This window comes from Bubalus kerabau, chromosome 8 (assembly GCF_029407905.1).
Source record: "Bubalus kerabau isolate K-KA32 ecotype Philippines breed swamp buffalo chromosome 8, PCC_UOA_SB_1v2, whole genome shotgun sequence".
Taxonomy (NCBI): Eukaryota; Metazoa; Chordata; class Mammalia; order Artiodactyla; family Bovidae; genus Bubalus; species Bubalus kerabau.
Window position 1 is genome coordinate 70289100 of NC_073631.1, and position 252646 is coordinate 70541745.

The 252646-nt window shown below is 41.8% G+C and overlaps 2 protein-coding genes and 2 long non-coding RNA genes across 4 annotated transcripts; 2 read left to right on the forward strand and 2 right to left on the reverse strand.

The window, feature by feature from the left end:
- Nucleotides 1-410: 410 nt before the first annotated feature.
- Nucleotides 411-5585, reverse strand: LOC129659278 (uncharacterized). The gene is made up of 3 exons (XR_008717926.1): nucleotides 5186-5585; nucleotides 1910-2067; nucleotides 411-727 (listed from the first exon to the last, which is right to left on the reverse strand). It is a non-coding gene; the product is annotated as an uncharacterized LOC129659278 (long non-coding RNA).
- CPVL (carboxypeptidase vitellogenic like) lies at nucleotides 5039-133166 on the forward strand. Its single transcript, XM_055590504.1, has 13 exons — nucleotides 5039-5377; nucleotides 27647-27735; nucleotides 34945-35063; nucleotides 54281-54395; nucleotides 55380-55438; nucleotides 57273-57352; nucleotides 62697-62763; nucleotides 77339-77461; nucleotides 78027-78158; nucleotides 84273-84371; nucleotides 86458-86631; nucleotides 108406-108588; nucleotides 132932-133166. The coding sequence occupies exons 1-13, from the start codon at nucleotides 5142-5144 to the stop codon at nucleotides 133034-133036; spliced, it is 1581 nt and encodes a 526-aa protein (XP_055446479.1). The 5' UTR covers nucleotides 5039-5141; the 3' UTR covers nucleotides 133037-133166.
- Nucleotides 132944-138863, reverse strand: LOC129659279 (uncharacterized). The gene is made up of 3 exons (XR_008717927.1): nucleotides 138710-138863; nucleotides 135701-135774; nucleotides 132944-133079 (listed from the first exon to the last, which is right to left on the reverse strand). It is a non-coding gene; the product is annotated as an uncharacterized LOC129659279 (long non-coding RNA).
- Nucleotides 138864-179853: 40990 nt separating this feature from the next.
- TRIL (TLR4 interactor with leucine rich repeats) lies at nucleotides 179854-185001 on the forward strand. Its single transcript, XM_055590505.1, has one exon. It carries the CDS (start codon nucleotides 180094-180096, stop codon nucleotides 182524-182526), a length of 2433 nt encoding a protein of 810 aa, XP_055446480.1. The 5' UTR covers nucleotides 179854-180093; the 3' UTR covers nucleotides 182527-185001.
- Nucleotides 185002-252646: the final 67645 nt, after the last annotated feature.

The window sequence follows — 252646 nt, forward strand, 5'->3', positions numbered from 1 at the left end:
TTCCCTCTGGATTGTGCTAAAAGATACTGAATTGTGTCTTCTCCCCCAGTGTCTTCCACTGTATCTGGATGCATAGAAAAGCATTTCCCTCATGGTGGTACAGTAGCTAAAACTCCATGCTCCCAATGCACAGGGCCCAGGTTCAATCCCTGATCAGGGAACTATATCCCACATGCTGAAACTAAGAGTTTGCATGATGCAGCTAAGACCAAACATCCCAAGTGCTGCAACCAAGACCTGGCAGAGCCAAATAAATATGTATTACAAAAAAGAAGAAAAGTCAATCAGAGAAGAAGCCTTAACCAATCTTTCTACAAAGCCACTCTTTTGCCCATCTTTGAGAACTCTTGATACAAGGAATGGGTTAAAAATATTATTTCTAGCAGTTTGATCCTCCTCTGCATGTCATATATTTTGATTTTTTCAGCTGTTAAGTTGATTACATGTATGGTCATTTGGAAAGAAATGTAAAGAAATACTCTTTAAAGTACTAGAAATATTTGACCAGCTATGCCAAAATAAGCCAGTCAGTGAATAGTATAGAAAAGGAATACATTTGTCCTTAAAGAAAGAAACACACCAATTCTCTCCCATTTAATTGCTGATTATACCTGTGCAGTCTGGATGCAAGCACAGCCTACAGATGATCTCCTCCATTGAAATGTGGTTTCCAAACAGAATTTGCTCATGGGTTCTCTAAATGGGTCATTTCGGAAGCCGCAGATCTCTGCAGAATGGATGTTAATAAAGACAGGGAAATTATTATTTCATGAAAATGTATAGATTCATCCTTTTTGCCCATGCCATGGTGAGCCATCCCCAAATCCTCTCAAAGTACCTAAGTATCTTTCCAAGTTGTACCCTCCTTTCCACAGGGACTGTAGTGTGTTGACTAATGCCCCCCACCTTAAAATTCATATCCACCCAGAATCTCAGAATGTAACCTTATTTGGAAATAGGGTCTCTGTAGATGGAACGGGCTTCCCTCGTGGCTGAGTAAAAAATCCACCTGCCAATGCAGGAGACTCAGGTTCAATCCCTGGGCTGGGAAAATCCCCTGGAGGAGGAAACGGCAACCCATTGCAGTATTCTTGCCCGGAAAACCCCATGGGCAGAGGAGCCTGGTGGGCTACAGTCCATGGGGTCACAAAAGAGTTGGACACGCCTTAGCAATTAAGCACAGTAGACGGAACAAGTTAAGACAATGTCATATTGGATTACAGTGGGTCCTAAATCCCATGACTTGTGTCTGCATAGAAAGAAGAGAAGACATGAGACACACAGAGAAAAAGCCACGCAAATGTGGAGCAGAGACTGGAGTGATGCAGTTCCAGGGAAGAAATTCGAGGGACTTCTGGGAGCTGGAGAAGGCAAGGAAGGATCCTCCCCCAGATCTTCAGGAGAAAGCTGACCTCCCAACGTCTTGATTTTAGACCTCTCCAGAAATGTGAGAGAATAAATTTCTGTTGTTTTAAAGCACCCAGTTTGTGGTCATTTATTACAGAAGTTCCCCTCATCTTTTGCAGGGGATTATTTTTAGTGAATTAATAGCAAGGAAAAATTGGAAGCAAACCAAATGACCAAATGTTGGAAAATGGTTGATTAAATCATAGTATGCTCATATAATTGAACATTATGTAGCCATTAATATATTTTTGAATTAATAGTGTGTGAAAATAATTGGGTTATAATATGCTAACTGCTACAGAAGAACACGTATCTCCGTATGATTTCAATTTTGTTTTAAACATATGTTTGTACAGATAAAAATTAGACAAAAATATATCATTTGGTTATCTCTAGGGAGTCACAATGGGATTTTTATCTGATCTTTTAATATAGCCTCATAGTTGTATAAGGATCATGTATTACAATTATGATTAAAAAAAAAATAAGTGATACAGCTTACTTGAAAAATTCAGAAGACTTCCAATTCAGTGGCTTTCAATCTATTTTGACCACATCTTCTAGTAAAAAATATAATTTGCATTATGACTACAATAGGCTGAATAATGCCACTCCTTCCAAAGATGTTTGAATCCTAACTTCCAGAACCTGTGAATGTCACTGTTGGAAAAAGAAAAAAATAAATTCATTCTAGGTTCTTCTGATTGGTAAGAATTAACCTGACATAAGACAGATTAATAGGAGAAAGTCAAATTTAATTATGTACAGACAGAGGTCCCGTAAGAAAAATGAGGTGAATAGACGAGTTAGGTAATTTAAGAGTTACATGCCGTCAGAGAGAAGGAGAAGGGAGTAGGAATTTGGGATCTCAAAACAAGGAAAGGAAATTCACAAGGAGAAGAAAACAAATGTTTTGTAAACAAATGTTTGCTATGCAAATGTTTGGTCTTAAGGCCCTACTCAGTTTCTATACCACCCCTAACCTGTATTCTTTGTAGATATCTCTGGTGATGGTGCTCTTTCTGGACCAGGTCCCTGATCTAAATTCTTTTAGGCAGGTTAAGGAAGAGTTTTTTTTTTTAAAAGACCTCCCGAGTCTTCTGCTTCTTAAAGACAATCAACCTAAAATAATCCTCTTGCCAAAGAAACACAGTTTAGGGTGGCAAATCTGGCTTCCTTACAGTTTTGCCTTTGAAACTTCCTCAAGAAGTTTCACAGTCCAAAAGTTCACTTGGTAGACTGTTCTATCTCGCTGAACCAGTTTCTTAGTTCTGACAATAGGTCACTTCAGTTAAACCCACTTCAGGAGATGCTGATTTAGGTGGGCTCCCCAGACTTACAATGCAAGCAATCAGGTATTTAACAAGAGGCACCTCTATGTAAACAGCTCTTCCTGAATCACCAAATGGAGGTGCAGATCATCAAGGAGTTTGAATCTGGTCTTTCAGGTCACGACAAAGTCATATTTGTCAAGGTAGGAAGGTTGAATCTATTTTATTTAATAGTTTGTTAAAGGTGGTCTGATCTTGGTCTTAAACAAATAACTTTTTTCCCACCAATGAAATTTTTCTCCAGAAAAAGATAAGTGTGTAGAATTTAGTTCCTTACATAGTGTTAGTTCAATTCAGTCGTTCAGTTGTGTCTGACTCTTTGAGACCCAATGGACTGCAGCATGCCAGGCCTCCCTGTCCATCACCAACTCCTGGAGTTTACACAAACTCATGTCCATTGAGTCAGTGATGCCATCCAACCATCTCATCCTCTGTCATCCCCTTCTCCTCCCACCCTCAATCTTTCCCAGCATCAGGGTCTTTTCCAATGAGTCAGTTCTTCACATCAGGTGGCCAAAGTATTGGAGTTTCAGCTTCAACATCAGTCCTTTCAATGAACACTCAGGACTGATCTCCTTTAGGATGGACTGGTTGGATTTCCTTGCAGTCCAAGGGACTCTCAAGAGTCTTCTCCAACACCACAGTTCGAAAGCATAAGATGGCACATAGTGATGGCCTCAGTACATACTCTGGTACATTACATTTAGTGCCCACCACAACCCAATAAAATACGTACTTATGAGAAAACCGAGACTCAGTGACATTAAGAAATTTGTTCCAGATCCGAAAGTTAATGCTACAGTTACCCTTAGCTGCATAACAAATTCCCCCAAACTGAAGTGACTTAAAATAACAGTGAATTTTTTCCCAATTGGTGGGCTGGCTGGGCTGTTTCACTGCTGATGCATGCAGCTGCATTCTTGCTGAGGGTGGGCTGAGCTGGAAGGTCCCAGTGGCTTCTCTCACCAAGCTCCCAGTTGGTGCTTTTGTCCCTGAAATGCCTCCGTTCTCCTGCACCTGACCTCTCACTCTACAGGGGCCATACCAGCTTCTGGTCACGGTGGTCCCAAGGAGGCTGTCTCAGAGTAGAAACTGCAAGGCCTTTTGATCCTAGGAAGGAACCAGCACTTGCCCACATTCTAATGGTCAAAACAGGTGCCAAAACCAGTTCTGATTCAAGGGGAGGGAAGAGATATTTCACCTCTTGATGGGAGGAATGGCTAAGTCACCTTGCAAAGGAGCATGGTGACCTTGTTTTGGCCATCTTTAAAAACAATGGATCAGAGTTCGTAGCTCTAGAGCAGAGCGAGGATTCAAAGTCAGGTGGCTTGGCTAAGATGCTTTCATAATTGCCATTTCTGAACCATGGGACATGTGGGGGACATGGGAATGATGACACTTCTGTATTTTTTCTTATCTCCGTGCTCCTGCAATCTCCTTATCTTTTTAGTCTTAAGAAAATAAAATTCAACTGAGTAGATTTAAAGATCTAATTGGCTTTACTAAAGGATTCATGAACTGGGCAGCATCCCATCTAACAAAAAGAAAGGAGTCTCAAAAAGCTGCAGAAAAGCAAAGGTTCTTAAAGGCACAGAAAGGGAGGGACAGGAAGTCATAAATGAAAAAATGAATTATTTCAGGCAAGGTTGCCTACTTTGGGGGGACAAAAGAGTCTACCAGGTGAATTATTTCACTGGGGCTGACCAGGGAATTCCAGACTGATTAGTTGAGAGTATGTTAAAAGGGAGGGAAGGTTGGACTTGCAACTAGGTTAGGTATTAAGTCTTGGTTTGGTGACACGAGCTTAGCACAAGTGACAACATGGTGGGTCTGTTGTTTCTTTTTCTTAAACAAGCCTCTGTCTTTCCCCCAGCGTCCGGCTCAATGGCCTGAACCTAATGGTTGTTAAAACTACCTACTCAGGTAGGCCCCTTAAAAGGGATGGCCCTGAATGGGCTACTTAACCTCTCCAAGTCTCTGTTTCTTGAGTGCAAAGTGGGGACAGTTATAACACAGGGTACATCCAGTTGCTCTAATACTCCGATGCAGTACTGCAGAGAATGCACTTGACACAGAGCTGGTTCTCAGTGCGCTCCCAACATTAGTGCTACTACCGTGTGGAATAACTATCTAGGAATGTATGTTGGGCATTTCAACAGGGGGAGTAAAATACCACTCTGCTTCCAGATGCAAACAACAAAATGCAAGCACCAGCTTGGGGAAATTATTTCAAAATACTGTGGAAATTCTAAGATAGCAGCTTCGAAAAGGTGGGAGAGAAAATCAAAACGCACAAAGGACAAAAAAATCAAATGGAGCTGCACCGCACGGTCAATCTTCCTCGGTTCATTGTTAATATCTCACGCTGAGATTGTTGGCTTCTTTCAGGATGGAAAAACGCTGATGGGGCGCGGCCAGGTCGCGAGGAGAAATGGGTGGGGACGTACCTCTGGCTCCTTAGGTCTAGGTCACGTGGGTCTCCTCCTCCTGAGAGGGGTACTCAAAAACTCGCGGTCTACAGGACACTCGGGACTGCTAGGGGCGAGGGAGAAGGCCGCCTTACTTCTTCCAGACTCGGGAACCCTGAGAGATCGGTTCTCCGTGCACTCCGAAGCCGGGAGGAGCACGGTCTGCCCTGAGTAAGTGCGCGGCTCTGCGGGGGTCGCTAGCCCCGGGACTCACAGGCTCCGGGAGGGCGGTCTCATCAGCCTTTGGCACCGAAAACGAAGAAAGCTCGGTGGGGTAAGATGGGGTCGGGAGATCTTGGCTGGCTCGTAGTTTCCAAGTTGGATAATTCTGCTTTGCGTGCGCTCAGCGGGGAACACGCTCCCCGAAGGCTCCTGATATTAATGCAATTTGAAGACACCGCCCCTGGGCTTCTTCCAAGCCATGCGCGCTTCAGGGAAGCTCCAAGCTGTGGGGTCCTCAGTCATTCTCAGTAAGAGGGGTGGGAGGGACACGCCCTCCTCCTTCAGCAAGTCTCTTTGGGATGTTATGATTTCATGGATCTTATGGAAGAAAGTGGAAAATGCCTTCGATTAGTGCGTGTCCCACAAAAGGAGACTTGGCTTGAGCGAAGGAAGGAAGGCACACGAAAAGGCTATTTTTCCTGGAATATAGAACTAGGAGGAAACCAAGGCCATGGGGCAGGTGGAAAGAGCTCCCTGCCAAGTGCATATGGTCCTTGCAGGGGAATTCATAGGAGCCAGGGGGACATGTAAGATGTGTGTGAAATGGAAGCATCCAGTACCTTTTAGATCTCCTTGATGTCCTGGGGGAAAAAAAAAAAGTACTTTGGCATATGTATGGATTTGAATCCTAGCATTGCCTTTGGCTAAGTGGTGACCTTGAGCAAATTATTTATGCTTACTGAGCTTCTGTCTCTCCATTTGAAAGATACTTGTCCTTTCCCCTTAAATGTGCAATGAAAACTTTTTCTTTTTTGTTGTTGTGGGATGAGTAAGAACAGAGATTTAAGGAGAAAAAAATCCAATGGGACTTTGATTAACTTGAAAAAATACTTTTAAGAAAGTTGTTCAAAATAGGGATTGGAACACTTTTGGGAAAGGAACCGCACTGGCTTTGTTAGCATATGAGTAAGTCTGAAAAGTTGTCAAAACCCTTTAGCTGATTAGGCTTTCTATATTTGTACTCCAGGCTAATCTAAGTCCAGTGGAAACCCTTTATAATGTAATGCAAGTGTTCTTAGCAAGAAGCAGTCTTATTCTTCTTTTACAGGAGTTGGTTCTTTGGGATGGGCATAAGTGGCTCCACAATATATGTGAATCCCATTTATAAACTAATTTACAGTGGAGTTCTACTAGGCTTAATTTATAGCCTGAGAAATAAGGGAGCTTTGACTGACAGGCAGTTCAAATGACTTAGAAGAGTGTTAAGGGAAATCCCCTGGGTTTATCAGTTCACTCCCCTTGGGGGGGTGGGGAACAAGATGCAAACACCATGACAGTATTTGGTTAATGACTTTTTGTTTTGGAAAATGTTTGATTTGTTGGAGGGGAAAATTGTGTTGAATATTACCCTGTTGTGCGTGGAATTAAGACAGCAAGAGAGGAAGAACTTAGTTACTGCCCCAGATAACATCAGACACCCCTATATCTTTCTCCTAATATCCAAGTTGAATAGGTACTGACCCATTCTTAATAGGAAGTATAGTTCATTTTAAAGAGCAAACATGTTTATTTAACATTCCTAGGGGTTTAATGATGTGGGATTTTCAGGGACTGAACTAAGAACATTTTAAAAGAACTGAAGTAGAGAAGTGTGTGAAAGTGTTGTGTCTGACTCTTTGCGACCCTATGGACTGTGGTCCCCCAGGCTCCTCTGTCCATAGAATTCTCCAAGCAAGAATACAGTTATGCATAATTAGAAAGATGCCTCTAGAAGAACAAATTGTTAATATCTATATTGATTTGGGAGAGGGGTAAGCTGTAAGAGGGCTAAGAACTATACTTTATTGGTCAAAATCAGTAATAAGGTTTGAATTTTCATGCTATGCAGTTGCAAGTTCAAAGATATAAGCAATAGACTGAGTTCACAGGAAAGTGATCAGATGCTTTCTACATAAAACCTATGCTGCTGGGTATAACTGAACCAAAACCAGAGTATTGAGATTCCTCTCTCTTGGAAATATTGCAGGTACTGCCTTGAATGAAACCACATGCTCTACTTTTACTGCTTTAATCTAGAATCTGAGAGCAAGATGGGGGTGGGAGGAATAACTCACTATGTCCTTAGATGCATTAACCTGAAAAAGCAAATTCTTAGCATCACATCTTTCTGGTATCCTTAGGTCTTATCTTCTGACTTTTTCTCTGTGTTCTGATTCTAGTTAGTAGCAGTCTTTAAATTGCTAGTCTTGTTTACTGGCCAAAATAATTATTTAGGCATCCCAGGGCTAGCTCTTCCTCCTTTCCCTCTTGGAACTCCATATTTTGTTACTCATCTGTCAGAAAGACCCTTTGGCATATCTTCTTGTACCTGTATGGTTATCTGGAGAGGAGAACCCAGCTCCCAAGAGATTCATTCCTTCATCTTACATGGGCTAATATTTTTCCCAATCTCTGATTATGAAAGTTTTCAAACATTCAGAAAGGTTGAGAGAATTTTACAGTGTATTGTATACTCCCACCTAGATTCTATTGTCTTTCAACTGATATTGATTTAATGTCTCCTATTTGCCTAGAGCTATGCTTACCTGTAAAGACATAGAAGGCAAAGTAAAGCTGGGAACAAATAAGGGCTTGATTTGGCAGGAACATACAGTTTATGAAGGGGTCATATCACTTTGGCCTGCAAAGTTATGCCAGAATCACATTGTGGGAGACATTGAATTTCATGGCAGGAAGTTTATACTTTATTCTGGTTGCATTTAGGGACCAATGAAGGCATTTGAAGAAAGAAATGTCTTGCGCTTTAGAAAGCTCCCTTAAGCATCAGTGTTAGGCTGAATTGGTGTGGAGAGGACCTGAAGTCTTACAGACAAGTTAGGAGGCTTGACATAAGTCCTCAGGGCAAGTGAAAGTTGACTTTACACCAAATGTGAAAAAGAGGAAGAAAGACAGGACTTTGCCTGTGACTTGACATTTGGACTTGGTTTTAGAGCCTTGGATGTCATTGCTGCTGCTGCTAAGTCACTTCAGTCGTGTCCGACTCTGTGCGACCCCATAGACAGCAGCCCACCAGGCTCCACCGTCCCTGGGATTCTCCAGGCAAGAACACTGGAGTGGGTTGCCATTTCCTTCCCCAATGCATAAAAGTAAAAAGTGAAAGTGAAGTCACTCAGTCGTGTCCGACCTTCAGCGACCCCATGGACTGCAACCTTCCAGGCTCCTCCATCCATGGGATTTTCTAGGCAAGAGTACTGGAATGGGGGGTGTCATTAAGAATCGGGAAGTCAGAGGAGGGGGGAGTTCAAGAGGGATGTTAATGTTTTGTCATAAGACTCCATGGGTTTGAGGGACCAATTGAGTACCCATGTGGAGGATCCCCTGCTGAGAGTGGGGAGCCCAGTAGCAAGGTTAGGACAAAACAAAATTCTGGACTAGCAGTTAGTGATCCAGGGGATGGTTGAATGAGAGTGTACAGATGGAGGAAAAAAGGACAAGACCTTGAAGAAAATCTGACTATATATGAATTCTTAGAACAGAAAAACATAGAGATGTTCAATGATCAGTTTGTATTCAATATTTTAATGATGATTTTATCTACAGTGTTGTTGTAGCCGCTGTTCTCCTTGACAGCTTACAACAGTCAATCTAAAGAACATACCTATATAAGTAGAGTGATGTCTTTCCTATTCCCACTGCAGGAGGCACGGTGTGGAGAAAGGCTGTGAAAAGAGGGTGGAGAATGAAGTGACAGAAGATAGGGAAGAGAGAAAGTGAAATACTTTTTTATCTAAGACTTTTAGAGTATACAGTGCTTTATCCATGTAAGCCATTTCTGAATACCAGGCATCTAGGTAATCTAATGAATTTGTCTGTCTTTTCACAAAGCAGCTCCTACTTAATCTGGGAACCATATCAGCCTGTCATGATGGTGGTCATACTTTCCAGACGAAACCTCAGGTGGGACACGTATTCTGAATGCCTGGTCACCAAGCCTTTATCCAAATGTTTAGCAACCAAAACTTCCCTCTCCCTTTTTATATTAGTACTTTTGTATGTGCTCTATGTGATGAATAAATAAATGCTCAGCTCTGTAAACCCATCTTATTATAATTTACCACTGACTAAGCAAGGGAACAAGAAGGCAATGGCATCCCACTCCAGAACTCTTGCCTGGAAAATCCCATGGATGGAGGAGCCTGGTAGGCTGCAGTCCATGGGGTCGCTAAGAGTCGGGCACGACTGAGCGACTTCACTTTCACTTTTCACTTTCCTGCATTGGAGAAGGAAATGGCAACCCACTCCAGTGTTCTTGCCTGGAGAATCCCAGGGACTGCGGAGCCTGGTGGGTTGCCGTCTATGGGGTCGCACAGAGCCGGACACGACTGAAGCGACTTAGCAGCAGCAAGCAAGGGAAATTAGGTTTAATTAGCATCTATTCCGTGGTTAGGGACTGTCTTCCGTCTCTGCAGTATTGCGTATGGATTTATGTATGGACGTGTCATTGTCATCATAACAGCGAGTGGTAGGGTAGGTCCACTCAGTACGCAGGTGTTTTGTCTAATGGTACAGAGTTTTGCAGAGCCACATTTGAAGTTGTGTCTAAATTCTTTGTGTTCCACCCATTGAACTGTATCACCTTCCCAAATGCTGACTGACTGTGTGCCAGGCATTATATCACGTGTTTGAACATGTGAGTTCCTTCCTATCACCCCTCTGGTTTAGTAGATAATTCAGAGGAAAGCTCAAATCAAAATTGGTTATTTTTAGTGGGGTATCTGCCCTCTGGCACTGTCTTATTTTCACTTAACTTTTTTTTTTAAATGTATTTCATTGAAATATAGTTGATTTACATTGTTGTGCAGATTTCTGCTGTACAGCAGAGTGATCCAGTTATATATATATACACACTTTTTTCCATTATGGTTTATCTTAGGATATTGAATATAGTTCCCTGTGCTCTACAGTAGGACCTTGTTTATGCATCCTGTATGTAATAGTTTCCCACACTCTGAATCCATCCCAGCCCCACCCCACTTCTCTATTGGCGACTACCAGTCTGTTCTCGCTGTCTGTGTCACCCAACTTCTTTAACTCTGCAGGAAGAGTCAAACCTTCTCAGAAATCACACCTGCTAAGATTGAGTTTAACAATCACTTTACTAATTCTTCTGAAGATCACACCTTCAGTCCTCTATGCTATGCTGAGTTGCTTTGGTCCTGTCTGGCTCTTTGCAACCCTATGGACTGTAGGCTCCCAGGCTCCTCTGCCCATGGGATTCTCCAGGCAAGAATACTGGAGTGGTTTGCCATACCCTACTCCAGAGTATCTTCCCAACCCGGGGCTCAAACCCATGTCTCGTATGTCTCCTGCATTGGCAGGCAGATTCTTTACTACTAGCACCACCTGGGAAGTGCTAAGAGAGAAAAACTCTTTTTTATTTGTTTACTTGCTTGTTTCACTCCATCAGTGTTCTGGTTTTCCCATTGTCCCACTTGCTTACATACCTAAAGTCATGTTCCCCTTTTTCCTTACTTTCCTTCCATCCCAAGGCTTTGGAGAGAGAGTGGGATAGGATACAGGGCTTACAGCAGAATTTATATTGACTCTGCAATTTATTGTAATTGACTCTGATGTGTCCATCTGTTCTCTTTATCCTTTGTTCTTGAAACTGGAAGTAGCCAGTGGCACAGTGAGCAATAGGATTGGCATTGGGAGTGAGGTAATCAGCCAGTGAGGAGTTGAGTAAGCCTTGTGTTTATTAGTAGTGGCGTGCTGCTGCTGCTGCTAAGTCGAGTCAGTTGTGTCCGACTCTGTGCAACCCCATAGACAGCAGCCCACCAGGCTTCCCCGTCCCTGGGATTCTCCAGGCAAGAACACTGGAGTGGGTTGCCATTTCCTTCTCCAATGCATGAAAGTGAAAAGTGAAAGTGAAGTCGCTCAGTCGTGTCCGACTCTAGCGACCCCATGGACTACAGCCCACCAGGCTCCTCCGTCCATGGGATTTTCCAGGCAAAAGTACTGGAGTGGGGTGCCATTGCCTTCTCCGAGTAGTGGCGTAGAGGATGATGTTTCTTGTCCCTTATTGCAGAATTCGACCAGTCTTCCTGCAGATACTGGGTTTTGTGCATGCCTGCCTTCATTTCCTGAAGGTAAGTTCTATGCCTTTTTAATCTTTGACACCCCCACAAGTTTTAGCAAAGTATTTTATGCTTTAGTTTATGCCCAGAAAAATCCCTAATGCATTGAGTTCTGTTAAACAGGAGAAAACTCTTTGTATGGAGAAAGAGTGTGAAGAGGCCTCCCCGTTTGCAGGATCCAGGAATGTGATCGTTGCAGGGAAAGCCCTAACTGGGGTAAAGCGGGTAAGCTCCCAAGGTGGGCCACAAACACTGTAGAAAGTTAACCTTTGTATAATGAGATGTAAAATTAGAGATGAAGAGTCTGTGTAAATTGATTATTCACCTTTACTGTTCTAATGATGGTCAACACTATATCTAAAGTGTCTGTGGTTTGTCTGTGTGATGTTTAACTTTCACTTTAAACTACACAGAATAAATTAAAATGAAAAAAAAAATGAACCCATCTGGAGCCTTGTAGAGTTTATATTTGACACACGGGGAAGGCAGTAATAGTTAGTTCTGAAAATGAAATATTTTCTGCCTAAGTTTCTTGATGAAGAATGTTATTGTTGTTGTTTAGTCCTAAGTCATGTCCTATTCTTTTGGCGACCCCATGTGCTGTAGCCCTCCAGGCTCCTCTGTCCTTGGGATTTCCCAGGCAAGAATACTGGAGTAGGTTGCCATTTCCTTCAAAGAATGTTATTAGCAATCAAGAAATCAACTGGAAATAATCTGTTTTGGTTTTTTTTTCTCCTCCTCTGAGTACTGGAATGTTTGTAGAATTAACTTGGCTTGGAGGAGAGTGAACCCCTTGTACTATTGCCCAGGCACTTTCAGAACTGCGAGACGAGAGCACTTGCTATGAAACCAAGATTCTTTCTGCAGTTCACTGTAACCCAACACCTAAATGTTAGTATCTAGAAAGTCTGAGACTTCTGTTTCTAAACTTACTGGAAGCCACTAATTTGGAATTTGGTGATAGGTTTTTAAAACATTCTATGCTCGGTAAATGTAAACGTCTTGTAGCATAGACCAGAAAATAGCCTTTCACCGTTTTCCAGCCTTGCAGACACTCAAATGTTAAGTTCACCCAACACAGACATGAAAGTTCTTCCATTGAGGTAGCCTGCAGGAATCATCACTGTGACTCAGAACCTGCAGCAGTTTTATCCCTATCCTTGGCTACTTTTTAGAATCCTAGAAATTCTAAGACAGGAGGGCATGTTGGGAATTATATAGTACATCTAATTCCCATAATTTGCAAATGAAGGAAGTGAAGTCTCGAGAGAGAAGTGAATTGATTTGCCCAAGGATGTACCTGTTGACAGAGTGGTTTTGGTATCAGGGTAATGCTAGCCTCATAGAATGAGTTTGGAAATATTCTCTCCTCTTCACCTGATGCAAAGCGCTGACTCATTTGAAAAGACCCTGATGCTGGGAAAGATTGAGGGCAGGAGGAGAAGGGGACGACAGAGGATGAGATGGTTGGATGGAATCACTGACTCGATGGACATGGGTTTGGGTGGACTCTGGGAGTTGGTGATGGACAGGGAGGCCTGGCGTGCTGTGGTTCATGGGGTCACAAAGTATCAGACACGACTGAGCGACTGAACTGAACTGAACTTTAACTTTTTGGAATAGTTTGAGAAGGATAGGTATAAAGTCTTCTATAAATGTTTGTTATAATTCTCCTGTGAAGTCATCTGTCCTGGACCTTTGTTTATGGGGGGGGCTTTTGATTACTGGTCAATGTCATTACTAGTAATTGGTCTGTCCAGATTTTCTCTTTCTTCCTGACTCAGTCTTGGAAGATTGTATGTTTCTAGGAATCAATCCATTTCTTCTAGATTGACCAATATGTTGGTATATAATTATCTATAGTGTTCTCTTATGATTATTTGTATTTCTGTGATATTGACAGCAATGTCTTCCTCTCTCATTTTAAATGTTATTTATTTGGACCCCCCCCCCCTTTTTTTTTTGATGAGTCAGGCTAAAAGTGTCAATTTTATTTATCTTTTCAAAAATCCAGCTCCTAGTTTCAGTGATCTTTTCTAAGTCTCTATTTCATTTATTTCTGCCCTAATATTTGTTCTTCCTTTTTCTGATTTTGATGTTTGTCAGCATAATTCACCTACATAAGTTAAAAAATCCAAGTCTTATTAAAATTTTCATTAAAAAAATTTTAGTTCTCTGACCACTCCCCAACCTTCCCTTATCTCTGAGGTCTCCTTCTATACTCTTTTACCTGTTTCTTCTAGTCTTTAGGGACTTCCCTGGTGGCTCAGAGGTTAAAGCGTCTGCCTGGAATTCAGGAGACCCGGGTTCAATCCCCAGGTTGGGAAGATCCCCTGGAGAAGGAAATGGCAACCAACTCCAGTACTCTCGCCTGGAGAATCCCATGGAGGAGCCTGGTAGGCTATAGTGCATGGGGTTGAAAAGAGTTGGACACGACTGAGTGACTTCACTTCACTTTCTAGTCTTTAACTTCACATTTCTAAGTAATGTGCTTAGTCTGTTTCTTGATATATTGGTTTTAGACTTACACTTTTTATCAGTCTGAGGTATTTTCTATTAACTCCTACTAAGCCAAGTCAGAATTTAGCATTCTAACATACATTATACCCCAGCTTTCCTACCCTCTGCCCTGTTCAAAGTGTTACAGAATTTTTTGTCGTTGCCATAATCCATATCTTCTGTTTACTATACTGATTGTATAAGTATTGCTCACTACTGAGCTAAGTAGTGTATACTGATTACAATGCCTTTCTCATATGATTTGATATTCTTCATTGAGTTAATAATTGCCTCTTTTCAGATTGTTTAGCTTTCTATGCCACTATCAGAACTTCTTTTTGCTGAGAGAACATAATCATATCCTTAGATATCATTTTTGACAAAGCTCATGAAGTAATCAGTCATATATATACATTTATATACGTGTGTGTGTGTGTGAGAAAGTGTTAGTCATGCAGTCCTGTCCAACTCTTTGCTACTCCATGGTCTGGAGCCCACCAGATTCTCTCTCCATGGGATTCTCCAGGCAAGAATACTAGAGTAGGTTGCCATTTCCTTCTCCAGGGGATCTTCCCGACCCAGGGATGGAACCATATCAATGTCTATTGATTTTTATTTTTTTCTTAAGGATCTTCCCTGGGTTCTTCTGTGTCACTGCTTCAGTGCATTGGTTTTCTTCAGGCATAGCTGTCTTCTTGGGACCTCTCCTTTGTTAGTCCCCCTGTTGGTGGGATCCCATGTTTTCCCCCTTTGGGTTTCACTTTCTTGTGTTGGTAGAACACATATGTTGGTAGCTTTCTGAGAAGTGATATATGAGTCAATTTTTTGAGACTTTATGTGTACTTGAATATTTCTTTAATTTATAATCATTTTTGTTTGATAGCTTGGCTGAGTATACAATTCTAGTTTGAAAATAATTTTCCTCTAAGCATTTTAAAGGCATTTTTCTACAATGTCTTTTAGATGCCATTGCTGCCGTTTAGTCCAGTGCCATTTTTGTTCTTGATTCTTTTTATACACTATCTCTGTTTTTTCCTCTCTCTTTTTTCTCTCAAGTTTGCTGTAGTCTCTTTATTTTTGGAATTTGTTCTATGTCTTTTTGTTCCTTGATCCAAGAACCTGATGATTCCTTTAAATCTGGAAATCATGTCTATACCTCTGCTAAATGTTTTTGTATTATTTCTTTAATAATTTCATACCCTGAATTTTATCTGCCTTATTTTTCTAGAGCTTCCATTAGTCAGAGATTGGTCTTCCAGAACCAATTTCTTAATTTTCTTACTGTTTTTTCCTCCTGTTTTTTAAAGTCCTGTTTTCTCTTTTAGATGTATTTTCCGCAAGATTTCTTTGACTTTACTGTTCCACTCTTTTATCAAAATTTTAAAATTACTATGGCCTAGTTTTAATTTTTAGGACCACATTCTTGCTGTTTGTTCCTTCTTCATATAACATTCTATTGTTTAATGAATGCAATGTCTTTTCTTATCTCCTGAAAGATGTTTTTGGTTTTTGAAGAGCTATTCAGTTCTATGCATTACAGTTTTTTCCTGAGTTTTTTTCCTTCAGTTAGTTTCTTTCTTTCTTTCTTTTTCAAATTAGAGGCTTTCTTCCAATGTCCAGAGGCTCTTTGCAGTCTGGTTTATATTAAGTATGAGAAATTGAGTTCGTGGTTGGAAGCCCCATTGTGTTGAAGGGATTTTTCAGAAATTCCCTGAAATTGATTGGTGGGTCCAAGAATTTTCACTAGAGGACCTCACATGTCCATATGTATAGGTCCTTTTTCTAAGATGCTTCACTTATTCCAGAGAAGAATCCGTCAGTCTCCTGCACAGGGTGAGAGATGGAGACATGGAGAGCTTCAGAGACAGTTTTCTCAAAGCTGAGTGTTAAGGGACATGTTTGGGGTATGTCAGTAGGTAGACTTTCTCTTAGTTTTCAAGTGAGTGCCTCATTCCCAACTTTTTCTGTTTCATATTCCCAATACAAGAATTTCTCTAGTTTAATTTCCTAAAGAATAATTTTTCTATAGACTCAGTCTCTTCTTTCCCCTGATGGAGTGGGGAAGGGCATCTGAAGCTCTACCTGCTGTTATAGAGTTTCATCAATTCCTCTGTTTTCAGCCCCATGCCTCACTTTTATCCTCTTTGTATCTAGTACGATTTTTGAACCTTTCTGTGTTTGTAATGTGAATTAATTAGCTTGTTTCTCATTTGTATTCTGGTTTCATTATCTGCAAATGATTTGTTCACTTTTTAAAATTTTTATTCTATCTTGGAGCATAGTTGATTAACAATATTGAATCAGTTTCAGGAGTACAGCAGAGTGATTCGGTTATACATAAACGTGTCTATTCTCATTCGAATTCTTTTCCCATTTAGGATATTACAGGGAGCAGAGTTCCCTGTGCTATACAGTAGGTTCTTGTTGTTTATCTGTTTTAAGTTTAGCAATGTGTATGTGTGAGGGCTTCCCCAGTGGGTCAGTAGTAAAGAATCTGCGTGCATTGGAGAAGATACAGGAGACATGGGTTTGATCCCTGGGTCGGGAAGATCCCTTGGAGGAGGAAATGGCAACCCACTCCAGTATTCATGCCTGGAAAATGCCCTGGACAGAGGAGCCTGGTGGGCTACAGTCCATGGGGTCACAAAGAATTGGACATACTAAGCACACATGCATGCACACACACATGTTAGTACATGTGAGTCCCACACTCCATCTAACAACAAAATTTGATGTGCTGTATTTCCTTTTGTTTTTTCTATTTGGGCGGGCATGGGATTTATACCTTTAAAAGTATCTTTTTCACTTTAACAGGGTTTCATGAAGGAACAGAAACAAATGTGTTCAGTTCACTGTTTTAGCAGACAAATTAGGCTCCATTTTGACAAGCTGAGTTTAATATGCCCATGGGACATCAGGTGAAAGTGTTCAGCAGGCAGTTGAATAGATGAGCCCACAGCTTTTAAGAGGAACTATTATTTTGAGTGGTGTCAATAGAAAGTGCTACTCAAAGTGATGAGACCACCATGGAGAGAGTGTGTGGAGTGAGATAAGCTGTGGACCAAGAATAGATTCCTGACAAACCCAGTATTTAAAGGAAGACAGAAGAAGAGGGAACCATGAAGGAGAACATTCTAGAATTTACCAAAGGGGTAATGTCAATGTGTCAAAGAAGTCAATTGAGATAATGGCCAAAACTTTTTTTTTTTTTGCGAAGTGGGGAGCATGGAAATCACTAATGACTTTGGCAGGATGATGTGGACAAGTCCGAATGCAGCAAATAAGAGAATGAAAATTGTTTTGTTTTGTTTTCAGTAGTTGCTAAAGAAGCAGTAATAGAGGGTGTTTCCATGGCTCAAGAACCAGATGAACAAGTCTATGGGCTTTTTCTGTTGTCTCCACTTGGGATGCTATCACACTTGATATTTAATGAGATGATTCAGAACTGCATCCTTTTGTTATTGCTGAATAGTCTGGTTGTGACTTTGTTGCCCTTTTATTATCTGTGTGAAGATATTTTGGATGGTTTGATTTTAGAAATAATTTTTCACCATCCATTTTCATAACTTTCCAAGGCTGGTGTGGGTAAGCCAAACTGTAGGGTACTTCAAATTCTGGATATGTGAGTGAAGCTGATACTAGTAACCACTTCTTTTTTCAATCACATATATGATGAAATGTTTGCAGAATAATAGAGACAGGGGGGTGTAGTGGGAAAAAATTCTAGCCCATTACCCTTAGCATAAAGCCCAAATTCCATTCTGTTGGAGTTTCTGAAGGAGCCTCCCCAAATAGCAAACTTTTTGCTGTTGCCTGAGGTCTGGGGTAATTGAGAAGATAAAACAGCAAGGCAGGTGGAGAGTAAAATATTACCTTTCTTCCTAAAAGTGACTGGGTTGGGTTGGTGCTGTTACTTTTAGGCAAGTGGACTAAAGCCCAGACTAGAGAAGACTTGCACAGACATGCACAGCCCACGTGTGGAGACAGAAAGCACTATTTCCTGGGGAAACACTGGGAGAGCTGAGCCCAACATGCCCAATTTATCCACATTTATCTATCCGATAAATCTTTCTACCTCTCATCCTACCCTCCTCAGAATGAACAAGAGGGTGGCAAGAGGCCAGCCTTACCAATGATGGAAACATCAGAGCTGGGAAGAAGTGAGCCCCCCAAATACATGTTGGCCTTCAACACCCTGCATGATCTGATACCTGATCCCATTTGTACCACCCTCCCCATCACTCTCACACTGCCGCCATCCTGCCTTCTATCCTGATTTCTCTAGTTAAGGGGTCGTTGCAATCACTATTCTCCAGCCTTGGATAAGGAAATGGCAACCCACTTCAGTATTCTTGCCTAGAGAATCCCGTGGACAGAGGAGCCTGGTGGGCTTCTGTCCATAGGGTCGCACAGAGTTAGACATGACTGAAGTGACTTAGCATGAGTGCATGCATTGGAGAAGGAAATGGCAACCCACTCCAGTACTCTTGCCTGGAGAATCCCAGGGACGGGGGAGCCTGGTGGGCTGCTGTCTATAGGGTCGCACAGAGTTGGACACGACTAAAGCGACTTAGCAGCAGCAGCATTCTCCAGCCTGAAACTCTCTTCTCTCTAGATAGTCACTTGAAACTCTCCAGTACCTTCAGATCTTCTCATGTGTCACCTCCTCAGAGGGACCTCCCCTGATCACCAGACCTAAAAATACCACTCCCCCACCATCCCTCTCTAACCCTTTACTCTGCTTTGATATTCTTAATAGCTTTCCTCTTTCTTGTCTCCTTTATGTGGGAATCTTCATGAAGGCAGACACTTTGTCTCTTTTGTTTTCTGTGCCTGCATTGGAGTCCTGTGCATGCTGCTGCTAAGTCGCTTCAGTCGTGTCCGACTCTGAGCGACCCCATGGACTGCAGCCTACCAGGCTCCTCCGTCCATGGGATTCCCCAGTCAAGAGTACTGGAGTAGGGTGCCATTGCTTATATATATTTGTTTATCAAATGAATGACCAGTCCAGTGAACTTGGGGTCTGTCCCAGCTCTGCTACTGACTAGAGTGTCACTCCTTGGGAATTTGCTCCATCCACCTGAGTCTCTGTTGAAGAGCTGCATTAACTCCTTTAAAGAGTGATGGTGAGGATCCAATAAGATAATGTGTGCAGAAGAGATGAGGGAAGCACTGAAATGATCTAAGTGCTTGCATGGGGATTGCTCCCAATGACAACATTGTCTCTTTTGGAATCAAGGAGGAGTTAGTTTCTTGTCACCTTAGTGACAACTGATGGCTTAAGGTAATGACATTTCCCAGGACCAGCCTCACACAAAATACTCTTATCCATTATACCCAGTTTTATCCTTGTATTTGCCACATGGTGTATCCTGATTTTTTAATGAAAAATTTACTCATAATAGATAGCAAAAAGGAGGTTCATTCTAAAAAAATAGGAGTACATTTACTTCAGCAAAAAGAATTTCTCAGTGGAAAACATTTCTTTTGCCATGAGTCTTAAAGGATTAAGGGCTTCAGCCATCCCCCTAAAATTATTTTCCAAGTGGAAGGAAGCTAGAAATTAATTTTGAAGCAATTTCTGAGCATGAGTTTCACTTTTTTGCAAATAAACATGCCCTTAAATCACTCACAATTTCAGCACCTATAAATCTTGCCAGTGGCATGCCAAGATAATCCAGTTAACTCAGAATTCTGCTTTTTTGTCAAAAGTTGCATGGAGGCAGATTTCGTTGTATTATGTCATTTACATAATGATATATATGAAATCAACACTGAATATTCATTGGAAGGAGTGATGCTGAAGCTGAAGCTCCAATACTTTGGCCATCTGATGTGAAGAGATGACTCATTGGAAAAGATTCTGATGCTGGGAAAGATTGAGGGCAGGAGGAGAAGGGAGTGATAGAGGATGAGATGGTTGAATGGCATCACCAAATCAATGGACATGAATTTCAGCAAACTCTGGGAGATAGTAAAGGACAGGGAAGCCTGGCATGCTGCAGTCCATGGGATTGCAAAGAGTTGGACACGACATAGCGACTGAACAACAACAATATGAAGAGTATATGGACTTTGGACTCATCTAGGTCTGGCTTCAAATTTGAGCTTTTACTGTTTAATGGTTGAGTTGAGGGCTTGAAAAACTAGTCAACCTAAGATTAAGTTTCCTCATCTGAGTATGTCTTATATAAACCTTGAGACTTAAGGCCTTTCTAAGAAGAGTGACACAGATATAAATGAAATGAATAAAACACATGCTGTCCATGAGCAAGTGAGAGGCCCTGAAATGTTCATTATATAACCAGGAAGCCCATTTTAATTTGTTTGGCCCAGATTGTCCTAAAGTTTTATCCTTGTAAAACCCAATAATATCTTGCTGAATCAGTATTCTATAGAGGATTCTGTAGGAAATCCTGGCTTGCCAGAATGCCAAACATATCTTAAATGTAAAATCCATTTATCTTTCCTTTCCCATTTTATTGTTGACTTCTCAGAATTTTCACCCAGATGCTTAATACTAACTTAAAGTAGAACTGTTTAAGTTCTACTATTTGTTCCTTCATCCCACCTTGGCTTCTTCCACAGTCGTCCCTATCCATGTATTAGTTTTATAGCAGTGCTATAGCAAAGTACCACAAATTGGGTGGCTTAACTCATCACAGATTTGTTTTAGACTTCTGCAGCCTAAAGTCCAAAATCATTGTGTTGGTGGGGCCTGTTACCTCTGAAACCTTTGGGAAGAATGTTCCCTTGTCCTCATTTACCTTCTGGCAAAAATTTTATTTTCTTACGTTTATTTTCTTACGATATTTCCAAACTCACCTGAATAGGGACATAAGATCCTGGTGCACATCACTCATTTTGGAGATGCTGTTAATAGTATTATGGGCTTCCCTTGTGGCTCAAATGGTAAAGAATCTGCCTGCAATGCAGGAGACCCAGGTTTGATCCCTGGGTCAGGAAGATCCTCTGGAGGAGGCAATGGCAACCCACTCCAGTATTCTTGCCTGGAGATTCCATGGACAGAGGAGCCTGACGGGCTATAATCCATGGGGTCACAGAGTCAGACACAACTAAGAAATTAACACAACTTTAGTAATATTGGAATTATTGAATGGTCTTTGAAAATTTATTGGTACTGGCCTCAATTCTTTGCTGTACTACTTACTACCTGTGTGAATCTGGGCAAGTAACTTAAATTCTCTGAGGATCGATTTCTCATCTGTAAAATGGGATAATAGTACTTATCTGATAAAGATTAGAAATAAAAACATAAAGTAGTTATCACAGTTCTGATACATGGAGTACATTTAATTACTGGGGACTTTTACTGATATCATTATCATGAAGATGCCTTGGATCATGGCAGGGCCTTCCTGTTTCAAAACTATTATTAACGTTTTGGGACATTGGCTACTTTCGCTTCCTACCTCCATTCACATTTTCCTTCTGGTTAGCATGAGATTTCAAAGTAAAGCTCCCTACTACAGTGTCAGATAGTTTTATTTCCTCCTCTTCCTGATTCTTTTCATTCACTACCTGCCACATAACTTGAGTTTGTCTCCCTTTCCTGCGAGCCCAAGGATATGGTGGCAGAGATAGCGATGACTAATTCAATTAGCAAGATTAGACACCACTGTCTGATGCCAGAGGGGGAGCCTGTGGAAAGGAGATAGGCATGTAAGTCTCAGGGCCCCTTCAGCAAAAGCTTGCCCATCACCTTGTATGTCAGGTACTATGTCCTCTCTGGGGAAACAGTGCTTCAAATATCAATTTTAGAAATTAAAATGATGCTTCAAGGAAAGCGAATACTGTATCCTTTGAAATAAAGGTTTTCTTTTGCCATTTGTTTTAATGGAAATCCTTAGCAAAAAATAGCTAGATTTGGGATTTGGGTTGGTATTTAATTCAGGGTCACATAATAGCCCTTCAAGATTCAAATGCTTTGGATATGCCTGAATAATCTTGAGAGGTGACTGAATCCTTTTTAATAGGGGGACCACTTTTATGTACCTTTCTTTAATTGCAAATTTCATGGAAACATCTGTTACTAGTTGTCCTGTTTTTTGTTTGTTTGTCTGGGGTAATGTTTTTCTTGTTTTGGGGGTACTCAAGGCAGTTAAATATGTGCTGCTGCTGCTGCTAAGTTGCTTTAGTCGTGTCCGACTCTGTGAGAACCCATAGATGGAAGCCCACCAGGCTCCCCCGTCCCTGGGATTCTCCAGGCAAGAACACTGGAGTGGGTTGCCATTTCCGTCTTCAATGCATGAAAGTGAAGAGCGAAAGTGAAGTCGCTCAGTCGTATCTGACTCTTAGCGACCCCATGGACTGCAACCTACCAGGCTCCTCCACCCATGGGATTTTCCAGGCAAGAGTACTGAAGTGGGGTGCCATTGCCTTCTCCAATTAAATATGTGAGAGGACTCCAAATAAATATTTTAATTGCAGCTATGACATTTATTACATGAACGACTTTTATCCTTTGGAATAACCCATAATGTAAAATGCAAAAATGGGAAGGAGAGAAGAAGACATAGGGCTACTTAACATGTTTGTTCTTTGTCCTCATTCTGGAGTTTTTGTTTCTAATTCTTCTTTTCACTGGTAGAACACACATTTTCTGGTAGCTTTCTCGGATTTCTTTTCTCAAAGCCTTGCCTATCTGAGCGTATTAACTGGTTGCTTCTACACACAGATGACAGCTTGGCAGGATTTTCCCGTTTTGTCTCTTCTGATCATTTCCATTGGAACTGGGATGTGAGTTGATGGAAAGTAGTTTCCAGCTCAGTTTTCAAGTAAGAAACATGAGACTCACATGAGCAGGTAATAAATGTTGAATATCAGAGTTCTCTGGGATAGGGTGGCCAGGGAAGCCTTGATTTGTGCTGTTTGCTGGTTTTTATGGTATAAATACTCCCTTCATGGCTGATTTCAAGCTACGAGATGTTACTCAACACCAAGGTGGAAAGAAATGCACAGTAGCAAACCATTATATAATCTTTCAACTAGATAAATATGAAAAATATAGCTCCAGAGCATAGATGATAGAAAACATAGTAAACATGGTAAAATAGTTAAGTAGTGATGAGTTTTGAGTATTTATCACTTATGTTTTAGTATAACATTTAATGGTAAAGCTTTTATACTCTAATTTTGAACAATAGCTGCATTGAACAGCTGACTCTCACAGTTCCTGGAGATCTAACCATTGGTTTTAACATATTAACTGGGACCCAGAAAAGTCATTGTCCTACCCAAGGTTCAGTGAATGAGTCATGTTAGAACCTGGATTGGTACAAGTCATTTCTAAAACCCAAATTTCTCTGGAAAGACTTACTTGTTCATGTATCTGTTTATTCATTTCTTTATTTATTTATTTGTACTACATGCTTTAAAGATTTAATGAAAGGAATTTAGACTGTAGCAGACCATTACTATCTATTGAGACAATAAGAGTCAAAATATTTGAATATATATAATTACAACCACAGATGGGCTAGTGGAAAGCTGATTAGATTTAGGGCCATAAATGAATCCTGGCTTTGAGTCTTGGTTTTGCTGCTCAACAGCTTACAACATATTTTATTCTCTAGTTCCAGTTGTCTAGACTGTGAGATGAAGGGATTGGACCTATGAACATATACTACTCCTGTATGTCTAACATATTATTATTCATTATTTAGACCCATCAGTTCAACAGCTATTTGCTTAGAACCAATTATATTCACATTTGTTATGGACTCTACTCCAGGCAGAACTGGATATAAGTGCAATCAGAGTAATTATTATTAGAACAGCATCTCATGTTAATGCAGAGCCTTTTAATTCAACAAAGAGAAACTTTGAGTCTCTGAGGTTCTATGACAGTATGAGATCAGGACACATCTTCACAGAATGTTAGCGAGAGCAGAACCTATTCTAAAAGAACAAACAGAACTCTTACTCCTAGGAAACGCAAGAGGTCATAACCAGGTAGTAATAAGGAATAAGGAGCAAGCCATGCCTACCAGTTGCTTCACTGATAAAAGAGCAAAATCAAAAATGACTTTCTTCTAATTATAAGATTAATTATTGTAGAAAATTTAGAAATTGTTAATGAATATTAAATAAGGACAATATACTATACACCCAATTTAATATCTTGCTTTTTTTACCTAATATTTTAGTATATTTTATAAAACATTCTCAGTAGAGTCATTTTAATTGCTGTATATGATTCCATTTTTTGATATACAGTAACTTAAATTATTTACATTATTGACAGTTTATTATTCTAAATAATACTGTGATAAATACCTTTGTTGATATAAAAAAATTGTATCTTATACATATGATTTCCAGTTGTAATATTTAAGGTTTTTAGTAAGAAGGTTTTGGGCTTCACAGGTGGCGCTAGTGGTAAAGAACTTGCCTGCCAGTGCAGGAAACATAAGAGATGTGGGTTCGGTCCCTGGGTCGGGAAGATCTTCTGGAGGAGGGCATGGCAACCCATGTCAGTATTCTTGCCTAGAGAATCCCCGTGGACAGAGGAGCCTGGCAGGCTATAGTTCATAGGGTCACATAGAGTCGACCACGACTGAAGTGACTTAGCACATACACGCAGTAAGACCGTTGTAGTGAATCACAGATTTTGACCTTTAGCATATTTGATTCTGCCAATATTGTTTTGTACTTGCATATATTTTATTCTGTTTCCGAACATTTATTAAGAGGAGCGGTTTGCCTGTATCCTTCAGTAAGATGTATTTTAACTGGAAATAGCACCAATGTTTTCATATCACTTCAAGTAGATACATAATACAGTGTAGGGTTAATAATTTTTTCACTCTGCAGGCAATAACTTCCAATTCAGAGTTTATTAGTTTAGAAAGGACTCAATAAAAGTTCAATAAATGAAAAGATTTTGGCTAATTTAGGATAGGCAAAATACATTAGTGAAAGATGTGAAGAAAAAAAATACTCCATTCATGATATGGCTTTCATTTTCATCAGGAGAGATGACAGCTAAGCACAGTCCAGGAACTCTGACCATTAAATGAAACAGTGAAATGAAGTATGTTGTTTTTTTAATTCACCTACATGGGAAACCATGACTCTAATAGTTATTTGATTAAATGTTAATGAGGGCTCCTGAGTTGACCCAACTCTTTCTTTTGTGTGTTAGATTTATGTCAGTTAAAACAAGACCAATTTCACCTTTCTTTCTTTAACATCTTTGAGTCAACATTTGCTGACAAAAGAAGTTGTAACTACCCTGGTTATTTAAATATTAATGATTTCCATTAAAGGGAGCTGGATGTTTACAGCAGAATGATTGAGAAATTAGATGGTATGATTAGTTCCTTGTTTCTGCCTGCAGGAAAAAGCCTCTTAATGAAAGAGCTCCTTCCAATATGTTTTTAATGCCACAGATTTTTTTTTCCCCATGAACCAGTTAGAGAGTAAGATTGTTGACTTCAAGCATTCCTTGAAAGTAGCTTTTATTAAAACATTAGCATAACAAGTTCTTATAATTCAAAAAAAATCTTTTATCAGTGCCATAGTGGTCATAATACTTGGGCTTCTTGGGAACCTAATTTCAGTTTCTAAAGTCATTTTGTTCTTTATTATAGTAAATAGACAAAACCACTCTTAAGTACATGGTCTATTTGGTTGGGCTTGTTTACATTAAGTCTGAGGAATTCTATTAAGTTAACCATGAAAGACTTGACAAAGGTTATGTATTCAATCAAATTATAATTATAAACTTTTATCTTATTGGAGAAATGTGGCTGAAAACCTTTCTAAACTTGCTAGAACCAATATTTTCCTATTATGCTAAATTGGATTGTGATTAGCATGTGGTTAATAGATTACAACACCTTGTATGTTTTTAAGGTATTTCAATGACTTGGTATATTAAGGCACTGAACCATCAGGGCAAGCATTGTATTTGCCTATATTGTATATTTCTCTTGCATCCAGAATTTGAGTGAGCAGAGTATTTGACTAGCAGTAGTACAGAGTCATTTAATGCACTGGTGCAAGAATCATATTACTAAATAGAGTCAGGATTAACAGAAGCAATTGAGGCGCCTGCCTTGGATGTAAAATCTAAGATTGCCAAAAAACTCAGTAATCAAGATAAGTAATATTTAATGCAATACTTGAAAAAATCAAAATTAACTTAAAGAAATTCTTGATGGACAAAATTTCAAAATTAAAAAAAAGTATAAGGTCCCACTTTACATCTACATCAGACTCACCTTACCCTCAGCCCAGCCCTGACTGCGTACTAGTTCTGATTTCTCTGCTTTGATGTCTGTAGATAAGGTACTCCTTTGAGTCAAATTTTCCGTGTCTAAGATTGATGATGATAACCCTTGTTTTCCTGGTTGAGTTATCAGGAAGTTCAGATCAGCTAAAAATACATTGGAAAAACCCATTGTAAATACAGTTTACATGTTTACAAGTTTAGGGAATTCACCACACATTTTTATGTTATTATTATCAAGCAAACATCAGGTTAGAAGATCCTTGAAAAACTTTGTATTAATAAAGTGTGAGGTCTAACTTTTGAGTTCACTGGTCATCTTGCTATAGGGGTAAGGGCCTGTAAATGGTTGTAGGATCTTCTGTCTCTTTTTTCTTTCTTTTTTGTTTTTGAATGCAAAGTTTAGTAATTTGTAAGAGATAAAAAGCTGGCCAGAAATCTATTCTGATTATTTTAAATTTCCCTGCAAAACACCCATGGACAAGTCAGGTCTTACCTTTTCTCAAGCTTTGCACTTCCACCCCATTTCTCCTGCCTAACTGAGTTCCACCCACCTTTTACTCACCTTCTACCTTGGTAAGGCCTTCCTTCCTAGGTTCTCCTGTCCTGAAATATGTTCTGAGTCCTCTACCTGGAGTGGATGACTGTCCCTCCCACTCACTTTGTGATTTGTTTAAACTCCCTTTTGTCTTCATGCTTCCTGTAACCCTTCATAGAATTTATTTTCCAGACCACAGTTTTAGAAATAGAAGTTGTTGCTCTAGTTATATTGCCAATCACTTAAATAGCATTCCATTAGACTGTTAATTTCAGGATGAGCAAGGGCTGGGTTGACCTGATTTAGGCTTTATCTAAGGTACTTAGCCAGAGAAGGCAATGGCACCACACTCCAGTACTCTTGCCTGGAAAATCCCATGGACGGAGGAGCCTGGTAGGCTGCAGTCCGTGGGGTTATGAAGAGTCGGACACAACTGAGCGACTTCATTTTCACTTTTCACTTTCATGCATTGGAGAAGGAAATGGCAACCCACTCCAGTGTTCTTGCCTGGAGAATCCCAGGGACGGGGGAGCCTGGTGGGCTGCCGTCTATGGGGTCGCACAGGGTCGGACACGACTGAATCAACTTAGCAGCAGCAGCAGCAAGGTACTTAGCAAAGAGCTTTACATGTATTTTTTGAGTGACTAAATGAGTGTTTTGCACTCATTTAGGGGTGCAAAACATAAAGGGGTTTGGTCAATATTTACTCTTTGGATTCATTTGTGGAAAGTTATTGTTTTCATTCTAGGCCCAGAGGGAACGGTTGGTGCCATGTGGAAGGCACTTTTTTTGCTGGTCTTCTTGGTGCTCAGCCCTGGTGCTGATGGGCTGTTTCGATCCTTGTACAGAAAAGGCCATGTTTCCAGTCCACGTAAAGGAGACCCAGGACAGCGGTTATTTCTGACTCCTTATATTGAAACTGGGAAACTTGAAAAAGGTAAGCTTAAATCTGAAACCACTGAAACTGTATACTTTCAACAGTTGTTGCTTTAGCAGATGTCTCATAGGATCCAAAAGACAATATGATATTTTACTCAATTGTTTTATTTCATATATTAACAATTTGATATCATATAGTATCAGAGTTTTGAGCTAAAAATAAAGTTCATCAGGGTCAGATTAACTAGTAGTTGAGTCTCCACATATCTATTTATAAAACTAGTATATTACCTGTCACTTTCATATTACATGAAAGTGAAAGTGAAGTCGCTTAGTCATGTCTGACTCTTTGCGACCCCGTGGACTGTAGCCCACCAGGCTCCTCCGTCCATGGGATTCTCCAGGCAAGAATACTGGAGTGGGTTGCCATTTCCTTCTCCAGGGGATCTTCCCAACCCAGGGATCGAACCCAGGTCTCCTGCATTGCGGGCAGACGCTTTAACCTCTGAGCCACCAGGGAAGCCTGGTCATTTAATAGGGCTAATAATAACCTTAGAACTTACTCTGTGTCAGTTATTGCTTCCAAGCACTGGATATAAAAGCATTTAAGCATCTCAACAACCTATTTAAGCTTCTTTACACAGAAGATAACTAAAGCAGAAAGAAATAAAGTTACTTGCCAGTCATGCAGACACCAGCTGGTAGATGCAAGTGTTACATCCAGACAGCTTCATTCCAGAGTCTAAGCTCACAGACATTGTGCTTGGCCCCTTTGCCTGAGAAGTTATCTGAGTCTTAGGACTCATTTTCCTCATTAATTAGATGGAGATAAAACAATTCACCCAAGTCACAGAGATGTTAAAAATATCACATTAAAAAATGTATGTGAAAACTCATTGTAACCTGTATGTTGCTCTCTATATACCTGTATTCGCTGGTGGCTTTTATTTAGAGATTGTCCTAATACTAGTACAAAAAGTGTCATTTGGTGTCATCAGAGTCTAAAATTTATGACCTGCCTGTACTCTTAATGCTTCTTCATGCTTAGGGAAATCACTGTATAAGATAAATGATGTAATCTTTCTGGACCTCACAATGCTCCTAAACTATAAAATAGTATATAGACAGCTATCCTGAAGAGCTGTGTGTGAAAGGAAGCAGAGAAATGGGGTGGTGGCTGAGGAGAGTTATGGAGTCAGGAAGGGTCATTAAGAAGGTAGGAGATAATAACAAAAGTGATCCAGTAGAGAGGGGAAAGGTGATGGGATGGGACATCTCTTGGTGGAGCATATCTTGGAGATGAGCATCCATAGATGGAGGTCTTGGTGTTTGCTTTGGATTTTATCCCTAGTCACATGTAGGAAGGTAGACTTAATGCTTGTGAAGCTGATATGCTGGTAGATTTCGTGGACATGTGGAACTGAAACTAGAAATTTTAGGGAAATGATCATTTTAAAGATAAAAAATAAATGCATATACTATGTATTGCTACTGCTAAGTCACTTCAGTCGTGTCCGACTCTGTGTGACCCCATAGACGGAAGCCCACCAGGCTCCCCTGTCCTTGGGATTCTCCAGGCAAGAACACTGGAGTGGGTTGCCATTTACTTCTCCAATGCATGAAAGTGAAAAGTGAATGGAAAGTCACTCAGTCGTGTCTGACTCTTAGCGACCCCATGGACTGCAGCCTACCAGGCTCCTCCGTCCATGGGATTTTCCAGGCAAGAGTACTGGAGTGGGGTATGGAAGTTTAAAATAAAGCAACTTTTCTTCATTTAAAGAGATTTCATAGTCAATAGACTGTCATTTTTTTTTAAATTTAAAGCCAAAACATTTTCCCTTCTTATGGGTGCATTTGAGTTCTGTTCATGTATCTTTGCCTGAAATATGCATTGATTCTGTGTTTCATCATGTTTTTTTGTAAGAAAAAATGAAAAACTTTGATAATATAGTCAATGATAATATAATGAGGCAATGCAGTCTTTTTTCAAAAGACTCAATTTTGCTTGATGTAGAAAAGTCATGAAAATATGGCAGCCCAGTGGTATAGGCTGATGTCACTTGACATAAATGAAGAGGCAAATTATCATTAATATAAATCTACCCAATTGAGTCATATGCATTGCTTTTAGCTTCTTTAATAAGTGGGTACTGCTGACTGAGATTATGTTCATTCACATAGCAGAGTTAAATACTCATCACCAAAGCCTATCAATCCATAGATGAGGAGCTTGAGACTCAAATATTTTACATGACTTCCCAAGAGGACACAGGTAATAGTAGCAGAGATGGGATCAAGATCCAAATTTTCTGCCTTCTGCTCTGTAATTTGCCTACTGTAATTTATTTTCCTTTGTTTAAAAAACTTGTCCTCTTCTGGAGTAACCAGATGCACACACATGAAAGAAGGAATCAGGCAATGCACGCTGAAGTGCTAAAGGATTACATTTGAGGTAGATATGCTGTAAATTTTTAGAAGGAAGCTATCCCTGTTGGTTGGCATAATCCAGGTATAAAATAGTAGTAGTAGTAACAGTGGTAGTAAGAAATAAATAGCTAACATTTAGTAGTAATTATATCCCCTGTTCCTGTCACAGTGCCTGTATGTAATAGGCACTCAATAAATACTTTTAGAATTTGAATTTGAGACCTAACTATGTTCCAGAAATTATGCTTTACACACATTATCTCTTTTAATCCTTAGAGCAACCCTAGTGAAGAATGAATAGTTATTTTTCCCATTTTATAGATGAGAAAACTGAGGCCTAGAGAAATTAAGTATCTTGCCTAGGGCTATGTAAAGCTAGTAAGTGGCAGATCTGACGTTAAAACCTATCTCTGCTGACTCATGATTCCTGGGTCAGGAAGTTCCCCTGGAATAGGAAATGGCAATCTACTTCAGTATTCTTGCCTGGAAAATTCTGTGGGCAGAGGAGCCTGGCAGGCTATAGCCCATGGAGTCACAAAAAGTCAGACACAACTGAGCATGTGCACACGTGTGCACGCACACCTGTGCGTACACATACACACACACACTGCTGACCCACAACACAAGGCAGGAACCACTGTGCTATGTGGCCAGACTTGAAAATATAGGGTAAGATTTGGACAAGTAAGAAAGAGCCTGCACATCCTGAGAGAGGGAGACAGCTTAAACAGCATTAAGGGAAAGTGTCTTTGAATTGTACATCAGGTAGAGCCAAGTACAGAGAATATAGAGAAATCTGCCCGAGATCCACATCCCACCCATTCCTGGATTTCTTGCCTATGAGCATTTCCCTCTTATGGATGTTAACGGTAGTAAAGAAAGATTTCAAGGGAAATAGTTTTATCTTCTATCCTTTTGTGCCAATCCTGTTAGATCACCATCTGATAAATGACAACATTTAAAATATTAAATCCGGTGTAATACCACTTTCTAAAGTTCTGTTACACAGTCAAAAATCTTTGAATGGAATTTTAAATGGCTGATCCAAAATCTGGTACATCTGGGTATTCAGATGTAGCCCTGACAACATAATTAAATATAATTTTATTTATTCGCTTTACTGAAAGTTCAGGAAGCTCTGGACAGATGGTCAGCTCACTCCCCTGAATCCCTTTTGTGCATCAAGTCTGTTGAAATCTTAGGGACGTGAGTCTTAATATCGCAACAAAACATTTCTGAGATAAACAGTAGTTCACAAAAAGACACAGAAAATTTTAATTTCTTTTAAATTCCAAGTTAACTAACTTAGTTTTACGTAGTTAGTTGTAATTGTGTGTTTGCTTTCTCTGCAACTAGAATAAACTGTCACTCTCTGAAACAAAATGAATAAAATTAATATGGGGGGCAATTTTAGTGTATTTCCAAAGGCTGCCTTTTCATAAACTTTAAAGAATATTTTGCTATTGGGCCTTAATTTATTAAAAATTATGGCCTGGTAGTATCCTGTCCATCCAGATGATGTTGCAAGTCTTTGCAAATATGGAGTGCCTGATTAGCTGGTTCAAGCCCTTCTTTGGTCGTGGTCCAATCTTTTTGGATTAGAAGTGTTACTATCACAAGCACCAGTCACCACAGTAAGATGTAGGAAGTGAAGCTGCTTCAAAGAAAACCTTTTTCCTTTTTTCAACTGTTTCAAACATTTGTATTATGAGTCATGGTTCCAGGAAGAAAGAAACTCCTACATCTTGGGAGTTTATTTTCCACATTCTATTAACAGATTCTGAAAGGATGAATGGGACATTTGAAAATGCAAAAAAAAAAAAAAAATCAATTTATTTGAAAGAACTTTTAATCATTTTACTGTGGCAGTGTTCTTGCCTGGAGAATCCCAGGGATGGGGGAGCCTGGTGGGCTGCCGTCTATGGGGTCGCACAGAGTCGGACACGACTGAAGCGACTTAGCAGCAGCAGTGGTATAGTTAGAGGAAATTTAAAATTCAAAACAAGGCGAAACACTTCTTTGTGGGCCAGAGAAAAGTCTTTCTGAATTTCCTAAGATCTTAATAAGGCCCGCCTGCCTTTGGAGGTTTTTGTAGAAATGAGTGTGTCCGAGTGCATTGCCAGTGTGTCATGTTTCAGTTCGTTAATTCACATTTATTCATTAACAAATATGTATTGGATGTCTTAAGTGTTTCAACCAGCATGCTGTGTCCCTGGGGGTACAAAGGTAAGCAAGGCAAATTCCCTGCTTTCCAATAGCCCCTGATCTAGAAAGGAAGGTAGAAAATATACCCCCGTCAGTTCAAGGCAACAGAGATAGAACTTTAAGATGCTCAGAAAGGGTCAGAAAGAGAGGACTGAGTAAGCATGTGAGTCATCTTCAGAGCAGGCCAGCGGACCTCGTGTAGGGCTGGTCTCAAGAGAGATAAATTGATTCAATCACCCATCTCCCGAAGTCCATTCCCTCCTGCTCCTTTCTATTATGTTTTCTCTTCTTCTCATTCTGCTCTGACCTTTCTCATTTTTCTCTGTCTTTCTTGAATGCCCATTTACTCCTCTGGGATTCACTTCTCACTCATTCCCAACCCCTCAGTCTTCAGTTCTCTACTCTCCTTTTTTTGGAAGGGTCTCTGTTGGATTTTGAGAAGGTTAATAGTTTTGTGAAAAATATTTCAAAAGGGTTTTAGGTACAAACTTCCAACTTCAAAAGATAGGATGTGGGCTGTGGATGTACGTCATAGTAAGAAGAGTTAATAAACTGTCTTGCATATTTGAAAGTTGCTAAGAGAGTAAATCTTAAAAGTCTCATCACAAGAATAAAAATTGTAGCTGTAGGGGGTGATGGATGTTAACTAGACTTACTGTGGTGATCTTTACAGAACATGTAGTGTATGAATATTCAATCATGTTGTACATCTGAAACCAGTATCATGTTGTATGTCAATTATATCTCCAAAAAAATGGCCAAAAGAATTGTTTTAAAGAGTTGATTTTTCTTTGGGCTACATGAGAGTGGAAGCAAAGACAGGAAGAGGGAATGGTGGGGGAATGGGAATGGGCAGGTACACATTATTTTCCCCTAACATCTCCCTTTTCTGTAATATCTTTCTTTTGTCTTTGCCTTTTTTTTTTGATTGGGAGGGATATATCTCATGGGGAAGAAAATGGGGAAGAGGTAGAGAAAGTGAAAGTGAGGTCGCTCAGTCATGTCCGACTCTGTGCGACTCCATAAACATCAGCCCACCAGGCTCCTCCGTCCATGGGATTTTCCTGGCAAGAGTACTGGAGTGGGGTGCCATTGCCTTCTCCATCTATAATCACTACCTAACGCTAAACCCAGTGGCAACTAAGCATATGCCCCACGCCCAACATGTCTGCAAACTTCTATGAATCAAGAGGTTGAATTAATCTTTCCCGGGGCAACTGCACTGAGTCCAAAAAAGGCAAAGTCTTCTAGACTATTCTTGGGGTGGCCCACGGGCTTATGAGAATCACCCCTTTCTTTGCCCGAGCCCTAATTTTATGTGCATCTCTGTGCTCAGGGGTCACATGCATGCTTTCATTTGATCCTCATATGAAGTCCAGGGTGGGCAGATCAATATCCACATTTACACCATGGCTTAACACACGCTAACAGTGATGTCACTGAATACCAAGTTGGGAAGAGACACTGTCAATCGGCATTCCAGGGCCCATGGGCTCCAGCAACCCACTGGAGGCACCTCTAGTTGGTAGCACGTGTATAGGATCGAGCTTCCTTATCTACTCTCTACTAACCAGTCTCCAACTTAGTAAGTCCCAGACTTAAGTAGCTATTCTTGAATGATCCATTTTTAGCAGGGACACTTGCTTTGTTCCCCCTAAAGGTCTCCTCTTCACCCAGACTTTGCCACCACCCGCTGCTTCCTACCTGTTTACTGTCCCTTCTCCACTCCTTTCTTACTCACTGCTTCCCCCTCCACTCCCTGCTGCCTACACCTTCTGATTGACTCTCTAGCTGAGATGCCTTGTAGCAGGGTAGGGGCAGGAGCTATCTCTGCAGCCTGAGTGCTGGGTTTAGCCCTCTTTTACTAGCTGTGTGACCTTGGGCAAGTTACTTAACCCCTCCATGCTTTTAGCTTTCTCATCTGTAAAGTGGAGGTAATAATTATACCACATAATATAAAACCCTTGTTATATCGGCCTTCGCAGTATTAGTGCTATCAGTTTTGTTTACTCCTGGGCAGCCTCAGCTATGTGAGTGTTACCTCTTTCTCCCTCCCTGTCCTTTCGCTGCCATAAGAAAACCGGGACCTGTGCCTTTCACATCTCTCCCCTGCCCTGTTTGGCTCCCTCTGGGTAGCCTTACGATCACCCCCAGTCCCACTGCCTGCCTCTCCCCACCCTCCCTAGCCGTGCCTAGTTATCCCCACTCCCCACACGCCTCACTTCATTTCCCTTAGTGGAAGTGTCAGGCCCTTTGCTCTCACCATCAGAAGAGTATGGAGAACTCAGGCCTGTCCTAGGCTCAGAGATCATTCACTATGTTATTTCTCTTGCACCCCTCACCCCCACCGTTTGGAATTAGGTGACTTTATCCTGCCCTGGCTTCCAGGTGGCCCAATGTGACACCTTGATTTAACTTTAGAGTGGAGTTGAGGATAGCTGACTTTCTTCTTGGCTAAAAGGTGAATGTTGAATATGTGGACCTGGCCAGGGCAGTAAGCACCTTTATGGCAATCCCTGTAGCCCTTCTGATCACTGATTCCAGACCTGGCCCCTGGGAGAAGTCTGGCCAAGATGGAGATGGCCAGTGCTACGTTTACTTTTTGTCTAATCCTTATACATTTTTCCCCCACTAGGGAGACAGTTGAGTTTGGTACCTCCTTTCCCAGGATGGAATTTGACGAGCTATTCCGGCTACATCACCGTGAATAAGACTTACAACAGCAACATTTTCTTCTGGTTCTTTCCGGCAAAGGTAGGCCTGCAGCAGTGCCCGCACAGGACCCTGGTGCTCAAGAGCTGACTGTGTGCTCCGGGTGGAAACGTCGGTCTACAATCAACCCAAGGGTGTTTTTGTTTTATTTTTAATCTTTTAGATTTTTTTTTCCTAAAAATAAGTGCCAGTGATTCCATGTAGTCTTCCTGTTTATGTGCAGGAAACAAATGTTACTGGGGGAGGTCCAACTTTTAAATTCCTTGCAACCTTATTCACAGTATCGGTGCTGCTATCCTCTTCCTGCCACGATCTTCTTCCTATCTTTTTGTTGCTTTATTCTAAAAATATTTGGGGGCAGGGATGGGTGGTGGGGAGCAAGGAAGGACAGGGAGTGGGGAGATTCCTGAAGTTCACAGGTAATGCATGTCTAAGCCTGTCTGCATTTAGTCAGGCCTTTACTGCTCTGTCTATGGATTTTACTGTACTGATTATTGTTCTTATACTCCTTTGTGAATCCAGTACCCACTTACTGTGTAGAACTTTGTGGGGACACAAAGGAGAGAGAACTGAACTCACTCTGTGGGACATTAGGGGAGGGCTGGGAAGGACTGGTGACCCAGGATGGCTTCCAAGGAGGGGTATCTTCACCTCACATTCATACAGACATATATCCTTGTACTTTACCAGCTGTATTTAGCTCAACTCAAGGTCACACAGTGCTTCAGCATGGACAAATCCCTTTAGGCTTATGGATACTATTGGGGGTTATTGTAAGAGGTACTGAGATGAATACATAAATCTTATCCCACCACAGGGTAATTTTCTATTTTTATTTTCCAAATTGGGTTTGCTTCAGAAGCCAGAGAAAACAAAGAAAAAGTTATCGCTGTGGAGGGTAGTGTTTATTTTTGCATAAAATTTGCAAATTATATGCATGTAACAGCACTGTATATGTAATGACTGCGTAAATTGCTTAAACACAGTTTCTTCTCTTGGTACTGTGGGGTTGTGTTTTCTTGACTTTTCATTTCTGCTTTCTCAGCCATGGCCTCTGATTGTTCATCAGGTGGGTGTGTGGGGGGTGTGGAGAAGGCATGTAAGAAATGGTGAGGAATTCCAGGTTCTTCGTGGCTGGGGCTCATAGTAGTTTTCAGGCTGTCACCACTCTGGGAGGCCTCTCCTGGACCCCTTATTTCTTCCTCATTGTACTCTTGGGTGAGGCAAGTAAGGTTCCTAAAGCACAAAATTTAAGGACTCACTTTCATGGGTTAGCCCCTAAGAATTGATGCTTTTGAACTGTGGTGTTGGAAAAGACTCTTGAGAGTCTCTTGGACTGCAAGGAGATCAAATCAGTCAATCATAAAGGAAATCAGTCCTGAATATTCACTGGAAGGACTGATGCTGAAGCTGAAGCTCAAATACTTTGGCCACCTGATGTGAAGAACTGACTCACTGGAAAAGACCCTGATGCTGGGAAAGATTGAAGGCAGGAGGAGAAGGGGATGGCAGAGGATGAGATGGTTGGATGGCATCACTGACTTGATGGACATGAGTTTGAGCAAGTTCCAGGAGCTGGTGATGGAAAGGGAAGCCTGGCGTGCTGCAGTCCATGGGGTCACAAAGATTTGGACATGACTGAGAGACTGAATTAAACTGAACTCATGGGTGTACACGTGCAAGGCTGGCACTTGACTGTCCTCTAGACTCCTGCTGGAACCCCTCTTGGGGGAACCCAACTGAAAACCAGAGGGCAAGGGAGTCTGGCCCATTGAGGTCTGCCTACCATGTCATGGAGCCAAGTGGAGCCTGGATTTTCAGAAGTGGTCAAGAAAATATCCAAATATCCAGCACAATGATACTGAGGAGTTGGTATAAATTAAGCTTAGAAAGATGACCTGTTTTTGACAGGTGGGAAATTTCCTTGTGTTCTTAGAAGTCTCTTAAACTTTATGCCTTTCAGAAACCATACTGTATGGTTTGTGATATCATATCTATCTGTATAATATGCAAATGCAGGCATTATCATGAATAGCAGTTGTATGAGTTTTCAATTGCCATTGTACAAATTTAGTCACTAAAACAACACAGATTTATTATTTCACAGATCTAGAGATCAGAAGTCCAATACAGGTCTCACTGGCCTAAAGTCAAGTTGTTGGCAGGGCTGCGGTCCTTCTGGAGGCTACAGGGGAGAATCGGTTTCCTTGTCTTTTGCAGTTTCTAGAGCTGCTGGCATTCTTTGAATCGATGGCTCCTTTTCCTGTCTTTACAGCCCGTATCAGTGAGCTGAATACTTTGAACATTGCATCTCTTTGGCCAACTCCTTATTCATCACCTTCCCTACTCTTGTATTTTGCCTCTCTCTTCATATAAGGACCCTGGGATAACTTTGGACCCACCTGGATAATCCGGGATATATCTCCCTATTTTAATGTCAGTTGAATGACAACCTTAATTCCATCTACAACCTTATTCTTCTTAAGAATTAACATATTCACATGTTCTAGGGATTTGGATGTGTACATCTTTGAAGGCCATTATTCTGTGCAAAATGGATACTTGAAAAATTTACCTGGATTAGTGATTCACAATATGTTCTTTTATTTTATTGTACTTAAGAATGATCTTCAAATTCCCCAGAGATTCTGACTCATAAACTAGGAGAGGCTAGCAAGTTGTAGGATTAGCAGGTGGACCATGCTTCAGAAATCATTGTTTCAGCCTACAGGCTACTATCCTGGATTCAGTGTTCCTGACCCCAAAGTGACCCACACTTCTTTTGCCAGAAAGAAACAGCCAGAGCAGGCAAACCTCGATGGACGTGGTTCTATTATCCCATGCACTTACCTAGGATGAAGGCTAGAATGGGGGACTGAGGAGGTGAGTGCAGCTTTTGGGGTCAGCTCTCCTAATCCTGCCACTGCCGGGTCTCCAAATCCAATACACTCTGTCTCTCCACCCTCACCCTAGTCCTGCCAAACCCGATTCTTACTCTCTCTTCTGCTTTGGTGACTGGTTATGATACCAGTGAGCTCCTCATTGATTTCTGCATGACATAATTTTTTTTTGGTAATGATCCAGATTTGTGAAAACAGGGACATGATCAAACAAAAACAAAACGAAGACTCAGTCTTTTCCTCTTTAGGTTGCCTCTAAGCAGGTGGACAGCTTTATCAAGGAGACTGGTGATGCTCTGGGACTGTAAAGCTGGTCAGGGAAAAGGGCTTAGGGTTTATACTCACTCCTAGTTGCCGGACTGAAACCTCTTGCAGTAAAATAACTGGACTGTTGGGGCCCCCCTTTAGTTAAAGAAGACCTGCCTATGCACCCCCAGATTATGTTCTCTGGGGGCCCAGAATTGTAGCCCTAAACAGATTCTAAGATGATCCCAGAAGACTTGAAACCGAGGCCACTGCAGCATGAAAGATGCTTAAGAACATGGTGTTCTATTGGAAGTGATAGACTGTGCTTCAGGAGAGAGGCACAGAGATGAAAAGACAGTTCTGTTGACAGGTTATCACCACATGGCAGCTGGGATAGACAGTTCCAAGACCTCCTTCAGGGGAGCCCACACACACAGCCAGGTCTCCAAGGCCCCAAAGCAACCTTTCCTGTCGAAGCAGTCAGGCTATACATTATGGACCAGGCCATTTTGGGTGAAGGAGATAAAGCATGCGACAAGGAGAAGCAGTGGTCACTGAGATGGGAGAGAGTTCCTTTCATTTGGCAGAAATAATAGTTTGTTGCCTGTCACAGGGGAACAGCTGATGTGATCATGAGGAGAGAAATGACCCCTTACGAAAATTGAAGGTAGAGAAAATAAGAGACCCAGGAAGGATGGCACACTTGTAATAGCCCCTGGGTAATTTTTTGGACTGCTGTTTCTCAAATTAATTGTGTTTCCTGTTATTTCTGTGAGTCTCCCCTCTGATTATATACAAATCAATGAATAATGGGTTCCAGAACTTGAAATTGGTGTGCAGTTGGGGGACACAATCAAAATGAGAAATGAACAGTCATTTTTCATAGAATAAAAAGTACAATGAAACCAGTAAAGATGTAACAATTAATAGCTGCTCTTAATTGAACGTTGACTATGTGCTAATAAGTATTGTGCGTTTTTCTTTAATCCTTACGAAAACCACATGAGGAAGGAATTACTATCTTCATTTTACAGTTGGAAGAGAATTGCAGAGATTAGATAATTAGCTCCAAGTTTCCCAACTAGAATTGGGCAGAATTAGATTTTAAAAGAAAATCTCTGTTGGAGAAATATTTGCTGTTGATCATCCCAGGTTGATTGTGAGAAAACAAATCATGGAGGGCAATAAATTACAATTGTTAAAAGTATGGCTCTTGAGTCAGGTTTGGATAAAACCTTGGCTCCACTCCTTATGCCAAATGTGACCTTAGGCACGTTCTTAACTTCTCTGAGCATTGGTTTCCTTATTTTAAAATGAGGCTCAAAATACCTGCTGAACAATGGTTTTGAGAAAATGAGATAATATGATAAAGTCTCAGAATGGTGTTTGATATCTAATAAGTAGAGCTGCTATTATTATTTCATTATCAGTATCATCACTGTCATTACTAGTTTTTCCTAGTATTAACACAAATACTCTACAGAACAAAACCAGACATAATTTGGGAGGTTAAAGAAGGCAGGAGATAAGGAGCAATTCCAAATTGGAAGAAGTCGGATGCCAGCCAAGAATGTGGATTAATTGTTACTGGGAAAGGAAACTGCAAAGTGAAATTGGCATTTTTCATGTTTAAGAAGGTAAAAAATCATATATTATTTTTTGAAATTAGCATCCTTTTCATTAGAAAAAGTATTCAGCATTTAAGTTTTTCTTATAGATATAGGAGTAATTTGTGGGATGCATTTATCTAAAACCTGTAGATTATTCACCTGCCATAGAGTCAACATCTGAGATGTTTAGAGTTGGGTCTAAGCCCCTTTGGGCTGCCCCAGTGGCTCAGCAATGAAGAATCCACCTGCACTGTAGGAAAGGCAGGACACACGGGTTCAATCCCTGGGTTGGGAAGGTCCCCTGGAGTAGGAAATGGAAACCCACTCCAGTATTCTTGTCTGGAGAATCCCGTGGACAGAGGCCTATAGTCCATGGGATTGCAAAGAGTCAGACATGAATTAGTGACTGAGCGCACATACATGCTAAGCACCCTTTACTTGGGTCCCTACCTCGTTCCTCAGGCCAAGAAGAATAACTGGGGTTCCTGGAATCTGACTATCTGGTGATGGAGAAAGGTCAGTATCATATTGAGGAGTCAGCAAGGCTGGGATAGGGTGAGGCATGGGAGGTGCCTGGAGGCAACATTTGAGATGCTCCCTCCCTCTCAGGGTCCCGCAGGTGCTGACCCTGCTTACCCGGATGCCAGGAAAAGCACAAGTGGGGGGGATTAGGTGAACACGGTCCACGCATCCACATTGCAGTTCAGAGGCAATGAGCCACTCTGATGCTTGTGGCCAAAGCAAAAGACATTCTCTCTGGCAGCAGGAGAGCAGGTCCCCAAAGGTCCCTGGAAGCCAGCAGACAGCCGACCCTGGGAGTGCAGACACAGGGCCTTCGCATACACTCAGTTCACTTCCTCCTCTGGATGTTTAGACTGCTTCAGTAACAGAGTGGCACAGAGCAGTAGCTGCCAAACTTGGGACTGCGCATCAGACATAACTTGGGAGCTTTACAAATATGACAGATCCTCCAGCTCAGTATGTGACGCCTCCCAGCAGAGATCTGATTTGTTTGGTCTGGAGAGGGCCCAGGGATCAGTGTTTCTAACAAGTTCCACAGTGATTCCAGTGCAGCCAGTCAGTTCACTTGAATTTGGAAAGAGAGAACTAAAGGTCAGGGTACTTTCTCTAGTGTAATCTCCAGACATATTTTCTCATACTCCCTGTGCTCAAATGATATCTGACCAACTTAACAAGTATTGAATTTTCAGCGAACATGATTTTTAGCTTTGTCAGTAGAGGGTGCTGGAGGGACATTGCAGGAGGAAGTTGACTTCTCTTCTTGGTCCCTTGTTCTGCGTTTTGCTTTCTCTTGGCCCTGCTGCCCAGTCTGTCAGCAGTGTATGTGGAGGGACAATCAGTGGTGCTCTGCCTTAGCTGGGCACCCAGACCACGAAGACCCTCAGCAAGTTTATAGACTGGACTCCATCCCAGTGACCACCTGTCTGTGGCCCTCACAGACAGGTCTCACCAGTGAGCAGGCTTCCTACAGCCTAGGCTTTTTACTTTCTCTGGCATCCTCTCATCAGCCTGGACCACCTGCCTCCCAGAGGGTCACTTCCAGCAGCCTTCCTGGCAGGGACACCATGCACTTCTGGTTGTCCGTGCCCTTCAAGCAAACAGCCTCCCAACATCCTGACTTCCTCTGCATTCCTGGCCCCTGCCAGCCACAGCCTGCTGTTCTGCAGGCCTTTCCGACTTGCCCAGGAGTTGTTGGCCTGCTTTGCCTGGGCACCTCAGTGAATTTCTCAGCCCCTTAAAGGGCTGGAACCATAGCTTCTCCAACAAGATCTGGACCGTGGCCTTGGAAGGGCCACACCTCACCTTATGAGTTCGTCCCTCAGCCCAGATACCCTTTAGAGTTCTCTTTACATATTTATGGTTCTCTTTACATATTTATCCTTCCATTATAATGAATATCCGTTTACATTAAAATATGGACACAGGAAGCCTACTCAACACGCTGGCATTTGGCCAACACCAAGGAAGTGGCTCAGTGGGGAAGAGGACCCTCTGGTATTATATCCCCACACTTGTCCTGCACTGGATGAACATGGCTAATGGAGGCCGGAGCAAACACTAGGACTTGTAACGGTATTGAAGGTCAGTGTTTTCAAGTTAAAAAAAAAATATTTGAAAAACAGAAAAATTTAAGAGTTAAAATTTACTACGTGGTTATGGAAAAGTTGTCAGGATCCACAGCAGCTGGTCTTTCTGTCTCAATCTTATTCGGCTAAGACCAGTGAATTACTCATTTATGCTTCATTGCAGATCAGCTTGCTTTGCTTCTACAGGCATTTAATAGAAGATGGCTACCCTACAGTTTCCTAGTTTATCTGTCCTTGGACCATGCAGTAAACAGAGATTAACTAGCACTTCTCCTGGGGGCAGAGTGTGATTGGCCCAGTTTGGGTCAGGTTTTCTTTCTTGGTCCTATGAGCTAAGACTGAAGGTGCTGGGTCATGTGGTAATTAACATGGCTAATGGGCTGCTTCCATTGGTGAATGGACTTAGAGAAGGGGATGTGATTTGGACAAATCTCTTAAAATATGTCTACCACTGATGGCTACAAATACACCGATAATACAGTAAAGATGTGGAGGTCACAGACATTTGTCTTCTTTAAACATTCACTGTTTATCTTCTCTTGGCTATGTACTGGTAGCATCAGGGATCTGGGAAAATAGAAGGTAGGTGAGTGAGACAAATCAAAAAGAAAGTAGCTAAAAATGATAAATTATGGAACATCCCATCCATAGGTATGCTTAGGCTCTGCAGAAACCTTGATATGCCTCATTGCCTTTGAGAAATGAAATTTTAATTGGAAAAACAAGTAAACTTTTTCAGCTGTTTTTTTCTGTGCATCAAGAAAGGAAAGTCAGTCCTTTTCTCCAACACCCTTCCCCCATTCTTCTAACGTCCAGCGTTTTGGAAGAAGGCATGAACAGAGAAGCCAGAACTTTCTCATGAAGAAATAACAGCCAGGTAGAAAGGTTAGGAAGGAGAAAAGTAAAAAAGATTGTAGTGGGTGTGAGTTGGCTCAAATGAATGAGACAATTCAAAGCTTGATGCGAGTCAGTGGGAACTTGGAAGTGATATGAGGAGGCTTCAGAATGGAAAAAAGTTATAAAAAGTTAATTGTCCATATGATGGTACAGTGGCAACTATCATAGTATAGGAAGTTTTTAGAGAGTGTTCAAAATGAACCACTGTGAGTAAAATTCCCCTGAAAAGCACTGAATGTCTTAAGTAAGTTGTTTTATGTGTTGGGAATATGTGTGTATAATTAAAATGTTATTAAGTATCTAGTTAACAGTTCTAGTCACAAAACCAATTGCTTTAAATAAAAAACCTCTGCCTTCATTAGTATCATTAGTGTTGCAGCTGAAATATCAGCTGAACTGGGACCTGTGTGGCAAAATGGGAGTCCATTCAAACCTACTTGGGGGAATTTTGAAGACAGTTACATGGGGTACTAATGATTTCAATTACAACAGAACACATTACTTAAACCAAGCAAATGATCAGCCTCTGCATGTAGAAGTGTGAAGGGAGCCTTAATTAATTTACTAATTGTACTTCCTATTTTAAGCGGTACCATTGGTTTGGGTCTATAGTGGTTAGGTTGCTGTTTTCTCTTACAGAGTGTGGTGTTCCTTTGTGGGGCTGGAGAGAGGGAGTGCCTAGAGTATGTCCCCAGGCCTCGGCATTGGCAGATTGCTCCAATACTTATTGGGTACCTAAGATTCCCTAGGGTTACTCCAATGAGTCCTCTGTCTACAATATAGTACTGAAATCTGCAAGTGTTTACTGCATCCCCGGCCCCAATGTATGAACGTACTGCTTCAATAATTTGTAAGTTTAGAAGGTTATCTACCACATGATGTAGAGGAGGGCCCGGGAGGATGGAGTGAAAGATGGGTATGGTTTGTTGGGGAACAGGGTTAAAAGGAAGACTCGAAGTATAAGAGGATGCTACTCATGTGGGAAGCAGTAGGGCAGGAGGGTTTCATTTCATTAGTGTTTCCATATAGAGTCCTCTATGCTCACTTTGAGAGTTGGACTGTGAAGAAAGCTGAGCGCTGAAGAATTTATGCTTTTGAACTGTGGTGTTGGAGAAGACTCTTGAGAGTCCCTTGGACTGCAAGGAGATCCAATCACTCCATCCTAAAGGAGATCAGTCCTGGGTGTTCATTGGAAGGACTGATGTTGAAGCTGAAACTCCAATACTTTGGCCCCCTGATGTGAAGAGCTGACTCACTTGAAAAGACCCTGATGCTGGGAAAGATTGAGGGCAGGAGGAGAAGGGGACGACAGAGGATGAGATGGTTGGATGGCATCACCGACTCGTTGGACATGGGTTTGGGTGGACTCCGGAAGTTGGTGATGGACAGAGGGGCCTGGCATGCTGCGATTCATGGGGTTGCAAAGAGTTGGACACAACTGAGCGACTGAACTGAACTGAACTGATGCTCACTTAGAAGCAAGGAGGAAGAAGCAGGGTATTTTTGAAGAATCTCTTTAGGTACAGAATGTTAAATAAATGAGTTTTAATACTTCAAATGACAATCTGTTAAGACCTAGGGTATTTTTTCACCATCATAGTGAATGAATAATTGAATGCGCTAATGTGAGAGATTGTGAAATTTTCTTCAGTAGAGATCTAAAAATTAATTGCTGAACTACCTCCTGGGCTCTTCCTTTAGCAACAAACCCTGAGGAAAGAGTGTCCAAGTTCATGAATTGGCCACCAGGGGTCACCAGAAGAATTGAAAGGGCTTCTGAGGCAAAGCCATAATTTCCTGTTCACGAAGAAGAGGGCAATTTGTGATTCTATTGTTAAAGAGACTTCTCACGTAAATATTTAGGATTCTTTTGTCCCTTCTTTTTTATTTAAAATTTCCTTGTCCCTTATTTTTGATCGTCAGTTCTTGCTACACTACTCTGATCTATATGTCATTGGTAGATATTTTTCTTTTTAATTAAATATATAAATGCTTTTTTGTAAGGTATTATTCACATTTCAAATGTTAGCCCATCACCAGAGGCTGCCTTTAAGTATTCAGTCTAACATCTTCCTGTTGTCCTTTTATATTACCCATTTCTTTAATTACTTATTTATTACCTGTCTTCCCACTTTACCAGAAAAGTAGCCAGAGCTAACACTTAAGTAGATACTCTAGGTACTGTTCAAGTGCTGGGCATATATTAACTCCGAATCTGCACAACAGTCCTGTACAATAGACCTTATTATTATGTTCAAGCTTATTATTATGTTCAAGCTTATATTATTATTATGTTCTGCTTATGTTCAAGCAGAAGACACTGAGACACAGAGAAGTTAAGTAACTTGCCCAAGGTCACACAGCTATATAATAGCATAATTAGAACTCAGACCCTGGCAGTCTGGTGCCACAGTCCATGTTCTTCATTAACTATCCTTCCTGTCCATGAGTGGGAGCTGGCCTGCATCCCCAGCCCTAGAATAATACCTGTTGATGTTCTATGTTAAATGAATTAATACTTCATGGCAAATTCAGGGTGTCAGACTATTCAGCCAGATGATGATATGTACTGATATATGAAGAGATTTCCACAACATGCTGTTAAGTGAATGCAGCAAATATAGAATATTATATATTGCTGTTTTTGTTCAGTTGCTAAGTCATGTAAGACTAGTTTTGGGGGGAAAAAAGGTACTTATGTACATAACATGTAACATCTATGAGATACGTGCATATGTATGTGTGAGGAGGTGGGGAATGGTATAGAGAAAAATCTGAAAGACTAAATACTCCAATGATCATCTGTAGGGAATAGGATTGGTGGGGCAAGGGGGATTTTTTATACCCTCTTTGAAAAAAAGTAAGAATAAGTATTTTCTTTATGATATGAAAAACTTTAAGTAAAATTTTTTAAATTTTTGACAAAAATAAACACACTCTCTAGTTTCATACATTCTTTATAGTTTCAGAATAATAAGTACTTTAAAAGTCCTTCATTTCCTAAATCTATAAATGGAGTAAAACAGTTGCTTCTTTCTTCATTCGAGTCTGAGTTTTGCAGTTTTATTCAGGGTGTCTTCATTTACTTTTCAGTTCAGTTCAGTTCAGTTCAGTCGCTCAGTCATGTCCGACTCTTTGTGACCCCATGAACTGCAGCACGCCAGGCCTCCCTGTCTATCACCAACTCCCGGAGTTCACTCAAGAGGAGAGTGAAAAAGTTGGCTTAAAGCTCAACATTCAGAAAACTAAGATCATTTACTTTTATTCTTTCCTAAATGGGGGTAGGGGGTGGGAGAAGGGCTTCGTTCCCACAATTGAGAGCTAAATATATCACCTAAGGAGTTAGACTGCCAGGGTCTGAATTCTAATTATGCTATTTTATAGCTGTGTGGCCTTGGGCAAATTACTTAACTTCTCTGTGTCTCAGTGTCTTCTTGAACATAATAATAATAATAATGTCTATGGCATAACTTTATGTCATTATTACTGACATAATTACTGTGTATGTCATGATGTGATGTCATGCATGTGTGTGTGCGTGTTCAGTCACTTCAGTCGTGTCTGACTGTTTGCAACCTCATGGACTGTAGCCCACCAGGCTCCTCTGTCCATAGGATTCTCCAGGCAAGAATACTGGAGTGAGTTGCCATGCCCTCCTGCAAGGGATCTTCCTGACCCAGGGATTGAACCCACCTCTCTGACATCTCCTGCATTGCAGTTGGATTTTTTACCACTGAGCCACCTGGGGAGCCTTGTGATGTCATATCATAGTAAAAAAGTCTGAAAGCTGTGGGATAACTGACTCTTGGACTTTTTGCATTGAACACATGAACCTTTCTTTTCTAGCATCTGATTTTTGCCTTTCATTCCAGATAAGGGCAATATTTACTTCACAGTTTGGTTGGCACATCAGAGTAAGACAATGTTTGCGTAGAATTTTCTTTTTTAAAAAAATGAGCTTCTTCAAAGATTGTTGAGCTCATTCACCTCCTTCAGGAAAGTAAATTTGAGGAGCAGGGTCAGCTGAGGTTGGAGGTGTGTATGCAGATCTCTTATTATTTAAGCATTCCAAGAATGCAGTGTCCTGTGCTTCAAAGTTGCATAATAAAGATGTTTGGCACCGAGGTACCAGACTTGACTTTGTAGTGTGGCCTCTCAGGGTCAGCCTATTTTTCTGAGAGCCTGGAGGTCCCATCACTATGCCAGGTCACAGGAAGAGACATGAAAAGCAGGGGAGGGTGGAGTGGAGAGTAGAGGGCCCAGGGCATCCGAGAGGGCAAAACTCTCCATCACCCTCACAGCTTCTCAGCCCTGCCTGCACATTTAACCACCTGGGAGCTTTTAAAACAAACAGATGCCTGTCTCACTCCGGACCAGTTGAATTGGAATCTTTGGGATTTGAGCCTAAGCAGTAGTTTTTTTTAAAAAAAAACAGCTTTCCATGTTTTTTGGTTTTTTTTTAAATGAGTGGTCAAGATTGAGAACCACTGGCTCGTGTGTAGCTCTTCAGGGCTTCTAGAAACGCATGCATATTAGGAAGGAAGTGAGGGACTGGAGGCCTACAGGAATGGGTGGACTCACAGTATTTTACACACTGGAGGCTGGAACCACTTCCATGTAGATTCCATCCTCTCTCCACTCCTTGTACTCTCCTACTGCTGAGTGAATACAAGCTGAAGGTGGTCCTGGGGAGTGGTATTAAGTAGCAAGTTAGAGGATCAGAAGTCGTGTTTTGTGACCCCCATGGACTGTAGCCCACCAGGCTCCTCTGTCCATGGTATTCTCCAGGTAAGAATACTGGAATGGGTTGCCATTCCCTTCTCCAGGGGATATTCCTGACCCAGGGATGGAGCCAGGGCCTCCTGCACTGCAGGCAGATTCTTTACCATCTGAGCTACTAGCTAATCCCATAGAGGACTGGAGGGGAAATTAAAAAAAAAAAATCGCTTATTCAAACAAAACACACAGTTGGGGCCAGGCAGGCTAGGGCAGAGCTAGTTACATTTATTCAGCACAGCAGAGTTGACAATATCATTTCGTGATACATCTTCTCATCAGGGTCCTCAGGCAAGCCTGTGAGGTGGGCATTATCACCTTCTGATGGATGAGGAAGCAGAGGGCTGGAAGAATTTGAGGGCAGGATTACACAGCTATTACGTGGCCAAGTAGAACCAGCACCTGTTTGGCTACCCATTCCTGGGCCACACTGCTCTCCCGCAGTGGTTTTACAAGGCCGGCTTTGATTTTAATTTGTTTTTGCTTTAGCTTATAAGTTTCTGCTGCTCTTGAATTCTCTATGGACATTTTCAACACTTTAGTCAAGAGAACTAACTAGTGAAAAACTTACCAGGTAAGATGGCCAAAGGAGCAAACAACAGCAAGCAATCCACTTTTCTTATTCTCCCATTAATAAATGGTTTACATGAAAACTGTCTTATAAATTCCTGGTATTTCTTTCTTACAGCAGTAGCTAACATTGAAGAACATGTACTATATGCCACTTACTAGGCATTGTGAAAATTAATGGATTTAGTCCTCCCAGCCACCACGTGGCATACGTACCATGATTGATCCCCATTTCATAGGTGGGGAAACTGAGGCCCAAGGAGCTTAGCCAACATACCTAAAGTCACCCAGCTAGTGGATAGTAAAGCCCAGATTGTAATCCAGTTTGAGAGAAGAGCTCACAGACTTTATCTGTTACACTCTGCTGACTCTTAGAACTACAGCCCTGCTGACCCGAGTGCCCAGTTTGCCTCTGGGCTCCTACCTTTTCTACCTGTTTCCTTACTAATCATTCGTGCTTAATGTCCTTTTATCATGCATTAGGTTTTGCTGCAAGGGCTTGGTAAATGTTATCTCATTTAATGCCTTAACGCTGGAGACTCGGTCCCAGGTGGCCCCTCCGAGGGAGGCTCCTCTCCAGCCCATGGCTGTTCTGACCATTCCTGCTCCCTTGGCCTCTTCCCAAAGCTCCCAAAGACTCTGTAGATTTTGAAATTTCTCTGTCCCCGCTCTCCTCATGGTTAGAACCCTGCAAGCTCAGCTCTTCTTCCAGGTTCTTGGCTGTGGGTCACAGATCACCCTCCCCTTGAGTTTCTCTTGCCTTCTGCCTACCGCCTTCTCACATCATCCAGGTAGATGCGCCAGTCCACTCCTAATGCAAAAGTGACATGTCTCCGTGTGACTGGGCTAAGGAAGGAGTTGCAGGATTTCATTCTGGGCTGAAGCAGTAGGATCCTTTCTGGCCAAACATGACTGATCACACATCAAATGAGCCATGACATCACGTGAGGGCTCACAGTCACATCCTGCCTTGGCCTTGTGGAGACCAAGTGGGCCTTCTTTCAGACTGCTCCCGAGGATTCATGTAGGGCCAGGCCATCTATACTCACTGCTCTCCCACTTGGTTCTTCTTTGGCTTGAAGACTTCTCTATCATTTTCTTCCATCTACAGCATCATTTCCTGGCTCTCCTTGTGGCTGAATCCTTCTTGGCTCCCAAGTCTCAGCTGTGCTCTTAGGATCTCACTGAGAACTTCCCTGATTGTGTGTCCAAAGGAAGTACCTCTTTGTCAGCCCTCACTCACTGTCTTGATATCACCCTTATTTCCTCTTCTTGATGGCTTAGATAGTAAAGAATCTGCCTGCAATGCAGGAGAACCGGGTTCGATCTGTGGGTCAGGAAGATCCCCTGGCGAAGGGAATGGCAGCCTGCTCCAGTATTCTCGTTTGGAGAATTCCATGGACAGAGGAGCCTGGGAGGCTATAATCCATGCAGTCACAAAGAGTGAGACACAACTGAGTGACTAATACTAACACTATTTCATCTCCACACTCTTTAATCATTATGTTTATTCACTTACTTACTGTCTGTATTTTTCATGAAATGTAAGCTTCAGGAGGGCAAGGAGTTGTCTTTTTCACTCACTGCTCTGCCAGGATCTTCTCTTAGCATAGTGCCAACCCCTACAAGGTGCTGAGTGAAAGAAGTAAAGACACCTCTGTCACTGAGGGTGGTGGTGTTGACCACTGCCAGTAACTCATTGCCAGCATCCCACCCTGCCAGTGGCCTTTCCTTATTTACATTGGCCATATCTCTTAAATAAATCTGCACCTTCTCTGGGGTTTTGTTGCTATCATTTGCATGGACTATATGACTCAGGTCCTGCCTGCTGCTTCTCAGTTCATCGAATGAATGAAGTTAGTGAACACCTTCTCTGTAAATAAAATTAGAAAGTCAGTTCGGACTCTCGGTGAAGGGAGCTGATTGTCACTGAGGAGGGTGGATTCTTTGTTATGACTCTTTGGGAATATTTGGTCAAATGGAAGAGTCCCCAGAAGGCTTAAAGAGCTTAAATGTATGTACACTGTGCTGTGCTAAGTCGACTCTTTGCGACCCCATAAACTGTAGCTTGTCAGGCTCCTATGTCCATGGGGATTCCTTAGACAAGAATACTGGAGTGGGTTGCCATTTCCTTTTCCAGGGGATCTGCCCAACCCACGGATTGAACCCAGGCCTCCCACGTTGCAGGCGGATTCTTTACTGCTTGAGACACCAGGGAAGCCCTAAATATATATACAAAACTATGCCCTAGGCCATATGGCCCAGGGCTTCCCAGGTGGCTCAGTGGTAAAGAATCTGCCTGCCAAGCCAGGAAATGCAAGAGATGCAGACTTGATGCCTGGGTCAGGAAGATTCCCTGGAGAAGAAAATGGCAACCCACTCCATTATTCTTGCCTGGAGAATCCCCATCGACAGAAGAACCTGGCAGCCTACAGTCCAGAGGGTCGGAAAGAGTTAGACACGACTTAGTGACTAAACCACCACCACCACCACTGGGCAGTATGCTGGGTATCAATTCAGTTCAGTTCAGTTCAGTCGCTCAGTTGTGTCTGACTCTGTGCGACCCAATGAACCACAGCACACCAGGCCTCCCTGTCCATCACCAACTCCTGGAGTTTACCCAAAGTCATGTCCATTGAGGTGGTGATGCCATCCAACCATCTCATCCTCTGTCGTCCCCTTCTCCTCCTGCCTTCAATCTTTCCCAGCATCAGGGTCTTTTCAAATGAGTCAGCTCTTCGCATCAGGGGGCCAAAGTATTGAAGTTTCAGCTTTAACATCAGTCCTTCCAAAGAACACCCAGGACTGATCTCCTTTAGGATGGACTGGTTGTATCTCCTTGCAGTCCAAGGGACTCTCAAGAGTGCTCTCCAACACCACAGTTAAAAAGCATGAATTCTTCAGCACTCAGCTTTCTTTGTAATTCAACTCTAACATCCATACACGACTACTGGAAAAACCATAGCCTTGACTAGACGGACCTTTGTTGACAAAGTAATGTCTCTGTTTATTCACATGCTGTCTAGGTTGGTCATAACTTTCCTTCCAAGGAGTAAGCGTCTTTTAATTTCATGGCTGCAGTCACCATCTGCAGTGATTTTGGAGCCCCCCAAAGTAAAGTCACTGTTTCCCCATGTAATTGCCATGAATTGATGGGGCGGGATGCCATAATCTTAGTTTTCTGAATGTTGAGCTTTAAGCCAACCTTTTCACTCTCCTCTTTCACTTTCATCAAGAGGCCCTTTAGTTCTTTTTCACTTTCTGCCACAAGGGTGGTGTCCTCTGCATATCTGAGGTTATTGATATTTCTCCTGCAATCTTAATTCCAGCTTGTGCTTCTTCCAGCCCAACGTTTCTCATGATGTACTCTGCATAGAAGTTAAATAAGCAGGGTGACAGTATACAGCCTTGCTGTACTCCTTTTCTATTTGGAACCAGTCTGTTGTTCCATGTCCAGTTCTAACTGTTGCTTCCTGACCTGCATACAGGTTTCTCAAGAGGCAGGTCAGGTGCTCTGGTATTTCCATCTCTTTCAGAATTTTCCATAGTTTGTTGTGATCCACACAGTCAAAGGCTTTAGCATAGTCAATAAAGCAGAAATAGATGTTTTTCTGGAACTCTCTTCCTTTTTTGGTGATCTAGCGGATGTTGGCAATTTGATCTCTGGTTCTTCTGCCTTTTCTAAAGCTAGCTTGTACATCTGGAAGTTCACAGTTCATGTATTGTTGAAGCCTGGCTTGGAAAATTTTGAACATTACTTTACTAGCTTGTGAGATGAGTGCAATTGTGTGGTAGTTTGAGCATTCTTTGGCATTGCCTTTCTTTGGGATTGGAATGAAAACTGACCTTTTCCAGTCCTGTGGGCACTACCGAGTTTTCCAAATTTGCTGATGTATTGAGTGCAGCACTTTCACAGCATCATCTTTCAGAATTTGAAATAGCTCAACTGGAATTCCATCACCTACACTAGCTTTGTTTGTAGTGATGTTTCCTAAGGGCCACTTGACTTCACATTCCAGGATGTCTGGCTCTAGGTGAGTGATCACACCATCGTGATTATCTGGGTCATGAAGATCTTTTTTGTACAGTTCTTCTGTGTATTCTTGCCATCTCTTCTTAATATCTTTTGCTCTTTTAGGTCCATACCATTTATATTCTTTATTGAGTCCATCTTTGCATGAAATGTTCCCTTGGTATCTCTAATTTTCTTGAAGAGATCTCTAGTCTTTCCCATTCTATTGTTTCTCTCTGTTTCTTTGCATTGATCGCCTAGGAAGGCCTTCTTATCTCTCCTTGCTATTCTTTGGAATTCTGCATTCAAATGGGTATATCTTTCCTTCTCTCCTTTGCTTTTCACTTCTCTTCTTTTCACAGCTATTTGTAAGGCCTCCTCAGACAGCCATTTTGCTTTTTTGCATTTCTTTTTCTTGGGGATGGTCTTGATCCCTGTCTCCTGTACAATGTCACAAACCTCCGTCCATAGTTCATCAGACACTCTATCAGATCTAGTCCCTTAAATCTATTTCTCACTTCCACTGTATAATCATAAGGGATTTGATTTAGGTAATACCTGAATGGTCTAGTGGTTTTCCCTACTTTCTTCTATTTAAGTCTGAATTTGGCAATAAGGAGTTCATGGTCTGAGCCACAGTCAGCTCCTGGTCTTGTTTTTGCTGACTGTATAGAACTTCTCCATTTTGGCTGCAAAGAATATAATCAATCTGATTTTGGTGTTGACCATCTGGTGATGTCCATGTGTAGAGGCTTCTCTTGTGTTGTTGGAAGAGAGTGTCTGCTATGACCAGTGGGTTCTCTTGGCAAAACTCTATTAGCCTTTGCCCTGCTTCATTCTGTACTCCAAGGCCAGATTTGCCTGTTATTCCAGGTGTTTCTTGACTTCCTACTTTTGCATTCCAGTCCCCTATAATGAAAAGGACATCTTTTTTGGGTGTTAGTTCTAAAAGGTCTTGTAGGTCTTCACAGAACCATTTAGTTTCAGCTTCTTCAGTGTTACTGGTCGGGGCATAGACTTGGATTACCATGATATTGAATGGTTTGCCTTGGAAACGAACAGAGATCATTCTGTTGTTTTTGAGATTGCATCCAAGTACTGCATTTCTGACTCTTTTGTTGACTATGATGACTACTCCATTTCTTTTAAGGGATTCTTGCCCACAGTAGTAGATATAATGGTCATATGAGTTAAATTCACCCATTCCAGTTCATTTTAGTTCTCTGATTCCTAAAAGAGTAACAGTCGATGTTCACTCTTGCCATCTCCTGTTTGACCACTTCCAATTTGCCTTGATTCATGGACCTAACATTCCAGGACCCTATGCAATATTGCTCTTTACAGCATTGGACCTTGCTTCTATCACCAGTCACATCCACAACTGGGTGTTGTTTTTGCTTTGGCTCCATCCCTTCATTCTTTCTGGAGTTATTTCTCCACTGATCTCCAGTAGCATATTGGGCACCTATCGACCCGAGGAGTTCCCCTTTCAGTATCCTATCATTTTGCCTTTTCATACTGTTCATGGGGTTCCAAGAATACTGAAGTGGTTTGCCATTCCCTTCTCCAGTGGACCACATTCTGTCATACCTCTCCACCATGACCCACCCGTCTTGGGTGGCCCCACACAGCATGGCTTAGTTTCATTGAGTTAGACAAGGCTGTGGTCCATGTGATCAGATTGGCTAGTTGTCTGTGATTGTGGTTTCAGTCTGTCTGCCCTCTGATGCCCTCTCTCAGCGCCTACCATCTTACTTGGTTTTCTCTTATCTTGGACGTGGGGTATCTCTTCACGGCTGCTCCAGCAAAGCGCAGCTGCTGCTCCTGACCTTGGATGTGGGGTAGCTCTTCATGGCTGCCACTCCTGAGGATATACAAAGGCAAATCTTTGATCATTCCTGGGTATTCTGGCTATTGGAGAGAAAAGACTTAACTGCACAAGATAGATACCAGCATATGAAATAAATACTAATTCTAAACAAGAAATGCCAGTGCTTTACTTCTGTAGAGAGTGGTCATGGGGAAGGTTTGATGAGACTTAGTCAAGGCTGTGAAAGATAGAGGATTTAGGTGAGTTTGCTTGGGTATTTTCTGAAGCCTTAGCACTCTGTGTATTCACTGGGTTCTTTGTCCTTTCTAGATAGAGCCACAGAATGCGCCAGTCGTCCTTTGGCTGCAAGGTGGGCCAGGAGGCTCATCCATGTTTGGTCTCTTTGTGGAACATGGACCTTACATTGTCAGCAAAAACATGACTTGTAAGTATTGATTGGACTCTGGTTTCCCATGGAGAGTTCTTCATTTGAACCTTATATCTGCTTTAGAAATAACTTAGTGTGAACAGTGAACCTCTAGAAATAGCTTTATAGTTTCAGATTATGAAAACGTAATTTTCTGGCAGTGTCTGTCCAGGAAGGAGGAGCCAACAGGGTGAGTGTCCTGACTGGGCTGCTTTCTGCCTTGAAGTTTGGGTGAAATGTTCCACACTTTGTTCTGCTAGTCTACTGCTGACTCAAGCAATCCAGACTTATGAAAACAGTTGGCATTTATTACTGTCTGGGCGAGACCTTTTGCATGGGACCAGTGGGTGGAATTATATCCCTAATTATTCATACAAACTGAATGGCGTACAGTTCAGCCACACAAATGATCACATATCTTGGAAGCAAGGTGCTGAGGGCCACAGGAAGGAATGGAGAAGGAGCTACATCCAGCTCTAACCCAGGTTTATCTCCACCTCAGTTTTAGGGGAGGGGAGATTGTTTACTTTCCCCAGGTCAGAATTTGGAGTGTGAACCAGTTTGTGACTCGGTATACTTCTGTACACAATTCTGTCAAAGTTGTGGGTCTCTTCAGTATTGGATGGGAGGGAAGATTCTGGAGAATCAGAGGTTAAAGAGGATTCACTCAATTGGACAGATAGGTTTATTGCATCTGTGGGTGATGGGTGTTTCTGCATGAGGCAGTTGCATGGGGTTTTGTTTCCAAGGTTCATCTTAGATGTAGAAACTCTCTGGTTCTGGGAAAAGTAAAGGAGAGGAGGGGAGGAGGAAAAACAGCTGGTGTCTGTACCTGCTGCAGGACAGTGATGCAGGGTGAGAGTGACGCAGGGTCAGAGGGACACCAAGAGTTCCCCAAACTGGAGGGGACAGGTGGGAGTGTTGGGCTCCAAACCAGAGCTAGATGTTAGGTGGAATGTTTTATTAAGGGCTCAGTCTCAAGCCTCTTCTCTGCTTTACTAGTGTTTGCCAGAGACTTTCCCTGGACCATTACATTTTCCATGCTCTACGTTGATAATCCCGTGAGTACCTGGGGTCTTGTGAAATGGCAGTGTTGGCCTCTCTAGTCTTTTTTTCTTTCATTAAGTACATTTATTAAATAGAAAAACACCAGATTTTTTTCTTTTTAAAGTAAAATTATTTTCTTTTTAAAATAATTTTTAAAAATTTTATTGGGCTGCTGCAGGTCTTAGTTATGGTCTAAATGGGATCTTAGTTGCCACGTGCAGGATCTAGTTCCCTGACCAGGGTTCCCACCTGGTTTCCCTGCATTGGGAGCACTAAGTCTTAACCCTTGGAGCACCAAGGAAGCCCCTATAATTGTCTATTTAAAAAACACATTTGATTCAATTTGTCCCATCCTCTCCTTCAGCATTGAAACACATACACATTGCCATATATAAAATAGATAGCTAACTAATGGAAGTTGCTGCATAACACAAGGAGCTCAGCCTGGTGCTCTGTGACCACCTAGAGGGGTGAGACGGGATACAGGATGAGGGGGAGGTCCGGGGGGGGGGAACATATGTATACCTATGGCTGATTCATATTGTTGTATGGCAGAAGCCAACACAATAAAGCAATTATCTTCCAATTAAACATTTTTTTAAAAAATTGAGATTTAATTTTTCTAATATGTACCATTATATCCAAGATTGGGAATTTTCCTTGCTGCTCTCTCTCCTTCCCTCATTTCTGGTCTTATGAAATGTCCTCTTCACTGAGTTATACCATCCAGGAAGGGATGACTTTCTCTCTACTGATGATATGGATTTCTCTATAACTTGGGTTTTTTTTGTAGCGGGGGAACACCTAATCTTTCAAATACAGCTCTGATATAAAAGGGGCTCAAAACTAGCCCCTTTCACTTATCACAGTGAGCTGAATGCCTCATCTCAGGGAGAGCAAAAGGTAGAATTCTCCTTGGGACGTTTTTATGAAATCAAATCAAATAAACTACAATATAGGAGAGTAACTTTAGGGTCAACTCCTGCAGATTGGGAATATCTGTCCTCTAATCTAACTTCTTTCACTTCCCAGATGGTTCAAAGAGAAAACAGAAAAATAGGAAGGAAAAAATCCAACATTCTTGCCCCCCCACACCCCAGTCATGTTTTGTCAGCCATCTTCTTCCCTAGTCTAGAATTCCATGTTTACATTAAAGCCTAATTAAATGTCCTGTTCCCTTGGCTGTTTGGAAAAAAATCAAAAATCAAAAATATTTACAACTGATGTATATGGTGGGGGTGCATTCCTTGTACATATTGTTGACCCTAAATAAGTAGTAGCTTTTTCTATTGATTTACTCAGTTGTCTATGAACTTCCAGGAATAAGGAACTATTATTTTAAAGCTAATCTTTATTTTAAAACTCCTTATCTGCTGAAGGTGAAAGGGCTTAGTGGCCATATTTATCACAAGTAAAGAAATGAGGGAAAAAACTGCACACACACACAGCTAGCTTTTATCTTCGGCCAATAGAGAGTTCCCTCTTAGCAGGACAGAGCAGTGCACCTTCCAGGTTTCAGAGAGGAGGCAACTTTGAGTCTTTTGCTACTGTAGCAGAGGCCAGGAAAGGTGAGTTTCTCATCCTTAAATAATCATCTGGCAGAGTCCCCACTGCAGGATCAGAGAAGAGCTTTGCACTGCCAGTTTATTTGGGCTCAGCAGAGGGAAGGGGGACATGGTGACATGCAGCATCCTTCTGTGAGCATGGATGAGTGCACATGGGTGATGCCGAAAAGCTGAGGCCAAAGGCATGACCTTGGGAATAATGTTGATTTCCTTCCCGTGCGGTGTCTCTCAGCAAGATGTGCGTTTCTCTCTGTTTATACCTGCTTATTTATTTCACCTCCAGGTGGGCACAGGTTTCAGTTTTACTGACCATGTCCATGGATATGCGATAGATGAGGATGACGTGGCTCGAAACTTATACAGGTAAAAAGCCCTGGCTTTCTTTTGGCCATCTTCAAACCAAATGATTTTCTATTTCAATATGAAAATTCCTCCAGTAGTAGAAGTATTATTGATTGGTCATCATAGTCTAGTTCCTGAAGATCTTTTAAGAATACTTCCACATGAGGAGTGCGTGCACACACACACACACACGGCCTGTTTTCCATTTTGTTATGTTATAATTGATAACTGTGAAGTGGCCAGCAGAGAAAGTAGCAAGAAGAACTGACATCTTAAGGTGTAATTTTGTAAAAATATCCTTTGAAAAAAATAGAAACAGCAGAATTATTCAACCAAATATACTTTCCCAACCTTTCAACTAGCTGCCTGAGAGGTTTCTGCTTGTTTCCAACATTATTTGTATATGGAACTTTGGATTTGCCAAGGAACAACATCTCAGATGTTTGTTTTTTTCTTTCCCAGGAGTCCTCCTTTTGTGGCCATCACAAAATGCAGTTTTTCACTCCTGTGTTTCTCCTTCATGCCTTTTCCAAGCTGAAAGCTCAGCTTGCTAGCTAGTCTCTTACTTTTCCTTTCAGATTACAAAGTTATTCTTTTACACAAAAAATTAAGGAAAACGTGAAGTTGTAAACCTGATCAAACAGTATACATATAATATCTTCCTTTCTCTTTTCTTACATTCATTATAGCTATTTTTAGTACATTTTCTTAAAGTGACCTTTCTTATTTGGTCATTTTTCCCCCCAGTCTGTAAATTATTACTAGAGCCCAGGTCCTGGATTCATTCCGATCATTAGGGCCCCCCCCCCACCCCCTGCCCTACACATTGTAATAATTTGCTGAAAGAATCCTAGTGGCCAAAAAGAGTTAACCAGCTCCTCTATGCTGCCCCCCTACTTTCACCAAACACCCCGCCTGCTAATTGGTGAGCAAACCCAACCAATCCCCAAAGTGAAAGTGAATCTAATAGGAGTCAGTGTTTTTTTTTGATCTCTGACAAAAGCCTTCCATTTTATTCTTTCTCCCCTAGGCCATGGCTGGGAGGGGTGGGGGCAGGGGAGAGGAAAGAACTTTGGCCCTCTCTCCCAGAGATGTTTCTTCTCTGCTGCTCCAGAAAATGACATGGCTGGTGTCTGTCTTGCACACTTTTGTTCGCCACATGTCCCGTTATTTTAACACAGTCATTCAGTCTCCAGGTGAACTGACTAGGACCCACACTTCTGCTTCCAGATCCTGTGGGTCCTTAGCCAGATCTTGGCAGGGGTCCCTCCACTGCCACCAGCTCAAACACCTCCTTTTCCCCGCCACAAACATAATCCTGACGGCAGTCCTTACAAGTTAACTCAAGGGCCATGTCTTCCTCATTTAGTACTGAACTGTGAGCTCTCATTTTTCAGGTCGGAAACATACATCCCCCATACCCTCCTCCTCCAACCCTCTTTTGGCTTAACTCCAAACAACCTCAGTTGTTTAATTAGCAAACACCCTAAGGGGGGAGGGTCTGTATGAAAGAAATACATCAGACCCTCTTAAGCCAGAGCCTTGCACCCCTGCCCTTCCTCTTCTGGCTCTCCAGCCCCTCCCCCAAAGATGGTCACAGCTTCCAGTTGACCCTCCTAGTGGATATTTACTGCTGACATGTGGTTCGTCTCCTCTTGCAAGACATGTAAAGAGAACCTATTTCAAAGCATCCATTGTTTATAGCTGTTTTAGTTCTTTTTGCTTCAGGCTCTTAGAACTGGAAAATAGCTAATCAAGGGTCGCGCAGAAAACTGATTTCAGCTGTTTCCTTTATGGTTTATACTCTTTGTTTCCCTTTGTGACTGCACTCTTCTCCCCAGCTGTCCAGATGGGTGTTTGGAGTAAGAAGGTCGCTTTGAAACCTATCAACAGGCTACTACAGGTTTAAAGAGTAGAACTTTCTTTTTCTCCCTTTGAAAACCATCTTTCTTTTTTTCTGAAAATCCCACTCCATTTCACTATTAATAGCGCACAGCTGAGAGTAGATTCCTAAAAAGACATTTGACATTTACATTTAGGCTGCTTTTCTTTGTGTTTGGAAATGAAACTTTTTCTGCAAACAAGATGCTTAGACTTTTTTTTTTTTTTTTGCTGTGGTAGTCGCTCAGTCCTGTCTGACTCTCTGCGACCCAACGGACTGTAGCCACCGGGCTCCTCTGTCCATGGAATTCTCCATACAAGAATACTGGAGTGAGTAGCCATTCCCTTCTCCAGGGGAATCTTACCAACCCAGGGATTTAACTCGTGTCTCCTGCATTGCAAGAAGATTCTTTACCATCCGAGCCACCAGGGAAGCCCATTGCTAAATAAAACTTCATAACAATGTGACTATGAAACAGTTTTATATATTAAATTGAGAACAGTATTGAATGAAGGGTGCAGGTGAGATCATGGCCCAGCCACACTAGATGTGGAATGAATGAATGCTGAGGATAGCTCCCCATCTGATGCAAGAGAACAAAACCACTGGGATCCTTGTCTCTATGCTTCTTTCAGCCAGACTATCGGTGACTAAAGGTATACCTTGTCTGGCTTTTGTTGGTATGGAGCTTTTACTGAGATTATTTTCACCTCAGTTCTCCTGAATGTCTTGTATTTCTATGACCCTGACTCCACTAGAGCAGACCAGAGTCTAGATCTGTCCTTGGATCTGTAATGTGTTATCATTTACATCCACCTCCTCTGCCCTGAGCCCATCTTCTCTTTAATAAAACTATCTGAGGGGTGGTTTCTCCTGATCATTCACCCTTGCCTTCTGTGTTTCATCCCGTTGTCTCTTAATGTACCTTTCTGCCACTGAGTAGCCTTTGACTAAAATTCTATTTATTTGACAAGGCCTTGACACGATGCCAGCAAGGTTCCAAATGGAAAGACATGGAAGAGAGATATGTTTTGTGTGTCATATAGCTCTTGTGCCTGAATAAATGCATGGAGTGCACACGCGTGCACACACTCGTATGCTGTGTATTGGGATGATCAAAAATTCGTTCGGGTTTTTCCATAACATCTTACAGACAAACCCAAATGAACTTTTTTGCCAACCTGATACTATATGCTTTACCAGTTGTACTTATAAAGTTTGCAGTTTAATGTGAGGATGATTCTAGATTTTATTTTTGAACAACCCTTTACCATGTAATGGTCTAATCCTTGATGAAAACTCAGTTCAATGAACAAATGGCATATGTACCTCCAACTTACCAAATTTACCTTTTTCATTTTTCATTCCCATTTAAGAAAGACCTATTAAGGCATTGCTATGATTAGCCAAGTTTTTGTTCAGATCCTATTGTGAAATTAAAATTCCGTGATAACTTCCTCAATTGGGACCTTGCCTTGGAAACTTCAACTAGAGAATCCTGTTTTTGCCAGCTAGAAGTAACCTGGGAGATTATCTCCTTCAACTAAGATTGCCAGATAAAATACAGAATGCCAGTTAAATTTGAATTTCAGGTAAACAGTGAATAATTTTTTAATCTAAGTATGTCCTATGCAATATTTGAGACAGACTTATACTAAAATATTATTTGTTGTTTATCTGAAATTCAAATTTAGTTAGACATCTGGTATTTTATTTGCTAAATCTGGCAACCTCAACAACTCTCCAACAAATTCTTTAAGGAAATAAGTTTTAAGCTAAAGCACAAGGCTTAATTGAGATTTACTATATTAAATTGTCTATTGCCATTCCAACTAGCAGGAAGAGAGAAAGAGAAGTAATTTTTAGCCTGAAGGTTAAAGAGGCAAGGGTGGAGAATAAACTCCTATTTTTATCTCAGCTCTAAAGGCAGCATATTGCCAGCACAAACATGGAGGCTATGTAATGCGCTTTCCAGATTTAGTTGCTACAAAGATTTCAGTTACTATAAATAATAAATAAATACACTGAAACTCTACAGTAGCGTTTCATGTTGGCTTTTTTTTTTAAGATTATTTTTATGTGGACCATTTTTAAAGTCTTTATGAATTTGTTACAATATTGCTTCTGTTTTATGTTTTGGTTTTTTGGCTGTAAGGCATGTGGGATCATAGGTCCCTGACCAGGGATCGAACCCTCACCCCTTGCATTGGAAAGCGAAGTCCTAACCTCTGGACAACTAGAGAGGTTCCAGTGCTGGGTTCTTAATGGAGCCTTTGAAAATTAAGTTATTGCCGGGATTGTGGTGATTGTAATGACCCAATTTTGCCTCTGTGTAACCCTTGAACTCTCTGCTCCTGGTTTTGCAGGGCCTCCTTGTCTTTTATCTCCACTGGCTAGTTCACAGCTTTTAGTCCCTCAGCAGGAAACGAACAAAAACCCTGCCCAGCTTCTCAGGCATTGCAATCTAGGTCAAGACATTCATAAGGCTTCGGAGTTTCACAAGTTTTTGTCTCCTTTATGAAAGATTCTGTTCAAGTAGAGAATCGTTCAATAATCCACCCTTTTCTTGCTTGTTATGAAATAATTTCTTGAGTCTGTTTAAATCTATTTCAGCATACCAAAGTGACTGTTGGCAATCTTTAGTAAATGTGGATATTTTGAGCCCAGAGGCCACTTTGCATTTACTTCCATATCTGTGGGCATTTGGTGATTTTCCTTTAGGCTATAGTCATTTTAGGGGGCTTCCCAGGTGGCTTAGCAGTAAAGAATCCACCTGCGATTGTAGGAGATACAAGAGACATGGGTTCAATCCCTGGGTCAGGAAGATCCCCTGGAGTAGGAAATGGAAACCAACTCCAGTATTCTTGCCTGGAAAACTTCCTGGACAGAGGAGGCTGACAGGCTACAGTCCATGGGGCTGCAAAGAGTCAAACACACTTGAGTGACTGAACAGATACACGCCTAGTCAGTTTACAGTTTTTCTGTTCTTTGGTTATTTAAACACTGAAATTCTAGGGGCCCCATTAGAATATAGAAATGTTCAGTGTTCCCCACAGAGAGAGGCTGGTAAGCAACTGAGGTTCCCATTACCTCACCACAAACTGAGGTTAGTGGGACTATAATGTTTGTAGAACTAACTCCACAAATTGCTAAATGATAGGTGAAAGCCTGTGGCACTTTGCTCAAGGGTCCCCTCAACAGGCAAGTGATTCAAGTTGGTAACCCAGGGATTTAGAAACCTTTCCAGAGTGTTGATGTTCACTTGTAGGAACTTCTGAGTATCACAGAGCAAGCCTACAAGTATTTTTCTAACCATCCACAGAGTATGGAGTGTCATACACTCATGAGACTTTGAAAAAAATACCTCCAGAAGCTTATAGCATAATGGTATCTTAATTCAAAGTGAAACCTCTTGTCTAAGGGTGAAATTGGGTAGTATAGTATGATTCCATGTAATTTTTATTGTTGCTTTTCTTTTTGCAGTGCATTAATTCAGTTTTTCGAGTTGTTCTCTGACTATAGAGACAATGACTTTTATGTCACTGGGGAGGTAAGTTGAAATCATGTTTTCTCGTGTGCTTCCAACATCATCAGGACTGGAATATATCATGGCACCTGTGGTTTATCCATTCAGTGTGCGCACACACACATTAGTTCAATCCATATAAAAAATTCTCAAGTCATTCCCTACTATGTCTGAGGCTTTGGACAAGTATTAAAAATTCAGTGATGAATAAGATATTAATTCTGCCATAAATCTGAGAGTCTAATAATAAATACAACACAGAATGAAAAGTAGAATTAGAAAAGTAGCTGCAAAGACAAGTAGCTTAAGGTGAGCAAATAGCTACCTCTCAAGATGTGATCCACAGGAAAAGTCAGACAGAGGAGGCAAGAATTAAACTGGATTTTGAAGGATGAATATGGGTGTATTAATCAAGGCTTTTCTGCTTACAAGTGACAAAAACCCTATTCAAAGTGGCTTATGTAAAACAGGGGATTGACTTGTTGGCATCAGGCATGGCTGGATCTGGGTGCTCAAACTTTATCATCAGGATTTTGTATCACATTCTCCTGATCTAGTTGTTTGGCTTTGCACGTGACTGGTTTCATTCTCAGGTAAAGTTCTTTTCACCTGTGCCCTTGCCTCTCCAATTCACTCCAGAGCTCTAGAGACAGCCTACAGGTTAAACTTCTCCCTCATCAGAATTCCGCCACATTTCTCAATCCCATTGTCCATTTGGAGCCCATGCCCATCCTAGGGGCTGGGGGATGGAGTATACAGATTGGCCAGAATGGTGCCTAAGGCCCACTGCAATGCTCTAGGAAGCAGCGAATGATCTTGAAGCCTTTACACCTGAGCCACAAGCTTGAGAATGGGGGATGAGTGGTCTCCAGAGGAAGATCTGAGTGATGATACCAGAGGGAGGGCTGGAAGGATGCAAGCACAGACCACAGGTGTCCATTGTAAGGGTGTCAAAGTGGAAAAGGGTCTCAGCTTTCCCAAGGGAATGGCAAGTTAATGGAACTAGGATCTTCCCTCTCTTCACCTTCTTTCTCCTTTTTCTAAACTGTCTAGAAAGGATATCCTGACTAATTAACTTCTTACACTTAAGTCTTTTTAAAAGACCGTTACCTAGTTAGGATTTTTTAGGACCTCTACCAGTAATTCCCTGCTGTTCCTTCCCTTTTAACCCATTTCAGAGGCAGCATGGGGAAGGGGGAAGGAAGCGACACCCCTGTCATTTTGGTAGCAACCTTGGAAAACACCCAGTCAGCAGAATGATCTGCTTAGAGTGTAATTCCTTGTCTTGTGAATAATGTGACAATGTTGTTAACCGTGATGTTGAACTTTTCAGCAAAGCTGCCAAATTTTCAATGAAAAACTTGACTTGTCTACTTCATGTCAGTCTGGTGATTTCATGCATGTAATTTCTGAATGTGTGCAGGAAAGGACAGTTTTCTTTTTACATTCTCTGCTGCCAGAATGAATACCTTTAAAGAAACCTGTGCCTTCAAAGTGATGAAGGAAGATGGGAATGAGGGGGCAGGGGCTAGGGTGGAGATGCACTTGCCAGGCAGTAGCATCTCTGTAAGAACCATGCAGGAGATGTTAAATCAGGGGGCACACCTTTTTCTAGAATGAAGAGCACTCAGTAGTGCCTGATGGTTTATTATTTGCAGAATGTGGTGTTTCTCTTTAGTTTGTTCCATCTGGTCTTCTGTTAAGACTAGGAGGAAGAATGGAGAAGTGGAAGGAATTCTGCGTTAATAATTAGGAGACCTGAGGTTCATTGCTGGCTTTGTCTCTCTCTGTATGATTCCAGACAATTTCTTGAACTTCTCTGGGCCTCTGCATTTCATCTTAGAATCAGAGGGTTGGTTTTTAAATTAGATCACTTCCAGGGATATTTTACTGGAGATGTTCAACAGTAGTTACCTAGACATACCCTTAAAGCATCTGTATATAAATGCAGTTTTAACATAACATCAACCCCACCCTCCCTGTGTCCACCACCAAAAAAAAATGTTGTAATAGATTCTCAAGAAAGGGAAATCTTTTCTCTTGTGAACTCTTAATTTCTTCATACTTTTGGGAGGGGTTGAAAATAATGCTGCTAGATTTGTAGAACTGTTCTTGGAAAAAACAATGCATAATCTCAGAAATGGTTTTCTGCTTCTCGTTGCAAATGTGAAAGTGTTAGTTGCTCAGGCATGTCTGACTCTTTGCGACTCTTTGGACTGTAGTCCACCAGGCTCCTCTGTCCATGAAATTCTCCAGGCAAGAATACTGGAGTAGATATCCATTCTCTTCTCCAGGGGATCTTCCCAACCCAGGGATCAAACCTGGGTCTCCCACAGGCGGATTCTTTACCATCTGAGCCACCAGGGAAGCCTATTGCAAATGTACTGGACCTAAATATCTTCCACTTTTGTGTGCTGTGAATGAGAGTAGCTTGTTGCTCTAAGCGACTTGAGCAGCTGTTCAGCACCCTGAATTTGTTGTAAAGGAGTCTGGAAGTAATAACAGTACCTTCTGTATAGGATTGTTTTGAGCATTTAATTAGATAATCCTCCTCAAATATTTAACAGAGTGACTGGCTGTAGAGAGTACCCAACACATGATGACTATTACTGCCATTCATGTTGAAAAGTTGGATCAATATATTATTGCTCCAAAGCATATGGCCTAATGCATGTAAGCAGGGGCTGAGATGTTTAAAGAGCTCTGCTCACTTGCTTTTGGGGTGTGGTGTTGTCTCCCCTCTTATTTTGAAATCATCTGTAAAAGAAGTTGTTCAGTTCATCAGAAGATGATGGTGGAGCTTAGCAGCTTTGGTTAGTAGCAAAATGGGTATGGACCAACTGAGGGCCCTCGCCCCTGCCGTGTGGACCATGGCGAGGCCACAACAAAGCGTGGTGTGGACCCACATTTGAAGCAGTAGAGAAGGAAGAATTGCTTTGTCTCCTTCCCTTCTCTCCACTTCTGCCTGGAACACCAACTGGAATTAATTTTCTCTAAAGAGAGACAAATGTGTCTGTAAATCACTCTCCTCGAGGCATGAAAAAAATGTACTTCAAAAAGAGAGACAAGCTGCATTTAATTCACATAATTAACTTTCTTCATAAGTGTTATCCTTTCTGAGCCAGTAACTATTAGTGAGATTGCTCTTTTTCATGAGGTTCAGACACTCTTTAGAATCCACTCAAATGTATATGGGCCCAGCTAGAAATTAAAGCAAAACAGCCCTGGTGCATGAAGGCAGGGAGGTGGCAGGAGGGAGGGGTCCATCCACTGTCCTCTTCGCCTGTGATTTTCAGTCCACTCATGGAAAAGATCCAGTGCTTAGGGGCGGTTGTGCCAATGGGTGGGATTGCTTGTGAATGGCATCTGAAAAACCTGAGCATCTCTTTTTGATCAGCAGGAGGTGGGCTGCTTTCCTTAGAAGCAGTTTGCAACCAGGGTTTATTTGAGGCAAAACTTTGAAGCTATTTAAAAATTAGCGAACTTAATAGGATACTTTATCTTCATCCACATGAGCAAAATTCTGCCGGGTTCAGAGTCTGATTTCTTCATTGAAATCATCATGGTCCAGTGGGTTCAGAGGGCAGGATCCCAGGAATCAAGAGCCAGGTTTGCTTTATTTGTTTCATACAATACTAGGCACAGTGTTTAATGGATGTTATAGAGAGGCTTCGAGAAAGGCATTTGCCAGATAAAATAAAAATATCTATGAGACTTCTCTCTGGCTTTTTTTGGTCTCCCTTTCATGGTTCTTCTCTCCCTCTACAGTGCCGTAACTCCCCCTCTCAGCCTTCCTTTCCTTGGCTGTATGGTGTTTGGTCCTACTTCTCCCATGCTTCCTCCATCCCCATCTTGATTATTCTGTTTCTCTCCCCAATTCTGACCTGTTACCAGCTCACTGTCCATTAGAGAAAATTAGATTAAGCGTACTCCCAGCATGCTGCTGCTGATTAGTCGCTTCAGTTGTGTCCGACTCTGTGTAATACTATTGACTGCAATTCACCAGGCACCTCTGTCCATGGGATTCTCTAGGCAAGAGTACTGAAGGGGATTGCCATGCCCTTCTCCAGGGGATCTTCCTGACCCAGGGATCGAACTCGCGTCTCCTGCATTGTTGGCAGATTCTTTATCACAGAGCCACCAGGGAAGCCTCTTCCCAATATACTTGTCTTTGAATAGAGGACAGAGCCTAAGCCATAGAAGGATACTTGTAATAGGGGAATTTCAAGCACTGACACACTTGTAAAGGGGCAGGCTGGGAGAACTATCCAAGCAATAGGTTTATACTTGTTTATGAAAGCCACACCTTTGTCTTAGCCCAGCCTTGTGATCCTTGAATTTGGTAGTTAGAAGGGGACCTTCTGGAGAAGGAAATTACAACCCAGTCCAGTATTCTTGTGGGAAATTCCAAGAACAGAGGAGCCTGGCAGGCACACTGGTTGGACACAACTGAGCAACTAAACTACAACAAAGGGGATCTTCTGAAGTGTTTAGTCCCTTTGTTTTATTTGTAGATCTTACTTGAGGATATTTATTGAGAGTGGATCATATGACAGGCATGATGCTGAGCACAGTTTCATGCATTTCCTTATTTAATCCTCACAACTGCCTTATGAAGCTAGCGCTGTTATCGTCATACCCATTTTACAGCTGAGATAAATGAGGCTTGGAGAGGTTACAAGCTCATCCAGCCCAGAATTAGAACCTAAGCAGCCAGACTCCAGAACCCAAGGACTGTGGTCAAGGGACAAGCTAAGGATTGTAACCCCCTTCATGGAGATGCTTTCTAAGCCTGGCTGCACTCTCCTCTCAAACTGCACTGTCTCCGGAACCCACCTATTCCCACAGAATAGATCTGTCTGTACAAGGGAGTCAAACATCCTTTCCATATTTTGTGCAGTCTCTAAGGGTTACTGCTGCTGCTAAGTTGCTTCAGTTGTGTCTGACTCTGTGCGACCCCATAGACAGCAGCCCACCAGGCTCCTCTGTCCCTGGGATTCTCCAGGCAAGAGCACTGGAGTGGGTTGCCATTGCCTTCTCCACTAAGGGTTACTAACCTAACCTTATACAAACAGTAAAGAAGTTCCCAGCTTCTTGGATATTTCTGTCTTTCTGGCCAAGACTTCATTTTAATCATAAAGGCTTGGCTTTGATCATAAAGTTTTATGGGGTAAATGGAGGTTTCAAATGATCTAAAGGCTTGAAGTCCTTGGAATGTAATTATTTCTCAAAGAGTGGAGCTTGCTGAATTTTATTAGATAACATTTGAGCTGCTTTAACTCTTGAGCTCATGACAGATGTCTATTTTGTTATGTTCTTCTGACTTGCCAATATTTTCTTTTAGAATTGAAAACGGATTTTGACTATTTAATGTGTTTAATATTAGAAAAGTCAAGATTTAAGCTGCAACCTGAAGAACTGAATGGGGGCATATGGAAATGTTTGCAAATTGGGCCTCAGGCTTTTGGATAGCATATCTAAGTCAAATCAGCACATATTTACTGATTCTTTAGTTACATGGAAAAGAAGACGAGTAAATCAGAAGTAATTATAAACTTTGTCTGAAGTGAGCTACCGTGCTGGACCAAGCAGCATGGCGACACAAATAATACCTGATTGGAGGAGATGTGTAGGCTGAGGACCGGAAATACTAAATTAAATCTGTTATGCACAGCTTCAGCCTACTGAGTTCTATCTACAGTGAGCAAATGAAGTATTCAGTTTGTTGACTGTGGTCCAGTATGTTCATGCTCTTTATTTAAAAGTTGAATTAACTACAGTCTCTAAACAAAAGTGTTTACTCCTCTGATCGAATCACCTGGCTTCAAGCTGGGTATGAATTTCTCTAAAATCGGCACCAAGGCCAGAGTTACGGGGAGGTAAGGTGCATCTTTTTCACTTATTGTAGTCACTGATGGAATTATTTTTTAAAGAAGCATCATCTCAAAACAAAATAGAAATATATCATTTGGAAGGCAGTAGATACTTTTTCATAAATTTATGTGACTAAAAGTTGGAAACAGATCAAAATGTTTTTCTTATATGTCTATTCCTGTAGATTCTGCATTTCTTTTTAAGCCCATAGTCAAGAGAAATAGCTATTTAGATAAAATCATATTAGAAGCCCCCCCCCACTTTTTTTTAATCACAGCAATGTGGTCTTAAAATTAGATGATGCACGGTCTAGCAATGTCTAGGAAGTTGTAGAGATTACCACAATCTGTTGTGTAGCAACTGAAGTTCTAGTTTTCCCCATTCATTAATTTTCTGAACTAGGTTTGTTAAGGCTACCCCTTTTCTCTCTTCAGTAGAAATAATGGTGCTGAGTGAAGTAAGATTCTATCCCAAGGCTAGATGAAGTCAAGGTTGTCCTAGCATAATCCGGTCCTATTGACTGCTGTGTCCTGTGTGACTCCATGCAGCTTAGGCTTTTCACCAATTTTTGTGGTAAAATTCTCTTCAAGGCATGTCCCCCTCTTAAAGGCATGTTCACTTTGATCACCCTCACACATGGGAGTAACTCCACCACAATCTGTGCTTGGGGACAGCTAGACGACATGAAACTGGTGTGACTCTGTCCACAAGGAGAGCTCACCTGTTTTTTTCCCGAGCGTGGAAGGGTTCTCACCAGCCCTGAAGTGAATTCTTGAGGTACGTTCAGCCACCTGGAGTGGCTGGGGACTTGGTGACAGAGCAGGGAAAAGGGCGGTGATGACCTGACGTTCCTCATTGTGTCATTGCTGAAGCTGACAACGGCCTTTTTCCACTTCCAAGCAGAGGTAAGGGGCTAGGGCCAGTAAATAGTGACACTTGGCAACCAGATTTAAAAGCCATTGCTCATTATCACGGATAAAGTTTCTGTAAGTTTTACCATAAAAGGTACACTTAGAAGCAAGTCACAGAATGACTATAACGGCGTCTACTTTAGTAAGAAATGTAGACGACGGAGAGTAGCTTACACAATGGTAACTGCTAACATATGTGAAGTTTCTGTCAGAGGACATTGTTTCCATTAAAGTGTTATTCTCTGACATGGTTTTTTTTTTCTTCTGGAGGAGCTGATTGAAACTTGATTTTTAGATATAATTTTTTTTTCCTTCCTTAAAAGTAACCGGGTGGCAGGCCTGCAGTAAGTCTGCTGTGAATGTTGTTGAAACATGTAAGAAGGGAGAGATTCCGACGGAATACACAATTACAAGTTTCTTTAAGTCCAATTGCATTGTGCTTTTACACATCTGGATAATTAACCAAGCATTACATTCTCTCTAGACTATTTTTACGAGTACAGTATGCTCCTAACATGATTTCCATTAGGCTGTTCCAAACATCATTTAAGAACTCAGAAAGATTGCAGACCAAGATTCAAAACCACTGTTCAACTGTAATGTTGAGACCTTTTTCTCTCGTGGGAGAAATAAAAGATTGAGAGCTGAATTCTGAGATCCTTCTGATGTCAGAGGAAAAGTCTAGGTTTGTTGCTCCTTTAAGCTCCAACAAATACAAGCACAAACAAACATACACTAATTATCTCTGGCCCTTCTTGCCAGGGGTGAGCTCAAAATGTGGTCACTGTGGAGCAGAGGAACCATATCAGGATAGTGCTGGAAATCGCAACTTCTTTAAATATTGGAAAGGAGTAATTACTAGGGGCAGACTAAAATCCTGACATGTTGATTGCTAATCGAGTTTGAATTATTATGATGGTTAAATATATTTATCTGACTAAGTTCCTCATTTGAAGGTCACTGCTGAATTCTAAAATAGTATGTGTTCAGATAGTTTCTGGCCACACTTTTCCTCTTTCCTTTTATAATTGCTTTGATGCTGTTCCGAGCTTTAATGAGGCCAGGGTCTGATCCGAAAGTAGAAGGTTAGTGTTAACTCATAGACTTCAGGAACTTCCTTGGCCAGCTGCTGCCCACATTGGTAAACCCCAGCCAGAGATCAGAGAAACCACAGGGCTGATAATTGTGGTTGTTGTTGCTTTATTTGTTGTTATGGGTAGAACTCAGAACAAAAGAGGCAAGAGTTCATAAAATTACAGTATCATAACTATAAGTCCTAAGGGGCTAAATAGTCCATTTCTGATCCATAAGACAACCACACCTAATTTATCCCCGCAGAGTCTGGGCTTCTATTCTATTTAAAATCATATCTGGAAAAGGGAAAACTGGGTAAAATCAAATCGGTTCAGTTCAGTTGCCTCAGTCGTATCCGATTCTTTGCGACCCCATGAACTGCAGCATGGCAGGCCTCCCTGTCCATCACCAACTCCTGGAGTCCACCCAAACACATGTCCATTGAGTCGGTGATGCCATCCAACCATCGGATGCTCTGTCGTCCCCTTCTCCTCCTGACCTCAATCTTTCCCAGCATCAGGGTCTTTTCACTTGATTTATTGTCTGGTTATCTTTTAAAGTGCTCTCAGTGGTCAGAGAATTGTTAAATCGAGAAATAAATGGTTCAGAAAGAATAAACAAATCTAATCTTGAAAAATAAAGAAAGAAATGTGTCTCAGCAAGGAGAATGAAAATAATTGAGATTTCATTATAATGTTTCACTGTCCATTTTCCATAAAATAATCCTATAATTGTCTACTGTTTTGACAGTCTGAGTCACTCAACCAGTGGAATGATTAATGAAAACAACAGGGAAGGATTTGTCACCCTGACACAGGGCAAGGAAGTGTGTGAGTCATTAAAAAGCAAAAACCGAGGCAAACATCATCACTGCCAGGTTAGCAGATATGGACTGAACATTGAGGAATCTGTTTTGGACGTGGTTATATTACTACCCATGCCTGCCTGCTAAGTTGCTTCAGTCGTGTCCAACTCTGCAACCCTATGGACTGTAGCCAGCTAGGCTCCTCGCTCCACGGGATTCTCGAGGCAAGAGTACTGGAGTGGGTTGCCATGCCCTTCTCCAGGCAATCCTCCCAACCCAGAGATCGAACCTGCATCTCTTTTGTCTCCTGCATTGGCAGGTGGGTTCTTTACTACTAGCACCACCTGGGAAGCCACTTATATGAACTACCTATATACATATATATATATATGTACACACACGTATAGTGACTGCAGAGTGCATGTGTGCTCAGTCGTGTCTGATTCTTTTTTTTTAATTTTAATTGGAGGCTAATTACTTTACAATGTTGTGGTGGTTTTTGCCACACATCAACGTGAATCAGCCACGGGGGCACATGTGTCCCTCCATCCTGAACCCCCCTCCCACCTCCCTCCCCACCCCATCCCTCTGGGTTGTCCCAGAGCACTGGCTTTGAGCACCCTGCTTCATGCATCAAACTTGCACTGGTCATCTATTTTACATATGGTAATATACATGTTTCTATGTTATGTTCTCAAATCATCCCACCTCCGCCTTCTCCCACATAGTCCAAAAGTCTGTTCTTTATGTCTGTGTCTCTTTTGCTGTCTCGCATATAGGGTTGTTGTTACTATCTTTCTAAATTCCATATATACATGCTTTAATATACTATATTGGTGTTTCTCTTTCTGACATACTTCACTCTGTATACTAGATTCCAGTTCCATCCACCTCATTAGAACTGACTCAAATGCATTTGTTTTTATAGCTGAGTAATATTCCACTGTGTATATGTACCACAACTTCCTTATCCATTTGTCTGCTGATGGACATCTAGGTTGCTTCCATGTCCTAGCTATTGTAAACCATGCTGCGATGAACACTGGGGTACATGTGTCTCTTTCAGTCCTGGTTTCCTCGGTGTGTATGCCCAGCAGTGGGATTGCTGGGTCATATGGCAGTTCTAGATCCAGTTTTTTAAGGAATCACCACACTCTTCTCCAGAGTGGCTGTACTAGTTTGCATTCCCACCAACAGTGTAAGAGGGTTCCCTTTTCTCCACACCCTCTCCAGCATTTATTGTTTGTAGACTTTTTGATGACAGTCATTCTGACCAGTGTGAGATGGCACCTCATTTTGGTTTTGATTTGCATTTCTCTGATAATGAGTGAGTTTGAGCATCTTTTCATGCATTTATTAGCCATCTGTATGTCTTCTTTGGAGAAATGTCTGTTTAATTCTTTGGCCCACTTTTTGATTGGGTCATTCATTTTTTTGGTTTTGAACTCCATGGGCTGCTTGTATATTTTGGAGATTAATTCCTTGTCAGTTTCATTTGCTATTATTTTCTCCCTTTCTGAAGGCTGCCTTTTCACCTTACTTATAGTTTCCTTCATTGTGAAAAAGCTTTTAAGTTTAATTAGGTCCCATTTGTTTATTTTTGTTTTTATTTCCATTACTCTGGGAGGGGGTCATAGAGGATCTTGCTGTGATTTATGTCAGAGTGTGTTCTTCCTTTGTTTTCCTCTAAGAGTTTTATAGTTTCTGGTCTTACATTTACATCTTTAATCCATTTTGATTTTCTTTTTGTGTATGGTGTTAGAAAGTATTCTAGTTTCATTCTTTTACAGGTGGTTGACCAGTTTTCCAAGCACCACTTGTTAAAGGGATTGTCTTTTCTCCATTGTATATTTTTGCTTCCTTTGTCAAAGATAAGGTGTCCATAGGTGTGTGGATTTATCTCTGGGCTTTCTATTTGGTTCCATTGATCTATATTTCTGTCTTTGTGCCAGTACCATACTGTCTTGATGACTGTAGATATATGTTTGATTCTTTGCAACCCCTTGGACTATAGCCTGCCAGGCACTTTTGTCTATGGAATTTTCCAGGCAAGAATACCAGAGCAGTTGCCATTTCCTACTCCAGGGGATCTTTTCGACCCAGGAATTGAACCTGCATCTCTTGAGTCTCCTGCGTTGGCAGACGGATATATATATATTTTACCACTGAGCCACCCAGGAAGCCCAATAAAACAAAATAAAACTACCCATTTCACTTTCTTATTTTCTGTAAGTGATCCACTTGGCAAGTGTGCAGTGGCTAAATCCAAGAGTGGGTCCCAGTTTTGGGGACCAGAGACTCGCCATCATTTCAGGACCGTTGATTGAAATGTGATTTGATGTGAGACATGGGAAGAGTGGAGGCAGCGAAGCCCGGATAGAATTCCAAGTGGGCATATGACTGAAAGGGCACAGACCTTTGTTTTCATGATTTTAAAATATAGGAAGATAATGTTAACTTTACATTGGCTCAAATTAGAGTAAGGGAAATAACATGTTCATAGTAGATGCTCGGAAACTGAGAGGGTGTTCCTTCTTAATCTCCTGCCTGAATATATCTCAGAGATGCATGATGATCGCAAGGGGGAAGGGGCCATAAAAATGTGACTGTTTTAGTCTAGATTTGTCATCACTGCCTATAAAATACACACTCTTCTATCTCTGAAAAAGGCAAGCGAGGGGTTTTATTGCCAGGTCTTATAACAAGACAACTTGAGTGATAACATCACTGGAATGTATACTTTTTTAGCATTTGTACTAATTTGCAATAGAGAAAAAAAATGTTTAGAAATGTCAGACGAGTCATTCATTTATCAGATGTCTTTTTACGTACCTAGTATGTGCTGGGCAATGTACACATGGTAGAAATAATAAGCCATGAAAATGGTAAACTTAGCCTTAATCACATATGAGTCAAGTTTTCCATAATATATTTTTTAAAGAAATTGTGTTTTGTGATTTATTTATTTTTGTGTCTACTCAAAGGTATCTATCTTGATACCTTTGACAGAAACGTTGCCGGATAAACCACCACTGAATGAAGAGTACATAATAGATCTTTACCAGTGAAATGATTATTCAAAAATGTTTGCTTTTGGGGGTCAATTTATAGAACTATTACTTGATACACTTACTGTCCCTAAAAAGAGAATATAGCAAAATTATACGAGCCAAATTTCAGACATGTAAACACATCTTGATAGCACCACATAGGGAAGTTAAAGTGTACTCGTGAGTATGTGCTGTGCAAGTCGCTTTAGTCATGTCCGACTCTGAGACTCTTTGGACTGTAGCCCCCCAGGCTCTTCTGTCCTTGGGGTTCTTCAGGCAAGAATATTGGAATGGGTTGCCATGTCCTCCTCCAGGGGATCTTCCTATCCCAGGAATTGAACCCGCATCTCTTACATCTCCTGCAGTGGCAGGTGGGTTCTTTACCACTAGTGCTACCTGGGAAGCCCACTCATGAGTACACTTTGACTCAACACTTTGCCTAAATAATTATTATTACAAGAGGAGTTCATTAGTGAGGTGATTTTATATAAACTATGGAAATTACATTCTTCTTTCATAATTTGGAGGTGGTTTAGGATTCAGAATAGGTCAGACCACATTTGGGGCTTCCCTGATAGGCCAGTGGTACAGAATCTGCCTGCAATACAGGAGACCGGGGTTCGATCCTTGGGTTGGGAAGATCCCCTGGAGAAGGGAAAGGCTACCCACTCCAGTACTCTCGCCTAAAGAATTTCATGGACTGTATAGTTCATGGAATCTCAAAGAGTCAGACACGACTGAGCAACTTTCACTTTCATTTTTAAAATTGGGCTTCCCTGGTGGCTCAGCGGAAAAGAATTTGTATGCAATGGCAGGAGACACAGGAGACATGGGTTCGATCCAGGGGACGGGAAGATCCACTGGAGAAAGGATAGGCTGCCTACTCCAGTATTCTTGGGCTTTCCTTGTGGCTCAGCTGGTAAAGAATCGCCTGCAATGCGGGAGACCTGGGATCGATCCTGGGTTGGGAAGATCCCCTGGAGAAGGGAAAAGCTACCCACTCCAGTATTCTGGTCTGGAAAATTCCATGGACTACAGGGTCGCAAAGAGTCAGACATGACTGAGCGACTTTCACTCACTCCTACACTCAGACAAGGTTTAATTCTGGCTCTACCACTTAACTTCTTTGAGCCCCAATGTCCTTACGTCGACATGGGAATAATAACTCCAGCATATGATTGTGGCATGGAATAAAAATGAAAACTTTCCAGAATTCTCAGACTGTGAACTTTGGAGCCCTGGAAAGCCTTGGAAATACTGTGAAAGTTCTACAGGTCCATATGTACCCACCTAATGCCTCTAGTCTATCCAAAACATATGTGCATTGCTGATTCTCAAAGGCATGTAAGTTAATTCAGAATTCATTCATTCAGCAGCTGTTTATTGAGCACGCACAAAAACACAGCACCAGGCACAGGGAAAGCATTCATAAACAAAATAGACATATCTGTGTTCATGGGTCTTCTGTTCTAGTGTGGGTAGAGGATAACAATGCACAAGATAATAAAAGTCTGTTGGAGAATGATAAAGATTAAGATGAAAAAGGAGAGAAAGGGAGTATAAAATATCAAAAAGTAGTGTTAGGGAGGGCAACTCTGAGAAAGGCTCACTTAAGGAAGTGAGGGAGTTAACCAGATGGATATCCGGGAAAGAGCATTCCAGGGACAGGAACAGCTAATGCAAGGGAAGGAATAGTGCATATCACAGTTAAGATTTGGTCTGAGAGGGGCTGGAGATGATGAGGAAGAGGACAGTAGAGGATAATATGAGGGAAGTGACCAAATCATGTCAGCCCTTATGCCTCAGAAAAAGGACTTGGCTTTTGCTTTGAGGGAGATGGGAAGTCATTAGCGGGTTTGAGCAGAGGAGTTGCTTGATCTTATTTGACAGACCACTGTCTTGAAATTAAACTGGAAGAGCAAAAACAGAGGCCCATTGAGGAGGCTACTGCAAGAATCTAGGTGAGAGATGATGGTGACCTGGGGCAAGGTAATAAAGTACGGATGTGGAAAGACACTGGATTCTGCATTTGTCTTGATAGAATAGGTAGAGTTGATGAGATTCACTGATGGACTTTTGTGAGGTTTGAGTGAAAGAGGACAAGGCCAAGTGTGTTGGCCTGAGCAGTTAGAAGAACAAAGTTAACATTAATGGAAAGAGAGGCTGCAGGGAGGGTTGGAGGGTTGGAGCTTCATTTTGAACATAGGAAGTTTAATACTAGACACACAAGTGGAGATGTCAGGAAGGCAGCTTTTTCATGGAAAGAATACAGAACTATTTTTAAATATCACAACCAATAATAGCTCTTTTCAGCATAATCTAAAAGAAGAATTATTATCATGTTTATGTCCACAAAATATTTCAAAATTTAAAAAGAGCCTTTTACTGTAAAAGGCTGAAAACAGAGGTAAGTTCAAGTGGCCAATAAATATAATTTTTCCTTTTCCTCTTCCTTTAATACATGTTGATTTCAAATTTTGGCATCATTATACAGATTTTGAAATCTTAACTTTGGCTTTTAGGTTTTTTTTTTTAAAATAAAGCTTGCAATGGAACTTTCTGGTAAGAGAAACCCTAAGGATGGCAGAATTGTGTTCACTGGTGTCCATGTTACTTTCTTTTGGAAAGAAATTAGGACGTTCACTTAGTACTTTGTGCTTCGGACCTGTAACTTGCACGTCACTTGGTACTGTTGGGGATGACAAAAGAAGGAAGGGACTGAGCTCAGCGCTGCTGTGAAATTTGCAGTGTGAGGTTAAGAATAAAATGCATGGTGCAAGTCTTGTGGAAATCCTGCTTGTTTGATTGTGATTTTAATTCACCTAACTGTGCCATTTTAGCAGCACCGATATATGATGGTTTGTTCTAATGTCTGCCCTTCTCAGTCTTACGCTGGGAAGTATGTGCCAGCCACCGCCCACTACATCCACATACTCAACCCTGTGACGACGATGAAGATCAACCTGAAGGGAATTGCTCTCGGAGACGCATATTTTGATCCCAAGTCGGTAGGTGGCTCTTCTTTCCTTTCCATTTTGTTCCTTAAGGAGATGCAATCCCCTTTAATCAGACAGAGGCTCCTCTTAACCCTAGAGACCTAACTTCATAAAGGGAAATACTGTTCCTTGAATGACTAATGATTTAAATCTTCTAATTTTTACCAAATGTTCTATGGTGTCAACTTACTGTGTCAGCCTAGGTTGGCTGAGTGCAAGCGTCAGTGTGTGTGTGCCTGTGCTTGGTGTGTTTGTGTGTATTTTGTGTATGTATGTGTTATATGGGTGTGTGTGTGTGTGTTGTGTGGTTATGTGGTATATGTGTGTATGTGTGTTTGTGTGGTATATTTGCATATGTTGTGTGGTAGGTGATGCCTGTGACGTATGTTTGTGTGTTTGTATGTTTTATGTCTGTGTGGGTGTGGTGTATTGTGTATGCATTGTGTGTGTTGTGTGTGTGTGTGTTGTCCCGCTCCACTAATTAACAAGTTACAGAGGGTTATTTCTCAAGCAGATGGGCTCCCCTCACATCCCTTTCTTTCCCTGTCGTGTCTGTGTTTGCCTCTTTTCTCCTCAGATCATAGAGGGCTACCCATCATTCCTGTTCCAAATTGGCTTGTTGGATGAGCAGGAGAAAAAGTACTTCCAGAAGCAATGCAATGACTGCGTGAAATTCATCCACCAGGAGAAGTGGCTTCAAGCCTTTGAAGTGAGTTCTGGGTCCCGCGCTGCCCTGGAGCAATAAGCACCATCTGAGAAGGTCCTGGAAGCACTGGGGTGCCTGGCCTGGTGTTTTATTGTTAGAGAAGCTGTATCCGGGGTGCTGTCACAGGTCAGGAGGCGAGACGAGTGGGCTCATAAGGAAGAAAAGGACCATCTGGGTTTCTTTGAATTTACTTTGGCAATATTTTAAACCTGAGCTCACCTCGGGGTGTTTATATAACTGTGTCTTTCATTAACTATTTTGATTTCTGTACATGCTGTGTCGCCCTCGAGGCACCCTACTATAGGGAAATCAGAAGAAAGGCAACCTGGAAAGTGGATGCATATGCGTCCACATGTGCTCTAAGCCCTTCAGAGGGGAATATCCGCACACGGGGCTCCAGCTGGGGAGGTGGCCGCAGTTTAACAAATGTCACATGTGCCTGTGTGTCTGGAACAAAGAGTATAAACGGTGGTGTGGTCGTTTGCAACTTTTGCAAAGAGCTGTTGGCTTTTGTGAATATCATCACATCACTCCTAAAATTGAATTTGAGGATCCAATAATATGATTATGTTCTTGAACCATTTTTTTTTTTTTGGTTGTTTAAAACCTAAGACTCTACTAAATATTAGGATACGGGGGGGACTTTGTTTGCTGGCCTGTGCGAACAAAGATCATGTGTAAGCAGTCTTCCTTGGGGGTTATGCCACCTTTGCCATAAAGCCATGATGTTTGACCCAGTAAATGTGGTGTGACTGAATTTTGAGGCCTTTAATCTTGTTATTGAAAGCACAGCCTGTCACCGTTAACCTAACAGCATTGTTATTATTAAAGCTGAGGCCTGATATTAATAGACTTAAGGCACTGCAGGTCAGCTGGTTCAGATCAAAACAGGAGACATACAAATTTATGGAGAAGAGTGGGGTAACAAAATGATGCTCCGTTTTACAAATAGGGTGCCAGGGCACTACCTGAAAATCCCCAGGGAGTGATGCTGTGAATTCTGACAGCAGCAAGCTGTGTGAGTGCTGGAGCTCAGGAAGTCCTGGGTCACTCTGCAGGACGCTGGTGGGCTCCCCTTTCTGCTCCAGGACCCTTGATATGGCTGCAGTGTGCATACAGGATTTCTTATGCAATTGTGAATGTGACGGAAGAAAGATCTTATTGGAGACATGCTGGGTCATTCTTCAACTCACAATCACAGTATTTTCAAGACTGGTTTTAGGCTATTTACTGTGGTAGGCAGGAAGGGTAAAAAGGACTAAACTTTCAGAATTTAGAATTAATATGAAATATAACATTGGATGAGGCCCATCTGCACATGAGACATGCGATGTGTTTTTGAAGAAGCATACAGGGATTAAGCAATATCAAGAACAAGAACATTTGATAGCTTCAAAGGAATAAAGAGGGACTTCTCTGGCAGTCCTGGGGCTTCCCTAAGAGCTTAGTTGGTAAAGAATCTGCCTGTAATGCAGGAGACCCTGGTTGGATTCCTGGGTCAGGAAGATCCACTGAAGAAGGGATAGGCTACCCACTCCAATATTCTTGGGCTTCCCTTGTGGCTCAGCTAGTAAAGAATCTGCCTGCAATGGGAGGACCTGGGTTTGATGCCTGGGTTGGGAAGATTCCCTGGAGAAGGGAAAGGCTACCCACTCCAGTATTCTGGCCTGGAGATTTCCATGGATCGTATGGTCCATAGGGTTGCAAAGAGTCAGACATGACTGAGTGACTTTCACTTTCCCTGGCAGCCCAGTGGTTAAGACTTTGCTTTCCAATGCAGGGGGTGGGTGTGAGATCCATGGTGGGGGAGCTAAGATCCCACATGCCTCACGGCCAAAATACCAAAACATGAAACAGAAGCAGTATTGTAACAGATTCAATAAAGACTTGGAAAATGGTCCACATTTTTTTTTTTAAAAAAAGGTATGGGGGATAAATAAAGCAGATAGATGTCTGTGGTGCATGCTCCAGCAGCAGCCTAAGCACCCACGGAATTAGTGAAACTGTTGAGAAGTTTAGGTGTTTTGTATATTCCGAGACAATGAGAAAATGGCATATGAGGTCTCTCCCAAACCAGATTCACCAGAAAAAAGAGAACCACATCCCCACCCCAAAATCCTGAAGGTATGCAATGTCTCTGTGGATCACTGGTCCAAAATCTTGAGTGATAAATGAAAACGCTTTTGCTTTTTCAAGGGAAATAAAATGATACTTAGGTAAGTCAGCAGGTAGTGGGAAAATGTGTTTCAACTTATGCAATCAGTTCAGTTCAGTTCAGTCACTCAGTCGTGTCAGACTCTTTGCGACCCTGTGGACTGCAGAATGCCAGGCTTCCGTGTTGATCATCAACTCCCAGAGCTTACTCAAACTCATGTCCATCGAGTCGGTAATGCCATCTAACCATCTCATCTTCTGTCATCCCCTTCTCCTCCCGCCTTCAATCTTTCCCAGCATCAGGGTCTTTTCTAATGAGTCAACTCTTCGCATGAGGTGGCCAAAGTATTGGAATTTCAGCTTCAGCGTCAGTCCTTCCAGTGAATATTCAGGACTGATTTCCTTTAGGATGGACTGGTTGGATCTCCTTGCAATCCAAGGGACTCTCAAGAGTCTTCTCCAACACCACAGTTCAAAAGCATCAATTCTTCAGTGCTCAGGTTTCCTTATAGTCCAACTCTCACATCCATACATGACTACTGAAAAAACCATAGCTTTGACTAGACAGACCTTTTTTGGCAAAGCAATGTCTCTGCTTTTTAATATGCTGTCTAGGTTGGTCATAACTTTTCTTCTAAGGAGCAAGCGTCTTTTAATTTCATGGCTGCAGTCACCATCTGCAGTGATTTTGGAGCCCCCCCAAATAAAGTCTCTCACTGTTTCCACTGTTTCCCCATCTATTTCCCATGAAGTGATGGGACTGGATGCCATGATCTTAGTTTTTTGAATGTTGAGTTTTAAGCCAACTTTTTCACTCTCCTCTTTCATCTAAAGGCTCTTTAGTTCTTCTTTGCTTTCTGCCATAAGTGTGGTGTCATCTGCGTATCTGAGGTTATTGATATTTCTCCCAGCGATCTTGATTCCAGCTTGTGCTTTTTCCAGCCCAGCATTTCTCATGATGTACTCTGCATATAAGTTAAATAAGCAGGGTGACAATATACAGCCTTGATGTACTCTTTTCCCTATTTGGATCCAGTCTGTTGTTCCATGTCCAATTCTAACTGTTGCTTCTTGACCTGCATACAGATTTCTCAGGAGACAGGTCAGGTGGTCTGGTATTCCCATTTCTTGAAAAATTTTCCACAGTTTCTTGTGATCCACACAGTCAAAGGCTTTGGCATAGTCAATAAAGCAGTAGTAGATGTTTTTCTGGAACTCTCTTGCTTTTGCAATGATACAACAGATGTTGGCAATTTGATCTCTGGTTCTTCTGCCTTTTCTAAATCCAGCTTGAACATCTGGAAGTTCATGGTTCATGTACTGTTGAAGCCTGGCTTGAAGAATTTTGAGCATTACTTTGCTAGTGTGTGAGATGAGTGCAATTCTGTGGTAGTTTGAGCATTCTTTGGCATTGCCTTTCTTTGGGATTGGAATGAAAACTGACCTTTTCCAGTCCTGTGGCCACTACTGAGTTTTCCAAATTTGCTGGCATATTGAGTGCAGCACTTTCACAGCATCATGTTTTAGAATTTGAAATAGCTCAACTGGAATTCCATCACCTCCACTAGCTTTGTTCGTAGTGATGCTTCCTAAGGCCCCCTTGACTTTGGACTCCAGGATGTCTGGCTCTAGGTGAGTGTTCATGCCATCATGATTATCTGGGTCATGAAGATCTTTTTTGTACAGTTCTTCTGTGTATTCTTGGCACCTCTTCTTAATATCTTTCGCTCTGTTAGGTCCATACCATTTCTGTCCTTTATTGACCCCATCTTTGCATGAAATGTTCCCTTGGTATCTCTAATTTTCTTGAAGAAATCTCTAGTCTTTCCCAATCTGTTGTTTTCCTCTATTTCTTTGCATTGATCACTGAGGAAGGCTTTCTTATCTTTCCTTGCTATTCTTTGGAATTCTGCTTTCAAATGGGTATATCTTTCCTTTTCTCCTTGGCCTTTTGCTTCTCTTCTTTTCACAGCTATTTGTAAGGCCTCCTCAGACAACCATTCTGTCTTTTTTTATTTCTTTTTCTTGGGGATGGTCTTGATCCCTATCTCCTGTACAATGTCACGAACCTCCATCCATAGTTCTTCAGGCACTCTGTCTATCAGATCTAATCCCTTGAATCTATTTCTCACTTCCACTGTATAGTCATAAGGGATTTGATTTAGGTCATACCTGAATGGTCTAGTGGTTTTCCCTACTTTCTTCAATTTAAGTCTGAATTTGGCAATAAGGAGTTCATGATCTGAGCCACAGTCAGCTCCTGGTCTTATTTTTGCTGATTGTATAGAGCTTCTCCATCTTTCCTTCTCCATCATTACTTTGCCAACAAAGGTCTGTTTAGTCAAAGCTATGGTTTTTCCAGAAGTCATGTATGGATGTGAGAGTTGGACTATAAACAAAGCTGAGCACCGAAGAATTGATACTTTTGAACTGTGGTGTTGGAGAAGACTCTTGAGAGTCCCTCAGACTGCAAGGAGATCCAACCAGTCCATTCTAAAGGAGATCAGTCCTGAATGTTCATTGGAAGGACTGATGCTGAAGCTGAAACTCCAATACTTTGGCCACCTGATACGAAGAACTGACTCTTTGGAAAAGACCCTGATGCTGGGAAAGATTGAAGGTGGGAGGCGAAGCAGACGACAGAGGATGGATGGCATCAATGGATGTGAGTAGGGAGGCCTGGCATGCTGCAGTCCATGGGGTCATAAAGAGTCAGACTGAGCGACTGAGCTACTGAACTCACTCACTCCCTCCCTCAGTCTTAGTCTTCTCTGAATAGTTATCTTGTTCTCTTTACCTTAGCTGCTTATTCCCTTTTCCACCTGCAAAAAAATGCCAGCAATCACTTCATAATCTCAGATGCAACAGATTCAAACTCTTCCGCCACCTGCCACCTCTGGTCCTCCCAGCTCACTTCTCCAAACATACCACTGTGAACTGTCACCCTACAACTGCATTGTCTTTTTTTTTTTTTTTTTTAAATTTTTAAACTGTACATAATTGTATTAGTTTTGCCAAATATTGCATTGTCTTTTGATCCACGGATGCTACTGCTCCTTCACGGCCCCCCACTCCTGCAGGTCTTAACCCAATGTAAACCCAAGCTCAGTCCCACATATTCTCAACCTGTGCCCCCTTTACATGTCCTCCAACTCCTTTGGCCAAACCGCAGTCCTGGCTAAATGCCCCTCTCCACCGCTTCATGCCTGCCATTGTGCAGCTCCACATGACCTGAGAAAAACACACCATGTGCCAATTGCTCTCACTCCCGGTTGATGACTGGGTTTTCAATGCCAGCAGTCCAAAGCTTATTTCCACCAGTTTCAAGCACCTGGAGGTATGTCTTCTGCCCCCTCGTACCTGGATGAGTGGTCAGTGGTCATATTACGATAACCCTTCCCCACAAGTCTCACTCTTGCAGTTGGGGCCTTTGGGCCTGCTGCTTTCTCTCCTTGGAGTGTTCTTTTCCTAGATATCACCACTTTTGAACTGTGGTGTTGGAGAAGACTCTTGAGAGTCCCTTGGACTGCCTTGCTTCTTCCCTCCAACAGGTCTTTACTTCAATGCCATCTCTTGAGTGAGACCTGTTCCTCCTCTCTGCAGTGTCCCCTCCACCCAGCACCAGGCACACACACATGCCCTCACACACCCATGACACTTCCTCTTCCCTTTCTCCTTGTTAGTTTTCTCCTTTGCCCTCACTACTCTCTAGTACGCTGCATGTTTTACCTATTAATGCTTGTTTAATGTTCTTTCTGGAATATAAGCATTTTTTATCTGTCTTGTTTGCCACTGTTTCCCCAATGCCTTGGACAGTGTCTATAGCACAGAGAATATGTGCGGTGAATGACTGTTGAATGAAGCAATGTGAGAATGACACAGTTATTGAATAAATGAAAAACAAATGCTTGTACTTATTTACCTACCCTGATGTTTTCCTCAATCTCCTCTCTCCCAACCTAGTTACTGGACCGACTACTAGACGGCGGCTTAATAAGCGAACCTTCTTACTTCCAGAATGTTACAGGATGTTCTAATTACTACAACCTTTTACTGTGCACGGTAATGACAACATTTAAAAAACCATAATAGTGTTTGCTTAAAACTTTTGGCAAAACCAAACTTCCTTAGAATTGGGAAACATTATTGCTGACTTTACACTAGAAAAACATGTCCAAACTATATTGCATTATTTGGTCCACTAATCTATAAGATTTTTTACCTTGCCAATGTTGTATACTGTATAATCTGACCATTGAGAATGTGTGATATTCCAGATAACTCAAAAAGAAAAATCTCTGATTAACACAATTTCCCCCCCAGTAGAGCTTGTTATACAGAAGTTCTTTTGTGAAGGAGAAGGGCCAGGATTGCAACTCTGGGTATCAGGCCCCAGAGCTCCAGGCTTGTAGTGAGTTTCTTGAAAATGCCCACATTATTTGTTCTGTACTTAAGACAGCTTGGATAACCCAAACTGCCAAAGCCTTTATGAAAATATTTGCTTTGTCTTACTTTTAACTTAAGATTTTTAATGCATTTAGTATGGCCCTCACTTTAAGCCCTTTGGAATATTCTCAAAGTATTCAAGTAGTTTCTTTCATAGAAGTATGCCAAAGTTGATGTCTATTGCGTAGCTTTAATCGAATAAGACAAAGGGAGCCAGAGTGGAGATTTGAAATTGTATAATCCAAGTCTAGGGTATATGACTATGCATTCTGTTTTTAAAATTGCCTTATTTATGAACCATTTCATATATAATATATAAAGCTAATTTCAATGGAATTTGCCAATGCTGGGGTTTTGGACTTAGATTTGACCAAGAGAAAAACATTTGCTAGGCAAGAAAGAAGCAAAATTTGTAACTCTATTTTTTTCTTCAAAAGTAATGTATTCACAGTTAGCAAAAAATATTGATGATTCACAAAATTGTTGATTTCAAACTTCAACAGTTTTTTAATTATTTCATAACTTTTTGAAAAATCAGCATTTAGTCCTTTTTTTCCTTTTAGCTTAATGAATCTTACAGAGACTTTAATGCAATGGTTTTAAAAAATAAGGCTCATGGACAAGTTTTCTTTTGATTTATGTCCTTCATAAAGTATCATCTATTTTTACACTTGATATGTTTTTCCTCTTAAATTATGGAATCCCAGGGACAGAGGAGCCTGATGGGCTGCCGTCTATGGGGTTGCACAGAGTCAGACATGACTAACATGACTTAGCAGCAGCAGCAGAGTATTTATTTTGTGTGTGTGTTTTTAATAAACAGCAGAACACGAAAAAGAAATCCTCATCTTTTAATCTACCACATCACCTCCCTGGCTCCTTGTGGTCCATTTCACCTTCTTTCCCAAGAGCCTCCAACAAGGAGCAAATTGTCTTTGATAATCTCACCTCTTCATCTTCCCTGTCTATCTTTGTCGTGAAGGGGGTTTTTAATTGGAGTCACAGATGGCCAATTAGTTACAAAAAGGAAAATCCAGCATTTGCAAGTTGGATATTGGCTCTGAGAGTATCAGATCATCCAGACTTTTTGGATAAAATTTGAAGTGAAGTGAAGTCGCTCAGTCATGTCCAACTCTTTGTGACCCCCTGGACTGTAGCCCACCAGGCTCCTCTGTCCATGGGCTTCTCCAGGCAATAATACTGGAGAGGGTTGCCATTTCCTTCTCCAGGGGATTTTCCCAACCCAGGGATCGAACCCAGGTCTCCTGCATTGCAGGCAGACACTTTAACCTCTGAGCTAAATCTCCTCAAAACCCCCAAGTCAAAATGTTTGGGATGAAGACCTGTTAATAGTCATGTCACATCTTGTTCATTGTGATATGGAAAAGAAAGTGTTAGTCACTCAGTTGCTCCACTGTGTTTGACTTTTTGTGACCCCATAGATTATAGCCCATCAAGTTCCTCTTTCCATGGAATTGTCCAGGCAAGAATACTGGAGTGTGTAGCCATTCCCTTCTCCAGGGGATCTTCCTGACCCAGTGATCAAACCCGGGTCTCCTGCATTACAGGTGGATTCTTTACCACCTGAGCCACCAGGGAACCTTCACTTTGGTATATGTTAGGAAAAATCTGAAGTGCTCCCCAGCATGGTGTTCCCACCCAGTTGTATGTCCTAATGTCTTTTTGATGCCCCTTCTGCCAGGAGCCTGAGGATCAAGGTTACTACGGGAAATTTTTGTCCCTCCCCCATGTGAGACAAGCCATCCACGTGGGAAACCAGACTTTTAGTGATGGAGCCAAAGTTGAAAAGTACTTGCGAGAAGATACAGTCAAGTCAGTGAAACCATGGTTAACTGAAATCATGAATAATTACAAGGTAAGAGGGCTACTTTAGTTGCTAACCATTTTAGGAACTTTTCAGATTACCCAGAGTAGAAGCGATCTTCTTTTACTCGTAATTCAACTCCTACCATTTTTTACTCTTCTGATATCTTACAAATGTAAATAACAACCACTGCATTGTTTGATTTCTTTGAATTAAAAGTTCTTTTTTTTTTCCTTTTAATTAAATCACTTTCCCTTACTAGTTCCTAAAAATGAAATTCTCTTTGGCACATGCCACCTCTCATCATTTCTTGAGAAAAGAGGGATAACAGAGCCAGGAAGATGACTCGCCTAGTGTAAGCCAATTTTCCCCTATTATTGGCTTTATATTATTAATCCCAATGAAGTTAGGGATAAATGAAATCAACTGGTTATTCCAAAAATGCTTTTTGCTTGATAATTGCATTTATTCAGATCACTCAGCCACAGTTTCTTCAGTGTCTACTTCAAGCCAAATGTTGTACTAGGCTGTCAGGTTGAAGTGATGAATGAGACAGTTCAGTTCAGTTCAGTCGCTCAGTCGTGTCCAACTCTTTGCGACCCCATGATTCGCAGCACGCCAAGCCCCCCTGTCCATCACCAACTCCCGGAGTTCACTCAGACTCACGTTCAGACAAGGTCCCTGTTTTGAGGCATGTAGAGTCGAGCACTGTAGTATCTGACTGAGATGTTCTGCCTGACTTGATGCTGAAGGTACCAGAGGTTCAAGCAAAGGAGCTATGACCCCTAGAACTCTCACCGTGAGGGAAGGACTCCACGAGCAGGTGACAGAGAGAAAGTTACCTTGTGCATTTCTTTGCCCTTTCCTTCTCTTCTCACCTCCTCCTCTGATCTTCTAGGACTGTTAGCATTGGTCCTAGGCATGGTTTGGGAACAGCCCGGCAGGGTAAGTATGCTAATGACGGAGAAGATCACCACCAGAGGTGATCTACTTTTTCTCTGTTTCCTGGCAGTGGCAAGAGTAAGGATTGGGATGAAAAAAAAAAACCATGGCAGCCAGTATACCAACACGTGATTTAGACAAATGGTAATCTGTACTCAAGTACTTTATTTCTATCTATCTAAAAAATTGTCCTGATACACTGCTTTTATTTGAACCAGACTCTTTCCTGCCATTTTATGACATAAGGAATACACATTTCAGCAATGTCTATGTAGGGACTGTTCAGTGTACAACCCTTAGTACTGTCCAGGGAATCCTTGGCCTAATGCAACCTTACTAGATTGTAATTCAGAATATGCCCAACCTAAAAGACCTATTTTCTGGTCCTGCCTGTAGTACAAAGAGTTTCAATCCAGTCCCTGGACATACAACTTTTATTCCGAATAATCTAAGGTCAATGGTATGCAGACTCTACAGACCCATTATAAATCTGGAGAACTTGACAAAATACTTTCTAGGCAAGAAAGAGTCTAACTAGATGAGACAGAGAGAAAGTTACCTTGTGCATTTCTTTGCCTTTTCCTTCTCTTTCAACCACTCTTATCTTTGATTCTGCTGGGGAAATGTAGTGAGTGGTCCTTAGTGCTTACCTGCTTGGAGCCTTCTCTGAGCAACTTCCCAGTGCTCTGCTGGTTGTCCTCTTCTCTGAACTCTCTGACCATGTGGCCTCTGCCTTTGGGAGCATGCTTAGCACACGTACTACCATTATGGGCTGTCAGTTGTAGGACCAGCCTCAAGCAGACATCAATAATGCATAAATGAATAAATGGATAATTGAAAAATCAGTTCTTTAAACTAGTGCTATGTCAAAAATATATCTATTAAACTTGTTCATAATTCAGCATATATTTATTACCCACAAATTTATTAAACCAAAAAGAAACCCACATCAGTTTCTGTATAGATTACTTAGCATTTGTGTCTTCAAGGTGAAAACAATTGGCTATAATATTAAGGAATGCACAATGATTTTCTTGAGTAGAGAGTGGAAAAAGAAGTTCCCATGTATATTTTTTGTGCCCTTGGAAGATAGATTTTCTCACTCTGTAAATTTAACTAGATATGATTCCTTTCTCAACCAAGTGAGGATAGCATGGGGCATATAGTTCACTTGATGATGTAAAACTCTTTTGATACTGGCTTATCACCATATAGTGTCCACTTGATTGATGAAGAAGAATATGCTGATTAAAGATGAGCCTGCGTTTTGATATTTAAACATATCTGTCTCTGTTTCCTATGGATCCTAAGCCTGCCAATATGAATCCCAATGAAATCAGAATATTTTCTAAACTTTCAAACTCTCAGTTGCAGAAAAAGAGAATAGATTTGTGATGCAGATAAACTATATTTCCAGAAAGAAAGAGAACAAAGTATGCAGTCAGTCTGAGTGCAGACCAGAAAGCGGCTGCTGCTGGAACAGACTGCATATTCATGGCTAGAGCTGGCATAGGCCACAGGGTAGTGATTATCTTTGGCTTGTCTGTTCATGGTGGTGAACCTCAGTGTGTATGCAGTGGAATCAGAACAACCTAGGCTGGCTTAAAACATTAGTACCCTCGAGGATATATTTATGTAAGACTCAGTACTAATTTGTCATAGAAAATAGTGCACTTGTTTCCATTCATAAGAACATGGAAGTCTTTTTCTAGTACTTGATTCATTTTAGCCAATGTGGAGTATTCTCTGAGGGGCTGAGGAAGACCTTCATTGGTTTCTGGAAACTTATAGAACTCTTCGCAGCACATCAGTTTCTGTGTAGACTATGCGAAGACATAACCCTTTTCTTGTGATGACCTACTTAGGATGTGTACTTAAAGTCATTCTCTTTTCAGTAATTTTAGATATTTGTATGGTAAATTTGAAATATCATATTAGCAGTTCCTAAGACAACTAAAAGGAGAAATAATCTGTTGGACTATTGGAGTTACTGATGATTAAATCAGATCATGGTTAAACATAAATCTTACTAGGAGTAACACAATGTAATCCACTAGTGAATAAAAAATATCAGGCTGAGTTGATCTCATAAATGCAAGAACATTTTTGCATTAGAAGTTCCATCATGTAATATATCACCTAAAACATTGAAAAAATAAAAAAACATTCATCTTAATAGATGCAAAAACTGAATTTGACAAAATCAAAACCCATTTAGGATAAAAGTTAAAAATTTTTTTTATTTATTCATTTATTTATTTGGATGTACCTTGTCTTAGTTGCTGCATGTGGGATCTTAGTTCCCTAACCAGGAACTGATGCTGTAGCTGAAACTCCAATACTTTGGCCACCTGATGCGAAGAACTGACTCATCTGAAAAGACCCTGATGCTGGGAAAGATTGTAGGCGGGAGGAGAAGGGGATGACAGAGGATGAGATGATTGGATGGCATCACTCATCAATAGACATGAGTTTGAGTAAACTCTGCGAGTTGGCAATGGATGAGGAAGCCTGGTGTGCTGCAGCCCATGGGGTCACAAAGACTTGGACACAAGTGAGCAACCAAACTGAACTGAACTGAACCAGGAATGGAACTCTGGACCCCTACATTAGGAGCATGAAGTCTTAGCCACTGGCCACTAGGAAAGTCCCAGGATGAAAGTTTTTAGCAAACTAGGAATAGTGGTATCTATATTAGATTCCTATGCTTGCTGTAATGAATTACCACAATCTTCACGGTGTAAACTACAGAAATTTATTTTCTCACAACCTAGAGGTTAGAAATACGAAGCTACTCTCACTGGGCTGAAAGCAAGGTGTCAGTAGGATGACTCTAATGGGACAATCCATCTGGCTTCTGGTGGCTGTTGGTGTTCCTTGGCTTGTGGGCATATGATTCCAACATCTCCCTCTGTGCTCACATCGCCTTCTCTTCTGTGATCAAACATCCTATTGCCTTCCTCCTGGAAATATTCATGAGGCTGCATTTAGCAACCTCCTGGATAATCTCCCTATCTTAAGATGCTTAAGTTAATCAAATCTGCAAAATATTTATTTTTTAATTAATTAACACTGTATAAGGTGACATTCACTGGTTCCGGTGATTAGGACTAGATATGTTTTAGCAGAGCAGTATTTAGCCTCCCATACTATGAGACTTTCTTGACCTAATAAAAACCTACATGTGTAAAATAGATAGCTAGTGATAAGTTGCTGTATAACACAGGGAGCTCAGCCTGGTGCTGTGTGACGACTAGAGTGGTGGGATGGAGGATTGGAAGGGAGGCCCAAGAGGGAGGGAATACAGGTAAACTTATGGCTGATTCACTTGTTGTACAGCAGAAACCAATACAACATTCCTCCAATTTAAAGAAAAATCCTACTAATAAGCATTATTCTGGTCTATAAACCTTAATATGCATTCTCTTTAAAATCAGGGTTGTAGTGATGCAAACAAATAAAAAATGAAAAGGAGGAAAATCCAATTAATAAAAGTGTAAGAAATAATGGAATAAAAAATTATTATTTGACGAATAGTATAGTAATAATTGTTTCAGGAAAGAATCATCAGTGGATACTAACATCAGTTAGTGAAAGTATGATGAGAATCAGAATATTTACCTGATCTCAAAGTATCCCCTTTCAAAATGTTTATGATGAAAGGGAAAATAGTAACTTTATTATTTTTTTTAATTTTTATTTTATTTTTTAACTTTACAATATTGTACTGGTTTTGCCATATATCGAAATGAATCCGCCACAGATATACATGTGTTCCCCATCCTGAACCCTCCTCCCTCCTCCCTCCCCATACCATACCTCTGGGTCGTCCCAGTGCACCAGCCCCAAGCATCCAGTATCTTGCATCGAACCTGGACTGGTGACTCGTTTCATATATGATATTATACATGTTTCAATGCCATTCTCCCAAATCATCCCACCCTCTCCCTCTCCCACAGAGTCCAAAAGACTGTTCTATACATCAGTGTCTCTTTTGCTGTCTCGTATACAGGGTTATTGTTACCATCTTTCTAAATTCCATATATATGCGTTAGTATACTGTATTGGTGTTTTTCTTTCTGGCTTACTTCACTCTGTATAATAGGCTCCAGTTTCATCCACCTCATTAGAACTGATTCAAATGTATTCTTTTTAATGGCTGAGGAATACTCCATTGTGCATATGTACCACAGCTTTCTTATCCATTCATCTGCTGATGGACATCTAGGTTGCTTCCATGTCCTGGCTATTATAAACACTGCTGCGATGAACATTGGGGTACACGTGTCTCTTTCAACACTTTCTAACACCATACACAAAAATAAACTCAAAATGGATTAAAGATCTAAACGTAAGACCAGAAACTATAAAACTCCTAGAGGAGAACATAGGCAAAACACTCTCCGACATACATCACAGCAGGATCCTCTATGATCCACCTCCCAGAATATTGGAAATAAAAGCAAAAATAAACAAATGGGACCTAATTAAACTTAAAAGCTTCTGCACAACAAAGGAAATTATAAGCAAGATGAAAAGACAGCCTTCAGAATGGGAGAAAATAATAGCAAATGAAGCAACTGACAAACAACTAATCTCAAAAATATACAAGCAACTCCTACAGCTCAATTCCAGAAAAATAAATGACCCAATCAAAAAAAATGGGCCAAAGAACTAAATAGACATTTCTCCAAAGAAGACATACAGATGGCTAACAAACACATGAAAAGATGCTGAACATCACTCATTATCAGAGAAATGCAAATCAAAACCACTATGAGGAAAATAGTCACTTTATAGTGGAGAAACCTGGCACATGAATGTATACGTGCTGTTGCTCAGTTGTGTCCAGCTCTTTGCAACCCCATGGACTGTAGCCCACCAGGCTTCTCTGCCCATGGGATTTTTCAGGCAAGAATATTGGAGTGAGCTGCCATTTCATACTCCAGGGTATCTTCTTGACCCAGGGATCAAACTCAAGTCTTCCACATTGGCAGGCAGATTCTTTACTACTGAGCCACCTGGGAATTCCTGGTGATGGGACAAATCTACATTATGTGTCTCCTGATATGTTATACTGAGGACACAACAATGCTAATGTGTGTTGCCAAAACTGTATAGCAAGGGACTTCCCTGGTGGTCCACTGGTTAAGAATCTACCTGTCAATGCAGGAGACATGGGTTCGATTCCAGGTCAGGGAAGATTCCACATGCCCTGGAGAAACCAAGCCTATATACCACAACTACTGAGGCTGCGTGATAAACCCTGGTGGCTACAACTACTAAGCTCCCCTGCCACAACTACTGAAGCCCTTGTGCCTAAAGCATATGCTCCACAAAAGAAGCCACCCGGATGAGAAGCCCGAGCACCGCGATTAGAGAGTAGCCTCCTCTCACCGCAACTAGAGAAAAGCTGCTCACAGCAACAAAGACACGCCACAACCATAAATAGATAAATAAAAATTTTTAAAAAGAACGCACAGCATGAATTTGATCATGAGACAACAGCAGACAAACTCAAATCAGGGGACAAATTTAGCCACAAAGTAACTGGCTAATGCTTGTCAAAAGGTTATGAAAGAAACACACAGACACATACACACACAAAAACTGAGGGATTAAGGAGACTTTACAACTATATATATATAACATGTGCTTTTTATTGCATCCAGGACCAGAAAAAGTATATTAAGAAACAACTGAAAATTTTTAAAATAAAATTTGTAGCAAGAAAATAGTATTATATCAATGTTAATTTTCTAGTTTTGATGATTATACGATGGTTATTTAAAATGTTAATATTCTGAAGGCTACATAAAGAATCTGCAGGACTTCTTTATATTATTTCTTTAACAACTTTATTGAAAATATATTTCACATACTACAGAATTCAAATTTGTAGTTTTTTAAATACAAATTTTTGCAGCCACCATCACTGTTTAATTTTAGAACATTTTTGTCACATTCCCCCCAAATTCCTTATGCTTTAGGAGTAATTCTCATTTATACACTGTTTGTAAGTAAGTTGTATCCTGATTTTCAAAGTAATAAAATGCAATGGGGGAATGGATAGCTAGGTGGCTAGATAGATAGATTGCTGCTGCTGCTAAGTCACTTCAGTCGTGTCTGACTCTGTGCGACCCCATAGATGGCAGCCCACCAGGCTCCCCCGTCCCTGGGATTCTCCAGGCAAGAACACTGGAGTGGGTTGCCATTTCCTTCTCCAATGCATGAAAGTGAAAAGTGAAAGTGAAGTCGCTCAGTCGTGTCCGACTCTGTGCTACCCCATGGACTGCCATCTACCAGGCTTCTCCGTCCATGGGATTTTCCAGGCAAGAGTACTGGAGTGGGGTGAGATAGATTAGGGCATCTCTAAAGTCCAGGAAATATAGCCCATATCCTGTAAAAGCTATTGGCTTTAACTCCCTTGCTCTTTGTAGAAGTCCCCTAGTCCTCCTTAGTACTTTTTGATAAAGAGGTTACACATTTTTATTATGAAGATTCTTGCTAAAGATTCTGAATATGTTTTCAACCTCCTTTTTCTGTTTGGCTACAGTTCTTACCTGTGTAAAAATATACTCTTTTCAAAGACTAAAGAGTACATGAGAGAGATAGGGAGAATGTGATTGTGTATGAATGTGTGTGGTATATTTCCTGTATGAAACTATTATTTCAAAAAAACTGGAGCTACAGCTATATACATAGAGGCCATTTGTATCCAAAGCAAAACATTGCCCTTGGATTGAGATTGCCGTTGTTGCTAAATTGTCTGCAAGGCCACTGCAGTTTTAAGAAGGACCATCTCCAAAGGCCAATACCTCCATATGCTTTTGCTTTTAAAGGTTAAATTGCCCTTGGGTAGGGCTTAGTTTGCTGTGTTTAAAAGTTCATCTTGTCAGGAAATTGTAAATATAAAGTTACATTTCCCTGTCACTTATCATTCTGCAGCTCATTAAGTTTCAACTAATTGCATCTTCAGAATTCAGAATCTTAGAGTTTCTCAGCTTTACCACCAGACTGAAATCTTAACACCCAGGTCGTTAGAATTTTATTTACTTATCCTAGGCTATCAAAAGATCTTAGTTTAGAAACCAGCAATTCCTGGTTAATGGATGTGACTCAGGACTTTGAAAGGTAAATATTTCTAGTAATCTAACTCGTTTTAGCAGTCATTCTAATTGCTTGTGGCATTTTCCTTAATAACATTTTCTGATGGCAAAATGTCTATGGTAATATTGCCAGGAAATTAGATTTGGTAAATGTCTAGCATACCAATAAAAATTTAACACTTAAATGGGCCTGATTCTTCAGCAGCTAAATTGGACTCTGAGCTTTTGTCACACTATGATGACCATAATCTGATGTGATCACTTTTCTTCCAAACCCTTTGAAGACCTTAAGGAGAATGCCAGTACCATTCTGTGAAAGACTTCTGTGAGGAGGGACTAATTCTTAGAGAAGCATAGCAGAGGAGAGGGAAGCTAATCCTGAGACATTTGCTTTATGTAATCATACTATCGATAAGGAATGATCACTTGGCAGGCAAATAAAAAGTGTACATTTGAAAATCAGTTTTACTGCAGAGTTCCTCGCAAATTACTTTCACCTATTTTAGTTATAATTCAAGTCAAGAGTAGCATTAACTTTTTTTATTTAATGAGGCATGCTTCTTCTAGGCCTCTTTGATTTTTAAGCATTTCAGTGAATAAAGGGGAAAAGAATACCCATAAATTATTTTTTCTTTTATTACCCATAAATTATTAAACAGACTTTGATTTCATCCCAAATTGCCATGCTAGTGCCAAACACCTTTTCTTGTTTGTCCTTTAAATTAATGTTGGGATGAAATATGCAAATAACAACCAGCATATATTTTTATTTACTCTTACTTATTTTTTTAAGACATTTGATAATTCTACTGTGTGAATTGGCATATTTTAAATTGATTAGCTTGGTGAGCATGTCATCATTTTGTTGTTGTTGTTCATTCACTCAGTTGGGTCTGACTGTTTGCAACCCCATGGACTGTAGCATGCCAAGTTTCCCTGTCCTTCACCATCTCCCAGAGTTTGCTCACACTCATGTCCATTGAGTCAGTGATGCCATCCAACCACCTCATCCTCTGTCACCCCCTTCTCCTCCTGCCCTCAATCTTTCCCAGCATCAGGGTATTTTCCAACGAATCAGCTCTTTGCATCAGGTGGCCAGAATATTGGAGCTTTAGCATCAGTCCCTCCAATGAATATTCCTGGATGATTTCTTTTAGGATTGACTGGTTTGATCTCTCTGCAGTCCAAGGGACTCTCAAGAGTCTTCTCCAGCACCATAATTCAAAGGCATCAGTTCTTCAGTGCTCAGCCTTCTTTATGGTCCAGCTTCTTTATGGTCATATCTGTACTTGACTACTGGAAAACCCATCGCTTTGACTGTATGGATCTTTGTCGGCAAAGTGATGTCTCTGCTTTTTAATACACTCATAATTTTGGCAAGGCTTAATTTTGTTGCATTCAAAGGTACCTCATGCTGAAAACATTAGAAGGTACATTTGTGATTTATGGCAACATAAAAGTGGAATTTAATCTTGAGCCATCTAAATACAGCGGAGTGAGGGTGGTAAGAGAAGAAAGATATTAAATGCTGATACCATTGGTTATGTAGATTCCAAGGACCTAAAAATCAGCAAGCTTAGAAATGCACATTTAAATCCAGTTGCTGTGAAATTCAGTTGTTATGAAACACAAGCAATTACATCAGTTGACTTTACTTTGAAAAGATGAATTTGGAAAGAGTGAGAGGAGTATTGCTTTCCGGACACAGTGAGGACTCCTTCTTGTGAATAGAAGTCACCATGCTGCAGTAGCTTCTCAGTCTTTACTCCTTGTGTCTTGGTAAAACAGAAGATGCTTAGTGATGGTAACACATTCCAACCGATTGGACCACTGGACACCAATGGTCTTCAAAGCAGTGTGTGCCCACCACCATACCCTGGGTCATGGGAGGGAAAAGTGTGTACATTAATATTTTTTAAAGGAAATTTAAAAGTAAGCATTATTTATGTTTAATAGATGGATTGGCACTAGGGTACTTATTTATCTCTGTGATAGTCACATTAGATGTGATAGAGCCAGAGTGCAAAGCCAGGATTTGGATTTGGGTTTTGGTTTTTCTAATCATAGTCATCATCATTTAAGTCCATTTGCCACAAAATCTGACTCCAGGTGCAGTATTCTGACTGCTGTTTCCTCTCCTTCCCTGTAAATGTGAGTAACTTAATCCGGTGGCTGTTGGCCTTGGCCTTTTGGTCCAGTAGGGAAAGCAGCATTTGCATACTTCTCACCACCTGAGGAAGCTGCAATCGCAACCTCTAGGGCTTTTCCCACAGGCTTTTCACCACTGAATTTGCCTGCCCTGCTTTGTAGAAGTGATCTAACCATGCCCTCGTCATGGGGCAGCCTGTGCCATCTCCTTGCTTATTATGAGTGTGAGCAGCTTCTAATATTGTCAGGTAAACAGTGCTTCAGCACAGCATTCCTGTGCGGAATGACATGACTGATTGAAAGCCAGAAGGACCTTTAACCAAGCTTTCAAAAAATTGCTCTGAGCAGGAGCCCTTGACTACCTTTGTCTTGATTTTCCTCACCTTGTGCTCTGTTCACTCTGCATATTCACATCTGTTTCTTCAGCATCTCAGCAGTCCACATTGAGTGATAATGATAATGTCAGGGAACAGGGAGCTGGCAAGGGGACTGATGGCAAGAGGTTTTCCTGCAGCTCCTGTCTATTTCTGCTGGAACTAAAAGTGCTTCCGCCTGCCAATGCCGGAGACACAGATTCAATCCCTGGGTCAGGAAGATCCCCTGGAAGAGGAAATGGCAACTCACTCCAGTGTTCTTGCCTGGAAAATTCCATGGACAGAGGAGCCTGGTGGGCTACAGTCCAAGGGGTCACGCAGAATCGGACATGACTGAGCATAACACAACCAATAACAATAGGTGAGAGGTGATGTCAGAGGTGAGGGGATCGGAAAGGGGTATGAGAACAGGCCCTAAAACAAGCTGAGCAAAAGGCCCCCTAGAGTGGGCCCCCAGAACTCTTCAAATGAGACAAAAATATTCTGGACATTATTAAAGGTCATTTTAAGTGTGATGTTCTGGGTAGTTAAACGTTTTTCTCAGATCCCTGGATTGGAGTGATGGCTTAGTGGATTATTTTCAAGTTGGCTTTACTTATTGTTCCATTCTAAAAGCAACTAAAGTATTTAGAGTGAAGTTGCAAGTTAATTCCATTTCAAGTTAAGTTACATGAAATTAAAAGATACTTGCTCCTTGGAAGGCAAGCTGTGACAACCTAGAAAGCATGTTAAAAAGCAGAGACGTCACTTTGCCAACAAAAGTCCATATCGTCAAAACTACTGGTTTTTCCAGTAGTCATCTACGGATGTGAGAATTGGACCATAAAGAAGGCTGAGTGCCAGAGAAATGATGCTTTTGAATTGTGGTGCTGGAGAAGACTGCTGAGAATCCCCTGGACTGCAAGGAGATCAAACCTGTCAATCCTAAAGGAAATCAACCCTGAATATTCATCTAAGGAACTGATGCTGAAGCTAAAACTCCAATACCTTGGCCACCTAATGCAAAGAGCCAACTCACTAGAAAAGACCCTGATGCTGGGCAAGATTGAGGGTAGGAGGAGAAGGGGGTGACAGAGGATGAGATTGTTGGATAGCATCACTGACTCAATGAACATGAGTTTGAGCAAACTTCGGTAGATAGTGAAGGACTGAGAAGCCTGATGGGCTGCAGTCCATGGGGTCACAAAGTCTGACACAACTTAGCAACTAAACAACACCAAAAGTTGCAAGAAAGCAGAAATAACTTTCTTTGACAGAAAGACATTTTATTTGTGTTATCGAGGGACACTCACTCAAGCTGCCTGCCCCACTTTCATTCTTCACTCATCTTGGCAGAACCAACTGGTAGGAGAACAGCAGGAACACTGTAAGAGTGTTTTTTCCAAATTCGTTTTTTCTCTCTCTTTCTTTCTTTGTCTTCCTTAAACCTGGAAGCCAAATTTGTCTCATTTGAAGAACGACTTGGTTGCAGAAATGACTGCTGTTTCATTCAATGGTTGCATTATTTTTCTGTCAAGTCTCCTCCAGGGGGGCTCTGGGGACTCTGGCTTCCAGAGTATTGCTGCATTATATCTCCGCGAAGTCACCAGGAACTCAGAGGCCCCAAAGTGCAAACAATGGGCGACTGGGGCCCAGGCATTGTCCCTGGAAGGATGACAAGTCATCCTCCAGTGGCGAACATTGCTAAACATTATACTCCATAGCTGAGATTGTTTTTCTTTTGCAGCTGAGTTTTTGAGAAACCCTTGGGAATTGCCCTGGGTTGAGTTGGATATTAGTGAAATTAATTCTCAGCTATTCAGGAGAAAGTTACTGTAGGTGGGTCATGCTAATTGCTCCAGGCAGAAAGAACTCCCCGGTATGTTGGGATTTGTAATAGAAGAATGATAAGTAAAGCAGCCAGAAGAGGAAGTGTGGAGGGCTGCTTTGTAGGAGTTTCATTGATTTAGCATCTGTAAGGAAAGTTTATTTTTAAAAAAAATTCTTTTTTTTTTATTAGTGAACAGGAGAACATTCAAAACTAAGACAGATAGCAGCCAACTGGGAATGCTGTGCAGTTTGGAATAGCTTAGGCTGCTGTTCAATCATTTCCCCAAACAGGAAACCACAAAATGTTAGAGATTAAGGTCACTGGATCATTGGGAAAAGAGCATAACTTTGTCTGCAAAGTATTATGGTGGATTGTAAATGGGCCAAAATATAAGCATAAATCTTTCGTCTAAAAATGTAACAACAAAAATCCAGCCTTCTCGCAAAAGCTCGGTTTGCTTTCCTGTTGTACCAAGAGACTGAAGCCTCCTCCTGTGGCATTTCTGTAATTTTCCTAATAAGTAGAGGAGTAATTGGGGAAATAAAGAGAAATGCTTTGTATGGTCTGTCATCAATACATGTGTTTCGGTTTGGATTTTTAAAAACGGTTCAAGTTTAGATCAGAAAGTGGCCCTTGTGTGATTTATTTTCAATCTTAAGCTTTAATATGGGTGACAGTGAAAATATAACAAAATGCACATTTATATACATTTCTGCCCCAAACCCCTTCTTTCAAGTGTTTGGTTATACGCACGCTAAGTTGCTTCAGTCGTGTCCGACTCTGTACGACCCCATGGACTGTAGCCCGCCAGGCTCCTCTGTCCAAGGGATTCTCCAGGCAAGAGTCCTGGAGTGGGTTGCCATTGCCTCCTCCAAGTTTGGTTGCATAGGAACCATTAAAAGCACAGGTATCTTTTTTCTCCTTTGAGTGTCATGTGCCCCTCCCACCAACTTAACTTAAAGTCAAAATCTGAGTTTAGAGGCTGTGAGTTCTTCTTAGATGAGTCAGCAAGTAAACCGGTCTGTAGATATCTATAGTTGACACAGTTGGTTGTTTTATGTCTGCCTGGAAAATATTTATCCTTCAGAAGCATTTACTAAGTAAAATAAGGATTAATCTGATTGTGTTCACTGGATTTTTCCTAGAGGGAGGTTTCCTTGCTGAGAGAAGTTAAATTACGAAGAAACTACTGACTTATGTACGTGCAGAACCTGAAAAGTTTATGCTTTGGAATATTAAAATGAGTAGATTTGAGAAAGATTAAAGTGAAACTGACTTTTTTAACTCCTCTTTTTAAGGAAAACTTATAGAATGAAAGAATAACCTGCTCTTCTTCCTCTGATTATTCACTCTTTTGAAAAGTTTTTTAAAATCTAGGGTTATTAGGAGGACAGGAGGCACATCTTTTCATGTCTGTTCTCTTGGTGCCCAATCCTTTGGCTCTCCGTGAAAGTCAAAGTCAAGTGCTCAGTCGTGTCTGATTCTTTGCGATCCTTTGGACTACACAGTCCATGGAATTCCAGGCGAGAATACTGGAGTGGGTAGCCGTTCCCTTCTCCAGGGGATCTTCTCAACCCAGGGATCGAAACCAGGTCTCTCACACTGCAGGCAGATTCTTTCCCAGTTGAGCCACCAGACTAAATAGAAATTTCATGGGAGCAGATTAAGCAAATACTTGCCATGTATAAGTGAGCACACACTCCTTTCTCTAACTCAGACCAAAGCCCACTTCCCTTCCATTTCAGATGGAAGTGAAACTTCGCTGCCTATGGATCCAGGAAGGAAATAAAATAAATGCGTAGTGTTGGACTGTGACATACTGATCTTTCTTTTCTATCTCTGACAGAGACATGGATACAGAGGAATATCTTTCTCTCTTCTAAGAACAACAGTAGCATAAGCACTGAATAAATGACAGCTGCTCTTGCACCCTGCTGGGGGTGGAGGGAGACACTCAGGAAGGGGAGGACTGTGTCTTAGGGGGACAACTGCTGCCCAACCTTTGCCCCTAGTAGCCAGGTGGAAATATGGGCCAGTGTGGTCCGGTCTCCCAGTATTTAAATGCCAGCATCTAATTACAAAAACAACAACAACACCCTGTGGACTAGATGGATATGTCTGCAAGCTAAATGTAGGCCCCTGGCAGCCAATTTAAAACTTTTGCACTCCACTATGGAAGTTTATTTTTCAGAGTATTCTTGATATAAAGTAACAAAAGCATGAATGAAACCTTGCTTTTCAGGTTACAGGATATTTTTACATCTTGTATCCCATTTGGTCCTCCCAAGAACTAGGATATTCCATTTCACAGAATACAAAAACTAAGGCTCAGAATGGATAGATGACATCTCCAGGGTCACTCAGTAGCCCAGGCTTTGGGAAGCTGAGCCAGGTCTGGAGCTCAAGGCGCCTTTCTGCAGGTGTCATAATAACTTTTATAAGCCCCTAATGTTTGTTTCATCAAATTGATGCTTTCGTGCAGTTATGTTAGAACTCCCACATCCTAGGAGTTATTCTAACTCTTACTTACATCCTAAATCACAATTATAATTCACAGGCAACATCTCACTTGGAAATAATGAATGTATTTGAATAGCTATGTTGAATTATTCTAATGTGATGATAATAATAGCCAGTATTAACTGAACACTCACTATCTGCCTGGGATATGGACAGCTTTACATGCATTATGTTATGTAATTCTCCCAATGACCTTCCCTCATAGATGTTTCTCTTCTATCCATTTTACAAATGAGGAAACTGAGCTCTAGACAGGCTAAGTAACTTAATATCAAGATAATCTTGCAAGTAAGTGGCAGAGCTCAGTTCATACCCAGCCACAGGGCCTGTGCTCTTATTCTAAACATGTAGCCTTCATTCCAAAGAGTCATTCTTACATGTACGTGTGCTCCTTGCATGTGTAATTACAAATAAAGAACAAACTACCTGTTCTGTGTCCTCTGAGCAGGGGGTGGTGGTAGTGACTAAGGCAGGGTGGAAGAGGGGTTAGAAGCACACAGTTTGGATTCAGGCAGATCTGAACTTGATCCATGTCACCAGTTGGCTCACTTCCCTACACCTCTGTCCCTTTGTTCCTAAAATGGATAAATAAGACCTGCCTTTGAGGGGTATTGTGAAATCACGGATGTAAAATGCTTAGCACAGTTCCTGCAGCATGGTAAGAATGAGAGCATTCTATTAATATTATTCCAAAATGTCCCATTAAAAGCTATAATCTTAACCATACTTTTCTAGCATTTCAAGTATGGGGAAATTCCTTGGGATCTTGAATCCCATGCTATAAAATTAAGGATTCCTTTCAAAGGGTAATTTATAGACTTATGGCTCTGACTATCAAGAAAAGACTGCTGAGACACCATGCCCAATGTGTGTAAAATTAGTCTTGAAAGGCATGTTATTTCATGCATTTGAGTTCGTAGAGTTCAGATTTACCCTGCCTGGGTTCCCTCCTACTGTCGGCCTTTGTCAGAAAGAGTGAAATTGGCAACCAAGTATTTGACACAGAAAGACCATCTGAATACTCTGAAGGTTTGTTTTAGAAGAAGTGTTTTTTTGAGTCAGTCTTCCCAGTCATTATCACATTATCAACCTAGTTGGAAAGGAGGAGGACTCTATTTACCTAACTCCCCCAATTTGTGTCCTGTGCTGTGCTTAGAACCCTGTTCACATTTTCTCATTAATTCTCACTACAGTAAGATGTAGGTCTGACATCTACATGTCCAGAAAAGGGAACCACAACTCATGGAGGGTGAGCCATGTGCCCAGGGACCCCCAGTCACTTCCTGCTGTGGCATGTGAGGCACGGGTCCAATGATGTGTGAGTTTGGATTTCATGCTTTTAGCAACAGCAGCAACTCTGGTTACTTGAAGCACAAAAGGAACTGATCAGTAGACAGGATATGTCACAGAATTCATGAACAAACCAAAGAACTGGCATGAGGAAAGATAGGGCCCGGGAAAAATTCTGGGACTCAAGGTAGCAAAATTAATGGACAGACTCATCAGGGACCCTTGTGTCACTACTCACAATCCAAAGTCTAGGGAAAGAGCATTTGAGGGTCCTGGCTTAGGTCACATGCTCATCCCTTGCATGGAGGAGGAAGGACACTGATGGACAGCCTTCACGAGCCTCCCTTGAGGGAATGGCAGTACAGTTACCAGGAGACAGGCGAGTGGACCTAAGCAAGCCAAGATGGCCGACAGTCACTATACAGCGCTGCAGAATCCGTTAAAGAGTGCAGTCGACTACACCCTGTAAGTGTTGATATGTCTTATGGGGTATTGGCACTATGCAAGAGCTGTGGGTGCACCAGTGGCTAGGAGGGCTCCATTCTCCACAAGCTGAGGCTCCTCCATAGCTGCTTAATCACGGCCACTCCCTGCAACAGAAGTGAGGTGTCAGTCGGCAGCTGAGTAATGTCCTTGCACACATCCTGGTTCATAGAGCCAAAGTTACAGAGAGATGTTGGACAAACAGACTTGAGATTGTTTCTAAACTGGACCCGTGAACTATGTCTCCTTCCCCAGTGACTGTTTCCTACAGCTTGAGTAGCACTAGACACGGAGATGTGGGGAGTCAGTAAATGCTTGTCGGTTTGTGGGAATTCAATTCCTGTCTTACAGTGTTCTAGAAAGAAATTTGGAAGACTGGGATCTAGGATGCTTTCTGGCACCTCGCTGTGTCCCAGTAAAGTAGGACCTCCAATTTATGGTAAAGTGGAGGTGGGCCTTATAATACTTCTCATCCCCACCCTGTGAAGCTAGATGAAAATAAAGCCATTATACACATGAAAACACTTTGAAAAGTAAAGAACATAATGAAAATGATTGTATCACCTGTTCCTAGTAAAAAACAGAGATGATTGTAATCCAAATCACCTAGTGCCATCTCTTGTACATGCTTGAATTCTGGAATGAGTTTTTAAGATCATCTCTTGATTGGTGGCTCAGATGATAAAGAATCTGCCTGCAATGCAGGAGACCCAGGTTTGATCCCTGGGGTGGGAAGATCCCCTGGAGAAGGAAATGGCAAGCCACTCGAGTATTCTAGCCTGGAGAATCCCATGGACAGTGGAGCCTGGTGGGCTACAATCCATGTGGTCACGAAGAGTCGGACACGACTGAGCAAAGAACACTTTCACTTTCACTTCATGATTGAACTCAAGTTATGCTGTTTACCTAGTTGTCATAAAAAAAATAAACTGATATCTGGTAACACTTGAGTCAGCAGAAGTTACTCCTCAATAAAACACATCTTTTGCCAAACGAGGTTCCCAAACTCTTAGTGTTATTGTTTTTTGTTTTTTAATGTTTTCATTATGGAAGCATCCTAACCACATATACCCTCCAAACCTAGAAAAGAGTCAAGTTAAATCACTCATACTTTGATTACCTTAACTGCTCTTTTGTTTTCTTTTGTATTCTTTTCCCAAGTTTGAAGCATCTTTTTAAAATGTAGTAATTATAGAGCTTCTGTATAGAGTAATTATGGGCTTCCCTGGTGGCTCAGATAGTAAAGAATCTGCCTGCAATGTGGGGGACCTCAGTTCGATCCCCGGGTTGGGAAGAGCCCCTGGAGGAAGGCATGACAACCTACTCTAGTATTCTTGCCTGGAGAATCCCATGGACAAAGGAGCCTGGTGGGCTACAGTCCATGGGGTTGTAAAGAGTTGGACATGACTGAGCGACTAAGAACACAGACACAATTATACAGCAGCAACAGTGTTCTTGCCTGGAGAATCCCAGGGACAGAGGAGCCTGGTGGGCTGCCGTCTATGGGGTCACACAGAGTCGGACACGACTGAAGCGACCTAGCAGCAGCAGCAGCAGCAACAGTGGGATCATAGTTTTTCATTGGTTTTTTAATAAAAAGTATTTTTTCATGTCTTTGCATCACCATCAATTTCAACAAACTAACCAGTAAGACATGTAGTAAAAGAGAAGAAAATTCTCTAAAAGGAATGGTTCTGCTCCTTCACTGGGGCCTCACAGCTGACCAGAAAGGAAAGTGAGGACACTGGCTATTCAGGGGTGCTGCCTGCTGTATCCCTGGAAACCTACTCCACCAGCGCTTTCCCTGCTCCTTGTTTTGTTAAGAGTCACTCCTGACAAGAGAAGTGTAGCTAAAAGCTGCATTCATTTCTGTCTCCTCCTCTCAATCTTTAGACCCTGTTGCTTAAAATACCAGCAAGCCTCAGGGGAAGGTTTGCCCCAGACTGTCCCAGTTTTAGCCTGTAAACCCTGCATCCTGGGAAACTCCTCCATCCTGGGCAAACTGGGACAGCAGATCACCCACCAGGAAGAAGTGGGCGTGTGTGCACATCCTTCATCAGTGGCCAACCCGCTGGGGCTTAAGCCTTGTCCTAGCACTTCTCTGACTCAGGATGTGGGTGGCCAACACGTGCCCTCTGACTTCAGGACCACCCACCCCTGTGCTACACCCACCTGGCTTCTCAGCTCACTGTCACCGGATCTGGGGATATCTCGCCCACTCACCCAGCCCTGGAGGCACCCAACTGGGATATTCCTGTGGGGGCTGAGGAGAGTTAGTATGACATTCAGATTAAAATGGCAGCTCTGAAATTCTTATATTTAAGGCAGCCTTAAATGTCAGCTCTGAAATCACTTCGCTTGATTGTTACTCGTCTGATTTCTTTTTGTTGTTATTGTTATATTTGGCTTATGTGCCCTGTAGAAGTTAAAAATGTTTTCCTTGCTTTTTTGCAGAGGAAGAATTTCCATTTGCCCCACGAAGTAGGCTTCTGCACATCACATGCACAAAATTATGCAGTCCGGCCCTTTACTGCCTTACTCTGGAGAGTTTGTACTCTTGTTTAAGATGAATCTGGAGAAACAAGAGAAATGGCTCAGGGATGGGCTTTATTTCCATTCAGTTCAACAAAAGTATACGTATCACTCTGTTTTTGCTGTGGCCTGTGGATTTTGCTATCATCCCTCAAAACTGAAGATTCAAATCTATTTCAGTAAATACCCTGATAAAGTAAGGTTGCAAGTGACACTCAGAAAGGTGCAGGCTTCACAGAGTGGTGACAAAGAGGAAAAATGGCTAGGTACATTTGTATGTGTGCTAATCAGCATCTTTTCATTGATTTCTAGCAGAAGAATTACTTTTTAAAGATTGTATTCATTAATCAGCTATAATCAGCCCTTCCTAGAATGGTGAAGTATTTAAGCTTTGTTTGCTGGTACAGATCATGTGTAATTGTTTCCATATTGTTGGTAAGACAGCTGTAGGAGTTTTGCATGGGCCATAAGTACTCAAGGTCTTTGAGGCAATTTCTTTGTATAAACAATGCAAATTTTTATTGCTATAGTTGAATTTTTTAAAGAGGCTTTAAATCCATGAGGATTTTTTTTGAGGGGAGGGGTTCTTCATAGGAGAGTGGTGACTGAATAACATGAAAGACCCTGTGTTCTTATAGGGGAGGCCCAGGGCCCTTTCATCTCAGGCTGAATCCTGGCCCACTGCTGCTTGAGGATTTGGAGTGTGTAAAAGTCCTGGGCTTTCTAATTATGTGTAAGCCTTTTAAGATGCCTGTACCAGGAGAGCACAGATGGAAACATACGCAGTGTAACATTTTATATCCAATTTGAGGATTCGACCAGAGGTCTTCACTTGACTTAAACCAGAGCTTCCACATAGATGAAAGGTGGCATGGAGTTGAAGACAATCTCTTTGTTGGTGGTGGAGTGACAATACCTCATGAGAATCAATGATTGCAAAAAAAATAGCCTAAAAAGAGTAGGAAACAAAAGGGGAAATGATTCACATCTCCACTGGTGAAATTAATCAACTCTGTTCCTTTTTTAAAAGTTTCATTCCATATTTGTAAATAAATATATCAATCATATATATATAATAATTGCAATATATGTTTGGCATTCAGCTTTCTTCTTTAATTTAACTTTTAAAATTATTTATGTATTTATTTTAGTATTTATTTTGCTGTGCTGGGTCTTTATTGCTGCTTGGGCTTTTCTCTAGTTGCGGAAAGTAGGGGCTATTTCTAGTTGCAGCGCTCAGATTTCTCTCTGTGATGGCTTCTCTTGTTTCGGAACAAGGGCTCTGGGGCCTGATAGCTTCAGTAGCTGTGGCTCCTGGGCTCAGTAGCTGTGGCTCCTGGGCTCTAGAGCACAGGCTCAATAGTTGTAGCCGATGGGCTCAGTTGCTGCACAGCATGCGGGATCTTCCTGGGTCAGGGATTGAATCCCTGTCTCCTGCACTGGCAGGTGGATTCTTTACCACTGAGCCACCAGGGAAGCCCAGCATTCAGATTTCATACTTAATATTATATGATAAGTATTTTCCACACTGCTTCATGGTTTAGTCAGACAGTTGAAGTGGCTTTGCAATATCCCATAGAATATCTGTACCATGGTTATTTAACTACTCACTAATATGGAACTTTTAGACTGTGTTCAAATTTGTCTTTAAAAATTCAATGAATATAGTTAATTTTTTTTTATTTCTTTGGGTTTGGTTTCATAGAACTTATTCCACAAACCGGGATTAACTGGGACAAAGAGTCTCAACATTTTAAAGTCTTTGCATTAAATAGTGACCATTCCTTTCCTGAAGAGTAGTAGCTTCACAACTTCAGCAGCATTGGGTATTATCTGAATTCTTGTTCAAGCAACTAAAACATTGTTTGGGAAGAAAAGAGTTGCCTCAGAGTTTCTCCTACAGTACCCATCAACTTGGCTTAAAAATGTATTCTAGGCATTTTGAAGGACATTCCTCATCGTTGACAAATGGCTATCATGTTTAAGAATGGAGGCCTTTGGAAGGACATGGCAGACATTGCTGCCTCCAGCAAATAAGAGACTTGAGGCACCTGCGTCTATCTGTCTGCCTCAGAAAATTATAGTTGCCACTGAAATGTAGGAGGGGAAAGTAATATGGATTAACATCAGCTGATGGAATTCCCAGCTTGCCAGCTGCTGCAGGGCCTGAAAGTGAAGATAATGAAATGCAGGCTTCATGAAAGTCCTAGAATATGGTATTCCTTAGTTCCACTGGAATGTAACCACAGTCTTTTCCCTTCACATAGCCATAAGTAAAACCTATAGCGCTGGGTAATATAGCACAAATGCTTTTGCGTTTGTAGAGATATACATAGAGGTGTACATGAAGATTCCTATGAAGAATCAAACTTTTGGAAGAATGCAATGGTTGAGACAAGGTTGAGTTTATTTCAGGTTGTTGGTATTTGTAACCAACTGGAAAAAAATGATCCTACTGAGTTCCTGGGCTGGCCTCTCTGAGCTGGCGTCTCTGGCCTCTCTAACATCAGAGAAGCTTACATCCCCTTTGTGTCTCATCCCCTCTCTCAGTACCTAGACACACGACTGGCTTCCCCTGCTGAATCCTACATTTGCCCACGGCTCAATTTCGTTTCAGGTTCTAATCTACAATGGCCAGCTGGACGTCATTGTGGCAGCTTCCCTAACAGAGCGCTCCTTGATGGCCATGGACTGGAAAGGATCCCAGAAATACAAGAAGGCAGAAAAAAAAGTTTGGAAGATTCTTAAATCTGATCCTGAAGTGGCTGGTTATGTACGGCAAGTGGGTAATTTCTGTCAGGTATGAAAATGCTTCTGGGCACGCAGATTGTGGAAATGGGATGGTGGAATTGAAACTGAAGCCCGAGAGACTTCCCTGGTGATCCAGTGGTTAAGTACTCTATGCTTCCACTACAGGGGGCATAGGTTTGATCCTTGTTTGGGGAACTAAGATCCTACACACAGCTTGGCGTGGCCAAAAAATCAAGCAATAAAACAGAGGGTATATACGAGAGGAATTAGACTTATGGGAAAAAAAATAAAAGAAGAAGCTAAAGCCCGAAAACCCATTAAGGCATAGTCAACCTTAAGCAAAGACATACAACAGCCAAAATACATGTCCCTCCTTTCCACAGAGGATGATCTCAGTTCATATTAACATACAAATACTCCACTTTAAGACAAAAGTTGACAGACACAAGTGTAGGTATTGTTTAAGAGATAAGGTGACAATGAAAAATATAAAGTCTGTGTGCTTAGCCGCTCAGTCATGTCTGACTCTTTGCGACCCCATGGACTGTAGCCCCCCAGTCTCCTTTATCGTAGGGATTCTCCAGGCAAGAATACTGGAGTAGGTTGTCATGCCCTCCTCCAGGGGATCTTCCCAACCCAGGGATCGAACTCAGGTCTCCCACATTGCAAGAGGATTCTGGTGGGCTACAGTCCACTGGGTCACAAAGAGTTGGGCGCGACTGAGTGACTAACACACATACTTTCATAACTAGTTAACTCTAAAGTCAGATTCCAAAATATTGGACAAGTGGATGCTCTTCGGTTGCAGAAAATAATCTGGACTTAATTTTTCTTGTCTGTTTGTCCTTAAAAATTTTTAAGTTTTTTGAATTGAATTCAAAAAATTTTTAAAAAGAAAAAAATCAACGATTTCAACACCTGAAATTGCATTTTAACTGATGCCTTTGTACACAAGTAAAATTTTGTACACAATTGTATCAGTGAAATGTGAGATTGATTCTGCTTTGGTACTTTAAAAAATCTTATTGAGTTATAATATAGAAAAGTTAACAAGTCACAAAACAGGTACATGAAATTTCACAAAGTGCACATATCCATGTGACAGTCACCTAGATAAAGAAATAAGATAGAACTAATGCCTGTTGCCCCACAGCCACCACCCCTCCTCTCCAAGGTAACCACTGTCCTGACTTCTTATGGCCTAGATTATTTTTGCAAGTTTTTGAATTTTTATAAATGGACACATTCAGTTTGTACTCTTTCCTTTGTGGTATTTTTGCTCAGCTTTATGTTCATGAGATTTATTTATACTCTGCTTTATGGCAATGTGATCCTTTTTCCTGATATGCCTACAAGTTTGAATGTCAGACATTAAACAGGTCAAGTTATGGAGAGAGTTTGAGTTTTTGGCTGATGATATTTACCTCCAAAGAGATTTTGCTTTGCTTCTGTCAGGCAATTAGAATACAGGCAAGCACCTTTATTAAGTCTGGAATTGAGTGTATTTTTGGAGATAGCAATGGCAGCCCACTCCAGTACTCTTGCCTGGAAAATCCCATAGATAGAGGAGCCTGGTAGGCTGCAGTCCATGGGGTCACTGGGAGTCGGACACGACTAAACGACTTCACTTTCACTTTTCACTTTCAGTGAGAAGGAGATGGCAACCCACTCCAGTGTTCTTGGAGAAGGAGGTGGCAACCCACTCCAGTGTTCTTGCCTGAAGAAGCCCAGGGACGGGGGAGCCTGTTGGGCTGCCGTCTTTGGGTTCACACAGAGTCGGACATGACTGAAGCAACTTAGCAGCAGCAAAACTGTTTTAACTGGCCTATTTCCATGGCCCTAAATTGACATTTGTGGTATTAACCAGGGGCTCTACCCTTTGGCAGAGCACAAACACCAATATTTGTTTCCCAAAGCTCCTTTCAAGTTTCCAGTCTCTTAACTACCACTTTATGCTTGGTTTTGTCGCCTCTTGGCCCCTGAATCAACCATTGCTTTGATGCAGACAGGGTCAGAGAATGTCACACTCAGCTTGTTGCACACACACACACAAAGAAACCTTTCCCTTAATCTCTGGAACCTGTCAATGTGTTGTATCATATGGAAAGAAGGAATTAAGGCTACATATGGAAATAAGGTTACTAATCATCTGACCTAGAGATGGGGAGATTATTCTGGATTATCCAGATCAGCCCAATATAATCACAGAGATCCTGATAGGTGAATGAGGGAAGAGGTGAGTCAGAGTTTTGAAGGTGCTGCACAGCTGCATCGGAGAGGGCAATGGCACCCCCCCACTCCAGCACTCTTGCCTGGAAAACCCCATGGATGGAGGAGCCTGGTAGGCTGCAGTCCATGGGGTCGCTAAGAGTCGGACACGACTGAGCGACTTCACTTTCACTTTCCACTTTCATGCACTGGAGGAGGAAATGGCAACCCACTCCAGTATTCTTGCCTGGAGAATCCCAGGGACAGGGGAGCCTGGTGGGCTGCTGTCTACAGGGTCGCACAGAGTCAGATACAACTAAAGCGACTTAGCAGCAGCAGCAGCAGCAGCTCTGCTGTATTTGAAAGAAGGACCATGAACTAAGGAATGCAGGCAGCCTCTGGAAAACTAGAAACACAAAGAAACAGATTCTCCCCTAGAGTCTCCAGAAGCAAGGGAACCCTGGCAGCATCCTAGTTAGCTTGCAGCTATCTGCAAGCAGGGAAGAGAATCCTTACCAGAAACCCAATCAACTAGCACCTTGATCTTGGACTTCCCAGACACCAAAACTGTGAGAAATTTCTGTGGTTTAAGCCACTCAGTCTACAGTATTCTCATAGGATTATTGAGGGGACTTCATAAGCTAAGCAACTTAAAGCAGCCCCTGACTCACAAGAAATTTTGCTAGTATTATTATTACTGTGAATCACTTATAAGGATGTATATAACAAAAGGGAAATCATAAATAGTAAAAATCAAGATCAGAGAAAATGTTTGATTTTTCCCTTAGAGGAAATCAATCCTTAGAGGAAAGTTGGGATATTACTATTCAGATTATTAAAGGCAAACACGCATGCCAAGTGGCCAGGGCACAATGCTGGGCATGTCTTTGCCCCCATCTGCTGCACTGCTTTATGATGAGAATCCCACCAGGCACACCCAGCATGTCCTCCACATCTTCTGATGGCTGCCTCAGCCACCTGTTATCTTATGTCCCCCAGACCAGTATTATGAATGCCTCCACTGCCTGGCATCACACATGTGTCCTGCTCAGCACCGTGCATGGAATGCCCAGCTTGGGGGGTGAGACTGGGGCTGCAGGGTGGCGTGAGCCACAGAGGTAAGACGAGGGATGTTGACCTTCACTCAGAAACTTGTGGCAAATATCACACTGAGCCCGCTGACTCTGCTGGTGAATGCAAAACACATTGAGAGATGAAATGGCACTCCTCCGACTGCCAAAAACTGGGTAACAAAAGAAGTGAGGCCCACATATGTTTGTGATAGAAGTGTTTTACCGCACGGCGAGAGAGCTGCATTTTATGTAGGTGATTTTACGATGTTGGCAGCACTCCTCTCCCCTAATGCCTCCACGTAGGATTGGGGATGGCTTGTGGAGATGGGGAGGGTGGGGGAGAAGGGTGGAAAAGAGCTCCGATGTTCACAAAGGCATTCTCTGTGGATTAGGGATACTGTTCAAATGTCAGGCGTCTGATAATGAAAAAAACGGCCGTCAGCCGTGGACTCGGCTTTTTAGCATTTGACACACAAAACAGAAGCATGTGTCTGTGTCTGCCAAGAGAGAAACCTCGCTCTCTGCCAAACTCCACAGCTCTTAATTTAAAACTTGAAACCAAAGTAGACTTGTCTCTGAATGGTTCCTTAAAATGTCCATTTGGAGGAATGACGGCTCTCCCAGGGGAGCAGCAAGGTGCTGAGATGAGGGAGCATTTCTCCATCAAGGGATGCCCAGGGACACCAGCCAGCTCCATCCACCCCTCAGAGATCAGATGAAGAATGAGTCTGCTGGTTGCCCTTTGCTGCTCTGGCTGCTTCTATCTGTACTGTTCTAAGAATCAGACTCTCCCTTCTTATATCATCTGCGAAGTAACGGGCTTTTCTCAACCTGTTTGTTCATCTGTAAATTACAAGGTTTGAACCAAGTTATTTCTAAAGTGAAAGTGTTAGTCATTCAGTCGTGTCCAACTCTTTGGGCTGTAGCCCTCCAGGCTCCTCTGTCCAGGGGATTCTCCAGGCAAGAATACTGGAGCGGGTTTGCCATTTCCTTCTCCAGAGGATCTTCCCTCCCCAGGGATCAAACTTGGGTCTCTTGCATTACAGGCAGATTCTTCACCATCTGAGCCATAGGGAAGATATCTTTAAAGAAAGATCTGAAATAGATTTTTCTTTAATGTCCAGAGAGGCTTAGTTTGCAAGCATTATAGAATAGATAGTGGCCTTTGGTGAGAGAGAGAGAGAGAGTGTGTGTGTGTGTGTGTGACTTAATAACATTACAGCGTAGATCAAAGGTGTAATCCTCTCTCTGCTTAGCTGGTGACAATCCATGTCCATCACTGTCAAGACCACCCTGCTGCACCTTTTGGGGTCTTTCTCTGCCTTTCTCCAGATATCACAGCTGCTGTTTATGATCTGTTTTGATGTCATCACTGCTTTTGAAATGCAGGATGTTTTTGTTCTTACATCGTTGAATCATCAACTCCAAACATGCCAAGATGCCACATTTATAAAATTTTCATCAGAATAATAACACTGATGAGTTCTTTAAAAACAGCTTTCTAGAAAAAACTTCATGAAGCTACATTTTCTGGGGGAAAAAAAGCATTTTTTATATCTTTATTTCACTTCAAATATTTTTATGGAGAATAATTATTTTTCATGTAGAGAGTAAAAGGAAGACATGAGTCACCAGTCAGTTTTCATTCTTGTGCAATCATAGTAAGCATAGTTTCTTCTACCATGAATTTTGCATTATTTCCAACAAGTCTCTTTTTCCTGATTGCAACTTGAGATATCATAATTTTTGTTTTCGTTATAAGTATCAGCTTAGGTTATTCAATAAATAATTTTCTCTATCCTGTAGGTAAAATTTTCCAGCTGGAGCAAATTTTAGATCTCATTTTCCAGGTGGAGAAACTAAAGCCTGGAGGTTAAATGACTGTCCCAAAGTCCCGTACCCATTTCATGTCTGAAGTTAGATTCGATTTCAGGTCCCCTGGCTTCCAGCTCAGTAGTTTTCTACTTCACAAGGGCACCCACCTCTGGAATGATGGATTGGCAGCAGTAAGCTAGTACACTTGAAACTGGAGCCTGCATACACATGTGCCATGATTAAAGCAGGCCTGAGAAAGAGTGTATTTTACTTCTAGTGTTAGTTCTTGAGTTACATACATGTGCCTTTCTATAGACAGAGTATCGGGTTTTTTAAAAAGGTAGGTGGTGCTTAGTAGGTGGTGAGGCAAGGCTCATCCAGTGTTAAGAAGGGTTATAGATTTACCTGTGGAGTTCTCATGTTAGTAAAAGAATCAACGCTGAAATTGGCTAAAATGAGCATAGAAGAAGCATGGTGGGCAGAGACTCCGAATGGGAGCGTACAGAGCAGGACACAGGCAGAGCACACAGTCTGGTTTCTATTTTGGTGCCCGGAGGGTGCAAGCTGGGAGAGAAACTGGAAAGGGATCATGGAGCCTCGATAGTGGGAAAAGGGGTGAGTGTTCCATTGTTTTAAGCAGTAGGAGGGGTGGGAATTGAAGAATTTTTTTTTCCAATTTTTTTTTATTGTGATAAAATATACATTGAAAACTTGCCATCTTAACCATTTTTAAGTATACAGTTGAGTAGTATCAAGTGCATACATACGATTATGTACCATCCGTCTCTACAGCTCTTTTCATCTTGTAAAGCTGAAACTCTGTAATTATCAACGCCAGCTCCCCATTCCCCCTTCCCCAACCCTTGGCAACCACTGTTCTACCCCATCTCTATGAATTTGAGTGCTCTAAGTATCTCATATAAGTGGAAGCATACAGTGTTTGTTGCCATGGAAGATAATTAAGCACATTTTCAAAGCTTTGGAAAGTTTAAATTGGCAGCAGTAGGATGAATTCAGGGCGGAAATAGGTCAGAGAAGAAGGAAAGTGAAGTGAAAGTCCATGGGATTCTCCAGGCCAGAATACTGGAGTGGGTAGCCTTTCCCTTCTCCAGGGGATCTTTCCAACCTAGGGATCGAACCCAGGTCTTCTGCATTTTGGGCGGATTCTTTACCAGCTGAGCCACCAGGGAAGCCCCGGAAAATAGGAGTAGCCCTAGGAAATAGAGAGTCATGTTAGTACTGGAAGAAGGTTCTTCATCTACTTCCTGGGATCACCTTCTTGGTGCTTGATCCTGAAGTCCCAAAATAGAGGAGATAAACTTTATAATGTCCAAGCTGTGAGGACCGATTCCTGTTTGAAAAATAGCGTTTACTGTGCAGTTAAATGAACTTGAAAGCTAAATACCCACAAGGACTGCCTGGCATGCTGGTGTCATCCTGGTGCCCTCTTCAGGCTCACAGCAAGCCCCCCAGTCTCCAAAAGCACAAGCCCTGAGCCACGACTTATATTTTGACCTTGACTCATGTTTGGCCTTATGAAGTTCTTAGGCCTATGGTCTGCCACACTCTTCTCAGGGGTTTCTCCCTGAGTTTCCAAAAGGAGTAAGACTTTCCACTAGGGGACAGGTACAGAGACGCCAAAGGGGAGGAGCCCACCACCCTTGAAGCTTGACTGTTTTGGAGCGTCAAGATCGATGGGAGATGGTTTGGGGTAATGAGAGGAAGGCGGACTGTGGAGTTAGACCAACCTGTGTGAATTTCAGTTTTGCCACTTACTAGGTGTGGTTGTTGGTTCATGGGGGTGTCAGGAAGGCCAAAAGAGACACCAAGGATGGCTACTGACCCTCCAGCATTTGCAAGCCCTCAAGCCAGTGGTCTGCCACACACTTTCTTAGCCACAATTTTATAGAATATTTGTAGCTCCCCTATAAATTATGTGATTGCATTTACTAATTTATAAATAAAGAAACAGAAGTTTCCCCTGAGAAACTTGCTTAAGGTTTCAAGTAGCAGTAGTACCAGGGATTTAACAGTCCGCATCTTGCTCTTTCCTCTGCACCACCGTGCTTAAATACCCGTGAAGGCTATGGAGCGGGAAGGAGAGAATACTCCAGTTGCCGCCAGACCTCAGCTACAAGTGTCGCCTCAGGGCGTGTATGTGATGGTGGTGACAAGCGTGGGTGGAGCGTTGCTGGCGGCCAGTGTATTTGGCAGCATATCCAGTCCGCACAGAAGAGGCTGTCTTCTAAAGGAAAGCGGAGTGCTTACAAGGAGGAGGAGGATGAGAAAAGCCTGGTGTGCAGACAGAAAGCAATAACAACCACAGCTTCTTCATTGTGCTAACATTAACTGTTTTGTTCCTTTGACTACATGCAACTGAAAAATGGAGAAAAGAATAACCATAGTCCTTTGAGTGGAAGGGAAGCTCAGGCTAGGATTTCAACATGTCCACAGATAATCCGCAGAGGGAATGATAGAGAGTCCGCCACCTGCCTCTCATGACCTTCCTGCTAACAATTCATTTTTTCTTTAATTTAGAATTTTAAACAGCTTAGGGAGGATTAGAAACTATTTCTGAAGGAACCAACAGTTTCCAGAAAGGTCTTCAGCAAGTCCTTGGTTGCACTGACAAGGATCAGAGGAAGCAAACAGCAATAAATGTCACTTTTGCATTCAACTAGTTGATAGGGGATGAGAAGTTAAAACAATATTTAATGGAGGAAAGTAACTGTTAAACAGATTTGAGACAATGATTACCAAATGCAGCTAATTCCAGGGAAAATGTTTTGGCTATGTTACAGAAATTGTTGAACAGAATCTTCATCTCTATCCCAGCTGTGTTGATTTCTACAAAAAGGGATGGCCTTATCCATGGGTTCTTTGTCTCCATCTTCCAGACCTGGGGAAGGCTCTTCTGTCCATTTATGGGAATCAGACTGTGGGCAGACAATCAGAATATAGCAATCAAACCATCCCCTGCCCTCACTAATAAGACTTGCCATTATTAGAGAGTTTCATGGCAATTACAAGTTAGATTCTCCAGAAGCAGATATTGGGGCAGACTTTAGGGTACGAGATGTTCATTAGGGATTAACACCTGAGAAAGGAAGGAGTAGGAAGCAGCATTGGCAGAGGAGGAAATCAAACTATGATGTGGGCCTGACAAACCTTGGCCAACCTGGGAGGGAGGTCCAAAGAGAGTAGTTTCCATCAGAGTATCTTACATCAGACAAAAATGATCAGCCTTTTTATACGCCCCCCTACCTCATTTAGTCACTAGATGTGGGATGCCCCAGGAAGGGCATCATTTTGGGAGAGGTTGTGCTGTGCAGCTGAGGCAGACCCTGAAGGAGCTGACAGCTGGAGGCTGTCTGCTGACTGGATTTCCCACAGCTGGACCGCAAGTCCATCCTTGAAGGAGGATTTGATGATGCATCTCTCTGTCTGCCACAAAGGCCACCCAGATGGTGCAGTTGCAAGCTCTCAGGATTTGTGGGGGGCCTAGGTGGGGGTGGTAGACAGCAGTAGGAGCTGGTAGTTTGCCTGAGACCACATGGGGTATTAGTCTTCCTTTGTTTGCATACTATATACTTTCACTTAAGCTGTCATGTCATTATGTCTTCTCTCTTCATTAGAAAGATGAATCCAGTCTTGTTTTTCAATTTACATCAAGATTCCAAGATAGGAATAACAGATCTTTCAGGGGAAAAAAATAAAGAGTTGTTAGTAAATATTTCCCTCTTACAGTTATTTGATACAGAATAAAGAATCACTCCAAAACTTACTGGCTTAACCCAACAACAATGTATTATTTCTCACAATTATGTGGGTGGAATGGGCTCAGCAAGGAGGTTTTTCTGATTGGGGTAGTTCACATCTGCAGCTGCACTCAGCTGAGAGTTTGGCTAAAGCTGGAACATCCACGTGAGTCTCTTCTCCTCTAGCGCTCTCTCCATATGACCTCTAACCATGTGGTGTCCTGGCCTAGACTTCACAGCATGGCGGCAGGTCTCCCAAATTGAGAAGCAAGAGATGGCCATTCTTTTATGGCCAGGGCTCAAAAGTCTCAGACTATTATTTCCAATGCATCATCTTGGTCAAAATAAATCACAGAGCAAGGCAAGATTCCTCTTGCTAACAAGAATGGCAAAGAACTTGGGATCATCCCTTTCCATTACATTTTCCTAAGCCAATGTGTCTCAACCCTTGCAAATATAGATTCCCAAGGCCTGTTTCCAGATATTCTGACTTTATTGGTCTAGGGTTAAGACCTGAGCATCAATATTTAAGCTTCTTAGGGAATTCAATATGCAACTGGTTTGGGGACATAAACTGTATGTCTTTTGTTCCTTTATTAATACTGAAATGGCTTTTCCATCTATCTCACAGGAATCCTGTGTGGCTTATGTTTGGATAAACTTTTGTTCTGATACCTAGAGGGTGCTCTAAATCCTGAGCTATTTTACTTACTGACCAGCCAACCAGAAACCTGAGAACATAGTTTTACTCTTAACAAACCAGCCATTGATCTGAAGCATCACATTTAGAAAAGTGTCCTCTAGTCAACGGTATTTACTGATGTGGCTCTGATTCTCTGAAATCCTCAGCCAAAACCTTAAACCAAATTGTAAACCTCAGTTCCCTGCCATGTATTGTAGGTTGACAAGTGGTCTTTGTTCTCTCAAAACACTGATAGACCATTGGTAATTTAGACTCATAGAAAAACTCTTTTATTTATTCAAAACATTAGCTTCCTTTTCCCAGCAGCATTCTGTCCTATACCAAAACGATGCGTGCTCGTGTGCAGTGTCTTCAGACAGTAGTGCGTTCCTATCACTTTCCAACAGGGATACAACTAGGTCAAGCAGGGTCTCCTGTAAACATCATCCAGAGAGTTCTCAGCAAGGATGTCCACCAGTCCCAGTTTGTTTCTGGATATTAATTATTGATCCAATAATATATTAGATAGATATGATTAGTTCTGTGCCGAAGCAAAAATAAAATTGCAGTGATTTAGACTGAAGCCTTATCAGGAGCAAACTTAATGCTTCCTAGTTAGGTTATTTAATAGTTTGCCAACCTGGGGTGAGGCTTTTGGGTTAGGATATAAGAGGTCAGTAAACTTATAAGGGGGGAAAATTGCATCTTTATTTTCACTAACCTCTAACTGGAACATCATTTCCTCCTATTATGAATTATGAAATTTAGCATTTCCTTCCATTATGAGTGTAGGCAACAAACCACAGCAGTATTAGCAGTGCCTTTGACTTTGTCACCATAGAAATCAGAGATAGTTTCATATCAAATAGAGATGCTGTTGCAAATAGCTAGAAACAATGCCTATGCCTAAAGTTATAGAAGATAACTTCTATAAAAGTTATAGAAGTTATCAGACCCACAAGTTGCTCCTTTGTTATGTTTTCATATAGAAGGACATATGTTGATGTGCCACAAATTCATGTTTAACTGTTATTTTGTTTTGTGTTTTTTAATATTTATTTGTTTTCATTTTATTTATTTGGCTGTGCTGGGTCTTAGTTGTGGCATGTGGGATCTAGTTCCCTGACCAGGGATTGAACCCAGAACTCCTGCACTGGGAGAGAGCACAGAGTTTTAACCACTGGACCACCAGTGAAGTCCCATGTTTAACTGTTTTGATAATGTCAATCTATAATTTTAATTTGTAATCTATAATATGTATGTATCATAATATATATATGAGTGAATCATGTATTTAAAACCATTGTTCTTAGAGGTATTTATAGGTGACACTAAACAGCCTCAGGGGTCCATGGCACAAAAAAGACAAAGCACCTGTGCGTTAGACTATTTGAATTGTTTAAAGTAATTCATAGACCCTCCCATGTACCCAACCATGGGCCATCTTCTCAAGCTGAGAAGTTATGAACTTGAATTTTATTTATTACCTTGATGATTCTCACTACTTCTACTATCACCATACTCAAGTGACCCTGAAGTATAGGGATTAAGAGAGTGGATACTGTGTTCAACCTGGATTAGCCCCTAGCTCCACCACTTACTAACTGTGTGACCTTGGGCAAATTTCTTAACCTCTCTAAGAAGTTCCTTATCGTAATATTAATACCTAATTCTCTTGCAGAAGGATTCATTATTAGGATTAATTAAGATAATGCTTATGTATTCCTTGATACTCTGGGACCTAGTAAGCATATAATAAATATTAATTTTATTGTCTTTAATGACCTCTCCTAGCATGAATCTGTTTTCACAGGACAAGAAGCTCCCCCAGCCCCATCTAATACAGTCCTTATGAGATACCATGTCTTAAAGGCTCAGATGATGAAATGGGGTATTATTCATCATATAGACCTAGAAATATTTCCACTGTATCTAGTGTTTACTTTACTGTAACATGGAAACAGTCTTGATGAGAGATGGAAGAAGTGGAGGGGCCTGCACATTTGTTCATGGCAGTCTAACAACAGTATATGAAAGTTGCTAAATTGAGTGATGAGATGTTTCTAAAGCATTTGAGTCCCTTCTAGTTTAAAAGTGATCTGAAACATCCCTGTTGACAATAAATGAAGCATTCAGCCTATATTTTATTCTGGTTCCCCCCCCCCCCCCCACTTACACTGAGCTTCTAACATATAGAAACAGGGAAGAAGGGGAATATAGGAGCTTAGTTTTAGAGAAAAATAATCTAGCAAAACAAAAAAAAATGTTTGGCAACTCTTCTGCTCTCCAGCATGGAGATGTGGGTGTTTATTTTTGTTCCTCTATTTATTATTATTATTATTATTTATGCAGCAACTGTAGTCCCAAGGTTTCCATTCTGGTACCAGTTCTGTCTTCTTGGAGCCGCTTGCCAGAAGGGGACTTCCCACTTTTGCATTTGTTTTGTTCAGTTGCTTCTCCATATTCTCCCCATTTACCGTGTTTAGACATATGGTCCATTTCATTATCTTTGTGTTGGGCAGAAGGGAAAAGCACAACAGAGAACATGTTAAACTTCTTATAGATTCATTTTTATGAGTTTGGCAGTATCAATAGGTGGGTTTTTTCTTTTCTTTTGTAATTAAAAGTTGAAGAGTCACCAAAAATATATTATACTTGTATAAGATCAAACAAACAATGATAAATGACTACCCCTGTGCTTACAATCATTTAGGAAATGTAGCATTACCAGCAGCCCACGCTCCCAATCCCATTCTCTTCCCTCACTGGCCCCGGAGGTAAACCACTGCCCTGGGTTTTGTTTCTACATCCTTTTTTAAAAATTTATAGTTTTACTACAGATAAACATCTCCATAAACAATGTTTTACTTTTCATGTTTCAGTTCAGTTCAGTTCAGTTCAGTCACTCAGTCGTGTCCGACTCTTTGCGACCGCATGAATTGCAGCACGCCAGGCCTAACTGTCCATCACCAACTCCCGGAGTTCACCCAAACTCATGTGCATTGAGTCAGTGGTATCATCCAGCCATCTCATCCTCTCTTGTCCCCTTCGCCTCCTGCCCCCAATTCCTCCCAGTGTCAGGGTCTTTTCCAATGAGGCAGCTCTTCGCATGAGGTGGCCAAAGTATTGGAGTTTCAGCTTTAGCATCAGTCCTTCCAATGAACACCCAGGACTGATCTCCTTTAGGATGGACTGCTTGGATCTCCTTGCAGTCCAAGGGACTCTCAGGAGTCTTTTACAACACTGTACTTCAAAAGCATCAATTCTTCAGCACTCAGCTTTCTTCACAGTCCAACTCTCACATCCATACATGACCACAGGAAAAACCGTAGCCTTGACTAGACAGACCTTTGTTGGCAAAGTAATATCTCTGCTTTTCAGTATGCTATCTAGGTTGGTCATAACTTTCCTTCCAAGGAGTAAGCATCTTTTAATTTCATGGCTGCAATCACCATCTGCAGTGATTTTGGAGCCACAAAAAATAAAGTCTGACACTGTTTCCACTATTTCCCCATCTATTTCCCATGAAGTGATGGGACCAGATGCCATGATTTTCGTTTTCTGAATGTTGAGCTTTAAGCCAACTTTTTCACTCTCCACGTTCACTTTCATCAAGAGGCTTTTTAGTTCCTCTTCACTTTCTGCCATAAGGGTGATGTCATCTGCATATCTGAGGGTATTGATATTTCTCCTGGCAATCTTGATTCCAGCTTGTGCTTCATCCAGCCCGCATTTCTCATGATATACTCTGCATCTAAGTTAAATAAACAGGGTGACAATATACAGCCTTGACGTACTCCTTTTCCTATTTGGAACCAGTCTGTTGTTCCATGTCCAGTTCTAACTGTTGCTTCCTGACCTGCATATAGGTTTCTCAAGAGGCAGGTCAGGTGGTCTGGTATTCCCCTGTTTCAGAATTTTCCACAGTTTATTGTGATCCACACAGTCAAAGGCTTTGGCATAGTCAATAAAGCAGAAATAGATGTTTTTCTGGAACTCTCTTGCTTTTTCGATGATCCAGTTTTACATAAAAAGAAATCTTCTATATATATTTTGCAACACTGTACTTTTGCTCTTCAATATTTTGAGATTCCCCCATGTTGATATGTTCAGGATTGTGCTTTGTTCCTTTTCACTGCTGAATAGCATTCTATCATATAATTACACCATTCATCCATTCCACTGTTGATGGGCATTTGGGTTGTTTCCAGCTTTCTGTTACTATAAATATTGCTGCTATGAATAATATCGCTGCATACATGTCCTTGGGCCTGCATGCTAGAGTTTCTCTTCAGAATAATGCGTCGAGGTGGAACAGATGATTTAATAGTGTTTGAACCTCTTTAGCTTCCTTAGATAACGCCAAACTGTTTTCCCAGTTGATTGTATTCTTGCCAGTAATATACAAGAGTTCTGATTATTCCACTGTATCACCAATTCCTGGACTTGTTTCTGGGCATCTTTCACCTGAGCTTGTGAAGTGGAAGGGGGTCTTAATGTCCTTTTCCATGTCTAACATTCATAGTCTAGCTTCCTTTTCTCTCGCTCTCATTCCTATATTCTTCTCTGGCTTCGTCAATTAAAAGACTGTAGCATCCACACCCAGTAAAAGGATGGAATGGACGTGTCATGTCTAAGTCTTAGTGCTCCTCAAGTTGGGAGATGCAATTTTCTTTTTGGATGACCTGGGTTAATGTTGGCTCTCAAAATACCCAGCTTACAACAATCAGAAATTTAGTCCTTCAGCACCTTTTCGCCTCAGCTTACCAACAGTGGCTTAGTATAAGAAGCAACTAATAAAAGAGGCATTTCAACGTATGTCTGGATTTGCAGGCAAGCGCTGGACTACAGGGAGAAAAATCTGAATCTTTTTCTAACACTTCCATCACTTTTCCCCTGAAAGAACAAGGAAATGGTTTAGCCAGTTGCTTTGCTGTGAGTCTTACCAGAAAATTAAGAATAGCGATTGGCAAATACGACTCACCCTGTTCTTTAGCTAGCCTTTCTTGCATTTGGTTTACAGTACCCTTCTCGCTGACTTGATTTTACTCACTTCCTAGTGCTTCACACAGAAACCACAGAGAACTACTTGAAAAACACTGATTTTATACAAACCAATTAGAAAACATACAGCATTTTGGAGGACATAAAATGGCTACACTACGTTATGATTTCTTAAGTGAAACAGTTTTTGCTTTGTGGTGTTTTAAGAAAAGGCACAAATTTTGAAAGATGCTATTCAGGAACACTCTGAATATGTGTTTTAACTTGTTGTTTAAACTTTTTCCTTTTAAAATAGCTTCCTTAGCTGGTCTCAACTAGTCTTCTTCCTCTCCAATCTACCCTTCTCTTTGTGCTTTTTCCAAAATGCAAGTCCGATCCAGTTTTATCCTTGTCTAAAAATCTCTCACTAACTCCCTGATGAATGAAGTCCAAACCCCATACACACAAAAGTAAAGCTACTTGATCTGGCCTCTGCTTCCTTCCCCAACCTGGACTTTGTCTCCTTCTTTCTTAATTAGAATCCTGAAAACAAAGCAAAACACGTTATAGTTCCCCAGACACACCTTACTATTTTGTCAGCCAATAATTCCCATGGGATTCCCTCTGCTTTTCATATCAGGCCCTTCTTCCTCCTCCAACGGCCTGGAAAACCCCCATTTGCCTTTCAGAGCTAAACACCAGTATCACCTCTAGGAAGCCCTTCTCCCAGAATTCCTCCTTTGCATCTCTAGGTACAGCTCCTGTTGCAGGCACCCCACTGGGGTTTCATTTGCCTTTCTCCCCTATTGACATGGAGCTCCTTGAGGACAGGAATGATACCTGATTTATGTTTGTAGCAAGCCCCTTAACACAGTTCCTAGCACCCAGTAAATTTCAGTGAATTAGAATTAAAATCAAGTTGGCCCCTACCTTATGCCCACACCCCTCTCACTACTGTGTGTATTCAAAGACGACAGTTCTCAAGGAATGTGGTGGTGGCTCCCCACTTGTACACACCAGAATTTCTTCTAGGAAATAGACTAGACATGCTGCGATAATGAATAGTTCAAAACAATTCCCATCAAGCGAAAGGATGCATTGTTTATGTCCGCCGAGGACTGTTTCCTTTCTGTGTTACAAAAAAGAAAAAGGGAGAAATATTCTGGGAAACAAAAATTTATGGAAGGAATTGTAGAAGTTTCATTATCTCAGTGGCTGACTAGTGAGTGTGTCCTCTCCAAAATAAATTGAACTCTCGGTATTTGATGATTTTTTTTCCCTTTTCTTAAAACACACACGCACACACACACACACATATACGCACACACACACACAGCTTGCTTCCTAAAAACAAAGGAAATAATAAACAATAGCAACTCCCAATTTTACTCTGATTATTTGCCAAGAGTCAGTTTAGTTCATGTGATTCTATTTCATCAGAGAGGACTGATTAGCATAAAAAGAATGCTTCTAAATTAAGCTACCCAAATATGCACTTAGTTAATACTCAGGGAGCTAATTTATTGTATTATTTAAAATATAAATTGGATAGCAGATCTATTTGCTGAGGTACAACAGCTAAGCAATGATGCATAATTTTCTCTTAGCTGCTGAGTTGTTTTTTTTAAATAACCTATTGAAATTTAACAGAGAACCATTTCATTATGGAAAGTGAATAAATACTAAGAAGGCTAACATTTAAACTATTATCCACACATGGAGAATGGGTTTTAAAAATTAATGATATTTGAGGAACAAAGAGGGAATTTGGGTTTGCTTTTCAAACAGTAACTTTTTGTTGTTTTAATTTGAAGTGTAACCAGATTTATCTGGTTGCTTATAAAAATCAAGTTGCTTATAGGAATATTAAATGGAGCCAACATGGTACAGTGTGGAGTGGGTAGAGAAATGAAGGAACAAAGTAAGGTTGTGTTGCGATATTGCTGCATTGTCAGCTGGACTAAGGGCACTATTTTTGCCTGCACTCCTTGGTTTATCAGTAAAGACAGTGTAGATTGAAAGCAGGCAAATACTAATATTCTTCTTGTTCAGTCGCTAAGTCATGTCCAACTCTTTTTGCAACCTCATAGACTGTGGCCCACCAGGTTCCTCTGTCCATGGGATTCCCCAGGTAGGCATACTGGAGTGGGTTGCCATTTTCTTTTCCAGAGGATCTTCCCAACCCAGGGATTGAACCCACGTCTCCTGCATTAGCAGACAGATTCTTTACCACTGGGCTACCAGGGAAGTCCCTTAATATTCCTACAGTCTTGCAAATATTTGAAACCCAGCCCATCTGATATCCTGAGCCAAGGTTTCAGAGATTTGGGCCTTATAATTTACCCATTTGAATGAATATTTCTTTTGTTTTGGGAAAGAGGAAGAATGGCCTAACGTTTCATGTTTCCCCAGGAGAGTCAAAGTGTCAGAGAACCAGTGGTCTGAGGTAAACTAGCTTGGAAAGGAAGGGAGTCTCGGATCTCCAGTGCTTGCTGATTTCCATGGTGTAAGTTGTCCCACCAAGACTGATTTCAGGGTACCAACATGATGTCACCGAATGTGGAGTAGATCAGCAAAGTGCTTATTAATCCAGTCTCCTGAGCCAGTGGGAAAGAACTTCAGCACGCTAATGCTGGAGCCAACCTGTGCTGCTGTTTGCAGGAAGCCAAATTTTGGCAAGTTGGCTGGCCCTTGTTTCCATGTTATCCAGCTGACAGTGAGTTAGGATCTAAGTCCTCACACCACTGCTGGCAGAGAGCATTTGCTGCTCTAACCTCTGCCCTCTCCTCCACTCTCAGTCTCTCCTCCAAAAGAAAACTACAAACTGTAGCTCATAAAGTTAGATATTGAGTAAGGTAATTAATGAACTGGATTGTGCTTTTTATTCCCTTGTGGATATCAAGTATAAAAACTGGACATGAAGGAAGTAAAATTTTGATTACTTTTTAACTGCATCAAATCCTGTGTTATAAAGTGTGTTCTTAAAAGGCAAAAAAGACAGTGGCTTTTTGCCATTCTGCTAAGACAAGTAAGGTCTTGCTTGCTTGATGTTTCTGTGTGGAGAGAAAAGGGTGTTTGGCATTGCATGTGGTGAAAGGGGGTGGAGGGAAAGAATGGGATGGATCCTGGTGTTGGCAGGCTTAAGGGATACAGTTTGCTCTAGACAGGTAAGCATATTGACAAAGGTTTGATTTCTTATTTAAGTTGCTTTCTTACTTTAATTGGGACCTTCTTTCCCATGGAAGGAAGGATTTATAGCATGGAAATAAAAGAAGCCTGAAAGAGAAATATATCCCTTCCTAAAGAAAATATTGTGATCTATCTTTCTGAAAAAGTATAGTAATGAAGTTTACAGTTCTTAGTAACTTCTCATCTTTCTCTGCTCTTAAAAGGAAAACATACTCCTTTGACTATAAAAATTCAGATAATGATAGTATGATGACGTTTGGTTGCTACTGCTAAGTCACTTCAGTCATGTCCGACTCTGTGCGACCCCATAGACGGCAGCCCACCAGGCTCCCCGGTACCTGGGATTCTCCAGGCAAGAACACTGGAGTGGGTTGCCATTTCCTTCTCCAATGCAAGAAAGCGAAAAGTGAAAGTGAAGTCGCTCAGTCGTGTCCGACTCTTAGCGATCCCATGGACTGCAGCCCACCAGGCTCCTCTGTCCATGAGATTCTCCAGGCAAGAGTACTGGAGTGGGGTGCCATTGGTTGAGTGCTTATTATTTACCTATATGCTACGTGGTACGAGCTTAATATGCATCTGTGGACTGAGTGCCATGGGATATTTTATATGCATTGTTTCTCTGAATTTTCACAGAAAGTTTACTTTTATTAGGGTGACTAACCAACCATTCAGTCATTTCACTAAATGACTAAATTCAGTCATTTCACTAGTCATTTCACTAGATTTCAGCATTAGCACTAAAGGTTCTATGCTCCTAATAACTTCTCAGTCCTAGGTAAACTGAGACAACTGGTCACCTTAATTCCTATCTCCATTTTACAGATGGGAAAATAAGGATAGTTAAGTCATTGTGCTCAAGTCACAGAGCTAGGCTCAAACCTAGATCTGCTGACTCATGATTCTATGACATTAAGTTTTTATTGTTGTTCTTAATGGTGGCATTGGTTTGGCACATGCTATTAATGTGTCATAATGAAAAGTGGAAATCCTAAATTATGATTTTGTTTCAAGTGATTAAGTTAGATGGTGAACCTTGGAACTGTAAGGTAGCACCAAAGTTATGTATTGACTACTCTAGAAACGATGCCGCTGAGGTGGCTACATTTAGGTCAGCTAAAGCACCTTTTTGGGAGAAGGCAATGGCACCCCACTCCAGTACTCTTGCCTGGAAAATCCCATGGATGGAGGAGCCTGGTAGGCTGCAGTCCATGGGGTCGCTAAGAGTCGGACACTACTGCGCGCCTTCACTTTCACTTTTCACTTTAATGCATTGGAGGAGGAAATGGCAACCCACTCCAGTGTTCTTGCCTGGAGAATCCCAGGGACGGTGGGGCCTGGTGGGCTGCCGTCTACGGGGTTGCACAGAGTCGGACACAACTGAAGCGACTTAGCAGCAGCAGCAAAGCACCTTTTTGCCCCAATAATCATTTGCTATAGTAGAACTTAAAGTGGTAAATGTGAAGGAGTCTTCCCAGAGTGTTGTGGGAGCAACACTGAGCCTTGATCTTGGCTTTTTTCCTTTTATGGAAAGTGATTTGCCTCACTCTTTTGTTATAAGGTGGCTGCTAACAAGCTTTGGCTTATTTTTTATTCTTATTCCCAAGTATCTTTTCTTTTTAGTATACATTTTATTTGAATGCCTATTTATTTAATTTATACTCAGGGTTCATGTCTGAAAGTGAAAAGGTAAGCATTTGTAAAGGTGGAATGGAATAAAAATAATAAAAGAACTTTAATGTAAGTCAAAAACAAACAAGATGATCTTGAGTGTCTCTATCAATCTGTAGTAGAAAACAAGAACTAGAAATCTGTCTCTTTAAAATAAATAAATTAATTAATTAAAAAAAATAATTCTCTGTATAACTTGAGCTTACTGAATCCTTAATTTTAAGGTATTTATTAGAATAAATTCCTTTAAAGTGAAAAAAAAAATGATGAAGTGCTGATGAGAAATGGAAGAAGGACTTTGTGGCTGTGGATGAAATCTTAAATTTTGATTTTTGGAACCGATTGGGAGAAGGTAGGTAAGACTTAAATCAAGACACCCAAGCTCCAGCCTGACACTGTCACTCACAAGCTGTATGGCCTGAAGTCAGGCACCAGAACCTCCTCTGTGAATTGGAGGAGGAGAGGGAAACTAATCTGGATGACCTCTCAGATTCTCACGCTCTACTGCATGAAGTGGTGAGGGTGATGTTAGCTACTTGCCTCATGGTGATGTCAGGAAGATGTGTTCTAAAGCCAGGGTTGGCCAGTTCTGCCTCTCTGCCTGTTTTTCTATGGCACACAAGCCAAATTTGGTTTTTATATCTTTTAATATTTGAAAAAAAAGAATATGGTTTTTGTTTCACATAACAGTTGTATGAAGTTCTAATTTCAGTGTCCGTAAATAAAGTTTTATTGGCACACAGCCACAGTCATCCAAAAAAAAAAAAAGAAATCTGTCCTTTTTCACCTGCCTCCTGACCTGCTTTGGCCGTGTGCCTCTTGGTTAATAACATCACTTCTTGCAAAGCTGCATGTTTCAGAAGCCTGGAATGGGAAGGATGTTCATATGTTGGGGAGCAGGGGGAGAGTTTTTCACTTAACTTTATACCTGATTAATCACTAACTTTTCAGGTTCAACCCCAACATCCCTCTTCTCTTGCCTTCTTACCATCTCTCCTTTACATCATTTCTCACTTGAACAGCTAGTCTCCTAACTTGCCTTCTTGCCCCAGTATCATTTCCTTCAAACCAGCCCCCTCAGTGGCTATGAAGTCATCTTCCTTTAATGCAGATCTGAGCATATCACTATTCTGCTTAAAACTCTCAAGGATATACCCAGAATAGGCAACAAAAACATAGAAACAAAAAGTAGGTTAGTGATTGTCAGAGACTGGCAGGGAGACAGGAATGGAAACTGATTGCTAATGGGTACAGGTTTCCTTTGCAGTGATGAAAATATCTGCAACTGGATAGTGGCGATGGTTGCTCAACACCGTGAATATATTAAACACTACTGAATTATTCACAGTAAAATGGTTAGAATGATAATTTTATGTTATGTGTATTTTAACACACACACACAAATCCTGTATGAAAAGGTCGGTGGATCCCAGCAGCCTGTCATATGGGGTTTACCTGTTCAACTGTTCCTTCTGCTTTCCTTCTAATTCTTCATAACTGGAACTCCTTTCAGATTATTGCATGTGCAATGCAGTTTCATGCCCCACTGTTTCTGAACTCAGATTCCTGTCTTTACTGCATCTCTTTCCCCCTCCGCACTCACCATTGTCTGTCCAGTGATCTGCTCCTCCTTGACCCCCCTTGAAGTCTCCCATGACATCTGTGTCAACACACCCATTGTGAATTTCCCCTTATATTTCATCTCAAAAGGCACAACTGAGAAATCTTTATCGCCAGGTCCATGTTTCTAGTTCCATGGAGAATCATATTCTTTTCTAAAACATAAAGTGGAATGAAGCTTCAAAGTGTTTTGTACAACCCTTTTAAAATTCATGACATCTGGAACCCATGAGTTTAACAGTTTCAGTTCTAATGTGAAAGCACCCAAAATATCCAGTTTCTGGTGATGAGACCATTTCTATCCAGGGAGCCTCAAGATTAGTCTGGTCACATTTAAATATATAATCATGGCCCTGTCACATTTTTTTACACACCTCTAAAAACTCTGGAGTGGTTTGTGTCCTTGATTTGTGAGTGGTGAGTGGCTTGGCTATTACAACAGAGTGGTTTATTTTTTCAGTACTCATAAATTCATTTTTGAGGTTAACTTCAGGAAAATGCTATAGGGAATCTGCTAGAAAACATACTTTGAGAATTTTGTGGCATGTGAAAAAGACTTTGTTCTTAAATGAGCTTTTCTTTCCAATCTTAATGACACCATTTATGATGTCATTTGGTCATTACGAATGGCAGCTCAGAATTGGATCAAGGATCAGGCAAGTCATTGAGAATAAGAATTGTAACACCTAACCCCTGTCATCTCTTCTTAGCCACTTGATTATCATGGATGTAGAAGGGTGTGTGTGTGTGTGTGTATAAACACCAGGAGAACAGATGATTAGAAAAAAATACACTAAGGTGAGGTCATTAGTAGATGTTACACAGATTTTTCTTTGTGTTTTCCCTTGATGTAAAAACAGAACAACCTGTCACAAAATAGGAAGTTCTTTTAAATAGAGGTCCTCAAAGAGTAGTCTTCGGTCAACAGCACCAGAATTACTTTGCAATTGTTAGAAGTGCAAATTCTTAGACCCTGGCTGGGACCTTCAGAACTGGGAGGTCTAGGGGTGAGAACCTAGCAATTTACTTTAACAAGCTCGGGTATTTTTATTCCCCTTTAGGTTTGAGAACGACTGTTTTAAACAACTCCCTTAAACCAAGATTTTTATGCTAATGTAGGAACACGGTGTTCTAGGTTAGTTATGTTGGTTACATGAATTTTGATCTTACATTTTGAATAGAGATAATTACTCGAAGAATAATTACAACAGCTAATATTTCTCAAGAACCATCCCAGGCCAGGTACTGTGCTGTGTTCCATGGATATCATTCCTTTAATTCCTTATACAACTATCCCAGGACATAATATTTCGTTCCCCGTTGCACCGCTAAGAAAACTGAAACACAGAGATGTTAAGTTGCTTGCCCAAGGTCACATAGTTTGCTGCGCCTCTGGTCATGCTCCTGTGCTCTGACTCCCAAGCCCAGCCGTGAAGCACTGTGCTGGCCCTCCATTAGCAGTAGCCCTGGTCGGGGAGGGAGGCAGGATGACCTTTAGCTCTTGAGTATTCAGTTTCTTACTGTTCTGGATGATTGCTGCCAAACTCATTTCCAGCTGAAGCAGCTGGGTTTTGTCATAAACACGACTTCATTAAGTGTCCTCAGCTGAGCTGAAGTTGCATGAAAATCGCTCATCTGATTCCTGCCAAGGCTGGAGGAATGGATGGGAAGCCACAGGAGGAGAATTCTAGCCTGGGGTTGTGGCGGGCAGCAGAAGTCTTCCTCCAGGGTCACGTGCTTGGGCTCCTGTCACAGATGTGTTCACTTTTGGTCTGTGACAAAGACGGGGACATGCTGGGTTTCCAAATGCAAGCTGGATCACAAATGTAGATGGGCGTTGCTGTCATAGCAGCAAGGCACAGCTGACCGCTGCTGGAGGGTAGCATGAAGCAGTTGTCTCCAAAGGCCAATGAGGGGTAAGTCCGATCTCATAGTCCTTGCTGCTGCTGCTGCTGCTGCTAAGTCGCTTCAGTCGTGTCCGACTCTGTGCGACCCCATAGACGGCAGACCACTAGGCTCCTCCGTCCCTGGGATTCTCCAGGCAAGAACACTGGAGTGGGTTGCCATTTCTTTCTCCCTTATAGTCCTTAAATATCTCAAAAGTATGTGGAGAGGTGGGTGAAACGTTCTGTGACCAAGCCGTAAAGTTCCCTTCACAGTGAGAAGTTATTGTGAAAGTACTGGAATTTGATTTAAAGCACTAGTGTTTACGCCAGAAGCCAGGGTTCTAGCTACTTCCCCCACTTAACAATTGTATGACCTGGTTGTTGTTGTTGAGTCACTCACTAAGTCATGTCTGACTCTGTGACTCCATTGTAGCCTGCCAGGCTCCTCTGTCCCTGGGATTCTCCAGGCAAGAATACTGGAGTGGGTTGCCATTTCCTTCTCCAGGGGATCTTCCTGACCCAGGGATCAAACCGGCATCTCCTGCATTGCAGGCAGATTCTTTACTGTCTGAGCCACTAGGGAAGCCACCAGAGAATCCCATTGTATGTCAGTTTTACACAAAATTTGGGGAGGAGTATACTGACATCCCCATCTTACTTTGAAATGTGTCAAAAAGATAAGATGGATTAATAGATGGGCAGTGAGATGCAGCTGTAAGAAAACGAGTAAAGTGTTAATGAGAGTATCTAAATGGTGTGTATATGAAATTCTTTCAAATCTGCTATAAACTAATACAATTATGTAAAGTTTAAAAAATAAAATTAAATTAAAAAAAACAAAAAAAACAAATCTGCTATATGTTTGAAAATGTTTCATAATAAAATCTTGGAAAAAATAGAATGTTCTAATTTTTTGCTGCTCAAAAACATTTTAGGCCTTTTAAAATTTCAGATGTCAAGGAGTTCTCTTTTGTTGTTGTTTTAATTTTTTTGAGACTCAAAATATCTTCTTTATTACTGGTAAAGACTAAGGTAGAAGGTGTAGTTAAGGTAAAAGGGGTAGCTTAGTGTGAAGGCCAATGGACCAGCTTACTGAACAGTAGAATTAGGTACATTTCTTTACCTAGTTGCAACCAGAGCTGGTCTGGGGTGGGTCTCCCAACCTCAGGGCCCTAACAAGGAAAGAGTTACAGCACAGCATGGAGAAGCAGACAGCTCCCTCCTAAGAAGAGACAAGGAAGGATTTTCCAGTTTCATACACATGAAAGATGGATACAATTTGGTGTAAAATCAAATAACTACACAATTTAAAAACTTTCTTACCTTAAGGTACCTATTATTAATGCTATCAAAAGCAGACAATCAGCATATCCAAAAGCATGAACTGATTCACTATGTTCTTTATTTCATGTAAGCTTTAAGAACATTTTAATCCAAATTAAAAGTTTCCATGTATTTAGAATATCCAGTTTTCTAAATTTCAGTTTTTCTTCTGTTTTTCTTCTTTAAGGTAATTGTTCGAGGTGGAGGCCACATTTTGCCCTATGACCAGCCTCTGCGATCTTTTGACATGATTAATCGATTCATTTTTGGAAGAGGATGGGATCCTTATTGATGGATAAGCTGCTTTCCTAAAGGAGACCATCATGGCTTTTAATCTTTGAAAAGAAAATTTTCAAGATAGAAAATGTTACATAAAGAAAAGTATCTTTTTAAAACTGCAAAATGTTCCTCATCAATAAAAATTATCCTTAAAACAAATGAGGCTCTGTTTTGGGGGAGAGATGGTTCATTACAAAATTAACTGTAAGAAAATGTTGTGCATGAGTGAGAATTACATCATTTATCTTAACGGGTACAAAGAATGGATTCTGAGACACCAATTCAGATAGAAATGGATAAATAAATGGGATTTTGGGGAATTGAATAAGAATTTTAAATTCCTTCTCTAATGATGTGAAAAGTGCAATAAATGAATAGAGTTATAACCATCTTGTTCTGTAAATAACAGAAAAGTTTATCATACCATGTATCTGAAGGTGTTGCATAAATATTAGATAAGGACATCTGAATTATCATTCCAAATGAATAGATGAACTTATAATAGTGGTGAGGAAGAGACTTCAGAATGTAGAAAGTCTTAGCAAGAAAGGTGGCTTGCAATTCTTTGAACTAAAAATCGTATATGTAAAAGAAATAATGTATCTGTATCTACTTATTGATGATAAGCAGAGAATCTTATTCAGAGAACATACTAAATCTTTGCCTATTCTTTGTTCCTTTTTTTTTTTTTTAGTTCATAGGTTTAAGTATGCACATTTATCAAACAGCCTGCAGGCCATATTAGTTATGAGCTGTTTTTACTTTGAGTTTTAAATTCTGTACTTCTTTAGCCAAATAAGGAATAACATAATTTTGTATAATTGTTGGAATATAAAAAAAAATGAGATCCTCTTGCATCAAAATACATTTATAAATATGCATACGTTAGTAACTTTCCAACTAAAATACCACATCTCAGCACATCTTTCCTATTTATGCATTTATACATCACATGCTCACATCTCTAATTCCACAGCACATTTGCCTTTTTCCACATCATTTCCCCCTCTATTACCCATCTATGAATTGGCTCACTAGGGAACTTAAATTTTAAAAAGTCAAAGCCTGTTCTCGCTGCAAATATTTTATTGAGTTCTTTTAATATCTCATTTCATTCAGGACTGAGATTTTCCTTTTTTAAATATACATGTTGTTCATTGTGCCCATATACTATAAGACCTCAAATGGAACATTCTCATCAAAAGCAAATTTTTATTATTGCAGAGAATAATCTGGAGGAAGTGTGCACAAAGTTTTGCATATAGCGCCACCAGCAAGTTAAAATCGTTGCATTTGGTCCCAATAACATGTGATGGAAAGGGCAACAACTGGGTATGAGAGACCTAGAATCTCGTTCCAGGTGTATTACACATGCAATGGATGTTTTGGATAAGTTACCTCACTATACTAGCCTCCCAAAGTCTCAAAGAAAGTAGCCAGAAGAGATTTCCGAGGTTCCTCCCAGCTCAGGTATCATTGTCAAAGTGACTGTTTCACCAAGGAAGCCTCATTATTAGTGGGTTTCATATTTGCATCACGTACTAATTAAAATTGATCTGTAATCCTCAAATCAATACTTGCTCACTCTGTGGTCATGCATGAGTATGTGCAGAGTGATGAAAAATTTGAGTTACCCAATCTGCACATTCTCAGCAGAGGGCAAATGAGGCGACACTGGCTTCTTGTTTCAGCTCTCCTAATGTAAACACATGTCCTTTTGGCAGTCTATCCAGTGCCACATTTTCTGCATCTTTGTGCTTTTTTGTTGGTGATTTTGCTATTTAAAAGGGCTCCCATGCATAGTGCTGAAGTGCCGTCTAGTGTTCTTGAGCACAAGGCTATGATGTGCCTTATGGAGAAAAGTGTGAGTTAGATTTTGTTTAGGCATGTGTTGTATGCTGTTGGCCATGAATTTAATATTATTGCAGCAACAATATATGTTAATAAGCCTTCTTTAACACACATAAAACAAGGTTACCTAATGTTTGGTTGACCCAAATGTGATCAGAATCTAGTAAACAAATCCTGCATTTCCTTGGAAGAGGTGTTTCAGAACTAATTCAGTGTTTAGGGAGATGTTCTAGAAAATACCTACAGTGAACAGAGAGAATGGACTGTTTTTATGGAACACTTAAGAGTAGGGATCAACACAAAATCATTGCTTAATAAATGGAAGTGGCCAGACATTGTCATTTTGACCATCTACCTGCCCCAGGCACTGGGACTGGGCCAATGGGGACTGCTGAGAACAACTTGCCAGACCTTCCCAGAACAACCCTAGTGAAGTCCCTTGAGGATGCAGTGCTGTGGAGACTGAGTCTGGGAGGTATTTCATTAAAAGAAGGAAGGGAGGACTTCCCTGGTGGTCCAGTGGTTAGGAATCCATGCTTCCATTGCAGCAGGTACAAGTTCCATCTTTTAGGTCAGGAACTAAGATCCCACATGCCGTGTGGTGTGGCAAAAAAGAAAGAAGGAAGAGAGGGAGAGTTCACAGACTAAAGAGCAAAATAAAGCTTTTTTGAATTGAATAGGAGAGAGTCCTTTGTGGAGAGAATCTCCAAGTGGGGTACACATCCTCCATGGGATACATCAATTCATTAAGGTGCCCTCCCTTAGTCCAGAAAGAGGCAGGCAGAGGGTCTCACATGACTGCGGTTACTGCAAGCAGACGACTCACAGAAAGGGAGTTGCGGTCAGGACAGGTGAGGCATCTTCTCACGCTTCTGGGTCCAGCGCACTGCCAGTGATTGCCTGCAGGATGTTTACATGCCAAAGTTCACATGCCTGTGGGTGTTATCAATGTGGTTCACTTCATAAAAACAAAGTCTTCAAGCAGGAGGATCTTTATAATAACTCTTCACCATGCGATGGGGAGTGGCCACGTTCTCACAAGCTGTCTCAGGGCAGTGTATTTAAAGAAACTGTAGAACTAACCTAAGAGTGGGTCTGGCATTCTTTTTTTCTTTCACAAAAAGACAAGGGTTGCAGATGAGCAGGTGGCTATTGTTAACATGTCATCTAAGTGAAAGTCGCTCAGTTGTGTCCGACTCTTCGCGATCCCATGGACTACACAGTCCATGAAATTCTCCAGGCCAGAATATTGGAGTGGGTAGCCTTTCCCTTCTCCAAGGGATTTTCTCAACCCAGGAATCGAACCCAGGTCTCCTGCATAGCGGGCAGATTCTTTACCAGCTGAGCCACAAGGGAAGCCCAAGAATACTGGAGTGGGTAGCTTTTCCCTTCTCCAGGGGATCTTCCAGACTGAGGAATCAAACACAGGTCTCCTGCATTGCAGGCAGATTCTTTACCAACTGACCTATCAGGGAAGCCCCAGTATCTCATTTAGCAGATTTTTTTAAAGTAAAGTATTAATAGTATGCCCTAAGTAGAAGTGATACCTTAACACTTAGTGAGAAAGTAATTTCTTTCCAAAAGAAATTTAATCTATTGCAAGAGCATTTTGAAAACAGATGTTTGGAAATATTCCCATTTACTCTGTGTATTACCAGGAAAAAAAAAAAAAAGCCCTTAACTCAGGAAAAATTTCAACAAATGTCTTTACATAAAAGATGGTATTGAAAAATGCATGTTGGAAGTTAATAAAGCTTATCTAATGAGGTATTATTTCCATTTGGATCTACATCTCTGTAATGTGTCCTTTTCAGCTCTGATGGACTTTGAAACCAAGTATCAAAATATACTGAACATATAACCAGACAGTTGAATGTTATCTCACAAAAGGATCACCCAAGATTTTCAGACATGACAAAGCATATTCAACACATTGATCCTATTAAAAATACTACTAGTAATATTTTAGAAAGCACAAATATTTTGTACTAATCAAATACAATTTTTAAAAATTAAGTATTTAAATTTTCATCCTTTATCATTTTATTTTCTATTTTAATTAATATTTCATAATATAAATGTTACTAGTAATTAGTAAATTAATATTTCATATAAATGTTACTAGTGACATGGTTATACTTTATAAATGAGTGAATAATTACATATTTTTTGTGTGCCTTAGGAAATTTTTTAATGATAGGGGTGACAAAGCATAAAGGTTTGGAGAACACTGAGAGGACAGAAAAAGTCTAAATTTAACAGTGGCCTTAAACTATGCACTGACTTTGTTAAGTTAAATTAAAAAAAAAGTATTTAGTAATATAGTATGTTTCATTTACAAGAAAGGGAGAAAGAAGGGAGAAAGGAAGAAAGGGAAATAAAATCAAACAAATAAATATGGGAGGGAGGGAGAGAGATACACACACAGAAATTTTTAAAGGAATAGAGAGCACCTTCGGCTTCCCTGGTGTTAAGAAGGGACTGTCTTGGCTCAGAGTCATCAAGAACCCACCTGCCAATGCAGGAAATGTGGGTTCGATCCTTGGGTCATGAAGATCCCCTGGAGAAGGAAATGGCTACCCACTTCAGTATTCTTGCCTGGGAAATCCTACGGACAGAGGAGCCTGGCGGGCTAGAGTCCATGTGGTCATAGAGTCAGACATGACTTAGGGACTAAACAACAACAAGGGAAAGATAAATAAGAAACCAATAACAGTAGGCAAGGAAGGACTATGCATTGCTGGGCATGGGTGGGAGGGAGACAATTTTTTAAGTATATTTTTATTTTTATACCATTTTGTGCTTATGTTACTCATGTCAATATTAAAAATCTGGCCCCAGGAATCTCAGAGAAATAACTTCTTTCTGTGTTAGCAGAACCCAGAGGATAGGCCCTGTGGACTAAATCTGCTCAGCAGAAGGCCAGAGGGAGTGTTGGGGTTCCCTGGGCAGCCTGATGGTAGAGAGGAAATGGTGCCAAAAATTCAAGAAAAGGAGGGGGGCTTAAGGAGGTAAAAAAGGGAGACTCTGGCCACATGTTGGCTGAGATCAGACAAATTTAGAAGTCCGCAGAATCTTTAACTAGAAGCAATGTTAGCCCTGCCCTCCCCGCTCCCACTACACGGAAAGTGTGGGAGCTTTGCTTAGTGCTATAGTTGCATTGTGCTGGTGCGTTGGGGTGGGGAGTGAGTTGATTTGATCTTTGAGTTGCAAACATAAACAGGCAGAAAAGCACTTCTGTTGAAAAGGAGTCTATTGGGAGGCCCCTAAGTAGATCTGGAAGGCCTAGCCTCAACCTCTGACATTGTTACCACATGGTGAAATAGGCCTTCCCTGGAGGTTCACTTCAGCTGTAGATACCCAGTTCTGCGAAATCAGAAGTAACAATAACAGCTACCCTTTTTAAGCCTCTAACATGTACTGGATGTTCACCAAGACATCATCAGGTAGATGGTTTTCCCATTTCACAGAGGAGGTCATGGAACTTCATTATTACAAAGAGACTTGCCTGAGTTCCTACAGCCAATGGCAGAGCCAGTCTAGATTCAAACTCAGATGTCTCTCCTTAAACTCCATCCTCTCTCCATGAAGAAGGCACCCTGCCTCCTGATCCTGAAGTTCTTTCTCATCTGATGACATCGATGGGTAAGTATCAGGTGACCCCACTGGGGGTTAGGGGTGCTGGTTATCACCAGCATTAAAAATGTGCTTCATTTTAAACATTACATACACCAGTTATTGGAAACTAGATGCTGTATCTGCTCCACCCAAGAGGAACCAGTTTAAATTTGAATCCTGCTTCTCTGGAAAGTATTAAGAGCTTTCATATACTTACTTATTTGTGTGAAGGTCTTCAGCCATCTTTTCTCATGCTGCAGAAAACATGGCAGATAGGCCAGAAACCAAAGACAGACCCGGAGACAGACTGCTGGACTTGAGCCTTGATTTGTTTGGGAAAATTTCTGGCATTCCCTTTCTTTCTTCTTGTGAACTTGGACAAGACCCCTCCTCTTACTGCTGATGATATATGGGCCACGGCTGTGTCGATCTTTATGCCATGTAAGCTGCCGGTTCTAAGCTCAGAAACCATTTCATCCTTCATGCTGAACCCTTTCAGGGTCACGCTCGTCCATGGGGCTAGCTGCAAAGATGAGTGATAGGGGCCCACTCAGCTCCATCATCACACAGGAAGTTTGTATCTGGGATGAAATACAGCTACCAGTACAGATGTGTTTACTTTTCTTGCATATGGTAATGGTTATTGCTATTATAATTCAGGAGATTTAAAAAACATCTAGAAAACAAACTTGAGAGTGATTGATTCCACTGCCCCTAAGACACGGAGTCAGGAATTGAAAGCAGTCCACTGTGATTTATATCCTCTCAACCCCAAGGAAAGACATCTGTTCAATCATTTTAAAGGGGTTTTTGGCAACTTCAGGAGTGTGACGTGGGCTCTCTGCATTCCCCTGGGACTCCGCAGTTGAGTAGAAGAGGCCAGGCCTCTGGTTGCTGTTCAAACTGATTTAACAGGGAAATTCATTGCATCCAGACAGATCTTCTGGGTCAATGTTACTCTTTTTCTTAAATCTTTAATTTGAAAACTGTTCATTGGAAAAGTTAAGTAAAAAACATCCCTTCACCAACCCTACACTGTACCAGTAGTGACCACTGATAATGCATCCCAGGCTAAGGCAGGGTGGGCTCTCTTGAACTCAGTATCACCAAGACTGCACCCAATGGAGGAAGACAACTACCTCGCCACTTCAAGAAAAACAAAACAAATTGCTGTTATTAGAAGAAAGGAAGCTTGAACACCAGGCAGTCAAGAGCCAAAAAATGTCTGCCATATATAGAAGTCAAAGCTCAACAGAAAGAGTAAAGTCAGCCTCAACATTTTGACATGCAGTAGGAATGTGTGCCAGAGAAGGCAATGGCACCCCACTCCAGTACTCTTGCCTGGCAAATCCCATGGATGGAGGAGCCTGGTAGGCTGCAGTCCATAAGGTCGCTAAGAGTTGGACACGACTGAGTGACTTCACTTTCACTTTTCACTTCCATGCATTGTAGATGGAAATGACAACCCACTCTAGTGTTTTTGCCTGGAGAATCCCAGGGACGGGGGAGCTTGGTGGGCTGCCATCTATGGGGTCGCACAGAATCGGACACGACTGAAGTGACTTAGTTTGGCTTAGGAATGCGTGCATGCTAAGTTGTTTCAGTCATGTCTGATTCTTTGCGACTCTATGGACCACAGCCTGCCAGGCTCCTCTGTCCATGGGATTCTTCAGGCAAGTGCAGTAGGAATACACACTGGTAGTTTTCCTAATTTCCCAATGAATATTTATAATCAAAATTCACATGTATCTTGTAATTTTTGCTGATACTTAAATTTTTTCTTACATGAATCCAAGGGGAGAAAAGAAGTAAGTGGCCGACAGAATTGAGGAGAGGGAGAGGGAAGCATTGTGTGAAAAGTGAAAGTTGCTCAGTCGTGTCTGACTCTTTGCGACCCCGTGGACTATACAGTGCATGGAATTCTCCAGGTCAGAATACTGGAGTGGGTAGCCTTTCCCCTTCTCCAGGGAATCTTCCCAACCCAGGGATCGAACCCCAGTTAGAACCCAGGTTTCCCATGTTGCAGGTGGATTCTTTACCAGCTAAGCCACAGGGGAAGCTGAAGAATACTGGAGTGGGTAGCCTATCCCTTCTCCAGCAGATCTTCCTGACCCAGTGTGAAGAGCACAGGAAAATCCAGATACTCACCCTCACATTATGAACAGATGTGAACAGAAGTTCACCAGGATCCCTGACCCCATTACAGCTGCCATCGTGGCTGCGCTAGGATGTGTCCTACCACACCTCTGGTGACCGGACCTCTTCTGGATGACAAAGATACAGAGACAATTTTGGCCCACTCCCCTGCCCCTGTAAATGGGGGAGAGGAGCATGGGAAAGGTGGGTGACCACTACACAATTAAGCACAGTCCCAGATTGCTAAGCACTTTGGTAGAGGAAGGTACAAAGCACTCTGAGAGCAGAGAACAGGAAGTGATGAACAGGGAGTGAAGAATTATTCCTGGGGAAGAGGATTTTTCCAAACTGAGGGACAGGAGGAAGGCTGGAGGTGCAGAAGTCAAGAATAGCACTGACCTGGCTTAAAGCATGAGTGTAGTGTGCTGGGGAAACGTGGAACTCTGAGCACTCCCTGCCTTCTCGCCTCTTGTTTTTATTCTCCCACCTCTGTTAGTTCAATTATTTTGTTGCAAAATTTGAATTCTCAAAGGATTGTTCTAATCTTCTGTAATGGAAATAGTAGAAGGGCTGATTCCTGTATTCAACTGATTTGAGTAAACCCCTAACAGCCTGGTTTTCGTTTTTCCGTCTTGTCTAGAGTGAGGAAAAGATCTAGAAGGCTGTCTCCCTGTAAGTCCATCCATCAAGGGCTTTGGTGACAGATGAAATAACATTTCTTGATGAGAATCCCCACGTGCTATTCAGTAACATATTGGGACAGGCTGTCTTATACCAATTTCCCATCTCCTCTGGGAAGAGAAACATCCTGTAAGGAGGTCATCCTGAGATGGTCCCACAGTGTGACTCACTAGAGGGAAATGCCAAAAGCTTTGGGGCAAAAATAAACAAAAGTGAAAAAAATATGTCCATTCTATCAAACAAAACAAAACAAAACAGCCGGGAGTGGTGCTGCACTGGCAAATTGAAGCTGATCTTGGACAGGATGGAGGGTGTAGTGAAGAGGGATTTTGTTTAGTAAATTAGATACTGGGTAGTTTGTTGAGGGTTCAATTTCACCAGCATATACTTTTCTGGGTAGGGCTGTGAAGGACAGAGGGAAAGGAATCTCTAATAAGACATGGTTCCCTCAAATGAGCTTCTTCTGCCCCTGAAAAATCTTAACGTCCGTTAGCCTAGAGCCTAAGTTCTAAGAGTCTTTAAGAGTTCTAGTTCTAAGGTCTTCAAGAGTTGCAGTTTCTTATGCATTGAGAAATGTAATTCTCTTTTGGCCTCTTAAGTAAATAAATCAAACACTATGTAGCTTTGCCTCTACATCATATTTTTCCCTTGTTGGGTGGTCAGAGAGTTAAATAGATGAGCCAGCCTGGGGAGCATGTGATTTTCAAATCCAATTCCAAATTTTCTGGGATTTTCAACTCTTTAGGGAATTTTTTTTTGGTCCCTGGGCTTGAATAGAGTCGATAGTCACATATTTGAGTTGACAGTCACATATTTAATTTAATAATACAAGGACAAGAAAAATTTTCAATAAGCTGGAGATACTATAAACTTGAATTGGGTGGTTTAAAAACACTAGGGCCAGTAATTCCCATGGACTTTGTCTTTTGGTGAAGACAATACTGACAAGATTAAGAATGCAGACAGATTCCTATTATTATTTCTTATTTCTTCAGTTCAGTTCAGTTGCTCAGTCGTGTCCGACTCTTTGAGATCCCATGAACTGCAGCACGCCAGGCCTCCCTGTCCATCACCAACTCTCGGAGTCCACCCAAACCCATGTCCATCGAGTCGGTGATGCCATCCAACCATCTCATCCTCTGTCACCCCCTTCTCCTCCTGCCTTCAATCTTTCCCAGCACCAAGGTCTTTTCAAATGAGTCAGCTCTTCGCATCAGGTGGCCAAAGTATTGGAGTTTCAGCTTCAACATCAGTCCTTCCAATGAACACCCAGGACTGATCTCCTTTAGGAAGGACTGGTTGGATCTCCTTGCAGTCCAAGGGACTCTCAAGAGTCTTCTCCAACACCACAAGTCAAAAGCATCAATTCTTCGGCACTCAGTTTTCTTTATAGTCCAACTCTCACATCCATACATGACCACTGGAAAAACAATAGCCTTGACTAGATGGACCTTTGTTGGCAAAATAATGTCTCTGCTTTTTAATATGCTGTCTAGGTTGGTCATAACTTTCCTTCCAAGGAGTAAGCGTCTTTTAATTTCATGGCTGCAATCACCATTTACAGTGATTTTGGAGCCCAGAAAAATAAAGTCTGACACTGTTTCCCCATCTATCTCCCATGAAGTGATGGGACCCGATGCCATGATCTTCGTTTACTGAATGTTGAGCTTTAAGCCAACTTTTTCACTCTCCACTTTCACTTTCATCAAGAGGCTCTTTAGTTCTTTTTTACTTTCTGCCATAAGAGTGGTGTCCTCTGCATATCTGAGATTATTGATATTTCTCCTGACAATCTTGATTCCAGCTTGTGCTTCCTCCAGCCCAGAGTTTCTCATGATGTACTCTGCATATAAGTTAAATAAGCAGGGTGACAATATACAGACTTGATGTACATCTTTCCCAATTTGGAACCAGTCTGTTGTTCCATGTCCAGTTCTAACTGTTGCTTCCTGACCTGCATACAGGTTTCTCAAGAGGCAGGTCAGGTGGTCTGGTATTCCCATCTCTTTCAGAATTTTCCCCAGTTTATTGTGATCCAAACAGTCAAAGGCTTGGCATAGTCAATAAAGCAGAAATAGATGTTTTTCTGGAACTCTCTTGCTTTTTCGATGATCCAGCGGATGTTGGCAATTTGATCTCTGTTTCTCTGCCTTTTCTAAAACCAGCTTGAACATCAGGAAGTTCACAGTTCACGTATTGCTGAAGCCTGGCTTGGAGAATTTTGAGCATTACTTTATTAGCATGTGAGATGAGTGCAGTTGTGGGGTAGTTTGAGCATTCTTTGGCATTTTCTTTCTTTGGGATTGGAATGAAAACTGACCTTTTCCAGTCCTGTGGCCACTGCTGAGTGTTCCAAATTCGCTGGCACATTGAGTGCAACACTTTCACAGCGTCGTCTTTCAGGCTTTGAAATAGCTCAGCTGGAATTCCATCACCTCCACTAGCTTTGTTCGTAGTGATGCTTCCTAAGGCCCTCTTGACTTCACATTCCAGGATGTCTGGCTCTAGGTGAGTGATCACACCATAGTGATTATCTGGGTCGTGAAGATCTTTTTTGTACAGTTCTTCTGGGTATTCTTGCCACCTCTTCTTAATATCTTCTGCTTCTGTTAGGTCCCTACCATTTCTGTCCTTTATTGAGCCCATCTTTGCATGAAATGTTCCCTTGGTATCCCTAATTTTCTTGAAGAGATCTCTAGTCTTTCCCATTCTGTTGTTTTCCTCTATTTCTTTGCATTGATCGCTGAGGAAGTCTTTCTTATCTCTCCTTGCTATTCTTTGGAATTCTGCATTCAAATGGGTATATCTTTCCTTTTCTCCTTTGCTTTTTGCTTCCCTTCTTTTCACAGCCATTTGTTAGGCCTCCTCAGACAGCCATTTTGCTTTTTTGAATTTCCTTTTCTTGGGGATGGTCTTGATTCCTGTCTCCTTACTTCTTACTCCACACAAATCCCTAAATTCCCAACAGAGGTACCATCAAAAAAAAAAAAAAAGACCAGATTTAGAGAGATAGGGGTAGCATGCTTGGAAAAGACCACAAAAGGAGGTCAATAGAGATGGGTCCTGAACCACCACAGGGCAGCATGTGGTGGCCGTCCCAGGGAATGAAGTGTATTTTAGGGTCCCCCATTTTCCCCTGCTCCCCTTGTAGATGCAACAGCTGCCTGGAAACCACAAGTACGGCTGGTCTTCATGATGAGCTCTTTCTCCCCTTCTGCTGCACACCATCAGTACAGAAAACAACTGCCCTGGAGGGCAGGTGATGATGGGCTACCCTGAGGACAGACGTACAGCACGGGGAAAGCAGCACAGAGCTGGCAACGTGGGCAATGAATAGTCGCTACTTTTCCATGTTTATTATGTTGAGGGATTCTGGCATCTTATGAAGTCCCCCAAAAAACAAATTTCCAATGAATGGCATAACAATAGTCTAGCAGAGAGAGTAACTCATTAGAAAAGACCCTGATGCTGGGAAAGATTGAGGGCAGGAGGAGAAGGGGACAACAGAGGATGAGATGGTTGGATGGCATCACTGACTCAGTGGACATGAGTTTGAGCAAGCTCCAGGAGACGGTGAAGGACAGGGAAGCCTGGCATGCTGCAGTCCGTGGGGTCACAAAGAATCGGGACACAACTTAGTGAATGAACAACAACAACAACAACAACAAGGTCTTAAACAAGATATACAATGTGAAAGCTTTTTCTTCTCACATCTGCCTGGATAGATTTCATAAAACTACCATAAAAGTATTCTGTATTTACTGGAGAGAAAACTTGACGCTGAACAGATCTGCCCTACTGTTCTTCAGGAATTGACTGTATATTCACCAGAGCATCTGTTACAAATGGTTCCCATGATCAAACTCCAAATGACACACTGAGTGTTTCCCTTATTCTCAGCAAGTGGCCTTGCCTCCTACTCTACTGAGATGATCAAAAGAATCCAACACTGGATCCCCTAATTTTGCTCCTTCACCCCAAAACACTGCTGCAGCATTATTACACATATTCTCTTTCTACCTTGGGAAAGTCATGACCTCTCTTCTGAGCCCCTCATCCACAGCTCCAACTGTCCTGATGGAAGCTCAGACTTAATATGACTATTCTGGTCCTCTTTTCCCCCAAATTAGAAGCTCCTCTTGGTTTTCTTGCCTGCTGAGAACACCCCCATTCTTGTAATCACCATCCTTCTCTTGCCTTTCTCTTCTCTTCAGCTGTTGCTGCTGCTGCTTATTCGCTTCAGTCGTGTCTGACTCTGTGCAACCCTATGGCCTGCATCCTGCCAGGTTCCTCTGTCCATGGGATTCTCTAGGCAAGGGTACTAGAGTGGGTTGCCATGCCCTCCTCCAAGGGACCTTCCCGACCCAGGGATCAAAACCAGGTCTCCTGCATTGCAAGCAGATTCTTTACCGCTGAGCCACCAGGGAAGCCCCTCTCTTATTCAACCAGTGGTCAAATCCTATTTACTCTACTTCAGCAATATCTTTTGCATCTCCATCCTCTTTTTCCTTTCTATTTCTAAACTACTTCTCAGCCTGCTAAGGGTTCTTACTGCTTCTAGCCTTCCCATCACCAGTTCCAACTATTAATCCATCCTAGATGGTATTGCAATTTCATTTCCTAATGCACAACTCTAATCTATCTACTGACCCAATGGCTGCCAAATACTGTCAAGTTAATATCAAAACACCCTGACTTTCAAGCCTTGTCACAAGCTGATTCTACCTATTTTTGGTAGGGAGATCTTTTCCCACTGCTCAAAAACAACAGTCACATCAGGCTATTTGCCCTCACATATATACTGTCTCCATTTTACCTTTGCTAATGCCTCTCTTTTCTATCCATCACGCTCTGTGAAACGAAATACTCCAAGCCTTCAAGGCTCATTCCAAAGTACAAGATGCCTTAAGCCTTCCTCCTGGCTTGGTTTCTCTGTTCCCACTCCTGCCTGAAAAGAACCACTTTCTTCCCTGCAATGGCTGCTTCACTCCTTTAACATACATTTCTGTCTTGTGTCAGAGTTGTCCAAAGTTGTTCTTGTTCGTTCCCCATTTGAACAGGTAGCAGACTCCATATCCCTTGCTTCAGGGAGGTCAGGGGCAGAATAAGAAACAGAATAATTTCTGGCTCTTTCTTTTTAAAAGCCAGAGGCCCATGGGGAGGATAGAGTTTTAAAGAAGGTTAGTGGCTTGGAAAAACAGGAGAAAAACATCAGACTAAAAGGAAATTCTTCCAATTAGGGGTGGAAGCAACTTCTGATGATTCTGCTACCCAGCAGAGGCCATAATGGGGAAAGACTCTGAGAGGAACAGCTTTTGGATGAAGCATCTGGGGAGCTGGGGCCATGGGCAGTAACATTTTCAGTCTTGCCCAGAAGCAGCAGATAGCCAACAGGTATGAAGGCACCATGGTGAGGGACACAATGGGATGGGCTGCTCAGCAGAGGACCTTTTCCAAAGCCCTTATTACTGCATAAGATTCTTGAAAACTTACAACTCCCCCACACTACTCCCATCCCTGGTGATGGGGGGAATGGAGCAGAGCAACAAATGAGATGACATTTCCCACAAACACAGCAGGGTAGATGTGCAGAGTTTTTAAATGATTGTAAAAAACAGAGATACCATCTCTTTATCACCTGAATGTGTGGACTGATATTCCTTCTTGATTTGTTTAAATACACATATCACAACGCCTCCCTTGAGGAAAATTCAATTCAACAATATTTACTGAGTGCCCACTATGTGACAGGCACCCTTCTAGATGGACAGAGATATAGCAATGAACAAGCCTGAAGACCCCTCCTCCAAGGCATTACATTTTGGTGGGAGGTTAGTGTTCAAGTACAACACGCCTAGAGGGATACCTATCGACATGAGCCACACAAAAAAATCAGAGCACTACAGGGAATCCAGTGTGGTGGGAAGTGAGGGCAGGATTACATAGGTGGTGGGAAAAGCCCTCCTGACATGCTGCCATTCGAGCTGGGTCTGAAGGAAGGGCAGGAGGGAGCCCACCCGTATCTGAGCAAGTACACTGCCAACACTGCGGGACCAGCCAGGACGCCCGGCCCACAGAAAGCTCAGGCTCTGAACCAAGAGGAGGACCACTGCTGTCAGAGACATGAGAGGCAGTGGAGCAAGGTGAAGACCTGGAATTCTCTCAGCTTTGCTCCCTCTGCAGGGTGCCACGCTCAGAATGTGCGCTCAGGAAGTATTTAACTGAGTGAAGGGGGAGCCGAGCATCAAGCATCACTGATTATACCACAATGAGAAGTTATAGCTAATGCATAAAAATATGCATATATATATGACACAAAAATGATCCATAAGCTCACAGCCAGATATAACCAATTTTAAAATTTAAATACTAGTCCTACTAGTCTTTTATTATTGGTAGATTCTGATTTTTTCACATTTGAGACAACATATGTCCTGTTTTTTTCACTTAATCCTATTGCGATTTGTAATATCATCCATTAACTCACTGAAGTGACACTGACATGCATCTCTAGCTGGTTTCAGTACCTTGGACAAAGTGGTAACAAGGTGACTGACTTTTTATTAAGGGCCACAAGGGGTGCTCAGAAGCCACTGAATTTTATGAGGAGGGGGCTCCACGGGCCACCAAACTTGTAGACAGAGAAAGTGTAACAGCATGGATATCCTGGCTCCAGGATGCCCACTGCTAACAGAGGGAACGTCCTGGCTTCCCTATGCACAGGGCATGGTCACCATTAGCAAGATTGTGCTTGTGAATTTTCCCGTCCCTCTGGGTTTGAGGCATTGGAACAGTTCCTAAAAGAGTCATTTTGTTCCCCTCGGGTCTCTGTTTTACTCTAGTAACTGCCCCCACCTGTTCCTAATGTTCTCTCTGGAGGGAAAATTCAGCTTGATTCAGCGTCTATAACCTGTGGCATTCTAAAAGAGCCAGACCATGTTGTAACACAAGTCAAACATAGCTCAAACTCCAAGGATAATAACCATACCTTAGAAAATATAAAATGTATTTATTTTCAGTGTCCAGGATTATAAACTCTTCAACTAATAAAGTAAAACATGTGCCTAGGTTTAAAAAAAAAAATCAGAAAGGACTTAATAGAAATCGAGCCTAAGCTCTGATGCAGCTTCCTTTCCTTCCATCTGCTTTGGGAATGGCTCTTTCTGGAAAAGCTGTAATGCCTGTGCTAGGGTATCCTCTTAGCCCCCAGAGGAATATAATGGGCGTGTTCATGGCCAAAAAGGAAGACCCTATTACGTGTTTTTGGAGTAAATGCAGATTTTTACAAATGAATCAACATTGCTACAGCTTGAGGATGATTTAGGCTGGTTGCTGCAGCTACTTTTTTGCCTATGAGCAACAAATTAATTTATTCAAGACCTGCATTACTGAAAGGAAAACAAAACGGAGGCAGGACAAAATTAATGGGAAACTTAAGAAAATCACAACCACCAACAAACAACCCTCAGTTTGGCTAAGATAATTAGAGCCAGATGGAGGAGGGAGCCCAGGTAACCAGATGGTTAGGATGAATCTAAGGACAGAAACGGCTGTGCCTCAGCCAGCACAGTCCCAAACCTTCAAACCACTTGGAGTAGCAGAGAATATTTCCTTTTTTCCTCTTTGTCTTCCTTCCACTTTTCTTCCTCTTTCCCCTTCCCCTCTAGCAATGGGGATGTTCCATGTTGGAGCTCTTCTAAACAAGAAGGCACAGTGAGATGGAGCTGGGCACCAAAACCAAGGTGCAGGGGTGGGTGGAATAGAGCAAAGCGTCCAGGACTTTAGTCACGATCATTCTCCCAAACTCTGGGTTTCCAAAGGACTCCCATCCAAGGGATAATAAAAGGCACATTCAGCTGTTCTAAGCCTGTCCTACAATTTCTGGTGGGCTGTTGGACGCTTTGAGCTTAACCAGACCTGTGCATATCCTCTGTCTAATTCTATCATGTGGCTTCTAATGCCTTCATATGTAGCCTCTGGCAACAAAGCCATTTTCCAATTGCTAATATCCTCTCCCTTCAGCACTCATCCTGCCAGAATCATTTACAGCTCTGTGTCTGAATCTCCCCAGAAAACAGATTTATTTTATTTTATTTTTTTTTTTTGGGCGAGATGGTTTCCGGAAAACAACCCTTTCCACAGGACAAATGAATATAGAAGTTCTATTCATGACAATCAGCACAATAGTGAAGAAATTCAGGGATCTTGATGCCTCATTAAGGACAAGAAAGTTGCATAAGTTCTTTATGTAGTATTTTAAAATGTATGGCTCTTATCACATTTGTGACTTCACCCATTTAATGAAGAACACTAGTTTGTTCATCTTATCAACACTTGTTAATGTTTCAATTCACTCCAGAAACCCTTACAAGAAACTGCACGAGCTCTACAAAGATAAGGACTTTGGTCTATTGTGTTCAACTCCATACTCACAGTTTCTAATATAGTAGCTGGCACTTCAAAAGTATTCACTAATATTTAATGTTTAATGAACCAAGGTATTTTCCATTGGGAAACCAAAAGTCTGGCCATCTTTTGATTTGTGGTGTTCTATGTGAAACAGAACTGTTTATCTATCTTGGGGTTAAGAAGGAAAATTCTGACCTAGTTTCACTTTTAGGAAGCAACAAGACTCTTAAAATAGATTTCTATTTAGCTTCTTTTAAATGTGCAAACTACCACTAGGTATTTAGAAAGTTGATCCTTTCTTCCATTACAAATAAAAATTCCATCTTGTGTCAGAGCAGTACTCCATTATCTGCTACACCCTAAGCCCTGCCTGCAGTAACAACAGATTGCTCACCTTATGCTATGCCTAACAAGAAGACTCTGGACTGCAAAAGAAGGGCAGACTTCAAGATACATATGCTGACATTTTCTCAATTCTCTCCATCTTTGGGGAAACGAAACAGAACAAAAATAGAATTTATACATTCCAAAAATACTCCATATTGTTTTATTTTTAATCATTCTTAGCTATTTGATCTAGTAGCTGAGGATTTGAGAAAATATAAAATTTCCACCTCTGCTTTTCACTGTTAGAAAAAAACCTGATTTCATAGAACTCTAACAACTGTTGGCCAAATTCCAGATGAGGCTGTGCAGTGATTAGGAACTGACTTTTTAAAATTCTCTTTTATAATGAAATGATAGACTCAAATCCAGGCTGCTGTAGAATCTTCTCCAGAGAACAACAGTCTGTTCCAAACGTGCTGTCAGCTAGAGAGAAAACCAGTGGTGCTCCCAACAGGAAAAGTGGGCTGGGATGAAAGAGGCAGAACTGAATCCTATGAAATTCAGATGGAGATCTAAGAGTTTTCTGGGTTTTCTTTGAAGCTGAGCATAGGGAATATGTACCAGCAAGAGGTAAAACCAATTCATGATGATGTCAGACCTGGTGCTTCTGAGAGTGCCTCACAGATTGCATGTGGAATTCCCAAGAAAAGGGAAGCACATGCATTAAGAAATCTCCAATGTGCCATTGAGGATTTGGGGATGGTATTTCCATGTACCTCCTGTTTTGATAGTTTTAAAACCAATTACCATGAAATGTGGATATGATCCAGTGTGGACTTAGCCTGTGGGTGTGGTTATCAAGCAAATGAGGAAATCAATGGACCATTTATCTTAGATAACTGCTGTCTCATCTATTAAATGTTCAGTAGAAACTGTTTTGTTAACTGTAGTAGGAGTGATCATAAATCATTGTTATTTGTGACTCTTACTGAAATGTAAAACATTAAAATTTTTCCTTTTCATGCCTTCTCACTTTGGGGTACTGTTTGGAAATATACTTCATGCATATCTTCCCAGATTCAGCCCCATAAACAGGAAATGTGATTTACAGCATTTAAGCTTGCTTCCAGGTGGCCCTAGTGGTAAAGGACCTGCCAATGCAGGAGACGTAAGAGACATGGGTTTGATTCCTGGGTCGGGAAGATCCCCTGGAGGTGAGCATGGCAATCCACTCCTGTATTCTTGCCCGTAGAATTCTATGGACAGAGAAGCCTGGTGGGCTATAGTCTATAAGGTTGCAAAGAGTCGGACACAATTGAACAAATTAGCAGGCACGCACACAAGCTTTTGAGAGCTAAATGGGCTTGGTTATTGATTTCTTACTGCATTACCTGGGTTATTGGAAATGTATTTGTTAATTTGACTGACAATGAGGTTGACGGTATAACAGTATTACCACCAAAAGCAGCTTTGATTTTTGCCTTTAATTAGAATTTTCATACCATAGCACCTTGGATTTGTCAGGGATTCATGATTTAAAGGGATTATGTTGAAGATTATAAAAGTAGAACCCTTGTGAAAAGAGCCTGGATATCCGTCTTAGGAACCCATACCCTATTGGCCAAGTTGCTTATGAATGTTTGAGGATTCCTGTCACACTTTAAGTTGCTGTGAAAGTGTAGAGCAACCAGAAAAATTCTCCAAAGGAAAAGGCTGATTGGGAGTTGGCATGGCAACTGTAAACAGGACCCAACCTTCCCATTTTAGAGAACTCAAACAAACCTTAAGAGCTGGAAGGAGAATGCCAGAATGATCGGAATACCTAAAAGATGAGAAGATAACAAAAGTGCTGTTTAATTAAAGAAGATACAATCAGAAAACAGTAGAAGGATGGTGTTAGCAAAGAGCTAAAGAGGCTTTCATTCTTTAGTCTAGCGGAAGCAGAATATCAGATGGCTGAGATGGGAGTGAGCAGCCCCGTGGAGATGAGGGCATTGTGCTGAGCTGGGCAGCCTTCCAGCCCCGAGGTGGACCAAGCAGACAGGGTGCACAGGCTGAATTAGAGCACTGCCCACAAATCAATTAAAATATTTCATAATTGAGGGAAATGGTTTCTAAGGAGCACTGCCTCCATGAAAGGGATCTGGAATGAGACCAATAATGAAATTAACCGGACCTCAATGTGAGCCGCTGCACCATGCGGCAGTGTTGGCTGTGTCATCCGCTTCAACCTCAAGAGAAAACCTGAACCCTGTGTTTAGATGAAGGAATACAGGGCTTTTCCCAGACGGCCAATCAGATGACACATTTGGATGACATTAATCATAAGGGAAGAGACACTACTAACGTCTCTCCCATCCCACCCCCACATCACATTTACATATTCAAAAGGTGATGTAAGATCAAGCCTCATGGTGATTGAAATTCATTTGAAAGGGATAAGGCTAGAATATACATGGACAATACTTTAGATCACTTATTAAGCTTATATAACTAGCTGCATGTGGACACTCTCTAGATTCCAGAGTCTAGTTTAATCCCATTTCAGCTATTTAGATCCCTGCATAAGAACTCTAGCAGGCATCATTCCAGATTGAGGAAGAGACGACTATTGCCAAATACATGCCTTGATAATGCTTTCCTAAAATGGAAATGTCTCTACTACCCTTACAGATTAAAAAACAAAATTGAGAGCAACTTAAATATCTGGGTCTTCTTATATAAATATGATGCATTCCTCTTTATTTTTCTAAATTAGAGAATGAGGAAGTTCACTTTGTTCTGATACAGAAAAATTTGTAGCATTTGGCATCCAAACAAGAGAGTAGAAAACACCATATACATTTCAAGTAGAGAAGGATGCAATGTAGGGAACTGGTTAAAAATGGCTGGTAGGGCTGAGGAGCAAAGAAAGAAGGCAGCTGTAACTTAAAGACTGGAAGCTGCCATGTCCCTTGGCTGGATCCTGTGAGTGGATACTCACTGCCAGTGTTGCTGAAACCACCCCCAGGCTGGTGGAGCTTGTACCACAAGCGGTCAAGCCCAGGTGCATGTCCCTGCTGCTGCCAGTAGCATGAAAGAAAGTGAAGGTCGCTCAGGCGTGTCTGACTCTTTGCGACCTGAATTCTCCAGGCCAGAATACTGGAGTGGGTAGCCTTTCCCTTTTCCAGGGCATCTTTCCAACCCAGGGATCGAACCCAGGTTTCCCACACTGCAGACAGATTCTTTACCAGCTGAGCCACCAGGGAAGCCCAAGAATACTGGAGTGGGTAGCCTATCTCTTTTCCAGCAGATCTTCCCGACCCAGGAATCGAACTGGGGTCTCCTGCATTACATGGGAAATTATTAATCTCTTACCCCTACACTGAAACCTACCATCTATGCCTTCCGTTGAAAGAAGCTAACATGAAATTGGTTAAATGAGTGAGTCTGGAAAAGAGGCTAGAGATTATCTAGAAGGATGAATTTGGACCTAACAGGCAAGAGACACAATCTGTTACATCGACTCTTTTGCTGCTCATGTTCCATTGTATCCATTCAACATCATACTTCTACCTAACAAAAAGCAACAATATTGGCCATATAAATGAATTCAGGCTTACTCTGTCTCCAAAAGGGGGGAACACAAAGTGAGACCACTATAAGGAGGCAGCATCAGTCACTGTATTCACCTCTGGGTGACGTCATTTCCTCTTCTATTTTAATTACCATAGCACCTTGGATTTGAGAAGGAAATGGCAACCCACTCCAGTATTCTTGCCTGGAGAATCCCATAAACAGAGGGGCCTGGTGGGCTGGTGTCCATGGGGTTGCAGAGTCGGACACGACTGAAGTGACTTCGCATGCAAACATGCATTGGAGAAGGAAATGGCAACCCACTCCAGTGTTCTTGCCTGGAGAATCCCAGGGACGGGGGAGCCTGGTGGGCTGCCGTCTATGGGGTCTCACAGAGTCGGACACGACTGAAGCGACTTAGCAGCAGCAGCACCTTGGATATTCTGTAACCTAAAGACTGAACTGTAAACTTAACCACCAGTGACACTCAGTGTTACACTGAACAAAGCAAAAAGTACACAGAGCTGCTATAGTTCTTGTTTTAGTAACTGGTTACAAAAATAATTGAATGATAATGGTATAAGAGTTGAATAATAACTGTTACTGAGCTTCTTCCATTGTCTAGCCCATGTTCCATCTGCCTTAAATTGACACCTCAGTTGTGTGGGGTTCGTTCCTGGCAAGATAATTTAAACCTTCCTTTGTAAAGAGTCTGAGTTTTTAGTAGTCTTGCAGGTTGCAATACTATTCCAAAAATTGTTTTTCCATAAAGGAAAGAGTTCAGTGCAGTAAGTGACTGGTGGCTGACTGGTCCCCTGGGGAATGATGCCACTTCAGGTCTCTGCTGTCCAGCAGGTCAGGTGCCCAGCAGTGACAGTAGGCGCTGCCGCTGGAGTGACACTGTCATATGGAGGGGAAGTCCATGTTGTTGAGCCCGTGCACAACTTCCATTCCTGCCACAATGGCCACATTTTACACGGGCCTACTGAGCACACCGCAGGGTGGCTGGGAAAGGGGCTGACTGGCCCACAGAATGGGCATCCTGTCCAGCTGGTTACTGAGAGCCTCATGCCGGGTGCCCTATTAGGGTGAGCTTTCACATATGGAGTCGCCCATATGGAGAGACTCATCTGCAAACCTCTTCTTCAGACTCCTGTGCCACCAATATACCAACCAAACCACTAGTCACCCATGAACTGATGTACATTCATGGCCATCTCTCCATCCAAAGTGAACAACTGCTTTACCCCACTCCTGCTCTAGACTGTTAATGTCTCTGTAGTACACATCCTTCTGGTGCCTTCAAACTGGAAGGGGCCATCCATGAACCTGATTCAAACATTTTCTTCCTCAGTCATCTGTCAACCCCAAAAGGACAAGAGGGGGGTGCTCCAGGAGTAGGAACTCCCTTGTACATTCAGGACCTCCTCGGCTCCAGTCTGGCATATGCTATTTACACTGGATGAGGATTGCTGCTGTGCACGCCAATCGTATGGCTGGTGGATCCGTGTATTGCTGCAAAACAAATTATCCCGAAACTGAGCAACGAGCATTTATCATCTGTCATGGTTTCTGGGTTTCAGGAATCCAGGTTAATTAAAAAGATCTGGCTCAGGGTCTCTTCATAAGATTGCAGTCAAGTGCCAGCCAGTCCTTTCCTCGAGGTTCACCTAGACATGCTATCGGCCAGTGGTTCTCAAATGGGGGAGCAATTTGGGAGTAGAAATGGGGGAAGAGCTGCTGCTGGAATCTAATGAGTAGAGGCCAAGGATGCTGCTAGACATCCTACAATTCTCAGATAACCTCCCACATCAAAGAACTTTGTCCCCAGATGTCCCCACTGCTGAGGTTGAGACACTCTGCTAGGGAGCCTTGTTCTGCTCTGCTCCCTGCACGAAACTTGGCAGCTTTATGCATTACTCAGATGTGGCTTTGATCAATACACTCAAAAAGAGTGTATGTTATCTCAAAAATCAAGAGGTAGAGAACACTGTTGCTCTTTCTCAGTGATAGGTGGATACAGAGTGTACAATTTGCCTTTCAGTTTGGAGAGGAAATGCCACCATTTTCCCGACCACTGGACCCCTAGAAACTTTACTGAGGTAGCAGGCCTTTCACTATTCTCGGAGTCTCTCTCCCACCCTCTGGCATACATGTGTCTCATCAAGACATCGAGGGCATGTGCTACTTCCTGCTCATCATGTCAATAATGTAATATATCAGCATTGTGTTCTGGGAAATATCAAGATGATCAAGGTCCCTGCAGACTAGATCTTGTCAGACAGCAGAAGAGTCACATGGGTCAAAGAGAAGCCAGGGAGGGTGTTTTGCTGATCCTGCTAATTGAGAACAAACTCTATCTGGTGTTCTTTGTTAGTCTGGTATCAAGAAAAAAAAAAACAAGCATCTGTCAGATCAATAGTTGCCTTCAAAGTGCCAGAAGCTCTGCTCTGTTATCCAGCAAAGAGACTACATCTGGTCCAGTACCTGAATAATTCTTCAACAATCCACAGTCATTCTCCAATAACCACCACAGTCATTCGCTAATAACCACCTTCCTTCTGCCATGCCAAACAGGTAAGTTAAATGAAGATGTGGCAGGACAACCCCCGCATTGTCCAAGTATTAGATGGAAATAATAATCTCTGCAACCCCCCAAGGATGTGGTATTGCTTTCAGTTTACTCTTACTCTTATGTAAGAAGAGGAAATTCCAGGAAGCTTCTGCAAGGTCCTGCCTACCATAATAAAGCTCACCACACAGGTCAGGGAATCAATACAGGGGAATCAATAATCTTTTCGTTATTGAGGACACCTATCACAACTCTATTCAGGGACGGGAAAATAACCATAGTGGAGTAAATGGACACACTGTGAGGTAGCCACAGGCCAGAGTTTCATTTATCACCTGATCAAGTGACCTCTACACCCTTCATGCCCCAGAAGTATGTTGGGGCTTTGACTCAGAACTAATGTCCAGAAAATCCCCAAAGGCCTGGATAGACCCCCTTCCTCGGTGCACTTTGGGGAAGACTTAAAGGAAGATTTACGGTAGATACTTGGGCTTCCAATGCGGTGCAGCAGTAAAAGAATCCATCTGCAAGGCAGAAGCTGCAGGAGATGTGGGTTTGATCCCTGGGTCAGGAAAATATCCTGGAGGAGGATATGGCAACCCACTCCAGTATTCTTGTCTGGAGAATCCTTTGAACAGAGGAGCCTGGCAGGCTACAGTCCACAGGGTCACAAAGAGTCAGACACGACTGAAGTGACTTAGCACACAGGCATGCTAGATACTTACAGCAATGTTATAGGGTCCCTTCTCTTCCCAGCCTCTTCCTCACTTAATATCAGAGCTCTCAAACCTTAGCATGTATAGGAATCAGCTGAAGTGCCAGCTAAAACAAAGAGTGCTGGACCTCCACCCCTAGAGTGTTGGTGTCCCTTGGGCTAGCGGAGGGTCTGAAAATTTGCATTTCTAACACATTCCCAGGTGCTGTTGCTGCTGTTACTTCTTGGACACAGCTGCAAAATCAATCATCTTTGAACTGATTCAGATCTGAGACTTGGGTAATGAGCTATTACTCTACATTGAACAACTAAGGTTTCTATTCATTGGACCTAGAGATTTCCCAGTTACATAAGTCAAATAATTCTTAGTAGACCTCCTATCTGTTTTGGTCCTCAAGCTACCATGAAAAATAAACAAACATCAAAGATTCTTATGTTCTGAAATACTCTGATTACTCTCCCAGACATTCTGCCCATGACAGTAACTGCATCCACCTTGTTGCCAGCTGTTAAGAGCTTCCACTTGGCTCTGCCCTTCCAGAAGCCTGTCACTGATGGATATGAAGAAGTCTATTTTAATGAAAGTGTCTTCTTACATTGGTGAGATTCTTAAGAACCCCCAAACAAGAGACCTTAAAACATCTGCTGAGTCTAGAGAAAACTGACCACAATAATATCAATCGGGAAAGATATTTTCCATTCTTCTCAACAAGCTGTCTCCCCAAATCTCTATCTTGGAGAAGCTAGAAACTGTGGTTAGCATGATAGGGTGATAAGAGTAGACACCTTGCTTGGGCAAAAGGAGAAAAAGCTGATCACAACTTCACCACTACTACATACTTAGAAGATGAGAAGATTAAGCAGGGTTGTGGTTATTACCTGGAATTAAGGTGGTTCTGGAATTTAAGGTGGCTCAGAGAGTAAAGAATCTGCCTGCCAGGAGACCTGGGTGTGATCCCTGGGTCAGGAAGATCCTCTGGAGGAGGGAATGGCTACACACTCCAGTATTCTTGCCTGGAGAATGGACAGAGGAGCCTGGCAGGCTACAGTCCATGGAGTTGCAAAAAGTCAGACATAATTGAGCAACTAACACTTTCACACTTTTTAACTTAATCACTAAAATGAGTGGGTTTTTGTGATTTAAAGTGACTAACTGGAGGCCTATTTGTATTATTTAAGAGTTACCAGAGAACTCAGAGTTCTGCCTGAATTTCCATCCAGGTGATGGTAAAGAAAATGCCATGGAGTAGATTATAGAAGATACTGAGAAATACAAATAATGTTGCTCAGCAATTGAAGCTTCTAAGACCTGCTTGTTAAATGTACCAGTTATAATGGCAAATGATGTGGAAACACATGGAGATGATTATATCTCTATGGAGAAGGCAGGAGATAAGCCATCACGCTACTAGACATAGTCACAGCTTCCCAGATCCCCAAAAGAGACAGGCAGCTGTGGCTGGTACTATCTGAAGCATTAAGGGTTCCATTGTAGCCTAGAATCACGCTCTTGGACTTTTATACCCTCCTGGCCCTCCATCACACCCTTTTGTTCCAGAGACTTTGCTTATGTGCCTACACACTCATGGGGTGCAAAACACCCCTATGTGGTTGAATGTTAACTAGGAGACTGGATGAAATGAAACACAATGTCATAGAATATTATCCAGGAGGCTTAGACTTTAGATCTGCCTGTGTTTCATTCGTGAATGTCCCAAAACCATTTCTTGGAAAATACATCATTTTCCCTCTCTTCATTAAACACTAAAAGAAGCATTTTAAATAAAGCATTTAAATATATAGATAAGTCCATTTCTGGATCCTGTTCTTTGTCTCCCTTAGATCCCTTAGCTTTATGCCTGCACTGGCAAAAGAATAGCAAAAAGGCTAATGGGACTAGAACAGAGAGAGAGGAGCAGAGTAACAGGAGATGAGATCAGAGAGGAATCTTCTCAGGGGGTAAGGGGGAGAGTTACATTCTGCCTTTAAACTTTGTGAGCCACGGAAGGGTTTTGAGCAGCGGGTGATGTGATTTGACAGGTAATAACAAGATCACTCCAGCTGCTGTGTTGTTCTATGGAGAACAGATGGCAGGGGCCAAGAATGGAAGTGGGAAGTTATTGAAATAATTCAGGTGAGAGATGACAGCTGCCTGGACTGGGGTCTTGGAGGTGGAAGTGCTGAGACGTGGTCGGAATCGGAATCTGTTCTGAAGGTAAAGCCAATAAGATGTCCTAGTGGGCTGGATATGAAGTGGGAATAAAAGCATGAGGTCAATAATAATTCTGAGGTTTTTTGGTCTGAGTAACCAGAAGGATGGAATGACTATAACCTGAAATGTAATACAGTGTAGAAGGAAGAAGTTTCAGGGGAACAACACTATTTTAGACATGTCTAATTTGAGATCTCCCAGATATGCAAGTAGAGATATCAAGTAGGTAGTTCAACACACAGGTTTGTGTTTAAGAGAGAGATCCAGGTCAGGGATCAACCAGACAATTTGCAGTCTTTGGGACAGACACAGTATTTAGTGCCATGTGATTATATTGGATTGCCACAGGAGAGGCGCACACAGGGCGGGGATCCAAAGACTGGGACGTGGGGCACTCCAACATCAACATGTCATGGAGATGGAAGGAAACCAACATAGGAAACTGAGAAGGAGAAGCTTATATGACTGGAGGAGAGTGTGGCAACACTGAAGCCGAGAGAAGACAGTGGTCCAGGAAAAACGGACGCATCAATCCTATCAAAGGCTGCCGACAAGCAGAGCAAGATGAAGGCTAAGAATTCACCACTATAGCAGTGGGCATTGGTTACTTGCTGGAAGCAGTTTTGGTAAAGTGGCTGAGAGTTCTAACTGGAGAAGATTCAGGAAGACAGGAAAAAGACCTCCCTGGTGGTCCAATGGTTAAGACTCCACGCTTCCAATGCAAGGGGCATAGATTCGATCCCTGGTCAGAAAACTAAGAACCCACAGAAAAGAGAAGGACTAGATACAGTAACTGTAGACATCTTTTTCTAGTAATTTTGCCACAAAAGGGAAGCAGCCAAGTGGGGCAGTAAGATTCTAGAAATGACAGCCTATTCATACTTCAGCTGAGCGGTCCAGTAGTGCAGGAGACACTGATGATGTAAGAGAGTAAGGAATGAACTGCTAAAATGATGAATGGGTACCCATTCAGGCAAACAGGCACCCTCAAACCCTTCTGGGGATACTGCATACTGGCTCAAGCAAAGGGAAATATGGCATTAAGTAGCAAAACTATATATGCACATATTCTTGGACACAGTTTTATTTCCAAGATCCTATTCTATAGACATACTAGCATCTAGATGCAAAGACACAATTTCATGTTATTTATTACAACACTGTATATAATATCAACAGCCTTCCTTGGTGGCTCAGTTGGTAAAGAATCTGCCTGCAATACAGGAGACTCAGGTTGATCCCTGGATCAGGAAGATCTCTTGGAGAAGAAAATGGCTACCCACTTCAATATTCTTGCCTGGAGAAGCCCATGGACAGAGGAGCCAGGCACGCTACAGTCCATGGGGTCTCAAGAGTCAGACGTGACTTAGCAACCAAACCACCACTATATAATATCAAAAGCCTAGAAAAAACTTAAATGTGGATAGATGGTGGATGATTAAATTCATACCTGGAATACCATGAAGCATTGAAAAATGAGGTTGATCTACATGTACTGTTCTGGAAGAAACCTCCAAAATTACTTAAGTGAAAAATATCAAGGTAAAGAAGAGTACAAGATACCTGTGGGGGAAAAAGCAGAGTATCATTTTATGATACACAAAGATTTGAGTTATATACAAAACATATATTTATATGTGCATGAAATATTTCTGAGAGATGTGGACCTACTTCCCATTGGATATTCTTTTCTAATGCTTTCCATTGTTTATGGCTCAGATGGTAAAGATTCTGCCTATAATGCAGGAGACTTGGGTTCAATCCCTGGGTCAGGAAGATCTCTTAGAGAAGGAAATGGCAATCCACTCCCATATTCTTGCCTGGAGAATTCTATGGACAGAGGAGCCTGGCAGGATATAGCCCATGGGGTCGCAAAGAGTTGGACATGACTGAGTGACTTTCACTTTAAGGTATATTTATTATTTTTCATTAAAATTTAATAAAAAGAGAAAAAACTTTACTAAAAGGATAAAAGTAAATTTACCAATTCTGTCTGTGCATTACTTTACTAATGTAAGGAAAATTTTCTTGTATAATGTTTATGGAGAAATTGTATTATCTTCTAGGTTGTTTTGAAAAGTAATGGAAAAAAAATCCTTTTAAATTGATTTTTACTGAACGAGGAAGGTCTTTATTCAATAATTTGAAATACTGGGATATAAATTCTCATGGGCTTCCATGGTGGCTCAGATGGTAAAGAATCTACCTATAATGCAGGAGACCCGGGTTTCATCCCTGGGTTGGGAAGATCCTCTGGAGAAGGGAATGGTAACCCACTCCAGCTTTCTTGCCCGGAGAATTCCATGGACAGAGGAGCCTGTTGGGGCTACAGTCCATGGGGTTGCAAAGAGCCAGACACAACTGCAACTAACACACATAGCCACTATAAAAGATTTTTACTTTCAAATATAGTATTTTAAGACAACTAAATTCAATTAGGACAAAAGACTGTTAGTTTCAAAGTGTATTTCTGTTGGGCAATAATGCTGCTGCTGCTGCCGCTAAATCACTTCAGTCGTGTCCAACTCTGTGCGACCCCACAGACGGCAGCCCACCAGGCTCCCCCGTTCCTGGGATTCTCCAGGCAAGAACACTGGAGTGGGTTGCCATTTCCTCCTCCAATGCATCAAAGTGAAAAGTGAAAGTGAAGTCGCTCAGTCGTGTCCGACTCTTAGTGACCCCATGGACTGCAGCCTACCAGGCTCCTCCGTCCATGGGATTCTCCAGGCAAGAGTACTGGAGTGGTCTGCCATTGCCTTCTCCATGGGCAACAATAGGCATCCTATAAAAACATTTTAGGTTGAATCGGATCACTAATTAGATGAATGTCAACCCTATGCACTGGGAAATGGGATTTAAACACAAAACATTGAGGCTCCCTTCTTTCAAAGGTGAGTTTGTACGTGCGTATATATGTATGTGTGTTTAATATAGATTAGCACCTTTTCTTTTTAGTTTTTGGAAAGAACATAAGGGTGCTATGAACTCAAGCAGGAAGTCATTTTGATACAGTTTAGCAAATGATTTAATCATATCATTAGCAATGAGTAAGTTATCACTTACTTCACTCGTGTCCGACTCTGTGCGACCCCAGAGACAGAAGCCTACCAGGCTCCCCCATCTCTGGGATTCTCCAGGTAAGAACACTGGAGTGGGTTAACAAATTCTTACCTATCATTAACAGCTTGTTGAAAAATGAGGACCACACTTCTGTTAGGAAAACCAAAGTGGTTTCCTTTTCTGCTCCACAAAATGATCCTGTAAGTCAGATGAGTCCTCCCAAGCCAGACTCCTGTCTTCTTACCCTGATATTCTCTCAATGCCTAATATGAGGACTTGCCCTCCAGTGTATGTTCAGAAAAAAAGATGGTTGGATACACAGAAAATTTGCATAGAGTGAAATACCTTCAATGTTGAGCTGTTTGGATTGGAACGGTCAAAAGTTAACTACTGGCCCCTAGATACTTGCAACAACTCTAAATATATATATCCTAAGCTAACCCTCCCTGGAAGGAAAGTTATGACCAACCTAGATAGCATATTGAAAAGCAGAGACATTACTTTGCCAACAAAGGTCCGTCTAGTCAAGGCTATGGTTTTTCCAGTGGTCATGTATGGATGTGAGAGTTGGACTGTGAAGAAAGCTGAGCGCCGAAGAATTGATGCTTTTGAACTGTGATGTTGGAGAAGACTCTTGAGGGTCCCTTGGACTGCAAGGAGATCCAACCAGTCCATTCTAAAGGAGATCAGCCCTGGGTGTTCCTTGGAAGGAATGATGCTAAAGCTGAAACTCCAGTACTTTGGGCACCTCATGCGAAGAGTTGACTCATTGGAAAAAGACTCTGATGCAGGGAGGGATTGGGGGCAGGAGGAGAAGGGGACGACAGAGGATGAGATGGCTGGATGGCATCACCAACTCGATGGACGTGAGTTTGAGTGAACTCCGGGAGTTGGTGATGGACAGAGAGGCCTGGCGTGCTGCAGTTCATGGGGTCGCAAAGAATCAGACACGACTGAGCAACTGAACTGAACTGAACTGAAGTTATCACTAGGAACAGAAAGGAAAATGAGGAGAATAATCTCCAGTAGTAGAAATTCTCCTTGAGGCTGGAGTTTAAAAACATACCTATACTGAATCCCGAGGGTATTTTAAACATAAAAGTTCTTATAGTAATAGTTCTTAAAAATAAAGAACTATATCCATTAGGTACTTTCTGAAAAGGGAAAGTGGAAATTCATCATTTTTAGTGTGTCGGTCTGGAATCTCTTATTTAGTACTTTCATGAGCCGCATTTATATTGAAGACCACACTGACAAGACCTTGAACTGCCTTCTGAAATATCAGGTAAGACTACATTCCTTTCTATATTTTTAGTATTAAGCATACTTATAGTAATAAAATATTTTGAAACCTACCACTCTATGCCATACATATCATAATCTTCTCATTTCCCAACCTTAAGGGTATTCTAAGCATTAGGAATTCTCTGCTGTTTGTTTAAACTTGCACGTTTTTGCTTTCCCCAGTTTACCGATTTATTAGTCACACAGTATTCATGCTCTGTGGTAAGTGCCACTTCTCTTTTGCAGTTGGAAGACAAGTATCTTATGTTGATGTTTCATCATCAATTTTAAAGCTCATCTGAAGCTAAGAAGCAATCATTCACTGTGATGGAATTTCTGGGATGATAGTATATTTTCAAAAACACTGGGATTTTGTTTTTAACATTGGGTCTATTTGCTGCTTTTTTGTTCATTAATAGACAATGATATATAGGCAATACATAAAATCTTTACACTAAGGTGCAATTATTTGTAGGCAAGACCTGCACCTTGTCAGGCTTCCAAGATGAAAACAAAAAAGCTGATATTTGATTTGCTGACAAAATGTTCAACTATTTGAATTTAAACAGAAATTGATTGATGGAACATTTTAATACTTATATGCGAGTCCATGCAAGATGCTGCAGACCAGCATTTTTCAAACTTAATGGTATGAAGGAATCAGCTGGCGATTTTGTTAATGTGCAAATCTGGATTCATCAATCTAGGATGGGACCAGAGACTGCATTTCTAACAAGCTGATGCTGTTGGTCTACAGACCTCACCTCGAACAGGAAGGTACACAGTAGAGGTCCTCAACCCTGGCTGCATGCCATGGGAGAACCTAGAAGTAGAGTCCAGGTTCCACTTCAGACCAAGAGAATCCGGATATCTGGGCATGAGATTCAAGTAATGCTAATTTATTTTAACGTTCTCAAGTGCTATGCACTGAATATGGGCTGCTGAAATGCACATGTTGAAGCTATAAACCCCAATTTGATAGTATTTGGAGATGTAGCCTTTGGGAGGTAACCAGGTTTGGATGAAGTGATGAGGTGAGGACATTGTAGTGGCATTTGTGTCCTTATAAGATACCAGAACACTTGCTCTTCTTCTCAGCCATGTGAGAAACAGTGGGAAGACAGCCATCTGAAAGCCAGAAGAGGCCTCACCGGAATCTGACTATGCTGGTATTCTGATCCTGGACTTTCAGCTTCCAGAACTGTGAGAAAATAAGTCTCGTTTAAGCCAAACATGTGTGCTTGCTCAGCCGCTTCAGTCGTGTCCAACCCTTTGAGACACTTTGGACTGTAGTCCACCAGGTTCCTCTGTCCAAAGGATTTTTCAGGCAAGAATACTGGAGTGGGTTGCCATTTCCTCCTCCAGGGGATCTTCCCCACCCAGGGATTGAACCGGAGTCTCCTGTGTCTCCGGCATTGCATGCAGATTCTTTACCCGCTGAGCCATGGGGGAAGCTCCTGCACATCTGTATGGTATTAAAGTAAATCCATGCAGAATACTTTTTACAGAGGAATAACCTCCCTCTATAGCAGTAAGCTCAGGCTGCCATCCCATAACCAGAAGAAAGTCTGAATTTCAGTATCTAATGGTAGAAGCCAGATGGTGTGCACCTCCTGATGGAGTGCCACAGGAAACACACAACAGCATCCACAATGAATTCTAGACAAAATTTATTAATGTGAATTGGCCAAGCTCTTTGATGTAACTTCCGACTTACAGGAAATACAGGGACTAGAGGAGCAAGCTAGGTGACCACATGAGGAAGCAATCACAAAAACACTGAGAAGGAAAATTAGTAGTTGAAAAAAAGGACTATTTTAGATTTAAAATACCTAAGGGACATACAAACCATTAAAAATGCATGGCCCAGAACTAAATCCTGAGTTGGACAAACCAGTTTTGAGGAAATAGGTGGGGAACAATTAGGGTAATTTCAATATGACTGCAGTATTATCTGCTATGAAAATTTATTGATAGGGAAAGAGACAGATTATTAAAGGAAAACAAGCTGTTTATAACATCATGATACTGTTTTAGTAAAAAAAAAACTTATGTGTGTATAAAAAGATCTAAAATGTATATATAATAAAAGATTAACATGTAACAGTTTCTGGTTAGTGGTATATTAGTTCTCTATTGTTGCCACAGAAATAACCAAAATTTGGTGGATTAAAACAATAAAAGTTTACTAGCTCACAGTTCTGTAAGTCAGAAGTCCACATGGTCTCATCTCACTGGACTAAAACCAAGGTGTTGGTAAGGCTGCATACTTTCTGGAGACTCTAAGGGTAATCCATTTCCCTGCTGTTTCCAGCTTCTAGAAGCTGCCCACATCCCCTGGCTCATGGTCCTTTCTTCATCTTCAGAGCCAGCTGCAGCAGCCTGAGTCTTTCTCACACTGCATCACCCTCAACTTCTCTTCTTCTGCATCTCTCTTCCACTTCTTAGGACCTCTGTGGTAATCAGGTCCATCAATATAACCCAGGATACCCACCCATCTCAATGTCAGCTGATTAGCAACCTTAATTTCATCTGCAACCATATTTCCCCTTTGCCATGTAATTTAACATGTTCACAAGTTCTGGGGATCAGACATAGATGTCTTTGAAGGACCATTACCAGCCTACCACAGTGAGAACATGGGGTTTATTTTCTTATTGTTGCTTATCTGTATTTCTGGCTTTCCACAATGCATATATATTCCTGTAATGACAGAAGTCTGTTCTTCATTGAAAAATAAGTACAGTGATGGGAGGAAATCATACCATAAGCAGTAATATCAGGAAGATCATGGCTGTACACCTATAGGAGGAATTTTTTAAAATGTGACCTACTTATATGTGAATAAGTATTCGTGACTTGGAAATTTTCCACTGATGGAATCATATTAAAAAATGCTACAGCTCAAACAATGTATATGAAATGGCAGATGACATATTCTGGAAAATGCTGTGTATCTGAAAAATGACTTTAGTGATGACAAAGATTCATGTGAGAAGCATGAATGACAATTCTCCTAAAGCATGAGTTCAAGTCCCAGCTCTGTCACTCACCAGCTGTGTGGCCTTGTGCCAGTTATTTAACCTCTTCTTGCTTCCACTTCATTACCTATAAAATGAAGCTAATAACTGTACTTCCCTCACAGGATTATTGAAGGATTAAATAATTTAAAACCTGTACAGAACTTAGAACTATGTCTGGCACATAACAAACACTCTGAAAATGCTAGTCATTTTTGCTTATTATTCTGGCAGGTGTTTGTAGCCACCTGCCTCGAATGGAAAATCACTCTGGAACTTTAGTTATGCTGGTACTTATAGTCTAGCACCTCTAAAAACCATGAGAGCCATGCACTGATTATCAATGTGGTTCTTACACCCCAGGATACTAGAGTAATTACTCTGAGGGTTTCACTACTGGAGTTTTTCCCAAATGGCTGAGTCCCCAGGAAACACCCCATCAGGGCTACTACAGTGGCTAAATAATAACTGTGAAGCAGTAACAGTTACTTAGCCCAGAGTTATCAATATGACAAATGACATTTACAACTACGGGATTCTAACCCCTGCATCTTGTTAGATAGAAAAGTCTAATAATTTTCTAGTTTTGACAATTTGAGGGGAAAGACAACCAGTTTTCCAGGAGGATGAGAGACTGGAGACAACTTCAGGATATATCATTCTGCTTACTGTGAATTCGTATTAAACCAATAGGGTACTGTGAGTTGTTGAGATCAGTTCAGTTCAGTTCAGTCGCTCAGTCGTGTCCGACTCTTTGTAATCCCATGAATTGCAGCACGCCAGGCCTCCCTGTCATCACCAACTCCTGGAGTTTACCCAAACTCATGTCCATCGAGGGATGCCATCCAGCCATCTCATCCTCTGTCGTCCCCTTCTCCTCCTGCCCCCAATCCCTCCCAGCATCAGGGTCTTTTCCAATCAAGCACAAATAAAACACCACATTTGAAGAACTTTATCATTAACAAATCCTAGTGATATTGAATAATGTTCCATGAAAGAAATGCAATTCCTTAACGTCAAAAGCTGGAAGGGATCTTAATGATCATTTTAATCCAGTGTGTTTCAGACTAGATGCATGTTCCTCTTTGCTACCTCTCATTTCTCTTGTGTTCTGCAGGATTTTTTCCCAAGCCTTTAACATGTTTTTGTATGCTTTGACTCTTGAAGACCAAGGCCTGGTATACGACCCATCTCGGCCACAGAACCTCCCTTCAGCCCTTATAATTTTTTAACTTCACAAGGGCCACTACTGATGATAAAAACCCTCTGGGTAAACACGGATGTATTATGACCACACTTCATCAAGCTTGACACTCAGAGCAGCCAAATGATTCATGGGTGAACTAAATGATCACAGAGCTAGGTCAGAATCCAGGTCTGTTTGTAGAGCTGTCTGGAGAGAACCTGTGGCCTGCAGACCTTGGACCCTGGGCCTGGGCAGCCTGGAACGGAGCAAGGGAACAATGAAAAGATGGAAACAACCCACAAGGAAAGGGAGAAGAGACCGTCACCTGAAAGCGTGCCTTCCTCCTCTTCACCTTTCTGCTCAGCCGAACACTATCACAGGTCTACATCAAGAAAGATGCTGCTGCATGTTACAGAGGATGCCAAAAAGCTGCACATAAGACTTGGTCTTGCCCTGGAAGACCTTAGATTCTCACTGAAAAGGCACACACGAAGTTGAAATGCTAGCAACAAGCGTATTTTTTCTAATTTTCCTAATACTTAAGAGTCTGTAAGCATTTTCAGATCTATTTCCCAAAATGCGTACTTTGTGCAAGTATGATTTGTCCCTTTTTATACATGAGAAAATGAACTACTGATCAGATAGACTATGACATGGTTCAAGGTCAGAGTCTTAGCAAGTGGACTCCATCTTCTGATCACCCCATACTGATCATATGGGTGTTTCAGGACAAATCTTTGGATTTTGATGAAACCTGCAGATGTTTTGGGTGTCTTTTTTTTACACTGCATAGAGTAAATTGTTTGACTATATCCAAGATTTTTTACATCATTAAGACTGATTTTTTAAAGGCTTATAAGAAAAACCATTTGTAATAAGAGAATGAAGACAGGGCAGGGCAATGGACAAAGCAAGCGTGAATGTGGTATCATGTACTTTTTTACCAAAGATTTTTAAATGCAAAAACACATGCTTATCATAGAAAATTTTGCTTGCAGAGAAAAGTAGAATGAAAAAAAATATCTGTTCTCTCATCAACTAAAGCAAAGCAGTGTTCAGCCATCCCTAACTCCCCTAATTTTTAAAGTTATACACACAATAAAATTGACAATTCACATAAAGATTTTGAAAATTTTTAGTTTTAAATATCTTTAAGTGGTAACAACCACTTTTTTGTGGGTTTTTTTTTTTTTTTTTTTTTTTTTTTGCAATCTACAATGTATCATAGCAGACCATGAAAAAAACATTCAAGTTTGAGGTATATCAATTATATTTTGGAAATTAAATAGGGATGCATAGAAGCTGGAGGAGTGTCCTTACAGATCCATTAGCATTCTACCAACAGAAATGTTTGATCCTACTTACAATGCTGGGGCTGAAACCTTTGATCTTGAGTCCCACTCCAGCATATGGTGCTACTAAGCATAATCAAAGTGCAAATCTTTATAGAAATTACAGAGACTAAAAAGAGGATGGACGCTTCCTTCCTCTAATTTCCTTTCCTGCCATGTCTCTGGTCTTAAATAAAAAACATTTGGTCTTTTGATGAAATCTGTAAATAGTTTGAGGGTATTTTACACTGTATATAGTCAATTACTTGACTGTACAAGATGATTTCCATTACTGAGATTGACAATGTTTCTTGCCAGGATAATCGAGTCCCAGTTTTCAAAACTGCTTCCCTTATTTTGGCCCCATATAGTGACATGAAAATAAGGAGATATCTATAGTTCTGGAGGACTTCTTTTTTGGAAGAGGTACTTGACATGTGTACATCCAGATTTTGCCGAGAAGTCTCTAAACATTTACAGGATGAGTTGCTAACTCTTGAAGACAATACTCTTCAAAAGAGCTGTCCCCCTGCAAATATTTTTAAGCCATTACTGGCAACAATTCAGATGAAATTGTGAAAAAATAGTATTTTTTATGAAATCCCCTTCAGATATATCTCTCAGCCCACTAAAGAGAGTGGGAGGCAGTTTCTGAATTAAAATTTGTAAACAAAACTCGTGTTCTGTCAAGGTGAATTGTCTTTGCCCTCTTACCAACAACACGTTGTTCAGTCTGAGTGACTGATGCACCTGGATTCAGACAGACAGGCCTCAGGCAAGTCTGCAGTTTGGAAGAACGTGGACCCAGGATGACTGTGTGTGTTGTTTCTCATGGCGACTGATTATTGTGCCCAAGCCTTACTCAAATTGTTTTTAATAACGTAGTTATTAAGGAAAAAAGACTAAAGCACCATTGGTAAAGTTTAGTCAAGTGCAGGCAAGTCCACGCTCAGCTAGTGGGCACTGGCTTGGCCTCTGTCTGCCCTGACTGGGCAGTGCCAAACCTGGCTGGTTGGTGCTCTTATTGGACCAGTTGCTAAGTATTTTGACTATCACTTTGAACCGGCCTCATTAGTTGTACATATAGGCATGTATCAACACGGCACCCAGCAAGGTCCAACCATAAAGTCCTGGGGTCAGAAGTCAAAGGTTTAGATTGTGATCTGAATTCTGTCATTACAGTGGTAGATCATCCCAGAAGTTAGCCAACTCCTTTAATTCCTAGCATCCTTGGCTCCAAAATAGGGATATGAATGCTGCTGGGTACTTACTTGCTCAGTCATGTCCAACTCTTTGCAATCCCATGGACTGCAGCCTGCCAGGCTCCTCTGTCCATGGGATTCTCCAGGCAAGAATACTGGAATGGGTTGCAGTTTTCTTCTCCAGGAAATCTTCCTGACCCAGGGATTGAACCCATGTCTCCTGCATCTCCTGCACTGGCAGGCAGATTCTTTACCACTGAGCACACTGGGGCTTCCTGGGGATATGACTAATCCTTAGCTGCTTTATGAGACTTAGGTTGAGGTTGAACCCAGATATTAGATACGAAAGCATTCATTTTTAAAATTTTTTATTAATTCAAAGAAATCTGTAGCAATTGTACATCATTTGGAAAATGCCAAAGCATAGGATGTGAACAATTATTCATTTTCTCATCATGTAAAGAACACCTGTGAACATTTCAAAAAGTTTTTTCTAGCTTTTTATAAAAACCATTTGACAACTCAACAATAGTTGCTGGTACGACAAAAATGAAATAAAACAAGGCTGATGTCTTTCAGCTGGGTGGGGATATCAAATAGTTCACTTCAGTTTAGTTCAGTCACTCAGTCGTGTCCGACTCTTTGCGACCCCATGAACCGCAGCACGCCAGGCCTCCCTGTCCATCACCAACTTCTGGAGTTCACTCAAACTCATGTCCATCAAGTCAGTGATGCCATCCAGCCATCTCATCCTCTGTTGTCCCCTTCTCCTCCTGCCTTCAATCCCTCCCAGCATCAGGGTCTTTTCCAATGAGTCAGCTCTTCGCATGAGGTGCCCAAAGTACTGGAGTTTCAGCTTTAGTATCAGTCCTTCCAATGAACACCCGGGACTGATATCCTTTAGGAAGGACTGGTTGGATCTCCTTGCAGTCCAAGGGACTCTCAGGAGTCTTTTACAACACTGTACTTCAAAAGCATCAATTCTTCAGCACTCAGCTTTCTTCACAGTCCAACTCTCACATCCATACATGACTACTGGAAAAACCATAGCCTTGACTAGACAGACCTTTGTTGGCAAAGTAATGTCTCTGCTTTTTAATATGCTGCCTAGGTTGGTCATAACTTTCCTTCCAAGGAGTAAGCTTCTTTTAATTTCATGGCTGTAATCACCATCTCTAGTGATTTTGGAGCCCCCAAAAATAAAGTCTGACACTGTTTCCACTGTTTGTTTCCCCATCTATTTCCCATGAAGTGATGGGACCGGATGCCATGATCTTAGTTTTCTGAATGTTGAGCTTTAAGCCAACTTTTTCACTCTCCTCTTTCACTTTCATCAAGAGGCTTTTTAGTTCCTCTTCACTTTCTGCCATAAGGGTGGTGTCATCTGCATATCTGAGGTTATTGATATCTCTCCCGGCAATCTTGATTCCAGCTTGTGCTTCTTCCAGCCCAGTGCTTATCATGATGTATTCTGCGTCTAAGTTAAATAAGCAGGGTGACAGTATACAGCCTTGATGTACTCCTTTTCCTATTTGGAACCAGTCTGTTGTTCCATGTCCAGTTCTAACTGTTGCTTCCTGACCTGCATACAGATTTCTCAAGAGGCAGGTCAGGTGGTCTGGTATTCCCATCTCCTTCAGAATTTTCCAGTTTATTGTGATCCACACAGTCAAAGGCTTTGGCATAGTCAATAAAACAGAAATAGATGTTTTTCTGGAACTCTCTTGCTTTTTCGATGATCCAGCAGATGTTGGCAATTTGATCTCTGGTTCCTCTGTCTTTTCTAAAACCAGCTTGAACATCTGGAAGTTCACAGTTCATGTATTGCTGAAGCCTGGCTTGGAGAATTTTGAGCATTACTTTAATGGTTAAATAAATGTTATTAATGTAGTATTCAGTTCAGTTCAGTCACACAGTCGTGTCTGACTCTTTGTGACCCCATGGACTGCAGCACACCAGGCTTCCCTGTCCATCACCAACTCCCCAAGTTCACTCAAACTCTTGTCCATCGAGTCAGTGATGCCATCCAGCCATCTCATGCTCTGTCATCCCCTTTTCCTCCTGCCCCCAATCCCTCCCAGCATCAGAGTCTTTTCCAATGAGTCAGCTCTTCGCATGAGGTGGCCAAAGTATTGGAGTTTCAGCTTTAGCAACAGTCCTTCCAATGTACACCCAGGACTGATCTCCCTCAGGATGGACTGGTTGGACCTCCTTGCAGTCCAAGGGACTCTCAAGAGTCTTCTCCAACACCACACTTCAAAAGCATCAATTCTTTGGTGCTCAGCTTTCTTTATAGTCCAAGAAATCCAGATGAAAGAATAGTGAAATGCTGTCCCATATCATGCAACTACAGGTCTGATTCCTGGAGATGACAAATATTTCAGTATTTAGGAATTTGTTGTTGTTGTTCAGTCACTCAGTCATGTCTGACTCTTTGTGACCCCATGCACCGCAGCACACCAGGCTTCCCTCTTCTTCACCATCTCCCGGAGCTTGCTCAAACCCATGTCCATTGAGTTGGTGATGCCATCCAACCATCTCATCCTCTGTCATCCCCTTCTTCTCTTGCCTTAGGAAAAAGGAACAGTTTTATACCTAAATCATTTCCTTATGCTACTGACTTGATTGTATTTTAGGGAGAACATCATTAAATTAGTGCTATAAAATTTCAGGTACACAAAAGTACTCTATGCTGTAACCATAAACTATATGTGTGTGTGTGTTCAGTCACTCAGTTGTGTCCAACTCTTAGTATCCTACTAGGCTCCTCTGTCCATGGGCTTTCCCAGGCAAGAATACTGGAATGGGTTGCCGTTTTCCCCTCCAGGAGATTTTCCCAACCCAGGGATCGAACCTGCATTGACAGGCAGATTCTTTACCACTGAGCCACGTGCGAAGTCCCAAAATTATATGAATTTGACTTATTTCCTAAGTTATTATGCTCAGCTAATAACCATCTCTCCCTTTTTAGCTTGCCAGAGGGTCCATATTTCACTGTAGTTTTATAGATACGCAATCTGTTTGTACATGTTGGTTTCAAATAATCAGGCATTTCTGAACTGATGGATAAGGACATTCCTTGGACATAAAATCCTTGGACTTTTTCCGAAGACATAATTTTCTTGAACTGTTAGAAACACCTTGTAAATGGCCTTAGACACAGACAGTATTATGTGGATTGATACTTTCTACAAAGATTTTACTTTATTACTTTCTTTTCAGAAAATAATTGCTATGAACATAGCATATGGCACTCATGTGTTTATGATGACACCATCCTCCTAAATTATCATCTTATATACATTTAACTCCCCAAACATCCTGAGCTCCCAGAAGGCATGGGCTTTGTCTACTCTGTCCATCCCCAGGCTCCTAGCAAAGAAGACACTGAAATGTTTGAATAAGCCCGTAAGAATTCTTGTTCAGTCACAATACCTAAGATGATATCTGGGAATGTGCTAAGTAAACATCCCTAGGCCCTATTTTGGAGGTTCTGAATCAGATTGTCTGATGGTGGGCCTAGGGTACTGTATTTTTAATAAGCTCCTTGATTTCCTCCTTGTAAAATGGGGATAAAAGTAGCCCCTACCTCACAAGGTAATTGTGGAAATGAATGAGTTATTTCATGCAGTGTTCAGACCACTGCCTGGCCCTTAGCACTAGACCAGTGCCCGTGTTACTACTGTTGTTATTAGGATATGATCAGTCCATCATGAACAGGTGCTCAGGAAATAGTGTCTATTAATTTTCTCAGACTTAAGTGTGCATAAACATCAGCCGGTGGCTTATCAATGCAGGTGCTGGGGCCTTGCCCCCTGAGATTCTGATTTAATAAGGCTAATACCTAGCCAGGAATCTGCATTCCTATACTCCCTATATAAGGGAAAATAGAGAAACCAGTAGTACTCTTTTTCAAATTCCTAACCCTCAAGACAAAGAAACTTGCCTCTCCGGCTGGGGCTAAGAGGGGGCTCAATTCAGATAGAGAGCTTTTTTAGGGGGTGGGGTTCATCTGATAGCATGCCAAGGGACCACTGCCACACTGCCTCTCTGGCACTGGCTCATGAGGGGTGAGGGGACAGCTGCCTTCCCTGAGTACACTGGGGATGCTGCTCCAGCAGGGCTTGGCAAATCCACATCCCCCTGCAGTGGGGAGCAAGGCCTGAGCTCTCCTCCCCCTAAACTGTCCTGCACCAGAGCAGCCTGCGCCAACTCACACCAGCTCCAGGGACTGCTGAAGACAGGGCCTGGAATCCTTCCCACCTCTAGAGCTGACATTCAAGGGAACCATAGTTGCTTGAGAAGAATGTGTGTACATCCCTGGCAAGCGCAAGATTCCAAGTCTGGGCAAGAAGAGCCGAAACCCCTCATGCCACATGTATGTGTCATGGAACCAGCCCAGACTTGCTTTTGCTTCTGACCTCTGCAAATTCCCCCCAGTGTGGCTGAGATTTAAAGGGAAAATTTTCCAAAAGTGAAACGACAGTGCTCTTGTTTCTCTTACAAATAGCTTTCCTTCCTGGATTTCTCTTCTTGTGATTATGCAAATTATACACTTAAGCATAATCAATACTTGACTCTCCTGGAACCTGATCAAGCTTGGATCCATCCATAAACAGAGACATTACATACTTAAGAGACAGGCATTTAAATGGAGACAACTCTGTCCTTGCTCTGGCTAAAAATTATTGCTTTTTATAGAAAATTAGGTATAGGCTATGTTATAATAAAGTAGAATTTACTTTTTAAAAAATGCTTTCAACTTCTGTAATTTTTCTCCTTGTTCTTTAATCCAAGTACATGTACTTTCTTCTCCTAAAATGCTACAGAGGAACAGACCTGTCTCCAATGTTTGAAAAGCTTGAGGTTAGAGCACTGGTCCATGGTTTATCCTCTTAGCTCTGGCTCCTGGAGTGTCACCACAAGTTTCCTGGAGGCCTCCCGGGCATTAGAGTGGAAATCCTAGCCTACACCTCCATATTCTTTTGACAGCTGCCCTTTAGCCTCCTCTTGGCTCTAGGGATATATTCACTTGTGGCATGACTGGTCTCCAAGAGGATAGAAAGGCCTGTAGAGACATAGGCAATTAAGTAAGGAATTCCAGGGTCTCAGGAACCCTGAACAGGAGTGGGGATGTAGGCAGTGGGTGGGTACATATCTCTGGAAGCCTGAAATCGACATCCTGCTCTTATGGGGAGGGATACAACCAGAGAAGGATTGGACACAGCCCTCTAAAGTCCAGGGTCAAGTGCAGGTCCAGGAGTGGTACCATATATATGATTATCTATACAATGCTTGCCAAGTGTGTTATATAAATGAATACCTTAGTCTAGATGTTCCATCAACACATGCCCCAGAGAAACCTCTGTCAGAGATTCCAAGGTTTGAGATGTCAAGAACTAGATAGATAACATTTTCTTTGTGGAGCACTGGGAGAGGTATCTCTTGATGCTGCCGTGCAAATGTGATTATGTCAACTCCCAGCTGAAAACCTTAAAGGGGAATAAGGCTCTATTTATTTGGAAGTCATTGTATGAGCAAGGTTTCTTGTTACTATTTTTAAAACACAGATGTTGGGGGCTTCTCTGGTTGTCCAGTGGTTGAGATATTACTTTCCAATGCGGGGGTACAGGTTCAATCCCTGGGCAGGGAGCTAGGATCCCACATGCCTCTCAGCCAAAAAACCAAAACATAAAACAGAAGCAATACTGCAACAAATTCAGTGAAGACTTTAAAAATGGTCCACATCAAATACGTATTTAAAAAATAAAAATAAATAAAAGGTTTAAAAAACAAACAGCAGCAACAACAACAAAAAAACCCCACACAGATGTCAAAAGAATTTCACCAACAAAGATTTAGACAGAAGATTTGGAGATTTCGAAGTCACTCTCTGGCACTGGTCCCCAGGTTTTGCCTCCTCCTTCCCTGCTAGCCATCACGCAGGTAGTACTTGGCACTTACCTCCTCTGAAAGGCTTCCTCAAGCCCTCAGTCCAGCCAGGTGCTCCTCCTCAGGGCTCCCACAGCTCTTAGCACCTGGCACTGCAATTGCTCCCCACCCAGCAGCCTCTCCACCCTCCCAAATTGCTGCACCCTGAGGTCTGGCCCCGTGTCTTATCAGCACTGCATTCCCAGGGCTCATCCTGCGATTTGACACATGCTAAATTCTCACTAAATACATCTTGCCTGATCACCAACAGCAATATGGAGTTGCTTTTATAGCTCTTCACTACCAGAGGCTCTAAGTACTAAAGAATTCAAGTAAAATTTTAACTCCTGGTAGAGACAGATGGTCTGAAAATAAATCAAACACTTGAACATGTAGCATCGCAGACATGGAGACCACTGGGGGCACGTACAGATATCACATTTGTGTGTTTTGCAGTTTTTAATCTCATTCATTTGTTAAGCTGACCTCAGGTTACATGCCTTAAAAAAGGAAGCATTTCTTAAAAAGTTGGCAATCATGCTTCTTCATAAAGAACGTATATGTACCCATACACACACACACACTCACTCACTCACACACACACTTCATCTGCAGATTTCAAAATTTTACCCTTACTGAAATTAGATTGACGGTACTAGGGACACCTATCAGAAACTTTCTAGTCACTTGAAATTTGGCACACTATATCTATTTTAAACAATATTAACTACAAGGGGCAGATGGGTTACTTCAAGAAAACAGAATGCTATGGAAAACCAGTTGTCCTTTGACATGAAACCACAGATGATATTATTTCTATCTGTAATCCAGGACTACTGGTAGAAATATTAAGCACTGGGCAATAAAAAATACTGAACATATGCAGGGGTCTGACAGCAACCCACTCCAGTACTCTTGCCTGGAGAATCCCATGGACAGAGAAGCCTGGTGGGCTACAGTCCACAGGGTTGCAAAGAGTCAGACATGACTGAAGTGACAACTTGGCACCTCACAGCAAGACTCTGATAACTTTGTACAACTTACTTAAGTGTTAGTCACTCAGTTGTGTTCGACTCTTTGTGACCCCATGGACTATAGCCCACCACGCTCCTCTGTCCATGGAATTTTCCAGGCAAGAATACTGGAGTGGGTTGCTATTTCCTTCTCCAGGACAACTCACTTAGAGGCATCTAAATATAAAGGAAAGCCATTCTCTGTTGAGTAAGTGATTAGTCCAAACTGCAGTGGCCTCTGGGGGAATGACCCTGCTGTCCGCCTTTGTGCTGTGCTGTGCTGTGCTTAGTTGCTCAGTCATGTCCAACTCTTTGAGACCCCGTGGACTGTAGCCTGCCACGCTCCTCTGTCTATGGGATTCTCCAGGCAAGAATACTGGAGTGGGTTGCTATGCCTTCCTCCAGGGGATCTTCCCAACCCAGGCTCGAACCCAGGTCCCCTGTATGGCAGGAGGACTCTTTATCATCCACCAGGAAGCCCAACAATACTGTAATGAGTAGCATTCACTCTGGATATTTTCCTGGAAGAGTCAGGAGAAGAAAAGGAGGGTCTGATTTCTGCTGCTGCTTCTTCCACATCACACCTCTCAGTCTCTGACCTCTTTCCTGCTCAGAAGGCTGTTATCCCCAGGCTGGGGACTCAAAAGTAGATGCTGCTACAGCTGCATCCCAGGTAGTGGCTCAACGGGAAAGCTAGCAGCTTCTTAGTATTTTTCCCTCTGAAAAGTCGAGTGACTTCTATTGCCAGCAAGGATTGAGGCCCTCCTAGAAGCTTCTGGGGCCCAGATTAGGAGAACTTGTTCTACATGGTTCAAGCTCGGGCCTTACCCTCTAGGGTACCAGACCTTCATAAGGAGGACTGGAGTCAAGAACTAAAAGATTTCAGAGGATTCTCATGAGAACTAAAACCCCAAATACCAAACCACCTGGCCAACTTCATCTTTCATCTTGTTCAGAAAGACACTTTTTACTTCCTCAAGTTCATCTTTTACTAGAAATCTCACAACAAATAAAAGCAAACTTTCCCTGCTCACTGTGCCCTGAATGGACATTTTGCTACCTACCTACCTTCCGTTTTCCAATGCCATCTCTCTGGTCTCTGCTCATCCATAACTCCTCACTGACTACGCTGCCAATGGTCTCATCTTTCTATAAATTCACTTGCCTGCATGAGTTGCTAAATGAGGCAATTAATCACCATCAACACTGGAATTATTCAAAATCACCTGTATCTCAGCAGCTTTCTCATTCTACAGCCTTAGTTTCTTATTTAATCTTTCCTGTCTTGTCCCCCTTACTAGATTGTCAGCCTCTTTAAGTGAAGATACGTCTGCTTTAATTTTCCATACAGTAGGTCCTTAAAATCGTTTTTTTCTGAACACCCTGGGATGAAGATAAGGGATAGCTTTCAGGAACAAACAGTAATTAACAGCTCTTCCTTGCCCTTCTCATTCTCAGTGGGGGCTGCCCTGAATGGAGCCATTAATAAATACTCCACTCCCCATGGATAATAAATGTTCAGACTTCCCCAACCAAATCAGGTCTGAAAAACCGGGGGCCAAAACACTTTGAAGATTGCTGCAAGCCCAGGCATAAAGGGGGAGGGCCCAGCTGTAGGAGAAACCAGAGGGTCTGTGAAGGTTAATACACACACACACACACACACACACACACACACACACACACACACGTGCAGGGCTTTCCCCAAGGGCTCTAAGACTACAGGAGAATTAATGGGACTAAATCACCAAAATGTGACAAGACACTTTCACGGTGGTAGAACCAGTTCTGAGGTTTCTTCACGTTCTTGCCTACAGCAAGGCAAAGCAGCTACTCTGTTCAGATCCCTAAAAGGTGGGCGGTGCCTCTCCTGGACTGTCGGCCACCAGTACAAGGATGTCAAAAACCCAAACACGCAACCTAGCCACTTCCGACAGTGGCCCACCGGCGGCTCTTGGTAGACAGCCTTGTGCTCCCCAAACTTCCCGGAGGTAGCTGGCGGATTCCGTGCTGCCTGAACTTCTTGCAAGGTCCACCTGGAAGAGCAAGTGTCTTAAAAATGAGTAAGACGAGCCGCGCGCCCACTGCTTCGAAGAGACTAGTGTGCTAGTCTAAAATAAAAAGGTTTCTGTCTGCAAATCCCGTTTGCTCCCCCGGTAATCCATCCCCGCCCCCAGTCCGGCGTGTTCGACCCGTACAGCTGTTTTTAATCCCTACTTTTCTCACTTGGCGTCCCCGGCTAGCGTTGACCAGACGTGGAGCCACTTAGCGTTTCCTCCTCCCCCTGCCCGGGTCTGTCCTCCCTCCGCCGTCTCCTTTTTCTCCGCCTGCATCCCCGGGGGCAGAGTGTGGGAAGAACGAATTTCCGCCCGGTTTGCTCTCCACTCGCCGACTTGGGTCCCTTCCGGACGCAGCCTGCACACCCCCAGCTCCTCCCGGGGCTGTTCCACCGAGGTTGCGCTACCGCTCCCGCACCCGGAGCGAGGAGGCGCGGGCTGCTGGGGCTAAGCCGCCGGGGCGCAGCAGCCAAGCCGCGCCCGGAGGAGCTCTTGGAAGGGCTCCCGCCTGCAGCTGGGGAATCCGCTCGGCAGGGAGAATCCGTGCCAGGGAATCCAGCTCTCCGGACTCAAGCTGCAAACAAAAAGCTCAGGTCTTGCTCCCTCCCTCCGTCCCGTCCCCCCCATCCCCACCCCGACGCGCACCCGGAGAAACAGTTTTCGGCAGAAATGCAACAAGTAGCACCCGGAGCTCGCAGAGCGCCCTGCGCCGCCTGACTTGGCCCGGCAAAGCCCGCCTGCAGAGACCCGGGCCAGCCACCGGACAAAGGGCGGAGGAGGGGCTGGACAGCACTGCGAAGTCCGAAAGAGGCCATTTAGCGACTCTGGCCAGGCCAAGGGGAATGCAGAGGAGACACAGAGCCGGCGGGCCAAGAGGACGATCCGGCCGCAGCACGCAGGGCGGGCGGCGATGGAGGCTGCCCGCGCCGTGCGCTTCCTGCTCGTGGTGTGCGGCTGCCTTGCGCTCCCGCCGTGGGCCCAGCCGGTGTGTCCGGAGCGCTGCGACTGCCAGCACCCCCAGCACCTCCTGTGCACCAACAGAGGACTCCGCGCCGTGCCCAAGACCAGCTCGCTACCGAGCCCACAGGACGTGCTCACCTACAGCCTCGGAGGCAACTTCATAACCAACATCACGGCCTTCGACTTTCACCGCCTGGGGCAGCTCAGACGGCTGGACCTGCAGTACAACCAGATTCGCTCGCTGCACCCCAAGACCTTCGATAAGCTCTCGCGGCTGGAGGAGCTCTACCTGGGCAACAATCTCTTGCAGGCGCTCGCCCCGGGCACCCTGGCCCCGCTGCGCAAGCTGCGCATCCTCTACGCCAACGGGAACGAGATCGGTCGCCTCAGCCGCGGTTCCTTCGAGGGCCTGGAGAGCCTGGTCAAGCTGCGACTGGATGGGAATGCCCTGGGGGCGCTGCCGGATGCCGTATTTGCCCCCTTGGGCAACTTGCTCTACCTACATCTGGAGTCCAACCGGATCCGCTTTCTGGGCAAGAACGCCTTCGCCCAACTGGGGAAGCTGCGCTTTCTCAACCTCTCTGCCAATGAGCTGCAGCCCTCCCTACGCCATGCGGCCACCTTCGCACCGCTGCGCTCCCTCTCCACCCTCATCCTCTCGGCCAACAGCCTGCAGCACCTCGGGCCGCGCGTCTTCCAGCACCTGTCGCGCCTCGGCCTACTCTCACTCAGGGGCAATCAGCTCACGCACCTCGCGCCCGAGGCATTTTGGGGGTTAGAGGCCTTACGCGAGCTGCGCCTGGAGGGCAATCGGCTGAGCCAGCTGCCTGTGGCACTGCTGGAACCTCTGCATAGCCTGGAGGCGCTGGACCTGAGCGGCAATGAGCTGTCCACTCTGCACCCCACTGTCTTTGGCCGCCTGGGCCGGCTGCGCGAGCTCAGTTTACGCGACAACGCGCTCAGCGCCCTCTCCGGGGACATCTTCGCGGCCAGCCCGGCCCTCTACCGGCTGGATCTAGACGGCAATGGCTGGACCTGTGACTGCCGGCTGCGGGGTCTGAAGCGCTGGATGGGCGACTGGCACTCACAGGGCCGGCTCCTCACCGTTTTCGTGCAGTGTCGCCACCCTCCGGCCCTGCGGGGCAAGTACCTGGATTACCTGGATGACCAGCAACTGCAGAACGGGTCTTGCACAGATCCCGCGTCCTCGGTTCCCCCGATTGCCGACAACAAGCGGCGGCCCCTACCCACAGCTCCAGGGGAGGAGGTGGCGCCCCCTGCAGGTGCCCTCGCGGAGGAGCTGCTACCGCAGCCACAGCCACAGCAGCGGAGTCGAGTTCTGCCAGGGATGGCCTGGGATGGAGCAGCCAGGGAGCTTTTGGGTAACCGCAGCGCCCTAAGGCTGAGTCGGCGGGGCCCGGGCCTCCAGCAGCCGGGTTCCAACGCCGCTGCTGCCGCAGGTACGGCACCACACCCGCTGGACCTACTCGAGAAGCCTGAGCGGGCACGTCCGACTCCGTCGGATCCTGACCCCGCGGAACCAACCCAGACAGCCACGCTCTCCTATGCGCCAGCCGGCGACCCCTGGCAGCGCGCGGCGAAACAGCGCCTAGCGGCGCAGCAGCAGGAGAGCGCCGCCCAGTCCGACGGCGGGGTCGGCCTGCCGCCGCTGGTATCCGACCCATGTGACTTCAACAAGTTTATCCTGTGCAACCTGACGGTGGAGGCAGTGGGCGCCGACAGTGCCTCGGTACGCTGGGCTGTGCGCGAGCACCGCAGCCCAAGGCCGCTGGGCGGCGCGCGCTTCCGCCTGCTCTTCGACCGCTTTGGCCAGCAGCCTAAATTCCACCGCTTCGTCTACCTGCCCGAGCGCAGCGACTCGGCCACGCTGCGCGAGCTGCGCGGAGACACCCCCTATCTGGTGTGTGTGGAGGGCGTGCTCGGTGGTCGGGTCTGCCCGGTGGCTCCCCGCGACCACTGCGCGGGGCTGGTCACCCTGCCAGAGCCTGGGAGCCAGGGCGGTGTTGACTACCAACTGCTAACCTTGGCCCTGCTGGCCGCCAACGCGCTGCTGGTCCTCCTGGCCTTGGCGGCCTGGGCGTCGCGCTGGCTGCGGAGGAAGCTGCGGGCCAGGCGAAAGAGCGGGGCTCCCGTCCACGTTCGCCACATGTACTCTACCCGACGACCTCTGCGCTCCATGGGCACTGGCGTGTCCGCCGACTTCTCTGGCTTCCAGTCGCACCGGCCGCGCACCACCGTGTGCGCGCTCAGCGAAGCGGACCTCATCGAGTTCCCGTGCGACCGCTTCATGGACAGCGGGGGCGGCGGCGCAGGCGGCAGCCTCCGGCGGGAGGACCATCTCCTGCAGCGATTTGCCGACTAGGTAGACCCAGGGCCTCCAGGGCATGTGGAGACTATCTCCTTGGCCCTGGGGAGCCGCCTATCCGCGGGCCCCAGCAACCCACCTCAGGGGAAGATCTCTTTTTATCAGACCTTCTCTTTTCTCCCTTTTGTGCATTTGCCAGAAGGGCCAAAGAAGACAGATAGCAGCTGAATCTGCACCACCCCCCAAATCCCGAGGCTTGCTCATGAAGTAAATGGTTGGTGTTGGTGGTCAAGACCAAGAATAAGGGACAAATGGATGGTGGACGGGTCAAGAGACTGGAAGCCTTCTTTTCTACGCTGGTGCAGCTGTGAGAATGGACTTTTTTAATGCAGTAGTCTGGCCTTTGGGGTAGAAAAGGGTGCTCGTTGCCCCATACGTGGCCATGAAAGAATTGGATGCTTGTGTTTTTGTTGGTTGGAGTTTCTATTTAAGGAAAAAAAGAACGTATTACCATTACAAAGGTAGCTTGGCAACTGACTCCACTGGTCTGGTGGTCTCTGCCAAGAAGGGTGATGTTGTAAACTGGTGGTGAAGTTTAACATACTCTTGGAGGAACTCTTGTTGACTGATAGAACGTTCAGGATAACTTAATGTTTAAATAATTAGAGATGCTACTTTTTTTTTTTTTTTTCAAAAATGTGAAGATTTCTGACATTTAACAAACTGACCAGTAAACTCAAGGACCGTTTTAGTTGAGCAGGGCAGTTCAACTATTTTCCTTTTAACATTAACACCACGAAAACATTTGCTGACCTTCGGGTTAACTAAGATTACAAAGTTTCTCAGGAGGAGGCTGCATGCAAGACTTCTCTGTCGGAGTTGCTCCTGTGGCTTTTTTAATTTTATTTTTTAAACTTACATGTGGAAAAGGAAATTTCAATGCCAGACTCCATAAAGAATGTAAGGTGTGCATAACTGATGACCCCATAGAGAATGCCATCGTTCTAGTTCACTTTACCACATCTCTGATGACCTGTCCAGGTTGGAATAAATGTGATGTGGTACTTCTCATGTTTTTATCAGTAACACGCAGTTGACTGTGCCATACTTCTCTTGAACTGCACAGTTAAGTGATCAAGGTAATTTCCTGATAGGAGGTGAGCAAAAGGTGACTTGCAATTGATAGTGTAATGTTTGATCACATTATTGTCTTATATGAAAGAGTGGGGGGGTGTGAAAAAAATGTACATCAGTGGTTGTATGTTTCTACTAAAACCAGAAGATTGTTAGGAATACTTAAACCTCACTGTGAAATAATTATATATTTTGCAAATTAATCCCTCCACTACCCAGTGGTTTTTTTCCCCCCATGTTATTAAAACTTACCTTTTAGTTGATAACTGCAGTATTTTTTTAAAATGTTTTTGTTTTAAGCTTAGGGTTAGTCTTTATTTGTTCAGTTGTTTTCAACTCTTTGGGATACTTTCATTCCTTGATATTTATGAAGTAGATGTTTATCACTAGATGTAGTGCTTTGGTTTACATGAATAATTTTGTGTGTGGTCTAAACACAGTCACTTAGAAGATGTACAAGATGGTTATATTCATCGTGGTTACAGATTCATTGGCGGCAGGGTGCTGGGCAAACCACTGCAAAGGTGCTAAGGCTAACAGTGAATTTTCTGTTTAGGGCCTTAAGCCCCCGAGGGTCCTGAAGACTCAGGGAATCTGTCATATTCCAGAGGTCCTTCAACCCCGCTTCACCCCTTTTCCGTTTCGTCTCCACTGAACCAGGCCTGCTTTGTCCCAACAGCTGAGTAGGAACACAGGGATTTAAATGAACTGATCTTTGTTTATGTTCAGATGAGTAAATGTCCAGACCACTTAAAGTACAGCTGCTTTTCTGGCAGTCTTATCTGTGGGGCCCAAACTTAATAAACCACAGGAAATAGACTGTCATTCTTAGTTTGTGGCTGGGGCTTGCTTCAGATTCTGAGCCTTGGGAGAAGTGGAATTTGCTCTTATTTGCAAACCTTGTGGTTATCTTGCACCTTTTGTGCTCCTAGCTTTTTCATTCAGAGAGCAGTTGCATTTCTTAGCTCTTGCTTTTTTTACCCAGCAATGTAATAAAGTGAGTCCCTTTGAAAGTCTGAAACAGACCTCTGATTCTTCCCACCACCTACCCTTTCAACTGCAAAAATCACTGAAAATGGTTAATGCCTGAATCCATGTAAAAACACTTTCACTGGAAAGTCTTTCAGTGGGAAATGAATAAATGTTATACATTGTTATGTTCAGTTATGTCAATAAACCCACTTACTAATGGAGATGTTTTCATGTTGGAGTTTCCAAATATTTTACAGCCTTTCATAATGGTACACTGAATTTTTATACAGCAGTTTTCATCAATGAAGATGAAACAAACAGGAAGTCTTTCTGTCCTCTTTCACTGTCTTTTAGTTTCCATTTCCAAGTAGAGTGTGGACTTTCTTTTTAAGAAATGCTTGTGACTTTCTTCCCAAAGAAACAATGAGATGGCTTTAGAAGCAGGTGGTCCGCCATGATGTGAAAATGCTGTCAGAACACCAGTGACAGCAAAATAATGGGTCTCAGCAGGTTCCAGTTGTTTAAAAAACACTGAATTAAAAGTCAAGCTCTTAGACTCTCAAGGTCAAAAATAAGAAGAAATTTTCTTGACCTAGAGGCCATCTTTGCCATTAAAAAGTACATGAAAAATAAAATTCCTAAAGAAAAAAAAAAACTTTTTGAGAGTTAGGAGTGTTCAGTTAAAGAGCCATTGATGCAGTCTGGAATGTGTTGGGGTCCTCAGCTCAGCCAGTAAGATTATTGCTTTCATAAAGCAATCATTTTATGATGCTGCCAGGTAATAATTAGCATGTGTTCAGAACACCTTCACTAATTTGCCAAACACCTGGTTTTTCCCAGAAGTACAGTAACATGGAGAGCTACTGCGTATTAAGAAACAATTACAGTAGACACTGGGTTACCTGGTATTTGTACTTAACCACTCCCTCCTCTGCTTCTGAGACTTGGAGATAAGTGACTATGAAGCACTCTAGTGCCACAAATGTATTCAAAATTCCAGGCCATGACCCAGGATCAAAACATTCTTATAGGCCTCCTATCTTCACCATCTCAGAGAATTATAGCATCACTAAAATTCAGAATGATTTTAAGGAAGTGATGAAAGAATTTTAAGTCATCTGAGATTACTTTCTTTCTGTTTACTTTGTGTTTGAACTTCTACAGCAGTGAAAATGAGGATCCTGGGTCTTGACTGCATAGTGCTATTTTAAGGAATAAATAAGTAAAAAGCATTAGACAGCACCAGTTATAAGGCAGAACTTCAATAAGCAGTTCTTCAATGTACCAATAATACATAACACGTATTATTGGTATTGTTGGTAGCAGTATGACCCTATTGGCAGCGTATGACACATTTAGAAGTTATATGATACATTTTAGAAGTTTCATGGGTAGGTGATATGCTTAAGCCCTTAACCAATCAAAATTCAGGTAATACTACCACAGTGACTCTTCCCTCTCCTTGTTTTGGTTAATTGAAGCTCTTCTATGATTTGGTGTGGAAGGATAGCTCTTGAAATATTTTCTCACTATTTAAAAAAGAATATACTAGTATTTGAGCAACATGTCCTATGTTTATTAAAGTCTTGACATAAATTAATTCATCTTTTAGATCAGAACTAAGACTGTATAAATGGTCTTGCCGTTTACAGCGCCCCACTACTTCCCATTAATTTAGCGATAGCATCTCCAAGTGTCCTTTACACTTAGTTTACTTCAAAGGATACTTTGCATTCACAAATGCTTTTTCTTAGGGATTTAAGGTCACTTTATCCTTCCCAATCATCTGGCAAATAGTATTCATTTTGCATGGGAAACAGAGGTATTTAGAGGTTATACTTATATTGACTACTGAAAGAATTAGGGGAAAAAGTAGCTTCCTGATACCTGGTTGCTTTATCTTGGGGCAGAATACCAAAATATCCCACTGCATCTATTTGAGAGATTTTAAGCTACAGGCATTGTGATTCCTTATGGCACAGAAACGGGGCTTTGTAATTTGGCTGTGAACTAGCATCAGACAGACCAATTGTCACGTACTAACACTAAGCAACAGCATCTCCTGAATCTGTAACTTCATAAAAATTTGTTTCAAATTCACCAGATTTTCATAAGTGCTAGTCCTGTGCCATAGTTAATGCTGAGATAGCCGCATTGTTTTAGGTTAAGACCAGCTATAGCCAAGTAGCAATTACTCACTTTTCCAAGTTAAAGGTTTTGATGAACTGATGCTTACCCTGCAACTAACTGTATACTTAACTCTTAGTATATGTACACACTTTTAATGGTGATCACGCTTTTATTCCTTTTTTTCTCAGTTGTGGTGTCCTTCTAAGGATTTTTACTTTAGGAAATGAAAATGAGTGCAAATAATAACAAATACCTATACTGGTTCAGTTCACTTCCTCAGTCATGTCCGACTCTTTGGGGCCTAATGGACTGCAGCACGCCAGGCTTCCTTGTTCATCACCAACTCCCAGAGCTTGCTCAAACTCATGTCCATCAAGTCAGTGATGCTATCCAACCAACTCATCCTGTCATCCCCTTCTCCTCCTGCCTTCAGTCTTGCCCAGCATCAGGGTCTTTTCCAATGAGTCAGATCTTCGCATCAGGTGGCCAAAGTATTGAAGCTTCAGCTTCAGCATCAGTCCTTCCAATGAATATAGACAGACTTTGTTGGCAAAGTAATGTCTCTGTTTTTTAATATGCTGTCTAGGTTGGTCATAGCTTTTCTTCCAAGGAGCAAGTGTCTTTTAATTTCATGGCTGCAGTCACTATCTGCAGTGATTTTTGGAGCCCCAAAAAATAAAGTCTCTCACTGTTTGCATTGTTTCCCCATCTATTTACCATGAAGTACACCACTGAGCGACTGAACTGAACTGAAATGAATGGAACCGGATGCCATGATCTTAGTTTTTTGAATGTTGAATATTAAGCCAGCTCTTTCACTCTCCTTTTTCACTTTCATCAAGAGGCTCTTCAGTTCCTCTTCACTTTCTGCCATAAGGGTGGTGTCATCTGCATATCTGAGGTTATTGATATTTCTCCCGGCAATCTTGATTCCAGCTTGTGCTTCATCCAGCCTGGCATTTCGCATGATGTACTCTGCATATAAGTTAAATAAGCAGGGTGACAATATACAGCCTTGACGTACTCCTTTTCCTGTTTGGAACCAGTCTGTTGTTCCATGTCTGTTTCTAACTGTTGCTTCTTGACCTGCATACAGATTCCTCAGGAGGCAGGTAAGGTGGTCTGGTATTTCCATCTCTTTAAGAATTTTCCACAGTTTGTTGGGAAACTATACCAAAAAAGATCTTAAATACCCAGATAACCATGATGGTGTGATCACTCACCTAGAGCCAGACATCCTGGAGTCCAAAGTCAAGGGGGCCTTAGGAAGCATCACTACGAGAAAAGCTAGTGGAGGTGATGGAATTCCAACTGCTACTGCTGCTGCTAAGTCGCTTCAGTCGTGTCCGACTCTGTGCAACCCCAGAGATGGCAGCCCACCAGACTTCCCCAACCCTGGGATTCTCCAGGCAAGAACCCTGGAGTGGGTTGCCATTTCCTTCTCCAAAGCATGAAAGTGAAAAGTGAAAGTGAAGTCTCTTAGTCGTATGCGACTCTTAGAGACCCCATGAACTGCAGCCTGCCAGGCTCCTCTGTCCATGGGATTTTCCAGGCAAGAGTACTGGAGTGGGGTGCCATTGCCTTCTCCGGGAATTCAAACTGGGCTATTTCAAATCCTAAAAGATGATGCTGTGAAAGTGCTGCACTCAATATGCCAGCAAATTTGGAAAACTCAGCAGTGGCCACAGGACTGGAACAGGGCAGTTTTCATTCCAATCCCAAAGAAAGGCAACGCCAAAGAATATTCAATCTATTGCACAATTGCACTTATCTCACACACTAGCAAAACAATGCTCAAAATTCTCCAAGCCAAGCTTCAACAATATGCGAACCAAGAACTTCCAGATGTTCAAGCTGGATTTAGAAAAAAAGGAACCAGAGATCAAATTGCCAACATCCATTGGATCATCAAAAAAGCAAGAGAGTTCCAGAAAAACATGTATTTCTGCTTTATTGACTATGCTAAAGCCTTTGACTGTGTGGATCACAACACCCATATAGCACCACTCAATAACAGTTCACATTTTGCAGTGTTTGTTTTCAGCCTTAATAAGTGTCTTTATTGACAAAGCCCCTGACTGTCTTTCCCAGCCACCATTGTGAGATTGATGTGTGTCCTTCTGACAGTCAGCTCTCATTTTTCACAGAAGTTATGTTGTGTAAGGTCACAACAAACATTAAATTATCAGACACTGAACTATTGCTCCCAGGGGAAATTCAGGGTTAGGTTCCTGTGTGTCTCTGGCCACAACATTTTCATCAGCTCATCAATATATAACCTTATTTTATGTGTGCTTCCTGGTGGCTCAGAGGGTAAAGCGCCTGCCTGCAATGCAGGAGACCTGGGTTTGATCCCTGGGTCAGGAAGATCCCCTGGAGAAGGAAATGGCAACCCACTCCAGTACTCTTGCCTGGAAAATCCCATGGACAGAGAAGCCTGGTAGACTACAGTCCATGGGATTGCAAAGAGTGGACACGACTGAGCAACTTCACTTTCACTTTCTGTTTAAAGATACCATATTTAGTACATATCATTGACTCATTAACCTTGAACTCATGGCTCACCACACTATAACCTATGCCTGAAGGAAGTGTATCTAACACATATTTTTTCTCCCCAAGACTCATCACAGCCTTTCAGGCCTTCCTTAGGAGCACTAGCCAGCACTTCTGCACTGTGCTTGGGAGCCCTTTCAAACCACAAAATCACCAACAAAAAGCACAAAAATTTTAAAAAAAAGTAGCACTAAATAGGGAGAAAGCAATGGCACCCCACTCCAGTACTCTTGCTTAGAAAATCCATGGACAAAGGAGCCTGGTAAGCTGCAGTCCATGGGGTCGCTAAGAATCAGGCACAACTGAACGACTTCACTTTCACTTTTCACTTTCATGCATTGGAGAAGGAAATAGCAACCCACTCCAGGGTTCTTGCCTGGAGAATCCCAGGGGTGGGGAAGTCTGGTGGGCTGCCGTCTCTGGGGTCGCACAGAGTCGGACACGACTGAAGTGACTTAGCAGCAGCAGCAGCAGCACTAAATAGACTGTGAAAAGGACACTTGTTTAGAGTATGAGATACGAAACAAGAAGGCAAAACGGTGTTTTGTTCAGCACCAGCTGGGAACACACAGGGCCGCTCAGATTTCCCACTACTCTGTGTGTGTTGCCCAGCGGCTGTGAAAGTACTGCAGAGCAGTGATTCTGGGGTTACAGATAAATTCAGATGAGTAGGTGAGCTTACAAACAAATAACCTGTGAATAATGAAGATTAACCATACGTTTCATCTCCCCAATCCTTCTCCTGTACCCACTACCCCTTTTGTCAACGCCATAAATTAACTTTTCTATCCTTTGAGCAATCTTTTTTTAAAGTAAAATTGGTACATAATATTAGCTTCATATGTACAACGTAATCCTTGGGTCTTTGTATACAAGGTACACCACAGAGTAGTCACCACAAGAAGTCTAGTTACTATGGTCACCATGGAATTGACTGCCTTCACCCATTTCACCCATCTTCCAACTCCCTTCCCCTCAGATACCCAGAAATCTGTCCTCTGGATCTCAGAGTTCTGTCTGATTTATTTCACTTAGCATGATATCCTCAAACTCCATCCATGTTGTAAAAAATGGCAAGATTCCTTTCTTTTTATGGCTGAGTAATACTCCACAGTATATGCATATCACATCTTCTCTATCCATTCATCTGTTGATGGTCTCTTAGGTGGTTTCCATATTTTGGCTATTGTAAATAATGCTGCAATGAACATAGGGGTGCACTTTTCAAGTTAGTGTTTTTTGTGTTCGTTGAATAAATAAATACCCAGAAGTGGGTAGCTGGATAATATAGTAGTTTTATTTTTAGCATTTTCTCTTTTGCATGGTAACCACATAGGTGTGGTTGTATTGTTGATGATGGTGGCTTTGGGGGTGTGTGCTGAGGATGGAAATGGAAGGGTTGCTTTCTTTTTCTTTTTAGACAATTTTAATTTAGTATTTTCTAGCGATTGTCTCTGAAGTGTTTGCTCTTTTGCTACATGTGCACAGTCTCTGTGTCTTCTTTGGTGCTGTTTATCATACATTAAAAATGTACCTACTTATGTATCTTTTCTTACTTTTGCACATTTACTACTTCCCCAATTTTCAGGCAGGGTGCCACAAAAAGAGGAAAAGGCTAAGTGCATCCCAGGCCTAAGTACACGCGGGGGTTAAGTGCATCCCTGATCCCATCTGCTCTATCCCCTTTTCCAGTTCATTCAATTTCATTAATTTATGTTCTTATCTTCATCATCATTCTCAACATTCTCCTTGCTTTTGATCTCTTCTTTTTCTAGTTTCTTAATGTAAAATCTTTAGTAAAATTACCGTGACCTTTTTTTTCTACTAATATAGTCATTTGATACTATAAAGGTCATCAAGTTCCCTACAGATTTTGTTATGTTGCATTTCAATTTTTACTCAACTGCAAGTATTTTCTGATTTCCAGATGGTTTCTCCTGTGACCCTTGAATTATTTAGAAGTTCAGTTCAGTTGCTCAGTCGTGTCCGACTCTTTGTGACCCCATGAACTGCAGCACGCCAGGCCTCCCTGTCCCATCACCAACTCCCGGAGTCCACCCAAATCTATGTCCATTGAGTCGGTGATGCCATCCAACCATCTCATCCTCTGTCATCCTCTTCTCCTCCTGCCCTCAATCTTTTCAGCATCAAGGTCTTTTCAAATGAGTCAGCTCTTCGCATCAGAGGGAAGTGTGTTGTTTAATTTCCAAATATTTGGAGATTTTCCAGACATCATTCTGTTGTTGATTTCTAGCTTGATTCCTTTGTGGTCAGAGATTTCAATTCTTTAAAACTTGTTAAATTTTGTTTTATGACCCAGAATACTTTCTGTATTGATAAATGTTCCATGTGCACATGAAAAGAATTTATATATTCTGCTATTTTCATGTAAAGTATCTTGTAAATGTTAAGTAAACATAGCTGGTTGATAGTATTGTTCAACTCTTCTGTTTTGTTACTGATTCTTTTGTCTACCTACTCATTTAAGATAATGAGAAAGAAATATGGATTTGTCTATATCCCTTTTCAGTTATCTCATTTTTTGTGTGTGTATTTTGAAGTTTCCTGTTTTGGATTGTCATATCTTATTATATAATAGTCCCTTTGTATTATATAATGTCTCCATCCCTGCTAAAAATATAACCAGTTCAGGTTTTTTTGAGGGAAATTTTATATATATATATATATATATATACACACACACACACACACATATATGTATGTATATATACACACATATATAGATGTAAAATAATATATATATACTTACATATATAACATATTGTGATACATATATGTTCTCTTTAAAAAAATAATTTCTGGTGCCCTGTAATTTGGGTGGTAAGTCCCAGTTTCTATATGATATTGTACTCCTGCCTGAAGAACTTCCTTTAATGTTTCTTGTAGTGAAGTTCTGTTGGCAATGAATTATCTCATCTCTTTCAGGAAATGTTTTTATTTTACAAGAATTTTTTTTGTGGGGGTTAGAGATTTCTTCATTGACTTTTGCTTTTCTTTCAGTACGTTAGAAATGTTTTCCCACTGTTATCTAGCTTGCTTAGCTTTTGGCAAGGGGTCTGCTCTAATTACACTGGATTCTGTATATAATGCCTCTCTTTGTTCTGGCTGCATTCAAGATTTTCTCTTTAAGTTGTCTTTCAGCAGTTTGCTTGTGATATGTCCATGTGTTTAAAACATTGTTCTAACTACTTACGTCTTTGAGCTTCTTGCATCTGTGGTTGTCTTTCAGTAGTTTTAGGAAATTGAGTCATTTGAAATAGTTCTTTAAATATTTCTTCTGTCCTGCCTTTTTTTTTTTTTTCTCTTTTTTATCTGGAAATTTAATTAACGTATGTTAGACTGCTTGATTTTGTCCTCTTGGATATTCTGTACTTTTTTTCTTTTACACATTTAAAATCTTTGTAATTCTGCTTAAACCATCTCTATTGGCCTATCTTTAAGTTTACTAATTGTTTTCCAACTGGTTGCAGTCTGCTAATTACCCCTTTAAGGAATTATTCATCTCTGATACCTTTTTTCCTAGCTGGGTTTTTTTTTTTGTTTTTGTTTGTTTCTATTTGTTGAAATTCCATATCTGTTCATGCATGTTGTGTAATTTTCCAGTAGATCTTTTAATATATTGATTCTTAGTTATAGTAAAGTTTCTGTCTAATAGTTTCAGCATCTAGACATCTCTGAATCTAGTTTATTGATTGGTTTTTATTTAAACAATATGCTATTTTTCATGCTTTTTTATTCTAAGCATTATAAGTCTTGTAAGTTTTATTTGAATGCTAAACTTTATGTCAGAAGAATACTCAAGACCGAGACAAATATTCCATATGCCCAGAAGAAGAGACAAGTCTTCTGTCAGGCTATACCAAAACAGTACTTTAAAAATCATTTCTAAGTAATTTGGCCTTTATGTGTTGCCTATTTCTCTTATTATGTGTCATACGTCAAGGGCAATACCCAGAGTTACATTATTCTTCTGTAAATATTTGATGATTGCCATGCAGTCCATCTCAGAGCCACAATTGCTTCCCTCTGTCTTGACATGGACGGGTCACTATCTTAGTTCTTTCCACTTCTGTGTGAGCTCCCTTAGGAAAAAAATCCCATTTTGCATTTCTCTGTTTCTCCATAGAGCCTGACTAGCTTCGAGTTCCTGGCTACCTGCTTATTGATGAGTTTACAAGGCAGCTGTTCAACATTTCCCTCTGAGACACACATGCCAGACTGTTCACGTAAGTCATATGCACTCCTGAGCTGAGGCAAGTCATTAAATAGCTGTAATCCCACCAAATGTACGTTTATATAAGAACAGTTGAAAGCTGATTTGGGTGCTGTAAGATGGTATGTTTGACTGGGGGTACAATATGATCCTACTTTTTCTACCTTTAATACAGGAACATAGTTCTCAAAAAATGAACATCTGGGAAATTTAACATATGTTTCTTCCCTTTGTGTGTTATGTAGAGATTTCATGTTGCTGAGAATAAATCTGGAATTGTGTCGTATTTATGTTGGTATTCCCATCATAGCATATTCCTGCATACTGCGTTTCACATAGTAGGTTCTCAATATATGCCAGTGGATTTTTTTTTTTTTTTTAATTTTAAGCATTAGTCCTATTAGGAAGGGAATTCCTAGCCTGAGTTTGGGCTTTCTAGGATGTGGAACAGGATATTTTTGTCAACACACTGATGTTATTTTCTACCTGGTCCTTGTTTTTTAGTAACTTCTTCCCCCACAAAATTATGACTGAGACTTTAAAAAGTCCAAGGCAAAACAATCATGTTTGAATTTCTTTGTGTACCAGAAAGGTGCAATAAGACAAGTGTTTTTGTGAGATAAGGAATGTTTCAGCGACATGGTGAAGCATGAATTGAAGTGTAGGCCACCAGTCCCACCAGGTAAATGATTATCTGTAGTTGCCAGAGTGAGTAGCTTCCATGGCTGATGAAGCTGCTGACCTTGGCATATTTATCATCATTACCCCAGGGGACAGAAACCAATATCTCTATTCTCATGAATATACATCCATAAAAGGAGACACAGCTAGATGAAAAGAATTTGTGTGTATAGGTGTTGTGTGTGTGTGTGTGTTGATAAAAGCGTGGTGGGGTGGGGAGTGAGAAATGGTTGCTTACATTTTCTTTCCTCTTTTAACTTTTTCCTATTTTTACTGAAAAGAGAAGATGACATCAGTCTCTCATCTGCAAGCTAGAATTTATAATAGATACTCCAGTCTGCAAGACTTCTAGGGGCATAGTTTTTCCTTATAAGGGAGCTGAATAAGGCTGCAAAACATGGATAATCTGTGTTATCATCTCTCAGGCTATGATTGCCATCCGATTAGGGAGGCCAGGGGTGAGGGATGTGACCTTGGATGATGCCGAGGTTGTCTCCCCCAACCCCCTACCCCAGCATGGTACTAACTGCTTCCTGGCCTGGAGTTTGGAGGCAGGCTTCGGGACATGAGTCCACAGACAGCACCAAGCCTGCCAGGAAGCTGTTTGGGAGAAGGGGGAGTGGGTGGCGGGGCTCTAGGTGCTCAGGCCGCACCAGCCCTGGAACAAGGTGAAGGACATAAAAGAGGCTTTATTTCCTGAACAAAGTGATCACCCTATGTTTTAGTTTGCTAGGGCTGCTGTAACAAAGTTCCATGGACTGGCTGGCTTAAACAACAGAGGTGTATTGCTACACAGTTCTGGAGGCCGGAAGTCCAAGTTCAAGATATCCGCCGGGCTGCTTCCTTCTCAAGGCCATGGGAAAGAACAAGCGCCACATCCCTCTCCCAGCTGCTGGTGATTTTCTGACAATCTTGGGCTTTCCTTGGCTTGTAAATGCATCAACTCAATCTCTGCCTTCATCTTCATGTGATGCTCTCCCTGTGTGTGTCTAAATTTCCTCCTTTTATAAGGACACCAGTCATATTGAAGTAAAAGCCCAGCCTACTTGGATATGACCTCATCTTAATTGCAGTTACGACTGCAATCACCCAATTCCCAAGTAATGTCACATCGTGAGGTACTGGGGGTTGGGACCTCAACATCTGAATTTTGGAGTTAGTGGGGGTACACAACCCCACCCCTAACAGAATTCATCCTGTTGATGGTTGATTCAGTTGGGAGTATTTTCTTGATTATTAAAGGCAATAGGGAAGGGACATGGGAACATGGGAGGAAATGGTGGAGCAGTTGATTTTTTTTTTTTTTTCTGACAAAGAATCAGTACCTGGGAGATTGAAGCCTGCAGGGAGAAGTGATAGGATTCCTTCACTGTGCCTCAGGATAGTCATAACTTTGAAGACACAGACAGTATCTGAGTTGAAGTATGATCCATGAGTCAGAGCACCTAAGTCCCCAAAACTTTTCCAAACTCACCAGTGGTATGTGAGTTTCAGCCACCCAGGCAAAAGTACCCAGAGTTCCTGTGTGATGCCTTCAGAAGTTTTGGGGTGCTCTCCTGAGGAGCCTTTCTCCTTTCCTGGGCTCTGGAATATGGTGGGAGCCATCTGAGGAGCAGGTCCATTGGAAAAGTCCTGACCTTTCAGCCACTTGTTTTCCTAGTAGTATAGTGTTTATGGCATCATTGACTCGATGAACATGAGTTTGAGCAAGCTCTGGGAGTTGGTGATAGACAGGGAAGCCTGGCGTGCTGCAGTCCATGGGGTCGCAAAGAGTTGGACATGACTGAGTGACTGAACTGAACTGAACTGATAAGTGTTTTCAAAATAAATGATCTATTTTCTTAACAAATGCCAAGGAGGGATGTGTGTAGCTAAGACTAGGCACTGGATACTTTGTGAGATATTTTGTATGCATTATGTTAGTCATTGCTAACTGCTAAGTTGCTTCAGTCGTGTCCAATTCTGTGCGACCCCATAGACGGCAGCCCACCAGGCTCCCCCGTCCTTGGGATTCTCCAGGCAAGAACACTGGAGTGGGTTGCCATTTCCTTCTCCAACGCATTCAAGTGAAAAGTGAAAGTGAAGTCGCTCAGTCGTGTCAGACCCTCAGCGACCCCATGGACTACAGCTTTCCAGGCTCCTCCGTCCATGGGATTTTCCAGGCAAGAGTACTGGAGTGGGGTGCCATTGCCTTCTCCGATGTTAGTCATTAGAGAAACCCATAATAGTATTACTCCCATTTTCCAGATGAAGCAATCAAAGCTTGTCCAGGAGCTCAAAGGCATCAAGTAGCAGTCAATTTCTATCTGTATTCTTTTCACTCTTCCTCTGTGCTGTCCTAAGTTTTTGAAGGTAAATCTCTGAAAGATGTGGATTTTTTTAAAAAACAAATCTTAAATACCACACTGAGATAAGACTTCACTTTTTTTTTTCCTTTGAGCCTCCAGTATAAAATGAGTAGACTGGATTTATTCAGATGATCACAATGCGTACACATAGCCCTAAACTGCATCTAGTATTATGATTTAGTTTTCCTATTTGGATATAAAAAGGAGAGGATGTAGGCTGTTGATCTGCTTTTTTTTTTTTTTAAAGATGGAATTTCAGCATCTCCTTGTGGAATTTCCTGGTTCTCAACCAAATATGTAGATCCCGCCTCTCAGAAGCTCGTCTATTTTGGACAGCAGGAGGATAATAATCTGGTTATTTAGGGGGTCTGGTCTTTGGAGCCTTATGGTATTATTTTCTTCTCTTCTTCCTCTGTGCTCCTACCGCTCCCACAGATGTTCAGAGCTGACCACATTCAGCCTGCCTGGTACCGCAGTAGCCGGTCTCCCTGGCCAGGGAAACATGCTCGCCCTTCTGTACTGAGATCAGCTCCCACCATGGGCACATCTCCTGTGAACCGACCAACAGGCTTTGACTGATTGAGTTCAGGAAGACTTGCTTGTTTGTGGATATGGTAATGACGCCAGTAAAATTCAATTACTGGATCCCAGAGGACTGTAGCGAGGGATAATAAATTAGGAAACATGAGCTTTGTGGAGTATCTGAGCTGAAATTATAATGGGGCTATTGAAAAACAAACAAACAAAAATCCTAAGCATTCATTTAATAATAGACGCTGCTGCTCTCCCCACCAAAAATTAGTTCATCAACTAACCCTTTGTTCTTGTCATAAAAGAATATGCCTGAGACACAGCCAAGGACATTTTGTCTTAATTACTTGGTATTGTTGTCACCCCCAGAGCCCACCTGGCTTCGGGGTAACTGGTGCACAGGGAGGAAGCAGCCGCCTGGAGGGGCCTCCCAAGGCCACGGCACTAATCCATGCTGGGCTCACAGATGCTCGCTGCCCATGGCCTTGGGTTTCAGGTTGCCATCCTGGGATGAGGTTTGAATGGAGGTTGTAACCTCAGAAGGTCCGGCTAGCACTTAACCACTGACATCCATCAAGAATGTCAAGGCTCGCATTGTCTCATTAATTTGAACCAGTTTTCCTGCCATCAGATCCTTTTTCATTCCTAACCTTTCCACTCTGTCTTTCTTCCTTTGTGAGAAGTTTATGGCCTCTCTAGTTTATGCCCTTTGCCTGTGAGTTGTGCCCTGGAAGGCCAATCTTAGGGAAAAGGCACGTTTTCCCTCCTCCATGCCATAAGTGGAACTTGCAGAATTGATTGATGTTTCTTCCCCAGTATGAGTTTCAGGTGTGTGAAAGAACATTTAAGGCAATCTGGATGTCTCTGCAGATTCTGTTTTGCAGATAATCTTAAAACTTAAAAAAAAAAAAAAAATTGGCTCCATTGGGTTTTCGTTGCTATGTGTGGGCTTTTCTCTGGTTACGGTGAGCAAGGGCTACTCTCTAGTTGCAGAGTATGGACTTCTTGTTGCGGTAGCGTCTCCTCTTGCAGAGCACAGGCTCTAGGACACAGGCTTAGTAGTTGTGGCTCACAAGCTCTAGAGTGCAGGCTTATCAGTTGTGGTGCACAGGCTTAGTTGCTCCACAACATGTGGGATCTTCCCGGACCAGGGATCAAACTAGTGAACCTGCATTGCAAGATAGACTCTTAACCACTGGACCACCAGGGAAGCCTCAGTCTTAAAGTTAAAATGGTTTGTCATTGCTGTCTTCCTTCACCTTATTTCCTTCTTCAACCAGATCCCAACACCCAAGTGTAGACCACAGAGCTGATGAACAGGAGGTACGGAAAGATGGCAAAGGTGCCAAAAAAAATTCTGACCTAGCAGCACAGTATTTTCACTTGCAGTAAATATCTTTATTGAGTAGCTATTGAGACCAAGCCCCTTTCTTGCAGAATTGGTCCTGACCCCTCACACCACTGAAGGACTGTAAGTATAGACCATGCTTACTTTATGTGACCCCACAAGGCCGGTCAACTCACGACCCAAGCTGGGCAAAGTAGACTCTTGCTCTAAGAGCTGGAAAGTGAGCTGATTGTTAGGTTGGGATGGAGCTTGGAGAAGGCAGAAGTCTGGACTTGGGGCCTCCATTTTCAGCCATATGTCCAGAGAGGTGGAAAGTTAGAGGGTGGGGGAAATTTGCCATGACTCAGAGAAGTTGAGGGAAGAAGATATCAGAGACTGTCCATCCCTGGAGAGACAGGAAAGTCACTTCCTTGGTTCAGAATGACTGTCCATTTTCTACTTTCAGACCCTGTGAAGCCTGACTGCATTTCACTGGGGACCCTAAGGGTCTCCCAATAAAGTCTCCTTCTTTCTTTGGTTGATCTCCATATGTTGGGGGGTGTGTGTGCTTACATGGATGTTTAAACTACAACATTACCATCTAACATGTCCTTGGGCTTGGATGACATTTGAGGACAGTGTCATGAATGGCTGTCCAGCACGAGAGTCCACATGACATATATTGAAAGGATGTAAAATAGCCCTGGCAGCAAGGCGGTCTCACTGTAGAAGTGGAAACCTTCTGTAAAGGGTGACCCTTCATTTTCTTTTGGTCTTCCCCCCACATCTTGCATATGTCCTCTCTGTAAGACCCTGTGTGCTGGGTGCTGCCTCTTTAGCCTTGTATCTTCATGACACTTCTTCATCTCATTTGCCTTTTGGCAATTCTTGCGACATGTCCCTCTTCTCAGCACGTTGAAAATTTTTTTTTCTAAGATGCTTAGAGACCATAAAAATGTAAATGTAAGATTTCATCAGGGGTGAGGGAACCGGCAGTTTGTGGCATACTGTCTTAGGACTTGTCTAAATTAGGGGTGATTCTAAGACAGAAGTTTCAGACATCCAGAGGCAAAAAGCAGACAAAGGATTTTACTGTCTTTTTATTTCCCATGAACTAAAATGCTTAGCAGTGTTCAGATCTTACCCACACTGCTTCCTGGCCTCTGCTGAAGAGGGATTTGCACCGACGCCCCAGGGTTTTTTGGCCTGTGCTGGAGTGGCTGGCAGGGAAGGGGGACATCCAGAAGGGTTTTACTCTGACCACAACTGTGCTTGGGGCCTCTGTGCAGACAATCAAGTAATCTTCCTTCAGGGAAAAAGCCTGTGGAAGCATCCAGTCTATCTAGACTTTTGGCACAGTGAGGAGCAATTATCTCTGTTTGTCTATCAGAACACGAACCATCAAGCACAATCTCTAACTAAAGGGACACTAAAGAGATGATTTTTTTTGTTGTTGTTTTCTTGGTGTTAGTTATCTTCTGGGAAAAAAGGCGTGGGTCGTGGTGTGTGTGTGTGTGCTCAGTCGCATCCTATTCTTTGCGACCCCATGGATTGTAGCCCGCCAGGCTCCTCTGTCCACAGGATTGTCCAGGCAAGAATACTGGAGTGGACTGTCATTTCCTCCTCTAAGAAATCTTGCTGACTTGGAGATGGAGCCCGCATCTCCTGCAGCTCCTGCATTGGAAGGTGGATTCTTTACCACTGAACCACCTGGAAAACCCAGCCTCAGGTTTATCTGCTTCTTTATACTAGTTTCACTCACTCTAATACATTATTTACCAAATTTGCCTGATAAGACTTCTCAGGGTGAGTGCTTATTCAAAATCCCATCCTGGGACCCACTACAGATTGAATAAATCAGAACCTTCTAGAAATGGGTAGAGGAGTTCATCCCAGGTGAAGGTTTTCAGGCAAGTTAGATTAATGCTGCTGTCATGCCTTAAAGGCATTTTTCCCCCTTAATAACTCAGTGATTCTTGGCAAGGGGGGAATTAAGAAAGGCTTTCTCTTTTTAAATAGGCTTTTTATTTTGTAATAATTTTAGATTTACATATAATTTGCAAAGGCAATACAGAGAGGTCCCATATACCTTTTCTAAACTATTTTCCTCAGATGTTAAGATCTTACACAACCACATTACATTTGTCAAAACAAAAAAACTAACACTAATCAGTTAGTAAGAACTGTATGAGGTCACCAGTTATCCTGGAAACAAGGACAGAGAAGAAAAGGGAAAGGCAGGACAGCCCATAGCTCCTCTTTCTTTCCTTATTCCTCAGCAAGCCAAAGGTAGAGAGTTGGTAGAAGGCCTCTGATTAAGAAGCAATTTGAGTTCATGGTGAAGTTTTTCCACCATTCTGGTGAGGATGAAATACAAATGCGTGTATGAACTACCAAATGAAAACTGTTAATTTTGGTGGTCTCATGTGTATAAGTTAAATGTTCACATTGTCGTTGTTGTTCAGAGGTTATGTCCAACTCTTTGTGACCCCATGGACTGCTGCACGCCAGGCTCCTCTGTCCTCCACTATCTCCCTGAGTTTGCTCAAATTCATGTCCATTGAGTCAGTGATGCTATGTAACCATCTCATCCTGTGTCGCCCCCTTCTCCTGTTGCCTTCAATCTTTCCCAACATCAGGGTCTTATTTGCCTTTAAAACTAGCGTTGTGTAAAGATAAACAGTGAAATTCAAACTAACAGTTAAAATTTTTAAGTTTTATTTACTTACCGTAACATTAAATAGCACGTTAAAAACACTGTAGCAAGTTGAAATAGAGACTGGAGAAGAAGGAAAAAATTTGTATTTTAGTTTGACTGCCCATTTTTCCTACTCTTTGGACAAAGGGCCCCACATTTGCACTTTGCACTCACTGGGTGGGACAAAACAGCCAGTCCTGTTGAGCCCTAGTCAAGAACCCCTGTCTTAACCTAATGAAGCCATGGATGGTGGCATCCAGGCAGATGTGTGGAGAGATGTCAGGGGCAGAGAACTTTCTGCCATTCTAGGCGATAATAGCCCTGGAGGGGGCTTATTCTCCTCTGTTAACCAGCCCTGCCTGCCCAGATGGCTACGGCCTCTTCAAGATGATTCCTGATATTTGAGCACTTCTACCTTTGGCCCAAGGGCAGGAGGATTCCTGTTGCATCTTCTAAGTGGCCAAACACTTTCTGATGCAGAAAGTGTAACAGCAGATGCCACATCAGGAAGCAGTTACACCCTTGACCTGCCCCAGGCATGTAGCTTTTGCAGGACCACTCTCTATTGTAATTCATGATTTCTGTATTTCAGTGGGCAGTTTTTCTTGTTTTGCTTCAATATTAAATCAAAGAAATACCTTCTACACTTACACAGCTTGCTAACTCATTCACCAAGGATCAGGGAGTTTGTGTGAAGGGGCAGCTCAGTGGGCTCAGAATAGCAGCTTTAATTTATATCTGAAAACAAATTAGCCTAATGGAGCAGAACGGGTACAAATGGCTGTACAGCAGCTTGCCCCATCGAACATACAACGTGGCTCTGGTAATTAACAGACACAGTGGCATTCTCCTCTACTCGGAAATGTTCATTGCAATGTGCCTTTTTGGATAGGGTGTTCCTTTTAAAATAAGCACGATTTCCAGCTGGTGGTGTAGATGCATCCTTCTCCTGAGAGTGAGGCCATGATACGTAACGTGTGGAGAGATGCTGAGCAGTAGGAGGAACCTTCCCTGTGCTAAGCTGGCTGCTGGCAGCCCTGGGTGTGGACTGGCCCTTCTTTCCTGGTGAAAGAGTTGTGTCCCCAGTGGTAAGATATGTGACCAAGGATCAGACAAGGTTAGTACGTGGCCAACTCAAACATGCCCTATAACCTTCCCTTCTGCGGGAATCAGCATAGGAGAGCCATCAGATGAAAATGGTCCTTTACAAACCTGTGGTTTGATGGTTTGGATCCTCAGATTAAAATCCATTGTTTTCATAGTTGTGAGAACAAAGGTTTTCCTCTTGGTATGCAAGGTCCTAAAAGCTCTTTCCAGAATATTCTTCCTCCAACTACCAGCAAAGCTCATTCCTTTCTTCCTTCAGAATATGTTTCAAATATTCAAACTGAAAGTGAATGCCCTTGACACACTCCTTATTCCGCCCCCCACCCAGTCGCTATACCCCGCCCCCCCCCCCCCCCCCCCCCCGCCCACTGGTGTGTTCTGCTACTTTTATCGTCAGCTCGTTGGCTGATAGACTCGATCTTCATCTGTCTTCTTTACGGTCTTTTTCTTTACCTGCGCCAATATAATTTCTGCCAAGTCAGATATTTTTCTCTATTTTGTTTGCTGCTGTATCCCGTCTGTGGCACATTGCCTGCTACATAGTAGGAGCGCGATAGTTATTTGTTGAGAGAATTATCAATGGATCTGAGCCTCACCTGCTTCTCCAGCTGTGTTCCCTGTCACATCCCTAACCCTCCCCCCACCCCCTCACTCTAGCCACAAGTTAGATTCGTGAAACTCTATATCACGCCTCTGTAAATTTGTTCATGCAGTTTCTTCCCCTTGCAATACTTATCTCCCTTTTCTACAAATGCTACTCTCTTCTTCATCCTTCTGCATTCCCCTGGAGCCTCAGCAACCCCATCATGCCTTCCATAGTGCAGTGCTGGACCACGCCAAGTGAGGCTTGGTTAGTCAGCATCTTCTCCCAGAGATGCTCAGCAACCCCAGGGCCAGATGGTGCCATTTGGATCTCTCTCCCCACCCTGGTGCTTCAGTCGTTTGATGAATAAACACACAAATGAGATGTTCAAAGACAGACAACAACTTAGTGGCAAGGACCAGAGTGCACGCATGCATGCTAAGTCACTTCAGTTGTGTCCAGCTCTTTGCAACCCTATGGACCCTAGCCTGCCAGGCTTCCCTGCCCCTAAGATTATCCAGGGAAGAATACTGGAGTGGGTTGCCATGCCCTTCTCCAGGGACTCTTCCCTACCCAGGGATTGAATCTGTATCTCTTATGTCTCCTGCATTGACAGGCAAGTTCTTTACCACTAGTGCCCCCTGGGAAGCCCCAAGGACCAGAGTACTGCCCAGATATTCTGGTCTTCCCCCCATGGTACTCCTTTGAGAAGACATTCTGCCAACTTCCTGAAAGACACAAGACAGTTTCTGCATTTTACATCCTCCAACTTCCTGGTACTCAGTCTCCAATTTTTTTTTTCCAGAAACAAATTTTTCTTAATTTGTCATTCTCCTGGTTCCCCACATTAATAATGATGTCCTCAATTTTCACAAAGTGGCTGTTAAGGAGAGAGAGACTTTAGGCATGAAGATTTTGTTGAGATGTGCAGATATTTTGAAGTTACTCAAGTCAAAGGACTGGGAGCATTTGCACGCTTTTGTTTTCTGTTCATTTGTTTCTTTTTGGTGTCTGTTCTAGGAATACGTTTTATTTTTCATGAAAAATTTCGAACACACATAAAAGCAGTAGGAATAGTACAAGCCTCAAAGATTCATCACTCAGATAAACAGTTATCAATGGACTTCCAAGGCAGTCCAATGATAAAGACTTCGCCTTCCAGTGCAGGGGGTTCAGGTTTCAATTCTTAGTCAGGGAGATAAGATCTCACATGCCTCGAGGCCAAAAAGCCAAACCATAAAGCAGAAGAAATATTTTAACAAATTCGAGAAAGGTTTACAAACTTTAAAAAGTTATCAATGATTTGAAGCATTTCCTTTTTCTTTTTTATCGAATTATTTTAAAGCTTATTCCAGACACCACGTCATCTTATCCCACTTCAAAATACCTCTTTAAAAAAAAAAAAGATAAACACAGTACTTTTATCACCCTCAACAAAATTAAAAATAATTCTTTGGAAATATAATTTTCATGGACTTATTTGAGGTGCATTTTCCCTGTTGCTCTCTAATTGTGTAGCAGAACAGAAATAACCCACTCTAAGGAAGGACAGGAGTATCCATTTTACCCCCTCATACTTTTTAGATGCAAGTTTGAAATGGCCCATCCTTTCTCATCTGGATGAGTGGGGCTTCTTTGGGTCTTTATTGTTGTTCAGTCGCTAAGTTGTCTCTGACTCTTTGCGACCCCACGGACTGCAGCACGCCAGGTTCCTCTGTCCTTCACTATCTCCCAGAGTTGGCTCAAGTTCACATCCATTGAATCGGTGACGCTATCTAACCATCTCATCCTCTGCCGCCCCCTTCTCCCGTTGCCTTCAATCTTTCCCAGCATCAGGGTCTTTTCCAATGAGTCAGGTTTTCGCATCAGGTGGCCAAAGTATTGGGGCTTTCTTATTAATCTGGAATTTTCTCCTCTCAAGTGTCTTAGTAGACCTTGGTTTGGGGGAGTCTTGTTGTCCCTCCAGCCCATCCTTGGGCTGTGCTTCCACAATCTAGTCCCTTTGAGAGTTGGCCCTTCTGCTTACCGTCTGCAGGCCGCCTATATGCCAAGCTTATGTTGGACTCAGATGACTAGGGATTTCCATTTTCTGTTTTCTTTGTGGGCTCTGGCACATCATAATCATAGTGACCAGTTGGCTCTGTGGTAAAGAATCCGTCTGCCATGAAGGAGAACGTGAAAGGAAAGTGAAAGTGAAGTCGCTCAGTTGTGTCCGACTCTGCGACCCCATGGACTGTAGCCTACCAGGCTCCTCCCTCCATGGGATTTTCCAGGCAAGAGTACTGGAGTGGGGTGCCATTGCCTTCTCCAGGGGATCTTCCCAACCCAGGGATTGAACCCCTGTCTCCCGCATTCCAGGCAGATGCTTTAACCTCTGAGCCAGCAGTGAAGGAGACCTGGGTTCAATCCCTGAGTCGGGAAGATCTCCTGGAGAAGGAAATGGCCACCCACTCCAGTATTCTTTCTTGGAGAATCCCATGGACAGAGGAGCCTGGAAGACTACAGTCCATACGATCACAAAGAATAGGACATGACTGAACAACTAACACTACTATTATTAGATTAGTTAAGTGAATAGCATTCAAGTTTAAACTTTCAAAATCCCAACATCACCTACACCATCCGTATGGGGCCAGGGAGAGAACACCAAAGAAACACAGAATCTGGATGTCAAAACATCCTGTAGTCTTTCTTGCTTTACAAGAAAGCACTTAGTGGTGGGCGTGTCCTCCCCACAAGATCCTCTCCAAGTGTGTGCCTGCAGGGGTCCCTACTCACACACTCCCAGATCTGCCAGGACCCAACCCCTCCCGCGCCTGCCCTCCTTCCTCCACCCACCCTGAGGCTCATTTCCCTTCCTTCTGGAGAGCCACTTGTTTCCCCTGTTGCTAAGCAGCCTTGTGCGCTCAGGCAGTGCTGGCTGTCGCCTGCCCGGCCACCCCTGCCTGATTCAGATTAACCCTGTGAAGCCGGACATAGCTTTAAAACCTGGGGCTATGTGACAATCCAAAGAACTAAATGGAGGAGTCAAGAGCAGCCCACACTTCGCTTTCCCTAGCAGCCTGTCCTTTCTGGGAGGCAAGGGAACATGCTGGCTGCGGTCTCTGTGGCCACATGCACTTGACTTTGAGCTCTGGCCCCACTACTTAGTAACCAATTGACTTACCAACTTCTAGGAAGTTACTCACTCTTTCCAGCCGAGTCTTGGTTTTCTCATCAGTGTAAGGGGATAATAATATCATGGTTACTGCATTTGTCTGCTCTAAGGATTAAATGACTTCTCATGCACAGACCGTGCAGAAGCATATCTGCCATGTAGGAAGAACTCAAGATATGTTCAGTTCAGTTCAGTTCAATCGCTCAGTCGTGTGAACCGCAGCAAGCCAGGCCTCCCTGTCCATCACCAACTCCCGGAGTTCACTCAAACTCACGCCCATCAAGTCGGTGATGCCATCCAGCCATCTCATCCTCTGTTGTCCCCTTTTCCTCCTGCCCCGAATCCCTCCCAGCATCAGGGTCTTTTCCAGTGAGTCAACTCTTTGCATGAGGTGGCCAAAGTACTGGAGCTTCAGCTTTAGCATCATTCCCTCCAAAGAACTCCCAGGGCTGATCTCCTTCAGAATGGATTGGTTGGATCTCCTTGCAGTCCAAGGGACTCTCAGGAGTCTTCTCCAACACCACAGTTCAAAAGCATCAATTCTTTGGCGCTCAGCTTTCTTCACGGTCCAACTCTCACATCCATACATGACCACTGGAAAAACCATAGCCTTGACTAGACGGACTTTTGTTGGCCAAGTACGTTAGCCAGTAGTAACCCAGTTTGTACTTGCATAGCTGTCATCTGCTTCCACAACAGTCTTAGTTACCTGGTTGGAGTAACAGTTAATCCTTCCATTTTGGGGGATGGAAAACACAGGCACAGAGAGGTAAAATAACTTGTCCAAAGACAAACAGCTATACTCACATTGGAATCAGACTTGTTTTGTGTTTTTCCTACTTTGTCGCGGGGCCCCAAAGATATCTAAGTCTGAAGATCAATCTTTCCAGCCCTTCTTTAGAGAAGAGAGCTTATGTAGAAGCAGCTGACTCCTAGGGCCTTGTTTCCTACCTTGAAACAATATAAGTTTTGATTAATATTAAATCATCCCCGAGATGAAACTATGTGTGTCTATTCCCATGACTTTTGTATTGAGAGTGAACAAATAGTTTGGACTTCAAATCAGAGCATGAAGACAGAAAAATGAAAAATTAGCCTTGAAGTTGTGGTATTGAAGCATATATGCAGTCCATAGGCATGACAAGGCTGTAAGAAAGCTGAGTTTTATGAAATAAAAAGTAGTAAGAGTGTATTATGCTGCCCAAGGAAAAGTAGATAATTTTTACCCTTCTTCCAGCCTCCTAATGATTCTAATTATACTGCTTCTAATGTTTACAGTTGTTAATTCAGCTGGTTTCCAAGGAGGCAGAGGTTCAGATTTAGTGCCCCAAATGCCTATCTCCTTCCGGTCTGTTTTGTAGCCCCAGGCTGCATGTGACCCCAGCCTGGTCCTGGTCATTCAGGGGAGATCCATTGAAGGCAGGTGGGTCCTGCTCTCAACTATCTTGGAGGTTCAGTTCTAAGACTCTGCCACACTAAGTGGCATTTGAGTACCACTTTCAAAATCTTTGTCAGGTATTTAACCCTTACTTAGTTAATATTTTCTTTAAATTTATGCATTTATACTTAAATTCTTTTTAAATTTATTGGATTAGTCAGTATACGAGGGGCTTTGTTGCAGTAATAAATAAACCCTGGTATCTAAATGGCTTAACACAGCAAAGGGTTATTTTTTCACTTATATAAAATCCAGTATAAGTCCCATGACTTTCTAGGGCAGCTATTTTGAAAACGACTCAGACAGTGATTCTTACTTCTAGGCTCCCTCTATCTGTAACGCTACCTTCTCATGGACATGCTGCCCCCAAATGTGCCACTTTAATGTACTGAGTATTTTGAACTGAAAGCACTTAAAAAACAGCAATTGCAGGATTTTCCTGGTCGTCCAGTGGTTAAGAATCTGCCTTCAAGTGCAGGGGATGCAGGTTTGATCCCTGGTCAGAGAACTGTGATCCCCCATGCCTCGGGGTAGCTAAGCCCTTCTACAGCACTACTGAGCCCAAGCAGTCTAGATCCTGCCACAACTAAGACCCGATGCAGCCAAATAAATAAATATATATTAAAAAACAAAGCAGAAAATGCAGGGAGAGACTTACTCTGAACTTCCCTTATCTGCCTAAAGACAGATCCTCAGAAAGGAACACTACTGTGAATCTCCTCCCCCAGAGTTTTCATCAACCAGGGAAGATTGAGGAGGAGAGGAGGGGAGACGAGGTGAACGCCACATCCAGACACAGTGTCACAAATGATCATACCACCCATCCATCCTTCTAAGGGCTCATTCGTCTTTCCCAAAACTCATTTATTCTCCTCTGAGTCGACATGCCCCTTCCCCTATCAAGATGGTATGTATGTGTGTTAGTTGCTCAGTTATGTCCCACTCTCTGTAACCCCACAGACAGACTGTAGCCCGCCAGGCTCTTCTGTCCAGGGAATTCTCCAGGAAAGAATACTGGTTGCCATTTCCTACTCCAGGGGATCATCCTGACCCAGGGATGGAACCCAGATCTCCTTCATTGCTGGCAGATTCCTTACCATATGAGCCACCAGGGAAGCCCCATTATATAATCCAGTGTTGTTCAATACCTTATCCATGTCCTATCTAAAATCATCTCTGTTTCTATTTAAAATCTAAAGGGACAGCAGTGGGGCACATGTCACATTCTGGGAAACATTGTCCTTGTGGGCCTGGGTCCACATCACCATCCAGGGCAGCAGCCGATATTTGTAAGATTTGCCATGTGCCTGGCACTGTGCTCTGGCTGCTGTGTGCACCGAGTTCATAGGGACCACCCCTGCCTTAGATTCCATAGAATGGACAGACAGAGAAACAAACCAGCAGTGTATGAAATGCATTTGGGAAGTACAAGTTGGGATTAGAGGGACCTTTGAAGGATAGCAGATTTTTAAAGAATTCCAAAATGTTCTTCTTGTGTTGTATTTACTGTTTGATTTTGTCTCCTTTTAAATTTTCTTTCGGAGGTATTTATGGTATTCTAAAAGAGCCTCTTGATGAAGGTGAAAGAGGAAAGTGAAAAAACTGACTTGAAACTCAACATAAAAAGAACTAATATCATGACATCTGGTCCTATTAATTTATGGCAATCGATGGGGGAAAAGTGGAAACAGTGTCAGGTTTCATCTTGGGCTTCAAAATCATCGCAGACAGTGAATGCAGTCATGAAATTAAAAGATGCTTGCTCTTTGGAAGAAAACCTATGACAAACCTAGACAGTGTATTAAAAAGCAGAGACATCACTTAGCTGACAAAGGCCCATGTAGTCAAAGCTATGGCTTTTCCCAGTAGTCCCATATGGATGTGAGAGTTGGAACATAAAGAAGGCTGAGCGCTGAAGCGATTGATGCTTTTGAACTGTGATGTTGGAGAAGACTCTTGAGAGTCCCTTGGACTGCAAGGAGATCCAACCAGTCCATCCTAAAGGAAATCAGTCCTGAATATTCATGAGAAGGACTGATGCTGAAACTGAAACTCCAATACTTTGGCCACCTGATGCGAAGAACTGACTCATTTGAAAAGACCCTGATTCTGGGAAAGACTGAAGGCAAAAGAAGAAGTGGGCAGCAGAAGATGAGATGGTTAAATAGCATCACCAACTCAGTGGACATGAATTTGAGCAAACTTTGGGAGATAGTGGAGGACAGAAGAGCCTGGGGTGCTACAGTCGAGGGGTTTGCAGAGAGTCTTACCACGACTTACCAAATGAACAACAACAGCAGCAAATTCAAGGCAAAACCTGTGGTTAGAAGAAAAAATTTCTGCTAATATTTTCTTGATACTTTGAATTTTGTGTCCCTTGAGACATCAAACATCCTCAGAGGGCCTTGTGATTATAAATGTGATGCTGCTTCAGGATGTAGAAAAATGGGTTGCAGGTCGTGGAGAAGGCTAATAACAATGTCAGATCAATACCGCAGTTATTGAATTCACTAAATGGAGGAAGAAGGACTGCCAGCTGTGGGTCCAGTCCAGGTCCTGCTCTGCCTGCCTCTGAATAGGGCAACCCTGACTCCACTGTGCTCAAGTTGTCTTCTTGGTAAAATTAGTGGATTGGACCAAACATGCGTGTCCCGCACAGGAATGTTCATGGTTGGAAGGAAAGCTTTCCGCTCCATGGAGAAGGGATGGCCTTGGAGTTCTTGCCCTCTAAGTGTAGTCTCAGCCATTCCATCACCCTGGCACATTTGGCTTCTGGTTTGATATTGGGGAAATAGATTAACCACATCACTGTTGTTTTCATTTATGTGTATCTTACTTAGTACTTGCTATGTGCCAGGCACTGCCCAGTGTAATTTAACAAAATTAACTTAATCTTATAACAATGGGTTATCATAGCCATTTTAGAGGGGGAAAACTGGGGCCCAGGGAGGTTAAGTAACTTGTTTGAGAGCAAAAATCTAGAGAGGGGCAGAGAGATATTCGGTCTTGGGCAGTCAGTCTTGGGCTAGAGTTGGCAATCACTGCTCTGTACTGTCTGTGGGCAAAATAGTTGAAAGTGCTAATTATAAGGCAAAACATACAGTAATGACATACAAAATAAGTATGTTTTAAAACAATTAAATGTTGAGGCAATGACAGAGCTTGCACATGCACTTGGGCGAAATCCTGTGAGAGAAGAAACCAAGAGTGGATCCTGGGAGACAGAAGGGGAAATGCCTTGCGTGGTTGCAGACCTCCTGGGATTGATGTATACGAGCTCATCGGCTCCTCACAACACCCTCACGGGGCTGGGGCAGTTATCATCCCCATTTTACAGATGAGGCTAAGTGACTTGTTTAAGGTCACACAGCTGGCAAGTGGGGGAAGCCAGGTGCCTTGGGGCAAAGTTGGTCTCTGGCGCACCGCCTGGCTACCTGGGGGGCGGGCCAGGGGATCCACTGCTGTCAGTCCAGGACCCAGGAGCCCAGGTGTGGTGAGGGGCAGCTGGTGACAGCTCTTTGGGGACGTGGAGACTGCCCCCAGCGCTTCACCACTCCTGCGATGGAGGAGTGAAAGAGGGAAGTACAGCGGACAGGTCTCGTGGGGCTGGCAGGAATCTGAAAAAACAGCTTCTCTGAGCAATGCATTTCAGTCAGACTGACAGGTCTACTTAGGGAAAAGATGTGCAGTGCATAGGAGATACATGTAGACAACAAGGAGAGTGTGCCTAGTGTAAAATGCTGCAACACTGGATTATATCCGTTGGGAAGAAATGCATTTAAAGGCAAGCTGTGCTGTCTGTCACCTTGGACCACTGTTCCTCAGTCTCAGTGCTGTCGACGTTTTAAGGAGAAAAACCCTGCTGGTTGAGTTCCGCTTCTTTGATTGTGTACTTTGGACTTAAGAGCAGAGAATGCTTCCAGAAATTAGACTGTTTTGAGTTTGAGGGGTGGAGATTTTCTCTAAAATTCCTTCTAATTCTCAGAACCTAAGAGAGAGAGGGAGGGGAAAAAAAAGAGATGGATTAGCATCTACAGTACCTTATCACTCATTTGGTTTTTGATAGTCTGGTGAGTGTATAGAGAAGAAGGATTGGAAAGCATGGGCAGCACACTTCTTTATGATAACTTTTATTTTATTTAACTCTGTGGCTATTACTTCACCTCATTGTGAGATCAAGCTCTTGGCTTGCACCATACTGCCCTCTAGCGGCCACCACGTTTTGTAGCGGACAGAAGAGAGGCGCTCAAGAAAATGCTTTTAAGAATGAAGCCAAGGAGGGGAAGTGGGCGGGTGCAAAGAGCACCGAACAGCTTCTGGTTCAGCCTCCGTGTGATCCGCGAAGTCTCCTTCCAGCCGCTCCCTTTCCTCCTGGAGCCCCACTAGGTCTTCCTGCGATCCCACTCCTACGCGTCCCAGCACCCCGTGACCTCTTACTCTTTCCCGCCGGTGTTCTGGGTATATTCCCTGCGCGGAGAATTCAAAACTGCTTCCATTTTAAATAAAAAGAACATCCCGTGGCTAGAAATATCCGACGAGAAGCGTTTTATGAATGCCCCGAAGAGAGTGGCTACGTGAAAAATACTTACGATTCGGCTGGGAAAATACAGATAATTTGTTGTTTGTTGTTTCTAACCTGGACCTCACGAACCAGGATGCAAAGCGCTGCTTTGCAAGGACCCCTGTACCCTCCGCACCCTCCTCCAGACCATTTAGTTAACCCCCTGGGACAGGAGCAGCTCTACAGATGCGTGCATTTGTCATCTTAAGAGCTTGGCAAGCCAACTTGAATTTCAGATAACTAGAGACCATACTAATGGCTTTCTTCTGTCAATGGGTGACATTGGGTAATTAGTAATCCTATAAAGCTTTTGAGGGTAGCTTTATTGAAAAAAAAAAAACAACAAACAATGAAAATCAAGAGAATGGAGACAAAGAAAGCTACTCTGCAGAGTTAAACCTCATCTTCAGGGAGGCTATTTTTTTAAAGTAATTGTACATCTACATGTGGGCTTCAATTATATATTTATGTATGTCAAAATATAATGCTCAAACATCAACTTACCCAAGCTTGGATGGTGAATTCATGATAGATATTTACTTCTTTTTTTTTTTTGCAAAGGGTGGTTTCTATTTCCATAAAATAAAATTTTATATAAGACTATGGGAGCTAAAATTTATCTTAACAATTAGGTGAAACAGATGACCAAAGAATTTAATTGTACACTGGGACTGCTACTGCTCGTCTGAGTTTAGGCCATACTAACAAAGAACAATAGATAACAAAGCGCTTGGAAGATCAAATATAATGGACACAGAATCTGCAGAGGCCTTGGGAATGGGCAGCAGCTGGGTTTCCTTAAGATTTGCAGGCTTAATAGAATAAGCTTGTGTTTGTTTGTTTCTATTTTATATGAACATACACCAGATGAAGACACTCTACTACTTCCTTTAAATGCCCCACATTTTGAAAACATCTCTCCTTGTTTTTTCTTCTCTCTTAATATGAATGACTTAATTAAGCAGCAGGTTGTGTTTTAAGGCTGTAAAACATACATAGATGTTTTACTTGAAGAGTGGGATGAATAGGCATTTTTATATGTATGTTCATATTTCTGAAGCTTATTTAAGCTTTTTTGCTTTCATGTGTGACACCCCAAGTTGACATAAGCCTGAGCCTCAGTACTCTGGTGATCAATACTACTTAAAAGAAAAAATGACATCTGTGGAGATGTAAAAGAAGGATTATCATTAATGAACTTGTCAATGTGATCAACAGAGATGGTGAACCCAGGTAGATTGGGCCAATGAAGTACGTACAGCAACTGAATTACTCATCCTTAGATCCAAGGAACTAAATGACACTTACAGCTTTGTAAACACAGCACCCAAGCTGACTAGGGGCAGCTACTATGTGACAAAGGAGTCAGGGGTCTGCTGCAAACTTCCAGAGCAAGCGGCTGAATTGCTTAAGAAATTTCAAGACCCTTCAGCTGGATGAGGGCAAAATAATGCATGAGTAAAAATCAAACAAAATAATTCAGTTAATATAATTGGGTGATTCTTGTTAACAAAATGTCCAACAAATCACAGGAAAAAAGTCTAAACTTGTCTCTAGCTATACAGAGAGCCTGATAAAGTGAGCCTTTTGGCTTATTGTTGTGTCTGTCTAGTCAAGGCTATGGTTTTTCCAGTGGTCATGTATGGATGTGAGAGTTGGACTATAAAGAAGACTGAAGGCTGAAGAACTGATGCTTTGAACTGAAGTGTTGGAGGAGACTCTTGAGAATCCCTTGGACAGCAAGAAGATCCAACCAGTCCATCCTAAAGGAGATCAGTCTGGGTGTTCATTGGAAGGACTGATGTTGAAGCTGAAACTCCAATACTTTGGCCACCTGATGTGAAGAGCTGACTCATTGGAAAAGACCCTGATGCTGGGAAAGATGGAGGGCAGGAGGAGAAGGGGATGACAGAGGATAAGATGGTTGGATGGCATCACCGACTCAATGGACATGGGTTTGGGTGGACTCCGGGAGTTGATGATGGACAGGGAGGCCTGGTGTGCTGAGGGTCATGGGGTCGCAAAGAGTCGGACACGACTGAGCGACTGAACTGAACTGAACTGAACTGACTGGATGTCTGTTGAGATTGTTGGAAGTATGTTAGAAGTATCAGAAGAGCAGAGATCCAGTTTACTTAGAAGGTAGCTTAAAAAAAAAAAGACACTCTTAGTACTGATGCTCCCTCCATGGAGCAAACCAAGCCTGTCCATTTCCTTCTTCTCTCTATTCCTTTCTTCTTTCCTTCTCTCTATTTTTCTAGGACAGCTGTGTTTTGAGCACTCAGCCGAGCCATGACAACCTGAAGATTTGTGAGAAATTGTTTCAGCCTTTTAGGAGATAAGAAGCAAAATATTTAACATCAAAAGCACAAGCAGGGGCAGATCCTGACTCTGTGGAGCTTGAAGCTTATACAATTTGGGGAAATCTCTTTTTTAAAAAAAGCTATACAAAGATAAATACAAAATTAGACGCAATAGAGAATATTTACTGAGAATGCAAAAATAAATAACAACAAATTATTAAAAATTTAGAGGCTTTGGTCCTTCCTCTTGAAGATCTATTTAGTCAGTACACCAAAGATGCTTAACTAGAATTGCTTTCTGATGGCAACCTGGCTTCCTCTGCTGCTGAGGAGCCTCCAGTGACTCCTAGAACTCACAGTGGCCTGAGCTAAAGAGGGCCGGAGGTTTCAGCCTCATTTACTTCTTTGAATTCCACATCTTGTCTCAGGAGCCATCACTCAGAGTAGTCGGCAGCTGAAAGCGGCCTCTGACCAGGGACAAAGATCCTGAACAGCATCAGAGTGTCTGTCCCAGAAGCACACTGGGAGGGAGTGTAGTTCATGGTCAAGAAGAGTGGTCTGGGTGTGCTTGGCAAGATGGGTTCCAAGTCCTGTTTGTCTGAACTTCACTTCTCGGAACCTCTTTTTTTAATGTCTGTAAAACTAGGTTGATTAAAAGAGACGAAGTATATAAAGCATGCAGCCAAGTGCCTGGCATAGAGCAAATAGCCTTTGCCTGATGGAAAGATTTATTTGAAAGTTTGATACAGAAAGTTATTTATGTGTCTCTTTGCATTTGTCTCACCCCCACCTTCCTTCACTATTGACTACAGGAGACGTTGAATATCAGTGAAAAATCCATTCCCTAGTTAATGTTCTCCAGCTTTCCTTTTATACTGTCTGTCGGATTCAATCCATCATGTATGTAATCATATTATACGTTGCCTTCTCTATGAATAAGAAATGAGGGGATGGTATTTTGATTTCTCCAGTCCCCTATCATGGGACTAGATGCAGGATGCAGATTTCCGCTCCATGGCTGAAGGGAGGGTGCAGTTAATAAATCATTTCACATTTCTGGGATGGAAGATGGGTTCCTTTGGGGATTCTGTAATTGCTGAAGCTGTGGTCTTCTTCATGATCAACACTGTGTATGTAGCCTGTGCTGGCCAATGGGGAATGAATGCAAAAGTTAGGATACAACCAGTTCTGCCTGGGTGGAGTTCAGGGAACACTCCAGAGACAGAGTACCCAGTGGCTTAGGTGAAATGCCTGTGGAATTTACACTACCTCACAGACATCAGCGACTTCACTTTCACTCTTCACTTTCATGCATTGGAGAAGGAAATGGCAACCCACCCCAGTGTTCTTGCCTGGAGAATCCCAGGGACGGGGGAGCCTGGTGGGCTGCCGTCTATGGGGTCGCACAGAGTCAGACATGACTGAAGTGACTTAGCAGCAGCAGCAGCAGCAGCAGCACAGACATCAATGTCCTAGAGAAGGAAATGGAAACCCACCCCAGTGTTCTTTGCTTGGAGAATTCCATGGACTGAGGAGTCTGGCGGGCTACAGTCCATGGGGTTGCAAACCCCTTGTTGGACACGACTGAGCGACTAACACTTTTCTCAGACATCAGTAAGATGTTAGGACCCCAAACACTCCTCGGTGCTGCAGACGGTTCTGCAGTCTTTGAAAGCCAGGAGCTATCACTTCTTAATCTTTCAGTTCCTTACTTGGAAATGGGTATAAAATCTCCCTTGCCTGCCTCCCTGGAAGAACAAAATATAACAGTGTTAGTGGAAATTCCTTGTACATGTAGAGAGAGCTATAAAATAAAATAGTACTGTTAAATGCAATAGTGTAAGTTAGCATTATGGAGCCTTTTAATTTCGAACTCGTTTTTCAGCAATGAGATTTCCTCATACTTCTTATATTTGCATTTTGGTGCTATTTTTTGTTTACATAGGTTATAGAAATTAATTTTAAGCAAATTCTATTGGATTCTTTCCTTCAAATTGGGATAATACTATGAAGGAGATTCATTCACATACTGTCATGGTCTTCTTTCTTCACCAGTTGGTTCTAGCATTTCTCAAGTCAGTGAAATAGTGCCACCGTGTGGCCACACAACTTACTGTCCCTCTCCCATTGAAACCTTTGAATTTTTAATTGTAAATACGGGCAGATAGGGCTTCCCAGGTGGATCAAGAGGTGAAGAATCCACCTGCCAATGCAGAGTTGCAGGCAGGAGACTTGGGTTCAATCCCTGGGTCGGGAGGATCCCCTGGAGAAGGAGATGGCAACCCACTCCAGTATTCTCGCCTGGAAAATCCCATGGACAGAGGAGCCTAGAGGGCTGTAGTCCATGGGGTCTCAAGGAGTCAGCATGACTTGGGGAGTGAGCACTCGCACAATATTTGCAGATAACTATCAAAGTCTATTTTATGCTTAAATTCAAACACATTTGCCTGTGTTAACCTGTAAAATATATGGACATAATGGAAATTTTTAAAAAATTCAGTGGAAACTCTCCTCTTCTTCATTTATTAATAGCTACTTTTGTGAATTATTTGTCAGTGAAAGAAAGTTTCCATTCGTTCTTAGTGTGAAAGTGGTTGAATAATGTTTGTGAGCGATAGCAAGCTCCATCTCAGCCACAATTCTGCATCTGTGATGGTGGTATCTAAGAAAATGCACTTTTAAAAGGATGCTGTGCTGTGCTATGCTCAGTCATGTCTGACTCTGAGACACTTTGGACTGTAGCCTACCAGGCTCCTCTGTCCATGGGAGTTTTCAGCCAAGAATACTGGAGTGGGTAGTCATTTCCTCCTTCTGGGGATTTTCCAGAGCCAGGGATCAAACCTGAGTCTCCTGTGTCTCCTGCATTGTAGGTGAATTCTTTTACCCCCGAGACATTGGGGAAGCCCTAGAGTATATATAATATGTATATTCCACAAAATAAATTATAATTGGCTAGAAATATGTAACGTAATACATCTTTAACAAGAAATGAGACTCAGCTAGATTCACTCATCTATCCTTGAATTAATCAGTTCAAGGCAGAAGCACTTTTGGAAATGGTGCAATAACCCTACATTGGACCAATATTAAATATAAGATCACGGCAGGGATATATTTGTTAGGGAGAATATCAGAGCAAGGGATAGTTCTGTTTTTTTTTTTTTTGTTTGTTTGTTTTTTGTTTTTGTTTTTACCACGGAATAAACCAATGCAGGAGACTTCAGAGATTCAGGTTCAATCTTTGGGTCGGAAAGATCCCCTGGAGAAGGGCATGGCAACCCACTCCTGTATTCTTGCCTAGAGAAGCCCATGGACAGAGGAGTCTGGTGGACTACTCCGAGTTGCAGGGTTGCAGAGTTGGACGTGACTGAAGTGACTTAGTATAGCACAGCACAAGAATGGAAATAATAAGTTTATTTAACAATGCATTATGTAAAGCACTTTACCTGCATTGTTGCATTCAGTAATTGGGGGTGTGGTCAAGCAGGTCCCTTTAAAACTTTATAAGATAATTTTTTAAAAAGTAAAAACAACTAGGCATTGTGAGCAGAAGCAAACCTTCAAGCTAGGTACCTGCAGTGCTGGGGGCTCGATATCTTTGAACGCTCTGGGTGGTTGATGCCCTCTGGTGGCGATTGTGGGAATTTACTAATTTAACACAAATTATAAGGCAGTAACAAATGCTAGCACCCAGGATGCCTGTTGTTGGCATTTGTGTGTGTGGACACAGAGGAAATTTCAGAATGACAGACATGAAATGACCAATCATCCTACCGCTGGGGATGAAGATGAGGGCAACAGAATGAAGACTTTTACTGTATCATTCGTTCATATATTAATACAAACTTGTATATCTTTCATAATAATACAATTTTTAATAAAATATACAGTTTAAAAATGAAGAACCAAACATATGCCCATGTGAAACATAGCATATCCTGAAAAGTACAATAGGCAGGTTAGGGAAATGTAATTTATTATTTAACACTTCAAATATATATATATATATATATATAGCTTTTGGTAGAATTTGTATTAATTCCCCAGTATTTCCCTTGCTCCTTAAGGTGAAACAAAAGCTTCCTTGACCACAGATCTAAAATATTTTCATTCCCAGTGGAGGAGTGTGACCCAGCAGTGCAAGCAAGAAATTTGGATTCCTTTTTCTAAGTTCCAATGTCACTCTTTCCATATTTGTTATTCTTGTTTTAAAATGTCCTTTTGAAGGCAAATAATATTTTATAGACTACAATTATGAAAAGTCACTCTGGTGCCATTTATTTATACCAGGCCTCTGGGTGAAAGTGTTTAAGATGGCCTTTGAAATTTATATAGAATACAGAATAACAGAAAATTAAAATAGGTACACGGCACGAGGAAGGAGAGAAGGAAAGGGACATGAAACAGAAGTCCAGACTGCCGACAACCCACAGAGCTCACCAAGGAAAGTGACGTCCTGTGAAACTTTTGGTGAATCATAGGTTTAGTTTGGAGTTTGCTAGCAACTTTAACAAAGAAGAAATGATAAGTTCCAGGAGTCCCTGACCCTTGGTACACAAACTAATCAGGAGTGAAGGAGAAACAACAGATTCTGGGCTGTTAAGACAAGAAACAAATGGTCCCTGCTTGACTGGCTTCTAGATGAATTTAAGATCTTATTCATCCGTCCCAGAGGAAGACAGAATACAAGTGCCGAAATACTGCATTATCCTGGGCTTCAGGGGAGGCACCTACTGTTAATTAATCCTCCGAAAGTTTTCATTGTCTGTTTTTACTTGTCTCCATTTCCTGTCTGCCCAGATCTGGACTCCAACCTTATTCTCTGCTTCCGGGGCCCTGACATATATTCCAAATCTTTCTGGCCAGTCTGTGCTCAATGGAAAGGCTACTGTAAGGCACTTTAATATTTCTACTCTTGTTGTTCAGTCGCTCAGTTGTGTCCAGCTCTTTGCGACCCCTTGGACTGCAGCAGACCTGACTTCTCTGTCCCTCACCATCGCCCAGAGCTTGTTCAAACTCATGTCCATTGAATTGGTGATGCCCTAGAGATCAATAGTACAATTGTGCCCCCTCCCCACCTATGTATTTGTGTATATTTTTTGTTCTCTTAAAGTGACAGCTGGGCAGGTGGGTGTTATTATTCATTTTTATAACAGTTGTTCCCTTTCACTCTGTTAGCACCTCCTCTGGCTTTTTACAGTATTTACAAATTCTCCTTTAGCCACAAAGATCACAAGTGAACACCAGCTGATTAAATATGTTAGCTTTATTTAATGCATGCCAGTGCTATCTTCCACATATTTTACTCCAGACTTATTTTCTTACAGCCATCACCCACTGATATTCAGGATAGGGTCTAACCCTATCCTAACCTAACCCCATCGTCTTTTAAATCAGTCTTGAAATAAGTCCGTTCATTCCCACCGGCTGTCATCCCCGCGCTGCCTCCCCCACTTTACGTGTTCATATAGCATCCAAGTTCACACATAAAAACACATGGCGCAATGACAGACTGTGATGTCCTAACCCAGGCAATAAAGGGACTATTCATCTCGCCAGCATCTTGGCCTCTGAAGGAGACTTGAAAGGAAAATAAACAAAGTTGTGTGTTGGTGTAGGTGGAACCCTCCACATTTCCTTTCCCAGACAGCACAAGAAAATTAGGCCAAATGCCCAAAGTGTAGGCACTGACGCTCTCTGCCTCTACAGTTTCCCTGTACATAAGACAGGAAAGTGGTAGTGGGTCTATTACGTTTCATACACCAGGTAATGGATGGGCCAGTTCAAAGACCGGAAGTTTTCTTGAAAACCAGCATTCTCTCTGGCTATTTTTGGTCATGAGTGCATGATCAAGGTCTAAAAGCAACAGGTTTTACAAAGTGGGCACACATGGACCAAAAATCAGTGCTGGCCTTGGGGAGAAATGAAAGCTGCCAGATGCCCTGAAAACCTCTTGTCCCTCTCTGGCCCGTGTGTGTGTGTGTGTGTGTGTGTGTGTGTGTGTGTGTACGTGTGCTTAGTCGTGTCCGACTCTTTGTGACCCTTTGGACTATAGCTCACCATGCTTCTTTGTCCATGGGACTTGTCAGCTGGAGTAGGCTGCCATTTCCTCTTCCAGGAGATCTTCCCAACGTCAGGATTGAACCTGTAACTCCTGAGTCTCCTGCACCGCATGAAAACTCTTTACCCACTGAGCTATCGGGGAGGCCCTACAGCCTCATCTCTGCTGTGTCACCTCCTGTCCTACGTGTACAGTGAACAGTGAGAACCAATTGCCAACCCTCCTCTAGAGTGGGTCCGTATACATTGGACCTGCCATCATCAAGTAAATGGTTGGTCTTCATGAGAAACAGAGCTGTATTAGGTTGCAAGTTTTTTGATCAAAGAGGTGAAATTAGCCTTAGTGAGTGAAAATTCAAGTTGTAAACCCTCCTCTGCCACTGTTAATTATCATGTACGTGTTTATAAGTGAAAATCTACATGATACACCTAACAATATTGTTCTGGTAAATTTATTTTTTGAAGATTTTACTTAATATAACTTGATTTTAGTTCATTTGATGCACAGAGGTTTGCAACTGATTACCTTGATGGTGGACTGATCTGTTGCCAGTATAAAATGACATTCTTTGATTCATGTAATACTGCATGCCATGAAATAGCTTTTTCTGATGTTATGATTGCTTCCTCTGCTTACTTTTAGTTTGTATTTGCTGGAAAAACCTGCCTATAATTTGCTTTTAACATTTAAAAATATATATTGAAGTATAACATATATATATAGAAATGAGAATATAAAAACTTGATGGATTTAAAACAGTGAACTGCCTGGTGTAAGCAGTTCCCAGGTCAAGAAATGGAATATCACCAGCATCCCGTAAGGTTCTCTCAAGATTCCCCCCGTCACAACCCCGTGCCAAAGATAAACATTAATCTGACTCCTAACTCCAAAGAGTTAGAGAGATAGTGACGAACAGAGAAGCCTGGCATGCTGCAGTTCATGGGGTCACAAGGAGTTGGACACGACTTACTGACTGACCAACAACAAAACTCCAAAGATCAGCTTTACCTATTTTTGTACTTTTATAAATGAAATCATATAGTTGTACTGTTTCGTGTTTGACTCTCTCCTTCATCGTTATGCTTCTGACATGCATTCATGTGGTGGCAGGGAGAAAGAGCACATTCTTCTTGCTGAACAGAAATCCATGTGCAAGATGGCACTGGAGAGTAGCACTTTTCCTTTGCTGTTTAAATAACTCCATAGAAAAAAAATAATTTTTAAAAAATGTTCAAAGACATTTTGGGAAAGATTTTAGTGTTGCCTCCAAAAAGATTTTTGGAGTTCACCATGGGAATGATTTTAACATCAAAGACATTGTTTCCAGCCTGTAAAACACCATTTTTACCCACAATGAAGCAAAGTTTAATCCTCAGAAAAGCAGGGTTAGCACAGACCTGTGGTATTTTAGTACCAGAGGTTCTTGGAAATGATCTGGAAGATTTATAAAAAGGCTCTACCGTGAATTCAGAGGAAGGTGAAATGAAATGTGTCTAATACTCTGGCCAGGCTGCAGTCGCCTTGCATCCTAAATGAGAGGCAGGTGTTGCTCTGGAGCCAGGTGAGACAGTGATCATAAAACACACGTATCTGTTCAAAAATTGCAGGGCACATGACCATTTACATCAAAGATTTGCAGTGATCCTCAGCCAGGCTGTGCAGGCACACAGAGGTTGGAATATTTTTAAAGCAAAGAAGGTGATGCAACCTTTCAAACAAGAGGCTTCTGTTTTGAGGTTCTTTTTAAAAACAAAACAAAATTTAAGGTGATATAAAAATATGCAAAAATATAGCATCAAAGGAAAAGTAGTATAACACATATTTTTAAAGTCTGTCAGCAAGAGTTGTCCCTTTCTAAACAAAACATTGTCAAATGTTTGCATTAGGGAGAATTTTAGAGATTAACCTCTGTGTCACGTTTATTTAGGCCACAAATATTTATATATTTAGTCTTCCTCTGCACCAGTCAGAAGAGAAAACTGAGATACAGAGGTATTAAATGGTTTTACCAATATCACACAGAATCTAATAGTCATCTATGTAGGTTACAAATTACTCCCAAATTTAGCAGCCTAAAACAGCTTACTATCTTGAAGTTTCTGTGCATCTAGCATCTGGCACAGTTTAGCTGGACCCTCTGCATCAAGGACTCCTCAGAAGGCTGCAGTCAAGGTATCAGCAGGGTCGGGGTCTCATCTGAAAGCTTGCATGGGGAAGAGTCCCCTTTCCAAGCTCATTTGTATAGTTGTTGGCAGAATCCAGATCCTTGAGGTTGTTGGACTGAGGACTTCAGTTTCTCACTGGTTGTTGGCTGGAAGCTTCCCTAATCTCTTGTCACGTGAGCCTCTTCAAGGTGCAGTTTTCTTCATCAAAATCAGCAAAACAGTGTGTCTACTAACAAAAAGGAAGTCATACCTTTTGTAACCTAATCACAAAGTCCCGACCCTCCCCCGCTGTCAACCCCCCCTCCCCCCACCAGCCCAGCCTATCATAAACTTTCTCATATTCAATTGATTAGAAGCAAGTCACTTGGTCCAGCCAAGGAGAGAGGATTTATGAGAATGCTCAAGGGATGGGGATTATATAGGGTATAATTCCAGGAGGGCTTCCCTGGTGGCTCAGAGGTTAAAGCATCTGCCTGCAATGTGGGAGACCTGGGTTCGATCCCTGGGTCTGGAAGATACCCTGGAGAAGGAAATGGCAACCCACTCCAGTATTCTTGCCTGGAGAATCCCATGGACAGAGGAGCCTGGTGTGCTACAGTCCACGGGGTCTCAAAGAGTTGGACATGACTGAGCGAGCAACTTAACTTAATTCCAGGAGGTGGGGATCATTGCAGACTATCTTAGATGTTTACCTACACCACAGATTAAATGGTAAGACATAAAATAGACTACCATGTGTTTTCTACCCTATGGACAACATAGTTTGGGCAAATAACAGAGAAGAATTTTTTTTGTCTTTTTTGAGCCATGTAGAGTGGTATCTGCAGAGAAATCCAGTTGATTTCCCAAAAAAAGGTTTTAATATCCTATCAATTACCTATATTTTGAGGAGGTGGTCAAAAATATTTTCAGCATAGCAGTCATAATCCAAGGGAGCCTGTTTCTCATTCCCCACTTTAATCCACCTATATTAAGGAGGGTAACTATATAATTTATCATTTGAACTAGGATGGTTTTGATAGAGAAAGGGGACAGTATGATATTAGAAACTATGAGTGAACCGGAGCCATCTCTGATAAACCCAACCATGGAGCCACCCTACTTATATCCACAATGGAAGAATAATCCTCCTCCAACTTGGAAGCTCAGAGGAAGGAAAGAGAGACATGGAATCAACCCTGATTACCCATGTGGGCTCTTCGTCGAGCTGCGTGAGCTCTGTAGTTGTGGCGCACAGGCTCCAGGAAGTATGGGCTCAGGGATGGTGATGGATGGCTGAGTTGTCCTGAGGCATGTGGGATCTCAGTTCCTCAACCATGGATCAAACCCATGTCCCCTGCACTGGAAGGCAGATTCATAACCACTGGACCACCAGGGAAGTCCCTAGAAGAGATTCTTGATGCTCTTTCATTGCTTCCCCTCATTGTCACTTCTCATTCCTTTCTCCATTAATTTTATGAGCAAATATGAGACACACCTTGCCTTTTCCTAGTTTCGTGATAGCTCTGCTGTTCTTCAGCTCTTTTATTTCACTTTTAGTATTCCAGATGCAGCTAATGCAGGACAGATGGCCAGGCTTGCTGATGACTGGTGTTTGGATGAGCAGGTTATTACTTGAAATAACACTGACGATAGATTCTCAGTAGAAAATGATAGTACAGTGTTTCATCAAATGTTTACTTAAAAGTGAAAAATCTGTAACACAGTTGTCTTCAATTCCTCTTCCTGTTTTAACACTTACATCTTATACTTTTACATTAAATTTCTAGAACTTAAGGTGATTAATTGAAGACAGCAAGCCTTTGCAAATATTTGTCGAAACTCATGGATATTCTGCCTATAAAGCAAGCACTTTTTGGTAAAAAAAATATCTGTTGAAATGAATACTTTCACGGAGAAACAAAAGCTATAAAACATTTACTTTGAATCAACATATTATTACTTTAAACAGAGATCTAAACATGAAAATCATTTCTTTATACTCAGGGCATCAATTAAAAGTGAGGTGACACAGAAAGACAAATATATGATCTCACTTATAGGTGGAATTAAAAATATCATGCTCATAGATACAGAGAAAAGATCGGTTTTGCCAGAGGTAGGGGTTGGGGGTGGTGAAATGGGTGAAGGTAGTCAAAGGGACAAACTTCCAGTTATAAGATAAATAAGTCCTGGGGATGTAATGTACAGCATGCTGACTATAGTATATGTTTTTAATGAGGTCTATTTCAAATCCTGAAAGATGATGCTGTGAAAGTGCTGCACTTAATATGACAGCAAATTTGGAAAACTCAGCAGTGGCCACAGGACTGGAAAAGGTCAGTTTTCATCCCAATCCCAAAGAAAGGCAATGCCAAAGAATGACCAAACTACTGCACAATTGCATTCATTTCACACGCTAGTAAAGTAATGCTCAAAATTCTCCAAGCCAGGCTTCAGCAATACGTGAACAGTGAACTTCCAGATGTTCAAGCTGGTTTTAGAAAAGGCAGAGGAACCAGAGATCAAATAGCCAACATCTGCTAGATCATCGAAAAAGCAAGAGAGTTCCAGAAAAACATCTATTTCTGTTTTATTGACTATGCCAAAGCCTTTGACTGTGTGGATCACAATATACTGTGGAAAATTCTGAAGGAGATGGGAATACCAGACCACCTGACCTGCCTCTTGAGAAATCTGTATGCAGGTCAGGAAGCAACAGTTAGAACTGGACATGGAACAACAGACTGGTTCCAAATAGGAAAAGGAGTACGTCAAGGCTGTATACTGTCACCCTGCTTATTTAACTTCTATGCAGAGTACATCATGAGAAACGCTGGGCTGGAAGAAGCACAAGTTGGAATCAAGATTGCTGGGAGAAATATCAATACCCTCAGATATGCAGATGACACCACCCTCATGGCAGAAAGTGAAGAGGAACTAAAAAGCCTCTTGATGAAAGTGAAAGAGGAGAGAGAAAAAGTTGGCTTAAAGCTCAACATTCAGAAAACGAAGATCATGGCATCTGGCCCCATCACTTCATGGGAAATAGATGGGGAAACAGTGGAAACAGTGTCAGACTTTATTTTGGGGGGCTCCAAAATCACTGCAGATGGTGACTGCAGCCATGAAATTAAAAGACACTTACTCGTTGGAAGGAAAGTTATGACCAACCTAGATAGCATATTCAAAAGCAGAGACATTACTTTGCCAACAAAGGTCTGTCTAGTCAAGGCTATGGTTTTTCCAGTGGTCATGTATGGATGTGAGATATGACTGTGAAGACAGCTGAATGCTGAAGAATTGATGCTTTTGAACTATGGTGTTGGAGAAGACTCTTGAGAGTCCCTTGGACTGCAAGGAGGTCCAACCAGACCATCCTAAAAGAGATCAGTCCTGGGTGTTCATTGGAAGGACTGATGCTAAAACTGAAACTCCAGTACTTTGGCCAACTCATGCAAAGAGTTGACTCATTGGAAAAGACCCTGATGCTGGGAGGGATTGGGAGAAGGAGGAGAAGGGGACGACAGAGAATGAGATGGCTGGATGGCATCACCGACACAATAGACATGAGTTTGAGTGAACTTGGGAGTTGGTGATGGACAGGGAGGCCTGGCATGCTGCGATTCATGGGGTTGCAAAGAGTCGGACACGACTGAGCGACTGAACTGAACTGAGGACAATTTCTCCTATGAAGGAATTCCAGGAGTACAATATATGGATGATTGAACTTGCCCTCTGGTGACTTCTTAGACGACAGCACTCCCTCCATATCTAAGTTGTCCATCAGGGGTCCTGTATTGTTTTTCAGCCACATAAACAAGAGAACCAGGGCAATGTTCACAATTCCACCTTCATCCCAATCTGAGCATCTTGCATTTTTTCTTGAATATATATATATAACATAAATATATATATATTGTGTGTATATATATATATATATATATATATATATAACATACACTCAAACACATATTACAATCTGATTCCTTAGAGCAACCATAGTTTTGTTGTTCTTCAACCACTAAGTTGTGTCCAGCTCTTTGCGACCCCATGAACTGCAGCCTACCAGGCTTCCGTATCCTTCATTATCTCCTAAAGTTTGCCTAAACTCACATGCATTGAGTTGGTGATGCCATCCAACCATCTCATGCTCCGTTGCCCCTTCTCCTCCTGCCATCAATCTTTCCCAACATCAGTGTCTTTTCCAATGAGTTGGCTCTTTGCATCAGGTCGCCAAAGTATTGGAACTTAAGCATAAGTCCTTCTAATGAATATCCAGGGTTGATTTCCTTTAGGATTGACTGGTTTGATCTTCTTGCTGTCCAAGGGACTCTAAAGAGTCTTCTCCAACACTCCAGTTCAAAGCATCAGTTCTTCAGCCTTCAGTCTTCTTTATGGTCCAACTCTCACATCCATACATGACTACTGGAAAAACCATAGCTTTGACTTTACGGGGCTTCCCTGGTGGCTCAGATGGTAAAGCGTCTGCCTGCAATGTGGAAGACCCGGGTTCCATCCCTGGCTTGGGAAGATCCCCCGGAGAAGGAAATGGCAACCCACTCCAGTATTCTTGCTTGGAAAATTCCATGGATGGAGGAGCCTGGTAGGCTACCGTCCATGAGGTCACAAAGAGTCGGACATGACTGAGCGACTTCACTTTCTTTCTTTTTCTTTCTTCTTGACTGTGTGGACCTTTATTAGCAAAGTAATGTTTTTGCTTTTTAATATGCTGTCAGTGTTTTCTTGTGTATCCTTCCAGATTTTCCTATGTAAATACACGTATATAAACATTTGTATGTATGTTTCTTTTTTCTTTCTTTCTTTTTTTTTTTTTTTTACACAAGAGGGAGAGAATTACCATACTTAAAGAAAAAACAAATCCAAACTTCACACTGTACTTTGAAGTTCTTTCCAAGTCAATATTTGTTGATTTGGCTCATCACATCTAGCAATGTCATAAGTATTTCACAAATGCATGCATCATATTAATGTAGCCAGGCCTAAACATTTAGGTTGTCTCCTATTATTAAAAACTTGCTGTCAATCTATTTGTAAACTCTTAGAAGTAGAGCTGCTTAAGCCAAGGATATATACATTTTTATTCTGCTAAATATTGCCAAACTGATTAAGTCTATTTCCACTCAGACTGTCTCCAAATACACAGCCAACTCACAGAGAATAAACATGCCATTCCCATACATCTTTAACTTGTATTCATCATTGCTTATCTCATTGGTGAAAAACATACTTTTTTTCTCTGATTTGATTTTCTTTCTTTATGATTATGGTCAAGTATCTTTTCAAATATTTGTATTCTACTTATACTTCATTTTCTGTGAAGAGCATGCTTTCAGATTACTTGCCCATTTTTCTCTCAGATTGGTTGTTTTCCCCACTCTGAAATTTGAAAAGTTCCACTAGCTTTGGGTGGAGTTTTCATATAGATATATTCTAAATTTATATAATACATACTGAATCCTGGATCAAGTTTTCCTGGGAACAGTCTGACCACCATAATGTTCTTATGTGCGGTTTTTATTACCCTTTAGCTGCTATGGTTTTGGGCTTTAAAAAATACACAAGGCCTGTCTTTTGCAGAATGGATTTCAATTTTTAATGTCAGCTCTTAAGAAGGCCTCCCTCCTATCTTCCCTTAATGATGTGCTGGCACTCGGCGTCAGCAAAGGGCATTTGTTCTATGAAATCATTTAACTCTCTCTGGTCCTGGTTTTCATTGGCCTTCTCTGAATTGCTGTCAAATACCATAGTAACAATAAAAGTAATTCAGTGCATCACTTTGAAGTGTTAAAGTTGCGGGTCACTAGGAGAGACTGGTTTTATTTGGCCAACGTGGAAAGGCTTTTTGAAACTGGGGCACATAGGTTTGTCTTGATCTGGCTAATGCACCTCTTCAGAGCGGCTATGCAAATAGAATATATTTATCCGTTCTTTTGATTTATATGTTTTCTTAAAGATAATGATTTACATTCTGGTTCTCTATCTCTCCTAATGTTGCCTTCTGAGAAATGCAAAACCTGTGGGGAGAAAGAACTGGATTCCAGGATCTGGCTTTTGCGAGATTTTCAAATATAACTCCCATTAGTATCACAGGAGATGGGGCTCCCCCCTCTTCCCCTCTTACCCCAGCCAAATGCCTGGAGGGTAATGGATTATCTTCCTCTCAGCAGACTCCATGGGAGATATTCTCAATGGTTTATGCATTCTGGCCGGAAAATACTCCCTGCAGATAAACGGGGAGATTTCTTCCTGTGTTCTCCAGCAGAGGTCCGCTGGGATTGAATCTGGCTCATGAAGTGTAAACCCCATGTACTGTAAAAAGAAGATCAAGGGCAGCGTTGGCATTAAGTGGTTGTTCAAAAGTTTCCAACTGTTCTAACTTTTCAAAAACGGAGAGTGAGTTCTTGTTGCTTTAGCCTTAGGGAATACTTGAAGAAGGTGTCTTTAAACACCCACTCAAAATGCCCAGATTTTAGGAGGAGGAAAGAAAACTATAATGGGAACAAAGTTATGGGTTTCACATTTGGATAAGGAAACAGAAAGGCAAGAGGGGGTGAAATGCAAAATCTTTCAGAACAGACTTTTCTGTTTGTCTGTTGCAAAAGGCATTTTCAAATTGAAAGCCAAACAACGGGTAACCAAAAAATTATGTGGTAGCTCCAAAATATTTCCTTGACGTGTAATTGCATTGCATTAGAGTTTAGGTATCTATAAAATCTTTTGTGATGAAACAAGGGGTAAGCTCACTAAATGAATAATGCACTTTTGGAAAATCAGCAAGAAAATCTTTGAGTGTAATCCAAAGAAACAAAAGAGCTTTCTAAAAAAAAAATCTGTGGGGTGGAGTTGTTTCTGCTTTTCAAATCCTGGATTGGGGCTATTGGAAGATTGATGCCATTATCCAGCAGTGCACATTCAACCAGGGCAACTTCATCACGTAATGTTTTTCTGGTTGTTCCACAGAGCTTAAAGGACAAAAGGTTAGCAAACACTTAAATTACCAGTCACATTAAGCTTTTGTTTTGTGATTCTTAGGCTCCAGGGAGGCCTACAATTTTGGACTTGAGTTGATAAAAGGCAGATTCAGGGAATTATTTATTTCTCTCTCTCTCTCTCTCTTTTTTTTTCCATCTGGGCTTCCACATTAATTGAATGGATTCATTTGGTGCCATTTTTGTTCCCTCTAGAATTTTGGTCATGAAAATTAAGAATCATAACTCTCATATCTCACACAGTCTGTGAGTAATGGCAGGATGCTTTATTGCTCTGACCTTTCCAGTTTTCTAAGTTTTGATTTGCTGAGTTCTTTCCTTCTCTCTCTTGCAGTTTACTTATTATGATTATTAATGAGGAAGCAGAAAAATGACCATTCAGTCAAACTTTAGGGAATGGGACATAATAAATAGTCTCTGACTAAGGTCTCACATCTGCCCCTAAATACAGTAATTATTAGGTTGCCTGATGATGTACTGAATTTTACAAGGCTCTTATTAGGGAAAGAAAAAGAACATAATAAATCCACTAATGTGGGTAATGACTGGTATGGAAATTGAAAATGGTTCAAAATTAACCCACTCCTTTTTTCCATCTTCTAAACGCCCCCTGGATCCTAATATTATTCATCATATAAGTATACTTGCTTTTCTTTCATTTCAATTAGTCCTACATTGCCAAGAAGCTCCAGAATTATTTGCAATTAAATGCTATCTGGCCTTACCCAAGCACTGCCAACAAATTAAATGGAATCTAAGGAAAAATACAACAAATGTGCATTAGCAGATTGAGTCCAAAACTGGACTATAAGCCCTTTGTGTCTTACTCATTGCTAGTTCCCTGGCACTCTGAAACACACTGGAACTGAGAGACACTCAATGAGTGGAAATTCTTGGTATTATCACTGTGTACTCAGTAATGACCGCCAAAGGGTTGAACAGACCCTTTTGGGCTTTCTTCCATGTGAAAAGATAATCTTATATTGGCTGTAACACTTTCTATTTGTCTTTTAGAGAAGCCCAAATGGGGGGCATGGTGAAGATTTAGGCAGAGAGTATAAAGGAATGTTTTCTGTTTCATGATTTAAAGAATATTTGAGGTCTAATTGTTACATTTGGCAGTGCTCTTGTCTACCTTTCAGGTTGTGTAAAATGCGTTTGTAAAACACATCTTTGGAATATATTCCATGTCATTCACAAACATAATTATTTGTTGAGGATAAAACTGAAAAACATAGTGGGATTGAAAAAGACCTACCATCACCCCCAATCTCTCTCCCATGTGCCTACAAATGCAACCAAAAATATGCAAGACTTTAAAAATGAAAATATGATAAAATTCTACTCAGAGACATTAAAACATTTTAAATAAGCAAAATGTACCATGTTCTTGAGCAGGAAAAATAATTTGTAAAAATAATAATCTTGTCCTGAAATAAGTCTAAAAATTCAATTTAATTCCTATGAAATTTTCACCAACCTGTTTTTATAAAGATTGTTAGTAGGATGAACTTTTTGTGTTACTTTGTATATGTTTTTCTATTTGCTTGGATATTTAAAAAAAATATTTATTTATTTATTTTGGCTGCTCTGGGTCTAGTTGTGGCACGCAGGATCTTTGATCTTTGTTGTGGCATGTGGGATCTTTAGTTTTGGCATGCTAACTCAGTTGGGTCATGTGGCATCTAGTTCCCTGATCAGGGATCGAACCTGGGCCCCTGCATTGGGAATGCAGAGTCTTAGCCAGTGGACATCAGGGAAGTCCCTAAATATTTTTATTATGGGAATTAATTTTTAAATTACTTAACTTAATAAATTACTAAATAATTAATGCTATGCAATGCTAAGTCACTTCGGTCGTGTTCGACTCTGTGTGACCCCATAGACGGCAGCCCACCAGGCTCCCCCGTCCCTGGGATTCTCCAGGCAAGAACCCTGGAGTGGGTTGCCGTTTCCTTCTCCAATGCATGAAAGTGAAAACAATAAACTGACACAAGCACATACACAAAAGGACATTTGGAGTTGAACAGAACAGAGTTTATAACTATTTAACACTGTTGGGTGTTTTCAAAATTCTACCTCTAACAGAATCCAAAGCAACATTAATTCAATTTCTTTTCTCTCTGCTGTTTTCTTTCACAGGGATTGTGAATTGATGCTCTGATCAATTGGCAGAGTGATATAAAAATTAAAAGGAGTAACTAGAGAAAGCGCCTCCCAGCTTTTTCTAAGGAGATATCATTAATGAAGGGCTTGCTGTCTTTCTAGTTACTCTCCACCTACCCCTGTTCTTATGATCCCAGGAGCTGTCAGTGAGGAGACTGGGGCAACAGCTGGCCCTGAGGCTTAAATTAAGCCCCACTTGTCCGGAAGCTCTGAACTGGCAGAGCTTGGCAGGAAATGAAGCTGGTGATCTGGGAACCCCAGCCTGGCAAAGCTTCAATCCCTATCCCCCACAGCCTGAATATGTGTGGTTGCCCTCAAAAGAAACTTAGTTAGCAGTATAGCATTCAGTCATTATCAGACATGCCATAGTTTAAATACGAGCAAAAATAAATGGTTGGTTTGTTCAATCAAGTATGGCTTTTAAGGCCACTGCTTATTCAACTAAGATTTATGTTTTTTAATTCCAAACAGTTTTCTTCCCATAGAAACTGCCACAGGGAGGAGTATAGGTGTAAAAGAAAGCCATGAAAACTTCATGTCAACATAACATGAAGATTCTCAGGAGATAAAAATTTGCAACCAACATTTAAAAAATGTGTCATGGTGGATTAAAGAGTCAGGATTGTGGCGCTGTCCAAAGGAGGTGGGATTTGAGCTGCAATTTCTGGAACATGGTTGAATGACCAGGAGTTGAAGTGAAATAATCAGAAAGAAGGAGGTTGTTTCTGGTATAAGGAAAACAGAAACAAAGACTTGGAGTTTGAGCGTGTGTGCCCACTGAGAGTGATGTGCACACAGAGGGAAGTGTTAGTTGGGGAGTAGGGCTGCTGATAGAAAGTACTTCTGTCTTTTGTGTGAGTTAAGCTGATTTTCTAATATTTCTGACCCTTTTCTCCATCTGAAAGTATCACATTTAATACTGGCCTCCCACCTTAAAAACATCGTGAGAATTAATTAATTCAATCTGTATTGAACTTTGAAATATCAATACCTTTATAAATTTTAAGTTGTTTTTTTTCTTTTTTACGGATTGAAGAAACACTTTCTGCCAGTTTGTCAGTTGTCTTTTGGCTTTTTAAAAATTGTATTTTGTTTTTGTCATGCAAAACCTTTTAATTATTATTAGTCAAATTTATTTTTTGTCTCATAATACCTTTGGATTTTGAGTCATAGTTAGGAAGTCTTTCCTACATTAAGGCTAAAGAAGAATTGACCCATATAAACTTGTAGTACTTTATAGTTTCATTTCTTTTTCTTTATGTCCCCTGACCATTTGGAATTTATGCTCATGTAGGATATGAGATATGGTTTAATTTTATCTTTTTCCAAAGTGGCTACTTAGTTGTCCAGCATCATTTATTTAAAAATCCATCTTTACTCAAGTGGCTTCAAATGCCACTCTTATCATATATTAAATTTTGATATGTTTTTATTTCTTGAATTTCTATTCTATTCTACTGGCCTTGTGCCAGTACCACACTGTTTTAATTATAGAGACTTTATAGTATGTTTCAGTGTCTGCTAGTTCCCCCTCATAAATATTTATTTCCAATGTTTCCTGGCTATTCATGCATGTTTGTTTTTCCATATAAACTTTGGTATCAACTTAACTCCATAAAATAGCTTGTTGGTATTTTTATTGGGATTACACTGCACATGTAAAGTAACTTAGGGAAAACTCACATCTTTGTAATGTTAAGCTATCCTGTCTGAGAAAAGAAGATATCTTTCCATTTGTTCAAATCTACTTTTTTAGTCTTTCAGGAGTTTCTAACTTTAGATTGTTTGTATATATGAAAGCTATTGATTTTTAATGTTGATTTTACATCCTGCTACATTCCTGAATGGTTTTATTGTTTAGGTTAGTTTCATCATTGATTCTCTGTAGCTTTGCTAGTATACTTTTATATCATCTCCAGATAGACATCATTTTATTCCTTCTTATACATTTGGTTTCTCTTGTCTGATTGCACTGGCTAATAATTCTAGTATAATGTTGAATAGAAAAGAGAGTGGTCATCCTTGCTTTGCTGCTGCTGCTGCTAAGTTGCTTCAGTCGTGTCCGACTCTGTGCGACCCCATAGACGGCAGCCCACCAGGCTCCTCCGTCCCTGGGATTCTCCAGGCAAAAACACTGGAGTGGGTTGCCATTTCCTTCTCCAATATCCTTGCTTTATTTCTTATTTAATGAAAATACCTATTGATCTTTTATGAAAGATCACGGACACTGAATATGAAAAAGTATAGAGAATCTGGGTTGTGTTATCTTTCTGAACTTGGACATTAATTTTCTTCTGGCAAGCACATAGCATATTAAAAAATCACCCTGATTCAGTTGATCAGATCAGATCAGATCAGATCAGTCGCTCAGTTGTGTCCGACTCTTTGCGACCCCATGAATCGCAGTACGCCAGGCCTCCCTGTCCATCACCAACTCCCAGAGTTCACTCAGACTCACGTCCATCGGGTCAGTGATGCCATCCAGCCATCTCATCCTCTGTCGTCCCCTTCTCCTCCTGCCCCCAATCCCTCCCAGCATCAGAGTCTTTTCCAATGAGTCAACTCTTCGCATAGGGTGGCCAAAGTACTGGAGTTTCAGCTTCAGCATCATTCCCTTCAAAGAAATCCCAGGGCTGATCTCCTTCAGAATGGACTGGTTGGATCTCCTTGCAGTCCAAGGGACTCTCAAGAGTCTTCTCCAACACCACAGTTCAAAAGCATCAATTCTTCGGCGCTCAGCCTTCTTCACAGTCCAACTCTCACATCCATACATGACCACAGGAAAAACCATAGCCTTGACTAGACGAACCTTTGTTGGCAAAGTAATGTCTCTGCTTTTGAATATGCTATCTAGGTTGGTCATAACTTTCCTTCCAAGGAGTAAGCGTCTTTTAATTTCATGGCTGCAGTCACCATCTGTAGTGATTTTGGAGCCCCCAAAAATAAAGTCTGACACTGTTTCCACTGTTTCCACTGTTTCCCCATCTATTTCCCATGAAGTGGTGATTCAGTTGGGGACTGTGTAATTCTTACTTGCTCTTATTTTAAGGTGTAGCACTTTTAGGCCTTTCAACTAAAAATCATTGGAGACTCCTCTTTATGGGCTCAGAGCTCTAATTTTGTCTCCCTAGTACCGTGAAACTGTCAAGTCTCTACCTAGCAAGTACTTCGGGTTTCGTTTCATTTCACCCTGCATATATACATCTTAGGAGTCGGTAAATACCTTGGGGGACAAGCAGTACAAAGTATTGGGCTCTCCTCAGTGCGTGTTTTCTCTCTCCAGGATCTGAGCACCTCAAGTCCTCTTTTCTTTGGATTCTCTCTGATAGCTTCAAATAGCTATTTTTTTTTCTTTGTATCTTATCCAACCTGACAGTTGTTCCCAGCAGGAGGGATAGTTTGATACCAGGTATGTCATTAAGCTGGAAGCAGAAATCATCTTCATATCATCTTTTTTAAAATGAATGTTATTCTCTGGTGACATTTGAAGACCCTGTCAGTCTAAATTTTGAATACAGTTGAGTACTCACATTGGGGATTTATGCATTTTTTTACTCAAACTTATTACAACACTGTCATGTGAGAAATACCATTGCCTCAGGTCATTTATATTCAAAATCTTAATAGTTATGTTCAAGTAGATTTTAGTTTCAGCAGATCTATTTGAAGTTATCATACATTCTCTGGGTTATAATACTCAGATTAGAAACTTTACATGTTTTAAATTCTCTCCACTTCTTCACCTGTCTTATTTAGTCAGTCTTAAAGATCTATTGATTCTACCTCTTCAATGATTGATTCTACCCTTCAACGACTTTTTTGTTGTTTATTTAAACAACATTTTAATTGGAGTATAATTGTTTTACAATGTTATGTTAGTTTCTGCTGTACAACAACATGAATCAGCCATAAGTATATGTATATTCACTCCCTCTTGAGCCTCCTTCCCACCCTCACCCCATTGCACCCCTCTAGGTTGTCACCTACCAAGTTGAGTACCAAGCTGAGCTCCCTATGCTGTACAGCAGCTTCCCACTAGCTATCTATTTTGCACATGGTAGTATATATATGTCGGAGAAGGCAATGGCACTAGTACTCCAGTACTCTTGCCTGGAAACTCCCATGGACGGAGGGGCCTGGTAGGCTGCAGTCCATGAGGTCACTAAGAGTTGACAAGACTGAGCGACTTCACTTTCACTTTTCACTTTCGTGCATTGGAGAAGGAAATGGCCACCCACTCCAGTGTTTTTGCCTGGAGAATCCCAGGGACGGGGGAGCCTGGTGGGCTGCTGTCTATGGGGTCTCACAGAGTCGGACCCGACTGAAGTGACTTAGCAGCAGCAGCAGCAGCAGCAGTATATATATGTCAATGCTACTTCTCAATTTGTCCCACCCTCTCCTTACCCCACGTCGTGTGTTCACAAGTTTGTTCTTTCCAGTCTGCATCGCTATTCCTGCAATGACTCTTGTATCCTTTACTTTCCATTATCAGTGATAATGCCCAGATTCAGACCCTATCATTCTTTCCCTGGACTATGGCAGTGGTCACCCATCTGGATTCCCAGCCTCTCATTTCACACATGTCTCCCCTTTAATCTACCCTATTTTCTGCTACCAGAAGTGGGCAACCTCATACACAGCTCAGAGTATGAGAATCTCCTTAGAAACCTCTTCACTGCTTAATGAGTGAAGTCTAAATTCACAAGTGTGGCATTCACTATCTGATCTCACATTGTATAACCTTCTACTTCTCCCATTCTTATTTCATGCATCTGTGGTCTAGACATTCTGTCCTTGAACATGCCACACAATAGCTCACCTTCATACTTCACTCCTGTAGTTTCCTCTGATGAAACCATCCCTTTAAAATCTCAAGTTCTTGAAATATTACTCATCCTGAATAACCCAGCTTAAGTGCCATTACCTTTTCAAAACTTTCCCCATTCCTCCAAGTCAGAATTGTTTCTTCCTTTGTTTTCCCACAGCACCACTTGTAACAATATTTAGCATTTACCTTATGTAATATTAAGAGTTAACATATATTCAGTGCTTACTGTATGCCAGAGAGGGAGTTGTGCTCTTAAAAAACATATCTTGTTTATCCCTCTAAATTCAATGAGAAAAGGACTATTGCAATATCCATGTCACTTGAGGTACAGAACTAGCTGATAAATCAATAGCTGCTCTCATAGTGCCCTATATAAAGTAGACTCCTACTAAATCAATTTTGCTGAAACAAGGTTATTTTTGGATGACCTCTTGTTGGCCTGGAAGTCTTATGAACAAGAGGTCAATTCCTTCCTTCAAGAAACTATATCAAGGAAATATTTATTGACCACTTATGATAGCTCAGACAATAAAGAATCTGCCAGCAATGCAGAAGACCTAGGTTCGATCCCTGGGTCGGGACGATCCACTGGACAAGGGAACAGCTACCCACTCCAGTATTCTTGCCTGGAGAATCTCATGGACAGAGGAGCCTGGTAGACTACAGTCCATGGGATCACAAAGAGTCAGACAAGACTGAGTGACCAACACTTTATCATGTAAACACTTGTGTATTTCATATAATCTTTGACACAGGTTCTATTATATTTCCCATTTCATAGTTGAGGAATCTGAGGTTTTAAGGTAGTTAAATAACCTGCTTATGGCCACACAACTAGTGAGTGGGAGAACCCAAACTAGAACTCCTGGCTTCCTGCCTCCAGACCAAGAACATCTGGCCATCAGACTATGCTCCCTTGAAGAACTGATGATAATTAGAACTCGTTCCAAAGTTGATACCTCAGAGTACCTATTACAGATCACTATTTGTCTCTTTAAATACCTCCCCACTTCCTTCTTGGGAACATGGCTTCCCAGCTGGAGATTAAATTTCCCAGACTCCTTTGCAGTTCAGAATAGCTCTGTGGCTATTTTTCAGCAATGAAATTTAAGCTTCAGTGATGTGAACAACCTCCACCTCACCTATCTGAAAGAAAATTGTCAGCCTTCTATTTCCTCTCTTTCCCTTTCCCAAGAGTTAGGCAAACCAATAACCCGGATTAAATCATTTAAACAAAGATAGCATTTTAAGGATGGCACAGCAGCAAGATAAAATGAAAATGAACCCCTCAATGAATCTGAGAAGAACTGCTCTGCTCAGATTTAAGTGAGAAAGAATTAAATTCTAATCTTACTCAAGCCATTGTATTTGAGGGGTGTCTCTTTGTTGCAGAAGCTTAGCCTTTATAACCCTAACTAAATGTACCATCTATTTCAAACTGATGCTGTCTATGCTTTTCTGAGGACAATTTGAAGTTTCTTGTCATGAGATTCTCAGCGGAGGGGATGGCTATGGACCAGGCAGGTACTTATGAATGCATCAGTAACAAACCAAGGCTCAATGAATAAATTACAATACCAACGACACAGTTGAAATATTTTTCATCATGCTTTCTGAACCCCAGTTAGAATCTCTTCCCATTGTAAACTTATACTGTAATTTATATTAGCTTGCAATTTAGTCACAGAAAATGTTTTTCTTCTGGTAATATGGAGCAAGCCGTGAGAACTTAATGAAATAACCAGCTGGGTGACACTAAATATATTCTTCTTGGTTCTCTGAATACACAAAGGGGAGAAGAAAACTGCCCCAGCAGGAATAAAAGTGGGAAGACACCTGGCCAGAAGATAATGAGAACCACTCCAGCCTGGAGAAGGGAGTATAGACTCCAGAGGATTGTTCAAATTCTGAAGTGTCAGAATATGAAAACTGTCCAAGGGAAAAATTGTGTTTATCCTATATATGCCATGAGCCAAGGTGGGGACTGGTTTGAAAGACTAAAGAGATTTAAGTCAAGGGCGGGGGGAAGAGTAGGTTGAGAATGAAAAGATGAGAGCAAGAAAAAAGATAGGAAGGAAGAAAAGAAGGAAGGGAGGGAAAAACACAAAGGAAAGGGAATATATGGAGAAAAGTAAAAAAAAAAAAAAATAAGCTTCACAAACTGTATAGATAGGTTAGTTCATGTTCCTCCCTTAGAGGTCATAAAACTTTCCTGTGGGGCCTCCCTCTGCAGATGTGTGACACGCCCAAAGGAAGTCCAGTGTGGGAGTTCAATGACACAGAATCACACCTCATCTTACAGTCCTTCCAGCTTCTGGCAAGGCTTTTTGTGAACTTTACACTTAGGCAGAGTTTCATTTCTTAGGCAGGCACCTCCCTTGTACAAGTAGGAAAAAGAGCCAGAGGCAACAGAGAAGCATCTTTGCTTCAAGGTCTAACTTCTTTGGGGATTTTGTTTTCCAATGGTACACCAGCCATGTCGCCATTTACGTTCATGGTGGTTAAACCTTGGAAGAGCTAAGAACTCCCACAGGAAGTTTGCTTCTTTGTCTGTCAAGGAAAGCAGGAGGTAGACCAGGATATTGACAGACCTTTGCAATGGAAGAGCAGACCTGATATGAAACATGAGAGGAGAACTGAAAGAGACAGAAAGGGCTCAATGAACATGTGTAAGAAAAACCATGCTGCAACCTGCGGGTGGGTGAAGGGAACACAAGGGTTACAAGCTGTTGGAAGAGAGTCAGAGAGTGGACAGGGGACAATAAAAGTGAATCCAGAAGGCTGGCTTTCTTTGGCATCAGGATAGAGAAGAAAACCTTGGGAAACCAGCCGAGGTGAGTGGAATCTGCAGCAGAAAGACGGGATAAAAGGGGTTTTTAGAAAGAGAGCTCCGAGAAGGCAATGGCACCCCACTCCAGTACTCTTGCCTGGAAAATCCCATCGATGGAGGAGCCTGGTAGGCTGCAGTCCATGGGGTCGCTAAGAGTTGGACATGACTGAGCGACTTCACTTTCACTTTTCAGTTTCACGCATTGGAGAAGGCAATGGCAACCCACTCCAGTGTTCTTGCCTGGAGAATCCCAGGGACCAGGGAGCCTGGTAGGCTGCCGTCTCTGGGGTCGCACAGAGTCGGACACGACTGAAGTGACTTAGCAGCAGAAAGAGAGCTCAAGTGAAGACCTCTTTTACCTTACCTTTCAAGACACTGAAAAGTGTTTTTTGGAAAGAGGGCAAAAATGCCCAGTTTTATTCCAGCTACCCACAGAAGGTACTCTATTTAGGGCTGTCAAATAAATTATAGGATACCCAGTTAAATTTGAATTTTACATAAACAAAAATACTTTTTTAGAGTTATTATATCTTAAATATTGCATGAGACTATTAGAGGATAAAGTGAGGCATGTTAAAAATATTAAGAGTTTCTTTGAGCAAAAATCAGTTAGAATTGGGTAGCAAGGAACTGAAAGTGGCTGGGAGTGTTTCCCCGCCAGGAGTTGGGGAAAGAGTTTTATGGGAAAAAGAAGCAAAGCAAGGAAACTATTGACTAGCTTTGACTTAATATTTAGTTGGCTGTTTGTGATTGGTTGCCTTTAGCATTTCAATTTTGTAACCTTGAGGAATTTATAGGCTTAGATTTTGGTTTCCTTACAGAGGTCACCACAGCAGTAGAGCTATATCTGTCTAATGGTCTCCTTGTTTAATTTTAATTTAACAAGACATATTAAAAGTAGTTGTTTATATGCAATTTATTTAACCAGGAATCCTGTATTTTTATTTGCTATATCTTACAATCCTATTAATATGAGAATTATAAATGACATGGAAAACTATCATAGCATCACTGTCATTTATTCCTTGTGGTGCTCACATGCACTTTAGTATATATAAATAAGATATAAACCTTCTAAAAATAATACTTATTTTACTGTGGCCAATGTGCTTCTAAATGCACAATCTGTGTGACTAATACATGCTGGGTGAAGACATTGTCCTGGGTTGTAGGGCAACGAGAGAGCTGTTGTAAAGGAAGTTTTGCAAGTGGTGGGGGGAGGCGAGTTTATAGGAGCTTTGGGAACCTGAGTGGTAGAAAAGAGAAGGTGGGAGACAACACCCAACACAAACTTTGGGGAATGGTTTTTGGGCTACTCATAGTGTGAAACTATAGCAAAACCAAACTCTCTTACTGCCTTTCTTCCAGCTGAAGCTCATTAATTTGTGACTGTTTTTCCACCTCAGTGTACACTAAAAGTGTTGTTCTACAGAAGACACACGCTTGACCTGCCCAAGCCAAAATTACTGAAAAAATCATCTTCCTATCATTCAAACACTTACATTTGTTGCGGAAGAGGCTTCTTGATTACTGATTGCAATTCTGCTTTTTTTTCATTATGTTATCTTCTTGCCTAGATGTATTTCTTGCCTCTATTTCATTTTCTTATTTTTATCCACTTTCTTCTTTCTGAGCTATTGATACCTGCTCTTCAACCATGAGTATTCTCTAGTAGATGGTTCTTAAATGTATATTGCAATTCTTTGCAATTTTTATATTACTTTGTAAACCAATTTTCAAATTTCTTTAAATTACACATTTATATAGGTGCACATTTAACATGTCCAGGGCTACTTTTTATGTGCTCTATCAGGTACTGGACCAAATCATGAGCACTGTAGACATGATATTGCCTTTCTTTCTGCACGTTCACAGAGAATATAAAACCCCATTTATAAACATGACTTACAGTACATCCTGGGCATCATATTTAAACAATTCTTTAATTTGTATGACTGTATCTCCAATGATGAAGTCCAAATAAACAGCCTAAAGAGTCAATGTCACCACTAAAAGGAATTTATTCAACATTCACTGGATGGAAAATGCTCAAAAGATGTGAGCTGTTTATACAGAATGAGTTATAAAATGTGTGGTCCATAGAGAGCAGAGAGTTTATAGCAAAGTCCCTAAGACCCCCTCCCTGCTGAGGAAATTTCAAGTTCGTCCAATCACCTTGTCTTAGCTCTATAAACATGAAGCCCTGTATAAATAACCCTGAAGTAATGCAAAGACATGCCACAGCATTAGAGATACTTGAGAATAAACACAAAAGTAACATTTTCCTGTTGCCTCATTTTCTAAGGGGCATAAAGGGCTAATCATTTTTGCAACATATCTCAGCTGAGGCCTTGAAGCAAAAACAGAAAATTAAAGTCAAATTTCATCACCTTCATCTGAATCACTGGGAAGTCTGAATTATTTTTGTACATCAGCTAGAATCACTAACATCCATTTCCAATGACAGCAATTTTAGTATGGCCTTAAGAAACAGTAGCTAATAAAAGATATTATTTTTAAGTAAACAATGGGCTAGGATCTTTAACATCTTTTCTCTTATTCTCCTAATTAGAATTTTGAAACTCATTCTTTGCTCCAAAGCCAAGTTGTAACCTAATTACCAGGAAGTCCTACCTAATTACCAGGAGGTCCAGTAATCACATATAGATGTGAGAGTTGGACCATAAAGAAGGTTGAATACTGAAGAATTTATGCTTTTGAGCTGTGGTGTTGAAGAAGACTCTTGAGAGTCCCTTGGACTGCAAGGAGATCCAACCAATCAATACTGAAGGAAATCAGTCCTGAATATTCATTGGAAGGACTGATGCTGAAGCTGAAGCTCCAATACTTAGGCCACCTGATGTCAAGAGCTGACTCATTAGAAAAGACCCTGATGCTGGGAAAGATTGAAGGCAGGAGGAGAAGGGGATGACAGACGATGAGATGGTTGGATGGCATCACTGACTCAATGGACATGAGTTTGAGCAAGTTCTGGGAGATGGTGAAGGACAGGGAAGCCTGGCATATTGCAGTCCATGGGGTGGCAAAGAGTCAGACATGACTGAGCAACTGAACAACAACCCATCAGATATCAAGATTTATTATAAAGCCAGAGTAATTGAGATGTGATAATTTGGATACAGGAAAAGACATATTGATTGATCAATGGGACATCCCCTGTACATGAGGTAGCCTTGTTACTTGGAAGAGGTGGCTTTGCAGATGACTAAAGAGGTGGATGGGTGGGAGAGTCACTATCATTAAATATGTTGAGATAATGGGTTATATACATGGAAAGAAATTCTTTCAGATCCCTACCTCACACCATAGCTTCACCCCTCCCCATTTCCAAATCCCAAATAGATAAAAAACTTAGGTTTTCAAAGCAAAACTTAAAGACTTTTAGGAGACAAATGAAGAGTAGATCTTTACGAGCTTGGGGCAGGGATGTATCTCTTTAAGAAAACAAAATGAAAAGTTTGAGGTAGTCTGACTATCTCAAAGCTGAAAATATCTGTTTGTCAAAAAACACCATAAAACAAATGGAAAGACAAGCCACAAAATGGGAAAATATATTTGTACTATGTATAATTGGCAAGAGATTAGTATCCAGTATAAATCAATAAAACAAAAAGATAAGCAAAAGAAATAGACATCTCTCTGAAGGAAAAACATGCATGGTAAATTAAACCATGAATAAATGCTCCACCAGTAATCAAGAAATACACATTTAAACTACAGTGGGATTTGTTTTCTACCTGCTCGATTGGCAAAAATTTAGAAATCTGACAATATACAGTGTTGGTGAAAATATGATTCTACAAGAACTCTAATAACTTGCTAGTGGCCTATAAACTAAAAGAAATACTTTGGAATAAAATTGCAAACAATGGTTCAAAAGCTTTTAAACCAGAATTTCCACTCTGAATTACATATTCCAGACAAACTCTTGGACACGTGTATCTGGAGACATATCCAAATTACAGAATTGTCCATAATAGCAAAATGAAACAACTTAAAAATGTTTATGAACAGGAGAATGAATAAATAAACTGTAGTCTATTTCTAATAAAGTATATTGTATACTTAATATTGAATAAACCTTAGTGACTCCAAACCATGAAGAATTTCAGGGACATAATAATGACAAGGTACAGGAGATAACATGTAATGTGATGCCATATTTAAAAAACTCAAATACCAGGAAAACTAAGCATTTTCTCCTGCATATTCAGGAGTTCAGGATATGACATTTTTTTTAAAGCAAGAGAATTATCAATACGACATTCCAAGAGTGATTTCCTTCATCCTTCTCTCTGACTGCCTCCAGGGACTCCTGGCCCAGGCAATCCCTGCATCCTCAATGGTACTGATAAATATTCAAGTTGGACATACCCAGTTCCTCTAAGACCTCTGCCTCAGCTTGAGGCTCTAGTCTCACTCCCCCGGAGAAGCAGCCGGACAGCAGGCCCCAAGCATGGCAAGACCCAGAGAAGCATCAGCCGACAGTCCAACTGAACAGTCCTAATGCCCTGGGCAAAGGAACACAAGGGGATCGTGGACCATTAGCTAATATATTTAGTAAATCCTCAGAGCTGTTTCAAGAGTGTATATTTAGCCCAGACTTGGGCAGATTCCGAATAAGCAGGGATAAGAGTAATAAAATTTTATTGTCACAATCCTGCATTGACTGAAACTGAATTCATGGTGCCAGGGGTCTTTGTGAATTATTTGAACAGAGCGATTAAAATTTTTTTTGTATGGTCCAGAGATCCAACCAGTCCATTCTGAAGGAGATCAGCCCTGGGATTTCTTTGGAAGGAATGATGCTAAAGCTGAAACTCCAGTACTTTGGCCACCTCAAGCGAAGAGTTGACTCATTGGAAAAGACTCTGATGCTGAAAGGGATTGGGGGAAGGAGGAGAAGGGGACGACAGAGGATGAGATGGCTGGATGGCATCACTGACTCGATGGACGTGAGTCTGAGTGAACTCCGGGAGTTGGTGATGGACAGGGAGGCCCGGCGTGCTGCGATTCATGGGGTTGCAAAGAGTCGGACACGACTGAGTGACTGAACTGAATCCTGAATATTACACATGGCTCATGGGATAGTGACTAATTGGTTCCATTTCTTCATTCTTTCTGATATCAACCATTTTTGCCATTTGACTTTGCAGTTCTCACTAGAGATGGAGGGCGAATCCCTGCCTCTTGAGGAGGGGGCAGGCATGTAACTCGATGCACAGGGAAGCATTCTGCCTCTACCATGAGAGGATTCTGCCAGTGGCAGCCTGCTCATCTCAGACAGAGGAAAGCTCCCTGTGGAGGACCTGATCTGAAAGCATGGGCTGGAGCCAAACCTAAACGAGATCAGCAAAGCTGCCCAGTCAACCTGCAGATGCATGTGATAGAATGCATGCTTACTGTTGCATGTCACTGAATTTTGAGTGGTTAATACAGCATTGCTTTGTCACCGTGTGACCGATACACTGGTCTAAGGATTACCATACCTTTCCAAGGGATAGCAATCACCACAGGGACTACTTGGCACACTTTCACCACCATCACCACCACCACCATCCCTATTGTCATCATTATTAGGAATGAGTAATTGCTATGAGCATGAAGTAATTTCCGAGTTTGATTCCTAGTTCTGCTTCTTAATAGTGCTGTAATGCTGGGCAAGTTACTGCTTTAAACCCCCAGTTTTCTTATCCACTTACTTTGTCTACCTCTTGGGGATTCCAGTGCTTAACACAATCAAGTCTCTGAGAAGTTCTTTAATAAAGAAAGCTTTAACTTTCTTTAATCTGGTTTTATCCAAAGTTTTTTAACCATGAAATCCTTTTATTTGCAGAAAACCATTTAATATTTCTCAGAACCCACATCACTTGGGACCTGAGAACTGGTTTTCAAGTATTGCTTAGTGGCCAGTAACAAGGTCAAATGCCCTCCACGCAGGGGAGTCTTTGCCTGGTTCTAAAATATTTCCTTTCTAGTGACAGTAAAACTTTTCTGTCCTTTTCTCATTTTCTGCTTAATATAATAATGATCAGCAAAGCCTTGCTTTAACCATCCAATTTAAGGACTCGGTCTTTGGGTAACTTTTAAAATATGAGACAGAACTGTGGAAGATTAAAGTCAAAATTATACTGCTTACCGAATCCCCAATTTTCCTTCATTCTTTTTTTTCACGTCAAAGCATACTGTTCCGAAAGCCAAAACCTCATCTCTGAGCCTTTGCCAGAGTACCAGATCCACATTTTCACCCTTCTGCTGGACATTCCTACCAGCACTTTAAACTCAGAAGGTCCAGAATAAAACCAACAATTAAATGAAACTGTTCTGATTTCTCTAGTGTAGTTCATGACAATATCATCTTGCTGGGACTCAGGTTAGGGATCTCGAGGTTATTGGTCCCTTCTCTTTCTCTCTCTATTTCCCTAAGCCCAAGCATTTACTGTGATCTTACAGATTTGACCTCTGTCCTGTCTTTTACATCAGTCGCTTCCTTTTTCTTTCTGATGCTCTGGGTCAGGGATAGCAAACTTTAAATGTAAAGGGACAGATAGTAGATATTCTAGGTTTTGCAGGGTCATATGGTTTCTATAGCAACCACTCATCTCTGCCATTGTAGCCTGAAAACAGCCATAAACAATATCTAAATGCATGGGTATGGCTATGTTCCAATAACACTTGATTTGCAAAAACAAAAGGCTGACTAAATATTGTGGGTTGTAGCTTGCTAGCTCCTGCTCTGGCTAACTTTATCTTCACAGCTAAAACCTGCATTTGTTTAGGGATTTATAGATTGCTTTGTGTGTGTGTGTGTGTGTGTGTGTGTGATGCTTTGCAAATTCACAGTCAATCCACACTGCAAATATTATCTTAGTTGGCAGAAGTAAAAATTGAGTTTGGAGGGATTATATGACTCCAAACTCAGTCCCAGAGATAGTAAGTGGCAGAACCAGGATTCAAACCTAAGTTTTCTGCCAAACAATCAAATGCCGTGCTGATGAGAGTTATCTGGACCACCAGCTCCCAAACTTCTGCCTCTGTCTTTAGCATTTGTCCTCATAAATGACCACACCACTTTATAAGTTATAGCCTGCTTCATGTAGCATCTCTCCTAGAGTCTTCAATGGCACTCCATTTCTCAACTGGGTACAAATTCCTTGTCTAGTTTTCAAGACCTTCTATAGCAGACTCAGAGTTGCCTCTTCAACAATAACTACATCGTTGTCCTATTGGAATCATACTTGTCACCCAAGACCTATTTCATGGGCCATTTTTCTGTGAGGAATTTTCAAATCTACCCAACCGCCCTGGGTTGACTTCTTTGGCAAGTAATCTCTGAGTCAGAGCTTAGCACGTAGGATTATATTAAGGAGTGTCTTTGGGGTCAACCCTTGTAGAAGGGAGGGGATGAAAGGAGCCGTTGTGAAGGTGCAACCACAGATTCAGCCAACACATGGGGAGCTCTTGAGCCATAGTGGTCCTTAAGCACTGCCCAAATTGAGTCAAGATGTCCAAGCTTTTGCTTCCACATCGAACATTCAATGGATGTGGCTTCTTGAGTAAAGGTGTAACTTTGGACAAGGTAGCTCTCTGTAGATGGGACAGCCCCTGAGGGGACTGACAGTCATCAGTGCTCTCAGCAGCTTAGACAATGAGTCTGTTGTTGAAAGAGAATCATGACAATGTCCACCTCATCAACCGTCTGTTGAATTTCTTTGTAACTCTTTGACTTGATATTTCTTACATGATTTACTATAATCTGGTCTGTTTTACAGTTTTGTGTATACTTGCATTTCCAAACCTGTATTATCCCCTTTTTAGCAAGTTAAAGGACACTCTATGGAAAGAGCGTGGACTTCAGATATACCTGACTTGAATCTCAGTTCTGCCTCTTACTATCTGTGACCCTGGGCCAACTCCTGAACCTGACTGGGCGTCTGCTTCCTGATGTGGAAAATTATAACTCCATAGTATCACAGAGTCATCATGAAAATGGCAGGAAATGACAAATACAAAATGCTTGGCTCAAAGGAGTGCTTGATAAATACTAGCTTCCTTCATTTTGAGGGAAGAAACTCATTTTGGTTTCCACCAAAGCAATTACTATAGTGCCATAAACATATAAGGCATTTGATACATCTTTTATGAACCTTTGAAAGCTTCCTTTAAATTCATTCCTACTACTAATATGAATTCCTCATATGTATGTGGTCTATTCATGTTGGATCTAATGTACAGATTTTGGAAAAAGAACTGAGTGAAAGAGAGCAAGAGGTGGGGGGTCGAGAGAAGGAAGATAAAGGCTCTTTTAATGTTTCCTTGTATGGGTTTGAGTGTCTGTATATGCATGAGGCCATTGGGACCTCTGGGTAAACACTTCTTGAGTGTCTCTTGTTGAAAATTCATCATTTAAAAACCATCTGTCTTAAGAACCATAGGACAGCAACAGAATCACAAAAAAATTAACCAAGGCCTTTGTTCTCATAGCTGGCAGTGCTTAATGACAGTTCTGGCCCTCTCCTTGGGGCTACAATCTCTTTTGCAGCAAACAGCAGTAAATGTCAACTCTGAAAGCCACCTAGTTTGACAACAAATGATTTAAGCACCAAGGGTGACAAGAAGACCATATTTTATTGAGCCATTGAGCTAGCTTTGAGGACTTACTTGCTGGTATTTTATATCAGATGGGCAAAAATGCCTACAGTAGCAGATGGAAAGTGTCTGCCTGGGAGTTCATATTTTAAAAAAATCTCAGCTTGCAACAAAGGAGAAAAATTGGAGCTGACTTCCCACATGCCTTTCAAAAAGAATTTTGGAAAATTCTCATGACCCATGTTCATCTGAGTATAAAATTCCAGAATGTCATATGATTCTCATCCTAATTAGAAGCTAATTGTGCATCTTGGATGCTAAAAACTTTCCAAGAAACCTCTGAGACTGGGAGTAATTTCTTGATTTATCTAAAAATTCATCATTTCACTGGAATATTATCAGTGGCATTTGCAACAACAACAAAAAATGAAGCTTACTAACACATAATGCCTCATTTCTTATCACTGTTGTTGCTTTGAATGCAAAGCGCACACACATTTGTGCAGGCCCTTTATAAATCTACCCATCCAGGTAGGTGAGTGGGGGCTGAAACCAGGTTTTTAGATATCAAGCTCTGGCCACATCCACCGGAAAGCTAAAGATTTAGCTAAATATTTTAGCTAAAAAGCTAGAAATTTAGCTTTTTCTAAAAGCTCAAATGCTTTCATTGAAGGCAACTAATTTTCATAATTTGATTTCTCCTTATTATGCATAAAAGCTCAAAGGAAAATAGATTCCCTACAGGGAAGGGAGAAGAAAAGAGTAGATGTGATTATTAAAGAGTTACACGGGGGATCCTGGTAGTGTTGGAACCATTCTGTAACTTGACTCTGGTGATAGATACACAAATGAATGCACATGCAATAAAGTTGCATGGAACTTAATATGCACACACACATGAGTACAAGTGAATTGAGAAATCTGCATTATATCAGTGTCAATAATCTTATTGAAATATTGTTCTATAGTTTTTTCAAGATGTTATTTTTAGGGGCAACTGGGTACAGAGTGTATGGGAGCTCTGGTATTTCTTACAACTTCATGTGAATCTACAGTTACTTCAAATTAAAATGTTTAGTTAAAAAAATAGATACCCCAGACTTCACAACAGGCTATGCCTTTTACAGGGTGGTCCTCTTCCTCTTTATGGCCAAGCTTCAATTTTCTCAGTTAGTGGGGAAAGATGAATGACTTACCCTGTTTTATTAATAATAACATGACTTGGCTGGGACTGGGGGAAAATGGTCCTTGATCACTGTCTGTGTGCATTACAATGACCTTATCACAAAGATTTTTTTCCATTGACATTTAAGAGAGAATATAAATATGGGTGTGAATGTTTTAAACAAGCCCCAAGAGACAGGAGCTGGAGATTACAAATCTTCAGAAGTGTTTTAATAGTCTGTCAAACTCAGTTGACAATGTTTTATCAATTATGGAAGCTATTTCCATAATGATAAAATTAATGGCTGAGAAGGAGATGGAGAATTTCTTTGACATCTAAGCACAAAAGTCATCCCAGGGGTTTTTACAGATAAATCAAACGCAGTGCTCCCTTTGTTAACGAAGAGAACCCATATCAAGAGGATACTTCAGTTCCAGAAACATCATTAGTAGGGAAGGAAATAATAAAGGAGAAACAGGGAAATGTTCCAGGATGTCAGATAAAAGGCAGTACAGATTAAGAAAATGTTAAATAGTAACTAAAATGAAGCCAAACACCACAAAAAGCACACATCACTGTGGCAATTGTTCAGACTACAGTTGTCATGCTTTTTATATCTTTACATTTGCACATGAGATTTCAGGTGACAGAGAGACTCCCCACCAAAAGGAGAGTGTGTACTATATTGTCTCCCTATGCATGCCTCCACAACTCCACACTCAGCCCATTTTTACTTCTGGAGAAATAGTATCATAAGCACATAAACATAAGTGTGTCTGAGACCGTATTAAGAAACCAGTTTTTAAATACTGTAAATGTACCACACATGATACAATCCTCTTTTCACATCTTAATTCTGCCTCCTTTTATCCCATGCCTATTATGTCTTCTGGATTTATTTGATAATGTTTCACCAAAGCAGGAGGAAATTTTAAAGATGAGCCCTTTTATCACTTAAATAGCTTTAAGATCAAATAACTTTAAAGTCAAATAAATAAATATACATTTTCCAGTAGTCATGTATGGAAGTGAGAGTTGGACTATGAAGAAAGCTGAGCATTGAAGAATTGATGCTTTTGAACTCTGGTGTTGGAGAAGACTCTTGAGAGTCCCTTGGACTGCAAGGAGATCCAACCAGTCAATCCTAAAGGAAATCAGTCCTGAATATTCATTGGAAGGACTGATGCTGAAGCTGAAACTCCAATTCTTTGGCCACCTGATGCAAAGAACTCACTCATTAGAAAAGACTCTGATGCTGGGAAAGATTGAAGGTGGGAGGAGAAGGGGACGACAGAGGATGAGATAGTTGGATGGCATAACCGACTTGACAGACATGAGTTTGAGCAAGCTCCAGGAGTTGGTGATGGACAGGGAAGCCTGGTATGCTGCAGTCCATGGGGTTGCAGAGAGTTGGACATGACTGAGTGACTGAACTGAACTGAAATGTCTAACACAAAATAACATTTTTTATTTTCCCAAGCTATTTCAGAGAGGGATAATGACCCTCACATAGAAAGAACTAACTGCCCTCATGCTTCTATAGTAAAATTGTTAGTTTCCTTTATTATATTAATAATTAACGTTAGCAATGAACTTGGCCTCTGGGCTTGTCCAGATCAAACAAACCCAGAGCCTTTCATGACAAAACCTCATCAGGTACAGCTGATCCTATAAGAGGAAGATGGCAGGTGAGTTTCTTCCCCATCTGCCATCTTAGAATCACAGAAAAATTTTAATCATTGAAGAATGTTCCTTTATTATTTGAGAATAGTGGGGTTCAATAGATTAGTTTGGGGCTATCCAGGGATCATTGGAAAGATAGTTCAAGAAGGCTACCTTGTGAAAAAACTACTTTTTGGAGCCTTTGGCCAGGAATCATTTGTTGGTATCATGCACATTTTCGTTTCTTCAGCCAATGGGACTTTCTGGCTTTGTTGTTCAGTTGCTCAGTCATGTCTGACTCTTTGCGACCCCATGGACTGCAGCATGACAGGCCTCCCTGTCCTTCCCTATTTCCCAGAGTTTGCTCAAACTCATGTCCATCAAGTCAATGATGCCATCCAACCATCTCATCCTCTGTCCTCCCCTTCTCCTCATGCCCTCCATCTTTCCCAGAATCAGGGTCTTTTCCAATGAGTTGGCTCTTCCTATCAGGCCAAAGTATTGGACCGTCAGTTTCAGCATCAGTCCTTTAAAGGAATATTCAGGGTTGATTTCCTTCAGGATTGACTGATTGGACCTTCTTGCTGTCCAAGAGACTCTCAAGAGTCTTCTCCAGCACCACAATTCGAAAGCATCAATTCTTTGGCACTTAGCCTTCTTTATGGTCTAACTCTCACATCTGTACATGACTACTGGAAAAACCATAGCTATGACCTTAAAAAACTGTTGGCAAAGTGATATCTCTGCTTTTTAATAGTTGTCTAGGTTTGTCATAGCTTTCCTTCCAAGTAGCATGCATCTTTTAATTTCATGGCTGCAGTCATCATCCACAGTGATTTCAGAGCCCAAGAAAATAAAATCTGTCTCTGCTTCCACTTTTCCCCCTTATACTTGCCATGAAGTGATGGGAGTAGATGCCATAAGCTTAGTTTTTTAAATATTGAGTTCTAAGCTAGCTTTTTCACTCTCCTCTTTTACCCTCATCAAGAGGCTCTTCAATTCCTCTTCAGTTTCTACTATTAGAGTGGTATTAGCCATATATCTGAGGTTGATAATATTTCTTCCACCAATCTTGTTAAGGACATAACAATGGACAAACCACTATAAATTCCTGCCTTCAGGGAGCTTGAGTTCTGTATTTGAAAATAAATATTTAAGCTGGTACTAGTGTGGGCATAAAAGTAAAGGAGGATGAGAGGGAAACAGTACTGGAAGTGCTGTTTTAGATAGGCTGGTTAGGAAGACCTCTTTGATGGGGTAATGACTTGAATGAGGAAAGGGAGAAACCTTGTGAATCCTGGAGCAACAGCTTCCCAGGCTGAAGGAAGAGCAAGTTCAAAGGCCCTGAGGCAGCAACATGCTTGGTGGAGGAACAGTTTAAGAGGAATGCAAATGGCTTCCCCAGATGTGGGGTATTTCATCTTAGTGCTCACCCATGGGTGCTCTCCTGCCTTCTCTGGGTAAGTTCTCTTGGGCCTGGTGAGGGAAAGCTGTGCTTTTTTAAGCCAAGAGGAATCTCAGTTTTCTATAGAAAGGTATCCAGCAACCAGGAGCTTTGGGGAGCCTTGCACCTGATTCTGTTTTCACTCTGACTTATTGGTCATCCACCTTTCTCTTTGGGTTGTTTTCATCTCCCCCTTGATGCCTGATCGCCTTCAGCACCCTTGCCATCTCTTGACTGTGACAGTCATCCTTGGGCTGCCAGGTTGACCTGACCTGGGATCAGGTTTTTCATGGCACAGACTCTCTCTCAGGGTGCTTCCTCAGATTTTATTAGGGTCTTGGAGCAGAACCAGCATAGTTTAGCAATCCTTGCCAATGTGTTATCTGATAGACTTTTACTGTTAGTCCTCCAGAGGAATCACTGTCAAAAATATTTGAGTAATGTCCAAAACTAAAGGCATGCTTCTTAAAAGGGTTCAGAAGACATTGCAATGT

Bases quoted from the DNA above. Each gene is read 5' to 3' on its own strand.
- CPVL (XM_055590504.1), top strand. From the start codon at position 5,142: ATGGGGCGCGGCCAGGTCGCGAGGAGAAATGGGTGGGGACGTACCTCT. The intron at 62,764-77,338 runs GTAAGTTGAAAT...TGCCCTTCTCAG, and splicing joins ACTTTTATGTCACTGGGGAG to TCTTACGCTGGGAAGTATGT. The intron at 86,632-108,405 runs GTAAGAGGGCTA...ATTTCGTTTCAG, and splicing joins AAATCATGAATAATTACAAG to GTTCTAATCTACAATGGCCA.
- TRIL (XM_055590505.1), top strand. From the start codon at position 180,094: ATGGAGGCTGCCCGCGCCGTGCGCTTCCTGCTCGTGGTGTGCGGCTGC.